Source organism: Crinia signifera, chromosome 1 (genome assembly GCF_055691185.1).
Source record: "Crinia signifera chromosome 1, ASM5569118v1, whole genome shotgun sequence".
NCBI lineage: Eukaryota > Metazoa > Chordata > Amphibia > Anura > Myobatrachidae > Crinia > Crinia signifera.
This window is the reverse complement of record NC_139217.1, coordinates 217,765,875-218,009,667: the sequence shown is the minus strand read 5'-3', so window position 1 is coordinate 218,009,667 and position 243,793 is coordinate 217,765,875. Positions and strand designations below refer to the sequence as shown.

General features: G+C 45.4%; 1 protein-coding gene and 1 long non-coding RNA gene across 2 annotated transcripts; one reads left to right on the top strand and one right to left on the bottom strand.

Annotated features, from left to right (window-relative positions):
• Nucleotides 1-241: 241 nt before the first annotated feature.
• Nucleotides 242-153,175, bottom strand: LOC146068833 (uncharacterized). Its single transcript, XM_083179261.1, has 14 exons — nucleotides 153,057-153,175; nucleotides 130,731-130,850; nucleotides 128,596-128,664; nucleotides 88,675-88,794; nucleotides 86,576-86,644; nucleotides 79,515-79,634; nucleotides 76,593-76,661; nucleotides 67,852-67,971; nucleotides 65,009-65,077; nucleotides 59,183-59,302; nucleotides 56,318-56,386; nucleotides 50,152-50,271; nucleotides 47,208-47,276; nucleotides 242-392 (listed from the first exon to the last, which is right to left on the bottom strand). Exons 2-14 carry the CDS (start codon nucleotides 130,831-130,833, stop codon nucleotides 319-321), a joined length of 1,191 nt encoding a protein of 396 aa, XP_083035387.1. The 5' UTR covers nucleotides 130,834-130,850; nucleotides 153,057-153,175; the 3' UTR covers nucleotides 242-318.
• Nucleotides 153,176-189,144: 35,969 nt separating this feature from the next.
• LOC146027233 (uncharacterized) lies at nucleotides 189,145-195,024 on the top strand. Its single transcript, XR_014454720.1, has 3 exons — nucleotides 189,145-190,316; nucleotides 194,116-194,228; nucleotides 194,392-195,024. It is a non-coding gene; the product is annotated as an uncharacterized LOC146027233 (long non-coding RNA).
• The last annotated feature ends 48,769 nt before the right edge of the window (nucleotides 195,025-243,793 follow it).

Here is a 243,793-nt window from a genome sequence, read left to right as displayed (position 1 = left end):
AGGCAATTAGGCAACCTCATTAAAAAGGGATTGTTGTCTAATTGAATCAATTAAATCCTAATATATACTGAAACACATTACTACTATATTCATTACACACATTAACCCTTACAGCATGTGAACATAACATACATCTATATACAGTATGTACATTTTGCTTATTTTAAAGATTATAAACAAGTTACACATATACTTTTCCATTTATAAAAAACACACAGACAACTTCGAACTGTAATAAACTATTTATTAATTTGACAAAACTTTTAATTTAAACAAAAAAAAAAAATTTAAATGGGCCCATCCAGCAGCTGGTCCAATTCAGCCATGACCTCTGTGGCCTCGGATTTGGAAGAGGGCCCCACGGAGACCCTCTTGTGCTTGGGCTGGCTCATCTGTGGACATATTAAAAAGGGTCAAATTACTAATGATATTCATGCATACATTTAACATATTCATACCTAAATTTAAAACATGCACCGTGACAGGTGTGTATATATATATATATATATATATATATATATGTATATAGACACATATATAACTATATATATGACACATACAGCTATACATACATGCATACATACTACATGGAAAGCCTGTTTTTCCCCTCTACCCTTTACTCTGTAGAACACCTCACAGTCATAGTGCTCCTTCTGAATCCAAACCCACCCATGACTAAGCTCTGAGAAGCATGTCACGCGCTGCACCAATCCCAAATCATCAAAAAAAGTTCAGTGTCTGTTATATAATGGAGCATGGCATGGGACTTAGTCAACTCTCAGGAATGCTCAGTACATTTGTGCAATCAAGCATGGCTTGCCTGCTGATGGTCTGCTCCATAAATCATTGTCATAATGCCAGTTAGGTGAAGCTGCAGCACTAACCCACTCCCATGCACAAAATCATTACTAAGACCAAATCAACACACAATTATGGTGCCAAACATACATGCAGACCGCAGGGGGTGGTTAGCTAGAGGAGGGCCCAGGGGCACTGACCACTTGTTACTCCAGTCTAAGCCACGCCTGTCCATACTCCATTTATGCCATACTGAATCTAGTTTTGTAAAATTAATCACCTGTAAACTCTACTCACCTATATGAGGCAACAGATTGTACGCTTGCAGCAGGGACATGTAACCCTTACATGAGCATGTCATCCCTTTCTTCCAGGATACAGATTAACTACACTGGTTCATTGGCACTTAAAATCGACCTGAAAGCCATCCCCACAACCTGTGTCATTAATATGTGTCCTGGATGAAAGGGATGGTTTGCCCACCCTATCTAACCCCTAAGTGTGTCTGTTGCTACCCAGTTTGTTTTATCAATTTATAGTATTTAAAAAAACAATTGAATCACCAGTGCTACATAGCAAATAGTAGATGACAAAAGGAATAATGATTCTTTATCTATACATACCAATTTCGGGTGCCTGCACCACCTCACAGGCCTCCTCTTCTTCTGGGGCCTCCTCATCTGGCACCTCCTCCTCATCTGGCACCTCCGCCTCATCTGCCACCTTGTCCTCCAATGCCACCACCTCCGCTGCCCACACCTCCTCCTCCACTTCCTCCCTTTCCTCTGCCTCCACTTCCTCCGCCACCCCTTCTTCAATTACAACCTCCTCAGCCATAGCTTCCTCCGCCTCCTCCTGGGCCTGGGAAGCCTCTGACTCCTCTCGGGCTTGTCTTGCTCGTTCCCGTGCTGTGTTTGTGAAAAAAACAAAAAAGTGCCAATTAGGGGTAATTTGTATTAAGCCTTATCAAGCTATAAATGCAAAGGTTATAAGTAGAGATAAATGTACAGGCAATCAGCTCCTTAGTGGCTTTTAGAAAACAGAGGCTGTAACATGGCAGGTATGCTGTGACATTTGGGCCATTGTAAGCATCACAAACATTAATCCTACCCAATTACATATTTTATGACCATTACAGGGTGTCAAACAGGAAGTAGCACACATATATTGTATGCCATGTTTAACTCATGATCAGACTGGTTACCTTATTGGCTTAAATAATGTCATGTAAGCAATCATGTACAAATGGCCATTTAATGTATAAACACTCACATCTCGCAATCCTGGCCCTGATTTGCTGGAGCAAATCCGGCTGGCGACGCCTCAGGTCTGACCACCGCCGATCCAGCTGAGCGATGGTCCGCCGCACCTGTGTGCGGGCGTAAATGCGCCGGCGGGCCACCGCATAGGCATTCCGCTTCTGCCTATTGGTGATGAACGGCCCTGCCCGGCCCAGCCTGGTCTCCATTACGGAGACCAGTGTCCTCAGCTGAAAAAGGTGCTGCTCTGCCATAGGCCACCATCTTAGCAATGGCACAATTCAAGCAATCATGTCCTGTCATTGGTTGATCAGAGTGATATTTGGTATTAACTTTATTGTTCATTTTTACAGTAACAGCGTGTATGCGCCACAACAGACGGCAAACCCATTGCATCGCAAACCCACACTTGCTGTACCTTTGCATAGTTGAGCAGACCATGCCATTACTTACTATCTCCTAAACAGACAGTTTAAAATAAGTTGGGAACCCATTATATATAATCTATTACATTCACCAAACATGGGTTAAAGCAACAGGTGAAATAGTCTGCATCACTAGCCACTTACACCTAACTCAACAAGGTACTAAACAGCTTTTTTTATAGTGAAAGCTATGCAGCAGAAACATAGCAAATAGTGCCAGACCTTTTCCCAATATTAGGCCATGCTGCCATGTGTACACTTACCTTCTACTGGCCCACACTAGACATGTGGAATTAAAAGTAGCTAGCATCAAGGCTGAATTTGGAGACCTTTCACATGTGATTTGGATGCTAGCACTGATTACTTTTGCCTAAGTGGTGGACTGGATTTACATATGGAATGGGTATTGTCATTTGTACTACATACCAAACAAGTGCTCAGTACAGATGTACATTCACATATACATTTCATGTGTGACCTCAGTTTTATGTGGTCATTGGTGTACAAATCTGCATTTACCTACTAAATCAGACTTACTAAGTTTGCCAGGTTTTGAAAAAAAAAATTCCCGCAGCTAGGGGCGTGGCCTATGCGCCGCACAGTTGATGCTGCCCGTATGGAACGCGGCCGTACGGAACGTAGGGTGTCGCTGATGTACGCCAATTACAGAAATAGTATATAAAGGTGTGTTAGACAAATGCAATGTTGTTGCAAACATGGCTGCATCTCTATCTGAGGAAGAGCAGGAGTGCCAGGACCTGTTTGCCCGCATGGACTCCAGCACCACCTATGTCCCCCTCAACCCAGACCAGCCATTGGGAGAACAGCAGCCAGATGCGCCATCTACATCAGGCCAATCGGCAGCTGGCCCATCTTCAGCCTCAGCAGAATCATTGGGAACACAGCAGGTGGCTTCCCAACAGAGTAGCCTGGCCAGCACTTCGAGTACAGCGACAGGTGGCCATGGCAGTGGCCGTGCCAGTGGCGGTGCCAGTGGCCGTGGCCGAAATAGGGCAACAGAGGAACCAACCACCAGAAACATGGCATTCGAAGCGTAGGAGCTTGCCATCCTGGTGCCCCGCGCACGGGATTGGATCGAGTGTCTCCACAGGACCGGTTGACACACACAAGGAGATGGAAGATCTGGGAGGACATAATGGCGGAGATTAATGCAGTGGCTCCACAAGTTCGTGAGACGGAGCACGTTAAGAAGAGGCAAGTTCATGTGTGTTACATTTGAGCAGTACAAGAGCAGTAATGTTTACGTTACATATTAGATGGAGTTGGTCAATGGGCGGTCACGTTGCTTGGAGCCACAGACATGTTTGGCATGTCATTTAATTGATAGTTATTGTAGGGTGAGTGTGAGTGTATCTTCTAAGGGTTGGTTTTCAAATTTAATATAATCTAAGTTTGGTGTCATGAGGCACATGGTGTATTATGTTGCAGATTGCTATGGGTGCTACAGCAAACATGAGGAGTGACATGTATTAATATGTTAACTTTGATTGCAGGTGGCACGACTTTAAAACGAACCTCAAGAAGAAATTGACACAGCGGTGGGAACACAGCCACACCTCTGGGGCTGGCCCCATGCCATCAAAGCTGCAGCTCACCCCCTGGAAGAGATGGCAGAGTGCTGCATTGCAGTCGAGGAGGTCCGGGGGGTGAGCACCATGGACAGCGAGTCCCCAGCGGAAGTCATGGCTTCTTTGCTTGAAGGTAATTATTTGCCATGCCATAAGTAGCTGGTTCTAATTTTGCATGGAATGTGTTGTAATTGAAATGTTCTCTTTCACCAGCATCCCCACCGCTTGGTCAAGAATCTCTTGAGGAGGTTGAGGAGTCTGTGCCACCTGCCACCAGTACCAGGCCCGTGCAGCAGCAGCCACTGACCGCGGCTGAATTGGCCACGTGGGGGCAGGTGCTTGGCCATATTCACCAGCAGGGAGAGTCGGCATCAGAGCGGGTGCATAGGACCGAGGAGGTGTTGCAGGGTTTGGTCAGCAGCCACCAGAGTATCGCTGGGAGCCTGCAGGCTATGGCTGCCACCCAGCAATCAATTGCTGCTAGCCTGCAGGTGCTGTCTGATCAAGCCCTGCGGCAAAATGACCTCCTCCTCCACCATAATGAGCTTATGGTGGAGCTAGTTGCCAGCAATAGGGTCCTAATGTCATCCGTTTCTGGTGCATTCCCACCATCAGCACTCCCTGCTGCCAGAGGGGGAGACCATCCACCCCCTCACCAGCATCTGTTCCACCTGGCCCACCATCTGACCGTGGCCGTGGCCGAAGAGCTTCTGCACGTGGCAAGGAGCCTGCCAGGGGCAAACGTGCCCGCAGATGAACTTGTGTCCGCATTAATCTCCACCCTTATGTCTTCCCAAATCTTTCATTGAGCTGTGTGTGTCAGCTTCCTGTGTTCAATTCCGTGCCGAGGGTACCCACATTTGCCCTCGTTTCGAATGTCATGTTTGTTTCCCCTGTTGCCCTGTTTCGGCTAGCATTACTGTCTGCTGTACTTGAAGTGTTGGTGCTATACTTTTGTTGTGAAGCCACCTGATGTGTTCCTAATGATTCTGCTGTGGCTATGTATGTCTACAATACATGGATTTATGATATATTATTTACTTTTATTGCTGGTATGCTACCTTTTATTTTGTGACGGTTTCTAATTTATTTTATAAGTTAATTTAATAAATGTTTTTTTGTTTCCCCCAAATGTGTGGTTTAATTGATACATGTAGAAGTGACATGTGTATTTATTTTATTAATATTAAGTTGTGTTCATTAGTTGCAGTGTAAAAGTGTGTGAAAAGTGCAGCATATATGTGTCCATTGAAGCTGCAATGGTTCCAATTGAAGCAGTGACAAGCGTGTAATTAACAAGTAATGAGTAAAGGAGGTGATTGTATTGTGTTCAGCTGACATTGGTTGAGGTGCGGACGTCCTGATTAGGCGTTCCGATTGCCTAGCGCATGACCGAGTGGTGTCCGCAAAGCAATACTTGCTTATGGACACCGCATATTTCTTGCCTTTTTGTTCGCGTGCATTCGGTGTGCTGTCCGAATGCACGCCTACCAAAATAAGTGCACTCCCCCGTGTCCGCCCATGTTTCCGCCCAGTTTAGCCCACTTTGAAACTACGCCCCTGTGTATTTCCGAATGACGCCCATAATACGCCCATATTTCACGAGTGATTGCGGTGCACATTTCTGTACGGTATTAGTGAGAACAAGTACGTAGACCATGCGTGGCACATGCGCATAGCGTTCCCCATGCATGCGCAGACGGCTAAAAAACGCCATCCGAAAATGTACGCACCAACCAGAATAATGGGCTATATTATTTATTATAATAGAGAAACTGTCCAGTTCTCTACTCATACTACTTATTTGCATAATTATGTTATCTACTGGCAGAACTAACTACAGTATGTACTTTCTTTACTTAGTTAATATCTTTTAATTCTTGCGATCATTTTACACTACACAAGATCTAATAAATATAAAGGTTTATTTTCTGATACTAATTTAATATATTCTGGCAAACAGAATTAGAGGTTTCAATTAACCCAAAGCTGCATGGTTAATCTCACATTATATCTATTGGAGTACATGATATTTCATTACACACAAGTAATAAAGTCTGTTGCGAATTTGAGCCATGGTGTACGTGGACACATCTGTACTATCCTAATTTAAGAGCCTACCTGGTGTGGTAATATTTGATACAACTCAGGGTTGCCTACCTGACCCTCCCCTTCAGGGAGAAAATGTTCTATTCCTGGCCTTAAAAGATAAATAGAAAGCTATGAACCTCTGGTACAGCTACAGCTGCTGTATAAAGGAGTGTGTAAGGCTCCTTATATGAATAAAGACAAGAAAAAACAAAGGAATACAGCGCTTGGGTTTAGCCTGAAAAATGAACACCTACAATAGGCAGTATAAAAACATTTATTACATTCAAAACAATATATACAACAACGTTTAGAGAATTCTCTAAAAAAAGTGAAAAAGATGGGGGGTATAAAAAAAATGAAAAAAGGAGTATAAAAGAGTATGTTTAAAAAATAGTCATTGTGTGCAAAATTGCTCCAGTGTGGGGATTAATAGTTCGTGGGTACCCACGTGTTTATTATAGTTACCAATGGTACAGGTCAGCTAAACGTCTCCTGCTGGAGGGATAAAGTTGATATGGTCCTGGTTACATGCCCAACATGTGCATCCAAATTGGCTTGACAGCGGCTGGTGGAGTGAAATGGAGATGGCTGCCTTTGATCGTTTGTTGGTGGAAGCTGAGATGTTTAAATCACATGAACAGGAAAGGCTGGTCCGGAAAGGCTGGTACACCGTGGTGCAAAACTGGAGCAATGTGTTTATAAGAGCTCAACGCGTTTCGACGTGTCGAGCTGCACCTGATAGACGTGTTGACACATCGAAACGCATTGAGCTCTTATAAACAGATTGCTCCAGTTTTGCACCACGGTGTACCAGCCTTTCCGGACCGGCCTTTCCTGTTCATGCGATTTAAACATCTCAGCTTCCACCAACAAACGATCAAAGGCAGCCATCTCCATTTCACTCCACCAGCCGCTGTCACGCCAATCTAGATCCACATGTTGGGCATGTAACCGGGACCATATCAACTATATCCCTCCAGCAAGAGACGTTTAGCTGACCTGTACCGTTGGTAACTATAATAACCACGTGGACCTTCATCGTTTGTAACTATAATAACCACGTGGGTACCCACGAACTATTAATTCCCACACTGGAGCAATTTTGCACACAATTACTATTTTTTAAACATACTCTTTTATACTCCTTTTTTCATGTTGTATATATGGTTTTGAATGTAATAAATGTTTTTATACTGCCTATTGTAGGTGTTTATTTTTCAGGCTAAACCCAAGCGCTGTATTCCTTTGTTTTTTCTATTCCTGGCCTTCACTGGTAATGTATGATTGCCATCACCTGTGGGAAACTAGATAAGAAAGGATTTTCACCACAGGTGATAGAAATCATACATTACCAGGGAAGTCCAGGAACAGAGCATTTTCTCCCTGAAGGGGAGGGTCAGGTAGGCAATGAATCGGTTACTGGGCTTGCATACCTCCCAACATGACCCTCTCCAGGAGGGACACATTGCTCTGCTCCTGCACTTCCCTCTTAATGTATGATTGCCATCACCTTTCTTAGCAATTAACCTGTTTAACACAGATGAAGGTAATCATGCATTAAGAGGAAAGTCCAGGAGCAGAGCATTGTGTCCCTCCTGGAGAGGGTCATGTTGGGAGGTATGGGCTTGGTCATATGACATTCAGTAATATAGTGCAGCTTTGCTGTTCTTCCACTCTTATTGCCAACATCACATTGCTTAGGCTAGCACTCCGTTACCTAAACGTGCACTGGTGCTTGTCATTCCTGGTCAAACTACTGCCAAATACAAGCAATCATCACACGCACGCACACAGGCACATATAGGGCTAGTTCTACTTGGGGGAGGGGATTATTTTACAGTAGGGGCCTATGGACATGGGGGTCGGTGCAAAACACGCCTTAAGTATGTAACATTTTAAAATTAAATATTGAATTATATATTTTTAAAAACATCTTAAACTTTCAAATAATAATGAAAAACTAAAATTTTCAACAAAATTACTCAGTTAAGTGGTTAAGGATCGCTTTCCAGTTCACCTAAAAAAAGATGTAGAATGCAAAACGGTGAATCATGGCAAAAATCAGGTAGAAAGCAGTTCTCCATCCTAGCATTGAATACACTCTTGACGAATCCCAGTGAAAACCCCATTGAAATACACCAGCGAATTGCAGCAAGCACGAAACGCAGAACTGGCCGGAATTCACTGTTTACTTTCGGCGAACAGTGAACATTGAATAGGGTGAATCAGATTTTCAGTGAAGAAGATTCACTGCAAGGAGTGAAAACAGCCCGATTCGCCGAAAAAATTGTCGTATCGGGAGCATTGAATACTTGTTTTTGCTTTGTTTTTATATGCATTTAGAAAAATATTTGGTACTTGTGTACTTTCACGGCTCCCATCGCATGCCATCACATGCCATATGTAGTGGCATGCGATTTTACCGTGTTTTCATGCATTTTTTTGAAAAATCGCATGCGATCGCGTCCTACGACCTTTTCATACCCCACTATCCACGTTGGCGTGGAGTTGAGAATAGAAAGTGTGACGAGGGGACACGGATACCTTCACAGGTATCCGTGTCCCCTTGCGGGCTTCACAGGTATCCGTGTCCCCTCGCGGGGCTCGCTGCGCTCACCACGCTTCGGGCTCGGTGGCTCGCCACACATTCTATTCTCAACGCCACGCCGACGTGGATAGTGGGGGTATGAAAAGGTCGCAGGACGCGTACCGCCGCCCCTCGCTCGTCACGCTTCGGGTTGGCGTTGATAGTGGGGTGGTATAGTGTGAAAAATGACATTTGGGGTGTTTTTATATGATTTCAACTCATGTCCATAATTTCAGTGAAAAATGACATTGCATCGCATGAGATCGCATGCGATCTCATGCGATGCGATTTTTCTGTATACGATGCACCTCGTGGGAGCCGTGAAAGTAGACAAGTACCAAATATTTAAATAAAAACTATTAAATTTTTTTTTTAAATGGGATAGAAGATGGGATGTTGCCCATAGCAACATCCCATCTTCAACAGAACTCCCATTGGTAAATTTACCCCTCCCTGTGTACCTGTTAGATGTACTGGAACTTGTGACCTGCTGGGTGGTCTGGAACAGAGGGAAAAGTGGACAGTGGATATATACTGCTGCACAAAATTATTTTTGGTATATATTTTTTTATTGTATTGATATCCACCTTACTGATTATTTTGTACTAATGTGTACATATTAGATGGGTGGAGGTGCTCCCCAGGGAGTATAAAGTTATAGGCAAACAGAAAAAAGACTAAAACTACTTTTTTTGGGGCACGCTTATCTCAGTTTTTAAAACTTAACTTTTAATAGTAAAAACTTAGTATATATACATACTTATGTGCAAGTCAATACCAATAGATACTATGTTTTTTGTACACCCTTTAATTAAAACTGACTGAAATTGCAGAGATAACTAAGTTATGTACAGATCAATCCTAATAACTTAAGTGAATTGGCAACAATTATAGACAAGTGAAAAATAATCTGTTACATTCATTTTCAAACTTACATTGTATCCACAATTCTCATAAAAGCAGTGACTGACTACTCCCCTCTGAGTTCCTTTGAAAAGGGAATGAGTATGTACAATCACTCACATTTTTAGTAGAGATGTGCGGACTCGGAGATCCGAGCCCCCACGAACGTCATTAATCCGAGCACGGTTCTGAGCAGTGCTCTGATATTCCCGCCTGACTCGGGTCCGGCCGCGCGGGCAAAACGTCATTGCCCGGCGCCGGATTTCACAAGGCTTTAAATAGTGGCTCCCGCGCCCGTCTTCTTCACTCCAGTCTAGGAGCGGGTGTGTTGGTGCTGCTGCTGGGGCTTAAACTTGAGCTTGACCTTGAACGCAATATTTTTTTCGCTGGGGCTGTCTGCTGGGGCCTGTCTCCCTCAGTGCTGCTGTGTACTCTGTTCTCCTCTCTGCTTAGGGTGGGATCACCCTAGCAAGGAGGACAGTCGGCTCTAACTGTGTACTTGTAGTACTACTGTCTCCTCTGCTGGGGCCTACCTCTGGTGCTGTGCTGTACCTAATATTATATATATTATAAATTATATTATTAATAATTATATATATATAGTCCACTGGTGCTGCCTGCACTAAATAGAGGCTGCCAGTACCTACTCAGTCCACTGGTGCCACTGGCAGTGCTACTGCCTTAGTACCTACCTAGTAGTACTACCTACCTACTAGGCTGCTATATATTATTTAATAAAAAAATAATACCTGTCCTGCAGTGCTGCGTGGAACTGTAATAAATAATTCCATACTGCTGGTGCACTGATGTGCCAACCAGTACCTACAGTAATAATTAATTATTAAAAATTCTGCTGGTGCACATATACTAGTATTGCTGACATATCTACCTGTCTTGTGCCTAGTACTGCCGTATCTACCTGTCTGGTGCCTAGTACTGCTGTATCTACCTGTCTTGTGCCCACTGCCTAGTACTGCCGTATCTACCTGTCTTGTGCCCACTGCTTAGTACTGCCGTATCTACCTGTCTGGTCTGGTGCCCACTGCCTATTAGTGCCGTACCTACCTGTCTGGTGCCCACTGCCTAGTACTGCCGTGGTGCCTAGCACTGCCATAGTAGTGCCGTACCTACCTGTCTGGTGCCCACTGCCTAGTACTGCCGTGGTGCCTAGCACTGCCATATCTACCTGTCTTGTACCTAGTACTGCCGTATCTACCGTCTGGTGCCTAGTACTGCCATATCTACCTGTCTGGTGCCCACTGCCTAGTACTGCCGTATCTACCTTTCTGGTGCCTAGAACTGCCGTATCTACCCCCTGGTGCCTAGTACTGCCGTATCTACTGTCTGTTGCCTAGTACTGCCGTATCTACCTGTCTGGTGCCTAGTACTGCTGTATCTACCTGTCTGGTGCCTAGTACCGCCGTATCTACCTGTCTGGTGCCTAGTACTGCCGTAGTGCCTAGCACTGCCATATCTACCTGTCTTGTGCCTAGTGGAGCTATGTCACAGGACAGCACCTTTGGAGTGCAATGAATACGTCAGTAGGTATGCACCAGCAGGCAGGTATTACAGATACGGCAGTACTAGGCACCAGACAGGTAGATACGGCGGTACTAGGCACCAGACAGGTAGATACAGCAGTACTAGGCACCAGACAGGTAGATACGGCAGTACTAGGCACCAGACAGTAGATACGGCAGTACTAGGCACCAGACGGTAGATACGGCAGTTCTAAAAAGTAAATGTAAATTGCTGGAAGAGAAACTTAAACTTGGCAATGTGCCATTTACGACACGGAGTGGCAAGGAACGGCTAAGGCCATGGCCTAAGTTCATGACTAGTGGTGCAGCTTCACTTTACGATCAAAGTCCTCCTCCTCTCCCCCCGCCAAATAGTAAATTTAAGAGAGGCTGACACCAACTAAAAAAACTCAGAAAACAACTCTGCCTTCTAAAGACATATCCCAAATCCCCAAGGAGAGTCCTAGGGTGTCGGTGGTTGTGATGCCGGACCTTCCCATCACTGTACGTGAAGAGGTGGCTCCTTCCACCATTTGCAGTACGCCATCTGCATATGCTGGAAGGATCACCCACAGTCTAGTTCCAGATTTTATTAATGAAGGTGATGTTGTACACCAGGAGGAGGATATTGATGTAGCTGGTGCTGAGGAGGAAGTTGACGAGGAGGATGGAGAGGTGGTTTGCCTAAATGACGAACCAGGGGTGAATGAGGCACCTGGGGGGGGAGTTGTTGTCCATGGGATGAAAAAGTCCATCATCATGCCTGGGCAGAGGACCAATAAATGCACCTCTACGGTCTGGATTTTTTTTTATCCGAAACCGGACAACAAATGTATTGCCATTTGTAGCTTATGTAAAACTCCAATAAGCAGGGGTAAGGATCTTGCCCACCTAGGGACATCCTCCCTTCTACGTCACCTAAACAAACTTCATAAATCAGTGTTTAGTTCAGGAACTGCGGCTAGCAGTCCAGGGACACCTTTTGGAGCAAAGCGCCTGAAAAGCACACCACCAACTCCCTCCTCGTCAAATTCCTCCTCGATCCGGATCGGGGGGAGTCCTGTAGGCCATGTCACCTGAATGACTGACTCCATGCAGCACTACGCCTACTACTACTGCCGCCGCTGCTTTTGCTGCTCCTGGAAGTCAGTCATCATCCCAGAGGGGAAGTCGTAAGACCAATACGTCTTTCACTAAGCAATTGACCGTCCAACAGTCTTTTGCCATGAGGACAAAATACGACAGCAGTCATCCTATGGCAAAGCGGATAACTGCGGCCTTGACAGCTATATTGGTGTTAGACGTGCGTCCGGTGTCCGCCATCAGTGGAGTGGGATTTAGACAGTTGATGGAGGTATTTTGTCCCCGGTACCAAATCCCCTCTAGATTCCACTTCACTAGGCAGGCGATACCCGCGATGTACAGGGACGTCAGAAAAAGTGTCCTCAGTGCCTTGAAAAATGCGGCTCTACCCACTATCCACTTAACTACAGACATGTGGACAAGTGGATCAGGGCAAACTAAGGACTATATGAGGGACAGCCCACTGGGTAGATGCATCGCCTTCCGCAGCAGCAGCATCTCCTGCACGCCAGCTCCTTCCAAGGCAGGCTACGCTGTGTATCACCAGTTTCAGGAAGAGGCACAATCCCGACAACCTCTTAGAGAAACTGAGGGAAATCCTCTCCCAGTGGCTTATCCCCTCCTGGGGATTTGTGGTGTCGGACAACACCAGTAACATTGTGCGGGAATTAAACATGGGCAATTCCCAGCACGTGCCATGTTTTGCCCACACAATAAATTTGGTGGTGCAGCATTTCATCATAAGTGACAGGAGCGTGCAGGAGATGCTTGTGTTGGCCCGCAAAATTTGCGGACACTTTCGGCATTCTGCCACTGCCTGACTCAAGCGCAGTGGAGGCTGATTTCCGTGTTGTGCAAGGTTCTCCAGCCATTTGAACTAGCCACACGTGAAGTCAGTTCCGACACTGCCAGCTTGAGTCAGGTGATTCCCCTGATCAGGCTGTTGCAGAAGCAGTTAGAGAAAGTGAAGGAGGAGCTAAAGAGTAGTGATTCCGCAAAGCATGTCGCTCTTGTGGATGAAGCCCACCAAAAGCTTTGCCAGGATACGAGGATCAGTCTGTTAAAGTCAGAGGAATACGTGCTGGCCACCGTGCTCGATCTTCGGTTTAAAGCGTATGTTGTGTCTCTGTTTCTGGCGGACACAAGTCTACAAAGGTGCAAAGACCTGCTGGTGATGAGATTGTCATCTGAAGGGGACCATGTCACGGCCCCAGCTCCTCCTTCATTTTCTCCCACACCTGTGCCTGTGAGGAAACAGCTGCGATTTCCCACACAACCCGCTGGCGGAGATGCAGGGCAGGCAGGAGGTAGTTTTGACATCTGGTCCGGACTCAAGGACCTGGCAACGATTGCTGACATGTCTACTGTCGGTGCATTGGATGCTGTCACCATTGAAAAAATGGTGGAGGATTACTTTGGTGACAGCATCCAAGTACACGTCAGACAGTCTTTAGGCCATGCCATTCGACCAAGCGCGCAGCTTCAAAAGGGACACATGTGAAGGAGTGAGGGAGGAAAGGGAACACCCGCCTAGCCAGCCAGACCAGCTGAATCCACCCTAGCGATCAATTGGGTGACTAATGTCGCAGCCAGATAGCCCTCACATCCCAGATAGGGGTCTTGTTGGCTGCTTACCTGTACATGTAGTAAGCCACCGGTTGCTGAAAAAGCGATACATCTCCAACCCAGGGGTTCTAGAGAGGTGGAGGAACTCTTCCATCTGCCACCTAGGAATTGATTAGCCCCTTCCGCTCCACCCATTAGGCAATGATTTAAGAGACGACTGGTAATAAATTAATAATAATCACAAAATTAAACAATCATATTAAATTAATTAATAATAATCATAATCACATAATCAAGCCAGATGGGGTCTTGTTGGATATTAAACTGATCAAAACAGTTCTACACTTGCAGACAAACATAGACAAACAAAGAAGATGCTTGCGGTGGCCCGCAAAATTTGCGGACACTTTCGGCATTCTACCACTGCCTGCCGAAGGCTGGAGCAGCAGCAAAAACTCCTCAACCTGCCCTGCCATCAGCTTAAACAAGAGGTGGTGACGTGCTGGAACTCCACCCTCTATATGCTATCACAGGATGGAGGAGCAGCAAAAGGCCATTCAAGCCTACACGGCCAGCTATGACATAGGCAGAGGAGCGGGGATGCACCTGACGCATGTGAAGTGGTGAGGGAGGAAAGGGAACACCCGCCTAGCCAGCCAGATCAGCTGAATCCACCCTAGCGATCAATTGGGTGACAGAAGTCACAGCCAGATAGCCCTCACATCCCAGATAGGGGTCGGGTAGTAAGCCACCGGTTGATGAAAAGCGATACATCTCCAACCCAGGGATCCTAGAGAGGTGGAGGAACTCTTCCATCTGCCACCTAATAATTGATTAGCCCCCTCCCCTCCTCCCATTAGGCAATGATTTCAGAGACGACGTAATAAATAAATAATAATCACAAAATTAAACAATCAGTTTAAATTAATTAATAATAATCATAATCACACAATCAAGCCAGATAGGGGTCTTGTTGGATGTTAAACTGATTGAAACAGTTACACACTTGCAGACAAACTCTGTGCTGCATGAAACGCCCACTGCTCCTTGGCTGCACATGGTAAACACGATCAAGCCAGATGGGGGTCTTTTTGGGGCCTAGTTTTTTAAACTGCCATCCTGTCTGCTGCTGCAGTGCCACTCTTACATGAGCCACATGTTTGTGCCGTACACTTGTGTGGCTTAGCATAGTTATCCAGCTACCTCGGTGCAACCTTTTGCCCTAAAAACAATATTCTGAGGTGTGAGGTGTTCAGAATAGACTGGAAATGAGTGGAAATTAATGTAATGTAGGTTAATAATAGCATAGGAGAAAAAAAAAAATTCTGCAATTTTAGCAGTGTTTATGCTTCTTTTTTTTTTTTTTTTAAATCAGAACCCAAAACGTTTAGGGGGTGTTTTGGCAAGACCCATTAGAACCCAAAACATGAAGGTAATGAGAACCCAAAATGCGAAAAGTGGCCGGTGCACATTTTCAAAAAAAGTATATGTATATATTTTTGCATACTTACAGTATAATCAAATTTTATGTGACCGATTATTTAATCAGTGTCACCACTAAAATCTTTTCGTGTAAGTTTGTATGTTTGTGTGTTTTGTATGTTGGTCAACCATATGTTATTAAATTAAAAAGTATTAAAAGTAAGGATTTAAAAACTGAGATGAGAGTACTTTTCTTCTTTTTCTGTTGGTCTAAAACTGTGACAGTTCTTTGGAGCCACCCACTAAGCAGGGTATTTTCAAAAAATTTTACTCCTAAGGAGTTGAAAATGAGATTTTATGTACTTACCTGTTAAATCTCTTTCTTCGAGATCCATAGGAGACACGGGGCTGACACTGGGGGTATACTGTAGGTTGATGGACCTGACAGGCACTAAATGGGTAAAAGATTTGCCTTTGGGCAAGCCAGGCTTCTCCTCCTCCTATACCCCGCCTTGGCCCTCAGGCAGCCAGTTTTAGTAAACAAGCCCAAGGCAGGAGCAAAGAGAGAAGGAAGAAGCAACAAAACCTACAGATCCACACAACATAGGGACTAATATAACTCCTATGGATCTCGGAGAAAGAGATTTAACAGGTAAGAAGATAAATCTAATTTTATTCTCCGATCCATAGGAGACACAGGGCTGACACTAGGATGTCCTAAAGCAAAACCTTAGGCTGGTGATACGCCTAAGCTGCGCTAAAGACACTCTACCTGAAAGCAGTCCAAAGAAACAAATGTACAAACACATAAAAGCACAGGAAAGTATGACAAGACAACCATGTTGCCTCCCTGCACAGCTACTCAGCAGTAGAACTGCCATGGACCATCAGGAACTGGAAGATCGAATTCCACGTAGGCCTAGTGGATAGCACACCGGATCCAATGAGCCACAGGCTGCTTAGACGCAGACCAATCCTGGTTGTGGACACCATATAGGACAAAGAGAGCATCTGATTTGCTAATGGGCTTCGTCTGTTTGACATACAGATGAAGAGCCCAGACCACATCCAGGGAAGCCTCCGCCGAAGTCTGTTCCAAAAAGCCTGATTCATGTGAAATCTGGAGACCACCTTTGGTTAATGAGAGGGGCAAGTTCTGAGAACTGCCCTGTCTGGATGGAAAATAAGATAGGGTGAGCGATACGAAAGGGCATTGAAATTGGACACACATCTAGCCACTGCAATGGCTGACAGGAAGACCGTTAGACATTGGAAGGTCAACGGACCGCAAGGGTTCAGACAGAGGTAATTGCAGAGCCTGAAGGACCAGTGGGGCAGATGTATTAAGCCTAGCGAAGAGATAAACTAGAGATAAAGTGGAGAAAATGTGAAAGGAGATAAAGCTCCAGCCAATCAGCTGTGTTTGAAATATGACAGTTGGAAGTTGATTGGCTGGTGCTTTATCTCCTTCCACTTTTTCTCCACTTTATCTCCAGTTTATCTCTTTGCCAGGCTTAATACATCTGCCCCAGAGAGAGGTCCTACAGGGCCACCAGAGGGACAAACAGAGGTTGGATCCGAATAGCCCCCCTTTAGTGAGGAAAGGTGCAACCCGGCATCCAAGCCATTCTAGTGAAAGGACACTATAGACATTCTATAGACCCTGGGGTTAAGACCTCTAGCCATACACCAAGAAAAGAAGGCTCTCCAGATTCTGTAATAAGCCCCTGCTGAGGAATTTCAATGCACCCAAAGAATCATCCGGATCACTTTGGAAGAAAAACCTTTTTCTCTCAATAGGAATGTTTCAAGAGCCACCCCATTCAAATGGAGACAGGTCAGGGTGTAGGCATGGACCCTGACTTCCAGTTTTTGAGGAAGATGGAACGGAGACGCAGCAGATCTGCATAACAGACACATCTGGGCCAATCCGGTGCCACCAGAATCAAGGTTTCCTCTTCCGCTTTGAATTTGCGTAGAACCCTGGAACGGAGTGATAACAGAGGAACTCCGAACATTCAATGAAACGGCCATGGGCCGACAGAGCGTCTATGAGACAGGCCCCTGGATCTCTTGTGCGAGGGCTGTACCTCTGGAATTTTGTGGCCAGATGCCATCAAGTCCACCTCCAGAGCTCCCCACCTGTCTACGAGTAGGTTGAAAAAGTCTTGATGTAGAGACCACTCCCTGGTGTGGAGGGTCTGTGGATGAGAAAGTCTGCCTCCAAATTAAGCACATCTTTGGCTTCTACGCCCACTGCAAGATGCACTTAGTCTCTACCATGGCACACTGACTGTGTGTGCCCGCTTGGTGATTGCTATATGCTGCAGAATTGTCCAAATGTTGTCAGCAGGACCCAATCCCGGATCCAGACGGGACGGCACACCTGCAAGTTCCAAGAGAGGAGCCACTAAGTCAGGGTCAGGCGAATCTCCTAGAAGAGAATAATCCTCTGCGACTCTGGACAGGAGTTCCCGTTGAAGTGGACAGGAGTGGAATATAACATACTCCACCATCTTGAAGGTCGAAACCATTGGCCCAGTACCCTCATGTGAGCAATAATCGTTACACTCTTGTATCTGAGAAGATCCCAGATTCTAGACTGGAGGGTCTGAAGTCTGTCCTTTGGTAGGAACACTCTTTGAACTCTGGAATCCAAGAGGGAACCATCCACTGAGATGGAATGGAAGCCGATTTGGAGCAACTAATAATCCAACCGCACAGCTGTAGGAGGGTCACTTTTTGCTGGATGTGGTCCAGGAGCATCTTCTGAGACTGTTCCAAAAGAAGGAGGTTGTCCAAATAAGGGAGGATCCTGATCCCCTGTCATTGGAGATGTCCTGACATGACTGCCATAACCTTATGTGTGAACAAATGAGGTGCAGAGAAGTTTGGATGCAGTGAACCAAATAAGAATAATGAAATCTGCTCCCCCAACCTAAAAAGTATTGTCTCTGCAGGTAAAAATCAAACAGGAAGCCTATCAACTACAAAGGAAGGTAATGCCGAATAGATATAGGCAGAAAGATGAACATAGCTAGCACCAGCACAAACAAAACTTTAAGTGTGCAAATGCTAGGAGCTTAGGAAATAAAATCCCAGAAATAATTGTAATAATGACAAGTGATGAACGGATATTATGGCTATTACAGTCATGGTGCAATGAAAATCATGACTGGGACCAGAATATACTTTATTTAGTAAGGACAGAATGGAAAGAATTGGAGGGGGTAGCAATGTATGTATAAAAAAAGCATAAAAACTACCCTTAATACAAGGTATTTAAGAAAAAACTGAGGCCCTTTGGGCGACCAAAGAAACATGGGAGAAGGTGATCCTTTATATAGGGCTTATCTACAGACCCCCAGGTCAGGAAGAGGAACTTGACATGAGCCTATTGCAGGACATCAATAAGATGGCATTAAAAGGAGAGGTAATAATCATGTGAGATTTTTATCTACCTGATATTAACTGGGTAGTGTCTGTTGCAAGTTCCACCAGAAGTAGGGACATTCTGAATTCCTTGCAAGGAGCATCCCTCCAGCATTTGGTGAGGGAGCCCTCTTGTAAGGACACAATATTAGACTTATACTTACAAATGGAGACAGAATATCAGATGCAAATATGGGTGAAAACCTGGGATTCAAAAGCACAGGCTGAGAAGAAAAGGGGTAAAGGCTTTTTACCTAAAACCCCTTTACCCACTTTTCTCCTCAGCCTGTGCTTTTGAATCCCAGGTTTTATAAATGAAAGGAGAAAACCAAAAAAGCAGAGTAAGAAGACTAAAAAGACAGAGTGGAAGTCTTCTTGAGGGAGACAATGTAATAGCAGATCATATTAATAATTATTTCTGTCCACTGCTGAAAGGGGGTTATTCTAATCCACTCTTTCTGACAAAATCCTTCTTAGATGGACAAAACCATGTGCACTGCAGGGGGGGGGGGGGGCAGATGTAACATGTGCAGAGAGAATTAGATTTGGGTGAGTTATTTTGTTTCTGTGCAGGGTAAATACTGACTGTTTTATTTTTACACTGCAATATAGATCTCACTTTGAAGTAAAACCCCACCCAAATCTAATTATCTCTGCACAAGTAACATCTGCCCCACCTGCAGTGCACATGGTTTTGCCCATCTAAGAAGGATTTTGTCAGAAAGAGTGGATTAGAATAAGGCCCAAAGATAGGGGAAGGGACCACAGTTAAGTTGCAAGTATATTCAGAAAAATGAGGGAGAAACAAGCACATTTACAGAGGAGAAAGTCCTAAGAGAACTCTCAAAACTGAAAGTGGATAAATCAATAGGGCCAGATGGGATACATCCAAGGATACTAAAAGAGCTAAAAGGGAATTGTTAAAACCAATAACAGAATTATTCAACCAGTCACTAGCTACTGGAATAATCCCAGAGGACTGGAAAATAGCGAATGTAGTCCCACTGCACAAAAGTGGAAGCAAGGAAGAGCTAAGCAACTACCGACCAGTGAGCCTTACATCAGTATTAGGGAAATTGATAGAAACACTGTTAAAACAGAAAGAGTTGTAGAATATCTCAAAACCAGCAACTTACAGGATCCTAAACAGCATTGGTTTACTAGGAAGAGATCATGTCTAACCAATCTTATTGAATTTTTTTTGAATGGGTGATCAAGGTGGGGGGCTGTAGATGTAGCTTATCTAGACTTTAGTAAGGCTTTTCACACTGTCCACATCGCAGACTGTTAAATAAACTTGAAAGCTTGGGATTGAATTATATGATGATTGAATGGATAAGATCTTGTTTGCAGAACAGAAACAGAGATTTGTAGTAAATGGAGTAGAACAGGGTCGAGGCCCCACAGTGGAAGGCAAAAATGCAGTTTTGGATTCCGCCACTGTAGCTACTATTTTGTCTAGTTCCTAATAAAAGAGGAACATCCCGATAAAGGGTAACGCCTCTAGGGCCCTGTTGGCCCTCTGTGTCCGCTTGCCAAGAATGGAGCCACAAGGCCCACCTGGCTGAGACCGAAACTTTACAAGCAAGAACCCCAGCCTCCAAAGTGGCTTCATCTAAATAAGAGGTGGCCAGCTGGACATGAGATGCCAATAGTAGTAGATCCTCACAGGGCATGCCCTCAGTCTACCCTCTGACTAGGAAGTCAGACCACTCTGCCAGAGCTTTAGCATTCCACACTAAAAACAAGGCCAGTCTGGTCACTGCGCCTGCGTGTGTGTATAAAACACCTGCAGAAAATTCTCTAATTTTCTGACCACATCCACCAAGGCCTCCATGTCTATACTAGGGGCTGCCTCCTGAGGAGCTGAGGGGATTTCAACCTCAGCGGATATAGATTCTGTCTCCTTATTCAGATTCAGTCGCTCACATGCACATTCGAATGCAGCCATGCGAGAGTAAAACATACGCACGCACCCGGAGTAGTCACGCCTATTGTGGATGCAAATTCATTCGCTCAAAAACACAACAAAAGGGGAGTGGACTGACAGTGCACGCACAGAAAACAATTTGCACACACATCAGTGTTTTCGCAAACACAGTCAATAGTGTGTGCGAGCGAGCATGCTCTGGACCTGATTCTCTACTCACCAAGGGCCTCATTCTGGTTCGTGCGGCTGGGCCGTACGTGTACGTTCCGGGGTTTTTATTGATCTGCGCATGCGTACCATCTCCAATGCACAGGCGCGACCACTCCACAACGCTTACGGACGGGTCTCTCCGTGCGAAAAAACCTGTACGCGAGAGTACGGTCATTGGGGGCGGCATAGGGGCGTGTTGAGGGGAGCGGCCGAAATAATGAGGGAAAATGGGCGTAAACATGGGCGTACACGGGGGTGTGCACCAAAAATGAACGGTGCTACTACCGCTCGATCGGCTAAAGCACCGTTCATTTCGGACACAAAACAGGTGGCCGCCAACCACCACCTCTACAGATACCGCATGACAGTGGACGCCTGGGTTTGCTAATTTACGCTGATTACTACTCAAACACATACACCTGAATGTAATAAGCAATGCTGCAGCCTATTAAGTCCAAACCATTATTTCACTACCTGCAAGCCACACACAGCACTGAAACACCTTGGAAGCTTATCATTCTATACTTCTCTACATTTAAAGGTTTGTTTAATTTAAAGTAAGAATCTTTTAAAGACCTGCTTATATATGCTAAGGTAGGTATTTGTTAAACAGTTATACACATTCACTACGTGCTTTCATAGACTTTACACAGTAGCACACTCAATCTACACAAGTCGACATGTGTCAACGTGTTCACTCTAATACAAACATAGGTTTTGTATTTATGATACAATAACATAAACCACATCTAACACCTACAAAGGATGTTTTAAGCCCATGCCCACTATTTTGCACACAATCTTTGTATAGTACCCAAAATACAGAACTGTACCACTTTCTGATCTGCTATGAATTGGATTTTACTACACTCTGGATGTAAGATGCCACCAATCACATTATTGCACTCACATCTCTCTCACAAAGGATTCCTACATCTGCTTATGACACTGTAAAATCATATATATTTAAATATTTAAACATGTTTGTTCACAAGCAATTTTATCATGTTTGGCCGATTCACACATCTTTAACATACCTGTACCAAGACATGACTGGTTTTTTAGGGAGGACACATATGCATTCCTACACAAATGTCCCTTTTGACCCTTGTTTGTCTACCTCACCCACTCCATGAGGAAATCATTGTTCTGGACCTGCTTTTACCTACCAATGTAGGAGCTACCTCACCTGCACACAAACTGCTTTCTCACCTATTAAGTTGCTCTGCACATGTGCTGACACAAACTAACTAGCAGGGAAAAGTTGGATATGAACATGTGAATGGCCATGGAGAGGGTTACACATGGGAAACTTCTACCACACTGCAAGAAATGCTCAAAAATACCCTGCTCAGTAAGTACACATAAATGTTTTATTTGTTTCACACAAGAAATTACACATACAACAATTGTGTTGTAATTGGGAAAATAAATTTATTTGCTGTTCAGCATCACAGCTTATTTGCCACTTTAATGTCATAAATAAAAATAAAATATAAAATATACACAAAAATTAAAATCAGCCAGAACAAGAGGTTGCATATCTCCAAACATGTGTTACCCTGCAAATGCAATGGTGAAAGAAATGTGGACACCAGAATACGTACTGCAACAACCATGGTGAATACTAAGCATGATACACACCACCAAAAATTTATCCTGCATTTCTAGAGGTCAAAATAAGAACTTTAATGCCCATGGCACGAAAATGGATCGATGGCCAACTCAGGAAGTGGATGTCCAGTGCAATTTAAACATTTGGGGTCCAACCACAGAGGAAGTGAACCAGGTGTCATTATTTTGGCCCTTTTTTCCCCTTTTTAGATGGGGCCTTGGGGACAGGGGCCTTTGGCTCTGATGGCTTGCGCCGTCTTCCCCTACTGGACACAGGAGGGTCAGCAGAGGTGGAAGGTTGGGGAGCAGCTTGGGGTGGGCCAGCAGATGGGGGATTGTCCCTTAGGGACCTGGCGGTGGTGAGCAGCTCCACCAGAATGTCATTCTGGCGGCTGAATTGCTGGACAATGCTTTGCATGCCAGCCGCCAGAGTGTCATTGATGCGGTTTAAGGCCTCACACTGCTGCCTCTTTGTGGCCTTCCAATCTGCCAGAAATTCCATAACCTGCTGCTGACAGACCGCAGACTCCTCCCCTTGCTGCTCAATCCTCTCCAGCATCACCATCCACCTGGCATCCCATGAGTCCTGTGGCTGGGGGTGTCGTCTTGGTGGAGGCTGGACCACTTGCTCCACCTGTGGCTCTGCAGAGGAAGATGCTGCCGGTTCATCCTGTGTTTCTGCTTCTTCTAGGATAATAATTGAAAACAATGTCACCATCACATACACACTAAAAAATATCTTTCCAAATACAATGCATTACTGTGACTTACCATCAAAAGCAGCAGCAAAGACCTCCACCGGGAGCTCACTATCCATATTGGATATCCCCCTGACCTCGGCCACATCAATAACATCCAAGGCGTCCTGCTCCAGGGGGGTATATTCCAAATGATCTGGCATAGGCCCTCTCCCGGTGGACATGCTGAGTTTTGTACCGGTCAGTCATCTTCCTCTTCAGTGTAGTTTTGAAGTCTGACCACCTACAAGTTCAAAAATACAAATATCACCATGAGATATGTGCACCACTGTGCTAGTGAACATCATGACTACGTTACATTTCCTAGTGTGGGTGATCTTATGTTTTTTAGCCATATGTTTCCCACACACACATTAATGTCTCCATTATGAGGCATTTCAGTGTCTCATCTCATTCATTAGGCCACTAAATGCACATACATAGATCACTATGCAGAAATGACATCATCCATGGCCAAATTATGCACCTCCACCTGGTGTGAAACTACACATTCCACCATAGCTTGACAGTGTTGTTATTATGGAGTAATTTAACTATGGGAAGGCATACTGGGATGTATAGTTTCTCACCAGCTACATGTGCACAGTTTGGACATTCTTGTTTCAGTAGCATCATATGGAACATGTTACAACAACACTTTCTGTTGTCCCATCACATACTTCACATGAGCAGAAATGTGCCCATAACCTCACATCACACCAATGGTGCATGTTTCATATATAAATGTGGGTTATTAGACATGGTTGTGTTCACATGTGACATTGAAGTGTAGCACTATCTACAAACACACCTTTCTATTATTCTCAAAACATACATGTAACATATGTACACACATATGACATTATCAGGGGGAGAAACACACTTGCCTTTTCTTCACTGATAGCCAATCTCTGACCACTGGTGACACCTGGTTCACTTCCTCTGTGATCTTCTCCCAAAGGTTTCTCTTTGCACTGGCACTCGGCTTCCTGGTAGCCAATTCGATCCATTCTCGTGCCCTGGGCACTAAAATGCTCAATTCTGCCTCTAGAAATGCAGGGTTTCTCTTTTTGGTGGTGGTATCCTGCTCAGTCCTCGCCCTAGATGTTGCAGCTCGTTTTCTGGTGGCCCCAGTTCTCTCACCATGCACCTGCTGGGTCACACCTGTTTGGAGAGATGCAACCTCTTGTTCTGGCTGGTTGCTTGGCCCTTGTGGAGCTGGTGGCATTGCAGTAGTGGCTGTTAGTGAGGGGCCCCCTTGCTCTTGGGTCCTCCTTGTCCTCTCCTGCTCCCTCTGCCTCAACCTTTCAAGCAAGGATTCTGCTCTTGCTCTCTGTAGAGCGTCCTCAGCTGCGGAATCATCTGAGCTAGACATGTTTGCAGCAATTCTGGCCTGCATCTGACTGAATATTTATATGGTAATCTCCCGCCATGAACAAGGGGGCGTATATTTTTTCCCGCAATGTAGTAGCTAATTTACGCCGATATTTCCCGCCGATAATTCCCACTTAAATTACGCAGGTCTCAATGCACCTGAACATTCACCTGTACATGCACATACACAGGTTGTTGACCATTGTGTGCTACATGGTTAAATGTGTGCACCTGTCATTCCAATGATGAGTGTTGTCAGGTGGTATCTGTTGGAGTTCGTGTATGCTTTCTGAATCACATGTAAAAACATAACGTTATAATGCTTTCCTTACATATGTTATGAGGATGAAATTGTCATACACCAACATGTTGTATTGTGCCTTGTTATCAGCGTATTTATTAGTAGATGGTTGCGTGTATTATTTTCAGCACACTGTATATACAGTACGTCTCTACATGGAAAACGTTGTATTGTGCCTTGTTATCAGCGTATTTATTAGTAGATGGTTGCGTGTATTATTTTCAGCACACTGTATATACAGTACGTCTCTACATGGAAAACGTTGTATTGTGCCTTGTTATCAGCGTATTTATTAGTAGATGGTTGCGTGTATTATTTTCAGCACACTGTATATACAGTACGTCTCTACATGGAAAACGTTGTATTGTGCCTTGTTATCAGCGTATTTATTAGTAGATGGTAGCGTGTATTATTTTCAGCACACTGTATATACAGTACGTTTCTCTATAAATGGAAAGCATACTGTTGGTTATGGTGTGTGTATATCTGAACGGTCCGCGTAAGTTTCTATTCGCATACATTTTGGTAATGTAAGAAGGATTAATAAAGTTAATAGTAAACAAACAAGTTTTTAGACCAATCAGCAACCACCAAAAGTTATATATGTACCTGCAATTAATAACTGCGCCATTGCCAATATGTCTTCAACCAGGGCTAACGCCTTTTCGAACCAGGAGCTGGTGGCCTTGGTTGAGGTAATGGACCGGCGCCTGGGGCCCAGGGGCCCATATGTGTCCAACATGGACAAGCGGCGGGCATATAATGCTGCCCGCCGGCTAATCTACGCCCGGACCGGCGTCCGCAGAAGCCTGGCCGAAGTGGAGCGGCGCTGGTCTGACCTGCACCAGCCAGTGATGCTCTGTTCAATTCGCCGCCATATTGCCCGATGTAAGTTTTTATTTACTAATATGTCTGCGTTTTTTTGCAATGATTTCTGTACTTTTTATAAATATGTTCATGAGTATGTGGGTGTATAGGGGGTGTATATGGGGTGTATATGGGGTGTATAGGGGGTGTATATGGGGTGTATATGGGGTGTATATGGGGTGTATAAGGGGTGTATAGGGGGTGTATAAGGGGTGTATATGTGGTGTATAAGGGATGTATAGGGGGTGTATAAGGGGTGTATATGGGGTGTATAAGGGGTGTAAAGGGGGTGTATAGGGGGTGTATAAGGGGTGTATAGGGGGGTATATGTAGTCGCTCTGTTTTTGGGTGTAGCATATCAATTAGTTAGCATGATAAATTTATGAAATATAACAGAAATGATAATTTGTAAGGTTATGAGCATGACTAATGTGAATTTTTCATTCCCCCATTTTTATGAAACCCAACCTTCGATTTCTATGCCATCAACATGAACATTTCAGCACGCGCCAGGGCACGCATGGAAGCCCGGGAGGAGGCAGCCCGTGAGGAGGAAGAGGAAGGCCGTGAGGAGGAAGAGGAGGAAGAGGAAGGCTGTGAGGAGGAAGAGGAGTAAGAGGAAGGCCGTGAGGAGGAAGAGGAGGAAGAGGAAAGCCGTGAGGAGGAAGAGGAGGAGGAGGACACATTGGGGCCTGCTGGAGCACACCCCATATCAACATCCCCTTCCACCAGCCACTCCTCTACCCCCACCCACAGCCCTACCCTCACCCACACCCCCTCCCCACCCCATTTCCAACCCCCCTACACCTCCCCACCACCCACCCCCAAACCTCCCCAATCCCCACTCCAACACACTACCTCTATCCCAAGTCCTATCCCATCCCCCTTGCTCCTGACCCCCCAAACCACCGGACACCCAACCAGCGGCGAGCAGGATGGTTCAACTAGCCGTAAGTAAATAATGTGGCTAATGTTTACCTACACATTTATACACATAAACAATCACAACAACCACATATGTGTATCCAACATCAACATTAGTTGCAACATATCACTGCAGGGCCACCATGAGGTGTGGCCTGTCCTTCTCCAGGAACAAGGGTCCCCTTGGTGGTTTTTTTGAGTGTGGCCATGCCTCACCCCTTGAATAATTAACATAACAGTACATCCAATGACATATCCGACATTAGTGGTGTTGTAGTTATGTGGGTCCAGGTGTTGTGTAACTCCACTTCACAGCATGATGTGCAACATTAATTTATAGATTGTTTTGTTAATAGTGTGTGAGGCCATGCGGATGCATGCTTTACAAACATAGCTTTAGGCCTATAATTTGTACAGCAAGGTCCAAAATTTAAAATAGTAAGGAGTGCTTAAGCCGCAACAATGTCATAACCCTTAAATAGCACAGCCTAATTGTGAGGTTAGAGGTGAGTCCCCCAAAACAAAACTACCAATTGGGATACAGCATACATCCATCCAAGAAGGAGTAATTAATTTAATGTTATGTAATATGTACAGTATGTGTGTGTCAACAGAATAGTATTTAGGACCGTGTTTACAGCAGACCCATCTTCAATGTAGTTGTAAAATGTATGTGGCCTTCACAGTTAACTCCAAAATTTATATTATGTTACAATGCAACAAACATTTGTGTATATGATATATTAAATATACTGTAATGTTTTTTTTCCCTTCACTACAGACACAGAACAGCACCAGGATGATGTTGGGGAAATTCTGCGGGAAATCTTCCTGACATTATTTTATTTAACAATTCTTTTTGGCCGACTGGAGGCCCTCCTTTAATTCCCCCCCCCCCCCCCCTTACTCTGTTTTGTTGAAATAAATGTTTTTGTAAAGTTAGAAGTTGCCTGTGTTTTTAATCATAAATATGTGAGAGGGTTTGTAAGGGCAGGTACATACAGATGTGTAATGTAAGTTAGATTGGTAATTTGAGGTGAGGGGTAACCATTGATGTGTGAATTTGTGTGTTTTTGAGTTAAATAACACATAGTGAAAATGCAGGAATGTTTAATGCTGTTAGATTAAAACATCACACATAACATCAGGGTAGGTATACATGTTACACATTTTGGACAAACTAATTATGGACATAATTTAGTACATACACACAAACAACAACATAAATTTATTTAAAAGTAAAAGCAATGTGGGGACACAGATAGTGATTAAAATGCAACATTAGAACATAACAAATATACATGTAATGAGGGTTAAAATGTTGTGTTATTAGGGTCTTTATTAAGATAGACAATTGAGTTAATAAAAAACAATAATTGAATAACAATTTGATTAATTAATTGCCTTAATTATAGTTGAAAGGCAAGATTTGCAGGTCCATATATGTGAAGGGTATGCCAGCGTGCACGGACGTACGCTCAATCTCACGAGCGGTGACATAAGCTGAGTTTTCCATTGAAAACAATAGCGACCCGTCCGTGCAAGCTGGCGTACGCTCAGATTGCCGCGAGAAGTCGGTGGGAAGACGCCCGTAAACGGCGGCGTACGCTCTGTTGTACGCCAGTTGTCGTTGTGTAAGGGGTTATCCGTCCGTGTACGTACGCTCAATTGTACGCCACTCCCCTTTGTCGGTGTTTGTGCCCGTACCTATGCGGTTGTTTTGTGGGTGGACTTTTCCTTAACGGCCGCGTATGGAGAGCGTACGTTGATATGGAACGTGCGCACGTTTGGCCGCACCAACCAGAATAACCTCCCCAGTAACAACACGCTCACAGAACACATTACCCAAACATGAATTAATGGCATTATGGTCCTCAATGAATTTAGTTGATTGAAATCAATAATCAATTTGCCATACAATTACAACTGACACATTTAGTTTAATGGAATGGTTGCGGATTGTGCTTCTCATCTACCCACACTAGGTAAATATTTACTGTTATTTACACCTGTTCTACCAATATTTACACCTTTCTAGTGTATGTGTTTGAACTATTGTATGTTTTTATTATAACTCAATTTTGTTTGTTTTGCTGCAAATATGTAACAGGACACATGTTTAAAATTTAACACAACTCACTCAAAAAGCATTTGACATCTGAAACACATCAAAAGTGCTAAATATTGTTTCTTAATATAACCCCTTTTAATACTAATATATTTAAAAAAAACAGACACAGATTAAAACTATGGCCCTTATTCAGATCTGATCACAGTACAAATTTGTTCTCAAAATGGGCAAAACCATGTGCACTGCAGGTGGGGCAGATGTAACATGTATAGAGAGAGTTAGATTTGTGTCAGTTATTTTGTTTTGGTGCAGGGTAAATACTGGCTGCATTGTTTTTACACTGCAATTTAGATTTTAGTTTCAACACACCCCACCCAAATGTAACTCTATCTGCACATGTTACATCTGCCCCACCTGCAGTGCAGTATGGTTTTGCCCATTTTGAGAACAAATTTGTACTGCGATCAGATCTGAATAAGGGCCTATGAGAGGAAGTGTTTGTTTATTCCGCTCAGAGTACTCCTTTTGTCTGGATCATATGTTCTTCCTTTCCGCTTGTGTATGTTCGATTACTTATTTATCTCACTATTTCTTATTTGTTGTTGATATAGTTTTTAAGCTGATGTGGTGCTACCCTTCTCTAAGTAATTACACATATGCAATGAAGAAAAAAGAAAGATTAGAGATTTTCTGGGTGCACACTGGGAAATGTCATGTGATCCATTCAACTAATTTGAGAAAAAAAACCTCTTAAAACTTAACGTTTATTCATGTTCTTGTTAAAATGAGGGGGGATGTGTCTTATATCTCCTCTCCATGCCAACATTTAATATAAAGTGCATGAAAGATAAGAAAATGTGTTTTAAAAAACGTGACTGTAAAGTTCTGACCTTTGTGTGCTATATTTTATATTTTTGCTTTCCTGTTGTATACCCTTAGCAATTATTCAGTTATAATTTTCCTTCCCTTTAGGATTGCTTTTATTTTGATTTTTATTCCTTTTGGGTTATTCCCTCTTAATTGCTTATTTATCCCCAGGAAGGTAAGCCGGATTCTCTGTTGATGTGTGCCTCATTCAGTTTTATGTTATTTGTAACATCTCTCTGTATTTTGTATTCCCTTTTTTTTATTTATGTAGCCCTAATCCTTTGATCCAACTTTCTGGGCTTAAATGAAATTACGAGGGTTAAATGAAATTACCATCAAAAACCGTTATCCATTGCCACTCATTACAGAACTTTTTGACAGGATCAAAGGGGCTACCATCTTTTCAAAATTAGATCTCCGAGGAGCTTACAACCTTATTCGCTTTCATGAAGGAGACGAGTGGAAGACCGCTTTTAATATCAGAGATGGCCATTATGAATACCTTGTCATGCCTTTCGGCCTGAGTAATGCACCAGCGGTTTTTCAATCTTACATGAATTAACTTTTTCGTGATCTTCTGTATAAATATGTTGTGGACTACCTCGACGATATCCTGATATTTGCCAATAGTCTTCAGAAACATCGAGAAGTTGTCAGAGTAGTGCTTTCTCGCCTCAGAAAGAATCTTCGGTACTTGTTTCCTAGCACGGCCACAATCGCGGGCATCGCGGGTAATTTTTAATGGTCTGCGATGCGACCGACGCAATGCCCGCGATTTCCCATTGAAATGCATTGAAAAAGTCAAAATCGCGTCGGTCGCATCGTATGCGGCCAAAAAAAGCATGCGATGGTACCGAGGCGATGCCCGCGATTTCCCATAGGGAACAATGTAAAATGCCTCAATTTAACCAAATCAAAATAGGGAACAATGTTAAATGGGCCAGACACCCCAAAAAAAAAACCTGACCAGTGAAATGGCCCCCCAAAAATAGTTAACGACACCCCACGATCAACGTCAACCCGAAGCGTGGCGAGCGCAGCGAGCCCGCGAGGGTCGGCAGTACGCGTCCTCCGACCTTTTCATACCCCCACTATCCACGTCGGCGTGGAGTTGAGAATAGATAGTGTGGCGAGCGCAGCGAGCCACCGAGCCCGACGCGTGGCGAGTGCAGCGAGCCCCGCGAGGGGACACGGATACCTGTGAAGCCCGCGAAGGGACGCGTTTACCGGTGAAGGTATCCGCGTCCGCTCGCCACGCTTCGGGCTCGCCACACTATCTATTCTCAACTCCACGCCGACGTGGATAGTGGGGGTATGAAAAGGTCAGAGGACGCGTACCGCCGCCCCTCGCGGGCTCGCTGCGCTCGCCACGCTTCGGGTTGACGTTGATCGTGGGGTGGCGTTAAGTATTTTTGGGTGGCCATTTCACTGGTCAAGGGTTTTTTTGGGGGTGTCTGGCCCATTTAACATTGTTCCCTATGTTTATTTGGTTAAATTGAGACATTTGACATTGTTCCCTATGGGAAATCGCGGGCATCGCGTCGGTCGCATCGCATGCGATTTTTTAGCCCGCATGCGATGCGACCGACGCAATTTTTTTTACCTGCGATGCCCCAGATCAAGATCGTTGTGGCCGTGCTAGGAAACAAGTACCGAATCTTCTTTTCTGCAAATTAGAAAAGTGTATTTTTGAGGTCTCATCTATACCCTTCTGGGGTATATCGTATCAGGCTCCGGTCTGGAAATGGATCCAGCTAAGGTTGAAGCAATCCAGATGTGGCCTCGTCCTCACACCCTCCGAGGGGTCCAAAGATTCCTCGGATTCGCAAACTACTATAGAAAGTTCATCAAAGGCTTTTCTACTATTGTAGCTCCAATAACTGCTCTCACACGCAAGGGTGCCAAGCCCTCCAAATGGGATCCCGAGGCTTCTAAAGCTTTTACACTGCTCAAAGAAAAGTTCATTTCAGCACCAAATCTGGCTCAACCAGATGTCAATTTACCCTTTACTCTGGAAGTCGACGCCTCTGCTATTGGCGTGGGGGCTGTGCTCTCCCATACTTATACTGATGGACAGTTTCATCCATGGGGTTTCTTCTCTAAGAAATGTTCCCCAGCCGAACAGAACTACGCTATTGGGGACCAAGAACTGCTAGCTATTAAAATGGCCTTGGAGGAGTGGCGGTATCTACTCGAGGGGGCAGTCCATGTCATTAATATCATTACCGATCATAAGAATTTGCTTTATTTGAAAAATGCTCAGTGTCTCAATCCTTGACAAGCCAGATGGGAGTTTTTCTTTTCTAGATTTAATTTTAAATTGTCTTTTTCTCCTGGAGTGAAAAATCGTAGAGCAGATGCTCTGTCTAGGTCATGGGAGACTGAGGAGGAATCCAAATCATATGAGGGAAGTCCAATTATTGATCCTTTCGCTTTTGCTGCAACAACTTTACAAGTGTCAGTTCCCCCAGGTAAAACCTTTGTTAAACCAAGCTCAAGGAAAGAAATTCTGCGTTGGACTCATGATTCCAAATTCTCCGGTCATCCAGGGATTCAGAAGACCTACGAAATTCCTTTCTCGTTTCATACCGCTTCAGGGGTTACCTTCAGCTCCGAAGTTAGCAAACCTTTTTATCAAGGAGATTTTCAGAACCCACGGGCTACCTGAGGAAATCGTCTCAGATCGAGGGGTACAGTTCGTCGCAAAATTCTGGTGAGCATTATGCGAAATTTCTCAAAATTCAACTCAACTTCAGTACAGCCTACCATCCACAATCTAACGGCCAAATGGAGAGAGTCAATCAGGATGTAGAGACTTTTTTACGTTTGCATGTTTCCTCCTAACAGGATGACTGGGTCGAGGTGTTGCCATGGGCCGAATTTGGTCATAACAATCAGTACCACTCATCTTCATCTTCTACACCTTTCTTTATTAATTATGGCTTCCATCCTAGGGTTCCTGACTTCCAGCGGCTACCTTCAAAATCTGTGCCAGCGGTAGCGTTAACTCTCCAGCTGCTTCGTCAGCATTGGAAGAAAGTCAGAAAATAATTGGTGAAAGCTTCACAGAAATATAAAAAATTTGCTGATAGAAGGAGAAGAGCTATTCCCACATTGAGAGTGGGTGACAAGGTATGGCTGTCCACTTGTAACATTTGTCTTCGTGTACCATCGATGAAATTTGCACCCCGTTTTATCGGTCCGTTCCCGATAATACAGATCATCAATCCAGTTGCCTATAAGTTAAAATTACCACATTACTTAAGGATACCAAATCAATTTCATATCTCATTACTTAAACCTTTAGTGCTAAACAAATTTTATGCTGCTCTTCCTAAGTCTCCCAAAGTTTTTACACACAGGGGCGTTGAATATGATGTGGCCCGAATTCTGGACTCTCGTATTAGGTACAAGCGCCTACAGTACTTGATCGATTGGAAAGGCTATGGGCCTGAAGAGAGGTCCTGGACCAATGCTTCTGAGGTACATGCCTCTAAAATGATGTGAGACTTCCATCAAAGATTTCCAACTAAACCCAAAGAGTGTCCTGGGGCCACTCATAAAGGAGGGGGTGCCACGTCACAACCACCACGTCAGCTACCCTGGCTCTCTGTGCTGTCCCAAACCCACAGACCTCTGACAGGTTACCCTCTGCCCTGGCGCTCACCTCCGCTGCTGATTTCCATGCTGCATTCCGTCGCTCTGTCCCCGCCAGGTGACAGCAGTGGTGTGCAGTCTCATGCCATGCAGGCTCTGGGTGGCGTGAGGCATGAGCCGCCATGATGTGTCTGTCAGGTCAGGCCTCTGGCTGGACACGCCGGCTGCAGTGCCTCCGCGCACACTCACTGTCGGCTGGTTTCTGTCGCCGCCTCTAGCAGCGGCCATCTTCTTGGATCCTACTGCCTATGCTGCGTGGCTCCATTCATTGAGGTCATACGCACAACCAATCACCGCACAGCTCACCCTTCAAATACTGAATAGCCGGGCCAGACCGGCAGTCAGTACAATGGTGTCCACCCGCTAACATCATTGATCTCTCCTGGCTATCTGTAGTTCCCACTACAGTTCCTTTGCGCTTCTTGGTGAAGTCTACTCCAATCTCCTGCTGATCGTCTACTGCTTACCATATCATCACGGAACCCTCTGCCGCCTATAAGGATAGGACAAGGTTAACACCCCAAAGGGTGTCATCTTCTTCTACATTCCTGACGGTTATTATCTGTGGTCGCATCCCTGGTTCTGCACCTACGATCCTACTCAGTACATATTCATCTGGACTTCATCTTCCTCATCATCCAATCCTTCATCCAATTATCCAATCCTTCCACCAATCATCCAATCCTTCATCCAATTATCCAATCCTTCAACCAATTATCCAATCCTTCATCCAATTATCCAATCCTTCAACCAATCATCAAATCCTTCATCCAATCCTTCAACCAATCATCAAATCCTTCATCCAATCCTTCAACCAATCATCCAATCCTTCATCCAATCATCTTCAAAGCTCTTCAATAAGTAATGTCTGTTGTTGACTTTTCCCTATTTATCAAAATCTACAGTTAATCATTTTGCCATCATTCATATCCTGTACTGCAGTATCTTTATTAAAAAAGGTTGCTTCACTCCCTTGTCGTTCATGTAACAGCCCTACATCAAAGCACCCAGCCTCCGTTACACTCCAGCTGGTGCTTCACGAAACGTGACACCGGTGTTTCTAATTACTATGGATGTCTGAAAAGTGTCTGGGAACCTTTTTCTGAGTTCCTACTTCCTTTCTATACTACTCCTTATACTTTCTAGTGTGCTATAACTTTCCAATTTAGATTAGACTACTATTAATAATATTGTGCTCTTATCTATGTGGTATTTAATATTACTGAAGTGGAGGTGCAAATTAAATATATTTGCACCTCCACTTTAGTAATATTAATTACCACGTAGATAAGAGCACTATATTATTAATAGTAGTCTAAGCTAAATTGGAAAGTTATAGCACACTAAAAAGTATAAGTAGTAGTATAGAAAGGAAGTAGGAACTCAGAAAAAGGTTCCCAGCTTCCGTGAGTTAAGGAGGGGGATCAAGCCAGCAAATAGTGATCCCCCACTCCTCCACCACACCACCAACGTAGTAGCAACATTCAGGAGCATCTGTAAATGCCAGGATCGGCATAGTAATCGGACTGACGGCCGCAAAGCAGGCTGGGTAGTCTGGCCCCCAACAAACTAATGGTTCAAACACTAAGATTTTTAAAAAGATTAAAAGACTAGCAAATAGAAGTCTGGTTAGGAACTAAGATAGGGAATTGGCATTACTAATTTGAATTACCTTTAACCCAGACCAATTAAATCATTACAGGAAATGATGTCATGATATGGCCCTATATATACCTGAGCCAGGTAATGGCTAGTTCACTTCCACTGAAACTTATACCAGTATACACCTCAAGAGGGGTAAGTCTTTCAGCTACATTGCTAAATTGTCCATTTTTGGTGCATCAAACTTTGCTTCTGTTAGATAATGCTCTTAGGAGTTAATTACCTGAAAAATTTGTTTGTGACTTATTCTATTGGGAAATATGTTTATTTATATATATATATATATATATATATATATATAATAAAAAGTTTAAAGTAAGGAACTTATATCTATCAATGAGCCTAAATTTGTGGATAATTCGCTGGTAGCATTTTATAATTCATACCAAGTAATCTAAGAATATATATATTTTTCCATCAGACAGTGAAAACCGGTTTGGAACTAAACTCAACTTTGTACCAGTTATACCTGTGTTTGAGTGCAGATCGGTATGTATGCCCTCTCAGACCTCCCTAATTGATGGGAATAATTAAGGGAGATACTCCCTTAAGATGCATCGTATACTTATGTCAATGAACTCTATTGAATAAGGAAAACCATATGATTGATAGCACTATAACATCATACCAATGGTTACAATATTTGAACCCCCTTGTTAAGAGTAACATATACATTGTAACCTAAATAATCTATCATCAAGCCAAAATACATTCAGTTGGAGACCATTATCTCATTTAATAGGTTGGCATATAAAGAAACTGTACATCAGACAGAGAGAGGCGCACCATGAATAGTCCATGATGATGTATAGAGCATATCTTTATTTAACCATCTAATGGTAGGTGTACCAATTTTTATCGATGTTATGTGATTATGGTAGCTGTACTCCCGGCTAAAATCAGATACTTACTTGTGTGGACAGGTGTCAAATTACTGGAATACCTCCACCTTTCCAATACTGAAAAGTTTTATATATATCCTTCTGGAGTTTTGTAATAGAACTCGCAAGCCCACAAAGGTAATTACGCATCAGTAAGATCAAATAAGGCCTCCTTAAGAGGTGTCCATTACATGCATAGGTCTATAGTAATACGAATGTGTCTATATGTCCACACCTGTCCCCTTGATTATACGCAGATAAAATCTGTGGCAGAAAAGAGAAGACCCTAGCACCAGTACAGATATTAACAGAAATTTCTAGAACAAGACTGTAAGTGTTCCTAATTTGGAAAACCTGAATCAATAGAATTGTGTACCTCAATAGAAGGGAGATTAGACTCCAAATGAGCAACTAACTACTCAAGAAATTTAGACAAATAGGTTGAGTCCATTAAGTTGCCATGTCCTAAAAACAGTACATTATCTCCACCAGGTGCAGCAGAGCTTATAAAGGATCTATTGTTATTAAACGTCTAGTTGGAGACTCACCCCATTTGAAAGTGTTGTGGGAATTGTTTCAAAGTCATTTGGTATGTTACCTGAATTGTTAAAACAGTCCTCCATCAACCTCCGTAGGAATTGTTCTTTCCTTCACCTGTTCTTCTGTGTACTTGTTAACTTTTTACCAATTGAAAAGTTGATTTACCCAGATGACTAAGCCAATCAGTGTTATAATCATAATTGTAAAGTCCTTGGATTGTTTTATTATTGGTAAAATGAAAAATGTATGAATTGTGAATATGTAATTTTAAAGTTTATATTCTTATGTTTGTAGAAAACCCCTGATGAAGTCCTTGATAGGACGAAATGCGTTGGGAACGTTTGTTTGCTAATTTGAAATACACTATTGAAGTTTTTTATCGTCTGGAAAACCACCAATACGAAGTGGAATAAGAGACTTTTTAATAAATGTTTATAAATTTTGGACTTTACTTTGATTTACTCTGATTTACTTTGGAATCAAGTAAAGGCTATTATAGAACCAATCACTGAAGGTTCAACAAGGGCGCCAACTTACAACTGAAAATGGAAAGTTCGCAAAGGCAATGATTTTGCATTATTCACGCAGAATTCAGTAATTGTTTTACTTTTCGGTACCATTTTGCTTACTCCATAGTAATGTCCCATGACAATATGCTGCCAGATATAAAATTAATATGGAACTTGGTCAATACTAGACAGACCGATATAAATGTGTAATATACTATTTTGAATGTTTTCAGAGTCGCCCTCTGCATTTCCTGTTCACTATATATAGCCGTAAGTTTCTTCAATAAACGGCATCTTTATTGCGATGTGTGCTTTGAGATGCGCACTCCCACGGTATCTCATTGCACAGTACAAAAAGTATGTGATGCACATACTTTTTGTACTGTCTTTTTATCGCATCGCATTGCATGCACATGGCATGCACAACGCATGCGATGCAATGCTATTTTAGCACAAAATGCATGCTGGATTCAGCACGCGTATGGGCACCTTTAGGACTAAGATCCATAGCATCTTATTATCACTGTTAATTTGTTTTTAATATATATGGCAATAATTGCACTTTATGTTTGCAGAAACATCAGCAGCCCGGGAGCGATCTAGCCGGACGGTCTCCATGGTTACATGTCAACTATGACCAGGAGTCCCGGCGGTGACGTGCGTCTCAGCCCACGGATACCCGCCCGAAACGGAAGACGCACTGAGCGAGGCTGGGACGCTGTTTTGTATGACAGTTTTCTTTTGTACACCTTGAAGAAGGGGTATCCAATCCCCGAAACGTTGGACACCTTATAATTAATCACTATTTAACTTGTGGACTGCCGCTGATTGCCTTTGCGAACTTTCCCTATACATACATGCCAGGGGGCACCCACGGAAGCTGTCCATCTACAGGAGTGCCAGGCTGAACATGCAGCTATATATATATATATATATATAGATAGATAGATAGATAGATGGCAAAGTTGCTGAAAATAGACAAAATGGGGTTTAAGAGAAAAAATGTGGTCAGATCCGGGAGCAGACCACCGAGAGGTGTATGCCAGGCGGCACACCATGGGCATGAGGAGCATATTCAGGGCCTTCCGCTGGATGGATTTGGATGAGAACATCAGAGAAGGATGGCAAATGGTCTATTGGAGTGACCAGGACCTCTGAACGATGTTACGTTGGTGTACGCCGGGCAGAGCTTTGACCTGGGGAGCATGTTCTGGGCGTTCTACAGTAGGTTTCAACACAAATGACACAGACTGCTGATAAAAGGTTTAGAATGCCTAACTACGTAAGTGCTTAAGAATTTTATTCAGAAAGCTATAGATACAGAAAAAAGGCAAGGGCATTGCACCCAAAGAAAACATTAAAAAAAGGATTGCTGCTCAGACAAAGACTGGGGATAATGACTACAAGCAAAACACCTATCAACAAAAATTACACTAGGCAGCCACCTCCTGGATCTGTTAGAAGAGCTGTTAAGCTTAAAACAAGAGGAAAAAGTTGAGGTAATGTTAATTGCACAACCAAACCTGAGCATCGCTGAACACCTCAACCAGTACTATATAAAGCCATTTCTAAAGATCAGTAAGTGGAAGATTGCCAGTACCTTCTTCATCACAAATGACACGACCATAGAACATTGCAGGGCAAATGAGATGATGAATGTCCACTGTTGGGATCAATGTTGCAGTATCTGTCAATACCCTTTAGTCAAGGAAATATGGAGTGGTAGGCAAAAACAAGAGTCGTTTCGTGATGTGGATGTGTGTTATCAACTGACTGCTAGCCCATACACAGAACTCAGATCGGTTGTGGTAACTATTCTGTGTGACTGTAGGCTAATACTCAGGAGTTCAATGTCTGCCTGATAGGCATTGATGCTGTGAATGTGTCTGCAGTTGTAGACAGCTGCGAAGGGTCCAGTGGTTGTTACACTGGTATATGTGGCACATCCACGGAGGAAAAAATAGTGTGCATCACATAGAGGTACAGCCTGGATTCCATCTAAACTATGTTTTCCAGGAAAACCGCACCAACTCCAATTACTCCTGATATCGACCCTCTATACCACCACTGAGCTGGTTAGGTCGTGATTCACTACCAGGTTACTCTATCAGCAAGCATCAAATAGAAACTATCAATTCCAATTTTGCAATATACCTTTAACATGTTAATATAACAGATATGCTTCTTACTACCATAGTGGTAAGTCACTCAAGCATTTTTAAACAATGAACAGTCTGTTCAGAACAAGCCACACCTCAAAAACTGTACTGAATATGTGCTTATTATCCCGTCTCCTGCATAAACTGGGTTTCTGCCTAGTTGCCTTCAGCAAGTCCATGATATTTTTAAACTGCTCTCCGAACCTCCTCAATATGAGCCAGACTACGATACATCAGTTAGCTCTGAACCTCTCCAGCTATAAGTCAGAACATTCAGCTCGTAAAAAAAACATGATCCACGGTTTCTCTCATGGCCTGAGTATTTGAAGATGGTTCAGGTGTACTAAAGGTGGCCATACATCTACAGATTGATTGTCAGATTTGTGATCTCTCCCATTAGTTCAACTCTGCTCCATACTGCCAGCCAGTTATGTGGAAAGCTGTGTACACGCGGTCATTTATCGCTGGCGATATGGTCGCTGGCAATATTACCAGCGATTGGAGTGTGCACCGGCGATAAATCGCTGGGGGCGAGTTCCCATTTTCAGCCCCCTAATGGTCGCTGGTCGGAGGAGCATGCTCCTCTGACCAGCGACTTCCCCTGCCTCTTCTACCGTCAGTGTGTTTTTTCATCAGCGACCAGAAACCATCTCTGGTCGCTGATGAAAACGGGACACTGAGCAATATGATTGCTGCGCAATATATTGCTAGCACTATATTGCCAGCGATCATATTGTTCCGTGTTTACGACCCTTAACCTGAGAATTGCTGATTGATTACAGCACCTGAGTGAGACATGCTCAGCTCTCACTGATTGAGGCCCATGTGAGAGTAGAGTTCCTTGTGCTTCCTATAAAAGGTAGTCTCTGGCAGATAGACACTGCCAGAGCATAGGTTCACTAACCTGCTCCAGCTATTGAAGAGCAGGTTCCGCTGTCTGGATATTGGATACATTAGTGGAATTCTTCTATGTACCCCAGAGGAAGTTGGTGACATAATTATCTGTATACTGTATGCTACACAACATCGCCCTTAGACAAAAAAGTTCGGACCTTGGGGCCATAGAGGAATACAGCAATGACACATATTTTAAATCACCATCTCGGGATGTCGTGAATACGCAAAGGGGTTATGAAGGTTGTGAAAGGATAATATGCCGGAACTCAGAACAATATTTTTATATAAACCCATATTTTAATAATCCCAAATGTCTACAAAAATATATTCACTCACATTCGTTGGTTACTTAAAAAATTGAAAGCAGATACAATTTGCAGAACAAAATGTAATATTCACAAAAAAAATAATAATAATTTTCAGTCAACAACCACCTGACAGAATAATGGCCATGAGGGGAGTGTTGAGAGCTGTGGTTGGTGGGGTGGTAGTTTAGCTGATAGCAGTGAAAGTGATAGGAGCAGCCAATGATTCTTTTTGGGCTATACGGTCTCAATATTCTTTTTGTGCAATTATTCAGAATTGTGCTGTAGTGCTGCTACGCTGTGCAGTTTGAACTTATCTACATCTTACAGAAGAAATCCAGAGATTGTGACAGAGGGCCTTATTCTGGTTGGTGCGTACATTTCCGCATACTTTCGGATGGCGGTTTTTTGCAGTCTGCGCATGCGTGGGGAACGCTATGCGCATGTGCCACGCATGGTCTCCGTACTTGTACTCACTAATACCGTACAGAAATGTGCACCGCAATCACTCTGGAAATATGGGCGTATTAGGGGCGTCAATCGGAACTACACAGGGGCGTAGTTTGAAAGTGGGCTAAACTGGGCGGAAACATGGGCGGACACGGGGGAGTGCACTTATTTTGGTAGGCGTGCATTCGGACAGCACACCGAATGCACGCGAACAAAAAGGCAAGAAATATGCGGTGTCCATAAGCAAGTATTGCTTTGCGGACACCACTCGGTCATGCGCTAGGCAATCGGAACGCCTAATCACTAAAACCATTGTCAGCTGAACACAATACAATCCACTCCTTTACTCATTACTTGTTAATTACACGCTTGTCACTGCTTCAATTGGAACCATTGCAGCTTAAATGGACCATTACTAAGCACACACATATATGCTGCACTTTTCACACACTTTTACACTGCAAATAATGAACACAACTTAATATTAATAATAGAAATACACATGTCACTTCTACATGTATCAATTAAACCACACATTTGGGGGAAACAAAAAAACATTTATTACATGAACTTATAAAATAAATTAGAAACCGTCACAAATTAAAAGGTACCATTGCAGGAATAAAATTAAATAATATATAATAAATACATTAATTCTTGACATACATAGCCACAGCAGAATCATTAGGAACACATCAGGTGGCTTCACAACCAAAGTATAGCACCAACACTTCAAGTACAGCAGACAGTAATGGTAGCCAGAACAGGGCAACAGGGGAACCAAACATGACATTCGAAACGAGGGCAAATGTGGGTACCCTCTGCACGGAATTGGACACAGGAAGCTGACACACACAGCTCAATGAAAGATTTGGGAAGACATAAGGGTAGAGATTAATGCGGACACAAGTTCATCTGCGGGCACGTTTGCCCCTGGCAGGCTCCTTGCCACGTGCAGCAGCTCTTCGGCCACGGTCAGATGGTGGCCCAGGTGGTGCAGATGCTGGTGAGGGGGTGGATGGTCTTCCCCCTCTGGCAGCAGGGAGTGCTGATGGTGGGAATGCACCAGAAACGGATGACATTAGGACCCTATTGCTGGCAACTAGCTCCACCATAAGCTCATTATGGTGGAGGAGGAGGTCATTTTGCCGCAGGGCTTGATCAGCCAGCACCTCAAGGCTAGCAGCAATTGATTTCTGGGTGGCAGCCATAGCCTGCAGGCTCCCAGCGATACTCTGGTGGCTGGTGACCAAACCCTGCAAGACCTCCTCGGTCCTACGCACCCGCTCTGATGCCGACTCTCCCTGCTGATGAATATGGGAAAGCACCTGCACCCACCTGGTCAATTCAGCCTCGGTCAGTGGCTGCTGCTGCTGCACGGGCCTGGTACTGGTGGCAGGTGGCACAGACTCCTCAACCTCCTCAAGAGATTCTTGACCAAGCGGTGGGAATGCTTGTGAAAGAGAACATTACAATTACAACACATTCCATGCAAAATTAGAACCAGCTACTTATGGCATGGCAAATAATTACCTTCAAGCAAGGAAGCCATGACTTCCGCTGGGGACTCGCTGTCCATGGTGCTCACCCCCCAGGCCTCCTCGACTGCAATGCAGCACTCTGCCATCTCTTCCAGGGGGGTGAGCTTCAGCTTTGATGGCATGGGGCCAGCCCCAGAGGTGTGGCTGTGTTCCCACCGCTGGGTCAATTTCTTCTTGAGGTTGGTTTTGAAGTCGTGCCACCTGCAATCAAAGTTTACATATTAATACATGTCACTCCTCATGTTTGCTGTAGCACCCATTGCAATCTGCAACAGATTACAACATGTGCCTCATGACACCAAACTTACATTATATTAAATTTGAAACCCAACCCTTAGAAGATACACTCACACTCACCCTACAATAACTATCAATTAAATGACATGGCAAACATGTCTGTGCCTCCAAGCAACGTGACCGGCCATTGACCAACTCCATCTAACATCTAATGTAAACATTACTGGTCTTGTACTGCTCAAATGTAACACACATGAACTTGCCTCTTCTTAACGTGCTCCGTCTCACGAACTTGTGGAGCCACCGCATTAATCTCCGCCGTTATGTCCTCCCAGATCTTCCATCTCCTTGTGTGTGTCAACCTGTCCTGTGGACACTCGATCCAATCCCGTGCGCGGGCACCAGGATGGCAAGCTCCTGCGCTTCGAATGCCATGTTTCTGGTGGTTGGTTCCTCTGTTGCCCTATTTCGGCCACGGCCACTGGCACCGCCACTGCCACTGGCACGGCCACTGCCACCTGTCGCTGTAATCGAAGTGCTGGCCAGGCTACTCTGTTGGGAAGCCACCTGCTGTGTTCCCAATGATTCTGCTGAGGCTGAAGATGGGCCAGCTGCCGATTGGCCTGATGTAGATGGCCCAGCTGGCTGCTCTTCTCCCAATGGCTGGTCTGGGTTGAGGGGGACATAGCTGGTGCTGGAGTCCATGTGGCCAAACAGGTCCTGCAACACCTGGTCTTCCGCAGAATCTGAGCCAGCCATGTTTGCAACAACATTGCATTTTTCTAACACACCTTTATATCCTATTTCTGTAATTGGCGTACATCAGCGACACCCTGCGTTCCGTACGGCAGCGTTCCGTACGGCAGTGTAGAACGTGCGGGAAAAAAAAAACCTGGCAAAGTGAGTAAGCATGATTTAGTACCTAATTGCAGATTGGTACTGCAATGACCAACTAAAAGTGTGTTCAGCCATGACATGTATATGTGAATGTACATCTGTACTGAGCACTTGTTTGGTATGTAGTACAAATGACACTAACCATTCCATATGTAAATCCAGTCCACCACTTAGGCAATAGTAATCAGTGCTAGCATCCAAATCACATGTGAAAGTTCTCCAAATTCAGCCTTGATGCTAGCTACTTTTCATTCCACATCTCTAGTGTGGCCCAGTAGAAGGTAAGTGTACACATGGCACCATGGCCTAATATTGGGAAAAGGTCTGCCACTATTTGCTATGTTTCTGCTGTATAGCTTTCACTATAATAAAGCTGTTTAGTACCTTGTGGAGTTAGGTGTAACTGGCTAGTGATGCAGACTATTTCACCTGTTGCTTTAACCTATGTTTGGTGAATGTAATCGATTATATATAATGGGTTCCCAACTTATTTTACACTGTCTGTTTAGGAGATAGTAAGTAATGGCATGGTCTGCTCAACTATGCAAAGGTACAGCAAGTGTGGGTTTGCGATGCAATGGGTTCGCCGTCTGTTGTGGCGCATACACGCTGTTACTGTCAAAATGAACAATAAAGTTAATACCAAATATCACTCTGATCAACCAATGACAGGACATGATTGCTTGAATTGTGCCATTGCTAAGATGGCGGCCTATGGGAGAGCAGCACCCTTCTCTCCTGCGGAGCTGAGGGCACTGGTCTCCGTTATGGAGACCAGGCTGGGGCGTGCCGGCCCTTTTATTACTAATGTGCAGAAGCGCCAAGCATATGCAGCGGCCCGCAGGCGCATATTCGCGCACACACAGGTGCGCAGGACCATCGCACAGCTGGAGCGGCGATGGTCTGATCTCAGGCGGAGCCAGCCTGATAAGCTCCAGCAAATACGGGCCAGCATTGCTAGATGTAAGTGTTTACCCATTACATGCCCAATTGTACAATATTGCTGACATGACCATTTTTAAACCAATAAGGTAACCTGCCTGATCCATGAGTTAAACATGGCATACACTATATGTGTGGTACTTCCTGTTTGACACCCTGTAATGGTGATAAAATATGTAATTGGGTAGGATTAATGTTTGTGATGCTTACAATGGCCCAAATGTCACAGCATAACTGCCATGTTACAGCCTGTGTTTTCTAAAAGCCACTAAGGAGCTGATTGGCTGTACATTTATCTGTACTTATAACCTTTGGATTTATAGCTTGATAAGGCTTAATACAAATGACCCCTAATTGGCACTTTTTTGTTTTTTCACAAACACAGCACGGGAACGAGCAAGACAGGCCCGAGAGGAGTCAGAGGCGTCCCAGGCCCAGGAGGAGTTGCAAGAAGCTATGGCCGAGGAGGTTGTGATTGAAGAAGGGGTGGCGGAGGAAGTGGAGGCGGAGGAGGTGGCAGAGCAAAGGGAGGAAGTGGAGGAGGAGGTGTGGGCAGTGGAGGCGGAGGTGGTGCCATTGGAGGACGAGGTGCCAGATGAGGAGGCCCCAGAAGAAGAGGAGGCCTGTGAGGTGGTGCAGGCGCCCGAAATTGGTATGTATAGATAAAGAATCAGTATTCCTTTTGTCATCTACTATTTGCTATGTAGCACTGGTGATTCAATTGTGTTTTTAAATACTATAAAGTGATAAAACAAACTGGGTAGCAACAGACACACTTAGGGGTTAGATAGGGTGGGCAAACCATCCCTTTCATCCTGGACACATATTAATGACACAGGTTGTGGGGATGGCTTTCAGGTCGATTTTAAGTGCCACTGAACCAGTGTAGTTAATCTGTATCCTGGAAGAAAGGGATGACGTGCTCATGTAAGGGTTACATGTCCCTGCTGCAAGCGTACAATCTGTAGCCTCATATAGGTGAGTAGAGTTTACAGGTGATTAATTTTACAAAACTAGATTCAGTATGGCATAAATAGAGTATGGACAGGCGTGGCTTAGAATGGAGTAACAAGTGGTCAGTGCCCCTGGGCCCTCCTCTAGCTAACCACCCCCTGCGGTCTGCATGTATTGTTGGCACCATAATTTTGTGTTGATTTGGTCTTAGTAATGATTTTGTGCATGGGAGTGGGTTAGTGCTGCCGCTTCACCTACCTGGCATTATGACAATGATTTATGGAGCAGACCATCAGCAGGCAAGCCATGATTGATTGCACAAATGTACTGTGCATTCCTGAGAATATTTAATTGATGTATGACTATGTTAAATGTATGCATGATTATCATTACTAATTGTACCCTTTTTAACATGCCCACAGATGAGCCACCCCAAGCAGATGAGGGTATCCGTGGGGCCCTTATGCGAGTGAAGACCCACATGCAAAATCGTGCCCAAATCGCATAATGTAAGGGGGCCTTAAGTCTGACCTTACTCAAGCTTACAGTTGCAGGGGACCTTGCTCAACCAAGGAAAACTGTACTGCAGATGCGATACTTGGCCTAACCACACCAGGAAAACAAATGCTGAACACCTCCACCCCACACTGTGAACACTTCTGCCTGTCACTAAGGCAGAGTTATTCGTATTACAGCGGATGCAATTGCAGGACCAGTCCTACACATTTGCAGAAAGGGTCCTGTGCTTGAGCACTTTCCCAATTATTGGTAAACTGCAAGTTGGATCAATATGCGATCCAACCTAGGCAAGAACCTTATATTATGAAACTCACTTTGACATTTGCTAGATTTTCGCAGGTTTTCTCACCAGAAAACCTACAAAATGTCACATGCAAGTAAGGTCAGCACATTGAAACTCCATGCCTATTAAATGATGAAGATTCTCACACAAAACTCTCATCATAATTTGGCGAGCGCAAACAATAGTAATAAAAAAAAACAGACCCTATTACATTTCTCCGGGACAACGGGACACTGAGCAATATGATTGCTGCGCAATATATTGCTAGAACTATATTGCCAGCGATCATATTGCTCCGTGTTTACGAACCTTAACCTGAGAATTGCTGATTGATTACAGCACCTGAGTGAGACATGCTCAGCTCTCACTGATTGAGGCCCATGTGAGAGTAGAGTTCCTTGTGCTTCCTATAAAAGGTAGTCTCTGGCAGATAGACACTGCCAGAGCATAGGTTCACTAACCTGCTCCAGCTATTGAAGAGCAGGTTCCGCTGTCTGGATATTGGATACATTAGTGCAATTCTTCTATGTACCCCAGAGGAAGTTGGTGACATAATTATCTGTATACTGTATGCTACACAACATCGCCCTTAGACATGAAAGTTCGGACCTTGGGGCCATAGAGGAATACAGCAATGACACATATTTTACATCACCATCTCGGGATGTCGTGAATACGCAAAGGGGTTATGAAGTTTGTGAAAGGATAATATGCCAGTACTCAGAACAATATTTTTATATAAACCCATATTTTAATAATCCCAAATGTCTACAAAAATATATTCACTCACATTCGTTGGTTACTTAAAAAAAATTGAAAGCAGATACAATTTGCAGAACAAAATGTAATATTCACAAAAAAAAAAAAATTATAATTTTCAGTCAACAACCACCTGACAGAATAATGGCCATGAGGGGAGTATTGAGAGCTGTGGTTGGTGGGGTGGTAGTTTAGCTGATAGTAGTGAAAGTGATAGGAGCAGCCAATGATTCTCTTTGGGCTATATGGTCTCAATATTCTTTTTGTGCAATTATTCAGAATTGTGCTGTAGTGCTGCTACGCTGTGCAGTTTGAACTTATCTACATCTTACAGAAGGAATCCAGAGATTGTGACAGAGTTATATGTGAACTATTACATGACAATATTGCAGAATTGTATATGCCTGCTAAACTATGGTCTGATTTTTGCTTTTCTAGCACTCACCATCATCCTCATCATTAACACCAGCAGCTTCAATGTGTCGTCTTTTGGAAGTTGCCTTTTTCCCACTTGCTAATGAACGAAATAAAAATAAAAATATCATCCCTAACTGTTGATTCCTTTGCTTTCACAAAATTAGCAGAAAACTGAATTTAAAAGAAATGTAAAACATATGCAAATGTAAGTTCTACTGGTATAATTTGTCATGCTCGGCATGAATCGGCAAGAGCGAAAAACGGCCACAAAAATGGCCGAAAACGGCTGAAACTTTGCCATAACCACGTGAATTTGCGGCAAATTCGACTATTCATGCAGTTTTGCCAATGCTGGATTTCTCGGCCAGGTGAACAATCGGTTCGAGGATTGAATAGGGCGGGTCTACTTCATACAGTGAAAAGTGCTGATTTTTCATGTGGAGAAAAAGCCTGGCAGCTTCAGCCAAATGATACACCATAGTCATTCCCACCCTGTTCTAAACTAATTCAACACATAGCGATGTGTGTATGGTCGATCTGTGCTAACCAGTGTTCTCTGGTTAGAACACTGGCGATTTGACTAGGTCTTGACTACACGTAGTCAAGATCTGAGCTGGGGTGCACAACGAAGCGGTCTGTGCTTAATTTCTAAACAGATTGCTTCGAAAAAGGGCTATAATTGCCCCATGTATGCTCCAGACTCTTGTGGATCAAAAACCATATTCTACTCACTGCTCCCCTGACCCTCCATCCGCTTCCTACTCCTATACAGCAACAACAAAACAAACTGTCTAACCTGTCTTTAGCTTCACAAAAGAGTGAGATCAGTGCACAACTGATGCCAAAATCAGAGGGTTTTGGCCTGCATTCAGGTTGGATCACATATGCTAATCTACTCGCCACAATGCAATGGAAGAGGAGGTGCACACCACTTTCTTGCAAAAGTTCATCTGCTACTGCAGCCTGAGTAAAGGCCCCCTTACATTTGTCCGACTTGTCATAACGACAAGTCGGACCCGATTGTCCCAGCAGCTCCCCGGGTGGGATCACATGCGATGGCACTTCATGTGCCAAGTTTTGCATGTGATAAATCGCATGCGATTTATCACATGCCACTCCCGGGGAGCTGCAGGGACAATGGGAGCGGGGGACAGCAGCAGGAATATGCCCGCAAACAGAGAGTGGGCAGGGGGGGGGGGGGGGGGGGGGTCGGGGTGCAGGGAGCCGGGCAGGAAGCCGCTGGGCAGGGAGCAGGGGGGGCGGCGGCGCAGAGTACCAGGGAGCCGGGCAGGAGAACACGATGCAGCAGCAGCACTTCCCAAAAAAAAGAAAAACCCCATACAAACGAACAGGAAGCCATTGATTGGCTGAGACCTCTCTCAGCCAATTAGCGATTGGCTGAGAGAGGTCTCAGCCAATCGCTGATTGGCTGAGAGAGGTCTCAGCCAATGAATGGCTTCCTATGCGTTTGTATGGCCCTTTTTTTTTTTTGAAGTGCTGCTGCTGCAGCGTCTTCTCCTGCCCGGCTCCCTGGTACTCTGCGCCGCCCCCCCTGCTCCCGCTGATGCTGCCCGGCTCCCTGCGCCTGACTCTAGTAGGTCCCCTGTTGTGGGGGAGCACGGCTCCGGGCAGCACATAAGATTTAGCAAATCTTATGTGCAGCCCGTCCGACCTCCCATCTCCGATCCGATGCGCACGGGGCCGCGCATCGGGTCGGAGGGGATGTCACCATATGCGATTTGGGACGATTTCACGGCCCGATTCATCCGAATCGGGCAAAATCGTGCCCAAATCGCATAATGTAAGGGGGCCTTAAGTCTGACCTTACTCAAGCTTACAGTTGCAGGGGACCTTGCTCAACCAAGTAAAACTGTACTGCAGATGCGGTACTTGGCCTAACCACACCAGGAAAACAAATGCTGAACACCTCCACCCCACACTGTGAACACTTCTGCCTGTCAATAAGGCAGAGGTATTCGTATTACAGCGGATGCAATTGCAGGACCAGTCCTACACATTTGCAGAAAGGGTCCTGTGCTTGAGCACTTTCCCAATTATTGGTAAACTGCAAGTTGGATCAATATGCGATCCAACCTAGGCAAGAACCTTATATTATGAAACTCACTTTGACATTTGCTAGATTTTCGCAGGTTTTCTCACCAGAAAACCTACAAAATGTCACATGCAAGTAAGGTCAGCACATTGAAACTCCATGCCTATTAAATGATGAAGATTCTCACACAAAACTCTCATCGTAATTTGGCGAGCGCAAACAATAGTAATAAAAAAAACAGACCCTATTACATTTCTCCCTTTTCTTTTGTACTATAAAAGTAGGAGGCCAATTACCATGTAGAGTACAAATGATCCCACCAATAGTATGCCTACTCCTTTCACCCCTTCAGTGGTGTTTTTTTTATTAGGAGCGCTCCCCACTGGGCGAGTTCTTACTGGGGAGCGCTCCCTAAAATAAAACCCCACCACTGTGTCCCTGGGTCCGGACGGCGGCGCTGATCTGTGTAATAGCTGCTGCCCGGTCCTGCCCCCGGAAGCCTGGCTATGTTTGGCGTGACGTTACACGATCACGCCGCACACAGCAGGGGGGTGGGAGGCCGGGCAACAGGAGCCGGGCAGCCGCTTGAAGCTGAGTGCAACGCTGATCTTAGCGCTCGGCCCAGGAGCGCAGGCAGTGGCACTCCCGAGAATTTTCCAGGTTGCCAGTCTGCGCACTGGAGCAAACCCCAGAAAATTCTCAGGAGTACCAGGGAAGGGGTTAAATATGTATTAGTGCTGTGTAGTATGCATACACCAGTTCAACAATTATTTTGATATAAAAGAAATCATCAGTTTGGCAGCACTATGACAAAGTTAAATTAAACTACAGTAAGGGCAGTCTTGGATTTTGTCTTTTGACTGTACGTGCCTATGATGAAACTTCTTTGCCCAGTGCTTACATGTTTAGCAGTCTATACCTGTGGGTGTCAGATGAAGGTTGCTGAAATTCTCAGGAGCTTTTTGTGCAATCTCCATTTTACGATCCATGACAGCAAAGACCTTATTCCCAGGCTGGGCCATCCTTGGCACAACTGGACCTTAAATTTTGTGGGAAGAAAAAGATAACTCTTTTTTTGGGGGCACTGCTTTTAATGTTAATGAAAAAAGATTAATTTTACGTATACTGATGGGACAAGTGGGTATCAAAACAATAGAATAACATCAGTCAGTTCAAGCCAAACCCCCCTTCCCCCACAACTGGACCTTATTAGAGGTGTGTAGTAGAGGTAGCGGTCATTTTACATCCTCTATGGGTGCACACAATCAACTAACTTGCCTAATCAGACCACCCATACTGCAAGGGCACCTTATTTACATATATATATATATATATATATACATACATACATACATACATACATACATACATTGATCCCCCAGATATTATGGCTAATACATAATTGCGTAACATCCAAAACAGTAAAATAATTTGATCATTACTGATCACATTGGTACACACCTGAAAGTACAGTATAGTGGCTTTAGCAATTATTTCTACTGTGGCTAGGAAACCTAGGAAGACTAGCAGCTCAGCTAGCAACATTAGACCCAGACTTTATGGGCCTGTTACTTTTTTGGAAGAAAAGCAAAAAAAGAAATTACAATAAAAAAAAAAAAAGCAGCAACTAAATGAGCACCTGAGCAAAACCATGTGCACTGCAGTTGGGGGAATGTAACATGTGCAGAGACAGATGGGTGGTGTGTGTCCACGCTGAAATCTAAATTTCAGTGTAATGATAAAACTGTTAACCATTTGTTTTCTACATGCAAAAGCAGACAGTAAGTACCATGCACAGAAAAACATCGAACTGTATTTGCTCCCCTTGCAATTCAGCATGATGTGTTCCAGATAAAAAGTTAAATGCACCCCCAATCATCCAATCCTTGATCCAATTATCCAATCCTTCAACCAATCATCCAATTATCCAATCATTCAACCAATCATCCAATCCTTCAACCAATCATCCAATCCTTCATCCAATCATCTTCAACGCTCTTCAATAAGTATTGTATGTTGTTGACTTATCCCTATTTATCAAAATCTACAGTTAATCATTTTGCCATCATTCATATCCTGTACCGCAGTATCTTTATTAAAAAAGGTTGCTTCACTCCCTTGTCGTTCATTTAACAGCCCTACATCAAAGCACCCAGCCTCTGTTACACTCCAGCTGGTGCTTCACGAAACGTGACACCGGTGTTTCTAATTACTATGGACGTCTGAAAAGTGTCTGGGAACCTTTTTCTTAGTTCCTACTTCCTTTCTATACTACTCCTTATACTTTCTAGTGTGCTATAACTTTCCAATTTAGATTAGACTACTATTAATAATATTGTGCTCTTATCTATGTGGTAATTAATATTACTAAAGTGGAGGTGCAAATTAAATATATTTGCACCTCCACTTTAGTAATATTAATTACCACATAGATAAGAGCACGGTATTATTAATAGTAGTCTAAGCTAAATTGGAAAGTTATAGCACACTAGAAAGTATAAGTAGTAGTATAGAAAGGAAGTAGGAACTCAGAAAAAGGTTCCCAGCTTCCGTGAGTTAAGGAGGGGGATCAAGCCAGCAAATAGTGATCCCCCACTCCTCCACCACACCTCCAACGTAGTAGCAACATTCAGGAGCATCTGTAAATGCCAGGATCGGCATAGTAATCGGACTGACGGCCGCAAAGCAGGCTGGGTAGTCCGGCCCCCAATAAACTAATGGTTCAAACACTAAGATTTTTAAAAAGATTAAAAGACTAGCAAATAGAAGTCTGGTTAGGAACTAAGATAGGGAATTGGCATTAATAATTTGAATTACCTTTAACACAGAACAATTAAATCATTACAGGAAATGATGTCATGATATGGCCCTATATATACCAGAGCCAGGTAATGGCTAGTTCACTTCCACTGAAACTTATACCAGTATACACCTCAAGAGGGGTAAGTCTTTCAGCTACATTGCTAAATTGTCCATTTTTGGTGCATCAAACTTTGCTTCTGTTAGATTATGCTCTTAGGAGTTAATTACCTGAAAAATTTGTTTGTGACTTATTCTATTGGGAAATATGTTTATTGATATATATATATATATATATATATATATATAACAATATATATATATATAGGTGGCGGAGTCAGCCTGGCACTCGTCCTTCAGGGATCAGCTGCCGTTGGTGCCTTCCTGGAGGGATAGGTAGGTGACGACTGGAGACAGAGGCGGCACTCAGCGGACTTGGTGATAGAAAACTTTATGTAGAAAATGGAAACTCCAACGTTTCGGAGCAAATGTGCTCCTTTTTCAAGGTGTACAAATTTAAAAGTGAAAAACTCTTACCTTAAATACCCCACCGCCAGTGTAATGAGGTCCCGTGTTCGGGGCCGGAGCCGGCGTCTGACGTAGCTTCCGGCTGAGCGCGCTGTACAGGCGCGCGGCCGCATCTTGTGTTGCTAGGATACCTATCCATTTGGGACTGCATCCAGCCCCACTTGAGCCAGGGCACCTCCAAATACGTTGTACTATCTTTCTACCCTTCAAGGAAGTGCTCTTTGCAACACACAAAAGCACATTTCATTTTACCACCAACTGGACACCATTTCAGTTACGATGCAGCACTGCACCAGAACGGACACCCCCGGGATCCCATCCAGCACACCAGTGCCAGAGGATCAACCAGGATGTAGCTCCATGCAACTACAGAGAGGCAGCACCTTCACCTACACAGACGAAGAGGTGGAGAGAGTGCTTTTCAAGGACAATATATCGTTAATGGAAGGGCACCTGGGCCCCGAGGACATCTACAAACAATTATATAAACTCAAGCGCAGGGAGATGGATTTTCTCCTACACTGGGTATCCCTGTCCGAGTACTATCTGGAGCGCCTCATACCGAGGGGCTTCCGGGTAAGGAACGTGCCCACCATAGGGCGGCACAGCCAAGACTTTTGCAGGAAATGGACAAGCATCTTAAACAAGTGCAGCCTGGACCTGCTAGTACTCGTGATAGAGGAGTCTGGGAAAGAACTCAATAAAACCAGAGACAGCATCACACAGTACGAGGCGGAACATCTCGATTCTCTGTCTTCCGATACCTCCCAAGACTGGCTGACTAAATTAAAACAACAACAATGACGGCTACCGCAACGATTTAATTAAGTTTAAATGCAATAAACTACAAACGGTAAAAGAAGATTATGAACATAATCCAGTATACCGATGGCTGAATGGGGGGGAGAGGCAACGCCCACATCGCTCCAAACCAGCACAAGGGTGGCGGAGCCGCAGGGAGGCACGAGTGGGAACACACGTATCTTCCAACAGTGACACAGATCCAGCTAACCTGGATTCAGAAGGAGCGGCCATGATGAGGGACAACCCTTTGGGGAACTCCAATGCACAATCCAAAAAGTCAAAAAACGCAGGTCGGCCACCCGTAGGGGAGGCCAGAACCAGAGGATTCACAAAAAGGAATCCCCCACAAGATCCCTAGTATACAATTTATCCCAGAGGCACTTAACGGACACAGAATCCATCGTCCTGGAAAAAGGGTTGTCCTTCGTGCCCACAACCAGCCACAATGAACTTAATTGGAAGATCGAATTGCATCGGTTCTCCAGAAAGCTTCGTCTTGGAGAGTTCTTTCAGGGTAAACCTGACCTTCGTATACCACTGGAACACCAAGACTTTATAAATAAAAAATCCACCTCAAAATTCGACCCTCCCTCACAGAACCCCTCCATAAAATCCTTTGTGCGTTTAATGGACGAGTCAGTGGAGAAATACTCCAAGGCGGCCACATCCAAACATTATAATATGACCAGAGCAGAGTGGGCAGCACTGAAGAAACTCGGTGGGTACCAAGACATCATTATACGCCCCGCCGACAAAGGCATGGGCATCGTGGCCCTCGACTTGGAGTACTATAGGGCCAAGATCGGGCATCAACTATCAATACCTACGCCAAACTGGACAGCGACCCAACAGTTCCATATAAGAAAGAACTGGACGAGATCCTGGAGGCAGCAGTGAATGAAGGCACCATCACCGACCAATTAAGAAAGGCCCTATCCCAACAACACCCGAGGGTCCCATTATTCTTTACAGTGCCCAAAATACACAAAAGTTTAACATCGCCTCCGGGGAGACCCATAATCTCGGCCCAAGATAGCATATACCAGCCCATTTCCCAGTTCCTGGACTCCATACTACAACCACTCATCCTTAAGCAAAAGGGTTACATCAAGGACACGACCAGTTTCCTCCTAAAATTGAGAGAAGTAGACGCAGTACCCCAAGACACGATCTTATGTGTCATTGATATTTGCAGTCTATACACAAGCATTCCTCAGGACAGTGGTCTCCAGGAGATGCGCGACTTCCTCACCAAAGAGAACTACAGAGGGTTCAACATAGACCTATTCATCCAGTTGCTGTCCTTAACTTTAAAGAGGAACTACTTTCTATTTGACAACAAGCATTATCAACAACTAAACGGTTGCTCGATGGGGAGCAACGTGTCGCCCTCCTTCGCCAACATCTTTATGTTTTACGAAGAGAGGGCCATGTTTTTTGAAGATCCTAGCACAGCGGCGAACATCTTATTGTACACACGGTACATTGACGACCTCTTCCTCCTGTGGACGGGTGGAGAGGAGTCACTTATGTCTCTGCTCAACTCAATCAACGCCAGAGAATCGCCCATCAGAATTACACATCAGTATTCCACCCATACAATCAATTAATTGGATGTGCAAATCACCATCAGCAATGGGAAGCTAGGTACCACCATCTTCAACAAACCCACAGATAAGAACACCCTGCTTAAGGCCAACAGCCACCACCCGAGGTCCCTCATTAGAGGCCTCCCGAGATCACAAATGATCTGGGCAGCTAGGATAACAAGCGAATCATCACTGCTTCCAGCTGAATTAGACCGCATGGTGGACAAGTTTGTAGCCAGGGGGTATAACCCCAGAGATCTGGAGGAACAAAAGCAAGAAGTGCTGCAGATTCCCAGGGAAGAACTGATGACACCCAAGGTTAAAGCAAAAAAGGCAGTCATCCCATGGGTCTCCAGGTATAACACCAGCAGCCCAGTCATACCGCGGGCCACCAGAGCCCTCTGGCCAATAATAGCCACGGACAAAGATCTCCCCTGTTACAAGAACATGCGGCCGATTGTCTGTTACGAACCTTAACCTGAGAATTGCTGATTGATTACAGCACCTGAGTGAGACATGCTCAGCTCTCACTGATTGAGGCCCATGTGAGAGTAGAGTTCCTTGTGCTTCCTATAAAAGGTAGTCTCTGGCAGATAGACACTGCCAGAGCATAGGTTCACTAACCTGCTCCAGCTATTGAAGAGCAGGTTCCGCTGTCTGGATATTGGATACATTAGTGCAATTCTTCTATGTACCCCAGAGGAAGTTGGTGACATAATTATCTGTATACTGTATGCTACACAACATCGCCCTTAGACATGAAAGTTCGGACCTTGGGGCCATAGAGGAATACAGCAATGACACATATTTTACATCACCATCTCGGGATGTCGTGAATACGCAAAGGGGTTATGAAGTTTGTGAAAGGATAATATGCCAGTACTCAGAACAATATTTTTATATAAACCCATATTTTAATAATCCCAAATGTCTACAAAAATATATTCACTCACATTCGTTGGTTACTTAAAAAAAATTGAAAGCAGATACAATTTGCAGAACAAAATGTAATATTCACAAAAAAAATAATAATAATTTTCAGTCAACAACCACCTGACAGAATAATGGCCATGAGGGGAGTATTGAGAGCTGTGGTTGGTGGGGTGGTAGTTTAGCTGATAGTAGTGAAAGTGATAGGAGCAGCCAATGATTCTCTTTGGGCTATATGGTCTCAATATTCTTTTTGTGCAATTATTCAGAATTGTGCTGTAGTGCTGCTACGCTGTGCAGTTTGAACTTATCTACATCTTACAGAAGGAATCCAGAGATTGTGACAGAGTTATATGTGAACTATTACATGACAATATTGCAGAATTGTATATGCCTGCTAAACTATGGTCTGATTTTTGCTTTTCTAGCACTCACCATCATCCTCATCATTAACACCAGCAGCTTCAATGTGTCGTCTTTTGGAAGTTGCCTTTTTCCCACTTGCTAATGAAAGAAATAAAAATGAAAATATCATCCCTAACTGTTGATTCCTTTGCTTTCACAAAATTAGCAGAAAACTGAATTTAAAAGAAATGTAAAACATATGCAAATGTAAGTTCTACTGGTATAATTTGTCATGCTCGGCATGAATCGGCAAGAGCGAAAAACGGCCACAAAAATGGCCGAAAACGGCTGAAACTTTGCCATAACCACGTGAATTTGCGGCAAATTCGACTATTCATGCAGTTTTGCCAATGCTGGATTTCTCGGCCAGGTGAACAATCGGTTCGAGGATTGAATAGGGCGGGTCTACTTCATACAGTGAAAAGTGCTGATTTTTCATGTGGAGAAAAAGCCTGGCAGCTTCAGCCAAATGATACACCATAGTTATTCCCACCCTGTTCTAAACTAATTCAACACATAGCGATGTGTGTATGGTCGATCTGTGCTAACCAGTGTTCTCTGGTTAGAACACTGGCGATTTGACTAGGTCTTGACTACACGTAGTCAAGATCTGAGCTGGGGTGTACAACGAAGCGGTCTGTGCTTAATTTCTAAACAGATTGCTTCGAAAAAGGGCTATAATTGCCCCATGTATGCTCCAGACTCTTGTGGATCAAAAACCATATTCTACTCACTGCTCCCCTGACCCTCCATCCGCTTCCTACTCCTATACAGCAACAACAAAACAAACTGTCTAACCTGTCTTTAGCTTCACAAAAGAGTGAGATCAGTGCACAACTGATTCTCTTTGGGCTATATGAAAAAATCAGAGGGTTTTGGCCTGCATTCAGGTTGGATCACATATGCTAATCTACTCGCCACAATGCAATGGAAGAGGAGGTGCACACCACTTTCTTGCAAAAGTTCATCTGCTACTGCAGCCTGAGTAAAGGCCCCCTTACATTTGTCCGACTTGTCATAACGACAAGTCGGACCCGATTGTCCCAGCAGCTCCCCGGGAGGGATCACATGCGATGGCACTTCATGTGCCAAGTTTTGCATGTGATAAACCGCATGCGATTTATCACATGCCACTCCCGGGGGGGGGGGGGGGGGGGGGTCGGGGTGCAGGGAGCCGGGCAGGAAGCTGCTGGGCAGGGAGCAGGGAGGGCGGCGGCGCAGAGTACCAGGGAGCCGGGCAGGAGAACACGATGCAGCAGCAGCAGCACTTCCAAAAAAAAAGAAAAAACCCCATACAAACGAATAGGAAGCCATTGATTGGCTGAGACCTCTCTCAGCCAATCAGCGATTGGCTGAGAGAGGTCTCAGCCAATCAATGGCTTCCTATGCGTTTGTATGGACCTTTTTTTTTTTTTGAAGTGCTGCTGCTGCAGCGTCTTCTCCTGCCCGGCTCCCTGGTACTCTGCGCCGCCCCCCTGCTCCCGCTGATGCTGCCCGGCTCCCTGCGCCTGACTCTGGTAGGTCCCCTGTTGTGGGGGAGCACGGCTCCGGGCAGCACATAAGATTTAGCAAATCTTATGTGCAGCCCGTCCGACCTCCCATCTCCGATCCGATGCGCACGGGGCCGCGCATCGGGTCGGAGGGGATGTCACCATATGCGATTTGGGACGATTTCACGGCCCGATTCATCCGAATCGGGCAAAATCGTGCCCAAATCGCATAATGTAAGGGGGCCTTAAGTCTGACCTTACTCAAGCTTACAGTTGCAGGGGACCTTGCTCAACCAAGTAAAACTGTACTGCAGATGCGGTACTTGGCCTAACCACACCAGGAAAACAAATGCTGAACACCTCCACCCCACACTGTGAACACTTCTGCCTGTCAATAAGGCAGAGGTATTCGTATTACAGCGGATGCAATTGCAGGACCAGTCCTACACATTTGCAGAAAGGGTCCTGTGCTTGAGCAGTTTCCCAATTATTGGTAAACTGCAAGTTGGATCAATATGCGATCCAACCTAGGCAAGAACCTTATATTATGAAACTCACTTTGACATTTGCTAGATTTTCGCAGGTTTTCTCACCAGAAAACCTACAAAATGTCACATGCAAGTAAGGTCAGCACATTGAAACTCCATGCTTATTAAATGATGAAGATTCTCACACAAAACTCTCATCGTAATTTGGCGAGCGCAAACAATAGTAATAAAAAAAACAGACCCTATTACATTTCTCCCTTTTCTTTTGTACTATAAAAGTAGGAGGCCAATTACCATGTAGAGTACAAATGATCCCACCAATAGTATGCCTACTTCTTTAACCCCTTCAGTGGTGTTTTTTTTATTAGGAGCGCTCCCCACTGGGCGAGTTCTTACTGGGGAGCGCTCCCTAAAATAAAACCCCACCACTGTGTCCCTGGGTCCGGACGGCGGCGCTGATCTGTGTAATAGCTGCTGCCCGGTCCTGCCCCCGGAAGCCTGGCTATGTTTGGCGTGACGTTACACGATCACGCCGCACACAGCAGGGGGGTGGGAGGCCGGGCAACAGGAGCCGGGCAGCCGCTTGAAGCTGAGTGCAACGCTGATCTCAGCGCTCGGCCCAGGAGCGCAGGCAGTGGCACTCCCGAGAATTTTCCAGGTTGCCAGTCTGCGCACTGGAGCAAACCCCAGAAAATTCTCAGGAGTACCAGGGAAGGGGTTAAATATGTATTAGTGCTGTGTAGTATGCATACACCAGTTCAACAATTATTTTGATATAAAAGAAATCATCAGTTTGGCAGCACTATGACAAAGTTAAATTAAACTACAGTAAGGGCAGTCTTGGATTTTGTCTTTTGACTGTACGTGCCTATGATGAAACTTCTTTGCCCAGTGCTTACATGTTTAGCAGTCTATACCTGTGGGTGTCAGATGAAGGTTGCTGAAATTCTCAGGAGCTTTTTGTGCAATCTCCATTTTACGATCCATGACAGCAAAGACCTTATTCCCAGGCTGGGCCATTCTTGGCACAACTGGACCTTAAATTTTGTGGGAAGAAAAAGATAACTCTTTTTTGGGGGGCACTGCTTTTAATGTTAATGAAAAAAGATTAATTTTACGTATACTGATGGGACAAGTGGGTATCAAAACAATAGAATAACATCAGTCAGTTCAAGCCAAACCCCCCTTCCCCCACAACTGGACCTTATTAGAGGTGTGTAGTAGAGGTAGCGGTCATTTTACATCCTCTATGGGTGCACACAATCAACTAACTTGCCTAATCAGGCCACCCATACTGCAAGGGCACCTTATTTATATATATATATATATATATTTGCACCTCCACTTTAGTAATATTAATTACCACATAGATAAGAGCACGGTATTATTAATAGTAGTCTAAGCTAAATTGGAAAGTTATAGCACACTAGAAAGTATAAGTAGTAGTATAGAAAGGAAGTAGGAACTCAGAAAAAGGTTCCCAGCTTCCGTGAGTTAAGGAGGGGGATCAAGCCAGCAAATAGTGATCCCCCACTCCTCCACCACACCTCCAACGTAGTAGCAACATTCAGGAGCATCTGTAAATGCCAGGATCGGCATAGTAATCGGACTGACGGCCGCAAAGCAGGCTGGGTAGTCCGGCCCCCAATAAACTAATGGTTCAAACACTAAGATTTTTAAAAAGATTAAAAGACTAGCAAATAGAAGTCTGGTTAGGAACTAAGATAGGGAATTGGCATTAATAATTTGAATTACCTTTAACACAGAACAATTAAATCATTACAGGAAATGATGTCATGATATGGCCCTATATATACCAGAGCCAGGTAATGGCTAGTTCACTTCCACTGAAACTTATACCAGTATACACCTCAAGAGGGGTAAGTCTTTCAGCTACATTGCTAAATTGTCCATTTTTGGTGCATCAAACTTTGCTTCTGTTAGATTATGCTCTTAGGAGTTAATTACCTGAAAAATTTGTTTGTGACTTATTCTATTGGGAAATATGTTTATTGATATATATATATATATATATATATATATATATATATATATATATATATATATATATATATATATATATATATATATAACAATATATATATATAGGTGGCGGAGTCAGCCTGGCACTCGTCCTTCAGGGATCAGCTGCCGTTGGTGCCTTCCTGGAGGGATAGGTAGGTGACGACTGGAGACAGAGGCGGCACTCAGCGGACTTGGTGATAGAAAACTTTATGTAGAAAATGGAAACTCCAACGTTTCGGAGCAAAAGTGCTCCTTTTTCAAGGTGTACAAATTTAAAAGTGAAAAACTCTTACCTTAAATACCCCACCGCCAGTGTAATGAGGTCCCGTGTTCGGGGCCGGAGCCGGCGTCTGACGTAGCTTCCGGCTGAGCGCGCTGTACAGGCGCGCGGCCGCATCTTGTGTTGCTAGGATACCTATCCATTTGGGACTGCATCCAGCCCCACTTGAGCCAGGGCACCTCCAAATACGTTGTACTATCTTTCTACCCTTCAAGGAAGTGCTCTTTGCAACACACAAAAGCACATTTCATTTTACCACCAACTGGACACCATTGCAGTTACGATGCAGCACTGCACCAGAACGGACACCCCCGGGATCCCATCCAGCACACCAGTGCCAGAGGATCAACCAGGATGTAGCTCCATGCAACTACAGAGAGGCAGCACCTTCACCTACACAGACGAAGAGGTGGAGAGAGTGCTTTTCAAGGACAATATATCGTTAATGGAAGGGCACCTGGGCCCTGAGGACATCTACAAACAATTATATAAACTCAAGCGCAGGGAGATGGATTTTCTCCTACACGGGGTATCCCTGTCCGAGTACTATCGGGAGCGCCTCATACCGAGGGGCTTCCGGGTAAGGAACGTGCCCACCATAGGGCGGCACAGCCAAGACTTTTGAAGGAAATGGACAAGCATCTTAAACAAGTGCCTGGACCTGCTAGTACTCGTGATAGAGGAGTCTGGGAAAGAACTCAATAAAACCAGAGACAGCATCACACAGTACGAGGCGGAACATCTCGATTCTCTGTCTTCCGATACCTCCCAAGACTGGCTGACTAAATTAAAACAACAATGTGACGGCTACCGCAACGATTTAATTAAGTTTAAATGCAATAAACTACAAACGCTAAAAGAAGATTAAGAACATAATCAAGTATACCGATGGCTGAATGGGGGGGAGAGGCAACGCCCACATCGCTCCAAACCAGCACAAGGGTGGCGGAGGCGCAGGGAGGCACGAGTGGGAACACACGTATCTTCCAACAGTGACACAGATCCAGCTAACCTGGATTCAGAAGGAGCGGCCATGATGAGGGACAACCCTTTGGGGAACTCCAATGCACAATCCAAAAAGTCAAAAAATGCAGGTCGGCCACCCGTAGGGGAGGCCAGAACCAGAGTCGCCCACTGCATTTCCTGTTCACTATATATAGCCGTAAGTTACTTCCATAAACGGCATCTTTATTGCGATGTGTGCTTTGAGATGCGCGCTCCCGCGGTATCTCATTGCACAGTACAAAAAGTATGTGATGCACATACTTTTTGTACTGTCTTTTTATCGCATCGCATTGCATGCACATGGCATGCACAACGCATGCGATGCACTGCTATTTTAGCACAAAATGCATGCTGGATTCGGCAAGTGTATGGGCACCTTTAGGACTAAGATCCATAGCATCTTATTATCACTGTTAATTTGTTTTTAATATATATATATATATGGCAATAATTGCACTTTATGTTTGCAGAAACATCAGCAGCCCGGGAGCGATCTAGCCGGACGGTCGCCATGGTTACATGTCAACTATGACCAGGAGTCCCGCGGTGACGTGCGTCTCAGCCCACGGATACCCGCCCGAAACGGAAGACAGCGAGGCTGGGACGCTGTTTAGTATGACAGTTTTCTTTTGTACACCTTGAAGAAGGGGTATCCAATCCCAAAACGTCGGACACCTTATAATTAATCACTATTTAACTTGTGGAGTGCCGCTGATTGCCTTTGCGAACATTCCCTATACATACATGCCATGGGGCACCCACGGAAGCTGTCCATCTACAGGAGTGCCAGGCTGAACACAGTGACCACCATTGGCATGAACGAAAAATGGGGTTTAAGAGAAAAAATGTGGTCAGATCCGGGAGCCGACCACCGAGAGGTGTATGCCAGGCGGCACACCATGGGCATGAGGAGCATATCAGGGCCTTCCGCTGGATGGATTTGGATGAGAACATCAGAGAAGGATGGCAAATGGTCTATTGGAGTGACCAGGACCTCTGAACGATGTTACGTTGGTGTACGCCGGGCAGAGCTTTGACCTGGGGAGCATGTTCTGGGCCTTCTACAGTAGGTTTCAACACAAATGTCACAGACTGCTGATAAAAGGTTTAGAATGCCTAACTACGTAAGTGCTTAAGAATTTTATTCAGAAAGTTATAGATACAGAAAAAAGGCAAGGGCATTGCACCCAAAGAAAACATTATCAGTAAGATCAGTAAGTGGAAGATTGCCAGTACCTTCTTCATCACAAATGACACGACCATAGAACATTGCAGGGCAAATGAGATGATGAATGTCCACTGTTGGGATCAATGTTGCAGTATCTGTCAATACCCTTTAGTCAAGGAAATATGGAGTGGCAGGCAAAAACAAGAGTCGTTTCGTGACTGTTTTGGGGATGTGTGTTATCAACTGACTGCTAGCCCATACACAGAACTTAGATCAGTTGTGGTAACTATTCTGTGTGACTGTAGGCTAATACTCAGGAGTTCAATGTCTGCCCGATAGGCATTGATGCTGTGAATGTGTCTGCAGTTGTAGACAGCTGCGAAGGGTCCAGTGGTTGTTACACTGGTATATGTGGCACATCCACGGAGGAAAAAATAGTGTGCATCACATAGAGGTACAGCCTGGATTCCATCTAAACTATGTTTTCAAGGAAAACCGCACCAACTCCAATTACTCCTGTTATGGACCCTCTATACCACCACTGAGCTGGTTAGGTGGTGATTCACTACCAGGTTACTCTATCAGCAAGCATCAAATAGAAACTATCAATTCCAATTTTGCAATATACCTTTAACATGTTAATAAAACAGATATGCTTCTTACTACCATAGTGGTAAGTCACTCAAGCATTTTGAAACAATGAACAGTCTGTTCAGAACAAGCCACACCTCAAAAACTGTACTGAATATGTGCTTATTATCCCAAGTCTCCTTCATAAACTGGGTTTCTGCCTGGTTGCCTTCAGCAAGTCCATGATATTTTTAAACTGCTCTCCGAACCTCCTTAATATGAGCCAGACCACGATACATCAGTTAGCTCTGAACCTCTCCAGCTATAAGTCAGAACATTCAGCTCGTAAAAAAAACATGATCCACGGTTTCTCTCATGGCCTGAGTATTTGGAGATGGTTCAGGTATACTAAATGTGGCCATACATCTACAGATTGATTGTCAGATTTGTGATCTTTCCCATTAGTTCAACTCTGCTCCATACTGCCAGCCAGTTATGTGTAAAGCTGTGTACACAAGGTCATTTATCGCTGGCGATATGGTCGCTGGCAATATTACCAGCCATTGGAGTGTGCACCGGCGATAAATCGCTGGGGGCGAGTTCCCATTTTCAGCCCCCTAATGGTTGCTGGTCGGAGGAGCATGCTCCTCTGACCAGAGACTTCCCCTGCCTCTTCTACCGTCAGTGTGTTTTTTCATCAGCGACCAGAAACCATCTCTGGTCGCTGATGAAAACGGGACACTGAGCAATATGATTGCTGCGCAATATATTGCTAGCGATCATATTGCTCCGTGTTTACGAACCTTAACCTGAGAATTGCTGATTGATTACAGCACCTGAGTGAGACATGCTCAGCTCTCACTGATTGAGGCCCATGTGAGAGTAGAGTTCCTTGTGCTTCCTATAAAAGGTAGTCTCTGGCAGATAGACACTGCCAGAGCATAGGTTCACTAACCTGCTCCAGCTATTGTAGAGCAGGTTCCGCTGTCTGGATATTGGATACATTAGTGCAATTCTTCTATGTACCCCAGAGGAAGTTGGTGACATAATTATCTGTATACTGTATGCTACACAACATCGCCCTTAGACATGAAAGTTCGGACCTTGGGCCATAGAGGAATACAGCAATGACACATATTTTACATCACCATCTCGGGATGTCGTGAATACGCAAAGGGGTTATGAAGTTTGTGAAAGGATAATATGCCAGTACTCAGAACAATATTTTTATATAAACCCATATTTTAATAATCCCAAATGTCTACAAAAATATATTCACTCACATTCGTTGGTTACTTAAAAAAAATTGAAAGCAGATACAATTTGCAGAACAAAATGTAATATTCACAAAAAAAATAATAATAATTTTCAGTCAACAACCACCTGACAGAATAATGGCCATGAGGGGAGTATTGAGAGCTGTGGTTGGTGGGGTGGTAGTTTAGCTGATAGTAGTGAAAGTGATAGGAGCAGCCAATGATTCTCTTTGGGCTATATGGTCTCAATATTCTTTTTGTGCAATTATTCAGAATTGTGCTGTAGTGCTGCTACGCTGTGCAGTTTGAACTTATCTACATCTTACAGAAGGAATCCAGAGATTGTGACAGAGTTATATGTGAACTATTACATGACAATATTGCAGAATTGTATATGCCTGCTAAACTATGGTCTGATTTTTGCTTTTCTAGCACTCACCATCATCCTCATCATTAACACCAGCAGCTTCAATGTGTCGTCTTTTGGAAGTTGCCTTTTTCCCACTTGCTAATGAAAGAAATAAAAATAAAAATATCATCCCTAACTGTTGATTCCTTTGCTTTCACAAAATTTGCAGAAAACTGAATTTAAAAGAAATGTAAAACATATGCAAATGTAAGTTCTACTGGTATAATTTGTCATGCTCGGCATGAATCGGCAAGAGCGAAAAACGGCCACAAAAATGGCCGAAAACGGCTGAAACTTTGCCATAACCACGTGAATTTGCGGCAAATTCGACTATTCATGCAGTTTTGCCAATGCTGGATTTCTCGGCCAGGTGAACAATCGGTTCGAGGATTGAATAGGGCGGGTCTACTTCATACAGTGAAAAGTGCTGATTTTTCATGTGGAGAAAAAGCCTGGCAGCTTCAGCCAAATGATACACCATAGTCATTCCCACCCTGTTCTAAACTAATTCAACACATAGCGATGTGTGTATGGTCGATCTGTGCTAACCAGTGTTCTCTGGTTAGAACACTGGCGATTTGACTAGGTCTTGACTACACGTAGTCAAGATCTGAGCTGGGGTGTACAACGAAGCGGTCTGTGCTTAATTTCTAAACAGATTGCTTCGAAAAAGGGCTATAATTGCCCCATGTATGCTCCAGACTCTTGTGGATCAAAAACCATATTCTACTCACTGCTCCCCTGACCCTCCATCCGCTTCCTACTCCTATACAGCAACAACAAAACAAACTGTCTAACCTGTCTTTAGCTTCACAAAAGAGTGAGATCAGTGCACAACTGATGCCAAAATCAGAGGGTTTTGGCCTGCATTAAGGTTGGATCACATATGCTAATCTACTCGCCACAATGCAATGGAAGAGGAGGTGCACACCACTTTCTTGCAAAAGTTCATCTGCTACTGCAGCCTGAGTAAAGGCCCCCTTACATTTGTCCGACTTGTCATAACGACAAGTCGGACCCGATTGTCCCAGCAGCTCCCCGGGAGGGATCACATGCGATGGCACTTCATGTGCCAAGTTTTGCATGTGATAAATCGCATGCGATTTATCACATGCCACTCCCGGGGAGCTGCAGGGACAATGGGAGCGGGGGACAGCAGCAGGAATATGCCCGCAAACAGAGAGTGGGCAGGGGGGGGGGGTCGGGGTGCAGGGAGCCGGGCAGGAAGCCGCTGGGCAGGGAGCAGGGGGGGCGGCGGCGCAGAGTACCAGGGAGCCGGGCAGGAGAACACGATGCAGCAGCAGCACTTCCAAAAAAAAAATCGCTGATTGGCTGAGAGAGGTCTCAGCCAATGAATGGCTTCCTATGCGTTTGTATGGCCCTTTTTTTTTTGAAGTGCTGCTGCTGCAGCGTCTTCTCCTGCCCGGCTCCCTGGTACTCTGCGCCGCCCCCCCTGCTCCCGCTGATGCCGCCCGGCTCCCTGCGCCTGACTCTGGTAGGTCCCCTGTTGTGGGGGAGCACGGCTCCGGGCAGCACATAAGATTTAGCAAATCTTATGTGCAGCCCGTCCGACCTCCCATCTCCGATCCGATGCGCACGGGGCCGCGCATCGGGTCGGAGGGGATGTCACCATATGCGATTTGGGACGATTTCACGGCCCGATTCATCCGAATCGGGCAAAATCGTGCCCAAATCGCATAATGTAAGGGGGCCTTAAGTCTGACCTTACTCAAGCTTACAGTTGCAGGGGACCTTGCTCAACCAAGTAAAACTGTACTGCAGATGCGGTACTTGGCCTAACCACACCAGGAAAACAAATGCTGAACACCTCCACCCCACACTGTGAACACTTCTGCCTGTCAATAAGGCAGAGGTATTCATATTACAGCGGATGCAATTGCAGGACCAGTCCTACACATTTGCAGAAAGGGTCCTGTGCTTGAGCAGTTTCCCAATTATTGGTAAACTGCAAGTTGGATCAATATGCGATCCAACCTAGGCAAGAACCTTATATTATGAAACTCACTTTGACATTTGCTAGATTTTCGCAGGTTTTCTCACCAGAAAACCTACAAAATGTCACATGCAAGTAAGGTCAGCACATTGAAATTCCATGCTTATTAAATGATGAAGATTCTCACACAAAACTCTCATCGTGATTTGGCGAGCGCAAACAATAGTAATAAAAAAAACAGACCCTATTACATTTCTCCCTTTTCTTTTGTACTATAACAGTAGGAGGCCAATTACCATGTAGAGTACAAATGATCCCACCAATAGTATGCCTACTCCTTTAACCCCTTCAGTGGTGTTTTTTTTATTAGGAGCGCTCCCCACTGGGCGAGTTCTTACTGGGGAGCGCTCCCTAAAATAAAACCTCACCACTGTGTCCCTGGGTCCGGACGGCGGCGCTGATCTGTGTAATAGCTGCTGCCCGGTCCTGCCCCCGGAAGCCTGGCTATGTTTGGCGTGACGTTACACGATCACGCCGCACACAGCAGGGGGGTGGGAGGCCGGGCAACAGGAGCCGGGCAGCCGCTTGAAGCTGAGTGCAACGCTGATCTCAGCGCTCGGCCCAGGAGCGCAGGCAGTGGCACTCCCGAGAATTTTCCAGGTTGCCAGTCTGAGCACTGGAGCAAACCCCAGAAAATTCTCAGGAGTACCAGGGAAGGGGTTAAATATGTATTAGTGCTGTGTAGTATGCATACACCAGTTCAACAATTATTTTGATATAAAAGAAATCATCAGTTTGGCAGCACTATGACAAAGTTAAATTAAACTACAGTAAGGGCAGTCTTGGATTTTGTCTTTTGACTGTACGTGCCTATGATGAAACTTCTTTGCCCAGTGCTTACATGTTTAGCAGTCTATACCTGTGGGTGTCAGATGAAGGTTGCTGAAATTCTCAGGAGCTTTTTGTGCAATCTCCATTTTACGATCCATGACAGCAAAGACCTTATTCCCAGGCTGGGCCATCCTTGGCACAACTGGACCTTAAATTTTGTGGGAAGAAAAAGATAACTCTTTTTTTGGGGGCACTGCTTTTAATGTTAATGAAAAAAGATTAATTTTACGTATACTGATGGGACAAGTGGGTATCAAAACAATAGAATAACATCAGTCAGTTCAAGCCAAACCCCCCTTCCCCCACAACTGGACCTTATTAGAGGTGTGTAGTAGAGGTAGCGGTCATTTTACATCCTCTATGGGTGCACACAATCAACTAACTTGCCTAATCAGACCACCCATACTGCAAGGGCACCTTATTTACATATATATATATATATATATATATATATATATATACATACATACATACATACATACATACATACATACATACATTGATCCCCCAGATATTATGGCTAATACATAATTGCGTAACATCCAAAACAGTAAAATAATTTGATCATTACTGATCACATTGGTACACACCTGAAAGTACAGTATAGTGGCTTTAGCAATTATTTCTACTGTGGCTAGGAAACCTAGGAAGACTAGCAGCTCAGCTAGCAACATTAGACCCAGACTTTAAGGGCCTGTTACTTTTTTGGAAGAAAAGCAAAAAAAGAAATTACAATAAAAAAAAAAAAGCAGCAACTAAGGGGGACATTTACCAAAATGGATTCGTAGAAAAAAGGTGTATTCATAGGGAGAAATACACCTTTTTTTTACGAATTTGTATTTTCGGGATTTACAATCCCAAAAATACAACAATTCATAGTCCTAAAGATGGAACATTCGTATTTGTAGTTACAAATACGAATGCCCTACACCATCGATAGGATACGACAGAAATCACCATTCAAAAGAATGGTGGTTTCTGATTTACTAAGCAGCCGTACTGACAATACGGCTGCTTAGTGGTGTGAAACACCCACGCAAATACGACAGGAAAATAGAACACCATTTTCCTGTTCTATTTGCGTTTTAGCCTGCACGGATCAGTCAGATCCGTGCAGGCTACAGTGTAAAAAAATAGAAAAATAAATAAATTTAAAAAAAAAACGGCGTGGGGTCCCCCCCACAGCCATAACCAGCACCAGGCTGAAGGAGCCGGGGCCGGTAATTAAAAATCAGGGAACCCGACAAATAGGGGTTCCCCGATTTTTAACAACCAGCCCCAGGCTCCAGGTCCGGGGCTGGTTCCCAAAATACGGGGGACAAAATGAGTAGGGGTCCCCCGTATTTTAAGAACCAGCCCCAGGCACAACCAGCCGGCAGGGTAATGTCACAGCCGGGGGACACTTATAATATAAGGTCCCGCGGCCAAAACATTCTCCCTACCGACCAGTCAGCCTGGCCAGGGGCCCTGGGGGAGTGGGGACCCCCCCAATGAAGGGGTCCCCCCCCTCCAGGACTTACCTGACCAGGCTGAAGCCTGGTGCTGTCCTCGATGCCCCTGGGCGGTGGGCATCGAGCTGATAAATGTAGTAAAAAAAAGATGAACCTATTGTTTTTTACTGTGGCACTACAAGTGCCAGCAAGCCTCCCCAGCAAGCTGGGACTTGGAGAACCACAAGTCCCAGCCTGCTGGGCATTAAAGGGCCCGCTGGCACTTGCAGTTCTACAGTTAAAAAAATAGTGCACAAAACACACTGACACACTTTTAAAATAAAACTTTATTACACACAAAGCCCACACATACTAATACTTACCTATCTTCTTCCCATAGGTCGCCCTGGTCCTGTGTCGGCGTCTTCCTCCATGTCGACGTCGCTGTCGGCGATGGTGTCCCCGTCCGGATCCGACGAAATCCATTTGGGAAGCTGTGAAAGGAAACCATACTCACCTGTCCCAGCGCGACGTAGTCCAGGTAAGGGTCTTTGCAAAAAAATAAACCGAACACCCCGAAACCAGACCGGACTGACGGAGACGCACGTGTGTTTGTTTACATCGTGCGGCTCCGCCTCCCGAATGCCGCTATTGGCCGCCTTGCGGCCTAGCGGCTCCCGATTGGCCGCTAGGCCGCAAGGCGGCCAATAGCGGCATTCGGGAGGCGGAGCCGCACGATGTAAACACCGTGCGTCTCCGTCAGTCCGGTTTGGTTTCGGGGTGTTCGGTTTATTTTTTTGCAAAGACCCTTACCTGGACTACGTCGCGCTGGGACAGGTGAGTATGGTTTCCTTCCACAGCTTCCCAAATGGATTTCGTCGGATCCGGACGGGGACACCATCGCCGACAGCGACGTCGACATGGAGGAAGACGCCGACACAGGACCAGGGCGACCTATGGGAAGAAGATAGGTAAGTATTAGTATGTGTGGGCTTTGTGTGTAATAAAGTTTTATTTTAAAAGTGTGTCAGTGTGTTTTGTGCACTATTTTTTTAACTGTAGAACTGCAAGTGCCAGCGGGCCCTTTAATGCCCAGCAGGCTGGGACTTGTGGTTCTCCAAGTCCCAGCTTGCTGGGGAGGCTTGCTGGCACTTGTAGTGCCACAGTAAAAAACAATAGGTTCATCTTTTTTTTACTACATTTATCAGCTCGATGCCCACCGCCCAGGGGCATCGAGGACAGCACCAGGCTTCAGCCTGGTCAGGTAAGTCCTGGAGGGGGGGGGACCCCTTCATTGGGGGGGTCCCCACTCCCCCAGGGCCCCTGGCCAGGCTGACTGGTCGGTAGGGAGAATGTTTTGGCCGCGGGACCTTATATTATAAGTGTCCCCCGGCTGTGACATTACCCTGCCGGCTGGTTGTGCCTGGGGCTGGTTCTTAAAATACGGGGGACCCCTACTCATTTTGTCCCCCGTATTTTGGGAACCAGCCCCGGACCTGGAGCCTGGGGCTGGTTGTTAAAAATCGGGGAACCCCTATTTGTCGGGTTCCCTGATTTTTAATTACCGGCCCCGGCTCCTTCAGCCTGGTGCTGGTTATGGCTGTGGGGGGGACCCCACGCCGTTTTTTTTTTAAATTTATTTATTTTTCTATTTTTTTTACACACCGCAGCCTGCACGGATCTGACTTGATCCGTGCAGACTGCTAGAAATAATTCGTATTAGCAGCCGTATATACGGCCGCTAATACGAATCATTACACCATCGGAGGGTTACAAAGCAGTCGTATCTGACTGCTTTGTAAATCCCCCTCCGGAACACGACTTTGCATACGACTTAAACAGTCGTATGCAGTCGTAGGGAAACAACCAATACGAAAAACTAGGTTTTTCATATTGGTAAATTTCCCCCTAAATGAGCACCTGAGCAAAACCATGTGCACTGCAGTTGGGGGAATGTAACATGTGCAGAGACAGATTTTGGGTGGTGTGTGTCCACGCTGAAATCTAAATTTCAGTGTAATGATAAAACTGTTAACCATTTGTTTTCTACATGCAAAAGCAGACAGTAAGTACCATGCACAGAAAAACAACGAACTGTATTTGCTCCCCTTGCAATTCAGCATGATGTGTTCCAGATAAAAAGTTAAATTCACCCCCAATCATCCAATCCTTGATCCAATTATCCAATCCTTCAACCAATCATCCAATTATCCAATCCTTCAACCAATCATCCAATCCTTCAACCAATCATCTTCAACGCTCTTCAATAAGTATTGTATGTTGTTGACTTTTCCCTATTTATCAAAATCTACAGTTAATCATTTTGCCATCATTCATATCCTGTATCTTTATTAAAAAAGGTTGCTTCACTCCCTTGTCGTTCATTTAACAGCCCTACATCAAAGCACCCAGCCTCTGTTACACTCCAGCTGGTGCTTCATGAAACGTGACACCGGTGTTTCTAATTACTATGGACGTCTGAAAAGTGTCTGGGAACCTTTTTCTGAGTTCCTACTTCCTTTCTATACTACTCCTTATACTTTCTAGTGTGCTATAACTTTGCAATTTAGATTAGACTACTATTAATAATATTACTAAAGTGGTGGTGCAAATTAAATATATTTGCACCTCCACTTTAGTAATATTAATTACCACATAGATAAGAGCACGGTATTATTAATAGTAGTCTAAGCTAAATTGGAAAGTTATAGCACACTAGAAAGTATAAGTAGTAGTATAGAAAGGAAGTAGGAACTCAGAAAAAGGTTCCCAGCTTCCGTGAGTTAAGGAGGGGGATCAAGCCAGCAAATAGTGATCCCCAACTCCTCCACCACACCACCAACGTAGTAGCAACATTCAGGAGCATCTGTAAATGCCAGGATCGGCATAGTAATCGGACTGACGGCCGCAAAGCAGGCTGGGTAGTCCGGCCCCCAATAAACTAATGGTTCAAACACTAAGATTTTTAAAAAGATTAAAAGACTAGCAAATAGAAGTCTGGTTAGGAACTAAGATAGGGAATTGGCATTAATAATTTGAATTACCTTTAACACAGAACAATTAAATCATTACAGGAAATGATGTCATGATATGGCCCTATATATACCAGAGCCAGGTAATGGCTAGTTCACTTTCACTGAAACTTATACCAGTATACACCTCAAGAGGGGTAAGTCTTTCAGCTACATTGCTAAATTGTCCATTTTTGGTGCATCAAACTTTGCTTCTGTTAGATTATGCTCTTAGGAGTTAATTACCTGAAAAATTTGTTTGTGACTTATTCTATTGGGAAATATGTTTATTGATATATATATATATATATATATATATATATATATATATATATACATATATATAACAATATATATATATATATAGGTGGCGGAGTCAGCCTGGCACTCGTCCTTCAGGGATCAGCTGCCGTTGGTGCCTTCCTGGAGGGATAGGTAGGTGACGACTGGAGACAGAGGCGGCACTCAGCGGACTTGGTGATAGAAAACTTTATGTAGAAAATGGAAACTCCAACGTTTCGGAGCAAATGTGCTCCTTTTTCAAGGTGTACAAATTTAAAAGTGAAAAACTCTTACCTTAAATACCCCACCGCCAGTGTAATGAGGTCCCGTGTTCGGGGCCGGAGCCGGCGTCTGACGTAGCTTCCGGCTGAGCGCGCTGTACAGGCGCGCGGCCGCATCTTGTGTTGCTAGGATACCTATCCATTTGGGACTGCATCCAGCCCCACTTGAGCCAGGGCACCTCCAAATACATTGTACTATCTTTCTACCCTTCAAGGAAGTGCTCTTTGCAACACACAAAAGCACATTTCATTTTACCACCAACTGGACACCATTGCAGTTACGATGCAGCACTGCACCAGAACGGACACCCCCGGGATCCCATCCAGCACACCAGTGCCAGAGGATCAACCAGGATGTAGCTACATGCAACTACAGAGAGGCAGCACCTTCACCTACACAGATGAAGAGGTGGAGAGAGTGCTTTTCAAGGACAATATATCGTTAATGGAAGGGCACCTGGGCCCCGAGGACATCTACAAACAATTATATAAACTCAAGCGCAGGGAGATGGATTTTCTCCTACACGGGGTATCCCTGTCCGAGTACTATCGGGAGCGCCTCATACCGAGGGGCTTCCGGGTAAGGAACGTGCCCACCATAGGGCGGCACAGCCAAGACTTTTGCAGGAAATGGACAAGCATCTTAAACAAGTGCCTGGACCTGCTAGTACTCGTGATAGAGGAGTCTGGGAAAGAACTCAATAAAACCAGAGACAGCATCACACAGTACGAGGCGGAACATCTCGATTCTCTGTCTTCCGATACCTCCCAAGACTGGCTGACTAAATTAAAACAACAATGTGACGGCTACCGCAACGATTTAATTAAGTTTAAATGCAATAAACTACAAACGCTAAAAGAAGATTATGAACATAATCCAGTATACCGATGGCTGAATGGGGGGGAGAGGCAACGCCCACATCGCTCCAAACCAGCACAAGGGTGGCGGAGCCGCAGGGAGGCACGAGTGGGAACACACGTATCTTCCAACAGTGACACAGATCCAGCTAACCTGGATTCAGAAGGAGCGGCCATGATGAGGGACAACCCTTTGGGGAACTCCAATGCACAATCCAAAAAGTCAAAAAACGCAGGTCGGCCACCCGTAGGGGAGGCCAGAACCAGAGGATTCACAAAAAGGAATCCCCCACAAGATCCCTAGTATACAATTTATCCCAGAGGCACTTAACGGACACAGAATCCATCGTCCTGGAAAAAGGGTTGTCCTTCGTGCCCACAACCAGCCACAATGAACTTAATTGGAAGATCGAATTGCATCGGTTCTCCAGAAAGCTTCGTCTTGGAGAGTTCTTTCAGGGTAAACCTGACCTTCGTATACCACTGGAACACCAAGACTTTATAAATAAAAAATCCACCTCCCAATTCGACCCTCCCTCACAGAACCCCTCCATAAAATCCTTTGTGCGTTTAATGGACGAGTCAGTGGAGAAATACTCCAAGGCGGCCACATCCAAACATTATAATATGACCAGAGCAGAGTGGGCAGCACTGAAGAAACTCGGTGGGTACCAAGACATCATTATACGCCCCGCCGACAAAGGCATGGGCATCGTGGCCCTCGACTTGGAGTACTATAGGGCCGAGATCGGGCATCAACTGGCCGATATCAATACCTACGCCAAACTGGACAGCGACCCAACAGTTCCATATAAGAAAGAACTGGACGAGATCCTGGAGGCAGCAGTGAATGAAGGCACCATCACCGACCAATTAAGAAAGGCCCTATCCCAACAACACCCGAGGGTCCCATTATTCTTTACAGTGCCCAAAATACACAAAAGTTTAACATCGCCTCCGGGGAGACCCATAATCTCGGCCCAAGATAGCATATACCAGCCCATTTCCCAGTTCCTGGACTCCATCCTACAACCACTCATCCTTAAGCAAAAGGGTTACATCAAGGACACGACCAGTTTCCTCCTAAAATTGAGAGAAGTAGACGCAGTACCCCAAGACACGATCTTATGTGTCATTGATATTTGCAGTCTATACACAAGCATTCCTCAGGACAGTGGTCTCCAGGTGATGCGCGACTTCCTCACCAAAGAGAACTACAGAGGGTTCAACATAGACCTATTCATCCAGTTGCTGTCCTTAACTTTAAAGAGGAACTACTTTCTATTTGACAACAAGCATTATCAACAACTAAACGGTTGCTCGATGGGGAGCAACGTGTCGCCCTCCTTCGCCAACATCTTTATGTTTTACGAAGAGAGGGCCATGTTTTTTGAAGATCCTAGCACAGCGGCGAACATCTTATTGTACACGCGGTACATTGACGACCTCTTCCTCCTGTGGACGGGTGGAGAGGAGTCACTTATGTCTCTGCTCAACTCAATCAACGCCAGAGAATCGCCCATCAGAATTACACATCAGTATTCAACCCATACAATCAATTAATTGGATGTGCAAATCACCATCAGCAATGGGAAGCTAGGTACCACCATCTTTAACAAACCCACAGATAAGAACACCCTGCTTAAGGCCAACAGCCACCACCCGAGGTCCCTCATTAGAGGCCTCCCGAGATCACAAATGATCTGGGCAGCTAGGATAACAAGCGAATCATCACTGCTTCCAGCTGAATTAGACCGCATGGTGGACAAGTTTGTAGCCAGGGGGTATAACCCCAGAGATCTGGAGGAACAAAAGCAAGAAGTGCTGCAGATTCCCAGGGAAGAACTGATGACACCCAAGGTTAAAGCAAAAAAGGCAGTCATCCCATGGGTCTCCAGGTATAACACCAGCAGCCCAGTCATACCGCGGGCCACCAGAGCCCTCTGGCCAATCATAGCCACGGACAAAGATCTCCCCTGTTACAAGAACATGCGGCCGATTGTCTGTTACGAACCTTAACCTGAGAATTGCTGATTGATTACAGCACCTGAGTGAGACATGCTCAGCTCTCACTGATTGAGGCCCATGTGAGAGTAGAGTTCCTTGTGCTTCCTATAAAAGGTAGTCTCTGGCAGATAGACACTGCCAGAGCATAGGTTCACTAACCTGCTCCAGCTATTGAAGAGCAGGTTCCGCTGTCTGGATATTGGATACATTAGTGCAATTCTTCTATGTACCCCAGAGGAAGTTGGTGACATAATTATCTGTATACTGTATGCTACACAACATCGCCCTTAGACATGAAAGTTCGGACCTTGGGGCCATAGAGGAATACAGCAATGACACATATTTTACATCACCATCTCGGGATGTCGTGAATACGCAAAGGGGTTATGAAGTTTGTGAAAGGATAATATGCCAGTACTCAGAACAATATTTTTATATAAACCCATATTTTAATAATCCCAAATGTCTACAAAAATATATTCACTCACATTCGTTGGTTACTTAAAAAAAATTGAAAGCAGATACAATTTGCAGAACAAAATGTAATATTCACAAAAAAAATAATAATAATTTTCAGTCAACAACCACCTGACAGAATAATGGCCATGAGGGGAGTATTGAGAGCTGTGGTTGGTGGGGTGGTAGTTTAGCTGATAGTAGTGAAAGTGATAGGAGCAGCCAATGATTCTCTTTGGGCTATATGGTCTCAATATTCTTTTTGTGCAATTATTCAGAATTGTGCTGTAGTGCTGCTACGCTGTGCAGTTTGAACTTATCTACATCTTACAGAAGGAATCCAGAGATTGTGACAGAGTTATATGTGAACTATTACATGACAATATTGCAGAATTGTATATGCCTGCTATACTATGGTCTGATTTTTGCTTTTCTAGCACTCACCATCATCCTCATCATTAACACCAGCAGCTTCAATGTGTCGTCTTTTGGAAGTTGCCTTTTTCCCACTTGCTAATGAAAGAAATAAAAATGAAAATATCATCCCTAACTGTTGATTCCTTTGCTTTCACAAAATTAGCAGAAAACTGAATTTAAAAGAAATGTAAAACATATGCAAATGTAAGTTCTACTGGTATAATTTGTCATGCTCGGCATGAATCGGCAAGAGCGAAAAACGGCCACAAAAATGGCCGCAAACGGCTGAAACTTTGCCATAACCACGTGAATTTGCGGCAAATTCGACTATTCATGCAGTTTTGCCAATGCTGGATTTCTCGGCCAGGTGAACAATCGGTTCGAGGATTGAATAGGGCGGGTCTACTTCATACAGTGAAAAGTGCTGATTTTTCATGTGGAGAAAAAGCCTGGCAGCTTCAGCCAAATGATACACCATAGTCATTCCCACCCTGTTCTAAACTAATTCAACACATAGCGATGTGTGTATGGTCGATCTGTGCTAACCAGTGTTCTCTGGTTAGAACACTGGCGATTTGACTAGGTCTTGACTACACGTAGTCAAGATCTGAGCTGGGGTGTACAACGAAGCGGTCTGTGCTTAATTTCTAAACAGATTGCTTCGAAAAAGGGCTATAATTGCCCCATGTATGCTCCAGACTCTTGTGGATCAAAAACCATATTCTACTCACTGCTCCCCTGACCCTCCATCCGCTTCCTACTCCTATACAGCAACAACAAAACAAACTGTCTAACCTGTCTTTAGCTTCACAAAACAGTGCACAACTGATGCCAAAATCAGAGGGTTTTGGCCTGCATTCAGGTTGGATCACATATGCTAATCTACTCGCCACAATGCAATGGAAGAGGAGGTGCACACCACTTTCTTGCAAAAGTTCATCTGCTACTGCAGCCTGAGTAAAGGCCCCCTTACATTTGTCCGACTTGTCATAACGACAAGTCGGACCCGATTGTCCCAGCAGCTCCCCGGGAGGGATCACATGCGATGGCACTTCATGTACAAGTTTTGCATGTGATAAATCACATGCGATTTATAACATGCCACTCCCGGGGAGCTGCAGGGACAATGGGAGCGGGGGACAGCAGCAGGAATATGCCCGCAAACAGAGAGTAGGCAGGGGGGGGGGGTCGGGGTGCAGGGAGCCGGGCAGGAAGCCGCTGGGCAGGGAGCAGGGAGGGCGGCGGCGCAGAGTACCAGGGAGCCGGGCAGGAGAACACGATGCAGCAGCAGCACTTCCAAAAAAAAAGAAAAACCCCATACAAACGAATAGGAAGCCATTGATTGGCTGAGACCTCTCTCAGCCAATCAGCGATTGGCTGAGAGAGGTCTCAGCCAATCGCAGATTGGCTGAGAGAGGTCTCAGCCAATGAATGGCTTCCTATGCGTTTGTATGGCCCTTTTTTTTTTGAAGTGCTGCTGCTGCAGCGTCTTCTCCTGCCCGGCTCCCTGGTACTCTGCGCCGCCCCCCCTGCTCCCGCTGATGCTGCCCGGCTCTCTGCGCCTGACTCTGGTAGGTCCCCTGTTGTGGGGGAGCACGGCTCCGGGCAGCACATAAGATTTAGCAAATCTTATGTGCAGCCCGTCCGACCTCCCATCTCCGATCCGATGTGCACGGGGCCGCGCATCGGGTCGGAGGGGATGTCACCATATGCGATTTGGGACGATTTCACGGCCCGAATTATCCGAATCGGGCAAAATCGTGCCCAAATCGCATAATGTAAGGGGGCCTTAAGTCTGACCTTACTCAAGCTTACAGTTGCAGGGGACCTTGCTCAACCAAGTAAAACTGTACTGCAGATGCGGTACTTGGCCTAACCACACCAGGAAAACAAATGCTGAACACCTCCACCCCACACTGTGAACACTTCTGCCTGTCAATAAGGCAGAGGTATTCGTATTACAGCGGATGCAATTGCAGGACCAGTCCTACACATTTGCAGAAAGGGTCCTGTGCTTGAGCAGTTTCCCAATTATTGGTAAACTGCAAGTTGGATCAATATGCGATCCAACCTAGGCAAGAACCTTATATTATGAAACTCACTTTGACATTTGCTAGATTTTCGCAGGTTTTCTCACCAGAAAACCTACAAAATGTCACATGCAAGTAAGGTCAGCAAATTGAAACTCCATGCTTATTAAATGATGAAGATTCTCACACAAAACTCTCATCGTAATTTGGCGAGCGCAAACAATAGTAATAAAAAAAACAGACCCTATTACATTTCTCCCTTTTCTTTTGTACTATAAAAGTAGGAGGCCAATTACCATGTAGAGTACAAATGATCCCACCAATAGTATGCCTACTCCTTTAACCCCTTCAGTGGTGTTTTTTTTATTAGGAGAGCTCCCCACTGGGCGAGTTCTTACTGGGGAGCGCTCCCTAAAATAAAACCCCACCACTGTGTCCCTGGGTCCGGACGGCGGCGCTGATCTGTGTAATAGCTGCTGCCCGGTCCTGCCCCCGGAAGCCTGGCTATGTTTGGCGTGACGTTACACGATCACGCCGCACACAGCAGGGGGGTGGGAGGCCGGGCAACAGGAGCCGGGCAGCCGCTTGAAGCTGAGTGCAACGCTGATCTCAGCGCTCGGCCCAGGAGCGCAGGCAGTGGCACTCCCGAGAATTTTCCAGGTTGCCAGTCTGCGCACTGGAGCAAACCCCAGAAAATTCTCAGGAGTACCAGGGAAGGGGTTAAATATGTATTAGTGCTGTGTAGTATGCATACACCAGTTCAACAATTATTTTGATATAAAAGAAATCATCAGTTTGGCAGCACTATGACAAAGTTAAATTAAACTACAGTAAGGGCAGTCTTGGATTTTGTCTTTTGACTGTACGTGCCTATGATGAAACTTCTTTGCCCAGTGCTTACATGTTTAGCAGTCTATACCTGTGGGTGTCAGATGAAGGTTGCTGAAATTCTCAGGAGCTTTTTGTGCAATCTCCATTTTACGATCCATGACAGCAAAGACCTTATTCCCAGGCTGGGCCATTCTTGGCACAACTGGACCTTAAATTTTGTGGGAAGAAAAAGATAACTCTTTTTTGGGGGGCACTGCTTTTAATGTTAATGAAAAAAGATTAATTTTACGTATACTGATGGGACAAGTGGGTATCAAAACAATAGAATAACATCAGTCAGTTCAAGCCAAACCCCCCTTCCCCCACAACTGGACCTTATTAGAGGTGTGTAGTAGAGGTAGCGGTCATTTTACATCCTCTATGGGTGCACACAATCAACTAACTTGCCTAATCAGGCCACCCATACTGCAAGGGCACCTTATTTATATATATATATATATATATATATATATATATATATATATACATACATACATACATTGATCCCCCAGATATTATGGCTAATACATAATTGCATAACATCCAAAACAGTAAAATAATTTGATCATTACTGATCACATTGGTACACACCTGAAAGTACAGTATAGTGGCTTTAGCAATTATTTCTACTGTGGCTAGGAAACCTAGGAAGACTAGCAGCTCAGCTAGCAACATTAGACCCAGACTTTAACGGCCTGTTACTTTTTTGGAAGAAAAGCAAAAAAAGAAATTACAATAAAAAAAAAAAAAAAGCAGCAACTAAATGAGCACCTGAGCAAAACCATGTGCACTGCAGTTGGGGGAATGTAACATGTGCAGAGACAGATTTTGGGTGGTGTGTGTCCACGCTGAAATCTAAATTTCAGTGTAATGATAAAACGGTTAACCATTTGTTTTCTACATGCAAAAGCAGACAGTAAGTACCATGCACAGAAAAACATCGAACTGTATTTGCTCCCCTTGCAATTCAGCATGATGTGTTCCAGATAAAAAGTTAAATGCACCCCCAATCATCCAATCCTTGATCCAATTATCCAATCCTTCAACCAATCATCCAATTATCCAATCCTTCAACCAATCATCCAATCCTTCAACCAATCATTCAATCCTTCATCCAATCATCTTCAACGCTCTTCAATAAGTATTGTATGTTGTTGACTTTTCCCTATTTATCAAAATCTACAGTTCATCATTTTGCCATCATTCATATCCTGTACCGCAGTATCTTTATTAAAAAAGGTTGCTTCACTCCCTTGTCGTTCATGTAACAGCCCTACATCAAAGCACCCAGCCTCCGTTACACTCCAGCTGGTGCTTCACGAAACGTGACACCGGTGTTTCTAATTACTATGGACGTCTGAAAAGTGTCTGGGAACCTTTTTCTGAGTTCCTACTTCCTTTCTATACTACTCCTTATACTTTCTAGTGTGCTATAACTTTCCAATTTAGATTAGACTACTATTAATAATATTGTGCTCTTATCTATGTGGTAATTAATATTACTAAAGTGGAGGTGCAAATTAAATATATTTGCACCTCCACTTTAGTAATATTAATTACCACATAGATAAGAGCACGGTATTATTAATAGTAGTCTAAGCTAAATTGGAAAGTTATAGCACACTAGAAAGTATAAGTAGTAGTATAGAAAGGAAGTAGGAACTCAGAAAAAGGTTCCCAGCTTCCGTGAGTTAAGGAGGGGGATCAAGCCAGCAAATAGTGATCCCCCACTCCTCCACCACACCTCCAACGTAGTAGCAACATTCAGGAGCATCTGTAAATGCCAGGATCGGCATAGTAATCGGACTGACGGCCGCAAAGCAGGCTGGGTAGTCCGGCCCCCAATAAACTAATGGTTCAAACACTAAGATTTTTAAAAAGATTAAAAGACTAGCAAATAGAAGTCTGGTTAGGAACTAAGATAGGGAATTGGCATTAATAATTTGAATTACCTTTAACACAGAACAATTAAATCATTACAGGAAATGATGTCATGATATGGCCCTATATATACCAGAGCCAGGTAGTGGCTAGTTCACTTCCACTGAAACTTATACCAGTATACACCTCAAGAGGGGTAAGTCTTTCAGCTACATTGCTAAATTGTCCATTTTTGGTGCATCAAACTTTGCTTCTGTTAGATTATGCTCTTGGGAGTTAATTACCTGAAAAATTTGTTTGTGACTTATTCTATTGGGAAATATGTTTATTGATATATATATATATATATATATATATATATATATATATATATAACAATATATATATATATAGGTGGCGGAGTCAGCCTGGCACTCGTCCTTCAGGGATCAGCTGCCGTTGCCCTGGAGGGATAGGTAGGTGACGACTGGAGACAGAGGCGGCACTCAGCGGACTTGGTGATAGAAAACTTTATGTAGAAAATGGAAACTCCAACATTTCGGAGCAAATGTGCTCCTTTTTCAAGGTGTACAAATTTAAAAGTGAAAAACTCTTACCTTAAATACCCCACCGCCAGTGTAATGAGGTCCCGTGTTCGGGGCCGGAGCCGGCGTCTGACGTAGCTTCCGGCTGAGCGCGCTGTACAGGCGCGCGGCCGCATCTTGTGTTGCTAGGATACCTATCCATTTGGGACTGCATCCAGCCCCACTTGAGCCAGGGCACCTCCAAATACGTTGTACTATCTTTCTACCCTTCAAGGAAGTGCTCTTTGCAACACACAAAAGCACATTTCATTTTACCACCAACTGGACACCATTGCAGTTACGATGCAGCACTGCACCAGAACGGACACCCCCGGGATCCCATCCAGCACACCAGTGCCAGAGGATCAACCAGGATGTAGCTCCATGCAACTACAGAGAGGCAGCACCTTCACCTACACAGACGAAGAGGTGGAGAGAGTGCTTTTCAAGGACAATATATCGTTAATGAAAGGGCACCTGGGCCCCGAGGACATCTACAAACAATTATATAAACTCAAGCGCAGGGAGATGGATTTTCTCCTACACGGGGTATCCCTGTCCGAGTACTATCGGGAGCGCCTCATACCGAGGGGCTTCCGGGTAAGGAACGTGCCCACCATAGGGCGGCACAGCCAAGACTTTTGCAGGAAATGGACAAGCATCTTAAACAAGTGCCTGGACCTGCTAGTACTCGTGATAGAGGAGTCTGGGAAAGAACTCAATAAAACCAGAGACAGCATCACACAGTACGAGGCGGAACATCTCGATTCTCTGTCTTCCGATACCTCCCAAGACTGGCTGACTAAATTAAAACAACAATGTGACGGCTACCACAACGATTTAATTAAGTTTAAATGCAATAAACTACAAACGCTAAAAGAAGATTATGAACATAATCAAGTATACCAATGGCTGAATGGGGGGGAGAGGCAACGCCCACATCGCTCCAAACCAGCACAAGGGTGGCGGAGGCGCAGGGAGGCACGAGTGGGAACACACGTATCTTCCAACAGTGACACAGATCCAGCTAACCTGGATTCAGAAGGAGCGGCCATGATGAGGGACAACCCTTTGGGGAACTCCAATGCACAATCCAAAAAGTCAAAAAACGCAGGTCGGCCACCCGTAGGGGAGGCCAGAACCAGAGTCGCCCACTGCATTTCCTGTTCACTATATATAGCCGTAAGTTACTTCCATAAACGGCATCTTTATTGCGATGTGTGCTTTGAGATGCGCGCTCCCGCGGTATCTCATTGCACAGTACAAAAAGTATGTGATGCACATACTTTTTGTACTGTCTTTTTATCGCATCGCATTGCATGCACATGGCATGCACAACGCATGCGATGCACTGCTATTTTAGCACAAAATGCATGCTGGATTCGGCAAGTGTATGGGCACCTTTAGGACTAAGATCCATAGCATCTTATTATCACTGTTAATTTGTTTTTAATATATATATATGGCAATAATTGCACTTTATGTTTGCAGAAACATCAGCAGCCCGGGAGCGATCTAGCCGGACGGTCGCCATGGTTACATGTCAACTATGACCAGGAGTCCCGGCGGTGACGTGCGTCTCAGCCCACGGATACCCGCCCGAAACGGAAGACGCACTGAGCGAGGCTGGGACGCTGTTTTGTATGACAGTTTTCTTTTGTACACCTTGAAGAAGGGGTATCCAATCCCCAAAACGTCGGACACCTTATAATTAATCACTATTTAACTTGTGGAGTGCCGCTGATTGCCTTTGCGAACATTCCCTATACATACATGCCATGGGGCACCCACGGAAGCTGTCCATCTACAGGAGTGCCAGGCTGAACACAGTGACCACCATTGGCATGAACGAAAAATGGGGTTTAAGAGAAAAAATTTGGTCAGATCCGGGAGCCGACCACCGAGAGGTGTATGCCAGGCGGCACACCATGGGCATGAGGAGCATATCAGGGCCTACCGCTGGATGGATTTGGATGAGAACATCAGAGAAGGATGGCAAATGGTCTATTGGAGTGACCAGGACCTCTGAACGATGTTACGTTGGTGTACGCCGGGCAGAGCTTTGACCTGGGGAGCATGTTCTGGGCCTTCTACAGTAGGTTTCAACACAAATGTCACAGACTGCTGATAAAAGGTTTAGAATGCCTAACTACGTAAGTGCTTAAGAATTTTATTCAGAAAGTTATAGATACAGAAAAAAGGCAAGGGCATTGCACCCAAAGAAAACATTAAAAAAAGGATTGCTGCTCAGACAAAGACTGGGGATAATGACTACAAGCAAAACCCCTATCAACAAAAATTACACTAGGCAGCCACCTCCTGGATCTGTTAGAAGAGCTGTTAAGCTTAAAACAAGAGGAAAAAGTTGAGGTAATGTTAATTGCACAACCAAACCTGAGCATCGCTGAACACCTCAACCAGTACTATATAAAGCCATTTCTAAAGATCAGTAAGTGGAAGATTGCCAGTACCTTCTTCATCACAAATGACACGACCATAGAACATTGCAGGGCAAATGAGATGATGAATGTCCACTGTTGGGATCAATGTTGCAGTATCTGTCAATACCCTTTAGTCAAGGAAATATGGAGTGGCAGGCAAAAACAAGAGTCGTTTCATGACTGTTTTGTGGATGTGTGTTATCAACTGACTGCTAGCCCATACACAGAACTCAGATCAGTTGTGGTAACTATTCTGTGTGACTGTAGGCTAATACTCAGGAGTTCAATGTCTGCCCGATAGGCATTGATGCTGTGAATGTGTCTGCAGTTGTAGACAGCTGCGAAGGGTCCAGTGGTTGTTACACTGGTATATGTGGCACATCCACGGAGGAAAAAATAGTGTGCATCACATAGAGGTACAGCCTGGATTCCATCTAAACTATGTTTTCAAGGAAAACCGCACCAACTCCAATTACTCCTGTTATGGACCCTCTATACCGCCACTGAGCTGGTTAGGTGGTGATTCACTACCAGGTTACTCTATCAACAAGCATCAAATAGAAACTATCAATTCCAATTTTGCAATATACCTTTAACATGTTAATATAACAGATATGCTTCTTACTACCATAGTGGTAAGTCACTCAAGCATTTTGAAACAATGAACAGTCTGTTCAGAACAAGCCACACCTCAAAAACTGTACTGAATATGTGCTTATTATCCCAAGTCTCCTTCATAAACTGGGTTTCTGCCTAGTTGCCTTCAGCAAGTCCATGATATTTTTAAACTGCTCTCCGAACCTCCTCAATATGAGCCAGACCACGATACATCAGTTAGCTCTGAACCACTCCAGCTATAAGTCAGAACATTCAGCTCGTAAAAAAAACATGATCCACGGTTTCTCTCATGGCCTGAGTATTTGGAGATGGTTCAGGTATACTAAAGGTGGCCATACATCTACAGATTGATTGTCAGATTTGTGATCTTTCCCATTAGTTCAACTCTGCTCCATACTGCCAGCCAGTTATGTGTAAAGCTGTGTACACAAGGTCATTTATCGCTGGCGATATGGTCGCTGGCAATATTACCAGCCATTGGAGTGTGCACCGGCGATAAATCGCTGGGGGCGAGTTCCCATTTTCAGCCCCCTAATGGTCGCTGGTTGGAGGAGCATGCTCCTCTGACCAGAGACTTCCCCTGCCTCTTCTACCGTCAGTGTGTTTTTTCATCAGCGACCAGAAACCATCTCTGGTCGCTGATGAAAACGGGACACTGAGCAATATGAGTGCTGCGCAATATATTGCTAGCGATCATATTGCTCCGTGTTTACGAACCTTAACCAGAGAATTGCTGATTGATTACAGCACCTGAGTGAGACATGCTCAGCTCTCACTGATTGGGGCCCATGTGAGAGTAGAGTTCCTTGTGCTTCCTATAAAAGGTAGTCTCTGGCAGATAGACACTGCCAGAGCATAGGTTCACTAACCTGCTCCAGCTCTTGAAGAGCAGGTTCCGCTGTCTGGATATTGGATACATTAGTGCAATTCTTCTATGTACCCCAGAGGAAGTTGGTGACATAATTATCTGTATACTGTATGCTACACAACATCGCCCTTAGACATGAAAGTTCGGACTTTGGGGCCATAGAGGAATACAGCAATGACACATATTTTACATCACCATCTCGGGATGTCGTGAATACGCAAAGGGGTTATGAAGTTTGTGAAAGGATAATATGCCAGTACTCAGAACAATATTTTTATATAAACCCATATTTTAATAATCCCAAATGTCTACAAAAATATATTCACTCACATTCGTTGGTTACTTAAAAAAAATTGAAAGCAGATACAATTTGCAGAACAAAATGTAATATTCACAAAAAAAATAATAATTTTCAGTCAACAACCACCTGACAGAATAATGGCCATGAGGGGAGTATTGAGAGCTGTGGTTGGTGGGGTGGTAGTTTAGCTGATAGTAGTGAAAGTGATAGGAGCAGCCAATGATTCTCTTTGGGCTATATGGTCTCAATATTCTTTTTGTGCAATTATTCAGAATTGTGCTGTAGTGCTGCTACGCTGTGCAGTTTGAACTTATCTACATCTTACAGAAGGAATCCAGAGATTGTGACAGAGTTATATGTGAACTATTACATGACAATATTGCAGAATTGTATATGCCTGCTATACTATGGTCTGATTTTTGCTTTTCTAGCACTCACCATCATCCTCATCATTAACACCAGCAGCTTCAATGTGTCGTCTTTTGGAAGTTGCCTTTTTCCCACTTGCTAATGAAAGAAATAAAAATGAAAATATCATCCCTAACTGTTGATTCCTTTGCTTTCACAAAATTAGCAGAAAACTGAATTTAAAAGAAATGTAAAACATATGCAAATGTAAGTTCTACTGGTATAATTTGTCATGCTCGGCATGAATCGGCAAGAGCGAAAAACAGCCACAAAAATGGCCGAAAACGGCTGAAACTTTGCCATAACCACGTGAATTTGCGGCAAATTCGACTATTCATGCAGTTTTGCCAATGCTGGATTTCTCGGTCAGGTGAACAATCGGTTCGAGGATTGAATAGGGCGGGTCTACTTCATACAGTGAAAAGTGCTGATTTTTCATGTGGAGAAAAAGCCTGGCAGCTTCAGCCAAATGATACACCATAGTCATTCCCACCCTGTTCTAAACTAATTCAACACATAGCGATGTGTGTATGGTCGATCTGTGCCAACCAGTGTTCTCTGGTTAGAACACTGGCGATTTGACTAGGTCTTGACTACATGTAGTCAAGATCTGAGCTGGGGTGTACAACGAAGCGGTCTGTGCTTAATTTCTAAACAGATTGCTTCGAAAAAGGGCTATAATTGCCCCATGTATGCTCCAGACTCTTGTGGATCAAAAACCATATTCTACTCACTGCTCCCCTGACCCTCCATCCGCTTCCTACTCCTATACAGCAACAACAAAACAAACTGTCTAACCTGTCTTTAGCTTCACAAAAGAGTGAGATCAGTGCACAACTGATGCCAAAATCAGAGGGTTTTGGCCTGCATTCAGGTTGGATCACATATGCTAATCTACTCGCCACAATGCAATGGAAGAGGAGGTGCACACCACTTTCTTGCAAAAGTTCATCTGCTACTGCAGCCTGAGTAAGTCTGACCTTACTCAAGCTTACAGTTGCAGGGGACCTTGCTCAACCAAGTAAAACTGTACTGCAGATGCGGTACTTGGCCTAACCACACCAGGAAAACAAATGCTGAACACCTCCACCCCACACTGTGAACACTTCTGCCTGTCAATAAGGCAGAGGTATTCGTATTACAGCGGATGCAATTGCAGGACCAGTCCTACACATTTGCAGAAAGGGTCCTGTGCTTGAGCAGTTTCCCAATTATTGGTAAACTGCAAGTTGGATCAATATGCGATCCAACCTAGGCAAGAACCTTATATTATGAAACTCACTTTGACATTTGCTAGATTTTCGCAGGTTTTCTCACCAGAAAACCTACAAAATGTCACATGCAAGTAAGGTCAGCACATTGAAACTCCATGCTTATTAAATGATGAAGATTCTCACACAAAACTCTCATCGTAATTTGGCGAGCGCAAACAATAGTAATAAAAAAAACAGACCCTATTACATTTCTCCCTTTTCTTTTGTACTATAAAAGTAGGAGGCCAATTACCATGTAGAGTACAAATGATCCCACCAATAGTATGCCTACTCCTTTAACCCCTTCAGTGGTGTTTTTTTTATTAGGAGCGCTCCCCACTGGGCGAGTTCTTACTGGGGAGCGCTCCCTAAAATAAAACCCCACCACTGTGTCCCTGGGTCCGGACGGCGGCGCTGATCTGTGTAATAGCTGCAGCCCGGTCCTGCCCCCGGAAGCCTGGCTATGTTTGGCGTGACGTTACACGATCACGCCGCACACAGCAGGGGGGTGGGAGGCCGGGCAACAGGAGCCGGGCAGCCGCTTGAAGCTGAGTGCAACGCTGATCTCAGCGCTCGGCCCAGGAGCGCAGGCAGTGGCACTCCCGAGAATTTTCCAGGTTGCCAGTCTGCGCACTGGAGCAAACCCCAGAAAATTCTCAGGAGTACCAGGGAAGGGGTTAAATATGTATTAGTGCTGTGTAGTATGCATACACCAGTTCAACAATTATTTTGATATAAAAGAAATCATCAGTTTGGCAGCACTATGACAAAGTTAAATTAAACTACAGTAAGGGCAGTCTTGGATTTTGTCTTTTGACTGTACGTGCCTATGATGAAACTTCTTTGCCCAGTGCTTACATGTTTAGCAGTCTATACCTGTGGGTGTCAGATGAAGGTTGCTGAAATTCTCAGGAGCTTTTTGTGCAATCTCCATTTTACGATCCATGACAGCAAAGACCTTATTCCCAGGCTGGGCCATCCTTGGCACAACTGGACCTTAAATTTTGTGGGAAGAAAAAGATAACTCTTTTTTTGGGGGCACTGCTTTTAATGTTAATGAAAAAAGATTAATTTTACGTATACTGATGGGACAAGTGGGTATCAAAACAATAGAATAACATCAGTCAGTACAAGCCAAACCCCCCTTCCCCCACAACTGGACCTTATTAGAGGTGTGTAGTAGAGGTAGCGGTCATTTTACATCCTCTATGGGTGCACACAATCAACTAACTTGCCTAATCAGACCACCCATACTGCAAGGGCACCTTATTTATATATATATATATATATATATATATATATATATATACATACATACATACATACATACATACATTGATCCCCCAGATATTATGGCTAATACATAATTGCGTAACATCCAAAACAGTAAAATAATTTGATCATTACTGATCACATTGGTACACACCTGAAAGTACAGTATAGTGGCTTTAGCAATTATTTCTACTGTGGCTAGGAAACCTAGGAAGACTAGCAGCTCAGCTAGCAACATTAGACCCAGACTTTAAGGGCCTGTTACTTTTTTGGAAGAAAAGCAAAAAAAGAAATTACAATAAAAAAAAAAGCAGCAACTAAATGAGCACCTGAGCAAAACCATGTGCACTGCAGTTGGGGGAATGTAACATGTGCAGAGACAGATTTTGGGTGGTGTGTGTCCACGCTGAAATCTAAAATTCAGTGTAATGATAAAACTGTTAACCATTTGTTTTCTACATGCAAAAGCAGACAGTAAGTACCATGCACAGAAAAACATCGAACTGTATTTGCTCCCCTTGCAATTCAGCATGATGTGTTCCAGATAAAAAGTTAAATGCACCCCCAATCATCCAATCCTTGATCCAATTATCCAATCCTTCAACCAATCATCCAATTATCCAATCCTTCAACCAATCATCCAATAATTCAACCAATCATCCAATCCTTCATCCAATCATCTTCAACGCTCTTCAATAAGTATTGTATGTTGTTGATTTTTCCCTATTTATCAAAATCTACAGTTAATCATTTTGCCATCATTCATATCCTGTACCGCAGTATCTTTATTAAAAAAGGTTGCTTCACTCCCTTGTCGTTCATGTAACAGCCCTACATCAAAGCACCCAGCCTCCGTTACACTCCAGCTGGTGCTTCACGAAACGTGACACCGGTGTTTCAAATTACTATGGACGTCTGAAAAGTGTCTGGGGACCTTTTTCTGAGTTCCTACTTCCTTTCTATACTACTCCTTATACTTTCTAGTGTGCTATAACTTTCCAATTTAGATTAGACTACTATTAATATTTGCACCTCCACTTTAGTAATATTAATTACCACATAGATAAGAGCACGGTATTATTAATAGTAGTCTAAGCTAAATTGGAAAGTTATAGCACACTAGAAAGTATAAGTAGTAGTATAGAAAGGAAGTAGGAACTCAGAAAAAGGTTCCCAGCTTCCGTGAGTTAAGGAGGGGGATCAAGCCAGCAAATAGTGATCCACCACTCCTCCACCACACCACCAACGTAGTAGCAACATTCAGGAGCATCTGTAAATGCCAGGATCGGCATAGTAATCGGACTGACAGCCGCAAAGCAGGCTGGGTAGTCCGTCCCACAATAAACTAATGGTTCAAACACTAAGATTTTTAAAAAGATTAAAAGACTAGCAAATAGAAGTCTGGTTAGGAACTAAGATAGGGAATTGGCATTAATAATTTGAATTACCTTTAACCCAGACCAATTAAATCATTACAGGAAATGATGTCATGATATGGCCCTATATATTCCAGAGCCAGGTAATGGCTAGTTCACTTTCACTGAAACTTATACCAGTATACACCTCAAGAGGGGTAAGTCTTTCAGCTACATTGCTAAATTGTCCATTTTTGGTGCATCAAACTTTGCTTCTGTTAGATTATGCTCTTAGGAGTTAATTACCTGAAAAATTTGTTTGTGACTTATTCTATTGGGAAATATGTTTATTGATATATATATATATATTTATTTATATATATATATATATATATAGGTGGCGGAGTCAGCCTGGCACTCGTCCTTCAGGGATCAGCTGCCGTTGGTGCCTTCCTGGAGGGATAGGTAGGTGACGACTGGAGACAGAGGCGGCACTCAGCGGACTTGGTGATCGAAAACTTTATGTAGAAAATGGAAACTCCAACGTTTCGGAGCAAATGTGCTCCTTTTTCAAGGTGTACAAATTTAAAAGTGAAAAACTCTTACCTTAAATACCCCACCGCCAGTGTAATGAGGTCCCGTGTTCGGGGCCGGAGCCGGCGTCTGACGTAGCTTCCGGCTGAGCGCGCTGTACAGGCGCGCGGCCGCATCTTGTGTTGCTAGGATACCTATCCATTTGGGACTGCATCCAGCCCCACTTGAGCCAGGGCACCTCCAAATACGTTGTACTATCTTTCTACCCTTCAAGGAAGTGCTCTTTGCAACACACAAAAGCACATTTCATTTTACCACCAACTGGACACAATTGCAGTTACGATGCAGCACTGCACCAGAACGGACACCCCCGGGATCCCATCCAGCACACCAGTGCCAGAGGATCAACCAGGATGTAGCTCCATGCAACTACAGAGAGGCAGCACCTTCACCTACACAGACGAAGAGGTGGAGAGAGTGCTTTTCAAGGACAATATATATCGTTAATGGAAGGGCACCTGGGCCCCGAGGACATCTACAAACAATTATATAAACTCAAGCGCAGGGAGATGGATTTTCTCCTACACGGGGTATCCCTGTCCGAGTACTATCGGGAGCGCCTCATACCGAGGGGCTTCCGGGTAAGGAACGTGCCCACCATAGGGCGGCACAGCCAAGACTTTTGCAGGAAATGGACAAGCATCTTAAACAAGTGCAGCCTGGACCTGCTAGTACTCGTGATAGAGGAGTCTGGGAAAGAACTCAATAAAACCAGAGACAGCATCACACAGTACGAGGCGGAACATCTCGATTCTCTGTCTTCCGATACCTCCCAAGACTGGCTGACTAAATTAAAACAACAATGTGACGGCTACCGCAACGATTTAATTAAGTTTTAACGCAATAAACTACAAACGGTAAAAGAAGATTATGAACATAATCAAGTATACCGATGGCTGAATGGGGGGTAGAAGGCAACGCCCACATCGCTCCAAACCAGCACAAGGGTGGCGGAGGCGCAGGGAGGCACGAGTGGGAACACACGTATCTTCCAACAGTGACACAGATCCAGCTAACCTGGATTCAGAAGGAGCAGCCATGATGAGGGACAACCCTTTGGGGAACGCCAATGCACAATCCAAAAAGTCAAAAAACGCAGGTCTGCCACCCGTAGGGGAGGCCAGAACCAGAGGATTCACAAAAAGGAATCCCCCACAAGATCCCTAGTATACAATTTATCCCAGAGGCACTTAACGGACACAGAATCCATCGTCCTGGAAAAAGGGTTGTCCTTCGTGCCCACAACCAGCCACAATGAACTTAATTGGAAGATCGAATTGCATCGGTTCTCCAGAAAGCTTCGTCTTGGAGAGTTCTTTCAGGGTAAACCTGACCTTCGTATAACACTGGAACACCAAGACTTTATAAATAAAAAATCCACCTCCCAATTCGACCCTCCCTCACAGAACCCCTCCATAAAATCCTTTGTGCGTTTAATGGACGAGTCAGTGGAGAAATACTCCAAGGCGGCCACATCCAAACATTATAATATGACCAGAGCAGAGTGGGCAGCACTGAAGAAACTCGGTGGGTACCAAGACATCATTATACGCCCCGCCGACAAAGGCATGGGCATCGTGGCCCTCGACTTGGAGTACTATAGGGCCGAGATCGGGCATCAACTGGCCGATATCAATACCTACGCCAAACTGGACAGCGACCCAACAGTTCCATATAAGAAAGAATTGGACAAGATCCTGGAGGCAGCAGTGAATGAAGGCACCATCACCGACCAATTAAGAAAGGCCCTATCCCAACAACACCCGAGGGTCCCATTATTCTTTACAGTGCCCAAAATACACAAAAGTTTAACATCGCCTCCGGGGAGACCCATAATCTCGGCCCAAGATAGCATATGCCAGCCCATTTCCCAGTTCCTGGACTCCATCCTACAACCACTCATCCTTAAGCAAAAGGGTTACATCAAGGACACGACCAGTTTCCTCCTAAAATTGTGAGAAGTAGACGCAGTACCCCAAGACACGATCTTATGTGTCATTGATATTTGCAGTCTATACACAAGCATTCCTCAGGACAGTGGTCTCCAGGTGATGCACGACTTTCTCACCAAAGAGAACTACAGAGGGTTCAACATAGACCTATTCATCCAGTTGCTGTCCTTAACTTTAAAGAGGAACTACTTTCTATTTGACAACAAGCATTATCAACAACTAAACGGTTGCTCGATGGGGAGCAACGTGTCGCCCTCCTTCGCCAACATCTTTATGTTTTACGAAGAGAGGGCCATGTTTTTTGAAGATCCTAGCACAGCGGCGAACATCTTATTGTACACGCGGTACATTGACGACCTCTTCCTCCTGTGGACGGGGGGAGAGGAGTCCCTTATGTCTCTGCTCAACTCGATCAACGCCAGAGAATCGCCCATCAGAATTACACATCAGTATTCCACCCATACAATCAATTAATTGGATGTGCAAATCACCATCAGCAATGGGAACCACCATCTTCAACAAACCCACAAATAAGAACACCCTGCTTAAGGCCAACAGCCACCACCCGAGGTCCCTCATTAGAGGCCTCCCGAGATCACAAATGATCTGGGCAGCTAGGATAACAAGCGAATCATCACTGCTTCCAGCTGAATTAGACCGCATGGTGGACAAGTTTGTAGCCAGGGGGTATAACCCCAGAGATCTGGAGGAACAAAAGCAAGAAATGCTGCAGATTCCCAGGGAAGAACTGATGACACCCAAGGTTAAAGCAAAAAAGGCAGTCATCCCATGGGTCTCCAGTTATAACACCAGCAGCCCAGTCATACCGCGGGCCACCAGAGCCATCTGGCCAATCATAGCCACGGACAAAGATCTCCCCTGTTACAAGAACATGCGGCCGATGGTCTGTTACAGCAGAGGAAAAAACCTAAAAGACCACTTGGTCCATTCGGACATCTCCAACTTTAACAAAACTGAGGCACCACGAAACTTCATGTCCCGCCAACCAGGGTGTTATCGATGCATAAAATGCACGACATGTGAAAACATGACAGTTGGGAGCACGTTCTCGAACAAGGATGGCAGTAAGACCTTCTCCATCAGGCATGTGCTACATTGTAGATCCTCATTCATCGTATATCTTATAACATGCCCGTGCCACTTGCAATATGTGGGCAAGACGGTGAGAACGGTAAGGGAACGCATGGCACTGCATCGTTCCGCGATCAAGAACGCCCTTCAATCTAAAACATCAGACCAACCGGTGGCACGCCACTTCTCCGAGTCAAAACACACCTTGAATGACCTGAATTTCATAGTGATAGATTACGTTCCAGCTTCTAGCAGAGGAGGAGACAGAGAAGGCGCACTCCTGCGCTACGAGTCCAAATGGATAAATTTACTGGACTGCTGCAAGCCCAAGGGCCTCAACGACAGATTGTCCTTTGGAGTATTCAAATAACATAGCTAAGCGCACGGGCAGAAGAGCCCGAAAGCGGGTCAGGTCAGACCCTTATCCAGATATACTCCACCATGTTCCGTTTTCCCCAGCCCAGTCCCTATCAGAGACAGATGCACGTTTACGTGCTGTAAAAGCGGTTTGTGTACACAACAGCTGTCCTCCATCTTGACCCACGATCCCCCATTTCTCCTTGTCCAGTCCAGCCCAGCGCCCTTCTATATAGTCCGTTCATTAGGAATAGTCCCCTGTTCCGGAGAGACATTCCGCCCCTAGGGCAATTGAAATCTACTTATAGATTGCATACATATAATTGTCCACTTATGGTAGTCCATACAACTGTTTTTAATATTTTTTATATTTTCAATGTTTATTATTTCACTTATGTCACAGCAATATTTATAGCCTGGCAGATACGCAGGCTTCGTATAACAGCACCATTACAATGTGTGTTCACAGTAAGGTCCCGTCCACGGGAACGGAGAGGCACCTGACAGCGGTAACCGGGCAACAGAGACGCATTCAGCGTCACATTTACCCGACCGCAACTACGGTATCCTAGCAACACAAGATGCGGCCGCACGCCTGTACAGCGCGCTCAGCCGGAAGCTACGTCAGACGCCGGCTCCGGCCCCAAACATGGGACCTCATTACACTGGCGGTGGGGTATACTTTTAAATTTGTACACCTTGAAAAAGGAGCACATTTGCTCCAAAACGTTGGAGTTTCCATTTTCTACATAAAGTTTTCTATCACCAAGTCCGCTGAGTGCCGCCATTTAGGACGCCTAAATGGCGATTTGAGTGTTTCTTTTTGGGACCGAGTGCCGCCTGACTGAACTCTATATTGGATATGCTGTGATCTGCGGCATATTTAGGAAGGCACCGGAAACGTAATTGTGCCTTGTCAGTGAGTGCCGGGACTTCACCTACTATATATATATATATAAAGGGATTTTTGTAAGAACTTACCGTTCGAATCCCTTTCTCTGATATGGTCCTGGTGACACAGCTCAACACTGGGATGTAGGAGGGTCCGAAGGAGCCAGGCACCTATCCTAAAGCTTTAGAGGGTAGGCTCCTCCCCTACTGCATCCCTGGACTCTTCAGTTCATCTTTCAAAGCCACTGGAATACATTAACTCAGTACAAACGCCTGCACATATTATATGCACATTTTATAACAGAAAACTGTTAACTTTTAACCATTTTAACATGAACATCATGAAACTTCTGGCATACTTACTGAGCGTAAGGGAGGGATCGCTGTGTCACCAGGACCATATCAGAGAAAGGGATTCGAACGGTAAGTTCTTACAAAAATCCCTTTTTCTCTTTCAATGGTCCTGGTGACACAGCTCAACACTGGGACGTTCCAGAGCCGGTCCTTTGGGAGGGTACGCTCAGGTCTGCAGCTCTCAGCACTGCTCGCCCGAATGATGCGTCCTCCGACGCGAACTCATGGAATCTATAGAATTTGGCAAATGTGTGAACAGATGACCAAGTGGCAGCTCTGCAAACCTGCTCAGCTGTGGCCCCATGTCGAACCGCCCAAGAGGTGGCAACTGACCTGGTGGTATGCGCATTTATTTTGGCCGGTACTGGTCTACCCACTTTGGTGTATGCAAAGGCTATCACAGACCGCAACCACCTAGCAATAGTCTGCTTAGATGCAGGCCAACCAATCTTGTGTACGTCATACAATACCAACAATGTGTCAGCCTTCCTGACACTCTTCACTCTGTCCACATATATGCGTAAGGCACGCACAACATCCAAAGTTCTCAACTTGTCCCTTTTTTTAGAACCCTCTGGGGGTTGAAACACAGGTAGAACTATCTCCTGATTTAAATGGAAGGTAGATACCACCTTCGGTAAAAACTGAGGCACTGTTCTTAAAACAGCCCTGTCATCATGAAAAATTAAGAAGGGAGATTTACATGATAAAGCTCCCAATTCTGAAACTCTTTTAGCAGATGCTACTGCTAACAAAAACACTAGCTTCCACGTGAGAAACTTAAAGTCAGCCGACCTTAAAGGTTCAAAAGGTGCCTTTTGAAGGCATTCCAAAACCAGTGATAGATCCCAAGGTGCTACTGGTTGCTTGTATGGAGGTTTCAACCTGGATACTCCTTGTAAAAAGGTTTGAATTTCCGGCAAAATGGCTATCTTTTTCTGGAAATAGATGGACAAGGCCGAAATCTGCACCTTCAGTGACTGAAGGCTTAGGCCCGATGAAAAACCATCTTGTAAGAATTCCATCATTCTTGATAGCTTAAAATGAGATGTATGAGCCTTTCTTCTCTCACACCATCGAATGTAAGTCTTCCAGACTCTATAATAATTTGCTGAAGATACAGCTTTTCTGGCTTTTATCATCATCTGTACTACTGCCTCAGAAAACCCTTTTCTTTTCAAAATGGTGGTTTCAATAGCCAGGCCGTCAAAATCAATCGATCTGAATCCAGGTGATTGAATGGGCCTTGTCTTAGAAGGTCTGGTCTCAGAGGTAGACGCCATGAGTCCACAGACAACCTCTGAAGCCTCGAGTACCAGGATCTCCTTGGCCAATCCGGGGCCACTAAGATCACTGGAACCTTCTGCCCCTGTATTTTCTTCAGAAGTCTCGGTAACATTGGTACTGGTGGGAATACATAAAGGAGATCTCCCTGCCAGTGAATAGTCATGGCATCCACTGCCTCCGCTAGTGGATCCCTTGTTCTGGCATAGAACCTGGGCACTTGACGGTTGATCCTGGATGCCATCAGGTCCACATCCGGAGTTCCCCACATCGAAGTGATTTGGTGAAACACCTGAGGGTGTAAGCTCCATTCCCCTTCCTTGAGCTCCTCCCTGCTCAGGAAGTCGGCTTCTATATTCTCTATTCCTGGGATGAATATAGCCGATACAGCTGGAACATTCTGTTCCGCCCATAGGAAGATTCTGGACACCTCCCACATGGCCAATTTGCTGCGTGTACCTCCCTGGTGATTCAGATACGCCACAGCTGTGGCATTGTCGGTCTGAATCCTCAAAGGGAGGTTCTGTAACCTGTCTCCCGCCAAGGAAATGACTTTCCAGACAGCTCTCAGCTCCAAGATGTTGATTGGTAACGCTGATTCCTCTGCCGTCCACAGGCCCTGAAGCCTGAGATCCAGGACTATTGCCCCCCAGCCCCTGAGACTGGCGTCGGTAGTTACTATCAACCAGTCCCAGGTCTGTAATGACCGACCCCACTGAAGGGAATCTACTTCTGTCCACCATTTCAAGGATTCTCGGGTGTCCGAAGACAGCACTATCATCTCGGATTTCATGGTCAAAGTGTCTCCTGACCAAGCTGACAAAATGTTCCATTGGAACCTCCGAGAGTGGAACCTGGCAAATTGAAGCGTCTCGAATGACGCCACCATCTTCCCCAGGAGCTTGAGGCACCTCCATACTGAAATGCTCTGAGCCCTGAGAATCTCCTGGACTAGGGTGACCAGATCCCTGGCCTTTACCTCCGGGAGGAATACCCGATGAAGATGGGTGTCCAGTATGACTCCCAAGAATTGGAGCCTTTGTGACGGTACCAACTGAGATTTTTGCAAATTTAAAATCCAGCCGTGAGCCTGCAAAAAACTGATGGCCTCTGCCAAGTGACTCTGCAGCATGGCTGCTGACTCTGCTTTGAACAGGAGATCGTCCAAATAGGGTATTACTGTGATTCCCCTGAGCCTCAGCACCGCCGCCATTACTGACATTATCTTTGTGAATACCCTTGGCGCGGTTGCTAGCCCAAAGGGTAACGCCCGGAATTGTAAATGCAGGTCTCCTATGGCAAACCTCAACAAGGTCTGATGCTCCGGGTGTATAGGAACGTGCAAATATGCGTCCTGGACATCCATGGACGCCAAAAATTCTCCCTGGTCCAGACTCAGGAGTACTGACCGTAGAGACTCCATTTTGAAATGGTCTACCCATAAATGAACATTTAGAGACTTCAAATTTAGTATTGGTCTGAAAGACCCGTCTGGTTTGGGCACCAGGAACAGCGTGGAGTAAAAGCCTTTCTTCCACTCTGTCTTGGGGACTAGTGTCACCACCCCTTTTTCCAAAAGGGAGTGCGCTGCTCTCACAAGAGCTGTACGCAGCCGTGCCTCCTTTGGTAAGGATGTGGGAATGAACCTCTTCGGAGGTGGCCCTCTGAAAGGGATTTTGTAACCCTGTGTTATGATGTCTAGCACCCAGGCATCCTGGTCTAGAGAAGCCCAAGCGTCCCTGAAGAGTGTGAGACGCCCGCCCACTTTTGTCACTGTCGGGCAAAGCCCCTGACAGTCATGCAGAGGGTTTATCCTCTCCTTTATTGGCAGGCTTCTTGTGAAAAGAGCCAAATTTTGACTTTTGTGTCTTGCCTCTAGAGGGCTGAAACCTTCCCCTGAAAGACTGTCCTCGAAAGGACGCACCACCTCTAGGGGAGGGCCGAAAGGACGGCTTAAAAGCAGAAAATCTGGATGTCTGCTTTGCTGAGGAGGCCGGCAGGAATGTACTTTTGCCGCCTGTGGCCTGTTTTATAATCTCCTCTAATTCGGTACCAAAGAGTACCTTTCCTTTGAAGGCTAATGTTTCCAGAGCCTTCTTGGACTCATTGTCTGCTTCCCAGGCTTTAAGCCAAAGCACTCTCCTGGCATTAATGGAGACTGTGGACACTCGGGTTGCCATTTTAATAGCTTCCTCCTCTGCTTCAACTGCATATTCTGCTGCTGCCTTAATCTTTTCTGCAAGCAGTAATGCACTCGGGTCAGCCTGCAGCATGGTGCATAATTCACCAGCCCACTCTATCATGGCCTTAGAAACCCAGGCTGAAGCAATAAGGGGTCGTAAGGTAAACCCCACCCCTTCAAAGATAGCCTTGAGGTTTCCCTCCAGCTTTTTATCCACAGAATCTTTAAAAGCTGCACCGCCCTGTACTGGTAATACAGTAGCCTTGGACAAACGTGCCACTGAAGCGTCCACAACTGGGACCCTTTCCCAGAGCTCCGCATGAGACTCTGGCATGGGGTACAGATTTAGGAATCGTTTTGGCATCTGAAGCCTCTTATCAGGAGTTTTCCAAGCCCCTTCTAACAATTCCTGTAACCCCTCATCTGAAGGAAAAGTAACAGCCTCCTTCCGCTGTCGCTTAAAAACACCTTTAACAGGAGTCTTATCCTCCACAGTCAGCTTTAAAGCCTGCTTCACAGCTACAATGAGATCCTCTATACCAGCAGCAGAGTTCTCTTCCAAATCATCACCCTGATCCCAGGGGATGTCAGTATACTCTCCTTCCTCTTCATCTACCACAGTAGTTAAAGCATAAGACCTTCTAGGGGTCCCTGCCACATTTTCATCCATTTTGTCCAGCATTTCACTGAACCTGTTAATCCCTTTTGCAGTATCCTGCATCACCTGGATAAGTGCAGGATCTGCCTGGGTAAGAGGCAAGGAGCCAGACGACTGCTGAGATGATGGCATAGGTCTCTGTGATTCTACCAGCCCATCACTCTGCCTGTCCAAAAGCTGCACCAAAGCGTTTACTGACCTGCCTAGGGCCCTGGCCCACGCAGGTTCCATATGCTCTGCCCTATGGGGATCACTGCCCATGGGTCTCACATCAGCGCAAGTAATACATAAGCCCCCCTTGGCCATCTGCTCAGGGACAAACTTTTGTGTGCAAACATTGCACGCGCTCAGTGCATTAAGGGCTCCCTCCCCCAAAACCACAGCCTGATGCTCAGACATGATGCAAGTGATAAATGTATATCTATCAGTATACACAGTGCAAACAATGTACAAGCGTTTATACAGAGGCAATGCACCCAATCACTTATCTGTCTGTTGGTTTCAACTGCGGGGAAGCGATGCCCAGGAAATCCAAGTCACTCTGCCAGGATCAGTAAGCCAGCTCAGCTCCGCTGCAAGCGTTCTGAAAGGCGCCAAAGTCAGAGTGAAGGAAGAGACCACAGGTCCCTGCTGCTGCGGGGTCCGTGACCTTTTGGCGCCAACCACCCCCAGCAAGCCGCTCCTTAGGTAGGATTTCCTAGTTCCAGTGTCTCCCCCTCAAATGGGGATCACTTGGAACATGCCTGTCACAACGCTGCTGTCCTCTCATCTAGGAGCTCAGCGTGTAAGCTCCGCATAAAATGGCCGCCGCCATCACGGAGCGCCTGTCCCCCATGATCCCCACCTAAACGTGGAGCCGGTTTCAGGGTACTCCGGAGCCCAGGCAGCCTTTTAGAAAAGGCTATAAGCGCTGCACAGGGGGACCAGACAGTGTCTCCCTTGTGCACAGTGAGCTGACAGGACGCGCTTCTGTCAGCTCCTGCTGCGCAAGCAGTGTGAGGATTCACTATGAGAATCCTCACACTGTGCCTACCTAGCTAGGGTGAAAGTTAATAAAACAATAAAAATCCCCTAACTACTCTAATTCTTCGGCTGCTCCTGCAGCCCTTTAGAATAGCACCCACTCCAGTGGGCACCTAACACGAACTGGAGAGTCCAGGGATGCAGTAGGGGAGGAGCCTACCCTCTAAAGCTTTAGGATAGGTGCCTGGCTCCTTCGGACCCTCCTACATCCCAGTGTTGAGCTGTGTCACCAGGACCATTGAAAGAGAAATATATAGAGTTAGCACTTACCCAACTTCGCAGGAGGGAAGAAGACAGACCAGCACTCGTTTTTGTAGTAAGAAAAGAAAAGTGTATTTGAAAGATGCTTACAGCATGGCAAACATCGTATACAACATCAAACAGACCCAATATATATATATATTAAAAAGTTTAAAGTAAGGAACTTATATCTATCAATGAGCCTAAATTTGAGGATAATTTGCTGGTAGTATTTTATAATTCATACCAAGTAATCTAAGAATATATATATTTTTCCATCAGACAGTGAAAACCGGTTTGGAACTAAACTCAACTTTGAACCAGTTATACCTGTTCTTGAGTGCAGATCGGTATGTATGCCCTCTCGGACCTCCCTAATTGATGGGAATAATTAAGGGAGATACTCCCTTAAGATGCATCGTATACTTATGTCAATGAACTCTATTGAATAAGGAAAACCATATGATTGATAGCACTATAACATCATACCAATGATTACAATATTTGAACCCCCTTGTTAAGAGTAACATAAGGAATTTGGTACTCACCGATAATTCCCTTTCTCCAAGGCAGCAGGGGACACTGCAGTCATAACGTGTGGGATAGCATGGTGTACTGGAGGAGTCGGAACTTTAAAAAAATTTGAATGTGGCTGGCTCCTCCCCCCTCTATCCCCCCCCAGACCTCAGTCTTAAAAAACTGTGTCCGCGAGAGGAGATGATAGGGCAAGCAACCGACAGGAGGAGGATACTGTCACTCAGAAAAAACAGAGATTAGACCCCAACACACATTGAAAAACAGCAAATATGTATCAACAAACACCCTTGTACATATAGAAACATAGAAAAAGAAGAACTTCTAACAAACATACAATTGCATGTTCACCCTTTATGTTAAAGGTAAGTACGATTTCTTATGGCAGGAAGACTAGCGCTGGGAGGGCGTGCAGTGTCCCCTGCTGCCTTGGAGAAAGGGAATTATCGGTGAGTACCAAATTCCTTATTTCTCCCTCGGCCAGCAGGGGACACTGCAGTCATAACGTGTGGGAATAATACCCAAGCACTACTCCCGGGTGGGAGAGCACTGGGATTCCTGCAACACCGCCCTTCCGAAGGATGCCTCAGAAGTGGCAAAGGTGCCGAACCTGTAAAACCGAGCAAAGGTATTTGTACCAGCCCAAGTGGCCGCCCTACACACTTGTGCCAGGGAAACCCCCCTAGCCAGGGCCCAGGACGTACTTACCGACCTTGTGGAGTGGGCCGATATGGCAGCCGGTGCCTGTCTTTGAGCCTGCACATAGGCTTCCTTTATGGTCAGGCAAAGCCAGCGGGCCAGCGTCTGTTTCGAAGCTGGCCATCCTCTCTTTTAGGCTCCATACAGAATGAAAAGATTATCTGATTTTCGTACATCTGCCGTACGTTTCAGATAAATTCGCAGGGCCCGAACTACATCCAGCAACTTAGATTCTCCAGATAAGACTGGAATCACGATAGGTTCATTTACATGAAATGCCGAAACTACCTTTGGCAAAAAATCCTTTCGGGTCCTTAGCTCTGCTCTGTCCTTGTGGAAAATTAAGAAAGGAGCCCGGCAAGAAAGAGCCCCAAGCTCTGATACTCGGCGCGCCGAAGCTAAAGCCAATAACATGACAGTCTTCCATGTGAGGTATTTAATGTCTACCGAGGAAAGAGGTTCAAACAGGTCTGACTTAAGGAAGTTCAGTACCAGTGGGAGTTCCCATGGTTCTGTAGGTGATACAAACGGTGGCTGTATTCTCAGTACTCCTTTTAGGAATGTTTGCACCTCCGGGATAAGGGCTAACCTTCGATGGAAGAAGATAGAAAGGGCAGAGACCTGCACCTTTAACCCCTTCCCGACATTTGACGTACATTTACGTCATGGCCGGGATGTACTTCCCGACGCATGGCATAAATGTACGTCATGGCTTTAAACTGTCACCGCGTCTATAGACGCGGTGACAGTTTAAACATGTCTGCTGTCCCTGACAGCAGACATGTCCCTGCATGCCCAGGGGGGGTGGCGATGCCTCCCCCCCGTCGGCGATCGCTGTGATTGGCTGTTCAAATGTGAACAGCCAATTACAGCGTTTTCTGTGTACCGGCGAATAACGTTCGCCGGTGACACAGGGATCGGTGGTGATTGGTGCTGTAAAGTACAGCACTAATCACCACGGGGTGTAAGGGTGACACTGGTGTCACCCCACCCGCTCCCAAAGGCCGTGATTGGTTCGTCGGACCGACGGACCAATCACAGCCATGGAGGGTGATTTAAACTAACGGTGACTGCACTGCAGACGCCATTCCGGTCTGGAATTGCGTGCAGTGCGGTCACCGTGCCTATCTGCCGTGATATACTGACCTGATCCTTGCAAATACTTACCTGATCACCTGATCACTGCTTGTAGCGTGCTGGATGCTTCCTGGATCTGACTTCTTGTGACTTCCTGTGTTGTGCTGCTGCTGCAGTGTGATAGAGTTATAGATAGAGAGATAGAGAGAGATAGAGAGAGATAGTGACAGAGAGTGCAATATTTTGTGTCTGCTGCCCCCCCCCCCCCCCTGTTGTGCTGATCAGTATATCTGTGCTGATCAGCAACTTTTTGGGGGTGCTGGTTTTTTTTTATATATATATACAGCTGTGCTGCGTGTGCAACTGACTGCTGCCCCCCCTTTTGTGCTGATCAGTATAAATTAACTGATCAGCAACTTTTTGGGGGTGCAGGTTTTTTTTTAAATATATATACCTGTCAGTGCTGCTGCTGCAGTGTCATAGAGTGATAGATAGTGAGAGATAGAGAGAGATAGTGACAGAGAGTGATAGAGAGTGCTATATTTTGTGTCTGCTACCCCCCCTTTTGTGCTGATCAGTATATCTGTGCTGAACAGCAACTTTTTGGGGGTGCAGGTTTTTTTTTTTATATATATAACTGTCAGTGCTGCTGCTGCAGTGTCATAGAGTGATAGATAGTGATAGATAGTGAGAGATAGAGAGATAGAGAGAGATAGTGACAGAGAGTGATAGAGAGTGCTATATTTTGTGTCTGCTACCCCCCCTTTTGTGCTGATCAGTATATCTGTGCTGATCAGCAACTTTTTGGGGGTGCAGGGTTTTTTTTTTATATATATACCTGTCAGTTGCTGCCAGTTGCACTGTCAGTTGCACCAAAGGTTGTGCACCTGCTGCCCCTCACTGGTAATCAGTGTCGCATCACTGATCACCTTTTTTTTTTTTTTTGAGGGTGCTGTGGGGTCTTTTTTTAATTTTTTTTTTTTACACACACTGTGATTTTGTGGGTGTCCTGTGGCCACTGTGCGCTGATCAGTGACGTACATCACTGATCAGCTTTTTCGGCACAGGGTTGATCTATTTTTTTTTTTTTTTGATCAAATTCCTGTTGCCTTTGAGCGCTGTTCAGTGACGGACGTTACTGACCAACATCTGTGCTCAATTTTTGGCGCAGGACCTTTTTTTTTTTTCTGCACTACATACACACTACACACTACATACCCCCCCGGGTTGAAATAAAGTTTGTACCCCCCCTACACTATACACGTGTTGAAACATTTCACTACCAGAAACACAAAAATAAAAATGGCATCCCAAATGTCATCCCAAATGTCATCCCAGTCATCCAGAAGAATGTATTCAGCGGAGGAGGCATATGCCATGCTTGCCTCTGACTCTGACACAGCCAGTGAGGCAAGCGGGGAATTTGAAGGATTCATCTTAAGCTCCTCTTCCTCCTCTAGTGATGAGGGACCCCCTCAAAGACGCCCCCGTAGAGCAGCTGAGACCCCCCCCCAATAATTGATCTCGTATGGACCCCACCACCAGACAATTTTGAGCCCCAGGTTCCTGAGTTTTTGGCCATCCCAGGAATCCAATTTGATTCCACAGGTCTCAGAGAAATTGACTTTTTCAAATTATTTTTCTCTGATGATTTTATAAATTTAATGGTGGACCAAACTAATTTATATGCCCAGCAGTTTATTGCTCAAAACCCCACGTCATCATTTGCTAGGTGGACCCCTGTAGATGCAGTAGAGATGATGACGTTTTGGGGTCTGGTGTTTCATATGGGCATAGTAAAAAAGCCAGAAATTAGGCAATATTGGAGTACAGATGTTCTGTACAGCACCCCACTTTACCGTATGGCCATGACCCGGACTCATTTTGAGTTAATCCTTAAATTTTTGCATTACAACGATAATGCACAGTGCCCACCCAGAGATGATCCCACCTTTGACCGGCTATTCAAAGTCAGGCCGGTCATTGATCATTTCAGTGCCAAATTTCCAGAGATGTACATCCCAGATAAATTCATTTGCATAGACGAGTCCCTTATACATTTTAAAGGAAGGGTTAAATTCCGCCAGTACCTTCCCAGTAAGAGGGCAAGGTATGGCATAAAAATGTATAAGCTGTGTGAAAGCACCTCAGGGTACACTCACAGGTTTAGGGTATATGAAGGGAAGGATTCAAGAATTGAACCGCCAGAATGCCCCCCCTCCCTCGTAGGTATTAGTGGAAAAATTGTCTGGGATTTAGTGCACCCCTTCCTGGATAAAGGTTATCACCTCTATGTGGATAACTTTTACACTAGCATCCCCCTGTTTAAGGCCCTTGGTTCAAGAGGTACAGCAGCTTGCGGTACTGTGCGCAAGAACCAAAGAGGCCTCCCAAAAACGCACATTGCCCAAGTAATGAGAAGGGGTGAAAGCAGGGCACAATCCACCGAAAATATGTTGTTGGTCAAATATAAGGACAAGAGGGATGTCCTTATACTGACAACAATTCACGGAGACAGTACCACCTCTGTCCCTGTACGAGGTACCAGTACCCACACCTCAAAACCTAATTGTATCCTGGATTACAATAAGTAAATGGGCGGAGTGGATCTTTCAGATCAGGTACTAAAGCCGTACAGTGCCCTGCGGAAAACAAAAATCTGGTACAAGAAGCTGGCCGTGTATATCATCCAGATGGCACTGTATAACGCTTACGTGCTATTCCGTTCTACCAGCCAGAGGGGGACATTTATGCACTTTCAAGAGGAAGTCATAAAGAGCCTAATATTTGGGAACCAGCAGGCAGAGGGCCCCAGTACTTCTAGTACTGGCCCCCGTATTGTACCAGGGCAGCATTTTCCTGATGAAATCCCCTCCACTGGAAAAAAGGGCAGGACACAAAAAAGGTGCAAAGTTTGCTATAAAAAGGGAATAAGAAAGCAAACTATTTTCCAGTGTGACACTTGCCCCGACAAACCCGGCCTATGTATAAAGGAGTGTTTTAAAATATACCACACATCTATGGATTATTAGGTTCATCATTTCACCGTGCTTCGGGGGTCTTGCTAATGCCACATAGCACCCACCATTCATTCCACCAGAATCTGAGCCGCAAAATCCAAAAATCACTCCTTCCCTTCCGAGTCCTGCCATGCACCCAACTGGTATTTTTTGGTCACATGTGAGGCATTGCCGTACTCGGGAGAAATAGGGGCACAGATTTTGGGGTGCTTTTTCTCCTTCATACCTTATGAAAATGAAAAATTTTGAGCCAGAACTGCATTTTTGTGTAAAAAAATGTAATTTTTCATTTGCACAGCCCAGTTGTATCAAAATTGGTGAAACCCCTGGGAGTTTGAAATGTACACTATACCCGTAGATGAATTCCCTGAGGGGTGTAGTTTGCAAAATGGGGTCACTTGTGGGGGGGTTCCACTGTATTGGTGCTTTGGGGGTCTTGCTAATGTGACATAGCACCCACCAAAATTCCACCAGAATCTGTGCTGCAAAATCCAAATATCACTCCTTCCCTTCTGAGTCCTGCCATTTTTTGGTCACACATGAAGCATTGCCGTACTCGGGAGAAATTGGGGCACAGATTTTGGGGTGCTTTTTCTCCTTCATACCTTATGAAAATGAAAAATTTTGAGCCAGAACTGCATTTTTGTGTAAAAAAATGTAATTTTTCATTTGCACAGCCCAGTTGTATCAAAATTGGTGAAACCCCTGGGGGTTTGAAATGTACACTATACCCCTAGATGAATTCCCTGAGGGGTGTAGTTTGCAAAATGGGGTCTCTTGTGGGGGGGGGGGGTTCCACTGTATTGGTGCTTTGGGGGTCTTGCTAATGCGACATAGCACCCACCAACATTCCACCAGAATCTGTGCTGCAAAATCCAAATATCACTCCTTCCCTTCTGAGTCCTGCCATTTTTTGGTCACACATGAAGCATTGCCGTACTCGGGAGAAATTGGGGCACAGATTTTGGGGTGCTTTGTCTCCTTCATTCCTTGTGAAAATGAAAAATTTTGAGCCAGAACTGCATTTTTGTGTAAAAAATTTAATTTTTCATTTTCACTGCCCAGTTGTCCCACAATTGGTGAAACCCCTGGGGGTTTGAAATGTACATTATACCCCTAGATGAATTCCCAGAGGGGTGTAGTTTGCAAAATGGGGTCACTTGTGGGGGGCTTCCACTGTATTGGTGCTTTGGGGGTCTTGCTAATGCGACATAGCACCCACCAAAATTCCACCAGAATCTGAGCTGCAAAATACAAAAATCACTCCTTCCCTTCTGAGTCCTGCCATGCACCCAAATGGTATTTTTTGGTCACATGTGAGGCATTGCCGTACTCGGGAGAAATTGGGGCACAGATTTTGGGGTGCTTTGTCTCCTTCATTCCTTGTGAAAATGAAAAATTTTGAGCCAGAACTGCATTTTTGTGTAAAAAAATGTAATTTTTCATTTGCACAGCCCAGTTGTATCAAAATTGGTGAAACCCCTGGGGGTTTGAAATGTACACTATACCCCTAGATGAATTCCCTGAGGGGTGTAGTTTGCAAAATGGGGTCACTTGTGGGGGGCTTCCACTGTATTGGTGCTTTGGGGGTCTTGCTAATGCGACATAGCACCCACCAAAATTCCACCAGAATCTGAGCTGCAAAATACAAAAATCACTCCTTCCCTTCTGAGTCCTGCCATGCACCCAAATGGTATTTTTTGGTCACATGTGAGGCATTGCCGTACTCGGTAGAAATTGGGGCACAGATTTTGGGGTGCTTTGTCTCCTTCATTCCTTGTGAAAATGAAAAATTTTGAGCCTGAACTGCATTTTTGTGTAAAAAATTTAATTTTTCATTTTCACTGCCCAGTTGTACCACAATTGGTGAAACCCCTGGGGGTTTGAAATGTACATTATACCCCTAGATGAATTCCCAGAGGGGTGTAGTTTGCAAAATGGGGTCACTTGTGGGGGGCTTCCACTGTATTGGTGCTTTGGGGGTCTTGCTAATGCGACATAGCACCCACCAACATTCCACCAGAATCTGAGCTGCAAAATCCAAAAATCACTCCTTCCCTTCTGAGTCCGGCCATGCACCCAAATGGTATTTTTTGGTCACATGTGAGGCATTGCCGTACTCGGGAGAAATTGGGGCACAGATTTTGGGGTGCTTTGTCTCCTTCATTCCTTGTGAAAATGAAAAATTTTGAGCCAGAACTGCATTTTTGTGTAAAAAAATGTAATTTTTCATTTGCACAGCCCAGTTGTATCAAAATTGGTGAAACCCCTGGGGGTTTGAAATGTACACTATACCCCTAGATGAATTCCCTGAGGGGTGTAGTTTGCAAAATGGGGTCACTTGTGGGGGGCTTCCACTGTATTGGTGCTTTGGGGGTCTTGCTAATGCGACATAGCACAAACCAAAATTCCACCAGAATCTGAGCTGCAAAATACAAAAATCACTCCTTCCCTTCTGAGTCCTGCCATGCACCCAAATGGTATTTTTTGGTCACATGTGAGGCATTGCCGTACTCGGGAGAAATTGGGGCACAGATTTTGGGGTGCTTTGTCTCCTTCATTCCTTGTGAAAATGAAAAATTTTGAGCCAGAACTGCATTTTTGTGTAAAAAATTTAATTTTTCATTTTCACTGCCCAGTTGTACCACAATTGGTGAAACCCCGGGGGGTTTGAAATGTACATTATACCCCTAGATGAATTCCCTGAGGGGTGTAGTTTGCAAAATGGGGTCATTTGTGGGGGGCTTCCACTGTATTGGTGCTTCGGGGGTCTTGCTAATGCGACATAGCACCCACCAAAATTCCACCAGAATCTGAGCTGCAAAATACAAAAATTCCCTTCTGAGTCCTGCCATGCACCCAAATGGTATTTTTTGGTCACATGTGAGGCATTGCCATACTCGGGAGAAATTGGTGCACAGATTTTGGGGTGCTTTTTCTCCTTCATACCTTATGAAAATGAAAAATTTTGAGCCAGAACTGCATTTTTGTGTAAGAAAATGTAATTTTTCATTTGCACAGCCCAGTTGTATCAAAATTGGTGAAACCCCTGGGGGTTTGAAATGTACACTATACCCCTAGATGAATTCCCTGAGGGGTGTAGTTTGCAAAATGGGGTCACTTGTGGGGGGCTTCCACTGTATTGGTGCTTTGGGGGTCTTGCTAATGCGACATAGCACCCACCAAAATTCCACCAGAATCTGAGCTGCAAAATACAAAAATCACTCCTTCCCTTCTGAGTCCTGCTATGCACCCAAATGGTATTTTTTGGTCACATGTGAGGCATTGCCGTACTCGGGAGAAATTGGGGCACAGATTTTGGGGTGCTTTGTCTCCTTCATTCCTTGTGAAAATGAAAAATTTTGAGCCTGAACTGCATTTTTGTGTAAAAAATTTAATTTTTCATTTTCACTGCCCAGTTGTACCACAATTGGTGAAACCCCTGGGGGTTTGAAATGTACATTATACCCCTAGATGAATTCCCTGAGGGGTGTAGTTTGCAAAATGGGGTCACTTGTGGGGGGGTTCCTAACTTTTAGCATCTTATGGTGCCTAGAAACCTACATGGTGCCTAAAAAATAATCTCATAAAAAGGAGGCTCCAAAATCAAGTAGGTGCTCCTTCTATTATGAAGCCTGTGGTTTGGTCAACGTGCACACTAGGGCCACATATAGGATATTTATGAAAACAAAATAATTGGGGGAATCAATTTTTAGTCACATTTCTCTAGTAAAATCTACTGTGTTCCTTAGAAAAATGTATTAAAATTGCAAATCTGCAAAAAAATGAAATTTTGAAATTTCACCTACACTTTGTTTTAATTCCTGTGAAACACCTAAAGGGTTAACAAACTTCCAAAATGCTGTTTTGAATACTGTGAGGGGTGCAGTTTTTGAAATGGCATGGGGTGCAGTTTTTGAAATGGCAAGGGGTGTCTCACATACAAGTCCCTCAAAGTCACATCAGAACTGAACTGGTCCCTAAAAAAATCAGTGTTTGAAATTTTCTTGAAAATTTGAGAATTTGCTATTCATATTTTAAGCCTCCTAGTGTCCAAAAAAATTAAAAGGAGGTTGAAATAATGATGGCAACATAAAGTAGACACATGGTCTATGTTAGTTAATAACTATTTTGAGTGGTATGATTATTTGTCTCACAAGCAGAAAATTTAACATTTTGAAAATTGCAAAATTTTCCATTTTTTTACGACATTTTGGTATTTTTCACAAAAAAACACAGACTGTATCGACCCAAATTTACCACTAACTTGAAGTACAATGTGTCACGAGAAAACAATCTCAAAATCACTGGGATAAGTAAAAGCAAAAAAAAGTTATCCCCACTTAAGTGATACCTGTCAGATTTGAAAAAAAGGGCTCTGTCAGGAAGGCAAAAACAGGCTGCGGCGGGAAGGGGTTAACGAGCCCAACCGGAGACAGGGGGTTTAATCCCACCTGTAAGAATTGTAGCAGTCTGGACAATTGAAATACAGCCCTGGGAAACTTCATGGACTCACACCAACGGATATAGGCCCGCCATATCCTATGATAGTGGGCCGATGTGACCCCCTTCCTAGCCTTTAGCATGGTGGGAATAACCGAAGATGGGATTCCCCTCCTTTTTAGCAAATTGGCCTCAACAGCCAGGCCGTTAAATGCAGATGACGTAAGTTTTGGTAACCGAATGGTCCCTGTTGAAGTAGGTCTGGACGCATTGGAAGGCACCAAGCGTCTACTGACAGGAGCTTGAGGTCGGAGTACCACGATCTCCTCGGCCAATCCGGTGCTACTAGAATGACGGTTGTGGCCTCCCTCTTTATCTTTTTGAGGACTCTTGGAAGAAGAGGAAACGGAGGGAAAATGTAGACAAGTCTGTATGGCCACCGAATGGACAAGGCGTCTACTGCCACCGCCGCTGGATCCAGTGACCTGGCGCAATAGAGAGGCAGCTGATGGTTCAGTCTGGAGGCCATCAGATCTATCTGTGGGGTCCCCCACCGGAGGGGGATCTGATGAAACACCTCCGGATGGAGGGCCCACTCCCCTGGGTGGAAATCTTGTCGACTGAGATAGTCCGCCTGCCAATTTTCCACCCCTGGGATGAAAACTGCCAAGAAATCTGTGGAATGAGCCTCTGCCCATTCTAAAATAGGTCGAACCTCTCTCATGGCGGCACGGCTCCTTGTACCCCCTTGCCGATTTACTTAGGCCACTGCTGTCATGTTGTCGGACTGAATCCTTATTGAAGCAGGTCGTGTCCCTGCAACAGGGTGAGTCTGATGGCTCGCAACTCCAGGATGTTTATGGGGAGTTTGGATTCTTGCAGTGACCATCTTCCCTGAAACCTGTGGTTCAGGGCCACTGCTCCCCAGCCTCGGAGGCTGGCATCTGTCGTCACTATGGTCCACGTACAGGGTCTGAAGCTGCGGCCCTGCAACAGATTCGGGGTATGGAGCCACCACCGAAGTGAGGTGCGGGCTTTTTGTGACAGGATGATTCTCTTGTGGATCTGAAGGTGTGATCCCGACCACTGGGATAACAAATTCTCTTGGAACTCCCGTGAGTGGAAGCGGCCGTATGGGAGAGCCTCGAAAGAGGCCACCATCAACCCCAACAGACGGGTACAAAGATGTGCAGAGACTCTGCGTAGAAGCAGGATCTGACGTACTCTCGACTGAAGGGTCCTGATTTTGTCCATCGGAAGGAATACCCTTTCCTGGACTGTGTCCAGTATCAGACCTAGGAACTGAAGTCTTTGAGACGGGTTTAGTTGTGACTTTTTGAAGTTCACTATCCACCCGTTTTGTGTTAGGAAATTGCAGGTCAGAAGGGCGTCTGCCTCTAACTTCTGTTGACATGGAGACTTTAAGAGGAGATCGTCTAAGTAAGGTATGATGGTCACGCCCTGTAGGCAAAGGGCGGTGACCATACAGGCCAGCACCTTCGTAAAAACCCGCGGGGCGGATGAGAGGCCAAAGGGTAAACCTCTGAACTGGTAGTGATTGTCTTGAATGGCGAACCTGAGGAATCTCTGATGTGGTTCCCAAATGGGGATATGCAAGTATGCGTCTTTGATATCCAGGGAAAGAAGATATTCCCCTTTTTCCAAAGATGCTACTACTGAACGAATTGACTCCATTTTGAACTTGTGATAAAACACAAATTCGTTTAGGTTCTTTAAGTTGAGAATAGGACGGACGGAGCCGTCTGGTTTTGGCACGACGAAAATGCTGGAATAATACCCGGTGCCCCGTTGATGAGCTGGAACCGGGATGATTACTTTTGAGAGAATGAGAGACTGAATGGAGCCGCAGAGGGCTGAGGCTGTTTCCACAGAAGAAGGAAGGCCTATTGGGAAGAATAAGGTTGGAGGCGTGGACGTGAACTCCAGTTTGTAACCCTGAGTCACTATCTGGAGTACCCAGGCGTCTTTGCAGTGGGACTTCCAAGTGTCCGCAAACAACAACAGCCTGGCGCCAACCTCGGGATCCCCCAGGTGAGCAGGGAGACCGTCATGCCACCGGTTTCTCAGTGGCCTTTGGGTCTCTAAGAGAGGTAGTGGCGGAGGGTTGTGTTGTTCTAGCCCCACGCCCTCGGCGGCCTCTGTAGGAGGAGAAACCTCCCCTGGACCTGCCTCTAAACCCTGCGTTACCTCGAAAGGAACGAAAAGTGGGAGACACAAATGGCCTTTTTGTAGCCAGAGCAGAAGAAGGAAGGAAAGGCGACTTTCCCCCCGTTGCCTGTGAGATCAGCCTATCTAGGTCTGGACCAAAAAGCATATCACCCGTGAAAGGAAGGCCTTCCACAGCCTTTTTGATCTCTGGCTCGGCCTGCCATGAACGCAGCCAAACAGAGCGTCTGGCCACTACAGCGGAGGCCGAGGCCTTAGCTCCTAAAACTGAAATATCAGAGGCCGCTTCACCTATGTAAGAAGAAGCATCCCTGATGCACTCTGCCAAGGGGAGTAGTTCATCACGCGGAGTGTTTTGTTCTAAACCAGTGACAAGGTCAGAGGCCCATTTTTCCATTGCTCTGGCTACCCAAGCAGATGCCAGAGCAGGGCGGAGCAGAACTCCTACATTTGAATAAATGTTCTTAAGAGAACTATCCAAGCGTCTATCCTGAGACTCTTTTAGGGACACTGCCCCAGGGATAGGGAGTGTAGTTTTCTTGGATAGGCGGGATAGAGACACATCCGGAGTGGGAGGGGTCTCCCATTTTTCTCTTGATACATCTGAGAAGGGGTAAAGGACCTTCAATCTCCTTGACATTTGACATTTTTTGTCAGGAGAACTTCCAGACTTTTAAAAGAGGGTCATCTAACTCCTCTGAGTCTGGGAAAGTTAGGGTCTGTTTTTGAACCCTACCAAAAATAGATACCTGAGGTGGTGCTGAGGTATCGGCAATCTGAAATGTGTCACGGATTTCTCTGATCAGGCCTTTCACTCCCTGTACCTCATCCTCTGGAAGGTCATCCCCAATAGGGTCCTGAGCCAGATCCGGAGGGAATTCCCCCTCTTCTAAGGGGATACAGTTATCAGTGTCGTCTGCCAGGACTATGGCCGGCACTGCTCTTCTCTTCACTGGGGGTGAAGAGGGTCTAGTCTGGGAGTAGGAAGATACAGACTGTTTTAGGGAATCAACTGACTGAATAAGGGATGAAGCCCATAGTGGCTCAGTTGTAGCAAGCTGGGACAGGTGAGAGTGAAAAACTTCCCTGTCCTTTCTGGAAGCCTCCATTTCAGCTGTGAAGTTAGAAAGGAGGGTCTGTAACACATCCCCAGAGTTCTGGGTGGTAGCCTGAGGCCCAGGGGAACTAGGAGTAACAGCAACCTGCACCCTTGCAGAAGTCTGTATGCGTGTATAGCAAGGGCCACAAAGGGAGACACCCTTGATGTGCTGCGTGTACTGCTGCTTGCAGTCTTTGCAAGTGTACACTTTTTGTGCAGCCTTAGAGGAGGTAGCCCTTCCTGCCATATTAAAATCTAGACAGAAGTCCCCCAGAACCAAATACCCCTGTTAATCAACACACACACACAGTCACAGGCGCTCTAAGCACAGGTAAGGCAGAGGCCTGAGAGAGAACAGGGAGAGAGGAGCCAAGCCTTCCCCCCGATTGTGTTGAAACTGGGGATATCCCCCTGACTCACAGTACTGCTGAGGTCCCAGGGGATGCACTGAAGCCCAAACAGGAGCCGGTACACCGGGACTGCAAGGTTGATGCTGCTTTTCAGTAGCGGAGAGATGCTGCGCTCCGTGTAATGGCGTCGTCTGCAGGAGAAGCACGAGGAAAGCCCCGCCCTCCTGACGCGTACGCTTCCCGCGCCGATCTGCTGGGCAGGAACTTGAAGCCAGCCGCGTCAGCGCTGCCGGCAACCATCAATGGCTGCGGCCGACTGACAACTCTCCCCAGCCAAGTGCGCTCTCTTGGCTGGCCCCCTGTTGTTTGTATCCTGGAAGCCGGGGGAACGTAGCCTTGGACCCGGACGCACGCCGCGTGCAGCTGCGGCGGGTCCCCGGAGCGAAAGCTCCGGTGGCTTGGGTAGCAGAGGAAACACTGCGTGCAGTGTCGACTGCTCCCTTCCAGGATTCCTCGTCGCAGGCAGACCGTCCTGTCTGCCTGTCTCTAAGTTAAAAATGTAGAAATAAATAAAATTAAATAAAAAACCTAATCTCCCAAAGGAGACTATTGCCCAGGAGACCGACTCCTCCGGGCACTTTTTTAAGACTGAGGTCTGGGGGGGGATAGAGGGGGGAGGAGCCAGCCACATTCAAATTTTCTTAAAGTGCCGACTCCTCCAGTACACCATGCTATCCCACACGTTATGACTGCAGTGTCCCCTGCTGGCCGAGGGAGAAATATACATTGTAACCTAAATAATCTATCATCAAGCCAAAATACATTCAGTTGGAGACCATTATCTCATTTAATAGGTTGGCATATAAAGAGACTGTACATCAGACAGAGAGAGGCACACCATGAATAGTCCATGATGATGTATAGAGCATATCTATATTTAACCATCTAATGGTAGGTGTACCAATTTTTATCGATGTTATGTGATTATGGTAGCTGTACTCCCGGCTAAAATCAGATACTTACTTGTGTGGACAGGTGTCAAATTACTGGAATAGCTCCACCTTTCCAATACTGAAAAGTTATATATATCCTTCTGGAGTTTTGTAATAGAACTCGCAAGCCCACAAAGGTAATTACGCACCAGTAAGATCAAATAAGGCCTCCTTAAGAGGTGTCCATTACATGCATAGGTCTATAGTAATACGAATGTGTCTATATGTCCACACCTGTCCCCTTGATTATACGCAGATAAAATCTGTGGCAGAAAAGAGAAGACCCTAGCACCAGTACAGATATTAACAGTAAGTGTTCCTAATTTGGAAAACCTGAATCAATAGAATTGTGTACCTCAATAGAAGGGAGATTAGACTCCCAATGAGCAACTAACTACTCAAGAAATTTAGACCAATAGGTTGAGACCATTAAGTTGCCATGTCCTAAAAACAGTACATTATCTCCACCAGGTGCAGCAGAGCTTATAAAGGATCTTTTGTTATTAAACATCTAGTTGGAGACTCACCCCATTTGAAAGTGTTGTGGGAATTGTTTCAAAGTCATTTGGTATGTTACCTAAATTTGTTAAAACAGTCCTCCATCAGCCTCCGTAGGAATTGTTCTTTTCTTCACCTGTTCTTCTGTGTACTTATTAACTTTTTACCAATTGAAAAGTTGATTTACCCAGATGACTACGCCAATCAGTGTTATAATCATAATTGTAAAGTCCTTGGATTGTTTTATTATTGGTAAAATGAAAAAATGTATGAATTGTGAATATGTAATTTTAAAGTTTATATTCTTATGTTTGTAGAAAACCCCTGATGAAGTCCTTGATAGGACGAAATGCGTTGGGAACGTTTGTTTGCTAATTTGAAATACACTATTGAAGTTTTTTATCGTCTGGAAAACCACCAATACGAAGTGGAATAAGAGACTTTTTAATAAATGTTTATAAATTTTGGACTTTACTTTGATTTACTCTGATTTACTTTGGAATCAAGTAAAGGCTATTATAGAACCAATCACTGAAGGTTCAACAAGGGAGCCAACTTACAACTGGAAATGGAAAGTTCGCAAAGGCAAAGATTTTGCATTATTCACGCAGAGTTCAGTAATTGTTTTACTTCTCGGTACCATTTTGCTTACTCCATAGTAATGTCCCATGACAATATGCTGCCAGATATAAAATTTATATGGAACTTGGTCAATACTAGACAGACCGATATAAATGTGTAATATACTATTTTGAATGTTTTCAGAGTCGCCCACTGCATTTCCTGTTCACTATATATAGCCGTAAGTTACTTCCATAAACGGCATCTTTATTGCGATGTTTGCTTTGAGATGCGCGCTCCCGCGGTATCTCATTGCACAGTACAAAAAGTATGTGATGCACATACTTTTTGTACTGTCTTTTTTTTTTTTATTTAACTTTTTATTGAAGTCACATATCAAAAATAAACAATGTAACATTGCAAGCGTTTCTTATGACTTTGATTTTTCTGTTTTATGGGGAAATGGTACAGAACAGATAAAGGGGTGGGGAGGGAGGGGGGTTACGGTTACAGTTCCATATTGTAAAAACATAGTGCGGAAGTACAATAATACAATATAGTGTTCGGAGTTAGAAAGTACATACACTGTTTAACCCCTTCCCGACATTTGACGTACATTTACGTCATGGTCGGGATGTACTTCCCGACACATGACGTAAATGTACGTCATGACTTCAAAGTGTCACCGCGTCTAGAGACGCGGTGACAGAGGGACGATGTCTGCTGTCCCTGACAGCAGACATCTTCCCTCATTGCCCAGGGGGGGCAGCGATGCCCCCCGCCATGGGCGATCGCTGCGATTGGCTGTTCAAACGTGAACAGCCAAAAGCAGCGTTTACTGTGTGATGTGTAAAATTTAGACTCTGCTGCCCCCTAGTGTCCAAAAAAAATAAAAGAAAGTTGAAATAATGATGTAATAATAAAGTTTAGATATGGTCTATGTTAGTTATTAACTATTTTGAGTGGTATGAGTGGTATGATTATTTGTCTCACAAGCAGAAAATTTAACATTTTGCAAATAGCAAAATGTTCAATTTTTTTACGACATTTTGGTATTTTTCACAAAAAAAAAAAAACTGTATCGACCAAAATTTACCACTAATTTAAAGTACAATGTGTCACGAGAAAACAACTCAAAATCACTGGGATAAGTAAAAGCAAAAAAAAGTTATCCCCACTTAAGTGATACATGTCAGATTTGAAAAAAAGGGCTCTGTCAGGAAGGCAAAAACATGCTGCGTAGGTAAGGGGTTAACTTCTACAATGCTAGTTCTGGTTATATTCCATCCAAGTCTGCCATAATCTAGTTGCGGAAGATGTTGTCGATGAGTTAAAAGATGTGCCCGCTAATTCAAATTCAAAGTGAGATTGTACTGCTTCTTCTATCTCTTCAAGGCTAGGTATGTTAGTTGTCCTCCAGTTGCGGGCTAGAAGACGTTTAGTTGAGGCCAATATATGACTAACTACATACTTCTCGGAGTATGAGGCTATGTCTGGGAGGACGTGAAACAGTGCAACCTTCGGCCGTGGGTCGATAGGGTAATGTAGTATATTGGAAACTAATCGGAATACTCTCCTCCAAAGGTCAGTTACTAGAGGGCAAGACCAAAATATGTGGTATATTGATCCCACTCCGCCACAATTGCGCCAGCATGAACGTGGGTTCGAAGCGCTTATTTTGTGGAGAAGGGCGGGGGTCATATACATCCTATGTAGTAGTTTAAAAAATTGTTCTATATGGGATACACACTTAGACATTTTAAAGCACATCTGAAAGATGGACTGCCACTCCTCTTCTGACATAGTCAAGCCCATATCTGTTTCCCCTTTAATTTGAGATGAGAGTTTTGAATAATGTTGAGGTGTGACTAGAGAGGTGTACCATCTTGATATTGCACCTTTACTGTTTGTCCTATGGAGTAGAACCCCTGTTGTATTAGGTATTGGCTTCAGGGCCTGAGAGGGTGGGGAGACAGCCTGTAGCCAGTGTCGCACCTGTTAATATTTATAAAACTCTTTCCAGGGTATGGAATATTTTTCTTGAATTTGGGTAAAGGAAAGTATTGTTCCTGAGTCTGTTATATCATTCAGTGTGAGTATATTATTAGCTGTCCACAGGTCAAGGGACAAGTCTGGGATCAGGCGTGCCAGTCCTCTCAGTGACAGTTCTAGCGTGGGTTGCCTCCCTCCTAGCATGCGGGACCTCAGCGTATTCCATGTTTTACATACCGCCTGAACTACTATAGAAGGTTGGGTAAATTGTTTTACCTCTGATGGAGGTAGCCATAGTAAATCCATGAGGGGGAATTGAGATACTAGACCTCTTTCCACTATAACCCAAGGTTTAGGTTTATCAGTTATCATCCATGCCCCTATAGAGGATAGCAACGAGGCCCTTTGGTACGCTTGGAGGTCTGGGTACGCCAGACCTCCATAGGATTTGGGTTGAGTCATTATCCTCCTTGCTAGCCTTGGTTTTTTGCCTTTCCAGATGTATGATGCAAATAGTTTGTTGAATTTAGCTAGTAGGGAGTCTGGCAGTAATATGGGAATTGTTCTAAATAGATATAGCAGTTTTGGGAGCAGCATCATTTTTAGCGCCGCTATGCGGCCCATCCATGATACGTGTTGCATCATCCATTCCTGTGTTAATTTTTTAAGATTAGCTAGCAGGGGGAGATAATTACATGAAAGAATGTTTTGTGCTTTTGCCGGGACTTGTATGCCCAGGTATTTGATGCTATTTTCCTGCCATGCGTATGAATATTTGGATTTAAGTTGGTCTAGCAAAGTAGGGGTGAAGTGGATCGGGAGAGCTTCCGTTTTGGAGCAGTTTAGTTTATAAAAGGAAACTGATGCATATACTTGTAGGACTTTGTGTAGGTCTCGTAAGGAGGTACTAGGATTTGTAATAGCCAACAACACATCGTCCGCAAATAGGCATATTTTCTGCGAGTGACCAAACAATGAGAGGCCTGTTATTGTAGTTAAGGAAACTGATGCATATACTTGTAGGACTTTGTGTAGGTCTCGTAAGGAGGTACTAGGATTTGTAATAGCCAACAACACATCGTCCGCAAATAGGCATATTTTCTGCGAGTGACCAAACAATGAGAGGCCTGTTATTGTAGTTGTGGTCCTAATAGTTTCGGCCAGTGGTTCAATTGCTAAGGTAAACATCAGGGGGGAAAGGGGGCAGCCCTGGCGCGTGCCATTGGATATAGCAAATGCCGCAGAGAGCATTCCGTTTATGAAGACTTTAGCCGATGGGTTCGAGTATAAGGCTAATATTGATGATAGGGCTCTATCCTTAATACCAAATTTAATCAGCACCGCCCGCAAATAGCCCCAGTGCAAGCGGTCAAACGCCTTCTCCGCATCCAGCGAGAGCAGGAGCAGCGGCTCAGGGGACACGGAGAAGGCGTCTAGGACATCAATCAGTCTTCTAGTGTTATCCGATGCTTGGCGGCCACCCACAAACCCCACCTGGTCGTGACAGATGAGGGATGGGAGCAGCGGCGCAAGTCTGTTGGCAATGAGCTTTGCGTATATTTTCACATCAGTGTTTAGAAGTGCAATGGGTCGAAAGTTGGCAAGGTGAGAGGGATTCTTCCCCGGTTTGGGGAATGCGATTATTCGCGCTTCTAACATTTCTGTTGGAAAGGACCCTGTTGCGGAAGCCTCCTCATATACTTGTTGCATTGGACGGGAAAGTAAATTTTTGAAGATTTTGTAAAATTTATTGGTGTAGCTGTCGGGGCCTGGTGCCTTTTCTAGTGGGAGGTCCGATATGGCTTTCTCAATTTCATCTATCGACCAGGGGCTCTCCAAGGAAACGAGAGTGGCCTGTTCCAGGGAGGGTAGAGAGATCTTTTTTAAAAATGAGGCTATACCTTCCGTCGTGGGTTGGGGGGTTTCAGGGTCTTTTTTTAAATTGTATAGTGATGAATAATACTCAGCGAAGGCATTCGCAATTTCGGATGGATCCGTGACTTTCGTGCCTTTCAAATTTACCACTCCCTTTACTCTCTCCTGTGCTACTTTGCCCCTAAGTTTTCGTGCTAATAGCTTACCGGCTTTATCACCTTGGACATAGAATTTTTGTTTCAATCTGAAGAGGTTTTTGTGCACCTCTTGCAGGGTAAGCACGTTCCATTCCTCCCTAGTTTTAAGTAAATCTTTATATATTGATTTGTCAGTGGGGGAGAGTTTAAGTTTGGATTCTAATTCAGCTAAGCGGGTTTCTACATCTTTCATCAATTTATTTTGTTTGGTGCGGTGTCTAGCTGCTGCTTGTATAATTGACCCTCTGATCACGGCTTTCAGGGTACACCAGAAGTTAAAGGTATTTGTGTCGGTTGGATCATTTCTATCTAGAAATAGCTGCAGGTTTTTTTGTATAGCTTCTTTGACGTTTGGGATGTCTAGAAGGTAGTTGCCCAGGCGCCACTGTCTCGAGCCAGGATGGTAATGGTTCATGTCCCACCTAAGTGTCAAGGCAGAGTGATCAGACCAGGGTATAGAGATTATACTAGCTTTTTTGATCTGCTGGAGTGTCCATTTATCTGAGAGGGCTAGGTCAATTCTGGAATAAGAATTATGTACCGGGGAGTAGAAGGTGTAGTCTCTGCATGAGGGGTTCTTTGCCCTCCAGATATCATATAGAGCATATTCACTTAGTATCTTTCTAAATTGGTTAGATTTGTCTTTAGGGGTGGGTTTGGTTAGGGTTCGAAGTGGTTAAACACATGGTTAAAATCACCTAGGAGCAATAGACTTCCCGAGCAATTAGCCTGTAGTACTGTGCAGAATTTTCGTATGAAGGGAATCTGTTTGGAATTGGGAACATATACATTCGCTATCGTGACTTGTTTATTTTCCAATTTACCATTCAGAATCAGGTAGCGACCCTCTGAGTCTGTTGTTTGTTTCTCTAATACGAATTTGCAGGCTGAGGATAGTAAGATCGCTACTCCTGCTTTTTTCTTAGGGCCATTGGAGGTGTAGGTAGTGGGGAATTTAAAGTTAGTGAACTGAGGCGCGGAGGAAGCCATAAAATGAGTTTCCTGGACCGCCACCACGTGTGCTTTCACCTTAGCAAAATGATGCAGTGCTAGTTTCCTTTTGTTCGGTGAGTTAAGACCCTTAACATTTAAAGATAAGACATTAACCATTTTTTTGTTGGATTTGATGTATGCTATCAGCTAGCTTGTGGTCTATTTGTCTGTGTAGAGTCGAGGAGGTGGGCCAATCGATGGAATATAGTAAGGACCGTACCTTTTGGTTAGGTGGGGGGAAAAAACAGGGGTAATACGGGGGGGTTTGAGAGTACCAAGTAGGTACTGCTAGACAAGGCCACCTTAGGGGGTGGCACATTTAGGAGGCGTGGAGAGAGTATGCGCCTCTGTCATTCTCTGGTTGTTTAGATTGTGTTGGATAAGATTAGTGCAAATTGGTTTTCTCAGAAACTTAGACAGCTTTAGTATAACGTACTAACTATAAAACATTAGTATAACATTCTTATAACAATAATATTCCTGGGTAACTTTCCTGGGTAGCTTTCCAGGTATCGCCATTAACTAGGAGCACATCAAAAGGAAACATAAAGAAGAGATATCTGCACCGTCAGCCCACCCCTTTCCATTACTAATCAAACGTGGGATGTGGCAGTCGGGATATATCCCCGCATGCTCGTCGGGTGCAGGCCAACTGCGCAGATACCTTACATATCTCTTAGGTGTAAACTACCAAACTTTCAGCATTTAAACGTGACTAAATTCAAAGGATATACTGTGCATAGAAGTGCTCTCGGTTCATTTCGCCGTAAGCCAGTCATTATTTAGTCTGGGGGGTTTTGAAGTTGCTGCTGCGATGCCATCTAGGTTCCATTTGACGAGAAGTTTTATGCCATCTTCTGGTGTCGTCACTACATCTGTAGAGCCGTTGCGCCGTATTATCAGGTTGGTGGGGAATCCCCACCTGTATTGAATCTCGGCGTTTTGCAGAGCTCTGGTCACTGGCAGAAAGGTGCGTCTGTGGGCTATGGTAGCAGCCGATAGGTCGCCAAAGATTTGGAGGGGGCCCAGTATCGGTGATGCCAGGTCCTTGGATCTCGTAGCCCGCAGTATTTTTTCTTTGATATGGTAAAAGTGGAAGCGCATGATAGTGTCCCTTGTCGCATCTTGCGGGGCCGATCTGGGTTTAGGGAGTCTATGTATGCGGTCCAATAGTAAATCTTGGCTACTTGCTTCTGGTAGTAACTGTTTGAATATTTTCGTTACATAATCTTCTAGCTCTAGATTGGACACCGATTCCGGTATTCCTCTTACTTTGACGTTATTTCGTCTTGATCGGTCCTCAAGTTCCCCTACTTTATTCCGTAAGGATGCCACTTCAGCTTGTAGCTCGTCGTGTGAGGTGAGTAGGTCATTATGAGAGCCGACTATTTCCTCACATTTGGTCTCCAGATGGTCCGTTCTTTGCCCGATATCATTGATTGACTGCTGGCAAGTCTGCAGAGCTGTTTTAAATTCTGCCGAAATGTCTGTCTTAAAGGAGGCAAGGAGTTGCTTCATTAGGCCCACCGTCAGGGGGGCATCATCTCCCATGTCCGAGACGTCTGTCTGTGAGTGTTGTTTAGGATCAAATGGGGTTGAAAGAGCCGAGAGTTGCTTTTGGTTTGCCGCCGCAGGTGGGGCTGACAGTCTTGTGGTCGTCGGGGAGGCTTGAGCCTTGAAGAAACTCACTTGTGAGGTGCTAGGAGTTTCTTTTTGGCGTTTAGCTGGCATACTAAGCTTTGGGGATCGCCCGAAATAGGTCCTAATGTGGTAGTCGTTCTGTGCACAATCTTTGTTTTACATAATGACAGAGGCCAACTTGTATAATTACTTCATGGTGATATTTTGATCAGCGTGTCTCAGAGAAAGTCTTGTGTGTATATTAACTGGAGCAGCAGAGTCCAACGGCACCGATGTGGTTGTCGTTCCTTCGTACCCTGATAGTGTTATTGTGCGACGGGCAGATTGCTTTGAGCCGTGAAGATGTGACACCGGAGGCTAGAGCTCCTCACTGGGGATGTTCGATCACAGGTATTTGTTATTCACCCTTCTTGTCCCTAAAGATAATTCTGGAGATGTAATTAATTATTTGGGTCACTAGAGGGGGCTCCAGGATAGTTGTCAACAGAGTTGCAGCCAAAAATTAACACTGAGGGAAGGTGGCTGATTCGCTGCTATGTAGCTTTTGTCCAAGGCTATATAGACAAGCAGTTTGATGTGGTGTGTCACAGTGTATTAGATCGGCAGAGTGAGCCCCAGCCTCAGATATCAATTAGTTTCAGTGAGGAAAGAGATTGCATAGGTGAATGAATGAATAGTCTCTAGGGTCCAAACGGACCGTGGGGCCCAACTGGGATATCCCAGGGGCTGTGTTATGTTCACTCACTTGTAGATGCGTTTCCCAGGCTGCAGATTTGCTTTCAGTCCTCCAGAAGCTTTATGTAAGGCTGGGGGTGAATTACAATTCAGTGCCCCACTTAAGATGGCCGCCGGCTTTCAGCTGGGGGAATCTGGTCCGGAATGGGAGATCAGAGCTGCTGGTACCAACAGCACATACTCCCCGGGAGCCCCCTTCGTAGTGGTGTAGCAGCTGGGGGAAGCCTCCCTGCCTGTACTGGGGTCCCCCATCACGGGGCCTAGCTCCGGGGACTCCCAAGATGGCCGCCGCGTGTATCGTGCAGGGGGATCCAGAAGTCTTTTCCGCCTCCCGGGGGCCCGGTGTTAGTGCCCAGGCTTAGTTGAGAGGGGGGCAGGCAGTGCGCTTTCCGGTGGGCTCTCTCTGTTGGAACGCCGCGGTTTACTGACGTCGCGCTGCGCACGTCCTCCGGGGGGGCGTTGAAAATCGAGGCCGCGGCTTGGCCGGGGTGAAGGCCGCAACCCGCAAGGAGGGATCTCTCCCCCCCTCGGCTCCGCAGCAACACTCACCGCCGTCCGGACAGGTCTCCGGGGGTTGGTGCGTCCGCACTTTCGTTTCTGGAAAGTCTGGGGAGGTGGTGGGTAGTTAGATGTAGCTGTATGCCGCAGCCTTTTTGTACTGTCTTTTTATCGCATCGCATTGCATGCACATGGCATGCACAACGCATGCGATGCAATGCTATTTTAGCACAAAATGCATGCTGGATTCGGCAAGTGTATGGGCACCTTTAGGACTAAGATCCATAGCATCTTATTATCACTGTTAATTTGTTTTTAATATATATATATATATATATATGGCAATAATTTTTGCAGAAACATCAGCAGCCCGGGAGCGATCTAGCCGGACGGTCGCCATGGTTACATGTCAACTATGACCAGGAGTCCCGGCGGTGACGTGCGTCTCAGCCCACGGATACCCGCCCGAAACGGAAGACGCACTGAGCGAGGCTGGGACGCTGTTTAGTATGACAGTTTTCTTTTGTACACCTTGAAGAAGGGGTATCCAATCCCCAAAACGTCGGACACCTTATAATTAATCACTATTTAACTTGTGGAGTGCCGCTGATTGCCTTTGCGAACATTCCCTATACATACATGCCATGGGGCACCCACGGAAGCTGTCCATCTACAGGAGTGCCAGGCTGAACACAGTGACCACCATTGGCATGAACGAAAAATGGGGTTTAAGAGAAAAAATGTGGTCAGATCCGGGAGCCGACCACCGAGAGGTGTATGCCAGGCGGCACACCATGGGCATGAGGAGCATATCAGGGCCTTCCGCTGGATGGATTTGGATGAGAACATCAGAGAAGGATGGCAAATGGTCTATTGGAGTGACCAGGACCTCTGAACGATGTTACGTTGGTGTACGCCGGGCAGAGCTTTGACCTGGGGAGCATGTTCTGGGCCTTCTACAGTAGGTTTCAACACCAATGTCACAGACTGCTGATAAAAGGTTTAGAATACCTAACTACGTAAGTGCTTAAGAATTTTATTCAGAAAGTTATAGATACAGAAAAAAGGCAAGGGCATTGCACCCAAAGAAAACATTAAAAAAAGGATTGCTGCTCAGACAAAGACTGGGGATAATGACTACAAGCAAAACCCCTATCAACAAAAATTACACTAGGCAGCCACCTCCTGGATCTGTTAGAAGAGCTGTTAAGCTTAAAACAAGAGGAAAAAGTTGAGGTAATGTCAACCAAACCTGAGCATCGCTGAACACCTCAACCAGTACTATATAAAGCCATTTCTAAAGACCAGTAAGTGGAAGATTGCCAGTACCTTCTTCATCACAAATGACACGACCATAGAACATTGCAGGGCAAATGAGATGATGAATGTCCACTGTTGGGATCAATGTTGCAGTATCTGTCAATACCCTTTAGTCAAGGAAATATGGAGTGGCAGGCAAAAACAAGAGTCGTTTTGTGACTGTTTTGGGGATGTGTGTTATCAACCGACTGCTAGCCCATACACAGAACTCAGATCAGTTGTGGTAACTATTCTGTGTGACTGTAGGCTAATACTCAGGAGTTCAATGTCTGCCCGATAGGCATTGATGCTGTGAATGTGTCTGCAGTTGTAGACAACTGTGAAGGGTCCAGTGGTTGTAACACTGGTATATGTGGCACATCCACGGAGGAAAAAATAGTGTGCATCACATAGAGGTACAGCCTGGATTCCATCTAAACTATGTTTTCAAGGAAAACCGCACCAACTCCAATTACTCCTGTTATGGACCCTCTATACCACCACTGAGCTGGTTAGGTGGTGATTCACTACCAGGTTACTCTATCAGCAAGCATCAAATAGAAACTATCAATTCCAATTTTGCAATATACCTTTAACATGTTAATATAACAGATATGCTTCTTACTACCATAGTGGTAAGTCACTCAAGCATTTTGAAACAATGAACAGTCTGTTCAGAACAAGCCACACCTCAAAAACTGTACTGAATATGTGCTTATTATCCCAAGTCTCCTTCATAAACTGGGTTTCTGCCTAGTTGCCTTCAGCAAGTCCATGATATTTTTAAACTGCTCTCCGAACCTCCTCAATATGAGCCAGACCACGATACATCAGTTAGCTCTGAACCTCTCCAGCTATAAGTCAGAACATTCAGCTCGTAAAAAAAACATGATCCACGGTTTCTCTCATGGCCTGAGTATTTGGAGATGGTTCAGGTATACTAAAGGTGGCCATACATCTACAGATTGATTGTCAGATTTGTGATCTTTCCCATTAGTTCAACTCTGCTCCATACTGCCAGCCAGTTATGTGTAAAGCTGTGTACACAAGGTCATTTATCGCTGGCGATATTGTCGCTGGCAATATTACCAGCGATTGGAGTGTGCACCGGCGATAAATCGCTGGGGGCGAGTTCCCATTTTCAGCCCCCTAATGGTCGCTGGTCGGAGGAGCATGCTCCTCTGACCAGAGACTTCCCCTGCCTCTTCTACCGTCAGTGTGTTTTTTCATCAGCGACCAGAAACCATCTCTGGTCGCTGATGAAAACGGGACACTGAGCAATATGAGTGCTGCGCAATATATGGTACTTGTGAGTTATCTGGGCGCCCGATTTCTAAATCGGGTCGGATCGGGCGCATCGCATCGCATGCGACCATCGGATGCGATGCGATGCGATGCGATGCGATGACCCGATTTTTCCATAGGAATCAATGTTAAAATGGACTGAGTCCATTTTAACATGGAATTCAATGGGAAAAAGGGGTCCTTTTCATACCCCTACTATCCAAGTGGGCATGGAGTTGGATATAAACCTGTGGCGAGCGTAGCGAGCCACCGAGCCCGAAGCGTGGCGAGCGTAGCGAGCCCCGTGAGGGGACACAGAATACCGTCCCCTCGCGGGGCTCGCTTCGCTCGCCACGCTTCGGGCTCGGTGGCTCGCTACGCTCGCCACAGGTTTATATCCAACTCCATGCCCACTTGGATAGTAGGGGTATGAAAAGGACCCCTTTTTCCCATTGAATTCCATGTTAAAATGGACTCCGTCCATTTTAACATTGATTCCTATGGAAAAATCGGGTCATCGCATCCGATGGTCGCATGCGATGCGATGCGATGCGATATCGCATCGCATCTGATTGTATGCCTTAACTTAAGGCATACAATCAAAAAATCGGGCGCCCAGATAACTCATAAGTACCCAATATATTGCTAGCGATCATATTGCTCTGTGTTTACGAACCTTAACCTGAGAATTGCTGATTGATTACAGCACCTGAGTGAGACATGCTCAGCTCTCACTGATTGAAGCCCATGTGAGAGTAGAGTTCCTTGTGCTTCCTATAAAAGGTAGTCTCTGGCAGATAGACACTGCCAGAGCATAGGTTCACTAACCTGCTCCAGCTATTGAAGAGCAGGTTCCGCTATCTGGATATTGGATACATTAGTGGAATTCTTCTATGTACCCCAGAGGAAGTAGGTGACATAATAATCTGTATACTGTATGCTACACAACATCGCCCTTAGACAAGAAAGTTCGGACCTTGGGGCCATAGAGGAATACAGCAATGACACATATTTTACATCACCATCTCGGGATGTCGTGAATACGCAAAGGGGTTATGAAGTTTGTGAAAGGATAATATGCCAGTACTCAGAACAATATTTTTATATAAACCCATATTTTAATAATCCCAAATGTCTACAAAAATATATTCACTCACATTCGTTGGTTACTTAAAAAAAAATGAAAGCAGATACAATTTGCAGAACAAAATGTAATATTCACAAAAAAAATAATAATAATTTTCAGTCAACAACCACCTGACAGAATAATGGCCATGAGGGGAGTGTTGAGAGCTGTGGTTGGTGGGGTGGTAGTTTAGCTGATAGTAGTGAAAGTGATAGGAGCAGCCAATGATTCTCTTTGGGCTATATGGTCTCAATATTCTTTTTGTGCAATTATTCAGAATTGTGCTGTAGTGCTGCTACGCTGTGCAGTTTGAACTTATCTACATCTTACAGAAGGAATCCAGAGATTGTGACAGAGTCATATGTGAACTATTACATGACAATATTGCAGAATTGTATATGCCTGCTAAACTATGGTCTGATTTTTGCTTTTCTAGCACTCACCATCATCCTCATCATTAACACCAGCAGCTTCAATGTGTCGTCTTTTGGAAGTTGCCTTTTTCCCACTTGCTAATGAAAGAAATAAAAATAAAAATATCATCCCTAACTGTTGATTCCTTTGCTTTCACAAAATTAGCAGAAAACTGAATTTAAAAGAAATGTAAAACATATGCAAATGTGAGTTCTACTGGTATAATTTGTCATGCTCGGCATGAATCGGCAAGAGCGAAAAACGGCCACAAAAATGGCCGAAAACGGCTGAAACTTTGCCATAACCACGTGAATTTGCGGCAAATTCGACTATTCATGCAGTTTTGCCAATGCTGGATTTCTCGGCCAGGTGAACAATCGGTTTGAGGATTGAATAGGGCGGGTCTACTTCATACAGTGAAAAGTGCTGATTTTTCATGTGGAGAAAAAGCTTGGCAGCTTCAGCCAAATGATACACCATAGTCATTCCCACCCTGTTCTAAACTAATTCAACACATGAATATACATACATGTGTGTATGGTCGATCTGTGCTAACCAGTGTTCTCTGGTTAGAACACTGGCGATTTGACTAGGTCTTGATTACACGTAGTCAAGATCTGAGCTGGCGTTTCCCAGGAATCGACACTACTATGGGGTGTACAACGAAGCGGTCTGTGCTTAATTTCTAAACAGATTGCTTCGAAAAAGGGCTATAATTGCCCCATGTATGCTCCAGACTCTTGTGGATCAAAAAACATATTCTACTCACTGCTCCCCTGACCCTCCATCCGCTTCCTACTCCTATACAGCAACAACAAAACAAACTGTCTAACCTGTCTTTAGCTTCACAAAAGAGTGAGATCAGTGCACAACTGATGCCAAAATCAGAGGGTTTTGGCCTGCATTCAGGTTGGATCACATATGCTAATCTACTCGCCACAATGCAATGCAAGAGGAGGTGCACACCACTTTCTTGCAAAAGTTCATCTGCTACTGCAGCCTGAGTAAGTCTGACCTTACTCAAGCTTACAGTTGCAGGGGACCTTGCTCAACCAAGTAAAACTGTACTGCAGATGCGGTACTTGGCCTAACCACACCAGGAAAACAAATGCTGAACACCTCCACCCCACACTGTGAACACTTCTGCCTGTCAATAAGGCAGAGGTATTCGTATTACAGCGGATGCAATTGCAGGACCAGTCCTACACATTTGCAGAAAGGGTCCTGTGCTTGAGCAGTTTCCCAATTATTGGTAAACTGCAAGTTGGATCAATATGCGATCCAACCTAGGCAAGAACCTTATATTATGAAACTCACTTTGACATTTGCTAGATTTTCGCAGGTTTTCTCACCAGAAAACCTACAAAATGTCACATGCAAGTAAGGTCAGCACATTGAAACTCCATGCTTATTAAATGATGAAGATTCTCACACAAAACTCTCATCGTAATTTGGCGAGCGCAAACAATAGTAATAAAAAAAACAGACCCTATTACATTTCTCCCTTTTCTTTTGTACTATAAAAGTAGGAGGCCAATTACCATGTAGAGTACAAATGATCCCACCAATAGTATGCCTACTCCTTTAACCCCTTCAGTGGTGTTTTTTTTATTAGGAGCGCTCCCCACTGGGCGAGTTCTTACTGGGGAGCGCTCCCTAAAATAAAACCCCACCACTGTGTCCCTGGGTCCGGACGGCGGCGCTGATCTGTGTAATAGCTGCTGCCCGGTCCTGCCCCCGGAAGCCTGGCTATGTTTGGCGTGACGTTACACGATCACGCCGCACACAGCAGGGGGGTGGGAGGCCGGGCAACAGGAGCCGGGCAGCCGCTTGAAGCTGAGTGCAACGCTGATCTCAGCGCTCGGCCCAGGAGCGCAGGCAGTGGCACTCCCGAGAATTTTCCAGGTTGCCAGTCTGCGCACTGGAGCAAACCCCAGAAAATTCTCAGGAGTACCAGGGAAGGGGTTAAATATGTATTAGTGTTGTGTAGTATGCATACACCAGTTCAACAATTATTTTGATATAAAAGAAGTCATCAGTTTGGCAGCACTATGACAAAGTTAAATTAAACTACAGTAAGGGCAGTCTTGGATTTTGTCTTTTGACTGTACGTGCCTATGATGAAACTTCTTTGCCCAGTGCTTACATGTTTAGCAGTCTATACCTGTGGGTGTCAGATGAAGGTTGCTGAAATTCTCAGGAGCTTTTTGTGCAATCTCCATTTTACGATCCATGACAGCAAAGACCTTATTCCCAGGCTGGGCCATCCTTGGCACAACTGGACCTTAAATTTTGTGGGAAGAAAAAGATAACTCTTTTTTTGGGGGCACTGCTTTTAATGTTAATGAAAAAAGATTAATTTTACGTATACTGATGGGACAAGTGGGTATCAAAACAATAGAATAACATCAGTCAGTTCAAGCCCAACCCCCCTTCCCCCACAACTGGACCTTATTAGAGGTGTGTAGTAGAGGTAGCGGTCATTTTACATCCTCTATGGGTGCACACAATCAACTAACTTGCCTAATCAGACCACCCATACTGCAAGGGCACCTTATTTATATATATATATATATATATATATATATATATATATATATATATATATATATATATACACATACAATTAGCAATTATTTCTACTGTGGCTAGGAAACCTAGGAAGACTAGCAGCTCAGCTAGCAACATTAGACCCAGACTTAAGGGCCTGTTACTTTTTTGGAAGAAAAGCAAAAAAATGAAATTACAATAAAAAAATAAAAAAAATAAGCAGCAACTAAATGAGCACCTGAGCAAAACCATGTGCACTGCAGTTGGGGGAATGTAACATGTGCAGAGACAGATTTTGGGTGGTGTGTGTCCACGCTGAAATCTAAATTTCAGTGTAATGATAAAACTGTTAACCATTTGTTTTCTACATGCAAAAGCAGACAGTAAGTACCATGCACAGAAAAACAACGAACTGTATTTGCTCCCCTTGCAATTCAGCATGATGTGTTCCAGATAAAAAGTTAAATGCACCCCCAATCATCCAATCCTTGATCCAATTATCCAATCCTTCAACCAATCATCCAATTATCCAATCCTTCAACCAATCATCCAATCCTTCAACCAATCATCCAATCCTTCATCCAATCATCTTCAACGCTCTTCAATAAGTATTGTATGTTGTTGACTTTTCTCTATCAAAATCTACAGTTAATCATTTTGCCATCATTCATATCCTGTACCGCAGTATCTTTATTAAAAAAGGTTGCTTCACTCCCTTGTCGTTCATGTAACAGCCCTACATCAAAGCACCCAGTCTCCGTTACACTCCAGCTGGTGCTTCACGAAACGTGACACCGGTGTTTCTAATTACTATGGACGTCTGAAAAGTGTCTGGGAACCTTTTTCTGAGTTCCTACTTCCTTTCTATACTACTCCTTATACTTTCTAGTGTGCTATAACTTTCCAATTTAGATTAGACTACTATTAATAATATTGTGCTCTTATCTATATGGTAATTAATATTACTAAAGTGGAGGTGCAAATTAAATATATTTGCACCTCCACTTTAGTAATATTAATTACCACATAGATAAGAGCACGGTATTATTAATAGTAGTCTAAGCTAAATTGGAAAGTTATAGCACACTAGAAAGTATAAGTAGTAGTATAGAAAGGAAGTAGGAACTCAGAAAAAGGTTCCCAGCTTCCGTGAGTTAAGGAGGGGGATCAAGCCAGCAAATAGTGATCCCCCACTCCTCCACCACACCACCAATGTAGTAGCAACATTCAGGAGAATCTGTAAATGCCAGGATCGGCATAGTAATCAGACTGAAAGCCGCAAAGCAGGCTGGGTAGTCCGGCCCCCAATAAACTAATGGTTCAAACACTAAGATTTTTAAAAAGATTAAAAGACTAGCAAATAGAAGTCTGGTTAGGAACTAAGATAGGGAATTGGCATTAATAATTTGAATTACCTTTAACCCAGACCAATTAAATCATTACAGGAAATGATGTCATGATATGGCCCTATATATACCAGAGCCAGGTAATGGCTAGTTCACTTTCACTGAAACTTATACCAGTATACACCTCAAGAGGGGTAAGTCTTTCAGCTACATTGCTAAATTGTCCATTTTTGGTGCATCAAACTTTGCTTCCGTTAGATAATGCTCTTAGGAGTTAATTACCTGAAAAATTTGTTTGTGACTTATTCTATTGGGAAATATGTTTATACAGGTTGAGTATCCCGTATCCAAAATGCTCGGGACCAGGAGAATTTTGGATAACGGATTATTCCGTATTTCGGAATATTTTAATATTTCAATGATGTATTTTGAAGTATCTTGCATTTATGCTGTATAAACACATAATATACACACAAATATATTTTATTACCACATAAAATACACACAAACATATTTTAATTGTTCAAAAAACAAGGTTTCAAAACGTGAAACAAAATGTGTGTACTATCTCAGCACTGAATTTGAATGCCAAGCAATCATTGTCTTGCACATATATAGTGCCAGTTACATATCATGTCCCCAGTGATGCTGTTACATATGTCCCCAGTGAGTTTTCAGCAAAAAAAATTTTTTTTTTCACTTTCTGGAATGTCCGTATTTCGGAATAATTCGGATAACGGATATTCGGATACGGGATACTCGACCTGTATATATATATATATATATATAACAATATATATATATAGGTGGCGGAGTCAGCCTGGCACTCGTCCTTCAGGGATCAGCTGCCGTTGGTGCCTTCCTGGAGGGATAGGTAGGTGACGACTGGAGACAGAGGCGGCACTCAGCGGACTTGGTGATAGAAAACTTTATGTAGAAAATGGAAACTCCAACGTATCGGAGCAAATGTGCTCCTTTTTCAAGGTGTACAAATTTAAAAGTGAAAAACTCTTACCTTAAATACCCCACCGCCAGTGTAATGAGGTCCCGTGTTCGGGGCCGGAGCAGGCGTCTGACGTAGCTTCCGGCTGAGCGCGCTGTACAGGCGCACGGCCGCATCTTGTGTTGCTAGGATACCTATCCATTTGGGACTGCATCCAGCCCCACTTGAGCCAGGGCACCTCCAAATACGTTGTACTATCTTTCTACCCTTCAAGGAAGTGCTCTTTGCAACACACAAAAGCACATTTCATTTTACCACCAACTGGACACCATTGCATTTACGATGCAGCACTGCACCAGAACGGACACCCCCGGGATCCCATCCAGCACACCAGTGCCAGAGGATCAACCAGGATGTAGCTACATGCAACTACAGAGAGGCAGCACCTTCACCTACACAGACAAAGAGGTGGAGAGAGTGCTTTTCAAGTACAATATATCGTTAATGGAAGGGCACCTGGGCCCCGAGGACATCTACAAACAATTATATAAACTCAAGCGCAGGGAGATGGATTTTCTCCTACACGGGGTATCCCTGTCCGAGTACTATCGGGAGCGCCTCATACCAAGGGGCTTCCGGGTAAGGAACGTGCCCACCATAGGGCGGCACAGCCAAGACTTTTGCAGGAAATGGACAAGCATCTTAAACAAGTGCAGCCTGGACCTGCTAGTACTCGTGATAGAGGAGTCTGGGAAAGAACTCAATAAAACCAGAGACAGCATCACACAGTACGAGGCGGAACATCTCGATTCTCTGTCTTCCGATACCTCCCAAGACTGGCTGACTAAATTAAAACAACAATGTGACGGCTACCGCAACGATTTAATTAAGTTTAAACGCAATAAACTACAAACGGTAAAAGAAGATTATGAACATAATCAAGTATACCGATGGCTGAATGGGGGTAGAAGGCAACGCCCACATCGCTCCAAACCAGCACAAGGGTGGCGGAGGCGCAGGGAGGCACGAGTGGGAACACACGTATCTTCCAACAGTGACACAGATCCAGCTAACCTGGATTCAGAAGGAGCGGCCATGATGAGGGACAACCCTTTGGGGAACTCCAAAGCACAATCCAAAAAGTCATAGGGGAGGCCAGAACCAGAGGATTCACAAAAAGGAATCCCCCACAAGATCCCTAGTATACAATTTATCCCAGAGGCACTTAACGGACACAGAATCCATCGTCCTGGAAAAAGGGTTGTCCTTCGTGCCCACAACCAGCCACAATGAACTTAATTGGAAGATCGAATTGCATCGGTTCTCCAGAAAGCTTCGTCTTGGAGAGTTCTTTCAGGGTAAACCTGACCTTCGTATAACACTGGAACACCAAGACTTTATAAATAAAAAATCCACCTCCCAATTCGACCCTCCCTCACAGAACCCCTCTATAAAATCCTTTGTGCGTTTAATGGACGAGTCAGTGGAGAAATACTCCAAGGCGGCCACATCCAAACATTATAATATGACCAGAGCAGAGTGGGCAGCACTGAAGAAACTCGGTGGGTACCAAGACATCATTATACGCCCCGCCGACAAAGGCATGGGCATCGTGGCCCTCGACTTGGAGTACTATAGGGCCAAGATCGGGCATCAACTGGCCGATATCAATACCTACGCCAAACTGGACAGCGACCCAACAGTTCCATATAAGAAAGAACTGGACAAGATCCTGGAGGCAGCAGTGAATGAAGGCACCATCACCGACCAATTAAGAAAGGCCCTATCCCAACAACACCCGAGGGTCCCATTATTCTTTACAGTGCCCAAAATACACAAAAGTTTAACATCGCCTCCGGGGAGACCCCTAATCTCTACCCAAGATAGCATATACCAGCCCATTTCCCAGTTCCTGGACTCCATCCTACAACCACTCATCCTTAAGCAAAAGGGTTACATCAAGGACACGACCAGTTTCCTCCTAAAATTTAGAGAAGTAGACGCAGTACACCAAGACACGATCTTATGTGTCATTGATATTTGCAGTCTATACACAAGCATTCCTCAGGACAGTGGTCTGCAGGTGATGCGCGACTTCCTCACCAAAGAGAACTACAGAGGGTTCAACATAGACCTATTCATCCAGTTGCTGTCCTTAACTTTAAAGAGGAACTACTTTCTATTTGACAACAAGCATTATCAGCAACTAAACGGTTGCTCGATGGGGAGCAACGTGTCGCCCTCCTTCGCCAACATCTTTATGTTTTACGAAGAGAGGGCCATGTTTTTTGAAGATCCTAGCACCGCGGCGAACATCTTATTGTACATGCGGTACATTGACAACCTCTTCCTCCTGTGGACGGGGGGAGAGGAGTCACTTATGTCTCTGCTCAACTCGATCAACGCCAGAGAATCGCCCATCAGAATTACACATCAGTATTCCACCCATACAATCAATTAATTGGATGTGCAAATCACCATCAGCAATGGGAAGCTAGGTACCACCATCTTCAACAAACCCACAGATAAGAACACCCTGCTTAAGGCCAACAGCCACCACCCGAGGTCCCTCATTAGAGGCCTCCCGAGATCACAAATGATCTGGGCAGCTAGGATAACAAGCGAATCATCACTGCTTCCAGCTGAATTAGACCGCATGGTGGACAAGTTTGTAGCCAGGGGGTATAACCCCAGAGATCTGGAGGAACAAAAGCAAGAAGTGCTGCAGATTCCCAGGGAAGAACTGATGACACCCAAGGTTAAAGCAAAAAAGACAGTCATCCCATGGGTCTCCAGGTATAATACCAGCAGCCCAGTCATACCGCGGGCCACCAGAGCCCTCTGGCCAATCATAGCCATGGACAAAGATCTCCCCAAGAACATGCGGCCGATGGTCTGTTACAGCAGAGGAAAAAACCTAAAAGACCATCTCCAACTTTAACAAAACTGAGGCACCACGAAACTTCATGTCCCGCCAACCAGGGTGTTATCGATCCATAAAATGCACGACATGTGAAAACATGACAGTTGGAAGCACGTTCTCGAACAAGGATGACAGTAAGACCTTCTCCATCAGGCATGTGCTACATTGTAGATCCTCATTCATCGTATATCTTATAACATGCCCGTGCCATTTGCAATATGTGGGCAAGACGGTGAGAACGGTAAGGGAACGCATGGCACTGCATCGTTCCGCGATCAAGAACGCCCTTCAATCTAAAACATCAGACCAACCGGTGGCACGCCACTTCTCCGAGTCAAAACACACCTTGAATGACCTGAAGTTCATAGTGATAGATCACGTTCCAGCTTCTAGCAGAGGAGGAGACAGAGAAGGCGCACTCCTGCGCTGCGAGTCCAAATGGATCCATTTACTGGACTGCTGCAAGCCCAAGGGCCTCAACGACAGATTGTCCTTTGGAGTATTCAAATAACATAGCTAAGCGCACAGGCAGAAGAGCCCGAAAGCGGGTCAGGTCAGACCCTTATCCAGATATACTCCACCATGTTCCGTTTTCCCCAGCCCAGTCCCTATCAGAGACAGATGCACGTTTACGTGCTGTAAAAGGGGTTTGTGTACACAACAGCTGTCCTCCATCTTGACCCACGATCCCCCATTTCTCCTTGTCCAGTCCAGCCCAGATCCCTTCTATATAGTCCGTTCATTAGGAATAGTCCACTGTTCCGGAGAGACATTCCGCCCCTAGGGCAATTGAAATCTACTTATAGATTGCATACATATAATTGTCCACTTATGGTAGTCCATACAACTGTTTTTAATATTTTTAATATTTTCAATGTTTATTATTTCACTTATGTCACAGCAATATTTATAGCCTGGCAGATATACGCAGGCTTCGTATAACAGCACCATTACAATGTGTCTTTTTGTATTCACAGTAAGGTCCCGTCCACGGGAACGGAGAGGCACCTGACAGTGGTAACCGGGCAACAGAGACGCATTCAGCGTCACATTTACCCGACCGCAACTACGGTATCCTAGCAACACAAGATGCGGCCGCACGCCTGTACAGCGCGCTCAGCCGGAAGCTACGTCAGACGCCGGCTCCGGCCCCAAACATGGGACCTCATTACACTGGCGGTGGGGTATACTTTTAAATTTGTACACCTTGAAAAAGGAGCACGTTGGAGTTTCCATTTTCTACATAAAGTTTTCTATCACCAAGTCCGCTGAGTGCCGCCTCTGTCTCCAGTCGTCACCTATAAATATATATATATATATATATATATATATATATATATATAGTGTTTTGGATATGTGCTGCACTCCAATGGTGTGTCGTGGACCAATGCAAATAGCCGGTGCCCTCCCAAAATTCAAAGCAATGAAGCAAATGTAATAGCGTAGTAATGGCGGCACTCGAATAAAAGACACAAACTGCCAGGGGTATCCCAACGTTTCAAGCCCTTGCGGGCCCTTTATCAAGGTGCAGAAGCCCGCAAGGGCTTGAAACGTTGGGATACCCCTGGCAGTTTGTGTCTTTTATTCGAGTGCCGCCATTACTACGCTATTATATATATATATATATATATATATATATATATATATATATATATAGAAGACTTGCGGTGGGGCACTCGTGGCAATTGTAGAGAAGCAAAAAGATTTGCCAGCTGGTTTTGCTGCTTGAAAACCAGCTGGCAAATCTTTTTGCTTCTCTACAATTGCCACGAGTGCCCCACCGCAAGTCTTCTATATCCGTTTTGTGCTGGCACCGGCGTAGCTGCATTTTTGTCACAAGGAGTGCCAAACCCCTGCTCTCTCTATATATATATATATATATATATATATATATAATAAAAAGTTTAAAGTAAGGAACTTATATCTATCAATGAGCCTAAATTTGTGGATAATTCGCTGGTAGTATTTTATAATTCATACCAAGTAATCTAAGAATATATATATATTTTTCCATCAGACAGTGAAAACCGGTTTGGAACTAAACTCAACTTTGTACCAGTTATACCTGTTCTTGAGTGCAGATCGGTATGTATGCCCTCTCGGACCTCCCTAATTGATGGGAATAATTAAGGGAGATACTCCCTTAAGATGCATCGTATACTTATGTCAATGAACTCTATTGAATAAGGAAAACCATATGATTGATAGCACTATAACATCATACCAATGGTTACAATATTTGAACCCCCTTGTTAAGAGTAACATATACATTGTAACCTGAATAATCTATCATCAAGCCAAAATACATTCAGTTGGAGACCATTATCTCATTTAATAGGTTGGCATATAAAGAGACTGTACATCAGACAGAGAGAGGCACACCATGAATAGTCCATGATGATGTATAGAGCATATCTATATTTAACCATCTAATGGTAGGTGTACCAATTTTTATCGATGTTATGTGATTATGGTAGCTGTACTCCCGGCTAAAATCAGATACTTACTTGTGTGGACAGGTGTCAAATTACTGGAATACCTCCACCTTTCCAATACTGAAAAGTTATATATATCCTTCTGGAGTTTTGTAATAGAACTCGCAAGCCCACAAAGGTAATTACGCATCAGTAAGATCAAATAAGGCCTCCTTAAGAGGTGTCCATTACATGCATAGGTCTATAGTAATACGAATGTGTCTATATGTCCACACCTGTCCCCTTGATTATACACCTGATAAAATCTGTGGCAGAAAAGAGAAGACCCTAGCACCAGTACAGATATTAACAGAAATTTCTAGAACAAGACTGTAAGTGTTCCTAATTTGGAAAACCTGAATCAATAGAATTGTGTACCTCAATAGAAGGGAGATTAGACTCCCAATGAGCAACTAACTACTCAAGAAATTTAGACCAATAGGTTGAGTCCATTAAGTTGCCATGTCCTAAAAACAGTACATTATCTCCACCAGGTGCAGCAGAGCTTATAAAGGATCTATTGTTATTAGGGGGGAAATTTACCAATATGAAAAACCTAGTTTTTCGTATTGGTATTTCCCCTATGGCTGCATACGACTGTTTGAGTCGTATGCAAAGTCGTGTTCCGGAGGGGAAATTACAAAGCAGTCAGATACGACTGCTTTGTAACCCTCCGATGGTGTAATGATTCGTATTAGCGGCACATATATACGGCCGCTAATACGAATTTTTCTAGCAGTCTGCATGGATCAGTCAGATCCGTGCAGGCTGCAAGGTGTAAAAAAAAATAGAAAAATAAATAAATTTAAAAAAAAAAAATCGGCGTGGGGTCCCCCCCACAGCTGTGACCAGCACCAGGCTGAAGGAGCCGGGGCCGGTAATTAAAAATCAGGGAACCCGACAAATAGGGGTTCCCCGATTTTTAACAACCAGCCCCAGGCTCAAGGTCCGGGGCTGGTTCCCAAAATACGGGGGACAAAATGACTAGGGGTCCCCCGTATTTCAAGAACCAGCCCCAGGCACAACCAGCCAGCAGGGTAATGTCACAGCCGGGGGACACTTATGATATAAGGTCCCGCGGCCAAAACATTAACCCCCTGACCGGTCAGCCTGGCCAGGGGCCCTGGGGGAGTGGGGACCCCCCCAATGAAGGGGTCCCCCCCCTCCAGGACTTACCTGACCAGGCTGAAGCCTGGTACTGTCCCCGATGCCCCTGGGCGGTGGGCATCGGGCTGATTCAAGTGTAAAAAATAGAATAATCTATTGTTTTTTACTGTGGCACTACAAGTGCCAGCAAGCCTCCCCAGCAAGCTGGGACTTGGAGAACCACAAGTCCCAGCTTGCTGGGCATTAAAGGGCCCGCTGGCACTTGTAGTTCCACAGTTAAAAAAATAGTACACAAAACACACTGACACACTTTTAAAATAAAATTTTAATACATACAAAGCCCACACATACTAATACTTACCTATCTTCTTTCCGTAGGTAGCCCTGGTCCTGATGTCCTGTGTCGTCTTCGGGATCCATGTCGAAGTCCTTCTTCATGTCGACGTCGCTGTCGGCGATGGCGTTCCCGTCCGGATCCGATGAAATCCATGTGGAAGCTGTGGAAGGAAACCATACTCACCTGTCCCAGCGCGACGTAGTCCAGGTAAGTGTCTTGGCAAAAAAACAAACCGACACCCCGAAACCAGCCGGACAGAGAGCGGCTGGTGTCACAAAGTAATTGGATGTGCAAATCACCATCAGCAATGGGAAGCTAGGTACCACCATCTTCAACAAACCCACAGATAAGAACACCCTGCTTAAGGCCAACAGCCACCACCCGAGGTCCCTCATTAGAGGCCTCCCGAGATCACAAATGATCTGGGCAGCTAGGATAACAAGCGAATCATCACTGCTTCCAGCTGAATTAGACCGCATGGGGGACAAGTTTGTAGCCAGGGGGTATAACCCCAGAGATCTGGAGGAACAAAAGCAAGAAGTGCTGCAGATTCCCAGGGAAGAACTGATGACACCCAAGGTTAAAGCAAAAAAGACAGTCATCCCATGGGTCTCCAGGTATAACACCAGCAGCCCAGTCATACCGCGGGCCACCAGAGCCCTCTGGCCAATCATAGCCATGGACAAAGATCTCCCCTGTTACAAGAACATGCGGCCGATGGTCTGTTACAGCAGAGGAAAAAACCTAAAAGACCACTTGGTCCATTCGGACATCTCCAACTTTAACAAAACTGAGGCACCACAAAACTTCATGTCCCGCCAACCAGGGTGTTATCGATGCATAAAATGCACGACATGTGAAAACATGACAGTTGGGAGCACGTCCTCGAACAAGGATGACAGTAAGACCTTCTCCATCAGGCATGTGCTACATTGTAGATCCTCATTCATCGTATATCTTATAACATGCCCGTGCCATTTGCAATATGTGGGCAAGACGGTGAGAACGGTAAGGGAACGCATGGCACTGCATCGTTCCGCGATCAAGAACGCCCTTCAATCTAAAACATCAGACCAACCGGTGGCACGCCACTTCTCCGAGTCAAAACACACCTTGAATGACCTGAAGTTCATAGTGATAGATCACGTTCCAGCTTCTAGCAGAGGAGGAGACAGAGAAGGCGCACTCCTGCGCTGCGAGTCCAAATGGATCCATTTACTGGACTGCTGCAAGCCCAAGGGCCTCAACGACAGATTGTCCTTTGGAGTATTCAAATAACATAGCTAAGCGCACAGGCAGAAGAGCCCGAAAGCGGGTCAGGTCAGTAATTGTTTTACTTCTCGGTACCATTTTGCTTACTCCATAGTAATGTCCCATGACAATATGCTGCCAGATATAAAATTAATATGGAACTTGGTCAATACTAGACAGACCGATATAAATGTGTAATATACTATTTTGAATGTTTTCAGAGTCGCCCACTGCATTTCCTGTTCACTATATAAAGCCGTAACTTTCTTCAATAAACGGCATCTTTATTGCGATGTGTGCTTTGAGATACGCGCTCCCGCGGTATCTCATTGCACAGTACAAAAAGTATATGATGCACATACTTTTTGTACTGTCTTTTTATCGCATTGCATGTACATGGCATGCACAACGCATGCGATGCAATGCTATTTTAGCACAAAATGCATGCTGGATTCGGCACGTGTATGGGCACCTTTAGGACTAAGATCCATAGCATCTTATTATCACTGTTAATTTGTTTTTAATATATATATATGGCAATAATAGCACTTTATGTTTTCAGAAACATCAGCAGTCCGGGAGCGATCTAGCCGGACGGTCTCCATGGTTACATGTCAACTATGACCAGTAGTCCCGGCGGTGACGTGCGTCTCAGCCCACGGATACCCGCCCGAAACGGAAGACGCACTGAGCGAGGCTGGGACGCTGTTTTGTATGACAGTTTTCTTTTGTACACCTTACTTACAATTACTAGTTGTGCCTCATGCCGTGATGTCCATTACACGTTGCGCATCACACTGTGATGCCCATCACACATTACGCCTCACACCATGATGCCCATTACACATTATGCCACACACTGTAATGCATATTACATATTATGCTGTGCTGCTTATCTACATGCTTGTTGCCAGGGGTTTCATGATTGATGCCCTGAGCTGAGGGTGGGGTACATGTTCGTTACCCATGGCTGCAGGCGCACAACACACCAGTACTCCCAGAATCTGCCTTTCCACATAGTGGTGGGTGACCTGACACACACAAGAGGTGCAGGAGGACCTATAGGGTGACATTCTTTGTGTAGCGGTAAAAACTGCATGATTTTTACCACACCTAACCGCACTTTTGAAAATCACAAGATTGGGCCGTTTTTCGCATATTTAATGAGATGCGAAAAACGGCCCAAATAGTGCGACTAGGTGCGATTTGATGCGATTTCTTTAGTCCTGAAAATGTGTGATTTTCAGGTCTGAAAATCGCACATTTGCACGAAATCGCAATTTAAAAAAAAAAAAACAACTGCGCGGGGTCCCCCGCCAGAGCATAACCAGCCCCGGGCTCATTGAGCCGGTGCTGGTGACATAAAATCACGGTCCCCGACAAATAGGGGTCCCCTTGATTTAATGAAACCAGCACCAGGCTCAAGGTCCGGCGCTGGTTCCCAAAATACGGGGGACAAAATGACTAGGGGTCCCCCGCATTTCAAGAACCAGCACCAGACCCAACCAGCCAGCAGGGTAATGCCACAGCCGGGGGACACTTATTTTATAAGGTCCCGCGGCCAAAGCATTATCCCCTGGCTGGTCAGCATGGGACTATATAGTCAAAATCTCATGCACATTGTACAAGTGTGTACACACCATAACACAGACAGATGCTGACACACAGTAATTAACACAAGGACAGATGGACGTTTATAGTATAAGCATCTCAAGCACACAATACTTCCCATTTCACCTCCCATGCACCTCACAGCTGAGCTCATTATGACATATCTCCTTTTGCCCGCACCTGACTGCCTTGAAGTACCCTTTACTTTACCCAAACTCCACCACACACCTCACAGCATCCACATTAGCAGCCCCCCACACCACAGACATTTCCCCACTTATCTGGGAAGATGTGCCCCTGTGCACTGCAACAGTTAGAGTACAGGAGCAGGTGCCGCTGCATAGCGCAGAGGAGGAGAGCATTGGCCGCCCTCCCAGCCCTCTGTTTCCACAGCCAGAGCCGGTTCCGGCGGGCATATGCTGGCGTGGGGAATAGCCGGCAGAGGGGAACGTATCCCCGCCTTAGCGGCGCCACCCTCACTCACCCGCCAAGCTTTCCGGGTTTAACTTCCGCTGGCGCTGCAGTGCTAAGATGGGCAGGACTACTACGCTGTCAGTCACCGCGCCTTAGGCGGGATTGTCAGCGCGGCTGGAGAATGCAGGGCTGAGGGGGAAGAGTCCATACGCTGTCGCGCTCAGCAGCAGCATACACTGTGAGTGCAGCGGTGGGCAAAGACTAGTCACCGCTCCAGGGTTGAGGGGGGCGGGACTGGCAGGGGCTGAGTTGGGGTAGTGACCACACGCTGCCGCGTGGCGCGCTCAGCAGTGTACAGTGTCAGCGGCAATTAGCAGGCAGGGCGAGATTCAGTGGATTGTAAAGGGGCTGGGTGCAGCGCCCTGTGAAATAAGCCTAGCGGGAACACACACGCATATATATATATATATATACACACACACAGAGATGAAGGTGCGGCACTCTGGTCTTGAAATCAAAGAAACGACAGTACAGTGTCTGGTGGTCAACGTTTCAGGGCTCTTTTATTGGCACTATCGTCAGGATAATGAACAGGTAAGTTTAGTGACATTTTATAACATTAAAGGTGATCAAGAGGTGGGAGTGGTAACCGGCGTTCACCAATCCCTGGGGATTTCGCGTCAGCTAACCGCACCCACCACAATGTGCATACTTCACACTAATAAAGTTTGTAGATACAAAATTACAAAAAAGGAAGAAGAAAAAAATGAATGAAAAACATTTAAAAAGTTGCAGAATATATACAAACATAATTATCACAGTGCAAATGGCATGATACAGTTACATAATTAGATTGACAAGTAACATGATACAATTAGATTGTTAAATTGCATGTTAAACTCAAAAAGCAGCAAACGACAAATATTCATTCAGCCCTTTTGGTGCGATTACACCCAAACGGTGAATCCACTCAGTCTCTTTTCTTAATATTTTATTGCGATCACCGCCACGAACAGGTCTGTCAACCTGATCGATCATGCGGTACCGCAAACTGGCAAGGGGATGTTTCATTTCTACAAAGTGACGGGCTACAGGTTGGTCACTGGTACCACTCTTTATAGCAGCTTTGATAGAAGACCGGTGACCGGCCATTCTGTCCTTAAATTTGCATTGTGTCTTACCTATATAGGTAAGCCCACAAGGACAAACTATCTGATATATGTGGTAAGTGCTATTACATGTCAGATGCTGCCGTATGAGAATCTTTTTGCCCGACTGTGGATGATTAAAACTATCACCTGGTATCAAGTACTGACACGTGACACAGGTGCATCTGAAGCACCCTGGACGTTTAACCAAAAAATGGCTGTCAAGTTTTTTTAGAGAGATGTCTGATTTGACAAGTAGGTCACGCAAATTAGGGCCCCTTTCATAGCAGGGCATGATGGTAGTATTAGTAAATGGTAATTGCTTATCAGATTGCACAATGGGCCATTGGCTCTTTACAGTTTGCTGGATCTCTGTGGACATAACATTAAATTTATTCACCCATGGTAATCTCACATTAACGCTATCAGTGCCTTTAGGTTTTTTCTTTAATAAATTATTACGATCCATACCCATGACTCTTTCTTTAGTTTTTAGGAGGAATGTATGGTCATATCCCCTAGCGATAAATCGCTCAATCAAGTCGTCCAGTTGTTTACTGGCGGCTTGATGGTCAGAGTTGATTCTGTAAATTCGAATCATTTGCGAATATGGAAGTCCCATTTTTAGGGGGATTGGATGGCAGCTATTAATGTGAAGACCTGTATTGCGGTCTGTGGGTTTATAAAAAACGGTTGTTGTAAAGTCACAGTTATCCTTGGAAATAACTACATCAAGGAAGTCAATTCTATTCAGATCCATGCGAATAGTAAATTTAACTGGACACTCAGTAGTGTTGTGTTTATTCACAACATCCTGGAATTCCTCCTGGGTGCCAGTCCATGTCAGGAAGACATCGTCGATGTATCGAACATACGATGATATCCTCCCAGCAATCATCAAGTCATTAAAGAAGACATTCTGTTCGATGTAGAACATATATATATTTGCCAGTGCAGGGGCCACCGATGAGCCCATAGAGCAGCCCGTGCACTGCAAATAAAATGCCCCATCAAACATAAAAAAGTTCTTGGTAAGTATAAACTCTAAAAGCAATACTAAAAATTCAATATATGCATCAGAAAACAATTTACTCTCTTGCAAAAATCTTTGAACAGCCTCACTTTTTGGGGAATATTTAATTTAATAATGCCAGCTAAATGACTCTGCTACTTACCAGTTATTGGACAATGACCCAACAAACCTATTCAAACAGGACTTAAAAAATCTTCTTACCAGAGGTGTCGACATGGGTGTCATCACCGCCGATTTGGCCAAGGCGTTATGTCCTGAGTATCCCATCATACCGGTGCTCTACACTTTGCTAAAAGTGCACAAGGACATTAACCCCCCCACCCGGCCGTCCGATTACATCATCCAGGGGGTCCCTTCTACAACCCACCTCGATTTACCTTGACTCTGTATTGCAGCCACTTGTACAGAAACATGAGAACTTTTTGTTGGACACTACTGCATTATTAAATCGTCTCAAGGTATTTTCTAATCTTACGCCTGATACTGTGCTGATTTGTGCTGACGTAGTCAGCTTATACACCGTTATTCCCCACAAAGATGGGTGTGAGGCTGTTCAAAGATTTTTGCAAGAGAGTAAATTGTTTTCTGATGCATATATTGAATTTTTTGTATTGCTTTTAGAGTTTATACTTACCAAGAACTTTTTTATGTTTGATGGGGCATTTTATTTGCAGTGCACGGGCTGCTCTATGGGCTAATCGGTGGCCCCTGCACTGGCAAATATATATATGTTCTACATCGAACAGAATGTCTTCTTTAATGACTTGATGATTGCTGGGAGGATATCGTTGTATGTTCGATACATCGACGATGTCTTCCTGACATGGACTGGCACCCAGGAGGAATTCCAGGATGTTGTGAATAAACACAACACTACTGAGTGTCCAGTTAAATTTACGGTACTTGTTTCCTATCTGGGCGCCTGTCGTGGTGATCGCGGGTACATTTATGTCTGGCCGCGACGCGACCGACACGATGCCCGCGATTTCCCATTGAAACCCATGTTAAACATGGAAATCGCGTCGGTCGCGTCGCGGCCGGCCATAAATGTACCCGCGATGCCCACGACGCGATGCACCCGATTTCCCATAGGAATCAATGTTAAATGGCCCGACCGACGCGATTTTACTGTTAAATGCCTCAATGGACCCGATGTGGCCATAGGAATCAATGTTAAATGGGCTACAGAGCCCAAATAGGCACTATTAACCCTTAAATGTCCCCCCAAATTTTTAACGCCACCCCACGATCCATGCCAACCCGAAGCGCGGCGAGCGCAGCGAGCCCGCAAGGGGCGGCGGTACGCGTCCTCCGACCTTTTCATGCCCTACTATCCACTAGGGCGTGGAGTGAGAATAGAATAGTGTGGCGAGCGCAGCGAGCCCGAAGCGTGGCGAGCGCAGCGAGCCCCGCGAGGGGACGCGGATACCTTCACAGGTAAACGCGTCCCTTCGCGGGCTTCCCAGGTGTCCGCGTCGCCATGGACACCTGGGAAGCCCGCGAGGGGACGCGTATAACTGTGAAGGTATCCGCGTCCCCTCGCGGGGCTCGCTGCGCTCGCCACGCTTCGGGCTCGGTGGCTCGCCACACTATTCTATTCTCACTCCACGCCCTAGTGGATAGTAGGGCATGAAAAGGTCGGAGGACGCGTACCGCCGCCCCTCGCGGGCTCGCTGCGCTCGCCACGCTTCGGGTTCACGTTGATGGCGGGGTGGCGTCAACTACTTTTGGGGGGACATTTTTATGTTCAGGGGTGTTTTTGCCCCATTTCCCATTGTTCCCTATGATAATTTGGGGAAATTGATCCATTTAACATTGTTTCCTATGGTAAATCGCGGTCATCGCGGGTAAATTGAGGCATTTAACATTGTTCTCTATGGGAAAATCGCGGGCATCGCGTCTGGTACATCGCACCCGATTTTTTATCGGCCGCGATGCCCGCGATGGCCCCGATTTTACCCCCGATGCCCGCGATTGAAATCGTGGGCGCCCAGATAGGAAACAAGTACCAAATTTACTATTCGCATGGATCTGAATAGAATTGACTTCCTTGATGTAGTTATTTCCAAGGATAACTGTGACTTTACAACAACCGTTTTTTATAAACCCACAGACCGCAATACAGGTCTTCACATTAATAGCTGCCATCCAATCCCCCTAAAAATGGGACTTCCATATTCGCAAATGATTCGAATTTACAGAATCAACTCTGACCATCAAGCCGCCAGTAAACAACTGGACGACTTGATTGAGCGATTTATCGCTAGGGGATATGACCATACATTCCTCCTAAAAACTAAAGAAAGAGTCATGGGTATGGATCGTAATAATTTATTAAAGAAAAAACCTAAAGGCACTGATAGCGTTAATGTGAGATTACCATGGGTGAATAAATTTAATGTTATGTCCACAGAGATCCAGCAAACTGTAAAGAGCCAATGGCCCATTGTGCAATCTGATAAGCAATTACCATTTACTAATACTACCATCATGCCCTGCTATGAAAGGGGCCCTAATTTGCGTGACCTACTTGTCAAATCAGACATCTCTCTAAAAAAACTTGACAGCCATTTTTTGGTTAAACGTCCAGGGTGCTTCAGATGCACCTGTGTCACGTGTCAGTACTTGATACCAGGTGATAGTTTTAATCATCCACAGTCGGGCAAAAAGATTCTCATAAGGCAGCATCTGACATGTAATAGCACTTACGTCATATATCAGATAGTTTGTCCTTGTGGGCTTACCTATATAGGTAAGACACAATGCAAATTTAAGGACAGAATGGCCGTTCACCGGTCTTCTATCAAAGCTGCTATAAAGAGTGGTACCAGTGACCAACCTGTAGCCCGTCACTTTGAAGAAATGAAACATCCCCTTGCCAGTTTGCGGTACCGCATGATCGATCAGGTTGACAGACCTGTTCGTGGCGGTGATCGCAATAAAATATTATAAAGAAAAGAGACTGAGTGGATTCACCGTTTGGGTGTAATCGCACCAAAAGGGCTGAATGAATATTTGTCGTTTGCTGCTTTTTGAGTTTAACATGCAATTTAACAATCTAATTGTATCATGTTACTTGTCAATCTAATTATGTAACTGTATCATGCCATTTGCACTGCAACTTTTTAAATGTTTTTCATTCATTTTTTTCTTCTTCCTTTTTTGTAATTTTGTATCTACAAACTTTATTAGTGTGAAGTATGCACATTGTGGTGGGTGCGGTTAGCTGACGCGAAATCCCCAGGGATTGGTGAACGCCGGTTACCACTCCCACCTCTTGATCACCTGTAATGTTATAAAATGTCACTAAACTTACCTGTTCATTATCCTGACGATAGTGCCAATAAAAGAGCACTGAAACGTTGACCACCAGACACTGTACTGTCGTTTCTTTGATTTCAAGACCAGAGTGCCGCACCTTCATCTTTGTATACTTTGCTTCAACTCCGGTAAAGCAGTGAAGGCACCTGTGCAAGTTTATTGCAATCAAGCTGGGAGTGCCGGTCCCCCACTCAAGATATATATATATATATATATATATATATATATATATATATGATTTATTTAAAATAAGTCTGGTTAAGAGATCAAGTTGAAATAAAGTCAGTTAGGAGTTGATTGGCTTGTGCGATACCACCTTCCACTTTATATCTTCACCAGGCTTAATACACCTGCTCCAAAGTCTGTTGTCAATGCTCTCTTGAACAAGAGTTTACCATTAGTATGGATAGGAAGTAGAGCTGAGATTGAGAAACATCATCATTACACCATTAAGAACTACAAGGGGGGGGGGGGGGGGATCAATTGTGCCGACTGATATAGCTGCATTGCCATCCTGCACACATATTGGGCGGGATGCTCTAACGCAAAAATGCAGAAAAAAAACTGTTATCGGAGGTTTTACAGCATTTTGATATGATGGGTTTTCGCTGACTATGAGCTTCATAACGTGACAGCTCGACCCCGCAAGAACCCCCGCAGTGCTGTGCTGCCTGGCCAGTGACCTCCTCCTCCCTGTACTGTACATCCTCTTCCAGATACAGGGAGAAGGAGGAGAGCCCACCCCACAGAAGCTAGTCATGGGCAAAGTGATTCATGGAAATGAGTTGAGACGCAAGGCTCAGCTCAGTGCAGTGTGTTGAGTCAGTGTATCAGCTCACAAATCACGACTCATTTGGAATTGCAGGCACTAAGAGACAGTGCAGGGCTCACAGCACACTCAGGGAGTTGCAGAGTCTCTGTCCCTCAGTGTGCTGGCAGACAGGAAGTAAGAGTGGCTGGGCTCATGAATCATAGGGAATTACAGGCACAGAGAGACAGTGCAAGGGGCTCACGGCACATTAAGGTCCACATTTATAAAGTAATATTTGCTAAATCTTAACCGCAAATATTAAGTATCCCCCAAATGTATTAAAGGGGGACCGCAGGAATCTCCGATCCCTGCTGCGATCCCCCCTAGGTTTCTATGGGGGATGCGAAGCTGCCCGATGTATCAACATCAGGCAGCACAGCTTCGCACCCCTGGGCTATCGCCATTCTGATATGGCGATAGCCCATTGTAGCCTATGGCTACACATCGCACTGCCCAAACGGCAGTGCAATCAGCTCGGTTGCAGAGGGGGTCAGCGCATAACCGCGCATGCGCAGACTCCCCGGCTTCCGGGTCAGGGCTTCGCAGGGACAGGCTCCTTTCAGAGCCCTGTCCCTGCACCCTTTCATTTGATAAATCCCGGCGGTATTGCACGATACTGCAATGCGATGTCACCACGCCGTCATCGCTCTGTAATGATAAATGCGCCCCTTAGTGAGTTGCAGAGTCTCTGTCCCTCAGTGTGCTGGCAGACAGGAAGTAAGACAGTGGCTGGGCCCATGACTCATAGGGAATTGCAGGCAGAGAGAGACAGTGCACAGTTCACAGCACAGACTTGACTTGGACTCCACTGTTACTGCACTCTCCTTCCTCCTGCTGAGCCTAACGACTCAGGGAGGAGGGGCTGAGCCTGCTATGCTATAATGCTGCTGCTGTCTCGACTCTTGCAACAGTGAGTGACTCGAATCATGCATTCAGCTTAATGATTCCAGTCACTGAGTAGGGATGGCCATCGTTGCCATTGCCATCGATAGTAACTCTGCAGCTGGCCATCGATAGTGCTAAACTATGCAATGGATGACCATTGATATTTTAACATATCGATGGTCATCCATTGTGTTTGTTTGATTGATTGGCCTGTGGGTCAATCAAAACACAGGGCTGGGCTTCACAGGTGTCGGGCGGAGCTAGGCTCCGTGTCCCGGCACTTTGAAAAAAAAAAAAAGCAAACCATCGTTTTGCTGTTCCATCGATGGAGGGAAACCAACTGGTTCTCCCCCAGCGATGGCAAAAGTATTCAACATCGGCCATGAACCATCGATTATTTAAAATCATCGATGGTCGATGGCCTTCCCTATCACTTAGTCGAGACAGTGATTCACTAGCCATCTCTAACAGCAGCATCAGCACCGAGTAAGGGAGAGAAGGGGAGCCGCTGGGGACCTGCTGCACATGGCAACCGCAACGCAAAGGGCAGCTCTTAACACAAGAGCTGTCCTTTGCAATAATTATTGCATGTTAGTGCATATGGCATATGCAATAATTATCTATGTGGTAGCTGGCAATGTGCCTGTAATATGCTAGCGGACACAATATGGGTCATGATGATGCCAGGTAAATTGGAGCAGAGACAAGGGTATTGCCAGGGGATGTACTCAAAGGTTTTATATGCTGAGCCACTTTTCTAGCACAAGGTCTAATTAATTTAGCATTTTACTTTCAGCTTCAATACCACCAAAATTATACATTTTATATAGGAGTTCAAACAAACATGGGCAGAACCCACTGATCTGTGACATTAAAGTAGTATAATAAAAAGTTACACTGGCATCTGATGCCAGTGTAATAGGCAGGTCCGGGGTTGTTTTTTTAGTAACTTCATCCCCTTTTATACAAACTTATTTCCAGGTGGGCATTTCCCCTATCCAAGGGCAGATCCAGGAGAAAATTACAGGGTGGGCACCAAGATAGGGGACTAAGTAAAAACCGGAACCGGATAAGACACCGGAACGCCGGACCAGACATCAAACTCTGCATTCCGGAGCTTATAGTGTCTGGTCCGAGGGGTGTCCCATGCGGGGGGTGTCTTGTCCGGGGGGATGCCTGTGATTGCTCACACCAGGGACATGGGGAAGGGGAGATTACAGCCTCCCTGTGTGGTCTGGACCGTTCCAGTTTTTATTACACCCCCGGACCATGCGGTGAGGCTGTATTCTCCCCCCTCTCCTCTCCCAGGTGACAGGTGCGAGAGCAGCCCCATCAGATGGAGCACCCCCGGACAGGACACCCCCAGACCGGATACTACAAGCTCCGGAATGCAGAGTTTGATGTCCAGTCCGGCATTCCGGTGTCTTATCCGATTCCGGATTTTACCCATACCCCCAAGATAGGAGGGAGAGGGGGGGGGGGGGGGGGGTTCATGGTGCCAGTGTGCACGCTCAGAGAGCGTAGAGAGAGGAGAGCAGAGAAAGGGCGAGAATGGGATGGAAAATAGGTCCTGGCATTTAAAGTTCACAGGCCAACCTAACCCCATTGCACTTGCCCCACACTCTAGTGTCCCCATCACACATGTCCTGTCCCCATTACTCCTGCCCCACACTGTCCCCATTGCTCCTGCCCCACACTGTCCCCATTGCACCTGCCCCACACTGTCCCCGTCCGTCCCCCCGTGCAGAGTGCGGGCGGCGCTGGCGAGGTGACGCCAGCAGAGCTCTCCTCTCCGCAGACAGACCTCAATGCCGGCGCTGCGCTGCTCACTCACCACAGGTGTGTCGGCTCCCAGGATAGTGTCTGCGTCTCTACTGGCGCTCCGGCTCCGACGGGAAGGGGAGAAGGCGGCGTCCGCGGATTGGCTCCTCTGCCCTGCACAGACCATGTGTGCAGGGCAGGCCAATCATCTCACACACAGGTGACCGAGGGCGGGCTTACAGGCTGACTAGCAGCCAGCCCAGAACTATTATATATACATTTTATATACATTGAACGGGGCAGCAGGTAAAATCCGCCCATGCCCCGATCAGCCAGCATCAGCTGTCATATTCCACATTTCCTTGCGTCTTCATCTGCTACTTGCGCTATGGTGGATCCCCAATTGCTCTCATGCTGGCCTACACCAGACCAGCTTTCATCCAACTAGTGGTGGTGGTATAAGTTGGGTTCAGGAAAAAAAAGACGAAGAATGTAAATAGTGTTATAACGCGCCCCCCCCCCCCCCCCCCCCCCCAAAAAACACACACACACAAGACGCCCCACTTGCGTATTACCAGCTAGTTTGTATCCTCCTTTGCGGGTCGGGTGGCACAGGCTCGTTTGTATCCTCCTTTGTGGGTTGGTTGGCACAAGCTGGAGCACGGCACACCGCTCCTCCCCTGTAAGGCAAGCCCGGGACTAGTGCGAGGCGAGCTTCTGCAGCCGCGCACGTGCTATACCGCTTCCTCTGATGACACGTGCGCACCCACCGGCGTGTAGGCTCTTCCTTTCATGTGCCGCGATAGTAACGATCACACATACCTAGCATGCGCAGTGGTGATCCATCGCTGTCTGCTATTGTACGTCACGTGTACTGTACGTTGCAGTGTTGTGCTGCAGTGCTGGCTGGATGGCACACTGCTGCTGCTGCTGCACCACCACTTGTACACTTGCAGTGCATGCGTCCAGAAAATATGCAAATAGCACATTTGTCTTTTGGAAAGCAGCCTATCTTTTTAGACTGATGAAGTGCTGCATTTATCATCAATCGCAATTCTATGCAATCTGTAAGCAATGTTAGCACCTAAGATGACAGTGTGCAGGATGGATCTTATCCTATACAATGCGCGGTGCCTACTTCGGAGCACCTCCTGCGCACGTATGCACATGCACACCACAAATGTGCAGCTGCAATTACATCGAAGGGTTCCTGACAACCCTTTGCATATACCTCCCAACTGTCCCAATTAGAGCGGGACAGTCCCGCTAATTGCAGACCGTCCAGCTGCAGTCCTTCCTGGGGTTTTGCAGTGGGTATGGGAAGCCAGTGATCACCAGTTCATTGTGGAAAGGGAGCCAGGGGCTGATAAGGCATGCCCCCAAAATAATGCCAAGCGGAGGTCCCTCTGTAGGGTTGATGCCAGGCGATCAGCTGAGGGAGGGGCACATACTACCACAAAGTGTACCAGGCGGCCATGAAGTGTGCAGGTGCTGGCAAGAGAGAAAGAAATTGAAGGGGGTACATAGCCAGAGACCCCGCAGACGTGTGATGCCGTCACCGGCCGGGGTGTCAGTGGGTCTCTGGGGAGATGATTATGCTGAGAAGCCGTATCAATTGACACAGACGCAGCAGCGTCAACTCAGCAGCCAATCGGGGAGTAGGCTGGGGGCAGGGAGTCACATAGAAATAATATGACCCAGAGAGTGGCGGTGGATGAACTCTGTATGGCCCTGGAGGGGCTGTCTGTCTACATGACTGAGGTCTGTGTCCTTCCCGTCTGTCAAGTGCTGCGCTGCGGCTCAAAACCGGTACATTGGTTTTTAGCATGTACAGACCATTAAAAAATGGTACTGTACCGGCTATATCAGAGACACACTAGTAGATTTTCATTTCAAAAGACTTTGCCAAAATCTCTCATAAGGTCCATACACACTGGGCGATTATGCCCAGCGTGTATGGACAGTGATAATCGCTATCATCGCTGGGGGGAAAGCCCCTCAGTGCATACACACTGAGCCACTTTTCCCCCTGCCCGGCACCAACAGCGGGGGGGGGGGGGGGGGGCGCCCAGCTTTGCATAGCCCAGAGCTATGCAAAGCCGCTTATCTGCTGGTAATTCCATACACACTGGGCGGCTTTGAGCTGAAAGCTGCTCAAACTTGCTGTTTTGAGCGGCTTTCAGTTCAAAGTCGCCCGGTGTGTATGGGCCTATAGATTTATCTTTCACCAAAGTAGTCCGTACACACTGAGCTATTTTCCTAAAGAGCAAAACATTTTTAGGAGGCAAAAGACTTTGCTTAAAATCTTTAATTATAAGGCTATTTACACAATGGGCGGGGTTTGAATTCTGAGTCCGGCCAGTCGGGATCCCGACGTCGGGCTAATGACTGTCGGGATTCTGACTGTAGGACCCCTATACCACACCCATTGGAGGGCAGTGGCGGTGGTGACATATACATTACCGCCATTACAAAATATACGGTACTTATGTATTATCTGGCCGCCCGATTTTTTCATTGCATGCCACTACTTAAGGCATGTGATGCGATGTGATTTATCATTGTAAAGACCCAATTTTTAATTGTATAGTCAACCAAGGGTGATTTCATACCCCCACTATCCAACTACGCATGGAGTGGATTTTATATAGTGTGGCGAGCCACCGAGCCCGAAGCGTGGCGAGCGCAGCGTGCCCCGCGAGGGGACGCGGATTACTTTACATGTATTCTGCGTCCCCTCTTGGGGCTCGCTGCGCTCGCCACGCTTCGGGCTCGGTGGCTCGCTGTGCTCGCCACACTATATAAAATCAACTCCATGCATAGTTGGATAGTGGGGGTATTAAATCACCCATGGGTGACTATACAATTAAAAATTGGGTCTTTACAATGAAAAATCGCATCGCATGAATTGTATGCCACTATATTGCATGCGATGCGATGTCAAAATCAGGCGCCCAGATATTACAAGTACCAAATATGCAGTGGTGCCAGTTATATATACATTGCTGGCATGTGCCAGCAATGTATATATTACTGGCTTATTAAGAACGTTGGTGGCCAGCGGTGCCAGTAATATATACATTGCTGGCACTGCCTTTAAAAACATTGGTGGGCAGTGGCTGTGTGTATGCTCAGCAGTGAGGAGGGAGTGGCCAGTCAGCCCGGGTCGGGGCGTTCTGTAGGGATGTGTGATGTGTGTGGCTGTGCAATCCATGCAGCGTTGAGAGGAGCAGTGTGTGCAGCAGTGTGAGCCAGAACCAGACGGCGTTGGAGGGGAGTCAGTATTAGCGTGGCGGTGCGGACGAGCAGGGCAGCGCTCGTGAGCGGCCTGAGTATGGTGCAGGGGGAGGAAGGGAGTGTGCGGGGCGGTCAGCCAGGCTGAAAGTCTCCCATCTTTCAGCCCGGCAGCCGTACACACCTAGCAATGATGGCTGAAAAACCAACCATCATCCCTAGATGTGCTGGTAAAACCAGCAGACTGCCCACCTCACTAGGGGCCAGATTCTCTAAGCTTCAAAAGTGATAAAATGGAGAGTGATAAACAGCCAGCCAATCAGCTCCTGTCTTACATTTTTCAAACACAGTCTGTGACATGGCAGATAGGAGCTGAGTGGCTGGCTGTTTATCACTCTTCATTTTACACTTTTGAAGCTTAAAAAATTTGACCCTAGCAATGATGCGGGAGCGTGCATCATCGCTAGTCAGCTGCCGCTGGACCATTGGATTTTCAGCTGAAAATCGTCAAGTATGGGCCTTTAAAGGCTATGGGCGGGATGTACTAAGCCGAAAATGTGGTAAACCCCCGTTTTACCGCATTTTCATATGTACTAAAACCGGGTCACAGCGTCACCGCACCTTTGGGTGGCGATACCCTACAGAATGGGCTTCTATTGCCATCCACCGCAGCCTCCCTACCCTCCCTCCCCATCCTCCATGCTGCTCCTCCTCATCCAGCAGCATGTCACAGCCAGCCGGGGATGTCCTTCCGGCTGCAGGGGGGGGGGGATACGCCGGGGATGCCGCATAGCCAAGGAGGTGATGGAGACCCCCGCACACCACATCACAGGTATCGGAGGGGGCCTCTGTCACCGCACCGCGATGCTAGCCACATGTGTTAGTACATATGCGCTAGCATCATGGCGGGAACTTGGTGAGGGGCGGCGATGTATGTTAATACATCCTGCCCCCTGAGAGAGAAGCACGTCACTGCCACAAAGATAGTAGATTATGAATGGAGGGGTGGAGAAAGAGCGGTAACTAAAACCATCCTGCATTCAAATCACCTGCTGGCACTTTCGGATCCCAGCCCTGGTCATCCATGTAGGCTAGTGTGGTCCTGGTCCTCTGCTGCTGCAGTGAGATGGGAAAGAGCTGCAGGGGGCTCTGTTCTCCCTTCCCCACCTACTTTAACTTTTGGCTAGGTAGGGTCTATAATGCAGATAATGCCCCTTTCACACTGACAAATATTTCCTGGGTTATTACACATGAACGCACAACAACCTCGGAAACTGTTCAGTGTGAAAGGGTCCTGGAAGACTGTCCCAGGTTCAACGTTCTGGATTTTGACCAGGGTTGGACCTGGGATGGTTGCGGGTCCAGGAGCAGTGTGAACGGGTATCCGGGGACCACGTGACCCAGGTCCCGTTCAATGTTGACATCTCCCAGCACTGCCCCGACCCGCCTCCCAGTTATGTCACCAGCATGGCTTTATTCTGGGTCGGGGGGCTAGTGTGAAATCACTTGTAAGCCAGGTCGCAGCCGGAATTTTGGACCCGGTTTGCAAGCGCTTTCCAGTATTAACACAAGCCTGAGCATTGGATGTGCAACTGAACTTAGGCTCCCAAGAGCACAAACAGAGGATAGTAGTGATACCATGGTGTAGTGGGGACTCAGGACAGGCACAGAGGGGGTTATTCTGGTTGGTCCGGTTGGACCGCGTTCGCACAGGACAGAGTTTTTTTTTCAACTGCGCATGCGTACCATTCGCTATGCGCATGTGTGGTGACAGCACACTGCACACGAACGGACTTTCCCGAGCAAAAAATCCTATCCGCAAGCACGCGGTCACAGTGGGCGTGATGTGGGCATTTTCGGGGAGAGGCCAGATCTGGGCTTATACCTGCGCGTACAAGGGGGTGTGCACTAAAACTGCACGGAGGGACAACCGCCTCACTCGCCGAGCGCACAGTGCATTTTTGGCCCAAAACAGTCGGACGCCAAAGAGTGCTCAATACCACTCTTAGAGTTTCCGCCTGAGTACGGACGCCCTGGGTCTGCTATTTAATGCCAAATACAAGTGAATTACATACACCTGACCAGTGTTCCCTCTAAGCTGTGCGCGTGTGCGCGCGCACACAACTCGCCGAGCCCGCGCACAGACATTACAACTGAGCGCACAAAGGTTAAAATCTTGTTTAGTGTGCCACGAGTTTAATAAGGTTGAAAATCACTGCTATAGCCTATACGTGTGGTGTGTGAAGTCTGTAAACATTCAAATTGCTTTATTAACTCAACAGAACTCGAAACCTAGGCCTGTATACATTATGTGACGCACAAAAATGTACATTTCCTTCCAAAGTTGCACAGCCAATATCTTTTGCCGCACACAGCCTTCGTAAAATTAGAGGGAACATTGCACCTGACTGCAATATTATCCAATGCTGCAGCCTATTTAGTGAAAAAACTAGTTTCAGTACCTGCAAGCGGTACTTGTTTCCTAGCACAGCGCCACCGATTTTAATTGTATGCAATCGGGTTGCAAAAATCGGTTCAATTGCATCGCATGCAACCAAATCGCATGCAACCAAATCGCATGCGATGCGATCGACCCGATTTTTTACATTCGAACCAATGTTAAATGGTCCCTGAGACCCGATTTTACATAGGCCCCAATGTTAAATGCCCCCCAGACCCCATTTTTCATTGTATACCCCCCCCCCCATTGTTAACGCCACGATCAACGTGAACCCGAAGCGCAGCGAGCCTGCGAGGGGCGGCGGTACGCATCCTCTGACCTTTTCATACCCCCACTATCCACGTCAGCATGGAGTTGATTTCATATAGTGTGGCGAGCGCAGCAAGCCACCGAGCCCGAAGCGTGTCGAGCGAAGTGGGCCCCGCGAGGGGACGCGCATTACTTCACAGGTATTACGCGTCCCCTTGCTGCGCTCGCCACACTATATAAAATCAACTCCACGCCGACGTGGATAGCGGGAGTATGAAAAGGTCGGAGGACGCGTACTCCGACCTCACGGGCTCGCTGCGCTCACCACGCTTCGGGTTGGCGTTCATCGGGGGGTTGGCGTTAACAATGGGGAGCATTTGACATAGAAATTACCCATCAGGGTGGGTATACAATCAAAAATTGGGTATGGGGGGCCATTTAACATTGGTTCCTATGTAAAATCGGGTCCATCGCATTGGTCGCATTGTATGCCATTATAATGGCATACAATGGACCCGATTTTACATAGCAATTTAACATTACATACAATGCTTACAATGTAAAATCGGGTTGGTCGCGTCGGTCGCATCGCATGCCATTATAATGGCATGCGATGGACCCGATTTTACATTTGTCGTGAAACCTCAAAAAAAGCCTGAAATCAGGTCGGTCGGGTCCCATCGCATACCTTAAGTTAAGGTATGCGATGGGACCCGATGGGCGCCGTGTTAGGAAACAAGTACACTGCAAGCCATACACAGCACTGAAATACATTGCAAGGTTCTCTTTCTACACTTCTCACCATTTCAAGGTAGGTTTATTTTTATGTCGTATTAATCCACACATGTTTCAATGTGTCCATTTAGTTACTTTTTAACCATCTACACCCTTAATGCAAGTGTGCTTTTAATGTTAGGAAAACAGGATACACAATTCATAGGAGTCGACATGTGTCAACTTTTTCACTGCAACACAAACATACAATTCACAAAATGTATTTACACACCTCTATCACGTGTAACACCACCAATGTGGTTTTGTTTCACATTCTCTACTTGCAATGTTTGTAAAATGTCTGATGCTCATGGACACAATTTTGCCCTCAATCTATGTATAAATTTACTTTAGTTAGTTTCTTGATCACACTCTGTATGTAAGATGCCAGGAAGCATAATATTGAAAAAACATATCTGTAGCAAAGGTTTCCAACATCTGCACATCATTCTGTAATGTCTTTTTATTTAATTCTTATGTGATGGTTTCCCACTAACCATTTTTTCATGCTTGGTCCATTCACACATCTTCACCTCTATCAGTCACTATCAGCATCTATCACTGTTGTTTGGGAAGGGAGGAAACCTATGTATTCCTCTCTTATAAATGTCTCATTAACCCCATGGTTGCCTACCTGACCCACTCCATGAGGGAGACAATGCTCTGTTGCTGGACTGGTAATGTATGAGTAACATCACCTGCGGTCAAACACCTTTCTCAGCTATTAAGTAGCTCACCACAGGTGCTGACAATTAGAAATTAGTAGTAGTAGTAGTAGTAGTACGTTTATTTATAAGGCGCCGCAAAGTGTCTGTAGCGCCGTACATAGCAAACAAAAAAATTACGAGTTAACGTACGGGGTGTGTTGAAAAATACAGTATAAATAGGGGTATAGCTGGTAGAACTAAAATCAGCATCAGTTCAGAAGTAGGTGTCAAAATTGTCGAGGAGACTGAAGATGAAGTAGAGGAAGGGAAGAACAGGACAGGAGCACAGGTGAGGTAAAGAGGTAGGGTGAGGAATACGTGAGGAAGGAGGGCCCTACTCATAAGAGTTAACATACTAAAAATAGGTGGGTGGACGAACGAAAAACAATAGGATAAGTAGGAACGGAGGGGGACGGAGGCAGGATAGGAGGATCAAAAGAGGTTAGGAGGAGGGATAGGCTAGTCGAAAAAAGTGGGTTTTGAGGGAGCGCTTGAAGGAGGTAAGGGAATCAGAAAGCCTGACGGGTGGCGGGAGGTTGTTCCAGTGCAGGGGGGCAGCGCGAGAGAAGTCTTGGACACGGGAGTGGGAGGAGGTGATTAGGTGAGAGGTCAGTCGGCGGTCAGTGATGGAGCGAAGAGGACGGGAGGGAGTGTGGATAGAGATCAGTGAAGAGAGGTAAGGAGCGGTGGAGGAGGAGAGAGCCTTGTAGGTGGTGGTGAGGATTTTAAAGAGAACTCGGAAAGGAATGGGGAGCCAGTGAAGAGATAGACAGAGGGGGGAGGCAGAGGTAGAGCGGCGAGAGAGGAAGATGAGCTTAGCAGCGTTAAGAATGGATTGGAGAGGTGCAAGGCGGGTGAGAGGTAGCCCAGAGAGAAGGATGTTACAGTAGTCAAGGCGGGAGATGACAAGAGAGTGAATGAGAATTTTGGTCGCGTCAGTGGAGAGGAATGGTCTGATGCGTGAGATGTTGCGTAGGTGAAAGCGGCAAAATTACCTGCTAAATGGTGGAGCTGAACATTTTCTTCCTCATGGAGGCAACCATGATCAAGCCATCATTGCAACCAACTCAACACCATACTCATTGATGTGTATGTACATACAAATAATGTATTGTTACACAATGAGCAACAAAAAAATCAACATCAAACAGGTTCTTTTAATGTTGTAAAAAATTATTTAATGCTGTTAAGCATCACAGCTAATTTTATTTTGTTTTTAAACTGAAAATAATATTAACATGTAATTTGAAAAAGCAACCAGACAGAACAAAAAGTGCCATTACATAAAACATGTGAGACACAGCAGGTGCATGGTGAAATGAAAGGCCACACCACCATCCGAACTGCATCATCCAGGAATAATGCTAACCAGGATCCACAGCATCAAACGAATACCCTGCATTTCAAGATTGAGAAATACAGATTTTAGTACCCTTTGCATGGGAATGAATAGAGTTAGCACACAGGAAGTGGCGCACCACAGCAAAGGACAAGATTTGGGGCCAAATCGCACACAAAGTCAATAAGGTGACACCAGATAATTTATTCCGCCCTCTTTTCCCCTTGGTTGGTGGGGACTTGGGGGCAGCGAGTTTTAGCACTCTTCGTAGAGTGGCCAGAGGAGGCTCAGATGATGAGGAAGGTGGTGGTGCAACTTGGGGTGGGGCAGCAGATGGAATTGCTGCTTGGCCCGCCATAAGCGACCTGGCGGTGGTGGCAAGGATCCGCCAGAATGTCATTCTGGCGGCTGATTTGCTGGGCGGTGGTGGCAATGGCAGCTGCCAGAATGTCATTCTGGTGGATGGACTGCTCATACATCTTAGTCATGGCAGCCACCCACTCCGCCTTTAATGCCGCTCATGACGGGCCCCAGTCTCCACCCCTTGCTGCAAGATATTATTAAGCAGCTGGCTTCCAATGGGATCCACAGGCGTTGGGGGGCCTGTGGGCGAGCTGATGGTAGAGGCTGCTGTAGTGGTGGGCATGAAGAGGAAGGGTCTGGTGACTGTCCACCTGAGCTATGTAAAAATATATATATATTGTCACCATCACATCAATAAACAATGTATGTTACCATCAACAATGCAGTTCACACATTTACCTGATATCTCAGCAGCAAAAGCCTCCGCCGGGAGCTCATTATCCATATTGGATACCCCCCTGATCTCTACCTCGTCGATTATATCCAAGGCAAAGGACTCCAGGGGGTATACTCCAAGGTGGAGGGCAATGGGCCACTCCCGGTGAACATGCTGGGAGCATACCAGTCAGTCATCTTTCTCTTCATGCCTGATTTGAAATCCTGCCACCTAAAAAACATGACAACAATGTTTAGTCACAACATATCTTAAGCCCTCTGCTACTGCACAGCATTAGTACTGATAATTTAACATTGTTGCAGATATGGTATGTATCTGTATACGTTTGCAGCCCACACATTTCTGTAACCATTAATAAGCATCACACTATCACATACTTAACTCTATTGAAGCCTAATGGGCAGAACATATGTCAGTATGTTTTATTTAGAGCAGTGGTTCCCAACCTGTGGTACGCGTACCCCTGGGGGTACGCGTCCACACGCTTGGGGGTACGCGGCAGCCCAGCCTGTAATGGCAGCCACGGCAGTCAGACAGGTCGCTGGAGGGGAGGAGAGTGCATTGCGCATCTCTCCTACCCCTCAGTGTGCTTCCCTGTGACTGGCCGCCCGTCCGCCAATCAATCAGAGCTTGCGGGCCGGCAGCCAATCAGGAGCCGTCCCGCAAACTTTGATTGACGGGCAGCCCAGTCACAGTGAAGGGAAGGAGAGATACGCAGTGTGCTATACTCTCCTTCCCTGAGAGAAGCAGCGCGGCAGCTACATGGCAGGGGGACACTGGACTGTCCTCTCCCCAGCAGCAGCGTCAATGGTGAGTGTGCTGCTGCTGGGAAACACTGTGGGTGGGCATTGCTGGCACTGTGGGGCTATACTAATTGCTGGCACTGTGGGGGCATTGCTGGCACTGTGGGGGCATATTTATTGCTGGCACTGTGGGGGCATTGCTGGCACTGTGGGGCATACTTGTTGCTGGCACTGTGGGGGCATTGCGGGCACTGTGGGGCATACTTGTTGCTGGCACTGTGGGGCATACTTGTTGCTGGCACTGTGGGGCATTGCTGGCACTGTGGGGCATACTTGTTGCTGGCACTGTGGGGCATTGTTGTCACTGTGGGGCATTGCTGGCACTGGGGCATACTTGTTACTGGCACTGTGGGGCATTGCTGGCACTGTGGGGCATTGCTGGCACTGTGGGGCATACTTGTTACTGGCACTGTGGGGCATTGCTGGCACTGTGGGGCATTGCTGGCACTGTGGGGCATACTTGTTGCTGCCACTGTGGGGCATACTTGTTGCTGGCACTGTGGGGCATTGCTGGCACTGTGGGGCATACTTGTTGCTGGCACTGTGTGGGCATACTTGTTGCTGGCACTGTGGGGCATTGCTGGCACTGTGGGGCATACTTGTTGCTGGCACTATGGGGGTATACTTGTTGCTGGCACTGTAGAAGCATTGTTGGCACTGTGGGCACATACCCAGTACCATGGGGTCATACCTGACACCGTGGTGGCATTCCCGTTTCTGGCACTGTGCGGGCATACCTGGCACCATTGGAGCATATGTGTATCTGGCACTTTTGGGGGCATATGTGTATCTGGCACTATTGCCCCCAAAAGACATTAACAGACAGTAATGTCTGTTGCTTCAGTAATAGAGATTTGACAAGGTTCTGTTATTTTATATGCTGTCCGCAGAATGGGCTGAGCTTATATTGTGGTCAAGTGGTTGCACTTTTTTTTTTCTCGTCATTGCCAGTATGACTTGCCCCTGTTAATCCACACCCCTTTTTAGGCCACGCCCCTAAAATTTCACGAGGGGGTACTCATAAATGAAAAACCTAATCAAGGGGTACGGGAGACAAAAAAGGTTGGGAACCACTGATTTAGAGGATTCTTATGACACATTTTTCGGTTCCTACATTTTTGAAACACAAGTATGGATGACCCGTCACATAATTAACATGACCTCAAATGTGGCCCTAAGCTCACCTCACCCCAATGGTGCAGGTATCATCTATATATGTGGCTTATTACACATGGTTAACTATTATTAATTTTAAGGGAATGCAATTCACCTCATGTCAAGCACTCCCCTCTGATTGTGTTCACATGTGTCATTGAATTTTCACACTATCTACAAACACACCTTGATATTAAGGGGGAAATTTACTATAGGATATTTGTAAAAAATAGGTGTATTTGTATCCAGAAATACACTTATTTTTGACAATTACTATCCCGAAAATACGGCAATTCGTATTCGTATTGATGTGCTAGCAAAACGAATACGAATTGCCGTATTTTCGGGATAGTAAATGTCAAAAATAAGTGTATTTCTGGATACAAATACACCTATTTTTTACAAATTTCCTTTAGTAAATTTCCCCCTAATTGCTATAGACAAATTTAACATATGTACAAAAATATTTATATATCAGGAGAAACAACACACTTGCCTTTTCCTCACCGACTTCACATCCCTCTGCACTGTTGCCACCTTATTTATTTATTTACAGTTTCTTATATAGCGCAGCAGATTCCGTTGCACTTTACAATAGTAGACAGTGATAAGACAAACTGGGCAACAATAGACAGACTTGGAGGTAGGAGGGCCCTGCTGCAAGCTTATAATCTATAGGGATATAGGGGGGAAACATAAGGACAGGCACCAGTAATAGCATAGCAGTTACAAGTCCAGAAGGGAAGCTATATAATACATAAGTGCCTCGGAGGGTTATGCATGTAGAACTTAAATATGATAGGCTTGCCTGAAGAGGTGAGTTTTCAGGGAACGCTTGAAAGTTTGGAGACTGGTGGAGAGTCTTAATGAGCGTGGAAGGGCATTCCATAGGATGGGAGCAGCCCGATAAAAGTCCTGTAATAATGAATGGGAGCTAGTGATCCGTGCAGAAGAGAGACGCAGATCTTGTGTAGAGCGTAGTGGTCGAGATGGGAGATATTTTGTGATAAGTGCAGAGATATATGCTGGTGCAGTATGGTTAATAGCTTTATAAGCAAGTAGAAGTGTTTTATATTGAATACGGTAATATACAGGCAACCAATGGAGGGACTGGCAGAGTGGATCAGCAGACGTTGAGCGTCTTGCAAGGAAGATCAGCCTAGCAGCAGCATTTAAAATTGATTGCAGTGGTGAGAGTCTGTTCTTGGGAAGACCAGTTAGGAGACTATTGCAATAATCAATGCGGGATATAATGAGTGCATGGATAAGAGATTTGGTAGTGTCTTGTGTGAGATAGGGTCGTATTTTGGATATGTTTTTTAGATGCATGTAACATGATTTGGAGACAGATTGAATGTGGGGAAGAAAGGACAGTTCAGAGTCGAGGATGACCCCTAAGCAACAAGCTTGTGGGGTAGGGTAGATTATCGAGTTGTCAACAGCGATGGAGATGTCAGGATGGTAACTGTTCTTAGTTGGCGGGAATATAAGTAATTCCGTTTTGGAAATATTGAGTTTGAGTTGGCGACAAGACATCCAAGATGAGATGGCAGAGAGACAATCAAAGACTCGACCGAAAACCACTGGTGACAACTCTGGGGTTGATAGATAGATTTGAGTATCATCAGCATACAAGTGATACTGAAATCCGAAAGAGCTGATTAGTTTGCCAAGAGAGGAGGTATAGATTGAGAAAAGCAGAGGACCTAAGACTGAACCTTGCGGAACTCCGACTGACAGAGGTAATGAAGAGGAAGTAGAGTTGGAGAAGCGAACACTGAAAGAGCGATCAGATAGGTAAGATGTGAAACAGGAAAGGGCTGTATCATTAAGACCTAGGGAGTGTAGTGTTTGTAAGAGAAGAGAGTGATCGACGGTGTCAAATGCAGCAGAAAGATCAAGAAGAATAAGTAGTGAGTAATGGCCTTTAGACTTAGCCGTTACCAGATCATTCACCACTTTAGTCAGTGCTGTCTCAGTGGAGTGTTGAGAGCGAAAACCTGACTGAAGTTCATCTGTGATTTTCTCCCAAATCTTGTCCTTCGCAGAGGAATTCAGCCTCTTGATGCTTAACTCTATCCATTCCCATGCTCGGGGCACCAAAATCTATAATTCTCGCTCCTGAAATGCAGGTTTTTTTTTTGCTGGGATCCTGGCTAGCACACTTCCTAGATGATGCCCCCCATTTCCTGGTGCGACCAGTCACCTCACCATGCACCTGCTCGGTCTCAGATGTGGTCTCAGATGTTTCAAGCAATGGCACATCTTGTTCTGGCTGGTTGCTTGGCCCTGCTTGAGGGTCAGGACTTGGCCCAGGGTCTGGTTGAGAGCCTGACCTTTGGTCTGCCTGGTCTCTTTGGCTGCGGCTCGCTCTACTCCTCCTCCGCTCCTCTTCCCTGCTCATGATAGCCTCAGTCATGGACTGCAGTTTAGCAAGACTCATCAGACCCTGACCCAGACATGTTTGCAGCAAGTTTACTATGCTGCTGGTGAGCTATATATAGGCCAGAATCCGCCCCTTTTTATTTAAAAACATAAAACATGTTAATTCACACCAACTTCCCCCCAAAATCACGGCGTAGTTACGGCGTAGTAACGGCATAAGTAACGCAACAACACAATCAGCTTCTATGTCCCTGTAAGCATAGGCTTCGTGTATGTGGCTGCGTGCATTTCTGTGAATTATCATTTACAAAAAAAATATAAGAAAACTACGCACAATACTTGAGTAAGCATGTGTACGCACATGCAGATTGTACAGGCTTGCTAACATTACAACGCATACATACTGTTAATACTAAATGGATTAATAAACTTTACACAAAATAAGAGTGTTTTCAACCAATCAGAGAGCAGCATAAGTTATATATGGGGCTGCAATTAATAGCTGCGCCATTGCCAATATGACTACCACGAGGGCAGCGCCATTTTCACTGAGGGAACTTGTGGCCCTCGTCAGGTTAATGGACCAGCGTCTGGGGCCCATGGGCCCCTACATATGCAACAAAGATAAGCGCGGGCATATAATTCTGCCCGGCACTTAATCTGAGACCGCACCGGGGTCCGGCGAACGATCGGCCAGCTTGAAAGACGCTGTTCCGACCTCAGGAGGAGACAGCCGGAGTTACTGGCTAGAATCTGCCGTTATGTAAATCGATGTAAGTATTGTGCAAATCTTCGGAAAATTTTCGCTTTTTTTTTTTTTATTTCTATGTGTATGTTATGGGTAGAGGTGTATGGGTATAAGTGTATGGGTATAAGTGTATTAGTAGAGGTGTAGGGGTAGAGGTGTATGGGTGTGGATTATTACAAGAATTACAAAGAAAAATGGGCACTTTATAATACGCTTGATTTATTAGTGCACTCATCATTTATCAATTTTGTTTGTAATTTATAACTAATTGCATATCAATTATCCCTCAACATTGTTATTGCAGCACGCGCAAGGGCACGACAGAGAGCCAGAGAGGGTCAGGAAGCTGAGCAGGAGGAAGAGGAGGCTGAGCAGCCGGAATAGGAGGCTGAAGTTGTCCTGCAGGAGGAGGCAGCAGCAGCTGCATCTGGCCACCACATTTCCCCCTCCACTACCAGCACCCACTCCTTAAACCCTGTCCACTCCCCATCCTCTGTCCACTCCCCAGCCTCTGTCCACTCCCCAGCCTCTGTCCACTCCTCTGCCTCCACCCACTCCCCAGCCTCCTCCCACCCCTCTGTGTACACCATCTCCTCTACCTCCACCCACTCCCCAGCCTCATCACATTCCTCGCCCAACACCCACTCCTCTGCCTCCATCCATTTCCCACCACCCCCTTTCCAAACACCCTACCACCCCCCAATCCCCACCACACCCAACTACCTTGGCCTATACTCCTCTCCCTGCATCATCCCTCATTACATTGCAACGGAATCTGCTGCGCTATATAAGAAACTGTAAATAAATAAATAAATTACATCCCCAATCCAGCATCAGCAATTTGAGGACACAGTGGCCCAGCTGATGGGGACAATATTATTTGTTGGCATACTTCTTGGGCTAACACATGGCCACAATTAAAAATTTGATTTTTGATTATTCTTTTTTTTTTAATAAAAATTTGTTAACAGTTAGAAGTCTTATGTGGTTTCTATAGTTACATGTTAGAGTGTTTCATAGTGCAGGTGGACATAGGTACATGTCAGATTTATATGTAATTTAAAGTGAAGGTTATGGCTTGTTGTGGTTATGGAATGTTGTGGGCATGTGTGGGTTGTAGGGGTAAATTAGACATGATTGTTATTTGTGGGTCCAGTAAAACATCACACATATCATTAGTGTAGCAAGACATCTAAATAAATAGGAACATATTAAGTATGCTCATTAATTATACAATGTCCAAAAAAAAAAAAACTCTCACTAATACACATTGGGGTAAACATAGATGCTGTAACCATTTCAACATTAGTACACATTAAATAGACATGTAATTAGGGTTAAATTGTATTAATATTAAGGGAGACAAATGAGGTAATTAGAAGGAAATCAAACATGACACTTAGGATAATTGGAAAAGTGATAGCATCCAACTTTAAAGGGATTTCTCTTTAAAGATGTATACTACCAATTTTCTCATTAGCGGACCAATTGCTGGTCCAGAAAAGTACGCTCCCGTGCTCAGGCATACGCCACTGCTTGTGATCGGAGCTGTGTTCTGTCTCCGATCGTCGAGACTGTGGACCATCCGTGCACGGGAGCGTACGCTCATATAAACGCAACTCACCATTGTCGGTTGCTGACTCTGTCCGTGTATGGATGCATTGTGGGCGGCATCACGCTCGTAAGAACGTATGCGTGAAGTGCTAGGACAGACTGTACGCACAGGGTCTGACCGAACCAACCAGAACAACCCCCAAAGTCACAGACAGAAGCGCCTGACTGCAGTACAATATATGCATCAGCTGGCTGCATGACACACCCAACAGCTGTCATATCACTGCGCTGAGCCTGCTAGGGTCTGGACGTATTTAGGATGTGATTCCAGTTCATTCGGATGGGGCTGAATTCGGCCTGGTCTGTTGTTTGATGGCCTGCGCATGGTCTTTTATGCGCATGTGCAGGTCCCCTTTGTGAATGGGCTGAGCAACTTGCTTGGTGCTGAGCTGTTCGCAGGGATCGGGGCAGATGGGGATAGGTGTTGCCTATGATAATGCCCAGCATTTCATGGGTGTCTCCATGAAGATGCTGGGCATTCCCATGGGTACACGAGCGGGATGATGTGTGCCAGGGGCGGCGGCTGGCGCCACATGATGTCAGTCGCTCATCCTGTCTTTGTCCCGACACTCGCAAATAAAAGTCTATTCCCACTGCCTTTTATTTGTGAATACAGGAGAAATCATCCGATGGTCAGTGACCATCAAATTATTTCTCCTGCTGCGACGGCATGCAAGAAGATGTGTTTTCATAACACATCCCATCGCATGGCTGTAAGGGAAAATGGCGACGGGGGTGGCAGTGGCAAACGCAGGATTTTCAGAAGGGGGTTTCCAGAGGGGCGGAGCAAAGCACAGAGATGGACACTTAGGTGACCCAGTATATGCCGGGTCAGTTAAAGTATTATAGATAGACCAATATATATATATATATATATATATATATATATATATATATATATATATATATATATATATATAGACCCCTGGGCATAGCAATGTATTGGGGCCACTACTGATCCTCCAGCGGTAGGGGTGGGGGAAGCTTTGATGTCCCCCGGGTGGTAGGGGGTAATATATCAACCGCTCTGCATGTAGCGCCTGGATCAGTAATTTCCATTAACTACCCCTTTACTGCACAGATGGTGGGAGAAGGGGCACTGGGCTGAATGATGGGGCCCTGACACATAACTTCCAGGGTGGTAGAGGATGTTTAATATGCAGAGGAGGGGTGTATAGTGAAGTGGGCTTATTATTAATATTTTTTTTGGTGGGAGACAGCTTGCTTGACTGCAGATATCTCCAGTTCCCAGAAATACATTTATTAGATTTTAATGGATTTAAAAACTAGAGAATACCACCTACCAAATGGTAATGGGGACTAGGGGATCAGAGTTCAGGAGGCAGAGCAATCTGCCAACGAGTAAATAAAACTACATACCAGGTGTGTGGAGCTGGAGCAGTAACCAGCTGCTGGAAGGCTGATATCTCTGGTTCTGGGCACAGTAGAGAACAGCTACTAGTGTCCACCAATGGGGGAGAGTCCCAGCTTTTGGAATATACCCTCAGAGAAACTCTGATTCAGACAGAACCTGAAATATCTGACTTGGAAGAGCAATTAACAGGCTTGGATGGGGACCACTGCTTTGAAGTCAGATATCTCCGGTTCCCAAGGGCCGATTTTTAAAATTCTTGTATCCCTGGAAAGAGGGGACCCTCAGCTTTCAGCCTAGTGTCCTTAGACTCCTGGTAGGGTTTCTGGGTACCCAGAAACCCCCCCTGCGTGCGCTACTGGGTGGGGGGGATGGATTTTCGGTGGTGCAGATTTTCAGCAGGTTAGGCTCTCTGGCACCCGGTAAGCTGTGATCTTCACAGCTTGAGTCAAAAAGAATCAAGCCCTTGGTCAGCCTAGCCCGCAATTTCACACATGCGGCTGACTCCATAATACAACCCTGGCAGCGGACCCCCGTGACCCGCAGGGCCCTAAGAGTCCACCTATGTTGTCTAGCAGTAAATCTGCTTCTGCAGAGGTGAGTGTATTAAGGCTAGAGATAGGGTAGTAGGGTTAATCTTTAGGGTGAGTAGGCTGCTATAGATACACACAATAGATACACACAATGGGCGGTATTGACCATGACCCGACAGGAACACTGTAGTGACTGTCACCCAGCACCAGTGGTAAGGTGCCCTACTACATGTAGGCTATGTTGTAACTTGTATGTATATAAGTATAGGGGGATGTATATATGGGGGGTGGGATGGGCTGTGTGTGTGTGTATATTATACATATATATATATATATATATTATATATATATATATATATATATATATATATATATATAAGGGCCGCAGATTCATGTTATATGTGGCATCCTTAAGAGTATGAAAATGTGGATGGGTCTTTTTACTCTGGAAAACCTACAATAAATGTCCATTTGTTTTTAAAAAAGTATTATTTCTTGTATCATTGCTTATATACAGCCACTGAGTGGTAATTTACTATAGCGCACCTCTATTATCCTTTATATATATATATATATATATATATATATATATATATAGGCAGGTGTGGTGCGGCACTCTCGGCATAATAAGACACACTTAGTCAGCTTGACCACAAGCTGACTAAGTGTGTCTTATTATGCCGAGAGTGCCGCACCACACCTGCCCATACCCTTACCTGTGAGGGCACCGGCTCAAGCTACAAGCTCGTTTCTGGGAGTGCCGATTCTTGGACAAGTATATATATATATTTCCACAACAAAGTAGGCGGCACTCAGAGTCTTGTGCAAAAGTTTTTAGTGTATTAAGAAAGGTATTAACACATACATCTACGTCAGGATACAGTGTGTGCTTACAAAGTGATTTAAATAGTGTCTTACCAAGTGGCGTAAAGACCATCAGCTGCTCCATGGCATCGCGGCCCGCAGCCCCACTGCGTCTGGTGCCGGCTTCTTCCCTCCACTTCACAGTCTATTTGGATATGTTTCTTCAACCGTGCATACAGAAAACCTTTACCTATCTAAAAGAGTCCAATGTGTTACTGCAAAAATTTGTTATGAATCCTGATGTACCTAATGATGCCATGCTGGCTACCTTAGATATAGCCAGCTTATACACATGCATACCGCATGCTGCGGGTATAGAAGCTGTAAGACTATTGTTAATTGGTAACGATGCATACACAGGGCCTTACATCACTTTCTTTTTGTCATTGCTACAATTTGCTCTTAAACACAACTATTTTTTGTTTAATGGGAGGTTTTACAAACAGCTCAACGGGTGTGCCATGGGTTCTCCCGTGGCGCCGTTGTTAGCTAATGCCTACATGTGGGTAGTAGAGAGAAACATTTTCTTCCTCAATCCAGATTTAGCTGAGGGCATCTGTATGTATTATCGCTATATAGATGACCTATTCCTCATCTGGTCAAAATCTGCTCGGGAATTGGAAAAGGTAGTGGAAGAACAGAATGGATCAGAATCCCCCATCAAATTAACCTTGACCCACAGCACTACAGATATCTGTTTTTTAGATTTGAAAATCAAAATATCCGCAGGAAAAATTGAGACCTGTCTGTATTCAAAACCGACAGACAGGAACACCCTGCTGCGATACAACAGCTTCCACCCCATTGCCACCACTAGAGGATTGCCGTACACACAGTTTTTAAGACTATGCAGATCCAATAGTGCAACCTCAGAAAGGGACATAGAATTAGACACCATGACAGAAAAATTTCGAAATCGAGGGTATCCAGAACAAATTATGTTGCAGGCCAGACATAGAGCCCTGGAGAGCCCCAGAGAAGAACTCCTGTCACAGACTAGCATAGCTAAAAAGAAGCAAGCTAATGCATTCCCTTGGGTGAACGCATACAATCCCAATAGCAGATTCACCACAAAAAGAGCTAAACAGTTGTGGCCAATAGTTTCAACTGATCCGGAGCTCAAATGCTTTTGCAATACCCACATTCTACCCAGCTACACACGGGGCAAGAGCATCCGAGATTATGTAGTGAAGATCAATGTCAGTGAACCCAAGCCAGTGATACAACAACATTTTTTGTCCAGAAAGAACGGATGTTTTAAATGCCTGGGTTGCACGACGTGCAACTACATGGCCACAGGAGATAGCATCAACCATCCCCATACAGGCAAAAAATATACTATTAATTGGGCATTGACATGCAGCACCAAATTCGTGATATATGTTATCATATGCCCGTGCGGTCTCTACTATGTAGGGAAAACCGAGTGCCCGTTTAAAATACGCATGGCACAACATCACCTTGCGATACGCACCGCCCTACAAAATGGCTCAGGAGTTCAACCAGTTGCCAGGCATTTTGCCCAGGCTAAACATGGAATGGCAACACTAAAACATAAAATTATTTACCATGTGCCAGAGTCACCTAGAGGCGGGGATAGATCAAAAAGGCTATTACAACTAGAATCCAGATGGATTTTCCATTTAGATACCCTAAATGACACACTGGGTTTAATCAACTTCATCTAAAACATGTTCGATGGTTGTCACAATAATCTGCGATATACTTTATTATTAACTACATTAGCCCCAGCGATGTGTCACCACATTATGTGGCTTTATACCCGTAATTAAGTAAAGTCGCGTTACCTTGTAAGGATGATGCAATATACATAGATAATATGTTCAAAATATAATATGAAATAGGAAGCAGAGCCATTCTCCATTGCAGTTCCTTTAGTCATGATTATGATGTACCTTTTTTTTTAAAAGCGTTGTTCACATTATATTTGCTCATGTTTTTAAACTCGTATATGGCACTTGTAAATATAACATGTTTTTATAGTTCAGCACTAAGCACTTTATATCTGCCTCTGTTAGACAGATTCTTATTTTGCGCACAGCATGGTTTTTAAATGCACATGTGTTTATGTTTACAGTGTCTCCACGGCAACGCGGCTGGGCATGCTGACGTCACCAGGGCCGGAAGTGGAGGGAGGAAGCCGGCACCAGACGCAGCGGGGCTGCGGGCCGCGATGCCATGGAGCAGCTGATGGTCTTTACGCCACTTGGTAAGACACTATTTAAAGCACTTTGGGCCTTATTCTGGTTAGGTCGGTGCAACGTACGTACGGTCCGTCACACCGTACGTTTCCCGTACGCAAGCGGTGAGCGAAAGTCCGCCCACAGAACAGCCGCACACGGACGGTCACAAAAACCAACAATGGGGAGTGGCGTACCCTTGAGTGTACGCCACTGCGTACGGACGGATCTCCCCCCACCGATACCTGGCGTACATCAGAGCGTACGCCAAAGTGCACGGACAGATCTCGTCCATTTTCACACTGACACCTTCCGTATATCTGAGCGTATGCCACATTGCAAGTAGAAATTGAGTCCAAAAACATAATTGTTGCTCTTAGATGTGATTTATGTGTCTTTTTCCATATAAAAAACTGGTATGTTTGTGCTACAGTAAAAAAGTTGACACATGTCGACTTCTGTGAATTGAGTGTCCTGCTTTTTAAAGTATACAAAAACACTTTCTGAATGGGTGTAGATGGTTATAAAATAACTACCTTGACATATATAAGCAGGTCTTAGAATAAATCTTACCTAAAATCATAGGCGGATTGGCATGCCGGGAAACCAGGCCATTTCCCTGTGGGCCGGCCCATACTTGACAAAAAGTGGCTGCTCACCCCCCCTGGCTGGGCTGTGGACTGCACAGCCACGGCCGCAGCAGTTTTTCTTAAACAAATATGGCTGCGGCATGCATCATTAATTAGAAGTAATAGTAAGCAGCCAGTACTAAAAATGGCCGCGGGAGGGCTGGTGCGCATGTGCAGCCGCACGCAGCTGCTCCCGCGGTTCTGTTATACCCCTTTTCCACTAGCAAACTGGGTCGGACCCGGTAAATTGTACCCGGTTCGAACCCGGGTTGGACATACATTTCCACTACAGTGCTACCCGGTAAATTGCCTGATCGCCTTTTACACTTAACCCGGGTAAGGCCTTTTTTCCCCTATAGATTACATAAGGAAAAAGCCTTTTTAAAGGGCTTTACCATGGGAGGTCACAAAATAGGGCCACCATTACACCAAAAGGGCCACCATTAAAAATATTACCATATTAGAAGAAGAGACCACACTCATTTATTTTAAAATAACTTTTTTTTTATTTTACTGGCAAATATTACCACACTCATTTCTTTTAAAATAACTTTTTTTTTATTTTACTGCCAAATATTAAATCTTTGGAACTTTCAAAAGTTTCTTCACACAACACAAGAAAAGACATGCAAAAAAAGGGTAACAAACAGAGTCCTGGGCGCTTCTTTCTGGTGTTACAGTATGAGGGATTTTCCTTCTTTGCCCCAATAGAAGCAATGCAAATAGTTTTTTTGGTAAGGAATCTGATGTAGCGCCTTATTCATAGAAACATAGAAACATAGAATTTGACGGCAAATAAGAACCATTTGGCCCATCGAGTCTGCCCCTTTTTTTACCCTTCAGGTAAACTCAACCCTTTTTAATCCTTATTTCTTTGTAAGGATATTCATATGCCTATCCCAAGCATGTTTAAATTGTTCTACTGTCTTAGCCTCTACCACCTCTGATGGGAGGCTATTCCACTTATCCACTACCCTTTCTGTGAAGTAATTCTTTTTAACATTTCCCCTGAACCTACCTCCCTCCAGTTTCAGTGCATGTCCTCGTGTTTTATTACTTGTTTTCCTTTGAAGAAAATTTCCCACCTGTACTATGTTAAAACCCTTGATATATTTGAAGATTTCTATCATGTCCCCCCTTTCCCTTCTCTGCTCCAAACTATACATGTTAAGATCTTTTAGTCTATCCAGGTAAGTTTTGTGATGTAGGCCATTTTAGTTGCCCTTCTTTGTACACTCTCCAATGTATTTATATCCTTCTGAAGATATGGTCTCCAGAACTGGACACAGTATTCCAGATGAGGTCGTACCAATGACCTATAAAGTGACATTATTACGTCTTTTTTCTGCTACTGATTCCTCTCCCTATGCAACCAAGCATCTGACTAGCCTTCCTCATTGCTTTGTTACATTGCCTCCCTGCCTTTAAGTCACTTGAAATAGTGACTCCTAGATCTCTTTCCTCCTCAGTAGTTTCCATTGGGATGCGGTCATCTATTAGAATGAACTTAGGTCTACAGTCATTAGGTCTACCCCACTAGGTCGACTGGCAGGAAGGTTGACCTGACTTAAGGTCGACATGGGCCAAGGTCGACATGACTTAAGGTCGAATTTGCATAAAGGTCGACATGAGGAAGGTCGACTGGTCATAAGGTCGACATGGGTTTTTCACTGTTTTTGAGCCGACATGTGCCGACAGGCGGTATTTCATGCCCTACCATCCACTAGGGCGTGGTGGGAGAATAAAATAGTGTGCCGAGCGCAGCGAGGCACCGTGCCCGAAGCATCGCGAGCGAAGCGAGCGATGCGAGGGTCCGATTCTCATTGCCAACTGTGTCCATGTCGACTGTGTCGACATTCGGATCAAAAAACAGTGAAAAACCCATGTCGATCTTATGACCAGTCGACCTTCCTCATGTCGACCTTTATGCAAATTCGACCTTAAGTCATGTCGACCTTTGCCCATGTCGACCTTAAGTCAGGTCGACCTTCCTGCCAGTCGACCTAGTGGGGTAGACCTAATGACTGTAGACCTAAGTTCATTCTGACAGATGTCCCGATTCCTATCCATTATAGTACCCTTGATACCAGTGGTGCAAGTATGGCGGTACGGGGTGGTACGGCGTACCAGTAAAACATATTGTGCCGGTACCCCGTACCGCCATAACAAATACCCCCTGAACTGCTTACTGCGCATGCGCGCATATGTAATTGTCAGGGGGCGTGGCCTCTGCCGCCGGCCACAGTGTGGTAAGTAAAGCTGGGGGCGGGGCCTGCCGGGCATACGTCGCAGATAGGCACCGCGGGGTTGTTCGTCAGCTATAGCAGTTAATGAGAGAGTGACCCGGCTCAGCTGCCAGGAGTTCAGCTTCTGTGAAGCTGACTCCGCCCACCGGTCTCCGTGCTATCAGCCCTACCTGCCGTCTGCTGTTCAAAGTTCCTGCTCCTCTGCCTGCTCCGTGCTTTAGCCTTGCCTGGCCAGCCCTCTGCCTGCTGAGGCAGCCACACTGTCAGTGTGGTCTCCGTGCTTCAGCCCTGCCCAGCTCTGCAGTTTCACTTCCTGCTCCTCTGCCTGCTGAGGGACAGCCTCCCTCCACCACACTGCCCGGGGCCTGTTCCATGTTCTTCCCAGGAAGGATCCAAAAATATGGGTGAGTGTTGTGTACTGGGAGAGCAGATGTGTGTGTAATGTAATAGGGTTGGGGGGGGGGGGTGGTGTGTGTTTGCTGTGTATATTGTTTTATAGTGCTGTGTGTACTACTAGGTGTTATAGGGGGGGGTGTTGTTTGGTGCTGTGTATACTAGGTGTAATATGCAGGGGCTGTGTATAATGTTGTATGGTGCTATGTATACTATGTGTAATTTTGGGGCTGTGTATAATGTTGTTTGGTGCTATGTATACTATGTGTAATTTTGGGGCTGTGTATAATGTAGTATTGTGCTGTGTATACTAGGTGTAATATGCAGGGGCTGTGCATTATGTAGTATTGTGCTGTGTATACTAGGTGTAATATGCAGGGGCTGTGTATAATGTAGTATTGTGCTGTGTATACTAGGTGTAATATGCAGGGGCTGTGCATTATGTAGTATTGTGCTGTGTATACTAGGTGTAATATGCAGGGGCTGTGCATTATGTAGTATTGTGCTGTGTATACTAGGTGTAATATGCAGGGGCTGTGTATAATGTAGTATTGTGCTGTGTATACTAGGTGTAATATGCAGGGGCAGTGTATAATGAAGTATTGTGCTGTGTATACTAGGTGTAATATGCAGGGGCAGTGTATAATGTAGTATTGTGCTGTGTATACTAGGTGTAATATGCAGGGGCTGTGTATAATGTTGTTTGGTGCTATGTATATTAGGTGTAACGGCAACAAAAAAATACACTCCTATTTATTCAATGTTTCGGGGGATGTGCTCCCCTTCATAATACCCCATTCACACCAGAAATGCAGGGACAAACCCGGGAATTCAGTTCACGGGACAAGCAGGGACATTCCCGGGTTTGGACCCATTCACACCAGAAATGTCCCTGCATTTTCTGGTGTGAGAAGGGGGCAGGAAGGAGGCCGGCAGGAGGTGGGGAGGAGGCGGGCAGTCGGTGGGATGGTGGCGGAGGTGGGGAGAATACTCAACCCGGTTGCTGGTCCTCCGTGCAGGCCAGGGATCCACACAGGCGGCGGCGCAAATGACGGGACAGGCTGCGGATGAAGATGACGCAGCTCTCCGGCGTCCTCACTGCCACCGGAGAGCTGCGTCATCATCATCCACCGGCTGTCCCATCATTTGCGCCCACCGCCTGCATTAATTCCCGTCGGACAGGACACGGAGGACATGGCGACCCGGGTAAGTATACCCTGTACCTTTCACACCAGCCAGGTCCCCGGGTTGAACCCGGGAACAACCCTGGTACCTAGCTGGGTTAAAATTTGCCTGGGATTTTGTCCCGGGAACCTTTCTCACCAGCGCTAGTACCGGGTTGTTCCCGGACTCAACCTGGGAATTTAGGCTGGTGTGAATGGGGTATTAGGGGACATACAAACACAGAATCCCACACCAATGCATATAGATTTGTTTTTGCATTAGACAAAGACAGATAGATTTTACCTGCCATTGCAGGATGCACACCTGAGTGGCAATAAAAAGGTGGCCCCTTGGGCCGAGCTTGATACTCCTGCAAATGTGCGCAGCATTCATCTAACACCTGCAATCTCCCTGAAACTGATTTTCAAAAGTAGACTCTCGTTCCCTATTGTTGCCAGCTAACTTGAGGGGATGCTTTCCTCGCCTGTGGTCAGGGTGAGCATCTGCTAAGAGGTGGATTAGGAGAGTTAGAAGACCAATAGCTGCCAGTGGGAGTATTTGCTATTCTCATGGAAGAGGCTCGGCGGTGTGCTCTGGACGGACAGGGACTTTCCAGAAGAAAAGCCATAAAAGTGCCAGTTTTAGCAAAGGGGAGTCCTTGTGAATTCGGAGTAGTTCCCATGATCACATTAAGCAAGTGACATCATTATCTCAGCACCTTGGGTGTAAGTAACTGGGATAACATGTGTGCATTGCAGAACTCATTCAATGCAGTGACCACAAACTACACAGCTAATGACATGCAGTTATTTCCTCTTGCTTTAGTTAATATGGATGTTGTGCAGTTTTCTTGCACCAGTTCGCTCCTTCTTTGCAGCTTTGCTAAACATACCGTAAAAAGACTGGGGGTATATGTGTGGCACTGTGGGGGCATATCTGGCATTGGGGGCATACTTCGCACTGTGGGGGCATATGTGTGGCACTGTGGGGGCATATCTGGCATTGGGGGCATACTTTGCACTGTGGGGGCATATGTGTGGCATTGTGGGGGCATATCTGGCACTGGGGGCATAACTAGCACTGTGGGGGCATATGTGTGGCACTGTGGGGGCATATATGTGGCACTGTGGGGCATATGTGTGGCACTGGGGGCATACCTAGCACTGTGGGGGCATATCTGGCACTGGGTGCATAAAGATTTGTCATGTAGCCACTCCCCCTTGTGTCATATGACCACGCCCATTTTTTTACGCGCGCCTTCGGCGCGCAGCACAGTACCACTAAGTCATTTTTTCTACTTGCACCACTGCTTGATACTATATTGAGCCTTTGGGTTTTTGAGTCCCAAGTGCATAATTTTGCATTTTTTAGCATTAAACTGTAGTTGCCATTCTCTTGACCATTTCTCAAGTTTACTTAGATCATCAGTCATTTGATTTACCCCTCCTGGTGTGTCTAATCTGTTGCATATCTTTGTATCATCTGCAAAAAGGCATACTTTCCCTTCAATACCATTTGCAATGTCACTAACAAAGATATTAAAGAGCACTGGTCCAAGTACAGATCCCTGGGGTACTCCACTGGTAACATGTCCCTCCATAGAATGCACTCCATTTACTACAACTGTCTGTTTCCTATCCTTCAACCAGGTTCTTATCCATTTAATTGTTTTATAATCCAATCCCACACTTTCAAGTTTATTTAGCAGCCTGCGATGTGGGACAGTGTCAAATGCCTTACTAAAGTCTAGATATGCCACATCTACAGCCCCCCCTTCATCTAGTATTTTGGTCACGGAGTCAAAAAAGTCAATGAGACTTGTTTGGCATGATGTTTTGGATCCTGTAAATTGTTTAATTTAAGATATTCCACTATTCTCTCTTTTAATAGTGTTTACATTATTTTCCCTACTGCTGATGTAAGGCTCACTGGTCTGTAGTTACTTGCTTCTTCTTTGCTTCCGCTTTTGTGCAGTGGAACTACATTTGCTTTTCTCCAGTCCTCTGGAACTGCACCTGTATCTAGTGACTGGTTGAATAAATCTGTTAATGGCGCTACCAACACATCTTTTAGTTCTTTTAGTATCCTTGGATGCACTCCGTCTGGCCCCATTGATTTATCCACTTTCAGTCTTGAAAGTTCTGTTAGGACTTTCTCCCTAGTAAATGTACCTCCATCTACCTTATTTTTATGAATGTCCTTGCAACTTAACTGTGGTCCCTTCCCTTCTCCTTCTATAGTGAATACAGAGCAAAAGTAATTATTTAGATGATCTGCAATTGCCTTGTCTCCCTCCTAGAAATTCTCAGTGTCTGTCCGCAGTCTTATTATTCCTCCATTTGATTTTCTCCTTTCACTTATATACTTAAAAAAAGTTTTGTTTCCTTTACCTACTGACTGAGCCATTTTCTCCTCAGCTTGTGCCTTGACACGCCTGATCACTTTCTTAGCCTCTTTGCGTCTGGCAAGATACACTTCTTTGTCATTATTATTTTGAGTCTGCTTGTATGTCTTAAAGGCCATCTTTTTTGCTTTTACACTAGTTGATACCTCTTTAGTAAACCACACTGGCTTCCTTTTCCTTGTACTTTTCTTAACCCTTTTGATACAAAGGTCCGTTGCCTTTAGTATTGCACTTTTTATGTGTGTAACTGCCTGTCAGTTTGTCAGTGTCCATCTATCCACTTCTGTCTGCCTGTCAGTGTGGCAGGAACTGTCTGGGCGGTATTCAATGTGAATACCTGCAAGGTGCAGCGAATCCTTTTTAGGATTCGCTGCACATTCGCCACGTTCCGGAGCCAGCAGGCTCCTGTATTCAACGTGTCAGGGGCTCGCTGCCCCTGACAGGCGAATATGAGCTCCTGCGGCGAATGCCGCAGGGAGCCTGAGGAGGGTGCCAGGCAGAGAGATGGAAGTCTCTCTGCCTGCCCCTGAACGTTTGTGGGGGGCAGGTGGGCTCCCCGGGTGCCAGGCAGCACAGGCTGCCCCCCCGGGGTGCCAGCAGGGGAGTGTATATTCACTATACCCGATCGTAACATCGGGTGCAGTGAATATATGAATATGTAATGAGCGGCTCGGCTCCGGCGCCCCCTGCTGGCTGCTGTGTAAAAAAAAAAATATATATATTTTTTTTTAAATTAAATATATATTCATGTGCTTACAGCACATGAATAAAAGTAGCAGGCCCCGCCTCAGAATAAAATTCCTGATTTTTAGACACCAAATGTAAAAAACAAAACACTTTATTTTAAAAGTTCACATTCCACTTCTCCATAAAAAGATAGCGATTGCTACTCGGTGATTCATGGCGAAAAAAACCTTCAAATGTATTCGCCATGTGGTCATTGAATAGGGTGATTCACCGTTTTTGTCAAAAATTCGCCAAACAGCACAAATTCGCCATAAAAACATGGCGAATCAGGCTCATTGAATACCGCCCTCTGTGTCAGCATCTGTCTGCCTATCAGTGGGTGATGGTTGGTGTGTCAGCATGTTAGCATTTTGTGTCCATGTCAGGGTCTCTGTTTCAGTATCAGTGTGTTGTTGTCAGTGTATATGTGTGCTGTGTGACTTACAGTAGATGCCCATTTAACAAGAATTGCATTTAGAATGCAATATGGGTGATATCTTACTGCCCAGGAATGCACTGTAATATGCAATACTATTGGCGGCATGTATGTTCCTGCATGTGGCCCCTGCGATGCGCTCAGCCTAGTGCCACTGTTAGTGCTCACCATCCTGCCCTGGCAGGAGTGCGGTATGTAGCCTATAGGCTACAATGGGCTACTGACCTGTCTGACTAGCGGTAGCCCAGGGACCTAATGCGATGCGGCCTGATATTTATACATCAGGCAGCATCGCATCCCCCTAGGAAACCTTAATATTTGTAGCTAACCATTAGCTGCAAATAAATGGGCCCCTAAGAGAGTTATACTGTATACAGTATACAGGAAAGACCCACTTTAAAATTTCCACTTCTACCTCTATATATATATATTGGAATCTCGCCTAAACCTTGTGACAGGAAAACTTGAGAAAAAGAGGCGGCACTCCAACGGATTTGGTTTAAAGTGCAAATGTATTAAATAAATTTACAGCATAATTGCAGTGCAGCCGACAACGTTTCAAGACCGGTGCGGTCTTTTCATCAGGTCATGCATAAGGTGCAAAGTGACAATTAAACGATATATATCATACACGATTACAGCGGGACAGTCCAGATTTTCGGGTCCTGTCACGCTGTCCCACCCGCGGCAGGCATTGTCCCGCTGCGGGGGGTGGCCGTTGGGAGACCCCCCAATCTAGTAGAATAGACCGCTGTGCGCATGCGCACAGCGTCTATTCTCGTATGAAAATGAGGTCGCGGCTAATTAGCATAAGCCGTGCCCTCATTTGTATATGCCCCACCCCCTTTTCGGGCGCTCGTGCGGCGAAGCCGCGCGAGTGTCCCTATTTCTTCAGGACAGAAGTTGGGAGGTATGATATATATATATATATATATATATATATATATATATATATATATATATATATATATATATACATATATATATATATATATACTGTAGTGCTAGTGGAGAAGCCGGGCCACTTGTTTGTGTTTGCCCCCCAGGCTGAAAGTTACCAGCCAGCCCCTGCCTATAGATGACCCCAGTACGAATAATGTCCTTCTCCCCCATTTCTATGGTCACCCAAAGGGCCTCAGTTTTTTCTTCAATGTTTTGTATTAAAGTAGCATTTATGTTTTTCTTTACATACATTGCTACCCCTCCTCCGATTCTTCCCATTCTGTCCTTCCTAAATAAATTGTATCCTGGTATAGCTATGTCCCAGCCATGGTTCTCATTACACCATGTCTCTGTGATAGCCACAATGTCTAGGTCATCCCTTGTCATAATTGCAATTAGATCAGGAATTTTGTCTCCTAGGCTTCTAGCGTTTGCACTAGGGTGGCCAATCCCGGGATCGGGATCGGCGGGATCCCGGGATTTGGCCCCTAAAACGCCGGGATTTCAATCCCGGGATTGGAGTTTCCAATCCCGGGATTTTCGGGATTAGACTGCGCATGCGCAGTCTAATGCCGGGCAGCGTCTGAGCGTGTGCTCAGACGCTGCCCGGCTTCTCCCTTACCCGGCAGTATGGCTCTGCGCAGCGTGACGAGGCCAGAGGTCATGCTGCGCAGGCCAAGTAGCAGCTGCACACGGACGCGTCCAACATGACACGCCCGCCCGCCCGCCTGACCGGCTCCTGTATCCTGCCTGCCCGGCTCCTGCTGCTCACCTGCCCGCCTCCCGGCTGCTCACCCACCCGCCTCCCGGCATCAATCAGCCGCCCACCCTCCCAGCTTCACCGACCACCCTCCCGGCCGCACCGCACCGCACATGTAAGTAAATATGCGGGGCGGCCGGGGCAGGTTTTTTAATCAGGGAAGCCAATCCCGGGATCGGGCATTTTTCAATCCCGAATTCCGGGATTGAAAAAATGCTCCGGGATTGGCAACCCTAGTTTGCACACATAGTTTTAAAATTTTTGCCTGTGCATCTGTTATTCCTAGCCATGTTCATACAGTACAAATTCGAAATCTAAAGTTGAAATTACCTGTGTGATGATGTTGTTCAATGTCTGTTTTTATTTTTTACTGTTCAGAAAAGCTGCAGGTCACTAATTCTAAGAATATAGTGAGTCTAATGAAGAAATGATGCTACATACAATATTTTTTATATCTGTTCTCAGTTTATTAGTTTATTGTTGGAAAAGGTTCTGAACGCACCTCTATAAAAACAGAAGGCGCCCACAACGGAATGTTTGTGGTTTTGGAAAATGTTTGAAAAGGTTGAAAGGAGACATTCAATGTGCACAGTTAATTACAAGCTTCACTGTTACTATATATTTCCAATACTTTGTAAGAAATTGATGCTGGTTTTTTTGCCTTGTTCTTATAGTCACATTCTTGCTCATCATTATTCTGTATATGTGAACATGGGGTTCTGGGACCTGTCTTACTTTTCCTGCACCCTTTGGAAAAAGCTCTGCGGTATCCTCCCGAAGTGGGTGAGTAGCCATGCCGTCCTCTGATTGCCACTCAAAAATGCCCCCTAAACCCCTAACCATAATTTCCTGGAATGTGAATGGCCTACACAACCCAGTTAAAAAAAAAGTGTCCTAACACGTCTTAAACGCCTTAACCCTGATGTAATATTCCTACAGGAGACCCACTGGGCCTCAGGGGATGTAAATACCCTAAAAGCTCCATGGTTAGGCCAATGCCATGCAGCCTCCTTCCACAGGAAAACGAGATGTGTGGCGATTCTATTCCAAAGAAATCTCCCAATCTCTATTCTTTCCGAAACCCTAGATCCTGAAGGCCGATATATAATACTTGATATTGTGCTATACAGTGCTAAATACACGCTAGTAAACTTATATGCCCCTAACATTAACACGCACGCATATATCCAGGACTTGGAACATTTAATTCAGACTAGAACAAATTACCCACTGATATTAGGAGGGGACTTCAATACGGTAGAAGATCCCTCAATAGACAGATCCCCTGTCACACCAACAACCTCTGACTTTCAGAGCCAATCTCTATTATCGTTGAGAGCTACTCTGGGCCTCACTGACCCATGGAGATTACTAAACCCCACAGACAGAACACATACACACTTCTCAATGGTCCACAGATCCTCATCGCGCATAGACAAGATCCTGCTAGCAGATGAGCTGATGACTGGGGTTTCCAGGGCCGATATTTATGACATACTAATTTCGGACCATGCCCCTGTTATGGTGGCCCTTAACCATTCGTTCATGCACCGAACAGATTATATTTGGCGATTTCTGTCCTATCTGTCGGCCTCTGAGGATTTCAAGTCGTATCTGACCTACAACTGGACCAATTATGTAGATGAAAACATAGAATACTGGGACCGCCCGGAACTTTTTTGGGATGCATCTAAGGCCGTCATGCGCGGCCATATTATCAGATATGTTTAAAAAAAGAAGAAGGAAGCAAGAATTAAACATGACCAACTAAATGACACAATGATATCAGCATTCCAAGCTTACACAACAAACCCTTCGGTCAATACTCTCCAAACATACAAAGAAGCTAGACAACTATTTGAGACATATTTAGCCACTCAGGCAAAACAATCACTAGATTATACCAGACATAGATACTATAGATGGGGAGGCAAGGCTGGGAAATTGCTGGCGACACTCTCAAAACCCCCTAAAAAAAGCAATATCATCACTATGCTAAAACATCCGACTTCCAACGTAAATATCACAAAATCATCTGAGATTGCCATGCAGTTTCAGACGTATTTCAAAAACCTCTTTGCCTCCCCGCCTGTAGACCCAGCTACTCAGAGTGTACCCTTTTCAAGTGAGGCCATGCCCCCACTCACCCCAGATCAGCAATCTGCTTTGTCAGGGAATATAACAACTGAAGAAATTAACATGGTACTATCCAAACTCCCAAATGCCAAATCCCCAGGCCCTGACGGCTTTACAGGAGAATATTACCGTATACTCCAAATCCATATCACACCAACCCTGCTTGAACTCTACCAAAAAATCTATAGAGAAGGAATTGTATCCCCTCTTTTTAATGAAGCCTTCATTACACTCCTCCCCAAACCAGATAGGGACCCCACCTTACTGTCCTCGTACCGTCCTATAAGTTTACTAAACGTAGACTATAAAATACTAACAAAAATAATAGCTCTACGACTACAAACAATACTACCAGATATTCTTACCCAGACACAAATGGGTTTTGTGCGGAGTAGACACTCCGTAAGGGTGGTACGTGCAGCCCTGGCGGCGGTCATAGCTTCGCACAACTCACCTAACTCCCGCAACATGCTCCTAAGTTTGGATGCAAATAAGGCATTCGACATGATTCTATGGCCTCACCTGTTTCACATTCTGGAGAGAAGGGCATTTGATTCGGACTTCCTCCAATTCATACGAACAAAATACCACAACCCCTCGGCCTCACTACTGATAAATGGATCCAAGGGTTCACGCTTCTGCTTAGAAAAGGGAACCAGACAAGGGTGCCCACTATCACCGCTCTTATTCAACATAGCATTAGATCCCATCCTACGGACATTACAGACATGGTCAGAATTTAAAGGAATAAAAATAGGCACCCAGGAACTAAAACTATCAGCCTTCGCTGACGATATACTACTTTATATCGCCAACCCCGAACACACTCTACCTTTACTTTTAAACAAGTTATCTTCCTTTGAATCCATAACTGGCTTCAGCATTAATATGGACAAATCATCTGCCCTTTTACTTTACGGTCCAAAGGCTCCTCCCTCATGGGCTCTACAATACAAATTAAAATGGCAAACCACATGCATCCCGTACCTAGGCATCCTGATACCCCGAAACCCAAACACCTTATACAGCCTAAACATAACCAAAGCCATCACCACCCTATCTAACAAAGTAGCCAAATGGGAACGTCTCCCTTTATCCTACCTGGGATGTGCTAACTTGCTAAAGATGGCAGCGGTCCCGAAACTGCTCTACCCATTACAAATGCTTCCAGTCCTACTAACTCAAAAAGATGCACAACAGATCACCTGCATTGCCCGCAAATTTATATGGGCAGGAGGTCGTCCACGCATCGCGATGAAAAAACTCACACAACCTGTATTTAATGGAGGTGTTAACGTTCCAGACATAGGGCCTTATTTTGGTTCATTCTTTCTGACAAAATCCTTCTTAGATGGACAAAACCATGTGCACTGCAGGGGGGGCAGATGTAACATGTGCAGAGAGAATTAGATTTGGGTGAGTAATTTTGTTTCTGTGCAGGGAAAATACTGACTGCTTTATTTTTACACTGCAATATAGATCTCACTTTGAAGTAAAACCCCACCCAAATCTAATTCTCTCTGCACAAGTAACACCTGCCCCACCTGCAGTGCACATGGTTTTGCCCATCTAATAAGGATTTTGTCAGAAAGAATGAACCAAAATAAGGCCCATAGTTACCTACAATCACGCAGCTTTATTTCGGCACTTGCGGGACTGGCTACACTCTAGTTCTGTGTATACTAACACCCCCCTGGAACAGGGCTTCTTGAGTGATACGGGTCTTGTGGGTTTCCTACACCAACATGACCAAGAACTGACTGACCAAATTAAAACCAACCCTCTGCTGTGGTCAACTAAAAAAATCTGGCACATATTAAGACACAAAACAGGCCTAAATCAACACTACTCCCTATTCCTGCCCCTGCTCAGGAACCCAGCATTTCTGGACGGCATGGCTGCTCATCCCTACACCGCATGGGCAACAATGGGGATAAAATCGGTTGACTCCCTGGTAGTAAAGGAGGAAAGACGAGTTCTACGTTTCTCAGAACTGACAGCTAAATATCCCATGGTTAGCCCATACCCCTTAGCCTTTATGCAAACCAATTTCTATGTGAAGCATGTGATAGGTCATTTCTCTGATAAGGACTGGAATAACACCCTGGACACCATGTTTACTTATCAGGTTCCAACCTCAAAAGCTATTTCTATCCACTATACCTTTCTGAGACAGATCTTGGACTACACCAAGATCAAGGGTGGCATGGCCACATGGCTTGACCACTTCCCTACACTCTCAATTCCACAATTGCAGAAGGGCCTTCTATATTCCCGACAAACCCTCAAAGCCAACATGTACATTGAGCTATTCATAAACATTTATCAGAACTCTTACCTATCCCCTGTAAGACGCTTCCACATGGGAACATCAGACACCCATACATGTCCAAAATGCCGCTCTGACAACGCGGATACATACCATTGTCTGTGGGCATGCCCCATCATTCGTTACTTTTGGCTGCTAATAAAACGATACGCTGAAGCAAATATCATTACATATGTCCCCTTTACTCCAGAATGGGCGATACTGGGTATATTCGACCCAAACACCCGTATGACAAAAAAAAGCAAAAAACTGCTGTTGGCTTTGAGTGCAGCGGGTAGGAAGACTATTCTCCAGGGATGGATTGACCCCACACCTCCACAATTTCCCCTATTTCGGTCTAAGCTACATTTCCTGTTCAGGATGGATTGGGTGGAGGCTATGGTAGACAGAGATACAAAAGTGGGCAAATTCTTCATGTTGTGGGACTCTTATATAACAACTCTCCCACTGAACACCAGGAAAATGTTACATAATAGCCTGCACTCTACAACGTGGTACCTCAGCCAAATGGCTGCACAGGCCCCACCAGTCCTTATTCAATGATTACTTGCAATGTGAAACAATGGGTGACATTTATTAGAGATCGATGTTGGGTTTTTGGTGATTTTTATCGCAAAAACGGCCGTTTTTTTTCCCCCCCAAATCGACTACTTAATGGGTGGCGATTTGCGGCATAAATCGCACTTTTTGCCGCTAATTCGCACTTTCTGAAGTGGCGATTTACAACATCGCATCCAGATGTTTTCCCATTGAAAAAGATACAAATCGCTAATTTAATGTCTGCCGCATTTGGAAATCGGCAGCAAAATGCGATTTTTGCCCCCCCAAAAAATAGACCAAGTACAGGGTGGCTAATTGCCAAAAATCGCCAGCGTTTGAGCGTAGAAACGGTTAAATATCTTACAGGTGACCCACATACCACTTACTAACTCCCCTACATATACTCCCACATGATTATGGACACCTGTGAGGCTGTTTGAGATGGACATTTTGCAGAGTGGACTGGAGGTGCTAGTGTGTGAGCTGGGGCGTTTGGAGGAGCTACGCAGGAGGGATGCTGCTGCCCACCAGATCCAGGTACCCCGACCACTCCGTGCTTTGCATCGGTACCGTGCTAGGGTGTACCTGGACTCCCTCTCTGATCAACAGGTGGTGGACATGTTTAGGTTGAACCGACAGAACCTGTTGAACTTATATGAGCAGGTGAGAGATGATTTGGACCCTTGTGGAGGGCCAACTATGCAGTGTCTGGGATGCAGAAATTAATGTGCGCCCTCCACTTGTTTGTCACAGGCTCCACTCAGTCTGTGAGCTCATGGGCCTTGGGGGTGTCACAAGCCACTTTCTCTAAACATTTTTCTCAAGTGTTAAATGCATTAAAGAAGCTGTGGCGCACATATATCACATTCCCACGTTGTGAGTCCGAGTGGCAGGACCTGAAGGTGGCATTCTATCGGCTCTCAGCATTTCCAAATGTGCTGGGAGCCATAGACTGCACCCACATTGGGATTCGGGCCCCGCACGTGAGGGAGCATGTCTATGTTAATCGCAGGGGCAGACATTCCCTCAATGTGCAGGTGGTCTGCGATGCCAACCTCAGAATTCTCAGTGTGGTTGCAGTCTACCCCGGGAACTGCCATGATGCCTATATCCTGCGGCACTCAGCTCTCTGGGACCGTTTCCACAACAACACCATGCCAGAGGGCTGGCTACTTGGTAAGTCACTTACCACTGTTTACATGCTGTTTGCTTACCTATGTCTTTACCTTTAACATCCATATGTGTAACCTTCTAATCAGGAGTCATTTCTGTTGTAATTCATTAGACCAGCCCAAACAATATAGTATAGGCTGCTACTATTATGTACCAATTACCCACATGATATGTGACCACACAAATCCCTTTACATGTTAGGTGACTCAGGATATGGGTGTCATTCGTGGCTCATGACACCTCTGCGGAACCCACAAAGCCCTGCACAGCACCGCTACAATGCTGCACATATTGCTACCCGCAATGTAGTGGAACGCACCTTTGGGGTGCTGAAAAGCCGATTTCGGTGTTTGGACAGGTCAGCAGGTACACTGCTATACCACCCTGCCAAAGTGGTTTTGGTTGTCCATGCTTGCTGCATGCTGCATAACATAGCTTTGGGTCAACCAAATTATGTAGATGTGGCCCCTGCAGCAGTCGTGCAGGAAGCTCAAACTACTGATGTTGTAGTGCGAAGTACACGGAGGGGGGATGTGGTTCGTACACGGATGATCCTGCAGCATTTCACAGGTAATTTGTGTGTGTACAATGAATAGTAATGGGGAACCTGCAACACACATACATTGGTAACATTACATTTTTCCCTGTCCATGTTAATTGCCCAGAAGCAGACCAACAATAATCGGCAACACCTGCAAGCTACCCCACCACAGCATACTTTATGCCTGGCAACATGATAACACCTATAACAATGTCAAGTAAGTACTGTAGTTTTCTGTGTGTACAAATGGTGGCAAATAGAAATTAACATAGGCTTAATGGATGGAGGTGACATGGATCATTGATCAGAGGTGGTTGAAATGTTGCAAAACAAGTGGCGCCTACATACAGTATGCAATTCCCAATGCTTATCCCCTTGAAATGTGACTATTCCCTTAAAATTCCATGACAAATAAGGGTACTTGTTTCTTATCACGGCCACAATCGCGGGCATCGTGTGCCTTAACTTTAAGGCACACGATGCGACGCGATGCCCACGATTTCCCCATAGGCTTCAATGTTAAAATATTTAACATTGAAGCCTATGCGATGGACCCGATTTGTCGTGTGCCTTAACTTTAAGGCACACGATGCGACGCAATGCCCACGATTTCCCCATAGGCTTCAATGTTAAAATATTTAACATTGAAGCCAATGCGATGGACCCGATTTGTCCATAGGCTCAGAGGCGTAACTAGAACTTAGTGGGCCCCATAGCAAAATCTTGAATGGGGCCCCCCTCCTCATTGGCACTCAGCGGTGAAAAATAATACACACACATTGGGACTCGTAGGAATAAAATGTAACTGGACCAACACAGAGGTGACAAAAACAGACAGAGGTGACAGGGACACAACAGAACAGGAAGGCAAGAGAGATGGGTGACAGGACAGGGAAACGACTGGGAACAGGAGAGAGGGGACAGCAGGAAAGAAGTGAAACAGTCAGGACAGATGTGACAGGGTCAGGATAGAGCTGACAGGGAGAAGGTAAGGACAGATATGACTGGACCAGGATATACTGAACAGGGGTGGCAGGGCCATGACATTGGGGACAGGACAAAAGACAAGGCAGGACAGGGTTAGGCTACGGAGGGGGGAGTTAGTGTTAGGCTGTGGGAAGGTGGGGTTTGTGTTAGGCTAGGGGGTGATGGGGTTAGGTTAAGGAACTATTAGGGAGGAATATGGTCAGGGTGCAGGGGAAGGGATTTAGGGTAAGGGGGTAAGCCCTGTCAGGATTCTCCACATTGGGATACCAACCATCACTGGGTTATTGTATGTATCCTGGAATACGTAACAAGGCTACAACAGAGGTGTCAAGACCAGGACAGAAGGAGAAGATAAAGGATCAAGGGGGCAGGAACACTACAGAGGTGACAGGGAAGACAGTACAGTGGTGACAGGACAAGGACAGAGAGGCTGAGGACAGGAGAAATGAGTGACAGCACCAGGACAGAGGGGACAGGACAGGGACAGAAAGGATAAGAACAGGAGAGAGGAGATGGGACAGGGGCATGTCAGCAAGAACAGGACAGAGGGGACATGACAGCTCCGTGGGGTCAGGATGGAGGGCAGGAGTAACTACAGAGAGAGCAGGGACAAGATGGTGGGAACAGAGGTGACACGCTGGATGGAACAGAGTAACATTTTTTTTTTTAATTTACTCACTGTTTTACCTGGTGTTCTGTGGCCGGGACTGGCGTCAGCAGGTCCTACCTCCTTGCAGTGCAGGTCACTGCCGGGGGTGCATGCACTTTCCCCTGAGCAGCAGTCAGGGGGACCTCCGCTGGTTCACAGGAGTGGCTAAGCTGGGGAGAGGTGCGCGGGGAGTGGGTGCTGAGAGCGGGCACTTGAAGCAGGAATCTCTCTGCTTCTGCTCCCGCGCAGCGCGGCCGCCGCTGCATAGGTTCCTGCTGTCGTGAGATGATGATGTCACCATCATCTCACGAGTGTCTCCTGTCTGCTGTCACCTGTCCTGTCTCCACTAGGGTCCGGCTGAGCAGTGAGCACAGGCAAAGTGAGTGCAGCCTGTTCAGGGTCCCGGCAATACCCCCTCCCTCTTATTATCCCCTATCACTACTGGCGCAACTATGGAAGTGTGGTGCAGTGGGGACTGGGCTTTGGGGCCCCCCAAGTGGCCGGGCCCCATAGCAGCTGCACCCCCTGCACCCTCCATAGTTACGCCACTGCATAGGCTTCAATGTCAAATTATTTTAACATTGAAACTGAGTCCATTTAACATAGTAAAAAATGGGAAAAGGCCAAATAAGGGCCATTTCTCATTGGCTATGGCCCCGTCATGTGTGTAAAAAATAATGGCCCCCCATTGTGGCCGCCACCCCCACGATTAACGCGAACCCGAAGCGTGGCGAGCGCAGCGAGCCCGCGAGGGGCGGCGGTGCGCGTCCTCCGACCTTTTCATTCCCCTACTATCCACGTCGGTGTGGAGTTGAGAATAGATTAGTGTGGCGAGCGCAGCGAGCCACCGAGCCCGAAGCGTGGCGAGCGCAGCGAGCCCCGCGAGGGGATGCTGATACCTTCACAGATCCCTGCGTCCCCTCGCGGGCTTCACAGGTATCAGGGTCCCCTCGGGGGCTCGCGTTGCTTGCCACGCTTCAGGCTCGGTGGCTCGCTGCGCTCGCCAAACTAATCTATTCTCAACTCCACGCCGACGTGGATAGTAGGGGAATGAAAAGGTTGGAGGACGCGCACCGCCGCCCCTCGTGGGCTCGCTGCGCTCGCCACGCTTCGGGTTCGCGTCAATCGTGAGGGTAGCGGCCACAATGGAGGGCCATTATTTTTTACACACATGACGGGGCCATACCCAATGAGAAATGGCCCATATTGGCCCTTTTACCCTTTTTTACTATGTTAAATGGACTCAGTTTCAATGTTAAAAAAATGTAACATTGAAGCCTATGGACACGATGGACCCGATGGACCCGATTTCTCCATAGGCTTCAATGTTAAAATAATTTAACATTAAAGCCTATGGACACGATGTACCCGATTTCTCCATAGGCTTCAATGTTACATTATTTTAACATTGAAGCCTTTGGAAAAATCGGGTACATCGCGTCGGTCGCGTCGTGTGCGTTTTGGTATGCACCCGACGCGACCGACACGATTTTTTCAGACACGACCACCACGATAGAAATTGTGGTGGCCGTGCTAGGAAACAAGTACCCAAATAAGCACACACAACCCAAAGTCCCGTGTCTGCTAAAAGGTGACTAGTTGACAATACATAATAGAACAGTGTGGGTAATCATTTGTAAAGAATGTCAACAAGTTGGCTGGATGCAAATAATTTTTACTTGCAGAAAAATTTAGCCATACACTAGGCCATAGCATATCAAAAATTTGCAGGAACAATCACTGCATGAGTGAAGGAAAAAAAGAAAGAACATGATACACATGTAAATGCATGTTTAAATGTTCATGTTTAAATACAGCCCGGGTATTAGCACCCTTACCACTAGTGGCACCACCACCCCTAGTACGGACACAACGCCGTGGGGGAGTAGTGGGGGACCCACTCATGGGTGTGGAGGACACACTACTGCTTTGGGTAGATGTGGTTTGGTGCTGACCTAACAAAGTAGTTGCACTGAGGCTGATTTGCGTTTGTAGGGACATCAACGCAGTTGTTTGGCCATTAATAGCTTGGGTCTGTTCAACCATATTGGCATTTAGTGCTCTAAAATTAGTAGTTTGACCCTGAATGGCTTGGCCAATTTCTGCTAAGCGTGTGTCTAATGTGTCCCTACATTAGCCCGCACACTTTGAGAAATTTGTCTCATTTGCAGAGCTATGTTACGCACATACCCCTTTACGGTTTCTAGTTGGGTGGTCTGCACCTCCATAAAAGCTAGTTGTTTGCCCTTAAAAAGATGGATGGATTGCGCCAACTCCTCCGCACTAGTGGGGGTGTTGGTGGCTGCAATGATTGGGGGCTGCTGCCTATGTGACTGCGTATAGGGGGCCTCATTGACTGGGTGTGCTTGGTTTTGTGCAGGTTCCAACAATGGCACCGTCTCCAGGGTGATTTCACTCATGTCGTCCATATTTTGCATGGGATCCGTAGGTTCAGGCATCGGTTGTGAAGGACCTACACATGAGAAAAGAGTGGTAAGTATGCTATGCAGATTGGTGTATGGCGGGTCATGTTACCTTAGTTGGAATGGTTAGGTGTTGCTCATGCATTATGCATTGGCACAGGCTACTGTGGTGGGGTCAGCCATGTGTGAAATGTGCAATGTGTTTGTGTAACACTATGATATCTCACCTGCAGACTGGACAGTGTGAACAATCGGATGTGGCTGATGTTGGTCAACAGCAGGCTGGGACTCCAGAGCTGGAGCTGTTTGAAAGAAGAAGACATTTTCCATTATGATCATTTGCACCTAACTGTCACTTTTTCAAATATGCTGATAAAAACTTTACCTAAATCAAACTTTTTAACTCTGATATGATTCCATAAGGAATGTGAAGACTTTTAACTGAAGTGGCTATTTCAGTATTATGACTGTGAACGAGATTTTGAATCCACTTGCAAATAACAGGAAAGACCAGCAGATTACACATGTAACAGTGACTGTAAAGTGCTTTTCCAACTACCCAGAGGAATGATATGGATTAACAATCAAGTACACTGCAGGCCTACAGTGATTAGGACAGCACACATTAATTGGATCTGTGGAACTACATAACCCAGCAAAATGCACAGTCCATTATTTAGCAATGCAAGGTAGCAAAATGTGATTTTGCTGGGATATGTAGTTCCACACACAGCAATCTTTTGGACACATAAAGCATAGCACCATAATAGCATGCGCACATGACATAGCAAAATGTTACATTGACATGTGTGGACACTTACCAGTTGGCGGTGGAGTGGGGGGCCTGTCTGTGTCGGCAATGTGGATGCCGGGAAGCACCTCAGGTGGGATGATTCGGCGTAGAAGCCTTAAAGCGGACCTCCTGCCTAGGGCCACCTCCTGTGCGACAGGCCTCCTTCTTCTCCAGGGCAAGCTTGGCTTTGAGGAGGCGCTTGATGTCATTGTATCGCTTTTTGACGTTGCGCACACTCCTCTTGTGTGTGCTAACTGCATTTACCACGGAGGTGATACTGTCCCACATCCCCTTCTTCCTTGCCACACTTGTGCGGTGATGGTGAGGACCAAGTAGGCGGTCATACAGGGCAGTGGCGTAACTATAAAATTTGCTCCCCCAAGCCAAAAGTTTCCTGCGCGCCCCCCCCAATTGCATTATGTGACACAAACAGGGCTGCTTCTAGACAAGATGGCTCCCAGTTTTAAACGTAAAAAAAGCACCAATAGATATTTTAAAAATAAAGAATGCGCACATTTCAAAAAAGTATGTGCGGCCTCCCTTCAAGGGTTAATGACCTTTACAAAAATCCCACACACTGCAATGGCCATTAACAATATGTCACCCATCGTAATGTCCTTTAAACATTATGCCACACACCGTTATATACATATATATATATATACCTCCGCGCAGTATAAACACACAGCGGCACTCTGAGGTCTTGTAGAAAAATTCTGTAATTATGGCATTAACAAGTAATGCTGTGCTCCCAATGTTTCGGGGCTCGTACGCCCCATTTTCAAGGTGAAGGTGAAGAACATGCGAGCCCCGAAACATCGGGAGCACAGCATTACTTGTTAATGCCATAAATACAGAATTTCTTGACAAGACCTCAGAGTGCAGCTGTTTGTTTATACTGCGCAAATACCCATTGATTCCGGAAGGCACCGGGGCATACTGTGGCAGCTGGGAGAGTGCCAGGCCGCATACCACAGCCGTCCCAGGCGCTGGTAAATGATGTCACTTACAGACGCTTCTCATTGCTGGGGCGTTCAGTGCTGGGGCGTTCAGTGCTGGCCCAGGGGGAGTGGTCAAGGATGTACAATAATGGTGATAAGCAAAACAATATATAAATGACATATATAAATGACATCAAGGCAAATGAATGAGATTGTAAAGCGCAATGGAATAGCGCAGCATAATAAAACTGTAAATAAATTAGACCAAATAAGTAAAAAACACGGAGGGGGTTAATAACACAGGCACAATATACAAGGTTTAAACGGGATGTCTGGAGAGCTCCGTATAGTGTCAGCGCATCTGAGCTGAAGCAATAATTTAAACACTTGACCCTTGCACGGTACTAAACAGAATCCTGTGCATAAAGCAGGAGCGCTAAAGACAACAACAAAGTTAGTCATCAATCAATGTGAAGTCTACATGCTGAAATAATGCTGTATACAATGTTAACCCAGTACTTGCTGTTAGTAACTTGCTCAGCAAAACGGTCACCATAACGGGGGAAACGTGGGATGGCAGTTTTACATACTGTATATATAATATGTAAAACTACTGCCTTACTTTTGTTATGTACTGGGTTGTGCACAAGTGGAGTGAGCCTGCATTTTCCTCTCTCCTAGAGCAGGCAGCCTTATGCCTCCTTCTTCTCCGTGCAGCCTGCGTGCTCAGCCAGTCACTGAGCCGCAGGCTGCTATGTCAAACACGATTGGACAGCTGAGCAATCGCTCAGCTGTCCTCTCCTTCTGTATGGCGCCGGCGGCTGTCAATCTCAGCAGGGAACCCCTGAGCACTCTGCGCACTGTCTGCCTGACTGTCCCTGATAACAGGTGATGGCGCCCACCACAGACACCGCTCCTCCAAGCAGCCGCGGGGGCTGCCACACGGTGGCTACGCCACTGATACAGGGGCAAGAGTGCACGCACCAGGGCCATATTCTCCTCATAAGAGAACCTGACTTTCCTCCCACTAGCTGTACGAGCTGCATCATCCTCCTCCACATTTTCAGCCTCACCCTCTTCCTCCTCCTCCTCCTGTCCTGGTTCTTCCCCCAGCACCTCCAAGTCAGCTTCATCTGCCTCCTGCACAGGCCAGTCCACCTCAGAGAAATCCCCCTCTTGCAGCTCCTCCTCTGTGTGCCTGGCACTCTGTTCCTCCTGTGAGGACACCTGGCTTGTGCCTGCTTCCTCCTCATCCTCCATAGCCACCTGCTCAGCTTCCACCATGTGGCCTCTCCCTGGCGCAGCTCTTACTGGTGAGCATGCTGGCTCTCCCTGTCCTGCCTCTGGCAGTGCTGCCTCTCACTACCCTACCTCTCCCAGTGGTTGGGGTATTTGGGCCCAAGCTGGCTGTCCCTCTGCCTCCTCTGCACCTAACCAAGCCTCCTCTCCATCTCAAATGCCTTACTCCCTTTCAAAGGGTAAAATGGCATCTGCGCCCTTTTATATAGGGGGTGTGATGCGTATTGCAAGGGACTAAGGTGGGCCAATAGGTTAGCATGTTGTATGGGCTGATCAGGTGTATTGGTGTAAATCGCATTCGGGTTGGCCGCAAATACGCACATGACCTAACCCGGAAATCGCACTTTTATAGCGTATTACATCGACTCAATTTGCACCTTATCGCCGTCTATCGCCATCTATCGCACTTTTCTGGCGGCTTTGCGCCAGCCATTCAATAAGCGATTTGTGGAAAAAAATGCGATTTAAAAAAATGTCGATATATGGCGATTTGAGTTTAAATCGCATTTTAGGAAAAACGGTCAAGACAATAAATCTCGACCAATGTTTTATTTGATGCCTCGAAGATTGTAACAAGACCCAAATGAATGTACACAAACAAATGCCATTATTGATTGAACTTCTTTATTCTTATATTTTGATTGTTAAGAATGTGACAACTAATATATTACATGTGTTATGTACGGAATGTCTCAATAAAAAAGTTTATTAAAAAGAAAAAAGAATATAGTGAGTCTGTTCAGGTCAGGCTACACCTGAACACTAACGCCCAAATGGTCAAAGGAGATAATTTGCACTGTGTTTGAGTAGACATCAGGCAGAATACAACACTAAACTATGCTTCACTGAACAACGTCCCCAAACAAGTAATAACAATTACAATCAATTCATTAAATCAGAACTTTTCAAATCATACAAGAGTTTGCATAACACAGAAATAAAGAGAGCATATTGGAGATGAATTACATACTCTTGAGGTATCAATGCAGTCCATGTGTGCTTTTGTTGATTTGTAGTAGTTTGCCTTCAGTTTTCCTTCGGTGTAATGCAGGTATAACGCTCGTAGTTATGACTCCGTTTTCCCACTTTAAAATGGCCCACTTCAATACAGGGCCACAGCCGTATGCAATGAGAACTAATATACTCTAACAATGGGGTTTATTCTAGTTAATTCTTTCTGACAAAATCCTTCTTGGATGGACAAAACCATGTGCACTGCAGGGGGGCAGATGTAACATGTGCAGAGAGAGTTAGATTTGGGTGAGTTATTTTGTTTCTGTGCAGGGAAAATACTGACTGCATGATTTTACACTTCAATATAGATCTCACTTTGAAGAAAAACCCCACCCAAATCTAATTCTCTCTGCACAAGTCACATCTGCCCCACCCGCAGTGCACATGGTTTTGTCCATCTAAGAAGGATTTTGTCAGAAAGAATGGACTAGAATAACCCCCAATGCCTCCTTCCCAATTTCCAATAATTGGAATCTACACCCTCAGTCCCCACCCCCTGCTATACAGAGCAATAAAAGTGGCTTACAAAAACAGTTCTGGCATTCCAGGATACTATATCTCATTTAGAATAAAAAATACATGCCTCACTACACACAGGCAAGGTACTGTTGTTATTTACACAGATCAGATATTTGGTTGAATTTACCTATAAGACAATCCCACACACAAGGGATGCAATGTTCTGCAGTGAAGACACTTGCTTGCAAATGTACCCAGTAGAGTTCAAAAGCATGTAGATGTTACAGCAGAGAGAGATAGTCTGCACGTATGCCTGTGATAAAGTTGAATTTACCTATAAGACAATCCCACACACAACGGATGCAATGTTTTGCAGTGAAGACACTTGCTTGCAAATGTACCCAGTAGAGTTCAAAAGCATGTGGATGTTACAGCAGAGAGAGATAGTCTGCACGTATGCCTTTGATAAAGTTGAATTTACCTATAAGACAATCCCACACACAAGGGATGCAATGTTCTGCAGTGAAGACACTTGCTTGCAAATGTACCCAGTAGAGTTCAAAAGCATGTGGCTGTTACAGCAGAGAGAGATAGTCTGCACGTATGCCTGTGATAAAGTTGAATTTACCTATAAGACAATCCCACACACAACGGATGCAATGTTCTGCAGTGAAGACACTTGCTTGCAAATGTACCCAGTAGAGTTCAAAAGCATGTGGATGTTACAGCAGAGAGAGATAGTCTGCACGTATGCCTTTGATAAAGTTGAATTTACCTATAAGACAATCCCACACACAAGGGATGCAATGTTCTGCAGTGAAGACACTTGCTTGCAAATGCACCCAGTAGAGTTCAAAAGCATGTGGATGTTACAGCAGAGAGAGATAGTCTGCACGTATGCGTGTGATAAAGTTGAATTTACCTATAAGACAATCCCACACACAAGGGATGCAATGTTCTGCAGTGAAGACACTTGCTTGCAAATGTACCCAGTAGAGTTCAAAAGCATGTGGATGTTACAGCAGAGAGAGATAGACGTATGCCTTTGATAAAGTTGAATTTACCTATAAGACAATCCCACACACAAGGGATGCAATGTTATGCAGTGAAGACACTTGCTTGCAAATGTAATCAGTAGAGTTCAAAAGCATGTGGATGTTACAGCAGAGAGAGATAGTCTGCATGTATGCCTGTGATAAAGTTGAATTTACCTATAAGACAATCCCACACACAAGGGATGCAATGTTCTGCAGTGAAGACACTTGCTTGCAAATGTACCCAGTAGAGTTCAAAAGCATGTGGATGTTACAGCAGAGAGAGATAGTCTGCACGTATGCCTGTGATAAAGTTGAATTTACCTATAAGACAATCCCACACACAAGGGATGCAATGTTCTGCAGTGAAGACACTTGCTTGCAAATGTACCCAGTAGAGTTCAAAAGCATGTGGATGTTACAGCAGAGAGAGATAGTCTGCACGTATGCCTGTGATAAAGTTGAATTTGCCTATAAGACAATCCCACACACAAGGGATGCAATGTTCTGCAGTGAAGACACTTGCTTGCAAATGTACCCAGTAGAGTTCAAAAGCATGTGGATGTTACAGCAGAGAGAGATAGTCTGCACGTATGCCTGTGATAAAGTTGAATTTACCTATAAGACAATCCCACACACAAGGGATGCAATGTTATGCAGTGAAGACACTTGCTTGTAAATGTACCCAGTAGAGTTCAAAAGCATGTGGATGTTACAGAAGAGAGAGATAGTCTGCACGTATGCCTGTGTTAAAGTTGAATTTACCTATAAGACAATCCCACACACAACGGATGCAATGTTCTGCAGTGAAGACACTTGCTTGCAAATGTACCCAGTAGAGTTCAAAAGCATGTGGATGTTACAGCAGAGAGAGATAGTCTGCACGTATGCCTGTGATAAAGTTGAATTTACCTATAAGACAATCCCACACACAAGGGATGCAATGTTCTGCAGTGAAGACACTTGCTTGCAAATGTACCCAGTAGAGTTCAAAAGCATGTGGATGTTACAGCAGAGAGATATAGTCTGCACGTATGCCTGTGATAAAGTTGAATTTACCTATAAGACAATCCCACACACAAGGGATGCAATGTTCTGCAGTGAAGACACTTGCTTGCAAATGCACCCAGTAGAGTTCAAAAGCATGTGGATGTTATAGCAGAGAGAGATAGTCTGCACGTATGCGTGTGATAAAGTTGAATTTACCTATAAGACAATCCCACACACAAGGGATGCAATGTTCTGCAGTGAAGACACTTGCTTGCAAATGTACCCAGTAGAGTTCAAAAGCATGTGGATGTTACAGCAGAGAGAGATAGTCTGCACGTATGCCTGTGATAAAGTTGAATTTACCTATAAGACAATCCCACACACAAGGGATGCAATGTTCTGCAGTGAAGACACTTGCTTGCAAATGTACCCAGTAGAGTTCAAAAGCATGTGGATGTTACAGCAGAGAGAGATAGTCTGCACGTATGCCTGTGATAAAGTTGAATTTACCGATAAGACAATCCCACACACAAGGGATGCAATGTTATGCAGTGAAGACACTTGCTTGTAAATGTACACAGTAGAGTTCAAAAGCATGAGGATGTTACAGAAGAGAGAGATAGTCTGCACGTATGCCTGTGATAAAGTTGAATTTACCTATAAGACAATCCCACACACAACGGATGCAATGTTCTGCAGTGAAGACACTTGCTTGCAAATGTACCCAGTAGAGTTCAAAAGCATGTGGATGTTACAGCAGAGAGAGATAGTCTGCACGTATGCCTGTGATAAAGTTGAATTTACCCATAAGACAATCCCACACACAAGGGATGCAATGTTCTGCAGTGAAGACACTTGCTTGCAAATGTACCCAGTAGAGTTCAAAAGCATGTGGATGTTACAGCAGAGAGAGATAGTCTGCACGTATGCCTGTGATAAAGTTGAATTTACCTATAAGACAATCCCACACACAAGGGATGCAATGTTCTGCAGTGAAGACACTTGCGATATTCCTTACCAAAAAACCTATTTACAAGAAAAGACATGTTCAGGTAAAATGTTTGCCGTACACCTGAGCCTTTGGCATACATAAAAATGAAAAAAGTGCACGTAAACATGTTAAAAAACAAGGTCTAGGTTTGGCAGTGTAGTAGACGTGTTGTCACGGCTAGTGGTGTTTGCCTCACTATACTCTGGGTTTAGTGGGGCACTGGTAGCAGTGCTGGAGGCATAGCTAGTGGAAGTGTTGGTGGCGTAGCTAGCACCAGTGGTGGGGTGGTAGCTAGTTGCTGTGCTGGGGGCATGGCTACTGGGACCTCTATATGGTAGAGGCTCTTGGTGTGACTGTTGCTCACAGGAAGTGCTAGGGGCGGAGGGAGGTGGCCCTCTAATGTATTGGCCATATGCATACTCATGGTGTGCTGGGTATGCTGGGGCCTGTGAAGCATGTGGCGGATACTGTGGATAATGAGGAGGTAATATACCCACGATTAAGTATCCGTTCCAAGAAGGACAATTGTCTGTCCTGCATGTCCTTTAACCCCTTCCTGACAGAGCCAGTTTTTGCGTTCCTGACAGAGCCATTTTTTTCAAATCTGACATGTTTCACTTAAGTGGGGATAACTTTTTTTTGCTTTTACTTATCCCAGTGATTTTGAGATTGTTTTCTCGTGACACATTGTCCTTCAAGTTAGTGGTAAATTTGGGTCAATACAGTCTGTGGTTTTTTGTGAAAAATACCAAAATGTCGTGAAAAAATGGAAAATTTTGCAATTTGCAAAATGTCACATTTTCTGCTTGTGAGACAAATAAACATACCACTCAAAATAGTTAATAACTAACAAAGACCATATGTCTACTTTATGTTGCAATCATTATTTCAACCTCCTTTTCATTTTTTTGGACACTAGGAGGCTTCAAATATGAATAGCAAATTCTCAAATTTTCAAGAAAATTTCAAACACTGATTTTTTTAGGGACCAGTTCAGTTCTGATGTGACTTTGAGGGACTTGTATGTGAGACACCCCCATAAATGATGCCATTTCAAAAACTGCACCCCTCACAGTATTCAAAACAGCATTTTGGAAGTTTGTTAACCCTTTAGGTGTTTCACAGGAATTAAAACAAAGTGTAGGTGAGATTTCAAAATTTCATTTTTTTTGCAGATTTTCAATTTTAATACATTTTTCTAAGGAACACAGTAGATTTTACTAGAGAAATGTGACTAAAAATTGATTCCCCCAATTCTTTTGTTTTCATAAATATCCTATATGTGGCCCTAGTGTGCACGTTGACCAAACCACAGGCTTCATAATAGAAGGAGCACCTACTTGATTTTGGAGCCTCCTTTTTATGAGATTATTTTTTAGGCACCATGTAGGTTTCTAGGCACCATAAGATGCTAAAAGTTAGGAACCCCCCACAAGTGATCCCATTTTGCAAACTACACCCCTCAGGGAATTCATCTAGGGGTATAGTGTACATTTCAAACCCCCAGGGGTTTCACCAATTGTGGTACAACTGGGCTGTGAAAATGAAAAATTACATTTTTTACACAAAAATGCAGTTCTGGCTCAAAGTTTTTAATTTTCACAAGGAATGAAGGAGACAAAGCACCCCAAAATCTGTGCCCCAATTTCTCCCGAGTACGGCAATGCCTCATATGTGACCAAAAAATACCATTTGGGTGCATGGCAGGACTCAGAAGGGAAGGAGTGATATTTGGATTTTGCAGCAAACATTCTGGTGGAATGAATGGTGGGTGCTATGTCGCATTAGCAAGACCCCCGAAGCACCAATACAGTGAAACCCCCCCACAAGTGACCCCATTTTGCAAACTACACCCCTCGGGGAATTCATCTAGGGGTATAGTGTACAATTTAAACCCCCAGGGGTTTCACCAATTTTGGTACAACTGGGCTGTGAAAATGAAAAATTACATTTTTTTACACAAAAATGCAGTTCTGGCTCAAACTTTTTCATTTTCACAAGGAATGAAGGAGACAAAGCACCCCAAAATCTGTGCCGCAATTTCTCCCGAGTACCGCAATGCCTCATATGTGACCAAAAAATACCATTTGGGTGCATGGCAGGACTCAGAAGGGAAGGAGTGATATTTGGATTTTGCAGTACAGATTCTGGTGGAATGAATGGTGGGTGCTATGTCGCATTAGCAAGACCCCCGAAGCACCAATACAGTGGAACCCCCCACAAGTGACCCCATTTTGCAAACTACACCCCTCAGGGAATTCATCTAAGGGTATAGTGTACATTTAAAACCCCCAGGGGTTTCACCAATTGTGGTACAACTGGGCTGTGAAAATGAAAAATTACATTTTTTACACAAAAATGCAGTTCTGGCTCAAAATTTTTCATTTTCACAAGGAATGAAGGAGTCAAAGCACCCCAAAATCTGTGCCCCAATTTCTCCCGAGTACGGCAATGCCTCATATGTGACCAAAAAATACCATTTGGGTGCATGGCAGGACTCAGAAGGGAAGGAGTGATATTTGGATTTTGCAGCACACATTCTGGTGGAATGAATGGTGGGTGCTATGTCGCATTAGCAAGACCCCCGAAGCACCAATACAGTGGAACCCCCCCACAAGTGACCCCATTTTGCAAACTACACCCCTCAGGGAATTCATCTATGCGTATAGTGTACATTTCAAACCCCCAGGGGTTTCACCAATTTTGGTACAACTGGGCTGTGAAAATGAAAAATTACATTTTTTTACACAAAAATGCAGTTCTGACTCAAAATTTTTCATTTTCACAAGGAATGAAGGAGACAAAGCACCCTAAAATCTGTGCCCCAATTTCTCCCGAGTACGGCAATGCCTCATATGTGACCAAAAAATGGCAGGACTCAGAAGGGAAGGAGTGATATTTGGATTTTGCAGCACAGATTCTGGTGGAATGAATGGTGGGTGCTATGTCGCATTAGCAAGACCCCCGAAGCACCAATACAGGGGAACCCCCCCCCACAAGTGACCGCATTTTGCAAACTACACCCCTCAGGGAATTCATCTAGGGGTATAGTGTACAGGGGTTTCACCAATTGTGGTACAACTGGGCTGTGAAAATGAAAAATTACATTTTTTACACAAAAATGCAGTTCTGGCTCAAAATTTTTCATTTTCACAAGGAATGAAGGAGACAAAGCACCCCAAAATCTGTGCCCCAATTTCTCCCGAGTACGGCAATGCCTCATATGTGACCAAAAAATACCATTTGGGTGCATGGCAGGACTCAGAAGGGAAGGAGTGATATTTGGATTTTGCAGCACACATTCTGGTGGAATGAATGGTGGGTGCTATGTCGCATTAGCAAGACCCCCGAAGCACGGTGAAATGATGAACCTAATAATCCATAGATGTGTGGTATATTTTAAAGCACTCCTTCATACATAGGCCGGGTTTGTCGGGGCAAGTTTCACAGTGGAAAATAGTTTGCTTTCGTATTCCCTTTTTATAGCAAACTTTGCACCTTTTTTGTGTCCTGCCCTTTTTTCCAGTGGAGGGGATTTCGTTAGGAAAATGCTGCCCTGATACAATACGGGGGCCAGTACTAGAAGTACTGGGGCCAGTACTAGAAGTACTGGGGCCCTCTGCCAGCTGGTTCCCAAATATTAGGCCCTTTATGACTTCCTCTTGAAAGTGCATAAATGTCCCCGTCTGGCTGGTAGAACGGAATAGTACGTAAGCGTTATACAGTGCCATCTGGATGATATACACGGCCAGCTTCTTATACCATATTTTTGTTTTCCGCAGGGCACTGTACGGCTTCAGTACCTGATCTGAAAGATCCACTCCGCCCATGTACTTATTGTAATCTAGGATACAAATAGGTTTTGAGGTGTGGGTACTGGTACCTCGTACAGGGACGGAGGTGGTACTGTCTCTGTGAATTGTTGTCAGTATAAGGACATCCCTCTTGTCCTTATATTTGACCAACAACATATTTTCGGTGCATATTCCCCTGCTTTCACCCTTTCTCAGTAATTGGGCAATGTGCGTTTTTGGGAGGCCTCTTTGGTTCTTGCGCACAGTACCGCAAGCTGCTGTACCTCTTGAACCAAGGGCCTTAAACAGGGGGATGCTGGTGTAAAAGTTATCCACATAGAGGTGATAACCCTTATCCAGGAAGGGGTGCACTAAATCCCAGACAATCTTTCCACTAACACCTACAAGGGAGAGGGGGCATTCTGGCGGTTCAATTCTTGTGTCCTTCCCTTCATATACCCTAAACCTGTGGGTGTACCCTGAGGTACTTTCGCACAGCTTATACATTTTTATGCCATACCTTGCCCTCTTATTGGGAAGGTACTGGCGGAATTTAACCCTTCCTTTAAAATGTATAAGTGACTCGTCTACACAAATGAATTTTTGGGGGATGTACATCTCAGCAAATTTGGCGCTGAAATGATCAATGACCGGCCTGACTTTGAATAGCCGGTCAAAGGTGGGTTCATCTCTGGGTGGGCACTGTGCATTATCGTTGTAATGCAAAAATTTAAGGATTAACTCAAAACGAGTCCGGGTCATGGCCATACGGTAAAGTGGGGTGCTGTACAGAACATCTGTACTCCAATATTGCCTAATTTCTGGCTTTTTAACTATGCCCATATGTAACACCAGACCCCAAAACGTCATCATCTCTACTGCATCTACAGGGGTCCACCTAGCAAATGATGACGTGGGGTTTTGGGCAATAAACTGCTGGGCATATAAATTACTTTGGTCCACCATTAAATTTATAAAATCATCAGAGAAAAAGACTTTGAAAAAGTCAATTTCTTTGAGGCCTGTAGTATCAAATTGGATTCCTGGGTTGGCCAAAAACTCAGGAACCTGGGGCTCAAAATTGTCTAATGGTGGGGTCCATACGAGATCAATCATTGGGGGGGGGTCTCAGCTGCTCTACGGGGGCGTCTTTGAGGGGGTCCCTCATCACTAGAGGAGGAAGAGGAGCTTAAGGCGAATGCAAATTCATCGCTTGCATTACTGGCTGTGTCAGAGGCAATAAGGGCATATGCCTCCTCCGCTGAAAACAGTCTTTGCGATGATTGGGACATTTTTATTATTTTTGTGTAGGCGTGTATAGTGTAGGGGGGGGTACAAACTTTATTTCAACACGGGTGTATGTAGTGTGTATGTAGTGCTTTAACACGTGTAAGTTAAAAGAAAAAAAAAAGCTCCTGCGCCAAAAATTTAGCACAGATGTTGGTCAGTAACGTCCGTCACTGATCAGCGCTCAGCGGGCACAGGACACCCACAAAAGCACCGTGGGTGTAAAAAAAAAAAAAAAAAGACTCCACAGCACCCTCCAAAAAAAAAAAAATTAAAAAAAACTTCTGATGAGTCAAAGACAACAGGAATTTGATCCCCAAAAAAAAAAATTAGATCAAAAATGCTGATCAGTGATGTACGTCACTGATCAGCGCTCAGCGGGCACAGGACACCCACAAAAGCACCGTGGGTGTAAAAAATTTTTTAAAAAAAGACTCCACAGCACCCTCCAAAAAAAAAAAATGTAAAAAAACTTCTGATGAGTCAAAGACAATAGGAATTTGATCCCAAAAAAAAAAAAATGGTTCAAAAATGCTGATCAGTGATGTACGTCACTGATCAGCGCTCTGCGGCCACAGGACACCCACAAAATCACCGTGGGTGTAAAAAAAATAAAAAAAAAAAACCCCACAGCACCCTAAAAAAAAAAAAAAAATGATGCAACACTGATTAGCAGTGAGGGGCAGCAGGCACACAGCTGTGGGTGCAACCTGACAGGGTATATATATAAAAAAAAAACCTGCACCCCCAAAAAAAATGCTGATCAGTTAGTTTACACTGATCAGCACAAAAGGGGGGCAGCAGGGGGCAGCAGATACAAAATTATATCACACAATTATAAATCTCTGACACAATGACACTGCTGCAGCAGCAGCACCAACAGCACAAGCACCAGGAAGTCACAGCAGGAGCTGGCAGCACGGATGCCACCAACGCTGATCAGGTCAGTATAGGGCACAGATGGGCACGGAGACCGCTCTGCACGCTGTTCCTGACCGGAATGGCGGCTGCAGGGCTGTCTCCGTTATTTCATTTGAGGTGAAATGGCTGTGATTGGTCCGTCGGTCCGACGGACCAATCACAGCCTTTGGGGGCAGGTGGGGTGAGGTGGGGTGACCACCAGTGACACCCTTACACCCAGTGGTGATTGGTGCTGTACTTAACAGCACCAATCACCACCGATCCCTGTGTCACCGGCGAACGTTATTCGCCGGTACACAGAAAACGCTGTAATTGGCTGTTCACATTAAACAGCCAATCACAGCGATCGCCGATGGGTGGGGGCATCGCTGCCCCCCCTGGGCAATGAGGGAAGATGTCTGCTGTCAGGGACAGCAGACATCGTCCCTCTGTCACCGCGTCTATAGACGCGGTGACAGTTTAATGGCATGACGTACATTTATGCCATGTGTCGGGAAGTACATCCCGACCATGACGTAAATGTACGTCAAATGTCGGGAAGGGGTTAAAATAACAGAGGTGTTTGCAGACCTGTGCTTGCGGCCCTATCCCACCTGCACACTTGCGGCACTCTGCAACATATACCATTGATTACTGGGATAAATGTGTTTTTTTTTACTTACTATTTGAAAGCAGTTTTGGTGTTTGTTGTTGAGTTGCCTGCACCGTTGTTGTTTTGGACCCCTCCTCCTCCATGGTCTGTGCGGTGTCAGACAAAACAGACCTATCGAGTAGACTGCACTCTTTATCGCCATCTTCCGAAATCAGGAGCGGAGAAGTTGGGCAGCACGGTGACATTGCCATGGTGGACTGTGTGTCAGGTGGCTCCTGGCTACTCTCCATTGGTGGCTCTTGGCTACTCTCCATCTGGCTGGCCAACGAGGATGACAGTGCCACAGGATTAGTCAGAGCTGTGTTGCCAAATGCCCTGCAGCATAGATCGTAATGGACCCAATCGACGTGTGCGGCACCACTTTTTTTCCTGTTCTGGTCAGAGACCTTGGTGAACTGCCTCTTTAGTGCTTTTAATTTGTTAAGCACTTGCTGGTGAGAGCGGTGTATCCCCCTAGACTCCAGCATCTGGGCAATATTTCTGTACACAATCGTGTCTTTTACGGTACCAGTCACCTGCCGCTTGATTTCCTCCTCTGCCCTAATGAGCAGCAGCTCCTTCACTTCAGCATCAGACCAATTGCTGGCAGCCATAATGATGTTGTGCTGCGGAATGAATAGCAGTGTCCGCTGGGGCAGCCTGTGGTGCTGGCAGCAAAGTGGAAGGTGGCTGCTGGAGCAGCCTCTGATACAGCAGGGGAAAGTCAGCAGGACAGACATGCAGCACATGTGCACAGAACGCTGTCCTCCATGCTATGTGCGCAGTCTGCGGGGCTCTGAGTGATGACATCACTCACCAGCGCCCCAGCAGCACCAATCAGTGAAGATTTTAACATGCTCAGTCAAATAACCCGGTTAGGGAGCATTTCCACTACCCTTGAATCCGGGTGCTAACCGGGTGCTACCCTGATCATGACCTGGGTAGGATTGCCGGGGAATCCAAACCGGGTTATTTGACAGGGAGCATTTCCACTAGCAGAAAAACCCGGGTAGAAACGCGTCCCCGCATAGATTACCGGGTTATTTCTTCTAGTGGAAAGGGGTTTTACTCACTGTGCAGTGTTACCTGCGTGCAGGGAGGCGCTGGCCATGAGATGCGCCCTCCCTGCTGTATATCCCCGCTGCTGTCCAGGCTCTGTGGCTGCCGGCTGCCAGTACACTGTCACACTGACTGCATTAGGCAGCAGCGCCGGCAGCACAGACAGAGCTGAGGTGATATCCCTCCTGGCTTCCAAGTCCCAACCCCCTTTGATGTCCTCAGTCACAACAGCGGATCGTGGAATGGGGGCGGGGCTACATGAGTGGAAGGGGGCTGGGCTACACGAGTGGAAGGGGGCGGAGCTACACGGGAGCACTGAGTTAATGAAAGAATTTGAAAGAAGCAGCCAGCATTTAAGGTAAATACAGTGGTGGTGCTGGTTTTACACAGCACTACTACTGGTGTGGGCATTATGCAGCACTACTACTGTCGGCAACTGGTGAGGGCATTATGCAGTCACTGCATAATGCCCTCACCAGTTGCTGGCAGTAGTGACACTGCATAATGCCCACATCAGTTGCTGACAGTAGTGTGCATTGCACTACTGTCGGCAACTGGTGTGGGCATTATGCAATGTCACTACTGTCAGCAACTGGTGCAGTGTCACTACTGTTGGCAACTGGTGTGGGCATTATGTAGTGTCACTACTGTCGGCAACTGGTGTGGGCATTACGCAGCACTAATACTGTCAGCAACTGGTGCGGGCGTTACGCAGCACTACTACTGTCGAGAACTGGTTTGGGCGTTACACAGCGCTAATACTGTTGGCATCTGGTGTGGGCATTATGTAGTGTCACTACTGTCGGCAACTGCTGTGGGCATAACGCAGCGCTAATACTGTCAGCAACTGGTGCGGGCGTTAAGCAGCGCTACTACTGTCGGAAACTGGTTTGGGCGTTACGCAGCGCTACTACTGTCAACTACTGGTGCGGGCATTATGCAGTGCTAATACAGTCAGCAATTGGTGCGGGTGTTACGCAGTGCTAATACTGTCAGCTACTGGTGCGGGCGTTACGCAGTGCTAATACTGTTGGCAAATGGTGTTGGCGTTATGCATCGCTACTATTGTCGGCAACTGGTGTGGGTATTATGCAGCGCTAATACTGTTGACAAATGGTGCAGGCGTTACGCAGCGCTGCTACTGTCAGCATCTGGTGCGGCCGTTACGCAGTGCTCCTACTGTCAGCAACTGGTGCGGGCGTTACGCAGCGCTACTACTGTCCGCAACTGGTGTGGGCGTTACGCACCGCTACTACTGTCTGCAAATTGTGAGTGTGTTACGCGGTGCTTCTAATGTCAGCAACTGGTGAGGGCATTATGCAGTGTCACTACTGTCGGCAACTGGTGCGGGTGTTAAGCAGCACTACTATTGTCGGCAACTGGTGGGTGTGTTACGCAGCCCTATTACTGTCAGCAACTAGTGAGGGTATTAAGCAGCGCCACTACTGTCGGCAACTGGTACGGGTGTTATCCAGGGCTAGTATTGTCAGCAACTGGTGTGGGTTTTACGCAGGGCTACTCTTATCGGCAACTGGTGAATGTGTTACGCAGCTCTACTACTGTCGGCAACTGGTGAGTGTGTTACGCAGCATTACTACTGTCGGCAACTGGTGCAGGCATTACCCAGCACTACTACTGTCAGCAACTGGTGAGTGTGTTACGCAGCGCTACTACTATCGACAACTGGTGCAGGCATTACCCATCACTACTACTGTCGGCAATTAGTGAGGGTATTAAGCAGCGCTACTACTGTCGGCAACTGGTACGGTTGTTATGCAGCGCTACTAGAGTCGGCAACTGGTGAGAGTGTTAGGCAGCACTACTACTGTCAGCTGCAGTTATTTATTGGCTGTCGGATCTCGAGCTTCAATTGGCTCACAAGCTGGCATCATATTTAAAAAGAAATTAAGCACCTCTGCAGGCTGTGCTCTCCTCCCCATCTTCAGTAGCAGCAGCGGTGGTGGCGGGATGCCAGATGCTGGGCTCTGGGCTGGACTCGACTAGATTACACAGTTTACAGTAATGGGGGCATTGTGTAAGGGTCACTACTGTTGTCATTATGTGTAATAGGCCTTAATGGATGTAATATCCAAATTGAACTGCATGCACAGTTGACGAACAATTTTGATGAACTGGCGGGTATGCGCATCATCATTCGCCGTTCGTCGCTTGCAGACTAAAAGATATTTTGACCATTTTCGTTCAAAAGGGCCAAAATGAAGAAATTGGTCAAAAGATTGGTCAAAAAAGTTGTACAGTGTGTATGAACCAATTGCACTAATGGGGCATTGTGTAAAGGGCACTACTGGTGGCATTATGTGTATAAGTAGTACTTGGGGCATTATGCATAGCATAATGTGTGGCATAATGTCATATGGGCATTAAAGTGTGCAGCATATTGTGTAATGGGCTTCCTTAATTAGTGGAGGAGCAGCATGCGGTATGTAATGCAATGGTGGTGCCGGAAGCACTGCTCACCTTTAATACAAAGTACAGCGGGAAGCACTGAAGCTGCCTACCCCATATGGTCAACCCACACCTCGTCTCCTGCAGGAATGTGCTGCTGGGCCCACTGGTGCAGGGATTTATTTATTTATTAACTGTTTCTTATATTCCGTGAGAGAAAAGCGCATATATTTTTTGCACTCCACATCGCCGCTCTTCGCACTTTTACAAATCGCATTTATTAGTCATAATTCACATATTTAATGGGATGCGCATTAGAGGCAAAAAAGTGCGATGTAGTGCGATTTGCGGCGAATTGATGCGAAATTATGTCACTAAAAAGTGCGATTTCTTCCACCGGACATGTGCGAATTTTAGACCAACCGGAGTACGATTTACAAGACTGTCTCCACATGCCAAATAACCCCCTAATCTATTGGCCCACCTAGGTCCCCTCCATTATGCATCACACCCCCTATATAAAGGGGCATTGGTGCCATTTCACTCTTTGTTAGGAAGTAAGGAGCATGGAGAGGAGCAGTGGCAGTATGAGAAGAGGAAGAGGTGTTGGTGGCAGAGTGAGGAGTGGCAGAGGGGCCAGTGGCAGAGGGAGCAGTGGCAGTGTGACCAGAGGAAGAGGGGCCAGTGGCAGAGGGAGCAGTGGCAGCAGCCAGGCAAGAGGAGCCAGTGGGAGAGGCAGCAGAGGACTGGTGAGGTCGACCTCCATTACAGGGAGTGGCAGCAGTGTGGCAGCCACCATGGCCACTGCAAGGGCAGACCAGGCCCTGGCGGACCAGGCCCAGCAGGAGGAGGTGGAGGATCCGCTGGCATCCCCATCCTGTAGCCAGGACCTTGCCCATACCCCACAGCAGCTGCCAGAGGGCCATATGTCCGAGATGGAGGAAGATGGAGGTGAGGAGGAGGAAGATACTGGCATGGAGGAGGATTTTGACATGCATGTGGAAGATATAGAGGATGAGGAGGAGGGTGAAGCTGGCCGCACCAAAAGTGGGAAAAAGGTCCAATTCAGTTATGAGAAGAATGTGGCGCTTGTCCGGGCCATCATACCCCTGTATAACCGCTTACTAGGGAAAAACCAGCACAAGACCACCTCACATCGTAAACATGGTATGTGGAAGGACATCACCCAGGCGGTCAACGCTGTCAGTCACTGCAAGAGGCTAATCAAGAACATTAAAAAGCGGTTTAACGACATCAAGCGGCAGCTGAAAAAGAAAATGGCCATGGAGATGGAGGAGGCCACCAAGACTGGCGGTTAAGCCCCACCACAATAACCTACACATCATATGAGGTGAAGCTCCAAAGAATTATCCCCCCTGAGGTCCTGCCTGGGATGCACATTGCGGATACCGATAGGCCGGCAAGCTCACCCCGAGCTGGTAAGTGTCACCACATGCAATATGAAACATACATGCCAATGTAATTAAACTGCAATGTTATTTTGTATTGTTATACTAATTAATGTGGTGCTGTGGAACTACATAGCCCAGCAAGGTCTGTCAATGGCAATAGTTTACACCTACTTCAGAATGCTGGGCCTTGTAGTTCCACAACTGCACATCTATTGTTCCACACTGTAAAAAAAATTCTAGCAGCTTCATATGTATGTGGCCCAAAAACATTGGTGTACTGGTGGTTTAGCAGTCACGCCTACATACCACAGATTTGCCAACAGTTGTAATGTGTCAAGCAGTGTTTTAATTTTTTTGCCTGACTACAGGTGCAAAACTTCAATGTAAAAATATGAATAGTAAATAATATAGCCCTAAACCAAAGGTAAATTTGTCCATTATTGTAATTTATTTGATGAGTTTGCACAAAAGCATCTCCATTGCTCGGTACATAAAGTCTGCCGATCTTTCCTTTCACAGATGGTCCATCCCGAAGTGATCAAGCATCCAAGAGAAGAAGCTCCGATGGTGCCGCATCTGTGGAAGCAGGTAAATGTTCAAACCACAGGCCATTACACATACAGTACACACACCCATCTCACATCAATAATAAATCACATTACAGTCATCTCCAGCTGCTACATTGCAACGGACATGAATGTAATGTGGCCTAGCCATGTCAATGAAGATTATTGTCAATGTTTCATGCAGGATCGGGGGTCCATTTGTAAGTAAATAGCACCCCTAGGTATGGGCGTCTACCATCTCAGACCCTTTCCAAAACAGTACTGACAACAGAAAGGACAATACTGTATATGCATCTGTACTTACCTCTTCCTCTGTATCCACAGGTACTGTAACTAGGACAACAATCCACAGAATCCTCTGATATGCCGGTGGATGACATAGAGATAATTCTGGAACCAGTGGACACGTTTGCGGCTGAGGAGGAAATAAACACATCACAGAGTGATCTTCCACCAAGTGGGGTGACTCCAAACCCACCCCCACCCAGAAATAATCCCCCTACAGCTGCTTCTGCTGCCCAAGTAGCTACCTCCTTGGTACATTTCAAGGACAAACAACTAGAATTTATGGCCTCCCAAAGAGTGGAAATGGGCAACATTAAGGGGTACATGCGTGACACCTTTCTACAGTTGAGAAAATTGTCTAGGAGTGTACGGGTTGGTGTAGGCACTCAGGTGCGTATGGGAAATAGCATAGACACCCATCTTGCTGAACTTAGTTCTGCTGTAAGAGAGCAGAATATCCATCTTGGCAGCCTTGCACAAAGTATTCACTCAATTAGTCAATCGTGTACTGCGCAGACCAATGGGTTGATCGCTATGCAGGCACAAATCCATCAAATGGAGGTGTCAGGTGTCATAGGTGCAACTACATCTACAATTAGTAGTGTATCTAGCACACCAGTAAGTGGCTCACCAACTTCCCCACCCCGTCGGATTATTAGGACCCGGGGTGGCGTGTGCGCAGGGTCAAGAGGTGGTAGTGCGCAGCCTGATGGAGGGAAAAAAATAATTATTTTACATAAAATAAATTGATAATGCATGTACTATGGTTGAATTTTTGTTACATTAATACACATTTCTATTGTTTGCGACTGACAAATGCAGGTTATGTATGACATAATATACTGTAGTAAAAATGTTACAACGCATACCATTTTGACTGTGTGTTATTCTTCAAACTTTTGTTGTGTGATCTATTCCATAATGTAATGATATATGGGCAAGGTATTGGTGGAAGATGCTGTTGTCTCAAATCTGGCCCGTCCGAGGTTGTAGAACTACATATTTCAGCAAGCTGTGGCAGTCATGTTTTGAGCTGTCATGCTTAGAGTGTGTCAGGGCATGCTGGCCCATGTAGTTCCACAACAACAGGTGAGCCATAGTTAATTGCACAAAAATCACATACATGTTGTTAATATACTTACAAGGTTTTTTTACAGCAAGGGATAGGTCTGCACCACCAACTGTACCCTTGGACTGTGTCTATTGGCCTAAATGTGGGGGCAAAAAGATGTTAGTGATAAATGTAATGTAGGTGAGTTCACTTCCAGCAAAGGTACATGTAGGAATAGAGGGCACATGTGCTTACCAGAAAAGTAGTGCCTGATGATGTCTGTACGCAACAGATTCCCCCTCTGCGTACCCCTCACCACCCGAGGTGTGGTAGGTTGGGCTTCCTGCACGACTGCTGCATGATCCTCCTCCACATAGGCTGGTTGGTATAGGGCTATGTTGTGTAACATGCAGCAAGACTGGATGATCATCACTACTTTTGCAGGGTGGTGAAGGGTTAAAATTTAGAACCCATTTAGCATATAAGAATTTGCACGTAGTCTGTTCTCATCATGTTTTCCTTAGCTACATTTCAAGGTTGCCGATAATAAGCCTGTGTGTCTTATCTGTTTCTACTAAGCTTCTATTTTCCACCCTCCCCCTCTAGAATTGCTATGCAGCGTGCACCTGCACAAACTCTTGTATAATCGAAAACCCCCCTTGTTACTCATTTTCTCTTGTGTATAATATCTTGTATGTCTCCTGTTTAATCTGCCCAGCAACTGTTAAACAGCCAATAACAAAGTACCATACATTTGTCCACACCCATGTATCATGTCTTTTAACCTACTGTTAAACTTTTAATAAACCAGAATGTTTCTTGACTCGCCACCGTGTGTTTGGTGTGTAGTTTTAAGATACATTCTCACTGGTACCTAAGGGGCCACCAGGTCGAGGGGCTACACATTTATCCTTACAATTTGGGGGCCAGTCCGGGGTCCAGACGATCGTCCCCTGATCGGTAAGATAGAGAATTACTTGTCTGTCTTTTTCCGCTAAGGGATTGCGACCATCTACTGGATCTGAACTCACTCCGTGTTCCGGGAACACGTGACAAGGTAATATTTAAGTCCGGGACTTAATATTACGTAATTGTATGTAAGGAAATTTATGACGCCATAAATGTATCAGGGATACAAGGAGGACCAGGGGTCCACGTCATAAAAAAGGACCTGGGGTCCACGTAAAGGTAATTCAAGTCCGGGACTTGAGATTACGAAACAGGTATCCGGGATACCGCAATTGAACCAGGGGTTCACAGAGAAAGCCTCCTCGATCTGATCGCCTAAATATATGTATGTACATGTTTGTCTGTTAATGTTGCAACTGTGTATTTGTTTTAAACACTCAGTGGACGGATGGTAAGTGTACGTATGCTGAAGTGTTCTGTCTGCCTTACTGTATGTTTTGTATTAAGAATACTCAGTGGACGGGTGGTAAGTGTACGCCACTGAGTGTTATTGCTGTTTAAAGTGATTCTAAGTAGATTTGCAAAGTGATTTGGCTACTGAATGTCATTTTGTTTAAAGTGATTCTAAGTACAATTGCGACTTGACTTGTGACAGATATTATTGTGACTATATTGACTGACATACTGTTATATTATGGGATTATATTAGAGTAAAGAAACAGAATATTCCCCGCTTTTACCAGGAGAGACATGTAAAGAATATGTTGCCCAAGTCTCCCCCACAAATTACTATTTCATTAACCCTTGGGTAGACAATTTAGCGGGATAGATAGGATAATTAAAAATCGTCCCAAACCAATGATAACACCAATAGGATGCATAACATATTTAAAGAAAGCACGCTCATCTCTCCCCATAGCTGTAAGTTGTAAGCAGAAAGTGTCAGAAATAGTGACAAATTTCTGGAAAAGATTCAAGAAGTGCGGGACCGAGGAAGCAGGTCTGCCGCTTCTGCATAATGATAATTTACTTGTTTCTACTTTCATTAATAATCTGCTGCCGACTGTTTCAACTTGGACCTCTGACACAGTGAAGGATTTTGAAAAAACATTTGTATAAAAAGGAAGCAGCAGATTGTTTTGAAGTTAAAAGAAACACTGTCACACCACCACATACCCCGTTCACACGCTTCCAAAATCAAAACAATCCTAGGAGACAGAATAAATCATTCCGTTCTCCTAGAGACAGGCTACCTCAGAGGGCTCCTGCGGGACCCCCACCCAACAGGCAGACAAGCTGCTATAATTGTAAAAGGGATAGCCATTGGGCTAGAGACTGTCCGTTCCCTTCAAACAAACCCCGACAGGTCAGTAACCCCATGCAGCCCAGCCAACCCAGACCTAGAGACAACCCCAGATTTCAGATTGACTGTGAAAGAGACAGACCTTAAAGGGCCATGACATAGGAAAACATGAATTTACTGTAATACCTGACTGCCTAATGAATTTGCTAGGCAGAGATCTTCTCTCTGTGCTAGAAATCACAATTAGTCCATCAGAAGCAGGAAAGGGAATTGATGTTTCATCACCACACTTGCTCATGACCGACAGTTCTGACCCAAACACAGAATTAGACACTGTAAATCCTCAGATATGGTCAACAGGACCTCAGAGCAATAAACCAATTAATTGTTCCCATTGCACCCACTGTACCTGATATAAACTCACTCATCTCAGCCATCCCTGTAGATGCCGCCTACTTCTCAGTAACCGATTTGAAAAATATATTTTTTAGCATATCTGTGGACACCCAGACACAACTGTTATTTGCATTTTCTTTTGAGGCCAGCAGTTAACATGATGCAGGAGTATATTGACTCCCCTGTTGTGTACAGCATCGTGCTCCAAGCCACAACCCCCCTGGCACCCCCCCTATGGTTCAGTCCTGCTACAGTATGCAGATGATCTGCTTATCTGTAGTTCAACAAAGGAGGCATGCCGAGAGGATGGTATATCACTGTTAAACTGGCTCTGTGAATGTGGGCACAAAGTGTCAAAAAGCAAAAATGCAATGGTGCAAAAAGAATGTTGATTATTTAGGTTTTGTCTTGACAAAAAGGGAAAGGAAAGTCAGCCCACAACGCATACAGTCTGTACTGGGTCTGGTCCGCCCAAACACTATTATTGCAGACAGTGGATTCCTGACTGTTCCTACTATGATAACATTTTGAGACAAGCCACACTCAATGACAAACCTAAACAGATACAATGGTCACAAGAAATGTTAAATGCATATGAAAGCCTTAAAAATGTATGTTGATGAAAAGTCCGGCATTGACCCTCCCAAACTATGTACAACCATTTCATTTATATGCAAGGGACAAAATGTAAAACCATGGCGGGTGTGCTGACACAAGAATATGGAGGTAAGCTGCGCCCCGTGGCATTCTTTTCCAAAGTGATGCCGGTGTCGGTCCAAGGTATGCCTGCCTGTCTTCGGGCACTGGTGGCCTGTGCAATGGTAGCTGAGATGGCAACCACACTCACCCTAGGCTCACCCACTGTTCTCCATACCACACATAATGTTGTAGCATTACTTAAAGGGCTACACACACAACATGTCAGCCCAGCGTCTTAGTGGAGATGAGGTTCTGTTGCTAGGAAGCCCCTCACTCACCATTAAGTATGCAAACGCATCCTCAGGCCCCGCACCCATTCTAAATGCACTTTTAAGACTAAAGGGCTCCCAGGATGACATTCCTGACGATCATGACTGTTCTGCATCAATAGAGTCAGAGACCTCCCCTAGACTTGACATTTCCCCTGTACCAATACCAGGTTCTGACCATGTATTTGTGGATGGTTCTTGTAGTAGACCCAATGACTCGACATATCAGGCAGGCTACGCAGTGGTACGCCTCCCAAATGACATTTTAGAAGCGATACCCATTCCATATCAATCAGCACAAGCTGCAGAACTCATAGCGCTCACAAGAGCTTGCCAAATATAGAAAGATAAACCTGATCACTGAACTACAAAGCTCAGCATCACAAAAAGACTTGGATGACTGGTTATTTCCAATATTGCAGAAAAATCCTATAACAGGATTGATCTGCAAAGAGGGGAGACCATGCATACCACAATCAAGCGCCCCATTGTTCATTGCTCACTACCATGGGGTAGGACATTATAGCAAAATCACCACAGCTATACTTTTGAGCAAAGACTTTTATATCACAGATGCTAAAACATTGGTAGATTAGTACATTAGCAGATGTATTACCTGTCTGCGCAACAACCCTAATAACCCAATGAAAGCAAAGCATCAACACCCGGAGTACCCAACTACTCCTTTCACACATTTGCAAATTGATTTTACACATATACCTAACAAAGGTACAAAACAGGAGTATGCTCTGGTCATAGTAGATATGTTTTCCAGATGGCCAGAGGCATTTCCCACAAAAGCAGAAGATGCAAAAACAGTTGCACGCATACTAACACAAGAAATCATCCCTAGATGGGGATGCCCGCTCCAAATAGATAGCGACAAAGGCACTGCCTTTACAGCAAAAAATCACACAAGCTTTAGTGAAAGCATTTCAAATAGAGAGGAAATTTCACATTCCCTATCATTCTCAAAGTTCAGGGATAGTGGAGAAAAGGATAAACTTAGGAAAGCCACAGGAGGAACATTTAATAAATGGAAACAAACCCTCCCCATAGTCCTAGCAGAAATTAGAATGACCCCCCCAACAGACTCTGGGTTATTCACCCTTTGAAATTTTAATAGGAAGACCTTTCCCCACGCCCTGGGCTAAGAAACCATTAGTAGTCCAGGAGGGAGACCTAGAACAGATTAGAGAAGAGTATGTTAGGTCCCTCATCACCAGACTTAGTGAAATTGAACATAGTGTTATTTGTAAAAATCTTTTTAATCCACAGGAATCAACACATCCTTTCCAGATCGGAGACAAGGTCGTTGTGAAGGTTCTCCCCAGGAATAAAGGTCCAGGAGATTTCACCCATGGTCCAGAAACAGAGATCGTAGCAGTAACGAGGACGGCTGTCCTTACAGAAGAGAGTCCAGTGTGGATACACGCATCCAGGGTAAAGAGAATCCCGAGTAACGTCCCGGATAGAGAACAGATCAAGGCGAGGTACTAATGGGGGCAGACAGCCCTAACCTCCTACATGATGGAGAAGACGACTCACCAGCAGATGAGGTCATTCTAGAATTCTGGACGATGGTGGATAACGTATATTATTCTATTGATTCTTGTTTGCCAGATACCTTTGCACAAAAACTGAAGTGGACATGACTGAAAAGGCAGGCGTATACATTTTCTGGTACAATTTTTTCAGCACCGAGGTAGCCGCCTACCAGATAGACTTTTGCACCATTAACCCCTGTGTCTCCAAACGATGGACATAGGGATGTAATAAAAATGGTCACCCAAATGGTATAGAACAGGCCCTTGTTCAATTAGCAATCTATATATTGATTATTCTTACTATTATCTGTATTGTCGTTTTTTGTATTATACTATGTTGTAGAAAACTTGCTACTAAAGGTATTATGTATGAATCCATTGCCCCTGCACACGCAAATTCCCCTGAAGGTTACAAACAATATCTCGCTAAGCACAGAAATAAGGAATTTGGTAAGAAGAATCATATCATCTAAATTCATGATTCTAAGAGGGGATTGAAGGGTTAAAATTTAGAACCCATTTAGCATATAAGAATTTGCACGTAGTCTGTTCTCATCATGTTTTCCTTAGCTACATTTCAAGGTTGCCGATAATAAGCCTGTGTGTCTTATCTGTTTCTACTAAGCTTCTATTTTCCACCCTCCCCCTCTAGAATTGCTATGCAGCGTGCACCTGCACAAACTCTTGTATAATCGAAAACCCCCCTTGTTACTCATTTTCTCTTGTGTATAATATCTTGTATGTCTCCTGTTTAATCTGCCCAGCAACTGTTAAACAGCCAATAACAAAGTACCATACATTTGTCCACACCCATGTATCATGTCTTTTAACCTACTGTTAAACTTTTAATAAACCAGAATGTTTCTTGACTCGCCACCGTGTGTTTGGTGTGTAGTTTTAAGATACATTCTCACTGGTACCTAAGGGGCCACCAGGTCGAGGGGCTACACATTTATCCTTACAGGTGGTAAAGCAGCAAACCAGATGACCGGTCCAAACACCGGAATCTACTTTTCAACACTCCAAACGTACGCTCCACCACATTGCGGGTTGCAATATGGGCTTCATTATACCGGTGCTGTGCAGGGCCATCGGGCTTGCGCAAAGGTGTCATGAGCCAGGAAAGACACCCATATCCTGAGTCACCTAAACCAAAGAAAGGAAGTTATTGCCTTATATGGTAAGGTATGTGCAGTGGGCAAATAGTATTTACTTGGACAAGAGTAGTAGGCTGGTGAAAATTGAAACACACACACACATTTCAGCAGGTACAAATACGAATAGAGAGGGTAATATGTAAAAATGTACTTACCAAGTAGCCAGCCCTGTGGCATTTGTTGTTGGGTAAATCGGTTCCAGAGGCCGGAGTGTCTCAGAATATAGGCGTCATGACAGTTACCAGGGAAACCTGCAACCACACTTAGGATTTTGAGATGAGCATCACATACAACCTGCATGTTCAGGGAGTGCCGCCCACGCCTATTGACATAGACGTGGCCCCGCACGTGCGGTGCCCTAATCCCAATGTGTGTGCAGTCTATAGCTCCCACCACGTGAGGGAATGCTGAGAGTCTATAGAAAGCAACCTTGTGGTCCTGCCACTCTGACTCTGAACTGGGGAATCTGATGTATGTCAACTTCTTAAAAGCAAGTAACACTTAAACAAACTGCTTTGAGAAAGTGGCTTGTGATACCCCCAAGGACCATGAGGTCACGGACTGAGTGGAGCCAGTGGCCAAATAGTAGAGGGTACACATTAATTTCTGCAGCCCAAACACTGCATAGTTGCCCCCCCCCCCCAAAAGGGTCCAAATCATCTCTCACCTGCTCATATAAGTTCAACAAGTTATTGCGGTTTAGCCTAAACATCCCGACAACCTGTTGATCCGAGAGGGAGTCCAGGTACAGCCTAGCACGATACATACGTGGGGTACACACTATTTGGGGTGTTACCTGGTTTTGGTGCGCAGCTTCCTCCCTCCTGCCCAGCTCCTCCAAATGGGCCAAATCCGAAAATGAGCAACTCAAAACCACTCTGCACAATCTCCATGTCTCAAACCCTCACAGGTGTCCTTAATGATGTGGGGGTATATGTAGGAGTGTTTGTGAGTGAAATTAAGGACACCTGTGATGAAATTAACCATGTGTGCACTTGACCAAATAGAGTTCTGGGCCAAATCGCCCAACAGAACCTGGTCTGAAAAATGGCGATTATTAGACACCTTAAAAATGCGATTTGCAAAATCCCATTCCATTAAATAAGCGATTTGTATACTTTTCTATTGGAAAACATCTGGATGCGATAAAAGTGCCGATTTTTACCGCACTTTCAGTACGCACGACTTATCGCACAAAATATGCGATTTAGATTTTCGCTTCAGATTAAATATGCGATTTCACGGAAAAATGCGAATTAGACGTTTTTTGGAGTAAAATTCGCCAAAAAACACAACTCTCATTCCATAGAATGTCATCCAATATTTGAACACTCACATCAGTCCCTGCCCCAGTGGAGCTTACTATCTATATTCCCTACCACATATACACACGCAAACAGACATTCTAGGGTTAATTTTGATTGGAGCCAATTAGCCTACCAGTATATTTTTGGAATGTGGGAGGAAACCGGAGCACCCGGAGGAAATCCACGCAAGTACGGGGAGAATATACAAACTCCGCACAATTAGGGCCATGGTGGGTATTGAACCCATGACCTCAGTGCTGTGAGGCAGTAATACTAACCATGAGGTGCCATCCAGTCGGCGGCGTCTAGATGTTTGAAGTAATTAGAAAAAAAACTATTTATTTTAGGAAGTAATATATATATATATATATATATATATATATATAAAATCCACGAACTGCGGCACTCCGGTCTGATTGAAGTCTACAATCTGTCTGATTGAACCAAATCATGGTTTTGATGTACCATGATTTGAGTCTTTATTTGCACACTTTTTTTTTTCAAAACATTTTTATTTGGTTTTGTCGGAGCACAGGTAAATAACAAACTGTTAACAGTAGAATTCTCGCTTTGCATGTGAACACCATGTGTTCGAAATGTACTGTCGCTTCACACAAGAACATGATGAACATGAATAAAACATGACAGTTTAACAAGATATGTTGTTCGGTGTCTTCTGTGTTCTTCTCATAAAACATATCTTAGCCTATAGGCATATATCATAACAACAACATACCCTTATTTAAGTTACCCAACTTTAACTCCCTTCCCTCCTGCCTTACCCCTCCCCCCCCACCCCCACCCTCCCATCAGGTCCTGAGCGCAATTTATTCTCTGCTAAGAGATCTGGTTAAGTACCATGTTGTGCCTTCGTATAAAGAGTAAATACGTTGTTGGGTTTCCCCATCCAGTGAATCTATGTACACCCCCCATTTATGTACAAAACCTTTGACCCCCTGTTCTATTTATTTATTTATTTATTAACAGTTTCTTATATAGCACACACAAATTACGCAGCGCTTTACAGAGCATAGTTATAATCAAAAACACATAACAAATTACATTACAAGACAGTTTAGGACAAGTACATGGTTAATATGGATAGTTGCATCAGGGGACAGGACACTGAAGCAATCATCAAGGTGGCAGTGGTTTATATATTCTAAGAAAGGCACATGAGGAGAGAGGGCCCTGCCCGAGAGAGCTTACATTCTAAAAGGGGAGGGTTAGACAGACAGGGGTGACACAGAAGGGGAAGAAGTGGGCATAAACAGTAGGTTAGGATGAGAGATGGTCAGGTTTTATGCAGGAGGGTGGGAAGATGACAGCTTAGTCTTTGATATTTTAAGTCTAAAGAAGCGCTGAGTCATCCAAGAGTAGACAGCAGAGAGACAGTTGGAGATATGAGTGAGGATAGAGGGAGAGAGATCAGGAGAGGAGAGGTAGATTTCAGTGTTATCAGCATAGATGTGATAGCGGAAGTCGAGTGAGCACATAAGCTCACCCAGAGAGGATATATAGAGAAAGAGGACACCTACTATCAATGGAAGAGCAGGAGAGGTGAGGTCATTAGAGGTACAGCTGGTCATTTTCAAAACTGACAGTGCAAGTACAAGCTTTAACAGTGATAGTAAAAGTTGTTTGCAGATGTAAAATGCTGATGTTATGGTTGAATTGCCAGATTAAGCAGCCAGGAGTAGTATGTTGTGTGAATGAATTTAACACACTCAAAGCAGACTTTGGTTTTCTCCGTTGTTGTTTTGTCCTTCAGTTACACTTCGGTTTAACGCTGGTATAACGCTGTAGTTATGAATCAGTTTTCCCACTTTAATAACGGCCCACTTCAATCTAGGCCCACAGATAAAATCTGCCCACAGCCTATCCGGCCACAGCCGTATGCAATGACTACTTAAGTACTCTAACAATGCATGAGTTCCCAATTCCCAATAATTGGAATCCACTCGCTCAGTCCCCACCCCCTACAACACATAGCAATAAAAGTGGCTTAGAAAAACAAAACTAGCATTCCAGGATACTATATATCATCTAGAATAAAAATAAATTCCCCCCTACACACAGGCTAGGTACTGTTGTAAAGTACACAGAGGAGATGTTCAGTGTGTTACCTAGATATACAAATCAATCCCACACAATAGATGTAATGCTCTGCAGTACAGAGGAGATGTTCAGTGTGTTACCTAGATATACAAATCAATCCCACACAATAGATGTAATGCTCTGCAGTACAGAGGAGATGTTCAGTGTGTTACCTAGATATACAAATCAATCCCACACAATAGATGTAATGCTCTGCAGTACAGAGGAGATGTTCAGTGTGTTACCTAGATATACAAATCAATCCCACACAATAGATGTAATGCTCTGCAGTACAGAGGAGATGTTCAGTGTGTTAGCTAGATATACAAATCAATCCCACACAATAGATGTAATGCTCTGCAGTACAGAGGAGATGTTCAGTGTGTTACCTGTTGGAGACAAGAGATGATGAGTCAGATGAATCTGGTATAACGCTGTAGTTATGAATCAGTTTTCCCACTTTAATAACGGCCCACTTCAATCTAGGCCCACAGATAAAATCTGCCCACAGCCTATCCGGCCACAGCCGTATGCAATGTTCTATATGTGGGATTGTGGATCGCCTGTCTAGATGAAGAATATCTAATAGACTTTGCTTCACAGAATGTAGAAAAGGTGGAGAGGACACCGTCCAACTCCTTAGTATCGTTTTCCGTGCTACCGTCACTACCAGAGTGAGAAAGGGCCTAAGTACGGTCTTCCTGCCCTGCAGATTCCAGTTTGTGAAGTCTGTGCAAAGCATTGCTAGAGGATCCTTGGTTAAGTGTAATTGGCATATTCCGATTATAAATCCCATCACCTTATCCCAAAATTTTCTGATGCGTCCACAATCCCACATACTATGAAAGAAGTCCGCCCCCGTGCCCTTACATTTCAGACACCTTCCCGATTCCCCTGGCACAAAGTGTTTCCTCTGCGCCTGGGATATATAAGCACTGTGCAGGGTTTTAATGTGAACCTCTTGCAATTGGGCAGATTTAAGTATTTGTAAGGTTTTTTCCATCGGTTTCATAAAGGTCTTAGCTTCTATAATACTCGGTATGTCTTTTTGCCAAGCTGTGACTGCATCAGTCTAAATTTTATCCGGCAATGCCGGCAAAAGGTCACTATACACATATATTAATCTGAACGGTCCAGTTGTGCTGAGTACAAATATTGAGTGTAGAATATCGGGAAGTTCGGGATTTAACATGGGGGATGGTAGCGATTGCGCATAGTGGCGCACTTGGAAATACATAAACATGTCACTGTTGGGTATCATGTATTTATCTTTAAGGTCTTGGAAAGACATTACTTTTCCCCCGGGATCAAATACATCTTTAATGGTTAATATTCCTTTTTCTGCCCATCTACGGTATCCTGCCGAGGCAGTTCCTGCAGGGAAGACTGGGTTGCCCACCAGTGGGGCGAATTTTGTGACAGTGGCCCTTATTCTGATCGGTGCGTACTTTCCCGAATTCTTACGGAGCGGGCCGCACGCAACGCTATGCGGACATCGTCCGTAGAAACGCCCATCGAGCCTCCGCATTCGGACGGACTCACTCTTTAAGAACAGGGCGTGTGTACGGATGACATACAAACCTTGCGTGTGCGGTGGACCCGTACAGATTCTGCACGGTCTTACAGCGTAAGCACGATCTTACCGCGCCAGAACGTACGGGAACCTGGCCGTACGCACCGATGCGGAGTATTTACGCTAAATACAACACTATTTATCTGAGCACAGAAAGCGATCACATGACCCACATATGCAATTAGGCAACCTCATTAAAAAGATATTGTTTTCTATTTGAATCAATTAAATCCTAATACATACTGAACCACATTACTACTACATTCATTACACACATTAACCCTTACAGCATGTGAACATAACATACATCTATATACAGTATGTACATTTTACTAATTTAAAATAATCTAAAAATTTACACATATATTGTTTAATGTAAAAAAAACACACAGACAACTTCTAACTATTGACAACTATTTATTAATATATATATATTTTTTTAAATGTAGTAAAAAAATTAATCTAGCAGGTCCGTGAGGTCCTGTATAGCTGCAAGCGCCAGCTGCATATGGGTCTTCACGCGCATAAGGGCCCCATGGATACCCTCATCTGCTTGGGGTGGCTCATCTGTGGGCATGTTAAAAAGGGTACAATTAGTAATGATAATCATGCATACATTTAACATAGTCATACATCAATTAAATAATCTCAGGAATGCACAGTACATTTGTGCAATCAAGCATGGCTTGCCTGCTGATGGTCTGCTCCATAAATCATTGTCATAATGCCAGGTAGGTGAAGCGGCAGCACTAACCCACTCCCATGCACAAAATCATTACTAAGACCAAATCAACACAAAATTATGATGCCAACAATACATGCAGACCGCAGGGGGTGGTTAGCTAGAGGAGGGCCCAGGGGCACTGACCACTTGTTACTCCATTCTAAGCCACGCCTGTCCATACTCCATTTATGCCATACTGAATCTAGTTTTGTAAAATTAATCACCTGTAAACTCTACTCACCTATATGAGGCTACAGATTGTACGCTTGCAGCAGGGACATGTAACCCTTACATGAGCACGTCATCCCTTTCTTCCAGGATACAGATTAACTACACTGGTTCAGTGGCACTTAAAATCGACCTGAAAGCTATCCCCACAACCTGTGTCATTAATATGTGTCCTGGATGAAAGGGATGGTTTGCCCACCCTATCTAACCCCTAAGTGTGTCTGTTGCTACCCAGTTTGTTTTATCACTTTATAGTATTTAAAAACACAATTGAATCACCAGTGCTACATAGCAAATAGTAGATGACAAAAGGAATACTGATTCTTATCTATACATACCAATTTCGGGTGCCTGCACCACCTCACAGGCCTCCTCTTCTTCTGGGGCCTCCTCATCTGGCACCTCCTCCTCATCTGGCACCTCCGCCTCCGCCACCCCTTCTTCAATTACAACCTCCTCGGCCATAGCTTCCTCCGCCTCCTCCTGGGCCTGGGACGCCTCTGACTCCTCTTGGGCCTGTCTTGCCCGTTCCCGTGCTGTGTTTGTGAAAAAACAAAAAAGTTCCAATTATGGGTCATTTGTATTAAGCCTTATCAAGCTATAAATCCAAAGGTTATAAGTACAGATAAATGTACAGGCAATCAGCTCCTTAGTGGCTTTTAGAAAACACAGGCTGTAACATGGCAGTTATGCTGTGACATTTGGGCCATTGTAAGCATCACAAACATTAATCCTACACAATTACATATTTTATCACCATTACAGGGTGTCAAACAGGAAGTACCACACATATAGTGTATGCCATGTTTACCTCATGGATCAGGCAGGTTAACTTATTGGTTTAAAAATGGTCATGTCAGCAATATTGTACAATTGGGCATGTAATGGGTAAACACTTACATCTAGCAATGCTGGCCCGTATTTGCTGGGGCTTATCAGGCTGGCGCCGCCTGAGATCAGACCATCGCCGCTCCAGCTGTGCGATGGTCCTCCGCACCTGTGTGCGCGCAAATATGTGCCTGCGGGCCGCTGCATATGCTTGGCGCTTCTGCACATTGGTTATAAAAGGGCCGGCACGCCCCAGCCTGGTCTCCATAACGGAGACCAGTGCCCTCAGCTCCGCTGGAGAGAAGGGTGCTGCTCTCCCATAGGCCACCATCTTAGCAATGGCACTATTCAAGCAATCATGTCCTGTCATTGGTTGATCAGAGTGATATTTGGTATTAACTTTATTGTTCATTTTGACATTAACAGCGTGTATGCGCCACAACAGACGGCTAACCCATTGCATCGCAAACCCACACTTGCTGTACCTTTGCATAGTTGAGCAGACCATGCCATTACTTACTATCTCCTAAACAGACAGTTTAAAATAAGTTGGGAACCCATTATATATAATCTATTACATTCACCAAACATGGGTTAAAGCAACAGGTGAAATAGTCTGCATCACTAGCCAGTTACACCTAACTCTACAAGGTACTAAACAGCTTTATTATAGTGAAAGCTATACAGCAGAAACATAGCAAATAGTGCCAGACCTTTTCCCAATATTAGGCCATGGTGCCATGTGTGCACTTACCTTCTACAGGGCCACACTAGAGATGTGGAATGAAAAGTAGCTAGCATCAAGGCTGAATTTGGAGACCTTTCACATGTGCTTTGGATGCTAGCACTGATTACTATTGCCTAAGTGGTGGACTGGATTTACATATGAAATGGGTAGTGTCATTTGTACTACATACCAAACAAGTGCTCAGTACAGATGTACATTCACATATACATTTCATGTCTGACCTCAGTTTTATTTGGTCATTGGAGTACTATTCTGCAATTACCTACTACAATAGACTTACTATGTTTGCCAGGTTTTGTTTTTTCAAATTTCCGCAGCTAGGGGCGTGGCCTATGCGCCGCACGGTCGACGCTGCCGTACGGAACGCAGCCGTACGGAACGCAGGGTGTCGCTGATGTACGCCAATTACAGAAATAGGATATAAAGGTGTGTTAGACAAATGCAATGTTGTTGCAAACATGGCTGGCTCAGATTCAGAGGAAGACCAGGTGTTGCAGGACCTGTTTGGCAACATGGACTCCAGCACCACCTATGTCCCCATCAACCCAGACCAGCCATTGGGAGAACAGCAGCCAGATGGGCCATCTACATCAGGCCAATCGGCAGCTGGCCCATCTTCAGCCTCAGCAGAATCATTGGGAACACAGCAGGTGGCTTCCCAACAGAGTAGCCTGCCCAGCACTTCGAGTACAGCTTGCCATCCTGGTGCCCCACGCACGGGATTGGATCGAGTGTCCACAGGACCGGTTGACACACACAACGAGATGGAAGATCTGGGAGGACATAACGGCGGAGATTAATGCGGTGGCTCCACAAGTTCGTGAGACGGAGCACGTTAAGAAGAGGCAAGTTCATGTGTGTTACATTTGAGCAGTACAAGACCAGTAATGTTTACATTAGATGTTAGATGGAGTTGGTCAATGGCCGGTCACGTTGCTTGGAGGCACAGACATGTTTGCCATGTCATTTAATTGATAGTTATTGTAGGGTGAGTGTGAGTGTATCTTCTAAGGGTTGTGTTTCAAATTTAATATAATGTAAGTTTGGTGTCATGAGGCACATGTTGTAATCTGTTGCAGATTGCAATGGGTGCTACAGCAAACATGAGGAGTGACATGTATTAGTATGTAAACTTTGATTGCAGGTGGCACGACTTCAAAACCAACCTCAAGAAGAAATTGACCCAGCGGTGGGAACACAGCCACACCTCTGGGGCTGGCCCCATGCCATCAAAGCTGAAGCTCACCCCCCCTGGAAGAGATGGCAGAGTGCTGCATTGAAGTCGAGGAGGTCCGGGGGGTGAGCACCATGGACAGCGAGTCCCCAGCGGAAGTCATGGCTTCTTTGCTTGAAGGTAATTATTTGCCATGCCATAAGTAGCTGGTTCTAATTTTGCATGGAATGTGTTGTAATTGTAATGTTCTCTTTCAACAGCATCCCCACCGCTTGGTCAAGAATCTCTTGAGGAGGTTGAGGAGTCTGTGCCACCTGCCACCAGTACCAGGCCCGTGCAGCAGCAGCAGCCACTGACCGAGGCTGAATTGACCAGGTGGGTGCAGGTGCTTTCCCATATTCAGCAGCAGGGAGAGTCAGCATCAGAGCGGGTGCGTAGGACCGAGGAGGTCTTGCAGGGTTTGGTCAGCAGCCACCAGAGTATCGCTGGGAGCCTGCAGGCTATGGCTGCCACCCAGCAATTAATTGCGGCTAGCCTGCAGGTGCTGTCTGATCAAGCCCTGTGGCAAAATGACCTCCTCCTCCACCATAATGAGCTTATGGTGGAGCTAGTTGCCAGCAATAGGGTCCTATTGTCATCCGTTTCTGGTGCATTCCCACCATCAGCACTCCCTGCTGCCAGAGGGCAGTGGCGTCGTTTGTGTAAGGCAGCCCCCGCCACTGCTTGGAGGAGCGGGGGCTGCGTGGGCGCCGGAAGGAAGCCCCTCACTCTAACCTGCACAGCTGAGGTGAGGTCCGTCCTGTCTCTACCTCCCTTCCGTTCCTACCAGCAGCAGCACACAGGCAGGAAGTTCGTCTGTGTACACAGTACAGTACACACAACCTCCGTCCGCGCAGGCTGGGCAGCTGCAGCATCGTCCCTCTCCCTGCTTTCTGTTCTATCCTCACTGTCCTGCTCCAGCGGCTGCCTTCTCTTCCCCTGCACTCTGCACTCCGGTTACAGAGCCCTCCCCTTCTACAGGCTTCAGCACAGGAGCTGAACACAACAATAAGGTTAACCCTTTCAAACCCTGGTTTTCTACAGTGGGATGCAAAACAGTCAGTCTGTGTCATCACATGTCAGCATATTTGTGTCAGTGTCTGGGTGTCTGTGTTAGTTATGTCTCTAGATGTCCGCGTTACCGTATGTCAGCATCAGTGTCTCTATGTGCAGTCTGTGTGTCAGCGTATCCCTGTGTATAGGCGTCTGTCAGTGTCCATGTGTCAACATATGTGTCTGTGTCAGCGTCCATGTATCAACTTGTCAGCGCCCATGTTTTAGGATCTCATACCTCCCAACTGTCACGATTACAGCGGGACAGTCCCGATTTTCGGGTCCTGTCCCGCTGTCCCACCCACGGCAGGCATTGTCCCGCTGCGGGGGGTGGCAGTTGGGAGAGCCCCCAATCTAGTAGAATAGATGCTGTGCGCATGCGCACAGCGTCTATTCTCGTATGAAAATGAGGTCGCGGCTAATTAGCATAAGCCGTGACCTCATTTGCATACACCCCACCCCCTTTTCGGGCTTCGCCGCGCGAGTGTCCCTATTTTCTACAGGTCAGAAGTTGGGAGGTATGGGATCTGTCCATTTGTCATCATCTGTCTGTTTGTCGGCGTCTACGTGTCCATGCGTTAGCATCTGTCAGTATACAGTACTTCCTACCTGTACAGATTTTCGTGGGACAGGGATTTTTTTTGTGACTGTCCCTCTGTCCCACCCAAGGGCAGCAATGTCCTGCGATGGGAAGAGGGGCAGTTGGGAGACGCCCTGTGACTCGGTGCTCTGCTTGGCAGAGCAGGGGTGAATAGACATTTTGCGCCTACACAGAGCATCTATTTTTTTCTGGCGGCGGTGCGAATTCGTCACACAGAAGTCTTAATTCGTGTACTGTAAAGGGCAGTATGATGTGTGGCCTATAGAGTAAGGAGCATAAGGGTGTGTGACATACAGTATAGGGTGCAATTTAATGCCTCCCGAGTTCAGTGCAGTTTGAGATGTCGGCTGAATTCTGACGGTTTTTTTAAAGGGGAATTAACTTACAAGGCAAAACCATGCCAAACCATGCCAAATCATGCCAAACCATGCCTTGTAAGTTAATTCCCCTTTAAAAAAACGTCAGAATTCAGCGGACATCTCACACTGCACTGAACTTAGGCGGAATTAAATTCCGGCCATAGTGTAAGGTGCATTTAGGTGTGTGGAGTGTAAGGTTAATGACGGCATGTGGCATATAGTGCAAGGGGCATTGTGGTGTGTGACGTAATGTTTAAGGGGCATGGGGGGGGGGGCGCCAGAAACTTTTTTGGCTGGGGGGAGCAAAATTTATAGTTAAGCCACTGCCAGAGGGGGAAGACCATCCACCCCCTCACCAGCATCTGCTCCACCTGGGCCACCATCTGACCGTGGCCGTGGCCGAAGAGCTGCTGCACGTGGCAAGGAGCCTGCCAGGGGCAAACGTGCCCGCAGATTAACTTGTGTCCGCATTAATCTCTACCCTTATGTCTTCCCAAATCTTTCATTGAGCTGTGTGTGTCAGCTTCCTGTGTCCAATTCCGTGCAGAGGGTACCCACATTTGCCCTAGTTTCGAATGTCATGTTTGGTTCCCCTGTTGCCCTGTTTCGGCTACCATTACTGTCTGCTGTACTTGAAGTGTTGGTGCTATACTTTTGTTGTGAAGCCACCTGATGTGTTCCTAATGATTCTGCTGTGGCTATGTATGTCAAGAATACATGTATTTATTATATATTATTTAATTTTATTCCTGCAATGGTACCTTTTAATTTGTGACGGTTTCTATTTTATTTTATAAGTTCATGTAATAAATGTTTTTTTGTTTCCCCAAATGTGTGGTTTAATTGATACATGTAGAAGTGACATGTGTATTTCTATTATTAATATTAAGTTGTGTTCATTATTTGCAGTGTAAAAGTGTGTCAAAAGTGCAGCATATATGTGTGTGTTTAGTAATGGTCCATTTAAGCTGCAATGGTTCCAATTGAAGCAGTGAGAAGCGTGTAATTAATGAGTAATGAGTAAAGGAGTGGATTGTATTGTGTTCACCTGACATTGGTTGTAGTGATTAGGCATTCCGTTTGCCTAGCGCATGACCGAGTGGTGTCCGCAAAGCAATACTTGCTTATGGACACCGCATATTTCTTGGCTTTTTGTTCCCGTGCATTGGGTGTGCTGTCCGAATGCACGCCTACCAAAATAAGTGCACTCCCTCGTGTCCGCCCATGTTTCCGCCCAGTTTAGCCCACTTTGAAACTACGCCCCTGTGTATTTCCGAATGACGCCCATAATACGCCCATATTTCACGAGTGATTGCGGTGCACATTTCTGTATGGTATTAGTGAGAAGTATGTAGACCATGCCTGGCACATGCGCATAGCGTTCCCCACGCATGCGCAGATGGCTAAAAAACGCCATCCGAAAGAATTCGGGAAAGTACGCACCAACCAGAATAAGGCCCAGTGTGATTTTGTCTCAATTTTTTATTGATATCCACCCACATCCTAAAGGTATCAGCGAACATTATATTATTTAAGATCCCTGTTGGAAGTGTATTCTTTGGCATATGAAGCAGTGCCGCTAGAGCATGCGGCGCCACCAACTCTCCCTCCAGAGCCTTGTGGGTATATAGCTGACTGTTCAACAACCAGTCCAAGATATAGCGTAGGAATACTGACTGAGTGAATGCCACAATATTTGGAACCCCCAACCCCCCCTTCGACTTTCTGATAAATGTCTTGTGTCTTGCCATACGTGGCTTCTTTCCTTGCCACAAAAACTGAAAGAAACTTTTATTCAATCTAACCATGTCCTTCCCCGTTAGTTTTATAGGTAACATCTGGATACAATAAGAAATTTTTGGGAAAATTATGGATTGTAGGGCAGCCGCCCTACCCATCATAGATAAGGGTACATTACTCCAATTGCCTAGTATGTTTATAATTTTGTCAACAATGGGGGTGAAGTTTAACTGGTATAGCTTGGACAGGTCTCCCGGTATCTGGATTCCCAGGTATTTAATTGATTCTGTAGTAACCCTAAATTGGCTGAGGGTCGAGGGCACCCCCTGAGGTGTTCCCCGCTTCCCCATCCATAAAATCTCGGACTTACTTACATTGACTGTATATCCCGCAAATGATCCGAAGGATTCGATTACATTAATTATCGCTGGCATGGATGTTTCTAGGTCAGAGGCGAATAGGAGCATGTCGTCAGCAAAAAGACAAATCTTTACCTCCGGGGCACCTACTCTGATTCCCTTGTACCCTTGGCATTTTCGTAATGCAATAGCCCATGGCTCTAGTGCCAGAGCAAACAAGAGGGGTGACAGGGGGCATCCCTGTCTAGTCCCCCTCTGTATCTCGAAAGGGGCAGAAAGGTATCCATTGCAAGCTATCTGGGTGCGCGGGTGCCAGTACAGGTTTTTAAGAAGGTCTATAAAAGGTGACGGAAATCTAAATCGGTTAAGTGCTTCAAATAAATGATCCCAGGTGACCATATCAAACGCTTTTTCAGCATCCATAGATATGATTGCCTGGTCACCTGGGTTCTCCCTTCCCTTTACTCCCTGAATCACTGCTAATAACTTGCGGACATTTACTGCGGAATGTCTGCCGCATATAAATCCCGTTTGGTCCGGGTCAATCACTGTTGGTAAGATGTATTTTAGTCTCTCCGCCATGATTTTAGTCAGTAGTTTGTAATCTACGTTAAGTAGGGATATCGGTCTATACGATCCCGGTTCTTCCATATCTCTACCCGGTTTGGGTAGCACTTTAACCACTGCCGAATTAAAGTATAATGGCACCCGCGCACCTGAAATGATAGCATTGAACACTTTGGTTAATGTTTCCCCCACCTTTGGGGCTAGGATCTTATAGAATTCCCCCGAAAACCCGTCTGGGCCCGGCGCCTTTAGGGGCTTTAGCATGCCTATGGCTTGCTTGACTTCCTCTTCAGTGATAGGGGCGCTAATACGTTCCCTATGTAAGTCCGAGATCTCAGGTATTTCCACTGAACCCCAGAACTCCTCCTTTTTGGCATGGTCAATATTTTCCTGGCTGTACAATTTAGTATAGAATTTGTTAAATATTTCTAAAATTTCACTGCCTTTATGTGTCAATTTATTTTCGGGGGACCTGAGGGAGGTGACTACCGCTGATGGTCTGGATCCCCTAAGCACGTTGGCCAGATATCGCCCCGTTTTATTACCATTATTATAGAACTGGAAATTGGAGTTGGAAATATTTTTAGTGGCTTCTGCCGCTAGGATTGAATCAAAATGGGATCTAGCTTGTATATATTTCTGTTTATCTCCGTCTGAATGGGATCTTTTATATTGGGCAAAGGAAGTTGTCAGTTCCTCCTGGGCTTTTAGAACCAGGGCAGCCCTGTCCCTGCGGTGTTTACCTACATATGACATAATTTCCCCCCAAAGTACTGCCTTCGCAGCCTGCCACAGTACCAATGGGTCTAAGTCCTGACCACTATTGTTATGGTAAAACTCCCCCCATTTTGCCTCGAGCATATTGCGAAACCTGGTGGAGGAAGACAGATATGCCAGGAAGCGCCATTGGCGGTGAGTCCCAGTGTCCACCGAGGTGGCTATGTCACACCATATGAGCGAATGATCTGATACACAGACCGGCTCAATGCCCGCGTCTAAAATGTGAGACAAAATGGAGGAAGAAGTGAGCACATAATCAATACGGGACATGGTGCCATGTGCGGCTGATAAACACGTGTAATCATTATCTGTCGGGTATAATAATCTCCAACAGTCCACCAGATGTAATTGTTCTGTAATGTACTTAATATCTATTTTTGGTGGGGAAGGTAGTCTCCTAGGGCATAAAGAGCGATCCAGTACCTGGTAGGCTACCATGTTAAAGTCTCCTCCAAAAATCAAGGGGATATCAGAGTAGGGGTACAACTTGGACATAAGTTTACGATAAAACTGTCTAGAGGAGGAGTTGGGGGCATATATGTTACATATAGTATACTCCTTGTTGTGGACCTGTATTTTTAGGATGAGCACCCTGCCTTCCGTGTCAGTGTAAAATTGGGGTAATTTTAGCGTTCAGGGAGGCCTTTACAAGGACAGCCACCCCTCTGGCCTTTGACCCGAAGGAAGCCGAAGCTGCCACCACATATCCCATTGACCCTAGTTTGGCACGTTCCGTGTCAGTGAGGTGAGTCTCCTGTAACAGGGCGATATCCGCCTTCTGTTTTTTAAGATAGATAAGAATCTTCTTACGTTTTATAGGAGAGTTCACTCCACCCACGTTCCATGAGCACAACCTTAAGACTGACATCTTATAACATTTCTAACATTTATCTGTACCATCGCCCCAGGACCTGCATATCTACCCGCCTGTACCACCCCCCTCCCCCTCCCCTCCCCTCCCCACAAACAAAATTAACATTAACCATTAAACAAACCGGGACCTCGATGAGATCCAGGTCATAACATGAACAACCAAACAGGAGAAAGTCTTTCTCCTCGGCAACAATTTGCCTAATACTAGACCTCCGGAGGTAAAGACCCCTTTCAGGGCTCATCTCTCTCGCGCTGATCCTCCCGGAGTAGCAAGACGGGCTGGCACCCCATTATATAATCTGAAGTCTTCCAACTCCTAAAGATAGAATATATTATGACGGGACTCATAAAGTAAACCTGCTAAGAGTGATCTGCCAGTTCAATTGTCCCTCAGGGAGCAAGAAGGGCCCCGCATAGATACTGTGGCCCCATCATTGTCCCAAAGTCCAACACTCTGACTTCCCCTCCAATTGGTGTGTCTTGAGGTTAAGTATAGCAGTCCTGCCCCGTAAGGAGGTACATTATGAATGGGGGGTAGACCTATCAGACAGTCTTGAGTCCTTTTGTCTTAAACTTGTATGCTTATAAGTTGTAGATTCCCACAGTTAAGTCCCCTTGTTATTATTCCCTTGAAGGGCTACGGTTTGCTCCTGCATCCAAATATGCCTGAGCATCACCCGGTGTAGAGAAATCTTTAGTTGACCCGTCCTCAAACAGGCGCAGTCTGGCCGGGTATATTAGTGCGAATTTCAATCAGGAGCCGCTAGGCCGCAAGGCGGCCAATAGCGGCATTCGGGATTTCACGATGTACACAAACACCGTGCTGCTCTCTGTCCGGCTGGTTTCGGGGTGACGGTTTGTTTTTTTGCCAAGACACTTACCTGGACTACGTCGCGCTGGGACAGGTGAGTATGGTTTCCTTCCACAGCTTCCTCCATGGATTTCGTCGGATCCGGACGGGGACGCCATCGCCGACAGCGACGTTGACATGAAGAAGGACGTCGACATGGATCCCGAAGACGACACAGGACATCAGGACCAGGGCTACCTACCAGAGGCGTAACTAGAACTTTGGGGGCCCCATAGCAAAATCTTGAAAAGGGCCCCCCCCAAACCCCAAGTCACTGAAATGTCCCTTAGTAAGAGAGTGAGGAGCGAGATAGGGAGAAAGGGAGCTTTCATAGAAAAGGAGGGAATGAGGGAGAAAGCAAGAGAAATAGAGAAGTAAGAGAGAGGGAGAAGAACAGACAGGAGGGGACATAAACAGATGGAGAGGACTAAAATGGACAGACAGAGAGGAGGAGACATAGGGGGCCATAAGAGAGGAATGGATGCGAGGGGGCACAGAGAAAAGGATGGACAAGAGGTGGCACAGAGAGGGATGGGCACAATGTGGCAAGTAGATAGGGACAGATGGGAGGTGCAGAGAGAGAGGGAAGGACAGGAGGGGGCACAAAGAGAGAGGGATGGACAGGAAGGGGCACAGAGAGGGATGTACAGATGAGGGCACAAAGAGAGAGGGATGGGGCACAGAGATAGGGGTGGAAGGAGGTGGCACAGAGAGAGAGGGATGGACAAGAGGGATGGACGGTTGGGGGCACAAAGATAGAGGGATGGACAGAAGGGGCATAGAGAAATAGAGAGAGAGAGGTCCTGGGGTTTTAACTTTTCATATTAAGTTACTGCAGTTTACACATCCTTATCCCACTCCCACTCTCACCTGAAAGATAGTATTTCAGACCCTTCAGATGCGCACCACCAGCAGCAGCCCTCCTACAGGCCAGACCCTCCTGCGTGTCTGTCTCCCATGAAGCGTCCTCCCCGGCACCTGCAGAAGCCTCCAAGCACCGCAAACTAACTTTAGCTGCAGCCTCTCCTATCGCTGTCTCCTGCCGCCGTCTCCAACCCCACTGGACCGGCTCCCGCAGCAGCAGCCTCCAACCTCCGTGCGATGCCCTCATGCAGATACATCCCGCCCATACAGTGGTAGGCTCGCAGTCCAGCTGCTTCATGATGTCCGGCACCTGCAGTAGCGCAGGCTGTGCGCGACTAGCTTGAAGCCATGAAGCGCACAACCGGCGCCGCTGCTGGCCTGTAAAGGGCTTTTTAAAAAAAAATGAAATTAAGGGAAAAGAATGTAGAGGGTGCAGGGGAATGCCTCGGGCCCCCCAACCCGCCGGGCCCCGTAGCAGCTGCATCCCCTGCACCCTCTATAGTTACGCCACTGCTACCTACGGAAAGAAGATAGGTAAGTATTAGTATGTGTGGGCTTTGTATGTATTAAAGTTTTATTTAAAATGTGTGTCAGTGTGTTTTGTGTACTATTTTTTTAACTGTGGAACTACAAGTGCCAGCGGGCCCTTTAATGCCCAGCAGGCTGGGACTTGTGGTTCTCCAAGTCCCAGCTTGCTGGGGAGGCTTGCTGGCACTTGTAGTGCCACAGTAAAAAACAATAGTTTAATCTATTTTTTTACACCATAATCAGCCCGATGCCCACCGCCCAGGGGCATCGGGGACAGTACCAGGCTTCAGCCTGGTCAGGTATGTCCTGGAGGGGGGGACCCCTTCATTGGGGGGGTCCCCACTCCCCCAGGGCCCCTGGCCAGGCTGACCGGTCAGGGGGTTAATGTTTTGACATTACCCTGCTGGCTGGTTGTGCCTGTGCCTGGGGCTGGTTGTTAAAAATCGGGGAACCCCTATTTGTCGGGTTCCCTGATTTTTAATTACCGGCCCCGGCTCCTTCAGCCTGGTGCTGGTTTCGGCTGTGGGGGGGACCCCACGCCGATTTTTTTATTTATTTATTTTTTTTTCTATTTTTTTTTTACACACTGCAGCCTGCACGGATCTGACTGATCCGTGCAGACTGCTAGAAAAATTCGTATTAGCGGCCGTATATATGGCCAGCTAATACGAATCATTACACCATCGGAGGGTTACAAAGCAGTCGTATCTGACTGCTTTGTAATTTCCCCTTCGGAACACGACTTTGCATACGACTCAAACAGTCGTATGCAGCCGTAGGGGAAATACCAATACGAAAAACTAGGTTTTTCATATTGGTAAATTTCCCCCCATGTGGCAGGTTTTCTGGAGGGCTGTATTATGTGTTTTTAACTCCTGCACCTCATGGAACATAGCCCCAATTTGGGATTCATTCTGGGAGACACGCTGAGTGAGTTGTGTTAAGTGTCCCTTAAGCTCCTCAATGGAGGCTTTAAATGTGTCTGCCTGCTGCTGAAACAAGGGGGTGATAGTGTCTTTGATAGCTCTTACCATGTCCTGGTATGTAGCTGGATCAGCAGCCCAGCTTGTTGTGTCTCCCCTCTCCTCCTGAAACGGTCCAGCGGCAGTGGGGCTATGGGTGCAGGGCTCAGGTGTCTGCAAGGGCTGTGCTGGCGTCCGTGGGCTGGGTCTGTTCTCCCTGCTTTGGGAGGCTTTACACTCGCGGCCGCCATCTTGGATTTTTGCTGACTCGTGCAGCGTGTCTGTTGGCGTCCTGGCATTGGAGAGAGGAATCTCTCCATGCAGCGGGCGGTGGTCCGGAGGCTGTGGGGGAGCTTCCCCGTGGGTGAGACCGCTCAGCGGTGGTGCTGGGGTGCCGCCCGATTCACCACTCCACGGAGCTGTGTCTCCTTGCGGCTTGTCACATGCCCGCCGGAACCGGAAGTCCATTATTTGCACACTTAAATCACCGCAGTTCGTAGATTATATATTTGTGAGCCGTTGTGATTTTATGTAGATAGATAAATAATAGATATATATTGTAAAATGTGATTGCTGTTTTATATTTTTGGCACCTCCCAATGATTTTTTTGCTGTTGTGGAGCCCAATGTGTTTTTATGTTATTTCTGTGGGGGCTAGCTAGTTTAATGTTTTTTTTTTTGGTCTGGTATCATGTGTTTTTCTCCCGTTGGGGCCACCAATGTGTATTGTTTTCTGTTTGGGCCAATGTTTGTTTTTTCTTTGGGGGCCAGTGTGTTTTTTTTGTGTGGGGGCATATGTTTTTATTTTCTTTAGGTTTTTTTTCTCCCCCTATCGGGGGTCAGTATGTTTGTTACCTGTTGTGGGTCAGATTTTTTTCCTGTGGGGTCAATGCTTTTTATTTATGTATTTGGTGGCCACTGTTATGGCGTACGTACAGAGTTGCTCATGTGCAAGCACCAAAAAGTCTATTATAAATGTGTTCTGCTTTCCTTCGGGTTACAGGGGGTCAGCTATTCACAGTATGGGCGTGTTATTGGAGTGATATGGGCGAGTTGCTTATAGTGGTTGCATACAGAGAAGCTGATTTGCTCGCATTGGAGGCTATACTGAGACGAATGATCTGCATCTAGGATAGGACTGGTGAAAGTTTCAATAATGCAGCCAATGGTGGCAGAGTAGCAGCTAGGGTGGCCAATCCCGGGATCGGGATCGGCAGGATCCCGGGATTTGGCCTCAAAAAGTCCGGGATTTCAATCCCGGGATTGGAGTATCCAATCCCGGGATTTCGGGATTAGACTGCGCTGCCGGGCAGCGTCTGAGCACCCGCTCAGACGCTGCCCGGCTGCTCCCGAATCCCGACCCCGGCGTGCGTCCTGCGTAGCGTGACAGTAGAGGTCACGCTGCGCAGGCCACACCGTCATCACTTGCCGCCCACTCTTCTCTTCCGCCCGCCTCTTCTTCTCCTCCATCGTCCGCCCGCCTGCCTCCGTCTGCTCTCTGCTACACTTGCCGGAGGCACCGTGCACCTCCAAACCCACTCCCAGACGCCCGCCCGCTCGCTAATGTAAGTAATTGTGCGGGTCGGCCGGTGTGGGGATGTCTATGGGATTATGATCCCAGGTAGGGATGCCAAACCTGGGAATCCCGGCATTGAGCATTTTTCATTCCCGGGATTGAAAAAATGCCCCGGGATTGGCATCCCTAGTAGCAGCATTAGCATAAAGTCGCATATGCAACTGCATCAAAAAATCCAAGGAAGGTCGCAACTGCATGCAACTCTGAATCAGATTCTATTAGTAAGGATCCACCCGCTCAGCAGACTCCACCCCCAGGGCTGCTTCCATAAATTTCCCGGGCTGGTTTTACATCCCAATCCGCCCCTGCCTAAAATTAAACCAACCTTTACATGTTGAATTGTAGAAAGATATGCTTCGTAAGTGTTTGAGGGCTGTGTGTGGCTTGCAGGTAGTGAAATAATGGTTTTCACTTAATAGCCTGGAGCATTGCTTATTACATTCAGGTGTATGTGTTTGAGTAGTAATCAGCGTTAATTAGCAGACCCAGGCGTCCGCTCTCATGCGGTATCTCTAGGGCTGGTCTGGAGCTATCTTTGGCGTCCGCCTGTTTTTGGTCCAAAATGCATGGTGCGTTCGCCGATCGAGGCGGTTGTGGCACCATGCATTTTGTGTGCACACGCCCATGTTTACACCCAGTTTTCCTCATTATTCCGGCTGCTCCCATAAAAACGCCCACATGTCGCCCACAATGACCGTGCTCTTGCGGACAGGTTTTTTCGCATGGAGAGACCCGTCCGTGAGCGGTTTGAGGTCGCTACACATGCGCATTTCGAAAGCTACGCATGCGCAGATGAAAAAAAAACCCGATCCGCCCATTTACGGTCCCACCGTACCAAACAGAATAAGCACACACTGTATCCTGATGAAGGGGATTGTATCCCCAAAACGTAGATGTATGTGTTACTACTTTTCTTAATACACTAAAAACTTTTGCACAAGACTCTGAGTGCCGCCTACTCTGTTGTGGAAATATGCATGGATGTCAGTCCTAAGGAAGGCACCGGAGCACAGTAACCCCTTGGCTGAACCAGGAGTGCCGGGGCTACAGGAAGAAAGTATATATATATATATATATATATATCAAAAAAAGTCCAATTAGCGCGCAAGTCCTTTTCCTTTTAAATAGCAGGAATGGATTAACTTCTTCCAAGCAGGAATTCACAGCACTTCAGGTCTAGTGAGACCGGCAGCTTCCTCAAATTACCCTTGCGGGCACCTGGATTCTCAGGTAGTGGATTTTCTAAGAGAAGAAAGAGGAGCACTCCAAATAGTGCTTTATCTTTTTTATTTTTCAAAACGCGTAGGGGCGTGGCCTGGCGTTGGTCTGAACTCCGTGTTGGAGAGAGTGGTGAGAGCACTCGTATCCTGCTATCCTGCTTTTCTGCTGCTTGTCAGCTCTGATTCATGCTGTTGATCACCCGCGGTTGTGCCTAACCGTCTGTTGCGGTACGTGAAGCCATTTTAAAGTGTACCTGTCGGATATTTTATTGTGCTGAAAAATAAAAAAGATAAAGCACTATTTGGAGCGCTCCTCTTTCTTCTCTTAGAATATATATATATATATATATATAGATTCCAAGAGAAAAACCGCACACCACTTATGAGCAATAAGGGGTGCTAGATCACATAAATGGTAATATATGATGCATTCCCAAACCTCAACAATTTAGGAAATAGAGATCCGCACACCAGGAATAGATGAAAAAAGTTTATGAAAAAAATGCAAAAAAGTGCATCAAACACATGGCAATATATTGCAAGTATAAATTCAAACAGCAGGGTTACTTATCCAGCCCGGACAAACATCATGTCTACAGGTGCCCGCTATCAGCTTCATAGCTATCTGGCTCAACAGCCTGTTTCAGTCCCCCTTTCTCAAGAGCCTATTTACTACTGGTCAAAGTTGCCATTAAATAGGGAAAAAACACCCGCCAAATGCAAATCAAATGAGTCTCACCTGTGTCCACTGCACGGACATCCACGCTGTCAACCATGGACAGAATGATTTTACCCACAACGTTCTCCATTTTGTCACCAAAACTGAGGCACATATTGCAGTCAGACCCCACAATAGGGAACTTTTGCCAACAAAGACCTCTTTTTGCCTATAAGCGGAGTCCTAATTTTAGGACCAACTGACATATCCAGATATCAGCCCATCTCCAGCTAATACCAACTGGCTTAGTACCAAGAATGGTGCATTCAAATGTAATGGGTGTGTCAATTGTCAACAGCTTCTGACAGGTAGCAAATTCAGGCACCCCAAAACTGGATATGAACATAAACTTCAGTCACGGATAACCTGTGACAGTAAATTCATAGTCTATGTTATAGTATGTCCATGTCCATTACTATACATAGGCAAAACAATTTGCATGCTTATGGAGCGAATTGGTGTGCACCGATCATCGATTAAGAAGGCGATGACTACTCGAGATCATACTACGCCACCTGTTGCTAGACACTTTTTTGAGGCAGGTCACTCTATGAGGGACTTCAAATTCATGCCACTTCATCAGGTCAAGGCATCGAAAAGGGGTGGAGACCGCCATCTCACACTCCTACAGAAGGAGAGTGAATTCATAAATAA

Excerpts from the sequence above, each read along its gene's own strand:
- LOC146068833 (XM_083179261.1), bottom strand. The coding sequence starts at position 130,833 with ATGGCCCAGCCTGGGAATAAGGTCTTTGCTGTCATGGATCGTAAAATG. Across the intron at positions 67,972-76,592 it reads TGTTAATGATGAGGATGATG|GTCCAGTTGTGCCAAGGATG; the intron begins GTGAGTGCTAGA and ends ACAAAATTTAAG. Across the intron at positions 393-47,207 it reads TGTTAATGATGAGGATGATG|ATGAGCCAGCCCAAGCACAA; the intron begins GTGAGTGCTAGA and ends ATATGTCCACAG.